Below are 288,358 nucleotides of genomic sequence, written 5' to 3'. Positions count from 1 at the left end.
GAATTCCCTTCCCTCCTGGTTTCTAATAACACAATAGTGTCCCATGACATACATATACCACAGTTTGTTAAGCCATTTCCCCAATTGAAGGACATTCACTTAATTTCCAATTATTTGCCACCACAAACAGGGCTGCTATGAATATTTTTGTACAAGTGATGTTTTTACCCTTTTTCATAATCTCTTCAGGGTATAAACCCAATACTATTCTTTAAAAAAAAACTTTAAGGCAATGGGGTTAAGTGACTTGCCCAAGGTCACACAGCTAGGCTAAGGTCATATTTGAACTCAGGTTCTCCTGACTCCATGACTGGTACTCTATCCACTGTACTACCTACCTGCCCCCAAATACTATTCTTAAAAAATAAGTCTTTGAGGGGTGGCTAGGTGGCACAGTAGATAGAGCACCAGCCCTGGAGTCAGGAATACCTGAGTTCAAATCTGGCCTCAGACACTTAATAATTGCCTAGCTGTGTGGCCTTGGGCAAGTCACTTAACTCCATTGCCTTGCAAAAAAAATTAAACTTTTTATCAGGAATATAGTTGTGGAAAAACTGTCCCCCATGCTTGGAATTCTCTTCCTCCTCCACCTTCTGGCTTATCTCCAGTTTATCCTGACTTTTGTATTCTTGTTTGTATACAGTTGTTTGCTTGTTGTCTTTTCCAGTAAACTGTGAGCTCCTTGAAAGCAGGGACTGGGGTATTGTGGATGACTTTTGCTTTTCTTTGTATACCCAGTGTTTCTTAGTGCCTAGCACATCAGGGAAGTTTAATAAATGCTTGCTGACTAACTAGTAGGGACATCACTAGTTATCTGTGTGTTAATTAGATGGTATGAAAAATTGATGTATAACCAACAATCCTTAAATTTTAATTCACTTTGAAAAATACCGATTGCACTCTTTATTCAACCATAAGTAAGGTTGAATATGCCCTATTTCAGACTTGGAATATCAGATTTTGAAAGATATAAACCCTTTCTGAACTCAGTGACCTACATTTACATATGAAAAGGTTAGGAATGCAACTGAAAAGTAAACTGAAACTGATCTCTTCTGGTCCACTCATTAAATTGACCTGGGAAAAGAAGCTTAGAGTTTAAAAGCTGGAGCACCCAAATTTCAGAGCTACTTTTTTACTTGGGTAAATAACCATTGTATGATTTTTCTTTTTAGCCTAACCTGCAGAGCTAAAAATTTGGAAAGTACACTGAATATTCACTCCAGTCTTCTATTGTTTATGGAAAGGGAATATCAATTAATTTTGCTATGGCTCCACTCCTAATTCCTATGATTTCTCAGTCCAAAATACCCTTCCCTGACCTTCATTCTGCTATACTGCTGTAGTTTCACCTTATTAGAAAGAAATTCCTTTAAAAGATAGGCTTGCTGTTGCAAGAGTTTAGCTCAATAGTTGATCTATAGTAAGCCCCTGATGAATATTCTTTCTCTATTCCAGAAGAGTGGTTGAAGTTCATAATAAAGACGAAAAAAATTTTAAGATATGGAAAGAAAAGGTCAAGCCTAAGAGAATATAATATGTCAGATAAAGTCAATGTCCAAGTTTCTAAATAAGGAAGTGGAACACATGCGACAAGATCTAATGTGATCTTCCTTTTGTGTAACTATATAGCACAAAGAAGTAGATCATGGAACTTAAGGAAATGGGAGAAAAATGGATAAAATCCCCTCAATATTAAGGGCAAAAATTAGGGAGAAGAGAAAGATGGTAAGTCTTGTGCTAAATTCATTGAAGAAGGAGGAAGGGCCTGGGGATTAGTATGCTACAAATTATCATTTGGATTGGGTGGAAATTTATGATTGTAAGGACTTTGGGGTAAGATGTGGGGAGGGGAGAATGGTTGTTGAATGAATAGGCAAAGGGAGAGTCTAGAAGTAGGGAGCAAGAATGTTCTGATTTCCCCTTCAAAACCTAGAAGTATAATGAAAGTTATAAGAGAAGGTACAGTCTAAATTAGAGAAGAAACAGATTTGCACTGTTCTCCAGAGGGAAGTCAGATCTCAGTGAGAGCTAATAAGTGGAAAACATGTGAGAGAAAGAGATCCAGAGAGTTAGTTTGCTCACTGAATCTGGAGTCTGAGAAAGCATTGTCCTTTCTTTAATTCCAGGAAAGAAAAAGATCAAAAGGCAGAATATGTTTTTGTTTGAACACATAGTTCTGGCTCAGCAGTCAATTAAAAAAAAGTCTTCCATCCACCACACTGTAAATGGACAGCAAACAACCACAGAATACTTATTTGCACATGCTCTGAACTGGAGAGCCAGCCTCCTCTATTACAAGTCAGTGGGTACTTGTAGAAACAGGCTCGCTCATCAAACATACATACTCCCAGGACTGAACCCTCATTAACCAATTTCCCATCTTAGTTGCAAATAATGTTCCTGTATGTTGTCTCCTCATTCAAATATGAGCTCCTTGAGGGCAGGGATGGATGCTGTCCTGACAATTCTTTGTTTTGGAACACACCTGGCAAATAGTGATCACTTAGTAACTGACTTACTGAGTTATATTCAAACATGTATTATCATATCTAGAATTATTATGATTGTTTATTATCAATGAACCTCTTTTATATATATGGGGGCATATTAAAGAAGGGACCCAGTTCAAACTTCTTTTACATGTAGGATCCCATCTTTTATATTCAGGAACTTTCCTTTGTCTACACATGGGAGTCCATCTACATAGATAGATATATAGCTACATCTCTCTCTCTCTCTCTCTCTCTCTCTCTCTCTCTCTCTCTGTATATATATATATATATATATATATTATATATATATATAATATATATATATATATATACTAGACACTTGAATTTAAATTTCAAGTGAATTGTCCTACACATATTTACTACATATGCACATCAGACTGATAGATGTGCCTAACATCTCCTCTGATAAAATGTGGAAGCTCCCGAGGTAGTGACTATTTCCCTAGGTACTCAATAAGTCCTCAGAGACTGACTGATTAATCTTTGTCTGGGATATCAGAAATAGTTAGCCATGCTTGCGAAATGCCTCATCTTTCACCCGTGTCAAGAGCTGCTTTGTGATGAAGAATGAAACCCTGTATTTCTTTATCAAACAAAGAGAAATAATAAGAGTTTGACATAAATTGACATTCTCAATTACAAAAGATAGTTTCTCATAAGAATATTATTTATTTTTTTCTTTTCTTCCTTCTATGATCTTTTAAACAGTTTTATTCTGAAAAGCTCTGGGACCTGAGATCCAATTACATTCTTCCTTCTCCAATGAGTGGGAAATATGTGCTTTTTTTGCCTGGACATTCATTTTTTTATGCCTTCTCCCTCATGCTCCAGAGGTTTATGATTATATTTGCTATTTCCCTTTGTGAATGAAAATGAATCTGTAAAGAGGCTTACTGCTTTTAATATCACTAATTGATTGATTTTTTTCTCCTTTGTGAAAGCCTCTAGGCACCAGCTTAGATCACATAGGACTAAAGCCATTAAGGACTAAAGAACTATTTTCTAACTTGTAGTGACTATGACTCTCTCTGCTCCTTAGAAAGTAGATACATTCTTTTTTGCTGGGATGCTTCCAGGCTACGTTTTTGACTCTGGACTTTGATTCCAAGACTCAGTTACCCTGACTCTGCCTAGTGTCTTTTCACCTCGGGCAGTCACTCTCCCATTTAGCGCCCTTTTTTCAACCGATGAGGCTCCAGGGAGCCTTCACACTCCAAATGCAGAATACTTGAACATGTTCTTCAGGCTATACTTCTGACTCTGAACTTCTCCACCATTCCTTCTATACTTCACCATCTTGGAGAGGCTACCTTTCTCTTCTTTGCTTAGTCTCCTTGTATATAAATTCCTTGAGGGAAGGAATTGTCTCTTTTTCCCTCTTATCTCCATTATTAATACAAGGCCAGTGCTTAATAAAAACTTGTTGCCTGTCTCCCTCAAAAACTTTCTAGTATGGTAGAACTTTTCAGATTTTATGGAATGGGCCTTCAAGAATCTATTCTCTCTTCCACTGAATGATGAAGCGTTGACCTGGGATTATTGTAGAAGATAAATGAAATTTATTTTTCCCAAATTACCTCATTAGGCTTTTAGCAACACATAACATTTAAATTTTTTTTTAGGTTTTTGCAAGGCAAATGGAGTTAAGTGGTTTGCCCAAGGCCACACAGCTAGGTAATTATTAAGTGTCTGAGACCGGATTTGAACCCAGGTATTCCTGACTCCAAGGCTGGTGCTTTATCCACTATGCCACCTAGCTGCCCCACATTTAAATTTAAATATAAAAATTATATGAGCAGGGCATCTAGATGGTGCAGTAGATAAAGCATCAGCCCTGGAGTCAGAAGGACCTGAGTTCAAATCCAGCCTCAGACAATAATCGCCTACCTATGTGACATTGGGCAAGTTACTCTTAATCCCATTGCGAGTAACTAAAATAAAAATGTAAAATTTAAATATATTTAAATATAAATTTAAATATAAAATTTTTTTAAATTATATGAGCCCACTGAGTTAGTAAATAGAAAGAAGAATGTCTTCATAAGAGTAGGGGTTTTCATCACTACCCCCATATCAATTAATGTAATCACTGAAAGCCCAGTCTTCTTGATTAATTCAAAGGTATAAACTGGCTATAAAGAAACCCTCAATCAATTTAACAGAAACAGTTATTTGAACATTTGATGAAAATGAATATACAGGAAATGTCTCATGGTTGACTAAATGAGTCAGACACACATCTGGGCATATACATATATATATGAACTAGCTGGTTAAGAATCATGTATGGGCCTATAAAATAAATAGGCAGTTAAGAATCATATTTTCCAGGAACTAGAAGTCAAATGGTAGTTAAATATATTGATAAAGGACTCCTAAAGGAATTATCTGGGGAAAGAAAGAGACCACTAACTAGATGATAACCTTGGGAACTTAAAAAGGTCCAACACTCCAAACAGCAGTGGCTGACAGCAGCATCTGATTCAGGAACTGAAAGACACTTGAGGACTAACTACACACAGGAGAGGTAGTTTCAGGACTCCCCAAGGTTAGAGGTTATTGAGAGAACAACAAAGAATTCTACGTAAGGGGAAGTTCATGAGAACTCCAATTTATTTATTTAAGGAAGAAAAAAGCTTTTAATAACCTAGAGCTGTATGTTTTCACTTTGGCCCCATGTGTTCTCTTCAGTCTGTGCCACTTTCCTCAAGGACATTGTATATGTACAAGGGAAGAACGTATCTTGGGAACATGCTGTAACAACTATCTTTGTCATACCTACTTAGTAAATACTCCTTCAAAAGCAAATTAATTCTGGTTGATAAGCAATAAAGAGTTCACTAGATATGGACTTGTTAGTATAGTAATACTAACTCTTCTGGTTTACTAAATATGGTTAGCATAGTAATACTAACTACTATATTTGTTAGTGTAGTAATACTAACTCTTCTGGCTTACTCCTAGAATCCTGATTAGTTGTACTTAGCTACCCTCTGGAGATCAGAGTAAGAGAAGGGATCCCAGGGAAGCCACTTTATCTGGAAAAAAAAAGATTTTCATTGCTGTAAATATTAGGAACATTTCTATAATTGTTTGAGTGAATCTAGCATGAGTCTCTGAAGTTAGTATTCTGTTAAAGCTATGTTTCTAAAGTTTCTTATTTGTCCCAGTTCTCCATTTAATGAAAGACTAAAGACAGGGACAGCTAGGTAGTACAGTGGATAGAGCACTGGCCCTGGAGGCAGGAGGACCTGAGTTCTAATCCAGTCTGATAGCTTAATAATTATTTCACTGTGTGACCTTGGGCAAGTCACTTAACTCCATTGCCTTGCCAAAAAAAATACTAAAGGCAAAACAATAACAGTAATAATAGTGTTCATAGTGAGAAATGGCAAAGAAATATCAACTATAGGTATTAAAGTAGTACAAATTATAGTAAGTTATGTATTTAATCAAGAACTCTAATTTCCATGATAGAAATAACTAAAACTTTCTAATGGTGGTGGTTGGTAAAAACTGGTATGAATTATTAATGAAATGATGAAATCTTCTTCCCAGGGGATATTTTTAGATGGGTTAGATAGCAATTTGTCTAGCATGTCATAGGTTCCCCTTGGCCTAAGGGTAATAAAATGACCTCAATGTTATTCCTTCCAATGACATTATTGTATTTTGCTAGGAAGGGGAATTTCCCCCAGTATTTGTATCATAACCACAATGGTCAGGAAATGACAGTTCCTAATATGAACTGGCAGTGCCTTAGGCAGATGCTGCTAAAGCTATTAGTTAGATACATTTCACAGAATATATGTCCTCATATTGAATGACAAATGATCTGAGAAGCCAATTCTGAAATAATTCAATACACCTTGTAAAAAAAAAAAAAGTCCTTTTTCCTCATCTAAAGTCTTAAAGAAAAGTCTTTTTGTTTCTGTGAATGTAACCAAAGAAATGCCTGTAAGTAAGCCAGAAAATGAGAAGTTCTTGATAAAGATTAACAATGAGATATTGCCTAAAAAGGAAACAGAGAAAACCCAATGAGGATCAGGATAATTAAATAGGATCTATTAGCTTATGAATTAAAAACAAGAGCAATATTTAACTATGCTAAGATTTCATTTCTTAGCAAGAATACTTTATGTTATCTATTGTCTTAATTATCTTCCCTCTTGAGAGTCAAAGACAATATCATATCTTGGGCATTCTAGGTTCTCATGGTTCTAAAGGTGTCTCTCTTCCAAGGATAAATTGATTTGGAATTAAGGGATCCTGCTCTATTAATAACAGAAAGCTATTTTCTAAATCCAGACAGATGCCTTCTTTTAAATCTAAAATCATGTAGGAGAGAGGTGAGTTATAGCTTACTAGTTCTGTGTCAGTTTAACAGTTTTGCCAAGGTTAATTAGCAAGGAAAATTCAATACAACAATTTATACCTATCACATTCCCCACAGTGGGTGTTCTCTCAAACTTTTCTCAAGCTCCCAATCTAACCCATGCTCTCTCATTACCAGTAGATGACTCCCCTCTTTACTGAGAAAATTGAGGCAATTCAATGTCAAATCCTTCAATGAGAGCAAGGTGTTGTGTTTTGAATCTTGATTCAGTCTTATTGTATGACTGGAGAATTCACTTCATATCTACAGGCTGAACTCACCTGTAAAATGAAACACATTTTCTACCACACCCCCCCCCCAATCCCTGCAAGGATGACCTTAAACTTAAGATTGTTGCTACAAAGCTTCCCTCCATCTCCATCCCCTCTGATTCAATTCATGTAGAATATACAAAATATGATACACTCCCTCCCTTGCAGAATAACTAGTCTTGATTGCTAATCTTAATTCATTGCTGGGCTTGGTTAAGGAGGTCTTTACTTACAGCTAGCTCCTTCAAAGGTCTCTGCTATTGTAGCCAGCAATAGATCCCTGTTACTAAACCTCTAGTGAACCTTCTGACTCTTTGAGGCTATATAGTTATAATCTGGTCCATTAAGATTCATTCATCTAAGAGCAGGAAAAAATTGATTAGACAGAAGAAACAAAGATAGCCGTGTGTTCACAGACACATGGTGGCCACATGAGAAACTAAGGCAGAAATACATACTATTCCTAATCCAACTAGAGGCTTTCCACCAAGGGGAGGGAAACCTATTTTATCTGTTCATGTCTTTTGAATACACCCAAAGTTATGGCTCAACAGTCAATTAAAAGCCGTATAATTCCCATGTAGAGAATACTCACTTGTGCATGTTTAAGGTGAACAATTGATCCTTCCATCACTGGCCTTGGATCAGGAGAATGGGAGTTAGAAATCAATCTCAGTCAACTGACATTTCCTAGCTGTGTGACCTTGAGCAAGTCACTTAACCCTGATTGCCTCATGTTCAGGGCCATCTTCAATCATCCTGATTCATATATATATATATATACATATACATATATATATATATATATATGTATGGCTACTGGACCCAGATGATTCTAGAGGAGAAAATTAGCACAGCACCCATCACTCAAATCCCATTCATATGAATGTCATGATATCACCTCCCTGATGTCCTTCAAGAATGAAGGACAAAAAAAGTCAAAAAAAAAATTATCAGACCATTCCAGAAACAGGCTCATCAAGCTCTCCACTAGGGTAGTTATTAGGCAGGGCAAAGTATGAATATTCTAAGGATTAGAATCTTATTGTCCAATTCCCCCTACATCATATCCATAATACTATGGAAACTCCTTGAGGACAAGAATTGTATTGTTTTGCATTGGTATCTTGCAGGGACATTGTTAGCAAGAGTTGTCCCATGAACACATCCTTTAACTACACATTTTCTTTTTTTTATATATGTTTGGTTTTTGTTTTTTGTTTTAACTACACATTTTCTAAGAATGTTTTGGGTGGACTGGAATTCTTTAGCTTTGGCAGGCCTGTATCTTGGCAGATTGGACCCAACAATTCACATCTTATAATAACATGCATTATACATATAGAACTGAACTATATTGTCAAACGGGGGTCATTTTAATTCAAGGATAAATATATAAATCATTCTTCATAAAAATGAGAATTAGCCCAATGAGATTACTTTATATTAAATATTTAACTTGAATAGCTACTAATAATAAAACAACTGAACAACAACAAATAGTAAATCACAAAGCTGGCCAGAGAAAACAGAAGAGAAGGGAGAAAATGGAGAACATACACACAGGAATATAATGAGAAATATGAGGAGACTAAAATCACCATAGAAGTACTTCTGAGAAATTAGGGCAGAGGAATAAAGATACCTTTCTCAAGGCCCATTGCTCTTGCCAGAGAGTGTTAGAGTTCTTGTTTAGGCAGAAAAAGCAAGAGTAGTTTTGGGGCTCTCTGCCTTCAAAATGACAAGTGCTAAAGTCTTTTGAATTCTGTTTCAAGCCAGGTAGAAAAGAAAATACAGGGGCAGCTAGGTGGTGCAGTGGATAAAGCACCAGCTCTGGAATTGGGAGAACCTGAGTTCAAATGTGACCTCAGACATTTAATAATTGCCTAGCTGTGTGACTTTTGGCAAGTAACCTGACCTCATTGCCTTAAAAAAATAAAATTAAAAAAAAAGAAAACACACACACACACACACACACACACACACACACACACACACACAGAAGGACACAAAACCCCATCCTCAAGAAGCATCAACAAGATGGAGGAAAATAACTATCAACTCAGTTTCCCAGGATAATATCTGTAGAAATATTTTTTATTATCTTTTTCAAGTTCAGGCTATTCTGACCTTGAAAACATTTGTTTCTTCTTTACACATTGAGTTAGAAAGCTATAACAGATCTTTGCAGATTTCTTAAATATCTTCTTCAAGTACTATTCTAAAATATTGTAGAAAGGAAGAACACCCAGATAATCAACTGTATATTCTGCCAGATTTTGTTTTAGAAATTACAAAATAACTTTACATAGTTTCTTTAAATGCATTTTAATCCTGGGAAAAATATTGCCTCCAGAATTGTTAATTCATGCTTTATGTCTTCATACTAACCAAGGCTTGCAGTAATCTAGGTTGAGGGACTTTTCCTTTAATGGAGGGTAGAACAATGAGTTCTTTAGAAAAATCCAGTCATCACTGCCTTCTTGGATCTCTTCTTCTCTATTCTTTCCTTCCTTCCTCCCTCCCTCTTTTCCTCCCTCCCTTCTTCCTTCTTTCTTACTTTTCTCTACCTTTATATCATCTATCTATCTATCTATCTATCTATCTATCTATCTATCTATCTATCTCTATGTTATGTTGCTTATTGATTAGTCTTTCCAGTTGTGTTCAACTCTTTGTGACCTCATTTGGGGTTTTCTTGACAAATATGTTGGAGTAGTTTGTCATTAATTTATACCACTCATTTTACAGATGAGGAACAGAGGCAAAAAAAGATCAAGTGACTTTCCCAGAGCCACACAACTACAAAGTGTCTGAGACCAGACTGGAACTCAGGAAGATGAGTCTTCCTTACTCCAGGCCCAGAGCTCTGTCCATTGGGGCCAACTAGCAACCCTGCATTTATTTATATGCACATGTATGTGTGTGTGTGTGTGTATATGTAGATAAAAGTATACACAATATGCCTTTCCCTCATCTAGCAAAATTAAATATTCAGATGAGACACACTGACCCATTCATGTTTTCTGCATGTCTTTCATAAGCATTCTAGTGAGAAATCCAACAAAGTACAATGTGTCTGCATTTAACTGATTGAAACTGTTGAGCTTAAAGAAGGTATTTTTATTTTCTTCCTGGCTAATATGCATTCACTCAAACTTCAGATTTAAATCCTAGTATAGATAATTTTGAGAAGCAGTTCTGCCCCACAACTTCATTCTCCATTGCAACATAATGAATGAAGTTCAGAAATCATGATTCCTAGAGCCACAAAGAGGAAGCCAATGATTTTCTAATCTCATGCTTGAAGAACACCTGAGAAAGTTAAAAGTGGTGAGCCATTGGTCAGAACTGAGAGATTAGAATCAAGCTCCCAGGAGTTTCTGAAAATATAAGACACTTATTTTAGCCTGCATCAATTTCGTTTAATTCAGAAATTTTTCCTTTGTAGCATTTCAGTAAAGTTAACTAAATTTTCTATTAACATGAAAAAGTACTCCTTGTTTTAAGTTCACATATTTCAAATGTCCAATTATTTTAGTGGTTTAAAAATAAGTAGAAAGCAATCAAAACAATTTTCATATTACTTAATTGCAGAAACACTTTTTATGGTAATTTAAGGTTTTCATTTGCTTTGGGAGTGCTCACACCTGTGAAGAGCAGTGAAAGCATCTGGAATTTAGATCTACTGAACATTAATTATTCTTTGTAAACTAAGAAAGTAGGAGCTTGACTTAATATACTTTTTAAAAAAACTGATGATTTAAAAAATTTAATTTCTCTTATAAAAATCTCTTAATGACAGGAGACAGATGTTCTTCCCTAAAGTACCCTTAACAGTGAAGTTTCACCTGTCATCTATCTCTTCAATGCAAAATGTGCAATGAGGCCATTGGGAGAGATCATAAAACACCATAGACTTCCATGCTAACAATATAAAGGGGATAACAAGTTTCTTGTATTCTTTGTGACAAATACAGGATACAACCTCCTTTCATCCTTAAGAACTAAACAAAGTGCTAACTTGGATGGAGTCCAATTCACTAAAGCTCAGTTCAGATAAAGTTATGCTAATTGAAAGGGGGGAAAATTGGACACCTGACAAGAAATCCAATACTGCTCTTGATTTAGGGCCAGGTATTGTCAGGCTGATAATTTTGTGGTACATTGTTATTCTCAGAATCTCAAGGGGAAGAATTGGGGTGGGGAGCTTTTTTCCTCTCTTTACTAATCAGGAAGGCAAGTCAGACTCCAAAAAGTAATTCTAGAAAGTATCTGCTAGATTAGAATTTATGCAACATAATGGGAATATATGCCCCTGCTTTCACAAATTATTAAAAAGGAAAAATCCCTGAGATGTTACTTCTAACATTAATTCCATGTAAGCACTCAACCTTCAGAAAGCACCATGGCACAATAAAACTTTTTATTTCCAATATTCTATCAGATCTCTTTATTAACTAGGACTTCTGAAAAATACAGAATCAGCAGTCATAATTGAAGAATATTTCCCTTTTAATTGACAGTGCTTTAGCTCTACCTATCTCTGAAACTGTCAGAATAGCATGCCCAGGTAAGGGAATAGCTAAGTGATTCTAAAGAGGAGCTTCAGGTAAGTGAAAAAGTGCAAGATCTTAAGCAAAGTGATTAGAAAGAGGAAAGGACCACTATGCTGCACACATGGTACCTAAAAGTTTATAAAGTTATTGAAGCACCTACTATGTATCAGTCACTGGGTATACAATTACAAAAAACAAAACACCTTTATCATTAGATTGTAAGGGCAGAGGCTTTATTTTTGACTATTTTTGTAAGCTCAGCACTTAGCAAGTCCTTATTCATAAATGTTTATTGAATGAGGACTGACTGACATATTACATAGGAAGAGGAAGAATAGAAAGAATTTGTACATAGATAAGGAATTATAAAATATGAATACTTAGTGATTTGGTGAAAATGGACAGATAATTAATACATATGGGCATGTGGAAGGACCTCCTGTAAGAGCTGACTCATGAATTAAGTATTGAAGGGCCCTGAGGTTTGCAAGAGGTAAGAAACAGGAGGGCCAGTTTGAAGGACAGATTGTGCAAAAGAACTAAAGTGGGAAATAGAATCTTATATACAGAGAAGAGCAAGTAAACCAATTTGTCTTGACTATAGGGTGCATGCTTGGAGCAGTGTGAACATATATAGAACATAATTTCATTTTAAAATTTTCTTTTAATATAACTATTACTTTCCCTGTGTTTCTCAAAGCTCTAAAATATGTCCTTTACATATTTAAATATTTTAACTTACATCATTATTTTGTTAACATTGCATTTTGGAGCTCCATTTTGTGTTTTCCATTGATTTGACTATTTTAAGTTGTCTTAAAAACAATTGAAATTACAGGACTCTAGACTATAGGCCCTTATATTTTTTTACAAGCACGCTAGAACTTTGGAAAAGTACATTTTCTATGAAATTACAAGATTCTAGACTGTAGGCCCTTATATTTTTTTGCAATTACACTAGAACTTTGGGAAAGTATATTTTTCTATGAAAAAAATTCAACTTTGAATCTGTGAATTTGATTGGGTTTCCTTTGCAAGATTTGTGGATGGATATTGCCATCAAGTGGTAAAATATTGAATTACGTATATGGTGGACTAATTCTATAGTAGCAATTCTGTTTGAGGGAAAAAAATCAATCTTCCTCCAAGTATTTATTAAGCACTTATGTGTGCATTGGGGAAGCAAATACAGGGAATGCTCTTTAAGAGCTTATGTCCTAATAGTGGAGATAAGTATATATAAAACAAACATACAGAATAACCTAAATATATGTAAACATATTCAAAGTAGTTAAAGAAAAGTTAATTTGGGAAGGCAATAACAATTGGGGGGGCAGGGCAAGAAAATCATGAAAAAAATGATGCTTGATCTGCATCTTAAGGAAAGATGACATTCTCTCTATCTCTTTATCTCTGCATCTCTGTCTCTGTCTGTCTCTGTCTGTCTCTGTCTCTCTGTCTCTCTCTCTCTCTCTCTCTCTGGAGTTAAGATAGTATGGATTGCTGTATGGGAGCAACAGAAAGAAAGCCAATGTGGCCAGATTTCGGAGTATAGCAAGGAAACTAATGTCCAATAAAGCTGAAAAAGTTGGGTCAGGATATGTAAGGTTTTAGAGGCTAAGCAGAAAGTATATCTTTATCCTAGAAGCAAGAGGGAGCCACTGAAGTTGTTTTAAACACTACTGATCATTTCACATGTATCAGAAATAACAAATTAAATACTTAAGTCTAATACTGAAATTGAGACATATTGTATACTCCTAGGATGTTCCTTCTTGTCATACAGTTAAGAACACACTGAACTTGTTATTAAGGATGCCTGGGTCCTGTAGGATCCAGGCTTGGGTTTCACTCTTGCCTAGTTGAGCCCAGTTGAATATCGTATCCAGAAAAAAAAAAATGAATCTTAACATCCATGGAAATCCCAAATAACTCCCAACCTCCATGGAGAGCCCAAACAACCCTGTTTTCCTATAGTACTCGCCATATAAAAGGCATGCTTTCCCAACTACCCACTATTGGAGTCTGTTCTGACTCAGTCCCAATTCCTTCCATTAATAAACGGCTTTATATATACGACTCCTTCATTGGTCTCTTTGTTGCTGTTCTCCTAATACTGAGGGGCTTTCTGACTTTACATTTGACCTTTCAAGTGCCAGCTTTACCACTTGTTAGTAAGTTTGCCAAGTCACTTTATTTCTCTGTTCCAGTTTCCCACTAGTAAAACAATAGAGTTGAACTTACTGATTTTTAAGACCTCTTTCAGTTCTAACATTCCTCCATGTGACATCTGTCATTATCCCCTTCGGGAATATTTTTATTTCCCTTTGGGAAACTTTCATATTCTCTTTCCTTATTCACATTATAATTTTCAGTGATATTATTTACCTTCATGCTTTTCCAGTGGTTCAAAATGAATCAAAGAATTTCTGTTTGAAGGGATCTCAGAAGTGAACATGTTCAATTCTCATCTAAACAGGAATCCTTTATTCATCATCCTTAGTAAACCTTTGCTTAAATTCCTCTGGTGAGGGGAAATTTTAGCAATCACTCTTGAAGCAGGCCATTATATTTTTGTACAGCTCTAATTGTTAGGAAATTTTTCCTTATATAAAGCTGAAAAGTCCAATCTATCTTCCACATGACAGTATTTCAAATTCCTAAAGATAAGCAATTATATTACTTCTTTAGTTCTTTCAATCAATCCTCATCTCTAATCTTTACAACTTCCTAGTCACTCTCTTCTGTATACGATTCTACTTCTCAATATCCCAAGTAAAACATAGTGCCTGAAATTGAATATAATATTCTAGAAATTGTCTAACGAAAGCAGAGCACAATAGTAAAAAATCCCATTCACTTTTTGGGGGGTTCTGTAGCACATTATTGATTTATTTTGAGCTTAGGATTCTCTAAAACTTCAAAATTTCTGTATGAAATATTATCTTACTATTTCTCCCTGTTTATACTTATGAAGCACAGCCCTTTATTTATTCCTGTTAAACTTCATTTTATTAGATTTGGTCTAACCTTGTAATTTATTGAATCTATTTAGATCATGACTGTCATCCAACATGCTAATCAATCTTTCTAGACTTTTTTGGGCTAAGGATTTGAACAGCTTTCTGTCTTTATCCAAGTCATTAATATAAAATGTTAAGTTCCCAAAGAACTAAATAGAAGATGAAAAGAAGTCTAAAGACTTTCCAGTTGATGTCTACCAATTCATGTCTACTTGTATCCTGTCATCAAATTATTTCAGAAATCAACTATCTCTATATCTGTTGTCTCCAAGATGACCTTTGATAAATTGCTGACAGTAACTCAACAACTGAATCCACCAATTTTTTTGGTAGCCTACAAAATATATATGAGCCTGAAGACTTGATCTCATCAAGGGTATGATTTCTGATTATTTGCTACCCTCTCTAAACCTTTTCTTTCTATTAGAAACCACTGAACTAGGCTCAGGAAAAGCTGGCATTCAAATTTCACATCTGACACTGATGTGCTATATAAACACAAGCAAATTACTTCACTTCTTTAAGCTTTAATTTCCTCATCTTTAAAATGGAAATACCTTTGGTATCAACCTCACATGGTTATTGCAAGGATCTAATGAAATGCTATAGTTTTAAACTTAAGAACATTATATATTTACTATTAGTAGTTGGAGTAGTAGGTAATGGGTAGCTAATTGATATAATAGATAGTGCTTGATGTGGAGTCAGGAATGTTTGAATTCAAATTCAGCCTCAGAAACTTACTAGCTATTTGACCTTGGGCAAGTCACTTAACCCTGTTTGCCTTAATTTTCTTATCTGTAATCTGAACTGAAGAAGAAATTGGCAGGATCCTTATCAAGAAAACCTCAAATGTGGTCATGAAAAGACAGACACAACTGAAACAATTGAGCAGAAGCAGTAGCAAGAGGCCACTGGTATTTCCTGAGATCCCCATGAATCAGAAGCATTATTGACCAACTGGGAGGACACAACTGGAAAAAATAACAGGCTATCTTTTGGTTCCCTCAATTATGACACTGTAATATGACAAAGGATTTTTGACACAAGAATCAGAATACCAGAATGGAAAAGTGACACTTACTTCTTTGTATAACCTCTCTGGACCTCTTTTTCCTCAACTGAAAAATGAGGGGGCTATTTTTGTGGCCTCTGAACTTCTTTATAGCTCTACATCTATGGGTCTATAATCTGTCCCTTGAAAAAGCAGGATCAAAGAATCCTGAATCTACAGAAAGTCCTATATTCTTGAAGTGGAGAAAAATGTGTGTGTAGGGGTGGGGTTTAAGTGTTTCTAAGTTTTCTATAAATTATAAGGATGAAGCTATTCTTTTGTCTCAATGTTTATGCCTTGCATCCAGGGCCATCTCCAGTCATCCTGATCCATATCTGACCACTGGATCCAGGTAGCTCAAGGGAGTAAGTGAGGCTGGTGACTTAGCACAGCTCCCCCCCCCCCACTCAAATCTAATTCATAAAAGATGAAGGACAAACATCATCATCAGTTTATCAGGAACTCATTGTGAGATTGAACTTTAAGGATGCATACACAATGGTTTTCATCTTCAAATCTTCAAATAATTATGTCCAAAACCTCTGGAAAAGCTAATGATATTCTTTTCTGAAACTAGTTTTTGGGAAGGAGAGTTAATAGAATACCAAAAGGGAAGGTAGCTAAAAGAAGTAGTGTTGTGGCTTGCTTCCTTGGGGCCCACAGCGACGAACTCCCTCCAGGAGGGGAGCTGAGAACAAGGAGTCAAGCCACTACTGCCTTATGCCTCCAGCTCAATTTTATTACTGCTTAGCTATTACATATATACTGTTAGGTCTTCTGGGGTAGAACAAAGAATAATGAGGTAATTGGGGGAATACAAGTGGGGTGTACGTGCAGGGTCTTGCATTACAGGACAGGCGGGTACGTTAGGGAGGAGATGATAAGGCACAGCTGTGTCTAGTGCCCTTGGTCAGTGGGGCAGAATGTCCAGCTCCCAAGGACTCTGACTCCCAAGGACTCCGGCTCACCTTATCTCTCAGGGCAGCAAGCCAGTTCCTGAGACTGTCCAGGTGGCAGTTTACTTGGGAATGATTTGTGTCATGGCTATTAGAATAGCCTGTGTACCCACAAAGTAGCACTCTATTGTTTCTTTTCTGTATTTTTCTTTTTTCTTTCAAGTTTTGTTTTTGAAAGGCAATGGGGTTGAGTGACTTGCCCATGGTCACACAGCTAGGTAATTATTAAGTGTCTGAGGCCAGATTTGAATTCAGGTTCTCCTGACTCCAGGACTTGTGTTCTGTTCACTGCACTACCTAGCTGCCCCTTGTATTTTTCACTCTCATAAGGAAGCAGTGTAAGGAAAAGAGCACAAAATTTAGTCCAGTTTGAAATTAAGTTCTACCATTCACTAAGCTAGATGATTTTGGAGAAATCACAACTTCTCTAAGCCTCAGTTTCATCATCTGCAAAAGAAGACAAAAATATTCATTCTACCTAACTTTAGAGAATGATTGGAGAGATCAAATGTATATAAAAGGCTTTGGAATTACTTTCTTTGGAAAATATCAAAAATTTAAAATCTTTGGGGTTTGCTTGTGAAGTTGTATCTGTATAGGACAAGTTTCCAGAGAAAATTATTTAATTGTTTCTTCCCAAAGGTAAGAAATGTTGCTCTCTTAATAGTATATTAGGTCATTTAAAAAGGTAATAAGTGTTTGATATTCATCTACTCATTTGAAAGATTGTTACATCTTTCATTATATGCATCCTATGTATTGTCTCATACTAGTAATGTGATATATATATATATATCAAATGTGATACATATACACACACACACATGCATACACACATATAAACATCTCTGCTCTACCTGATTATATCCCAATATTAATATTCTCAAAAGATGGACATGCCTCTAGATAATTTTGAATAATATAGTCATAGACTGGGTTCTAACTTTCATTGAATTACTAAAGACTCTAAAGTCTTCCAGGGCTAGATGCTGGTATATTATCTGATATTTCACAATTTTGCTAAGAATGACTCTAAAGACATTTTGACCAAATAGGATTCATCCCAGGAATGCAGGGTTGGTTCAATATTAGGAAAACTGTTAGTATAATTAATTATATCAACAACGAACTTATAAGAAATTATATGATTATATCAATAGATGCTGAAAAAGCTTTTGACAAAATACAGCACCCATTCCTACTAAAAGTACTAGGGAGTGTAGGAATAAATGGACTGTTCTTTAGAATAATAAGCAGTAACTATATGAAACCATCAACAAGCATTATATTCAATGGGGAGAGGCTAGAGGCATTCCCATTAAGATCAGGGGTGAAACAAGGATGCCCATTATCATCACTACTATTCAATATCATATTAGAAATGTTAGCTTCAGCAATTAAAGAAGAAAAAGAAATTGAAGGAATTAGAATTGGGAAGGAAGAGACAAAACTCTTGCTCTTTGCAGATGACATGATGGTCTGCCTAGAGAATCCCAAGAAATCTTTCAAAAAACTACTGGAAACAATTAGCAATTTTAGCAAAGTTGCAGGATATAAAATAAACCCTCATAAATCCTCAACTTTTCTATATATGACTATCAAGAAACAGCAGGAAGAGCTAGAAAGAGAAATCCCATTCAAAGTAACCTCAGACAATATAAAATACCTGGGAGTCTATTTTCCAAGGCAGACTCAGAAACTTTTTGAAAATAATTATAAAACACTTCTCACACAAATTAAATCAGATTTAAATAACTGGGCAAATATCAACTGCTCATGGATAGGTAGAGCTAATATAATAAAAATGACAATTCTTTTTTTTAGTTTTTTTTTTTTGAAAGGCAATGGGGGGTGGCTAGGTGGCATAGTGGATAAAGCACCGGCCTAGGAGTCAGGAGTACCTGGGTTCAAATATGGTCTCAGACACTTAATAATTACCTAGCTGTGTGGCCTTGGGCAAGCCACTTAACCCCATTTTCCATGCAAAAACCTAAAAAAAAAAAAAAGAAAGAAAGAAAGGCAATGGGGTTGAGGGACTTGCCCAAGGCCACACAGCTAGGTAATTATTAAGTGTCTGAGGCTAGATTTGAACTCAGGTACTCCTGACTCCCAGGCCGGTGCTCTATCCACTGAGCCACCTAGCCATCCCAAAAATGACAATTCTACCAAAACTAAACTACCTGTCTAGCCCTACCAATCAAAATTGCAAAAAATTACTTTAACGAGTTAAAAAAAAAGTTGTAAGTAAATTCATATGGAGAAATAAAAAGTAAAGAATTTCCAGGGATTTAATGAAAAAAGTACAAAAGAAGGGGGCTTAGCCCTATTCAATCTAAAATTATATTATAAAGCATCAGTCATCGAAACTATCTGGTATTGGCTAAGAAACAGAGTGGTGGACCAGTGGAATAGACTAGGTGCAATTGCAGGAAACAATTATAGTAACCTGCTGTTTGATAAACCCAGACACCAGCTATTGGGATAAAAACTCTCTCTTTGATAAAAACTGCTGGGAAAATTGGAAGTTAGTATGGAAGAAACTTAGATTAGACCAACACCTCACACCCTATACCAAGATAAGATCCAAATGGATACAGGATTTAGACATAAAAACAATACTATAGGCAAATTAGAAGATCAAGGACTAGTTTACCTGTCAGATCTATGGAAAGGGAAGCAGTTTATGGCAAAGGAAGAGATGGAGAGCATCACTAAAAACAAACTAGATGATTTTGATTACATTAAATTACAAAACTTTTGCACAGATAAAATCACTGTAACCAAGATCAGAAGAAATGTAATAAACTGGGAAACAATCTTTACAACTAATGTTTCTGACAAAGGATTCATTTCTAAAATATATAGAGAACTGAGTCAAATTTTAAAAAAACAAGTCATTCCCCAATTGACAAATAGTTAAAAGGATATGCAAAGGCAATTTACAGATGAGGAGATCAAAGCAATACATAATCATATGAAAAATTTCTCTAAATCATTACTTATTACAGAAATGCAAATTAAAGCTTCTCTGAGGTACCACTTCACACCTCTCAGACTGGCCAATATGACCAGAAAGGATAATGATCATTGTTGGAAGGGTTGTGGGAAATCTGGGACACTATTACATTGTTGGTGGAGCTGTGAACTCATCCAACCTTTCTGGAGAGAAATTTGGAACTATGCCCAAAAGGCAACAAAAATGTGCATACCCACTACTGGGTCTATACCCTGAAGAGATGATGGAAAAGGGGTTAAAAACATCACTTGTACAAAAATATTCATAGCAGCCCTGTTTGAGGTGGCAAAGAATTGGAAATCAAGTAAATGTCTTTCAATTGGGGAATGGCTTAGCAAACTGTGGTATATGTATGTCATGGAACACTATTATTCTATTAGAAACCAGGAGGGATGGAAATTCAAGGAAGCCTGGAGGGATTTGCATGAACTGATGCTGAATGAGATGAGCAGAACCAAAAAACATTGTACACCCTGACAGCAACATGGGGGCGCTGATCAACTTTGATTGACTTGCTCATTCCATCAGTACAATTTTAGGTTGTCTGCAATGGAGAATACCATCTGTATCCAGAAAAACACCTGTGGAGTTTGAACAAAGACCAAGGACTATTAACTTTAATTTAGGGGAAAAAAACCTGATATCTTATTGTCTGATCTTGCTATCTCTTGTACTTTATATTTCTTCCTTAAGGATCTGATTTCTCTCTCATAACATTCAGTTTAGATCAATGTATACCATGGAAACAATGTAAAGACTGGCAAATTGCCCTCTGTAGGGGGTGGAGGGAGGGAAGTAAGATTAGGGGAAACTTGTAAAACTCAAAATAAATAAAATCTTTATAAAAAAAAAGAATGACTCTAAAATTTTTTTCTGACAAATGTTTCTAGCATCTTTCCTAAGAGAAGTTTAGAATGAATTGGTGAACACCAAAATAGACTAATTTACTCTAGATAGTTTAACTTTTTATGAATCTTAAAGATAAAAACACCAAGAAAGCTGATTTATTCAAATCAACACATATTTATTAAGTACCTTTTACGTGCATAGCACACAGATACAAAATTTAGACTGCCCTCATGGAGCTTACAGTCTAGTAAGGGAACAAGATACAAATACAGATCACTATCAGTTACTATCAGTTATCAATACATGTTAAGTACGTTAGGAAGTTGAAAAACAAAGTGTTATTCATTAGATAGTCTATCAGTCAGAAATCTCTACTAACCAGCACTTCTATAATGCTCCAATACAATGTTAATTGATATTTATTATAATGACCCTGTGACACTCTAGGATCCTGAAGTGCCTTTTGAATCATGAAGAAAGATTAATCCATGCTCAGTATTGTTTTAGTATTAGGTGTATTTTATTATATTCTGATTCCTTGATGGTAACTCTCAATTGCCAGAATATTTAAGTATTTCTTAATAACCCTTTACCCAATAATGCCAGATAACAGAAACTTTACTATATCCAAGTGGAAGATGTTACATAGAAGTAATCAGAAGATATATTTGCTGATAAATTCATCAGTTTATATCTTTACATAGTATACAGTAAGAAAACCTCATGACACAGTGACTCTATATTCAGAATACTGAACAATTTTATTTCCATTTCAGTGATGGATATCATAGGATTCATCAAAGCATATTTTCTTTATTGAATCTGTCATTTTCCCATTGTCTCATATACAAATACTTTCCCAGTATGAAAAGACAACTTTGTAGTACTGCTGAATGGATATTTCACATTTGCCTTGAATTCTTACTGTTTAAGCAACTCCCAAAGTCCAGATAATAGTCTGTCACCTTACATCTTTCATCCCTGTGTAGTCTCTGTGGGTTCTCTCTCTGTTTCTAGTCCTTCAATATCTGAGAACTCAGTTTCAGTTAATGGTTTCAAGAATTTCTCAACTTTAGCTAGCCTTTGCTTTAACTTCTGCTGCATTGAATCATACTCAGCCAGAATCCTGGCAAACCTTGTTTGTAAGAGATCTACTGATCCCTCCATTCTTGTGACCTTCTCTTCTAGGTCCTTAGGATCACTTCCTGCATTTGCAATATTTACATCCAATAGTCCATCCTTCATCAAGATTTGTTTGCCTTTCTCTTCAAGCATGCATTTAGCATCTGGGTATTCAGTTAGAGCTTCCATGAGATCATCTTTTGATAGACAGAAGAGATCTGAGTAGCCAATACTTTTAATATTTGCTGTTCTTCGGTTCCCAGCTTTACTACCTTTAATGTTAAGAATGCTAATCTCCCCAAAGTAACTACCATCACTCAGGACCACAAACTGTGTGATCCCATCATCAGCTACGACAGCCAATTTCCCTTCTTTGATAATGTACATCTCCCGTCCAATATCTCCTTTTTTGCAAATGTAATCACCAGGACTGTAGACTTGAGGCTGTAACTTCAAGACCAGTTCCACCAATAGTCCAGCTTCACAGTCAGCAAAAATTCGTACCTTCTTTAATGTGTCTAGGTGAACATTGATTGCAATCTCTGCTCTTAATTTATCTGGTAGATATTTCAAGACTTCCCTTTCATCTACTGTTTTTTTGTTGGTCCATAGATAGTCAAACCACTTGATAACTCTCTTTTCCATATCTTTGCTTACATTTCGAAAATGCATATACTGTTTTATAGCATCAATTCTTGCTTGAAATTCTGCTCTGGCTGCATTCATATTGGAAATCATGGAGCCAATATTACCAACGATAGTAGCAAAAATTAGCACTCCAATCAAGAAGTCTACCACCACAAAGACATACTCAGAGTCCAAAACAGGAGGTGGAGTTTCACCAATGGTGGTTAAGGTCAATGTGGACCAGTAAAGACTATAAACATACTTTCTAGCCAGACGACCAAATTCAGGATCATTAACATCAGGATAGACCCAGGCATCATTTCCAAATCCAATGACTTTAGAGATAGAATAGTATACACATGCATTCCAATGGATGATAATTACAATATACATGACAAGGTTAGAAATTCTAAAAATGTTTGGATAGTTTGTCCTTGTTTCTGTCCGTTGGAAGAATTCAAACATACGTGATATCCTGAGTAATCTGTTTAACCTTACCTCTGGATAGTTCCATCCCAATTTCAAAAGCAGCAAATCAGTTGGAACCATTGAGAGAACATCAAGTTTAAATTGCAAATGTGATTTATATTTCTCAATGAGTTTAGTTTCTTCTTTCACCAATAATCCTTGTTCCAGATAACCTAAAATACAATGCCAAATCAATTCATTATTTTTCCTTCTATAGTAGAATATTACTATATCATGGTCAAAGGCAAGACTGAATTTAAAATAAATACACCTTTATTAGTGTAAATTATTCCAGAGATTAATGGATATGTGGTCATATAATTATCTTATAACTGGTATTTTTATTTTAATTTTCATTTAATGACACTTTTTTTAAAGAGAAAATAAATACAAGAGGCATATAAAGATACAAAAGGTATTTGACAAGAAGAAATTACTAAGATAAGCAAGAAATAGAACAATAGAAACAGAAAAACTGGAAAGAAAGAGATAACAGAAGGTAAGATAAAATAGGTAAAACATGATGAGTCTTGGTTATATTCATATGCTTTTTATAAGCAATGAGTATTTTTTTCCTCCCCTACTATAAACAGTGAAATCATCTCCATGCCTTCCACCAAGATGGAACAAGACACCTTCAAAATGAGCCAGAACTATTCTCACTTCTGGAAAAAAAAAAGGGGGGGGGGGAGGAAATTTTGCCCTCAGGTCTAACATAAGCTAGGATGTTAGGTGGAAATACAGAGGACAATCATTTCTATATTCTACACAGCAGCAAACTTCCTGAATCTAAGTGAAAGAAATAAGCCCGTGGTTCTACTTTAATATGACTATGCCTATGACTCTGCTTTCCTTCCCTCTAGTGTTGGTTTAGAAGTCTATTTTATTTTATTTAAACTGAGAATTTTCACATTATAGCATAAAATATACAGTTTAAAAAACAACACAACATATTTACCTGTTCTCGTTCGTACAAACATGTCAAGAAGATAGATTGCATCTGATATGTAATCAAAAACAATCCAATATTCTAAGTAATTAGACTGAAGTTCCTCAAAACATGCTCTGTAAAAGAATAATTTTTGTAAGTAAAAGAGGCTATAATGGGAACAGAGTAAAAGTTTTACTAATTTGTACTTATATTAGAAATGTTAGTCTAGGGGCAGCTAGATGGCATGGTGGATAGAGCATTGACCCTGGAGTCAGGAAGACCTGAGTTCAAATGTGACCTCAGACACTTAATAATTACCTAGCTGTGTGACCTTGGGCAAGTCACTTAACCCCATTGCCTTGCAAAAAAAAGGAAAAAAGAAAGAAAGAAATGCTAGTCTAAACTAGTGGTTTGAATCATAGACTATTTAAATTGAGGCAGATTTTTAATGAGATGAAGAGATTGTGCAGGGGATAGAATACTGGACAGAAGACAAGAAGATATGAGTTCAAATCTGGTTTCAAACCTGGAGCAAGTCACTTATCCCTGTTTGCCTCGGTTTTCTCATCTATAAACTAGGAAGAATAATAATAATAACACTTACTTCCCAGATTTGCTGTGATGACTTTTTAAATTTTAAATTCTAAATAATTGCTAGGATTATTACTACTATTATTGTTATCGTAAACAGAATTGGAATGGAAGTATTGGAATGAACCTTAGAGGTCATTAATCCTCTCCCTTTATAGATGAGATCATATCAGATGGTCTAGAATTTAAAGGGACCTTAGATATCATCTAGTCCAACACCTTTATTTTACAGATAAAGAAATTGAGACTCAGAGTGGATAAATGACTTGCCCAAGGTCACATGGGTAGAAAATATCAGAACTGGGAGAGAACCATGGTCCTTTGACTGCTAATTCCTAGATTTTCTCATTGTATCTTATGGCTACTCAATGAACTCCTTAAAATAAATTTCTGGTTTAATAGCTATTAGGAACCATATTATGCTGCCTCAAATGGAAAAACCAAATAAGAAGAAATCAGTTTAAATTAAGTAAAAAATAAATTTAGTTAAATCTAAGAGAAAGCATCTTGATCATTAGATTGATGTGATCCTGAAATTGATTTTCATTGGAACTTGAGGAATCTCCCTCCCTGAAAAGCTTCAAGAAAATAGACAGTACTCTGCTTGGAGGCTTTAGACATTAATCTACATATGCATGAGACTGAATCTGGTGAGTTGTCAGGCACCTTACAATTCTCTTATTCTTTGACTCTATGATAAACTATCTTAGATACTTTATTATTTTTATAATTTATATTTTGTCAATCTTTCCAGCATTGTCTTCTAGTACCCTGAAAAGAGCAATATTTTTAAGGACTGGCATCAATAATTAATGTTAATCACATGCTTTAATGATTCTTTCTTTTTAAAAAAGAAACTGCCTCCATGTTAAAGTAGCCCTAGATGCTGAAGTGACTACACTTGACAAAAAATACAGAATAGAAAATTCGCAGCCTTTCTTTTGATCTGAGAAGAAAGAAGGAATCTTCTGAAGAACTCTGAGTATAAGAGAAGATAGAATAGAATGACATCTATCATAATAGCTAGGCACCTTGCTATGATCATCGTCCAGTTGTACATCACAGGCAAAGTGATACAAAACAGCCAGTTATAATATGTGTTTCCCGCTGGATCAATAACCATAATTTCTTTCTTCTTACTAAATGGCGATGAGAAATAAGAGGAATGTTAGTGAGAAACATATATAAATATATTTTACAAATTAAAAACAATTATGTCCATTGTTCATAATTAATTAATTAATCAAGATTTAGGTAGTTCCGTTGAGAAGTTTTGCAACAGGGAAGTTAATTGTACAATGGTAGTGACATGGTTTGGGGTCAGGTGTGGCTCTAAATGTAGATATTCAAAATGCAAAAAATTTTTTCACCCTCACTTGAGGGATGTCAATACCTACTTACTCTCTTAAGTTGACTTGCTCATTCCTGACTACACCCTGTCATGTCTAGGTTCCTTCCCATCACCACAAAGCAAACTTTCCCAGGTTCTAGTGGTAACCCCATTGAGGAAATACATATTCTGTCATGTATGAGCCTGTAACAATGTGCTTCCTTTTACATAAAGCAGATTCAACGTAACATGCAATATAATGAATTACTCAACTAAACAATAACTAAAACACATTTTTAAACTTTAAAAACTTTACTTATCAGTAAGATGAAAGAAATATAAGACAATAGATACACATTAAAACAAATATATCCCTAATACCATACAGCACAATCCACATGTAAAGCTGAGTCATAATCTCACTGATACACTTGGTATCTGTAGGAGTGAGTGAGCACTAACTTACAGGAACCTAGCAGGGAAATATGAAGATAGCAGGTATTTTTGTCAAGTTAACTCACATACCTGCCCAACAGGAAACTAAGTTTCTGTTTTCTGCTCATCTTATTAGTTCTACCATTTTTTTTTAGCTAGGTAAACTGTCTTTGCTTCCATATTCAAACTTAACTCTTTTTAAGTTTATAATCACTCTTAACAAGCATTTAGAGGGGGCAGCTAGGTGCTATGGTGGATAGTGCACCAGCCCTGGAGTCAGGAGGATCTGAGTTCAAATCCAACCTCAGGTAGTTAATAATTATCTAGCTGTGTGACCTTAGGCAAGTCATTTAACCCCATTGCCTTATAAAAACAAAACAAAAACAAAAAGCATTTAGAAAATGCTACTTCTTAATATGAATAGAATTTCCCTTTAAATCAGAGAATTTCAAAGCTCATCCAAATGCATATATCTCTGATCTAAACAAACCAACTCAGCCAGTCATTCACTGACTCAGATGCTTTTTTGACCAATCAGAATAGAACTCATAGTAACAGCACAAAATGATTTTTTCAATAAGGCAAATGAAATTATCTAATTTAAGAGGATACAAAGAACTAAAAAGCCTGTCTTTTTCAATGCTTTTTCTTCTCAAACGATAGATGGCAGTAGAGAGCAAAGGGCACTTTGTGAGATGTTTCACTTTTACCTAAGGCTAGATGGTGCTGCAGGGTAATAGATATCATTGGATGTCTTGGCTAGCAAAATCAGTTCATTCCCGTCAATCAGAAAGCACTTAGCTGAAGGATTCTGTTCACAAAATCTGACAGGGCAACTTTTTTAGCCCTTTGCAATAGTTACAACCCCCCCCCCCCCAGCAGATTCTTTTTTTTTAAGGCAATGGAGTTAATTGACTTGCCCAAGGTCCCTCAGATTCTTATATCAGGTTCCTCTCTCAGGTTCATCTCCCTTCAGTGACTTAAATAAGAGCCTTTTAACTCACTTTCACTTAAAAGGTAATAGCATCCCAACTGAGTCTAATAGTCTTTTAAAAATCATACCTGTCTCCAAATATTTATTTATGATCTCTCTCTCTTCTTTAGTTATAAAATAGTTATGTGTAAATGAGCTGTACATCTACATAATCTTGTGAAGTTATAAATTCTCAATATAATCCAATATCTCATTTTGTAGCCTCTTAAGTAAATTGCATCATTCTACATAATTCATTTGAGTCTTGATATTTATGCCACACTTTATTTTTTGCCCTAAACTACTCAAACTCCTTCTGAAAACTATGGATAATTTTTTTATTAAAATCAAATTCTTTTCTTACTCCTTTTAGGCATAAAAATAGTCCTCTATAATATCAGCAACATTTTTCACACTTTTATAGATGATATAATCCTTTTTTCCACACAAAGTACTCTTTTCTGTATTTTTGTCATTAACCTGTTCCATAAAAATGGAGGACCATGAACTTTACACTTAGGCATCTGAGTATCTCAGTGGATAGAATGCTGGGCCAGTCAAGAAGACCTGAGTTCAATTCTAGCCTTAGACACTTACTAGTTATGTGACCCTGGACAATTCACTTAACCTCTGCCTTAATCCACTGGAAAAGAAAATAGCAAACTAGTCCAGTTATCTTTGCCTAGAAAACCCCAAGGAAAGTATTGGCATTCTATAGTCCATGGAGATAATGATGAATTGAACAGAGCTAAACATCAACAACAACATCCTACACTTACCTAAAGAAAAAGAGATAAACAGATTAATGAAGGTTGAAGATCTAAAACTATCATCCATTTAAGCCACACAAAAAAAAATAAACTACTTCCATACTTTGTGGTCCAATGAAATGCCACACACATTACTATTAATTCTACAATTAATAAAAAAATTTATCATCCAAGTAAAAGGAGAATAGCTCTTAGATTTAATTTGATTCATTTTAACAAACATTCATCTCAACATCCATTGTTTCCTTTCATTAGTATAATCAGGAGAAAAATGGAACTTCACAACATATGAAAGTGAACAGAGAATAGACCTCCAAATGGCTGCAGTTTTGTGGTAAAGACTGTCTTCTCTTAGTGGTTTGATGGGGGAGGGAGGAAGAATTAGAGAGTAAAATAGCAAGAGCAACAAAAATAACCAAGATTTTAAAAGATTAGAAGAAAAATATTTCTAGTATAGCAGTCTGGATCTCATGGATTTTACAAGACTTCTCTTCTCAAATGAAATGTTTTACCAGCTCCCATTTATGTAACTTTAGTTACTCATTCAAGTAAGTATGTCCATTATAATTTGTATTTGCAATCCTTAAAGGCAGCTAGACAGCACAATAGATAGAGAGCACTGGCCTTGGAGTCAGGAGAGTGGGGATTAGAATCTAGCCTCATATACTTGCCACTTACTATCAGTATGACCCTGGGCAAGTCACTTAACCCTGACTGTCTGGCATCCAGGGCCATCTCCACAGTCATCCTTATTCATTTCTAGTCACTGGATCCAGGTGCTCTGGAGGAGAAAATGAGTCTAGTAACACCCTCTCACTCAAATCCAGTCCTTGTAATGCATGACATCACCTCCCTGAAGTCATCATCTTCTTCAAGAATGAAACAAAAAAAACCCCAAAACATCATTTTCAATCCTAATCCTAATCCTTTTCATGTCTACAGAAAAAGAAAGCTAGAAAGGAAAGAAGGAAGGAAGGAAGGGTGGAAGGAAAAAAGAAAAAGAAAGAAGAGGCATTTTTATAAATTAAGCCTTAGTATTTTGAGATTTGTTTTGAACTGTAGCTTTCAGGTGCACAGTTAGAAAGAGAGGGAAAGAAATAAGCATTTATATAGTGCTTTTATTTTATATAGTGCATTTATATATATAATTAGTGCTTTTAATAAATAAATATATATATATATATATATATTATTTAATCCTTATAACAACCCTATAAGTTAGATCCTAGTTTTCTCCCATTTTATAGCTGAGGAAACTGAATAAAACAGAAGTAAACTCTAGGCCCACTGTTATATTCACTGTACCATACTAGCTGCCTCTTTAAAAATGGGTACTGGGGCAGCTAGATGGCACAGTGGATAGAGCACCAGCCCTGGAGTCAGGGGGTCATGAGTTCAAATCCATTCGCAGACACTTACTAATTACCTAGCTATGTGACCTTGGGCAAGTCACTTAACCCCATTGCCTTGCAAAAACCTAAAAAAAATGGGTACTTCTAGAGGTTGCATTATATCATTTTTCCTACTATGTAAAATTAGGAAAAGTATATACAACTAGCTGCGCTTATTTCAAATTCTTTTTTTAAGATTTTTGCAAGGCAAATTGGGTTAAGTGGCTTGCCCAAGGCCACACAACTAGGTAATTATTAAGTATCTGAGGCCAAATTTGAACTCAGGTACTCCTGACTCCAGGGTCAGTGCTCTATCCACTGTACCACCTAGCCACCCCTCAAATACTTTCTTTAAAGTATCTTAGAACCTTGTAAACTCTCAAGAAATATTATTGAAATTAATGAATAATGATGGCATCTCAAAAGAATTATAGTAGGATGCTGTGAACTTGATACTCCTCAGGACCAAGATTTCTTCCAGTAAGAAGATGTATTGTTACATTATATCCACTCAGAAATGCATAGAGAAAAACCTCTAAAAAATTGGGATTGCTTGTTTCAAAGATAAAAACAATAGTAAAAATGTTTAAAACAGTATAGCTGAGTTTATCATCAATTTATATTTGATTTAACCTTTTTCCTAAAGAAGGGTTCTTTATCAGAAGTGGATCAGGATTATTGGAGATGGTCCTGGATGCCAGACAGTCAAGGTTAAGTGACTTGCCTAAGGTCATACCAATAATAAGTGGCAAGTATATGAGGCTAGATTCTAATTCCCACTCTCCTGACTCCAAGGCCAGTGCTCTCTATCTATTATGCTGTCTAGCTGCCCTTAAGGATTGCAAATAAATATTATAATGGACACAGTTACTTGAATGAGAAACTAAAGTTACACAAATGGAAGCTGGTATAACATTTTGTCCGTAAGAACTAGAGTGCTAAAACTAGAAACATTTTTCTTCTAATCTTTTAAAATCCTGGTTCTTTTGTTGTTCTTGTTTTACAACTTTTGTTGTATCTGATAAGAATAGTTCATACATAGCCCTTAATTGTTTAGAGAGAGGTTTCTCCCAGCAACCCTGTAAAGTAGTCTGTCTAATCTATCAGTCACCCAACAAGCAGTTTTTATGAGTTTAAGTGTTAAGGATTTAGTTAGACTTCAGGGATATAAAGACAATGCTAAAATAGTCCTGAGGAAACTGACAGAAAATCAAAAGAATGACTAGATCAAGGTCATAAGTAAATCCAAATCATCTAATTTCAAGTCCAGTGTTCTTTAAATTATCCCACCCTCCCATTTCTAATAGGCATCCATAACATTCTCATAAGAACTGAGTATCATTGATCTCCATATTAAAAATGTATACTTACTCTTCTTTCTTATCTTTATTCTGATCCTCTTTTTTTTCCTTCTCATTCTTTTTTTCCTTCTTTTTCTTCTCTGGATCCTTTTTCTTCTCCTTTTTATCACTAGATTTGCTGGTAAATGGGTCACATGTAATAGCATTATAAAACAAGAAGTTCTCTGTGTTGGAAAACTTCATATCAAATATTTTGATCAATAAGAAACTTACCCTTTCTTTTCTTTTTTCTTTTTCTTTTCCTCTTTCCCCTCTCTAGGAAAGAAATAATATATCTATCACATTCAGCCAGAAATCATTTAAACTTTCTTCCTCATAAACCCATTCCCATTTCTAGAGACTTTGGAATGGTGTAGCTGCAGTAATGAGTCAAAGATGGAAACCAGTAGGAATTGGGGAAATCGAACTATGACTAGACCAGAAGAAATGGATAGCAGTTTATTTAGCAGTAGGCAATATTAAATGCTGTTTATTTATAACACTGGGTATCTGTAAATCACATGACAACTACAAAATATATCACCTAAGTTATATCAATGAGTTTAGTAACAGGAAGCCTCCCAAAGGTTGGGTGGGAAGCCACAGAGAAGATGAGGAAAATATTCTATTTTTGTAATTTTTAAACATATTCCAGATTATACCCCTAGCTCTATAAAGAACCTAGGGTAAAACAGAACATACAAGGGTAGGTAGGCTCAAGGAAGTCAAAGGGAAGAGTCTCGTTTATTTGAAGTAATGTTCTCAGGTGAGTAATGGAAAATAGAGTCATTGGGAAAACTCATGCATGTATACTGAATACTCTGGCATAGCCTTAGGACACTTGACTTGAGTAGGCTTCCCTGGGAATCTCAATATGATTTTAGGAGCACCGGGAAAGCTCTACTTAAGGATAAATTGCTATATACTAGCTTGTTGAAAATATCCAAAATTATTCCTTTGAGTTAAAAAATTAAATATAAATGTTATCTGGGAGAGACAAGATATTAAAGCAGTAACTAACCTTTTGGTTCCCATCTGTTTATTAGTTCTAAGATAAAGTGTTAATATCCATAAAATGGTACTCCAGACATAATGTGGTTTTATTTATTCTCCAGCTGAGAACTGAGGCAGCCCTACCCATAAAACTCCTTTTTTGTTGTTTGTTTTTCAAAGCAATAGGATTAAGTGATTTGCCCAAAGTCACACAGCTAGGTAATTATTAAGGTCTAAGGTCAAATCTGAACTCGGATCCTCCTGACTCCCCAGCCAGTGCCCTATTCACTGTACAAACTAGCTGTGCCCCACCCATAAAACTCTTAACAGAGGACCTAAAAGAAGACTAGAGGGACTAGATTGGAAATGATGGTGTTGGGGGAATGTATGAACAGCTACAAGTAGTAATAAAGGAAAGGATAGGACAGTAGTCAGATTAGAATGATTAATGGATCAGGTAGGAGGGGAGAAAAGGATCTGAATTCAGGTTGTTGTTGGCTATTATTGAGAAGGAGATCAATTCTTGTCAAGACATTCAGAGGCCAGAATCCTTCACTCTTAGAGAAGATTGTAAAAACAGGGTATTCTTGGTTAGCTCAGAACACTGGAGAGATATGCTAGCTTCTGATCAAAGCTGATGATGTAAAACTTTATTACTAGCAAGGGTACTATCACTTTCCCAGTTCCTAGAACATAGTAATTGATTAATGAATACTTGCTGATTAATTGATTAAACACATTGGGTTGTGTTGTGCAAACTCAGTCTTGCAGTGATTGTTTTTATCAATTTAGTTTTATTCATTTTCCTTCTATATAAATAAAAACTTACATTAACAATTCCTGTATGACATACTATTATGATTAGGGTTCATTGAAATGAGGAAGGAAAGGAATAGGTCAATTTTCCTGGTTGGTAAGGGCTGAACCCCAAGATTTTAATTGGATAAATTCACACTGACCAGCTAAGGCTAAAGGGATGACCAATCTCATGTCACCTAGACATGGTGCATATGAAGGGTAGAAAGAGAGTTTTTCTTTGGAAAAGAAACACCATTAGAGTTATCATGGGTTTGCCAGCCCCACAGTCATCCTTCAGTATCTAAGTGGTGCAGTGGAGACTCAGGAGAGTCAGGAAGCCCTGAATTCAAATACTGCTTATGACCCTCTTAGTCTCAGTTTAATTATCTAAAAACAAAGGGGTAATGTAGGTTTCATGGCCTTTAAGATTCCCTTCCAGCTACATATCTATGATCCTATGATGCTAGAAGTCTCCATAGGATTAAAGGAGCAATAGATGGAACGGAAAGTTTCATAACATAAGACAATTCCCAGGCTGGAAGGAGTTTTCCAGCCATGGGGCAACATGAAGGTTCTGCATGCCTGAGATGGGAATGAAGAGGGTCAGAAGGGAGAATCAGGAAAATGTAAAAGATTTGAACAGAAAGAAGATAATTTTAACTTACTATAGCTCTTCCTAGTTCTAGTCTTCATGCTATTCAAAGGACCCAAACAAACTCTTCAGGAGATCCAACACAAGCTGCCACAGAATTCTGAAGACTCTTAATTCAATCAAGGATAATTGCTACAATCAATTATATACAAAGACAGATCCATAAAGGTCTCCATTTGCACAGAATCCTCCCCTCCTGGGAGGGAGAATTTAAAGAACCTTGTTAAATATGGCAAAATAAATAAAAGAATCTTTTTTAAATGGCCACCAGTCATAAACAATCACAGGTGAAATCCTACAGTTTAGGTGGTACCTCTGAAGACAAAACAGTCTGAGTTTGTTCCCCCTTCCCCATAAACTATATTACTCTAAGGACAATCAATCAGTCACACCCAGACATGTTGGTCTGAATCACCTTTAGGAAGCTTGTTCTTCCAAGCACAGAACAATTTTATAGAAAATGTAAAAAACATTTGGTTTGTTTCATGGTGTATCTAAACAATTGACTTACTTTTACTATTCATCAGATCCTATCATGTACCAAAGGAGATAGAAAATAAATCTGTTGCCCTTTATATTCAAAACATCATGCTTGCCTAGAGGGTCCACTATATATAAATTGTTCAGATGTATCTTTAACTGCTCAATGCATTTCTTCAATTACTTTTCTGTGGCGTTATTTTTCTGGGGAAAGCAAAATACTTACTGATCTTTATTGCTGCTGTTGTTAACATTGAATAGTGCAATGGCACCAGGCAGGTACTGACTCCTAGAAACAGGAAAGTAAAATGAATATACAATAGTAACTGATGCAGATAATTATAAATATAGGAAATTTGTAATTAGAAACAAATTTTGTAATTTTTATGCTAAATTTTTTATGTTAAATTTTGTTAAGGTGTAGAATGCTATATGCTCCTGACATATAAATTGACTCCTATTATTCCATTGTTAAATTTAAAATTTGTACCAGTCTTCTGGTACTTCCCATCCCCCAGCTTCCAACCTTCTACCTGGTTTCCATCACGTAACAGGGGAGGGATTTCCCCTTTGCCCACAATACGCAGATAATGGGCAAGACTATAAAAACCTAGTCTAAACTCTCCTCTGGCTTCTCTGGCCCAGGTCAACTCTCCCTGACTCTCACTCTCTCTCTCTCTCTCTCTCTCTCTCTCTCTCTCTCTCTCTCTCTCTCTCTCTCTCTCTCTCCTTTTCTCTCTGCCTCTGTCTCCTAAGCAACCTCACCTAACCTTTTATTATTTACTTCTGTACTCAAAGTGCCTGTTGCTTCTTTAGAAGGAGAAAAAGTTTTTAATCTTCTTTTCAGCAATCTTTAATAAATCCTGAGTAGTTTAAAATCCTAGGGCTTTCGTGAATTCATTCACTTTTCACTAACCCTTGATCTCTATTGGAGACCCCAATTCTCATCCATTACATAACTCTCTGCAAATTTTTTAGCATAGGGTTGGTGGGGAAAAGAGCTCATTAAAGTTAGACCAGTAACTCAGAGTCCCTCAGCTTTCTTACTAAGGGGTTAGGAAGGAAGGTGACTCTCAGAAGGTGGACCAGTGAGGTAAACAAGATTAGTCTAAAAAGAAGTACAACTCCTATCACTTCTGATGTCACTCCTGAGCATAACCACTTCCTAGTTAAGACTCTGCTTGTCACTTTAATCAATTAAAAATTCTTTTCCTCACACTCATGTACTAGTGGACTGGCTCACACATTGGTCCACACATATGAATTGGTCCACAAATTTTGGAAAGAGCAACATGGAGCTACTTTCTAAAAGTCACTAAACTGCATTCCTTTTCAGTAGTACCACTGAAAGAGATAAATATACTCCAAAGAGATAAAAGATCAATATGTATAAAAATATTAATAAAGCAAAGAATGGGAAACAAAATGGGTGACCATTAATAGGAATCAATGGACTAACGTATAAGATATGATATGAATAGAATAACATTATTGTTTAGTAGGAAATAATAAAAGGGACTGATTCTGAGATACTTGGAAAGACATATGTTTTGTTGCAGAGTGAAGTGAACAGAACTAGGAAAGTAAAGATATTGCAAAGGAAAACAACTTTGGGAAACTTAAGAATCTTGGTTCATACAATGACTAATGATAATTCTAGATGTTTGTTTCCTACCTTTTGGCATCAAGGTGATTGACATATAATGAGATTTATAGCTTCAGACATCACCGAAGTGGGAATTTATTACAAGGGATAGTTTTCATTGGTGGGTGGGTGGGGTAGGATAGGGTGCAATGGAGTACATACTAGGAGAGAATGAGAAGGTAAGGATGATGTTGATGTTTTTAAAAAAGAAAAGAAAGGAGCACCAATGAAACTTTCAAAAATATGAAGAGGAAAACACAGAAGGAAGTATAAAAAGGGGACTCAGTAAAGTGAATATTGCCATGTTAAATACTAAATATATGTATATGTGTGTGTGAATATGTTTGTATACACATCCATAAATTTTAAAGGAAGCTATATAATTTTACTAATATAGAAAAATGTTAAACATGATTTTACATGCACATTTACATGTACAATCTATATAAGATTGTCTACTACTGTGGAAGGGGGCAGGAAGGGAAGGTGATGGAAAAAAATATGGAATTCGAAAACTTGCAAAAGGATGAATACTGAAAACTGTCTTTGTATGTAATTGGAAAATAAGTAAATAAGAAAAAAGTAATGCATACAGTAGTTATGATTTCAAATAAAATAATTTTGTCTGCCTTTTGTATATGGAAATGCTCAAATTTGTTGCTATTTGTCAATGTCATAAAGTTTTTTAAAAATCCTGAGCCTTAGATGAGACACGAGCTTACAAGAAAAAGGGAGCTCTGTACAAAAGAAGTAATTAAATAAACCTTGACAAAGTAACTCAATGGGGCTCAATACCTTTATAGGTGGATTATATATAATTCGATATAGGTTGACCCAAATGCCACCAGCAAGGATAAGCAATCTACTATTGTCACTGGGTCTTAATGTCAGGCTTAAGAAACAAATAGACAGGAATGAGAGAAAGAAAAAAGAGAAAACAAAGGGAGTGAAAAAAATGGAAGAGAAAAGCCAGGAAGAGAAAAAAATAACCAATACTTATAAAACCTTTTTATGTGTGTAATGTGTGTATCTCCACTACAGGAATTCTAGGTATTTATTAACCCCATTTTATAGATGAAGGAACTGAGTTTCGTAGAAGTCCTGGGTGGACCTGGGTTCATATCTCAACTTGGCATTTACTATCTATATGATTATGGAGAAACCATAATCTCTCTAGGTCTCAGTTTTCTCATTTATAAATTAGGAATTTTCTACTAGATAGCTGATCAAGTCCATAGTCACAGAACTAACAGTCAGAGGAAGGTTTATCAATTAATCAATCATTAAGCATTTTATTAAGCCTCTACTATTTGCTAGACACCGTGCTAAGTAAACACAAAAAGGCAAAAGAAAGTCCCTGCCCTCAAGAAACTAACAGTCTAATGAGGAAGACAACATGAAAATAAATATATATAAAGCAAGCTAACACAAGAAAAATAGATATTAATTAACAGATAGGAGGCTTCCTGTAGAAAGTGGAATTTAAATTGGGATTTAAAGGAAGCCAGAGAGGTTAGAAATTGGAACAGAGGAGGGAGAGCATTTCAGGAAGTGGATGCAGCTAGGGAGAATGCACAGAATGAAGGATGGAGTGTCTTTGTTCCTGGCATAACCAGGAGACCAGTGTCACTGGATTGAAGATTATGTTTGGAGGAGTAAGGTACAAGGAAACTGAAAAAGTAAGAGGGCACTAGATTATGAAAGTTTTGAACCTGATTCTCTCTGGGACTTTACTATACCACACTATCCTGGTCTTCTTAGTCAAATACTTGTATTTTCAAACTATATCAAATTCTGGGTATTCATTGAAAAGAACCTTAATGACAACTCTACCACACGTAACTTACCCAGAGGTTTACCTCCTACCATTCAATTCTGTATATTTTCCATTTATTCATATATAACCTCCATTGTGAGTCCTATGGACAGGTAGGTGTCACAGTGGATAGAGCACTGGACGCTGGAATTAAGAAGACCTGAATTCAAATATGACTTCAGGCAGTTATAAGATTCTGTGCAAGTCATTTAACTTCTATCTGCCTCAGTTTTCTTAGCTGGAAAATGGAGATAACAATAGTGCCTACCTCCCAGAATTGTTTTGAGGATCTAATGAGCTTTTATTTATAAAGCACTTAGCACCATGCCTGATACATTCTAGGTACTTAATATAGCCTGATTTCCTTGCTTCCTTCCAAAAGTATCTCTGATCATGCTTTACTGCAACACAAATAACTGTGACTTCCAGCTATCATTTCCCTAACAGGTTCTAGTTTCTGAAAATAGTTAGGATTTAAGGGAAAATAATATTTCCCCTCTGATGCCACAACTTTAAGGACTCTAAAAGTCAAAAACAAGAAATCTTCAAGGTGCAGGTTTTAGGTTCTTGGATAAAATGGGGACAGAAGGAGAACTGTTTACCTTGGAAAGTCTGCATGGTGGCCCATTGTGAGAACTGATCCGTCTATGCTTTGTAGGTGGTGAGATCCTAACTCATCCTTTAAGAGATACATGTAAATAACATTGCTCACCTTTGTGAGGATGTTCCTTCCTTCACAGGGGAGTTATTTCTGAAGGCATCCCCACTTTGGTGATTTCCATGCTCCATCATAGAGTCACTGTCATCATCATCATCATCATCAGAGAGTGAACTACATTCCAACAGCATACAGAGATATATTAGTTTAACACATTAAAGAAATACATATATGGGGTAGCAACCCTTTTTGGGCTTCCACTCTCTCTTATTCTCCTTCCCCTATCCCACCAGTTCCCACACACTAACATAACCCAACAATTTCCATTGATATTTAGTGAGATGTATACATATACGATATATATTGTATATGTGGCATGTTTGTATATATATGTGTGCATGCATGTGATATATATATATATATATATATAGATACATTGTATGTGGCTGAAGAGTTTTTTCTGTTACATGCCAGTAAAAATAGAAAAATAGAAACTTTAAGAGTAGATCTTCAGAATGTCAGTGTTTTGAATAAAATAGTAATGTTAACACATCAAAAAATGTGATATCTGGGCTATTGATTCATGCTGTCAAGAAGCATGACCTAAACTGTATTTAAAACAGAGTGCATTCTATCCACTCACTGCTTAGTCATTCACTATTAGTTCACATATTTCTTCTCATCAATGGGGCCCTTTCCCTTCAAGAATAGAGAATACAACCCATCAGGACTTGTCCAAATCAATTATGTCCTCCCCTAAATTTTCCAAGGGGGATCAGACCACCATCAGTCCATATGGAGGTCTTCTACATTGTTTGATATTGCTTGAATGACCACAGAGCTTAAAGGCTGTCCATTGGGTCTTATGCTGTCACACATGCTTAGGCCACCTTTTTATTTTGAGTCACGTACCTTTCAGATGATATCCTCTCTTTAAACATTTACTCTATCCATTTCAGTTCCTTGACAGTATCCTTTCAGAAACATCTATGTCAATACTGTCTGTCTAAATCATAAATAATCCAAAGGAAGAGGAACTTTGCCTATTGACTAGAAAGGGGCTGACACAGATAGACTTATATAAAGTATGAAAAACGTCATCTACTTGGAACAATTATAAAGTGCCAAGGTTAAATTTAACAAATTTAAGGTAAAGAGTATTATTAAACATGATTAATTTTTAGTTACCTGCAACCTCCATTTTCTATCCTTCTTATTTCCTTTTCAGTGGCTTGTGCACTCACTTTGGGGATGTTCACATAAAAGTGCTGAGTGCTGATCACATTTCTCTTCATGTTTAACATTTAGTAATCTAATGAGAGAAGAATTATTAGTGATGGGTTTGTGATTTTATAGCTCTTCAGATGGATGCAAAGTAATTAGTAACTCATACATTTTTGGACATGACCAATGTTTGAATATGTATATATGTTACAAGAGTTTTCTCTTTTATTTTATTTTTTATGTTTTTATTTTTTATGTTTTTGCAAGGCAATAAGGTAAAGTGGCTTGCCCAAGGTCACACAGCTAGGTAATTATTAAGTGTCTGAGGCCGCATTTGAACCCAGGTACTCCTGACTGCAGGGCCAGCCTCTAGCCACTGCACCACTTAGCCACTCCTATTCTTTTATTTTTTAAATGGGGGAGGATAGAGAGAAAATAAATACTTGTTAATTTAAAAATATATTTTAGAAAAAGCATCAGTAACTAAGAAAAATTTCCATTTTCATGGACATTTTCTATAATCTACCTATTACTACATTATATCTGAATATTTAATATTCTTAGTTTCTGAAATGTAAATGATGGTGTTTTATTATTTCATTTATTTCAAAGATATGCTTAACTTAATCTTTACTATGGATTTACTCTTATCATAAAAATTTTCATTCTACTATTGATTGGAATAAATGTAGCCACAATGAAGCTTTTCAAGCATATCTCTAATGAAGCTTTGGCCAAAATTCCAAGACCATTCTTTTATAGATACTATTGACCATTCTCAAATGGTTCTCCTAGGTGGAAATGAAAGATTGCTTCTGGAATTGCTCAATAATAACAAGATAGAGGAGTTCTTCAGGTTGCCATGTTGTTGCATTTCCAAGATTCAGTCTAGCTTTTCATCTCCATCCAAAAATCTTTATAATTATAAGGCATATTATAAGTTACAGATAATTCTATGTATTTAATCTTGTTTGATCCTCCCAACAGCCCTCTGACATAGGCAAAACAAAAATTACTATTCCTATTTAATGGATGAGGGAAAAGAAGTTCAAAAAAGTTTAATGAATTGAAGATCATAGATTTTCTGAATCCAAATTTAGAGAATTGTTTGCTCTTTCATACTGCCTGACTATGTGATGATGTATAAAAATAAGATAATTGGGAAAATATTTATTCCACTTTGAAAGTGAAAAATGCCGCTAACTAAATAATAATCTATCCTGAAGTATTTCTGACAGATGATCAGTCAGCTTCTGCTTGAATAGTATTAGTAACATGGAGTTTACTATCTTAAATTAACTTCTTTTGTTGGGCAGTTTTAGTTGATGGAAATTTCTCCCTTTTAGTAAGGTTAAAACCTACTTTTTGAATTTTCTACCTATTAGATTTAGTTATCTGCAGCTCCACCGAACAAATCTTTTCTATAGACATTGTTTCTTCCAAATAAGATTTCTCTATGTGTAGAATGTCCCTCAAGTCTCAACTTCCCTCCAAAATAGTTTCAACTTTCTCTTCTCTGATAGTTAGTCAATAAACACTGACTAACTATTCGCAGACTCTTTTTGTAAGTTGTGGGAGTACAAAAAAGCACAAAAAATATTCCTTGCCCACAGGAAGCTTATAGTCAAATAGGAAAAAAAAAATAACTAGTTATATAAAAAAGTACATTCGGAAAAGATGGAAGATAATTTCAGAGAGGAAGTCACTAGCTGCAGAAAGGGAACAGGAAGAGCCTCTGAGAGAAGGTAGGATTCCAGCAGATCCTTGAAGGAAGTCAGGGAAAATAAAAGGCCTGAATGAAAGAACAGTGTGCTAGGAGTAGGGACAGTCAATGCAAAAGTCTGATGCAGAAGTTTCACTTAGAGTGTGGATTTAAAATCCATTGTGAATTTTAAAGCATATAAAGAAAACTTAAAAGTAGACTGAACAATGAGTTTTGTCCTTTAAAAAATTACATACATATATATTTGTTATATATAATAAATTTGACTTATTTTTCTGTGCCTTTAAAAACAGAATTGACTATTAAAGTCACCTTTCATATAGTCTCCTAGAAAACATCAAATTAGCAATTGTAGAAAGGTGAAATTCATCTCTAGAAAGATAGTTTTCCTGTCTCCCTAGATTCTATCAAAATAGTCCTGCTTGGAAGCTAGAGGACACTAGAGCTTTGTGAAAATCTTTTCGCATAACTGATAAAACCCCAAGATCTAGAATAAGAAGGGTTACTGGGGCAGTTAGGTGGCACAGTGGATAGAGCACCGGCCCTGGAGTCAGGAGTACTTGAGTTCAAATCCAACCTCAGACACTTGATAATAATTACCTAGCTGTGTGGCCTTGGGCAAGCCACTTAACACCATTTGCCTTGGAAAAACCTAAAAAAAAAAGGTTACTTGCTGAATTAATGAAATTATTGATAATGATCCTATACTTTTTATGTTTCTTTTTTTAAAAATATTTTATTTTGAGTTTTACAATTTTTTCCCCTAATCTTACTTCCCTCCCCCCCACCCCCACAGAAGGCAATTTGCCAGTCTTTATATTGTTTCCATGGCATACATTGATCCAAATTGAGGGTGATGAGAGAGAAATCATATCCTTAAGGAAAAAACATAAAGCATAAGAGATAGCAAGATCAGACAATAAGATATCAGTTCTTTTTTTCTAAATTTAAGGTAATAGTCCTTGGTCTTTGTTAAAACTCCACAGTTGTTTCTCTGGATACAGATAGTATTCTCTATTGCAGACAGCCCTAAATTGTCCCTGATTGTTGCACTGATGGAATGAGGGAGTCCATCATGGTTGATCATTGCCCCCATGTTGCTGTTAGGGTGTACAGTGTTTTTCTGGTTCTGCTCATCTCACTCAGCATCAGTTCATGCAAATCCCTCCAGGCTTCCCTGAATGCCTCCTGGTTTCTAATAGAAGAATAGTGTTCCATGACATACATATATACCACAGTTTGCTAAGCCATTCCCCCATTGAAGAACATTTAATTGATTTCCAATTCTTTGCCACCACAAACAGGGCTGCTATAAATATTTTTTTTACAAGTGATGTTTTTACCCTTTTTCATCATCTCTTCAGGGTATAGACCCACTAGTGGTAGTGCTGGATCAAAGGGTATGCACATTTTTGTTGCCCTTTGGGCATAGTTACAAATTGCTCTCCAGAAAGTTTAGATGAGTTCACAGCTCCACCAACAATGTAATAGTGTCCCAGATTTCCCACAACCCTTCCAACAATGATCATTATCCTTTCTGGTCATAGATCCTATACTCTTAATGGATGTGTCTCAAAATATATTACTCCTTTGAGGGACAAGTAGCAAAAATCCCACCTACTGAAATTCTGTTTGTGCCAATGTATAATTTAGATCTTCCACAAAGCCTCTAATAGCTCAGTTGCCTGAATTCCCTTTAGGCATGATTGACTACAAGTCTAGATGACAATTGACACATGCCCTTAACCTAATTATTTGTCTTTTATTAAAGCCAAACTCTAGGAAACTTTTTCAGAAGGAAGGGGCCAGGTTATAGAGAGCTTTAAATGCACAGGAGTTTATGCTTAATCCTGGAGAGGATGAGAACATTTTGGAGCATAGGCATAGGCATAGCAGGGTCAGACTTAAATTTGAGAGAAATAATTTTGGAAGCTAAATGGATGATGGTTTGTAGCGGGGAGAGACCCATGACAGGGAGACTATGATATGGTTATGTTTCTGCTCATACCAAAAAAAACTACTAAATGAGAAGAAATGTGAAGCAAAATATCTTTTAGGGGCAGCAAGGTAATACAATGGATAGAGTAGTGGTCCAGGAGCCAGGAGGATCTGAGTTCAAATTTGATCTCAGATACTTGATACTTAATAGCTGCATGACCTTGGACAAGTCACTTAACCCCAATACCTCACAAAAAAATAAACAAAAAAGAAATAGATTCTATAATTAATCTTACCTTGTGTTAACACTAAATCCCCCCCCCCTTCTAGTGTCTAAATATCCAGTTGAGGATAATGAACATTTTAGCAAAGTACTTGCCTCTCCCTGGTAAGGACTCTTACTGCCCCCAGACACAAGACAAGCCCCTATCAGCAAAATAATGAATCCTTGCTCTAACCTAAAAGGATAGTCTTTGAGTTACACACCTCATCTACATAGCCCTAATTACCTCATCTTCTTGCTCCTTTAAAAGTTCACTCACTCCTCAATTCATAGCTCCTTTGGGAAGCTGGCCCACTCCTGGGGAGCATTATTCCCCAAATAAACTCTCCTGCCCCTATAACTTTCTTTACTGCTTATACCTTAATGACTTATCTTCCTTTGGGAAGCCAGACCACACTTGGGGAGTATATTCCCCAAATAACCTCTTATTCCCCACTGCTATTGCTGAATCTCCTTTACACATCAGTAGCTTATAATTGCCACAACTGTCTGTACTCTCTCTAGTCCTTAACATCTACTAACCACAGCAATACCTAAATAATTTTTTTTTGTTCTTACATTTTTCTGGGTCAGAGTCAATTTTAACATTGTTCACCTTTGTTCAAATCCATGAAGCCTTTAGCCAGTCACATTTTCTGGCAACACTACTAAGTAATCATAAAGTACAGATTGGTTTCTATCATAGAGAAAAATGGAGAGAAAAATTCTATTCTTCAGCTTATCAAGAAGCATTATTTTTTAAAGAATGAGAATTTTTCAAGGTGAAAACAAAGAAGAAGAACAAATTGAAGTAGAGAAGGGATCTTAAATAGTATTTAGGAAGTTGTAGGGTCAAAGACTGAAACAAAGAAGGAAAGGTAAAAAAAGAAGGCAAATATTGTTTCTAAAATTTAGGGATATTAGTGATTCAAAGGAAAAAAAAAGAATTTAGTCAAAAATGAATGGACCACTAAAATGAGAATTCTGCTTTACGTTTTTTCTGAAATCTCAGGGAGTGGGGAGGGAATAGAATTCAATTCGTCCATGTTTTCTTCATTCACTCATTATTTATTCTAAGTCTGTAAAGGAGTTGGGGAGTTAACAATCATCTTTCAGAAAATCTGAAGAGAGATTTTGAGAGGACTAAGTTTAGAGCTTATATTGTGCAGAAGACATTTTGAGAAATCCTGAGGTGGTTTGAGAGTCTTTAATGGATACCCTTTATAAAAATGAATTATAAAATTTATAAAAATGACTCAGAAGTCTCTTTTTTACACACTGGTTATGACCTTCCTCATAGACAAAACATTTTGTTTATATCTCAATATCTTTGTATTATTTCTTATATGACCTGTAAAATGTTTGGTTTAAACCTATTTTATGATCTGAGACTGAAAAAGGAGAGAAAGCTTAACAAAAAATGATTCCTCTCATTTTTTTATAAAAGGGGAAGATTGGAGCTAATCAAATACCTAATGAGAAAGATCTTGCATTTTAAATACTTTCTGAAGTGATTCCCCTTCTTACTAAAATTGCCAGCCTTTCCTAGAAGTTCTCTCCAAAATATTCCAAAAATCTTAAAATTATGGCTCTAACTAAATTTTTGAGAGACAGAACCCACAGAAAGATCCAGTGAGGCAATTCTCCAGCCCAAGGTAACCTGGAAGATCTTGGGAAAGCTCTGTTAACCTTCTTATTTATTAGAGTAGTTAGAAGGAACTTATATAGACAAGGCACAGGAGAGAGTTGAATATGAAGGCATAATATATTTTTAAAATGCAATCAATGGGTAAAAAGGAAATGTACTGGAAGAAAGGAAAGGAAAGGAAGAATAGACTAAGATATTTCATGTAAACGAGTCAAGAAATAGCTTTTGCAATGGTATGGAAGGGGGAAAAGGTGAGGGAGCCTTCATTCTCATTGGAAATGGCTCAGAGAGGAAACAATATATATACTTTAATAGGGCATAATCTAGAAGAAAAAAAGAGAGAAAGGGATGGGAGGAAGGGGACAAGGGAAGGGAGGGGGGATGTAGGGTATAGAGGAGAGGGTAGATCATGGGAGAAGATAGTCAGAACATTTCCTTTTTTACTTTTTGCAAGGTGGTGGGATTGAATGGCCTGTCTGGGACCACAGGGCTAAGTGGTTGCTAGGACTGGGGAGCAGAGGGGGAATATAGGCTTGGAGCTTCTTGACCCCAGGGCTGGTGCTCTGTCCACTGAGCCAGTCAGCTGTCCCACAGCACACTTTTGAAGAGGGATAGAATGAAAGGAGAGAGAGAAAATATAATAATTGGTAATGGGGAGAAATGGATGGAGGGAATTACAAGCAGCAACAGCAAAAATATGTGGAAAAATATGGAAGTAACTTCTCTGATGGATTTATGATAAAGAATATGATTCACCCCAGAGACAGAGCTGATGGTATTGGAACACAACCTGAAGAACATTTTCTTTCCTCTTTCACTTTATTTCTTGCGAGGTGTTTTTTTTATTTTTGTGGGGGGGAGGGGGGATTATGTTCACTCTTACAACAAGACTATTTTAGAAATGTCTTAAATAAATAAAAGAAGTGGAAGAAAAAAGAAAATCACAGGGATTAAACTTCATTAGGAAAGGGTGATGTTGATTTTGATAACTTCTTATCTATTTCTCATTTTCAGCATCAATAAGTAATTATAATAATATTTAGCATTTAATGTAGGGCCCTTTATATTCCAGGCATAGTTAAGTGCTTCACAAATATCTCATTTGAGGCCCACAAAAGGTATGAACTAATATTATCATTATCATATAGAGGAGGAAACTAAGGCAAATAGAGGCTAAGTGACTTGCCAAGTCATACAGCTAGTACCTGAGACCAGATTTAAATTCATATTTTCTGACTAATCTGTAAACATGTTAAACATAAATACATAGGTGCAATGGGACAGGGATGGTAAGGGAGAGTGTAAGAAAATCATGTATCTTAAAAATATGCATATGCATGTGGATGAATGTTGAAAAACTTTCATAACATGTAATTAGAAAAATAAAATGAAATATAATTGAAAAAATAAATAAATAAATTCAGATTTTCCTGAAAAAAATTGATTTTTCACCTCGTGATACTATTAATAAGATAATGAGTCACCAGTCTGGCTGAAGGGTGGGACTTTGGTTTATTAGTCACTGACACCACCCAGAGACATACTGGCTACACCCTATACCTATATCCACACTCATTTATGGGATTGCTACATATAGATTAGCATAAAGTTATAGTATACATCATGGTTTCTGTCTGGAATTTTCAATTTAGTTTTATTCTTGTTCTAATTTTATTCCTGTTAATGTTTTCTATCTTATTTTCCATTTTCTCATTTCTTTTGCCATATAGGATTATAAACTCAAAGCATATATGATTAATGTATTCTATAGTATGATAAGGATCACAGTCACTGTCTTCATATGATACTACTTGATATGACTGAATATCAGGCTTATGTTTTGACAGATTATTTTCATTCAAGGATGGCTTCATTGTTTATTCAGGTACGAACTACATGGGGTTTTGGGGAGGTGGGAGGTCTAATGTGATTTTTCTTTATTTTTTTCCAATTACATATAATGATAATTTTTGATGCTCATTTTTTTATAAGATTGAGTTCCACATTTTTCTCCCTTCCCTCTCACCTTAACAGTGAGTAATATGATATAGGTTATACATACAACTAACTAACTACACTCCTCATTGTTATGCTGAAAATATTGTCATATTGAAGCAACATCGTATGATGATCAACCATGATAGACTTAAATCCTCTCAGTAGTTCAATGAGCAAAGACAATTTCTAAGACTTGTGATAGAAAATACCATCCACATCCAGAGAAAAACTTATAGAATTTGAATGCAGACTAAAGCATACTAGTTTCACGTTTTAAAAATTAGTTTTATTTTTTGTCTTTTTTTTCTCATGGCTTTTCCCCCTTTTGTTCTGATTCTTCTTTCACAGGACTAATAGTCAGTTGTAGGATTAAAATAAATTAATAATTGTTTCACTACCCTAATGACTGTTTTAAGTATACAAAAATATATATCAAAAGGTAGTTTAAAATTTCATGCATTTAATACTCAAATAAGAACAATAAAAGAGGTACACAAAACTCTATTATGTTATATTACTCACAAATCCTTATAGAGAGAAAGCAACTACATGACCCAGCTGCCAATGTTGGAACATAAGGAGAACCAAAACTCATTCTACCTAATCTAATTCTTTTTTTTCCTCTTATACTATTTTTCTATTGCTTCATTGTGTCCCAGCTTCCTATTGCTTTCACTGTTCAGGGAACACCAGCACACTCATAATATCTTGGGGAATTTGGGGCAAAACATAAAGTGGAAACAAATGACAGCTTGTCACCCCCTAGTTATTTGGCACTTTTTCTCTTTTTGTTATATGTTTGTTTACTGAAGTAACAAAAAATGAGGGAATTAAAATGTTGTATTTCATCAAATGTATAATGAGCTTTAAGAAATGAACAAATATGTATTCCATGCATAGTTCCATCAATTTTTTTTTCACCTATGGATAGAATGAGCATTGCTATGAGTGCTAAGAAAATGCTGCTGTGCAGAACATTAAAAAAGAGTAATGAATGTAAATATGTGATTTTCACATTGGATGGCTACCTGGGTGTCCACCTTGGAGAGAACCCTGATTACAAATGCCATTTTAACAACCAGTTCACCGAACTCAACATAAAATTGGCTATCAATTCTACCAAATCCATGCAAACTGGCTGAATCCCACCACTGCTAATATGGAAATATGTTAAACATGATTATACAAATATATAAAATTACTTGCTATCATGAGAGGGGAAAGGAAGGAATGGGAAGAGGTAGAAAAATGTGAAACTCAAAATCTTACAAAAAATTGTTGAAAACTATCTAGAAAAATTAAAATAGATAAAATAAAAACAATTGTCACAATGGAAGGCAGTGTGATATTATAACTGGAGAGAGGGATAGCTGTGTCCATCCCCCCAAGAATGTCAAAAATGTTGCCAGAGAAACTGAGATGGGAGATACAGCTAGGGTTCATTTTGGGGGTGAACAATTCACCAATCTGACTCAAGGAGGTAAGAAAAGCTTAGACTTTAATTCACAGGTTGCACAAAAGTTTTATAAGTTACTACAAAAAATTCACAGGTTAAGTTCTTTAGAATAGTAGCAAGTACTTTTTTTTTAGGTTTTTTCAAGGCAAATGGGGTTAAGTGGCTTGTCCAAGGCCACACAGGTAGGTAATTATTAAGTGTCTGAGACCAGATTTGAACCCAGGTACTCCTGACTCCAAGGCCAGTGCTTTATCCACTATGCCACCTAGCCGCCCCAAGTACTTTCTTAAAAAGTAATAAAGTTAAGCAAAGGAGACAGTAGAGATGAATAGCATAGGGATAGTTACAAACTGGGAAAGTCATAGTCAAGTTAAAAGACAAAAGGGAAAAGAAAAAAGTTTAGATCAACATAGATTCAATCACAAGGCTGTAGGGCCATGGGTTCCAGCTGCATAGGCTCAATCAGCTTAGACCAGGGTCAAGAAGAAAAGAAACTTCTGCCTGGGTGGATTTTTGCTTAAATGCATTAGTACTGGGGTGGTGCTTGAGGGGTGGTTTAGCACCTGTTTTCAGGTATTCTCCAATGGACATGCCAAGGAATGGTTAATGCAGTACTTACTGCATGTTCTATGCACTATGTCCTCCTCTGCTTCAAATGGCATGACCAAAAGATTAGAAAGTCTAGGAAATGAAGATTGCAAAGAGCCAACATAGAATGGAGAACAACCACACAGTACAGAAAAGTTTCAAAAAGATTACAACATTTCTCTGTGCCCAAATTTCCTCTGCTACAATATGGTAGACAGAGAGCCAACCTTGGAACTAAGGATTTGGCCTCTGAAACTTCTGCCTATTGGAATCTGAGCAAGGCCCTCATCTCCTCAGCACCCTGGACAACTCTCTAAGACTATAAGATGCAAAAATGGTAGAGGAAGTTTCATGGAAGCGTAGTTTTAGATCTAGAAGAAACCTTAGAGATCATCTCATCCATCTCTTTCATTTAAGATGAGAAAACTGAGGCTCAGAGAAATTTAGTGATTTGCCTAGGACCACACAATAAGTTCCAGAAGCTGGATTTAAACTTTTGGCTTTCAAGTCTAGCCACTACCATTATGAGTGTGTATTGTATTTATGCATATATGTAGATATGTATGTTGTATGTGTATATATATATATTTTTTTTCTTCCTAATGAGTACCTTATATCAATGAAATCACAGTTCCAGTCTTTGTAAGCCTGATAAGCAGATAAATAGAGAAATGGTTAGAGAGCTAGTCCCAGAATTAGGAAAATCTGAGTTCAAATTTGGCCTTAGATATTTTCCTGGCTCTATGTGAAAAGTCATTTAACCTCTGTTTGCCTTAGTTTCTTCCACTGCAAAATGAGGGTAACAATAACACCTGCTTCCCAGAGTAGTTGTGAGGATCAAATGAGATAATATTTGTAAAATGTTTAACACAGCGCTTGTCATATAATAGGAATTATATAAATGCTTATTCTCTCATCACAGTCTAATTTTCACGCTATGATTTACTCAATGCTTTGTTCAGTCATTCCTGGCTCTTCATGACTTCATTTGAATTTTTCTTGGCAAAGATATTGAAGAAGTTTGCCATTTCCTTCTCCAGCTCATTTTATAGATGAGGAAACTGAGGCAAACAGGATTAAGTATCTTGCCTAAGATCACATAGCTAGTAAGTGTCTGAGGTCACATCTGAACTCAAGAAGATGTCTTCCTGACTCATCCTGGCATTCTATTCACTGTGCCACCAGGTAGTTCAACTAAATCACCACCAAAATTGATATGAGTCTTCAATTGTAGATATAGGACTTTGAACAGAAAGAGAAAATACAAAATATTTTTACCTCTGTCCCCCCTTTATCAGAATAAAATACACTTCCAAATTTCCCAATTCCATCTTCCTATATTTAACAGCAGAGGTATTTCAAAATTGAACATATAAATCAAATAATCTTTCACTGTCATTAAATATCAATTCACCTTCCAAAGGGCACTTATCAGATAAATGTATGAATAACTCTGGTTTCTAATTGCTTAAAGTTTATAGAGTCTCCATTTTTCCCAACAGCAATATCCATCCCTCTCTCTCCTTCATACTTTTCCTTCTCCTTTTTCTCCCCACCCCTTTAACTAATGCTGTTTATGACTATTTTTAATCTCTGGGCTCTCCCAATTCTATTTCAACTCTCACTTGCAGTTTTAAATGGGAAGCATTACTCCAATCCTGTCTGTTTCTGTCCTCCTGCCACCTTAATTTCTGTGAATTCTGCAGGAAGAACAAACTGGGAAGGCACTTCAATTCCTATCATCAGATAAAGCTGTAGCAGAGGTGGGAAGTAAACCCAGGCCCATGTAGTTCTCTTTCTCCTGTACTAGAATGTCTCTCAGATATAAATAAATATTTAACATATAAGATACTGTGCCTCTCCTAAAAGATAACACACATATAGTAGTAGCCTCAAAATAACTTTATGAAATAGGTAGGCTTGTTTATATTGCCGGACCTGTGATTTCCTGGTTAAATAAATTTCTTCTTCCATCACAGATTGGTAATTACTCTCCAATTTACAGTCTTAGAGAGTGACCTATATTATTTAGGAGTCTAAATGACTTGTCCAGGGTCACAGAGGCAGCATGTGCCAATCACAGGATTTGAACTCAGGTCTTACTGCCTCAGAGACTGGATCTTTATCCTGCCAGGTTACTTCTCCGAGTTAGTACAAATATTGCTCCTCCCATCTTAGAGACAGGGGCAATTAGATGATTTACTTAGAGTGACACTTTATTTTTTTTTGAATAAGTGTATTTTTTTAAGGCAATGGGGTTAAGAGTGACTTGCCCAAGGTCACACAACTAGGCAATTATTATTAAGTGTCTGAGGCCAAATTTGAACTCAGGTCCTCCTGGCTCCAGGGTCGGTGTTCTTATCCACTACACATAAATGTAGGAGCTGGCACTCAAACCCAATATTCTGACTCAGAGATCATGACCCTTTCCATTACAACATATTGCCTCTCATATACTATGTAGTTGTAAATATGTAATTTAGTTTGGTCAGATGAAATAAATAAATAAGAAAAAATAATCAATACAAGGTAATCAAAATTCAGTAATAAGCAAATGATACGGCAAATAAATGATGCAGGAGTTTGGGGGGGGGAGTAGTTTCTAGTTGCTTTTAAATTCAAATTCCTTGATCTGGCCTTCAAAAACATTTTGACTCCATTCTACCGTATAATGTTATTCCATACTCTCCTTGCCCCTCTACCAGACACACAAAGAGTCAGAGAATGAGAGACAGGCAGAGAAAGATTGAGAGACAAGAGTTCTTCCAGCCATGATAGTCAAAAAAGGCTTCACAATGAGATGAGATTGGAGCTATGCCTTAAAAGAGAAGTAGATTACAACAAATGAAGAGAAATAAAGACTTTTTTGAGGAGAATGGATGACACAGAGGTAAGAAAGTTCAAAAGCTTTTCCCCTAAGGAACCAAATAGAATGGTGTGGCTAGAGGACTTAGGATTGGTTGTAAATGGATTCAGTATATGTCTGGAAAGTTCCACTAGGGATAGAATGTAGAGAGTTTTCCATTCCAAGAAGGAGATAGAATTTTGTCTCATAAAGAATAGAGAACAAATGATGGTTTTTGTAAAGAAAGGTAACAATGAATCTATCTCTATTTTAGGAAAGTGAACTGTCAAACTCAAAGACTGAAAGCTTAAATTAAGTACCATAAATTATCATTTGTAAACTAACAAATTATAAATGAATAAATTAAAATTATGTTTTTACCTATAGAATGACTAATATATTTTAATTCCTTTTTTTGCATGTAACATAGTTTTAGAAAGTTACTTGGACCATTGAGAGGTTAAGCAGCTTATCCATAGTCCTAACAGTATGTGTCAGAGGCAGATTTTGAATCCAGATCTTCCTGAAACCAAGACCAACACCTTAAAATGCATAATAATTCATAGTTAATTCATTATTCATTAATTTATATTAATCCTTTTCACAAGGATTCTATGCAACATCAGAATATTCATTCTCTTTGACAGGAAATAATGAGAGGTCTGTGTGACATTGCCATGCTCATAGCAATCATGAATTGAAGCTTTTATGTGTTGTACAAAACACAAGCAGAAGCTTATCTGTTTATATTGAAAACCTTGTTGGTTCCCACATGCACTGAGGATATACTTTTCATTCTCTTTTGTACCCTTGCATTACCCTCCTCCGTGTGCTAATTTCCTTTTGAAATTTAGCTCACTTGTTGGAAAGAGATCAAGCTAGAAAAAGAATTGATATCCATTTGCCCTGAAGGAATACTTAATGAATATAATATCTGTCTTTGTTAGGAAGCATTTCTCATCAACCCCACTACTCTACTCACTGGTACTGTTGACTGGAACTGGAGCCACTTCAAGTCTATAGGGGTAGGAGAGGGGGTGTCAGTCCTTGATTGGAAACTGATTACTCTACTCCGTGTCTAGTAATAGTTCATAAGCAAAAAACAACCATGTTGGCTCTTTGTTTCCATTAGTATGTCCTGCCACTTATTCCTTTGCTTGGTTTGGCACGCTTGTCAACCATACTTCATCATAATATTGAAACATTCAAGTTTTCAGATAAAGATTTTAGGTAACCCAAGTGACCCTCAAAGTCACTACATCAACAGGGGTCCTGGACCTAATTTCTAGGTTTCCTTCCCATTAAGGGAATTTTTCTTTCCTATTTGCTTAGTAGCTGTATCAGTTTCAAACCCTGGTTCAACATTCCCAGCTCATGGTTAGTCTGTAATATGTTACTTCTCCTGAATTTGATAGAAATGTCCTGGAATCTTTGAAAGTGCTTCTGACTCATAGGCACATCTGTTTTTCTTCCAGGGTCCAGAGAGGTTATGTAGTTAGTGCTGGTGATACTGGAAGCAGAAGTAGAATAGAAGCAGTCTATGACCACATTTTCTCTTACCTCAAGAGAATAGTAGTATGACTATGATCATCAGGCTGGGAAAATTCTCCTGGAAATGGAATAGACTTGGGCAATCTTCCAGGAAAATTTCTTAAGCATTAGAACTAGGCAGTGATACTGAGACTCCTTGTTGGTGTGAGGGCAAATGGAGTTTATGGGTCAATGGGGAAAAGAATGGGAATTGAAGACTAGTTAAAGTATTCTAATTTTGTCTACATCCTCTCCTACTTTTGAAATGTCAGTTGCCTGACCAGTTCCTGGTCTGGCATTCAAAATATTTTGGCTCCATTCTATCTAAATAATCTTATTTCTCACTACCCCTCCCCACCCCCCATTGACAAACCTAGATGTTTCTTATCTATTTCCTCACTGATCTTTCAATACTCCATGATTACTGCAGACTTTATGATCTATCTCCGTGACACTCCCCCATCCTTCCTTCTTCTTATTTTCCTCATCCAAACATTAACTTCCTTCATGAAAATTTTATGGGACTTGCTTCATTTCTGAAGTCCCTTAACCAGGGTGCCAGTTCTTGTAACAAAAAGTCAACAATTCAGTCATATACCATGTCATCACTGAACTTTTTATATGTGTTTGACTTATCTATCAAGTATAACTAGATGATACCTGCCAGACTAGGGTTATCCACTTTGTGTGAACTACACAAGAGACCATACCCACTCTCAGGGTTTTGAGGTTTTTGAATCACTGTGTGCCTTGTTGTAGTATATCTACAGGATTGTTTAATGCAACCTAAGAGTAATTTTATTTTATTCCCCTGATTTGCAAGGTTAAACCCCGATATTTACTCACTAGGTAATGCTCCATTTCCTATAGATTATCCCTCACAGCTATAATTAATTGATCCAAGGTGCATACCATATAAAAGAGTCATACCTTCATTCACAATCTGACTTACTCCATCTGCGACTATAAGCCCCAAATAGTTCCTGTGATTTTTCTCTTATGGCAAATGTTCTGGTGTTAATACTCATGCCACCATATATCTCAGTACCTCTGATATGTTCCATAATGAGGGAAGAACAAGTACAATTTTTTTTTTTTGTAATGTAAACCTTTCCCTGTCTCCCAAATAGTATTAATTAAAAGGATGAGGTCTTTGGTCTGGTGGTCTCCATGATGGGAATGTGAATGAGTAGTATCTTCTGGGTACTGATTGATACTTCATTGAGAATAATTGATTAAATCAGAGTTAATGTAGATGTGAGCCACACTTTAGACTTAATCTATAAAAAGTTATCCAGCAAGGAGATCAAAACCTAGAGACAACAAAACTGAAAATGCTGAGAGAAAATCAAGATGCAAAAAGTTGATTTGAATTCTTTCAAAGTAAAACATCAGCAAAACCCCAAGGGAAATCTTTCAACTCCCGAGATGGCATCTAGGGAGAAACACTGGAAGAGTAGCAAAACATGGTTGGCCTCAGAGTCCCATTCCAACTATAGAGCTATTCATTTTTAGATAATGAACCCCTAAGCAAAGGAGTTCCTAGACTCAGACTTATGCAAAGGAATTTCAATAAATTTTCTGAATCAAGTCTTTTGTATATAATGGAATCTATCACATGGCCCAAGAGTTTGAAAAGCAGTACCAAACACATTTCCCTTCCAGGCAGACTAAACCATGAACGATCTTATAAGTTTGGAGTACAGTAGACATCCTTGGGAAAATGGAGTTTATTAGGAAGGGAAGGAGATTGGCTTGATTGTTTATAGGCTCATAAGTTGTTTTTAATTTTTTATATGTTTAAAAAACTGTATTTAATTAGATCTGTATTTTGTATACATTGTAAACCTGAATGTTTGCATGGCGGCAGCCCACAGAGAGCTCTTTTATCTTTTCTGTATAGGTCTAAACATGAACCAGATTTGGAGGTTTCCACTAGATATCCTAAGTGAAAATGATTTGAAAAAAAGTCACCAGGATTGAATGTGATGTGTATGTACAAACTCAGAGCATGGATTATATATTGGATTATATTCTGGATTATAAAATATAATTATAAAACTGTAATGACATTTATATCTATCAATCTCTCTCAGAGAGAGTTTGATAGATATATTACACTTGAAGATTTACAAAGGAGCTTATCTTCGCAACTCAACTGTCTTAAATAGATACTACAGATTTATATTACCTCCATTTTTAAAATGAAGAAACTATAGGTATTGAAAACAAAATTGGATATTTCTTTCTAGTAGCAAAAGATGTTGCTTCTAAGAATTTAATTATTTTTAATTGAAAATTGATTTTTTAAATTGATTTGATTTGATTTTTTAAAATTTTTATAAGGCAATGGGGTTAAGTGACACACAGCTAGGTAATCATTAAGTGTCTGAGGTCGAATTTGAACTCAGGTCCTCCTGACTCCAAGGCAGGTGCTCTATCCACTGCGCCACTCAGCTGCCTCAGAATTTAATTATTATGATTGATTCTTGAAAAATTGGTATTTTAACAAATATACTGTTGTATTACATCTACATTATATTGTCTGTTTTTATGTGATTTAAGAATTTGAATGACAATAAATTCCATGATTTTTTTTATTTCATCATTCTCTTAAGAGAATAAAAATATTGCTGATTGGTCATGTTTATCACCCTCTCTAATCACCCTTGTTTATGATAAACTTAGAGTTAATCAATATGTTGTCAAATTTGAGAAGGGTAAAGGGATTCTTAAACTGGGTTCATAGATGGATCTGTGAATAAACTTTTTTTTAAGGTTTTTGCAAGGCAAATGGGGTTAAGTGGCTTGCCCAAGGCCACACAGCTAGGTAATTATTAAATGTCTGAGACCTGATTTGAACCCAGGTACTCCTGACTCCAGGGCCAGTGCTTTACCCACTGTGCCACCTAGCCACCCCCGTGAATAAACTTTCAAGGGAGTTATGAACTTGTGTAAAAAAATATATTTGATTTCTTTGGTAATCCTATGTATTTTACTTTAAGCTTTTAAATATATTATTCTGGGGAAAGGGAAATAGGATTTACCAGACTGTCAAAGGAATTCATGATGAAAAAAAGTTTAAGAGTCCCTGAATTGGGGACATAGTTGTTTCAGTTGGGTTGGTGAAGGAGGGTGTTTTGGAGGACTGTCACAAGATTGGGCCTGGTGGTCTTGAGAACACCACGACAATCTCCCCTTAAGGATTGAATCTTTGCATAGATTCTTTGTTATAAGATTAGACCTGATGGTCTTTCCTTAAAGGAGGCTATAAGCTTATAGAATTTATTCATGGAAATACTAACAATAATATTTTGAAAGTTAGTATAGCTATGTCCCCAAATAAAACTTTTGTCTATCACCAATTTGTTTTTCTCCTTCATCATTGGTTGGTTCTTGTCATTTGTTATCAAAGAAGATCCTACTGTGTCCCACTGTGGCTGATCAGACATACGAGCTCACAATGCTCTAACACAGGATGGGCACAAAGAGTCTAGGTGAACACCTGGGGATGTCATGTTTCCTTTGAGCTGCTTCAATTCTGCCTACCTCATAGAGCACAGCACCCTCATAGATGAGGGCATGCCATTCTGGGTGGTCCTGTGCCAGTGTCTTCCATGCTATACAATCAATTCTAAAGTTCTTCAATGAGACATTCAGAGTGTCTCCATATCACTTCTTCTGATCCTCTTGTGAGCACTTGCCCTTGTGAGTTCTCCATGTAATAGTCTTTTTGACAAGTGTATGTTTGGCATTTTAACAACATGCCCAGCCCATTGTATTTGCACTCTCTGTAGTAATGTTGGAATGCTAGAAGTTTAGCTGGAGAAAGGACCTCAGTGTCTGGTATCTTTTCTTGCCAGGTGATCTTTTTTTTTTAGGTTTTTTTTTTTTGCAAGGCAAATGGGGTTAAGTGGCTTGCTCAAGGCCACACAGCTAGGTAATTATTAAGTCTGAGACCAGATTTGAACCCAGGTACTCCTGACTCCAGGGCCAGTGCTTTACCCACTGCGCCACCTAGCTGCCCCAGGTGATCTTTTTAAAAAAAAATTTTTTAAATATTTTATTGATTTTCCAATTATATACATTAGTAGTTTCTATCTATCATATTTGTAAGGCTTTGAATTTTAAAATTTTTCCCCCACACCCTCCTTTCCCTCCCCCCATGCCCCCACAGAAGGTGGTCTGAATTTGTTGAGAGAGAAATAATATCCTTGAGGAAAAAAAAAATATTAGAAATAGCAAAATTATGGTATACATGACACTTTTTTATTTTAAAAAATTGAAGGTAATAGACTTTGATCTTTGTTTAAACTCCATAGTTCTTTCTCTGGATACAGGTGGTCTTCATCAGAGGAGCTCTAAAAATGTCCCTTATTATTGCATTGATGGAATGAGCAAGTCTATTAAAGTTCATCATCACCCCCATGTTGCTGTTAGGATGTACAATGCTCTTTTGGTTCTGATCATCTTGCTTAACATCAGTTCAAGCAAGTCTTTCCAGGCTTCTTTGAAATCCCATCCCTCTTGGTTTCTAATAGAACAATAGTGTTCCATGTCATAATATACCACAGTTTGTTAAGCCATTCCCCAATTGATGGACATTCACTCAGTTTCCAATTTTTTGCCACCACAAACAGGGCTGCTATGACTATTTTTGTACAAGTGATGTTTTTGCCCTTTTGCACAATCTTTTCAGGGTATAGACCCACTATTGCTGGATCAAAGGGTATGAACATTTTTATTACCCTTTGGGCCTAATTCCAGATTGCTTTCCAGAAAGGTTGAATGAGTTCACAGCTCCACCAACAATGTATTAGTGTCCCAGATTTCCCACATCCCTTTCAACATTATATCGACCAATCTGATAGGTGTGAGATGATATCTCAGAGCTGCTTTAATTTGCATTTCTCTAATCAGTAATAATTTAGAACAATTTTTTAAAAATTTTAAATCTTTAATTTCTTTGTACTTGCTTCCAAAATGAATACAGATATATGTCCATCAATCTGTATATCTGTACATGTTGGGGAAAGTGGGTAAGGGGAGTCTGGGTATCTGAAATCATAAAGGGCCCTGCTGGGAGGGAGCCACCTTGAGGCTTGAGGTGTGGTAGGAAAATTCCTCCCTGATTGGCAGGGAGAGGGGATGGCAGGTGTTTCTCATGCAGTCACCACCTTCCCAGAAATTTGGAATTTGGGGGGAGGGATGTTGGGAAGAATGAGGCCCACTGAGGTCCTCCCCTACCACACTTGGCAGATGTATTATTGCTATTGTCCTGGTAGAGGGAAGGGATGCAGGAGAGGAGGGAGTTTGGATTGCCCAGCCCCTCCTAGGTGGTGGAGACAGCCCCAGTGTTAGCAGCAGTTTGGGGTCATCATTGCAGACATTGTGGGGAGAAAGATGGGGGTCATTCTGCTCCTCCCCTCTCCTGGAAGCGGGGTGGATGTCAGAAGAGGCCATGGGCACCAGATCCGGAGAGGCAAGCCCAGGGGTGGAACATCCTCCCCACTTCCCAATCCTCCAGTGGGCTGACCCTGTTGAGTTCTCACTGCTCAGCAGTGGTTCCAAGCTCCCAGTAGGTTCTCTGGGCCTGTTTGCCTGGTGGCACCCATAGTGCCTCACTGAGGGCCTCAGTTGCACTGGTTTGTCAGCTCCTGTGAGATGAACTTTTGAAGGCGCTCCAAGTATTGACTATAGAACTCGATGGCATTGTGCCCAACACCCTCCACCCAAAGTGGCTCCGCAGCTTTTGCGCAGCACTCATAGAGTGCTAGTCCATGGGAGAAGTCAATCACCCCATCCTCAGTGCCACGGACTATCAGCACAAGAGATGTGATCTTGGAAACCTCAATGTTGGGGAAGGCGTCAAAGCAATAGGTTTTCTTGGTGCCAGGAAGGCGACCCTCACGCCTGAGGTGAGGGGAGAATGCAGCACCACAGCAGCACACTCGTAACTTGAGGCCAGGTCCACGGTGGGCATGGTTCCAATGCTCTGCCCATACAAGATGATGTTCTCCGGGCTGATGCCATTCCTGGTCTGAAGGGCCTGCCAAGCAGCATCAACATCAGCATAGAGATTCTTCTCAGAGGGTTTTCCTGAGCTCACCCCATAGCCTGAGTAATCATAAAAGATGTTGCAGTTGATGAGGGTGCCTAGGCCATTGTAGAAGCTGATCATCTGACCCAGGTCCACTGCATTGCCATGGGAGAATAGAACTGTGAACCTGGCCCCTGGCACACAGCGGACATACATACAGGAAATGCAGTTCCCCAGACTGTTCTTTGTAAAGAAGACTTCAGTCGTGTCTAGATCACGCTGTGAATACTACTGAAAGTTGGCCCGCTTCGTCAAATGCAATTTCCAGTGCCCCAGGCCCTCCACCCCAGAGCCTCGCCCTGGGGTGGAACCCCCTCCACTGGAACCTGGCTCAGGCTCTGCCACAAGGGAATAGGTAGGCTCTGGAGGCAGGAAGGCCAATTTGGCTGGGATTCAGCCAGGACAGGGTGGGCAGCAGAAGGGGCAGCAGAGTTCACTGATAGATAGGCCATTCATGGCGGAGAGGGAGTCACACTTATGTGAAGGAGAACACCCAGATTCAAGGCTACAGTGCCCAAAGCTCTGGGGATACAATGTCTTCAAAGCAGAATTTGCTTTTTATTTTTTGTTTTCCAAAACACAAGTAGGAAAGACCATGCTGTGCTTCCCCTCAGCCTCCACCCTGTACAAAGTACCTGTTAGGAGAGCTGGACCATTGTGTTCTGAGCCCAGCCATAAGGGGCACCTGGGCCGTTCTCCTCCAAGCTCTGGCTAGAAGAGGCCACTCTGGGCTATTGCCACTGCCCCCACCACACCCCCAGGCCCCACACTCCATGCCAGGCCCGGCCCCGATCCCACCCCCAGCCCCAGCCTGCACGGGATAACAGCAGCTCTCCACGTGTCCTCACTGCTCCCTAGAGCAATTTTTCATATGACTATGGATAGTTTTTATTTCCTCATCTGTAAATTGCCTTTGCATATCCTGTGACCATTTGTCAATTGGGGAATGGCTTTTTTTTTTTATAAATTTGACAGTTCTCCGTATATTTTAGAAATGAATCCTTTGTCAGAAGTACTAGTTGTAAAATTTTTTTTCCCAGTTTGTTACATTTCTTTTGATCTGGCTTACAGAGGTCTGCCAGGTGATCCTCAGAATCTTCCTAAGACAATTTAAATGGAAGCAATTCAGTTTCCTGACTTGGCACTGGTAGACTGTCCAGGTTTCCCAGGCATATAGCAATGAGGTCAACACAGTGGCACTGTAGACCTTCAGTTTGGTAGTCAGTCTAATACCTCTTCTCTCCCATACTTTCTTTTGGAGCCTCCCAAATATTGAGCTAACTCCGTCAATGTGAGTCAACCTCATTGTCAATGTGTACCTACTTGGAAAGGATACTAACAAGGTAAATGAACTTGTCCACGGTACTCAAAACTCCATTTGCTGTAATCAATGGTTTCAGACATGGATGGTGTGGTTCTGGCTCATGAAGCACCTATGTTTTCTTGTTCTTAATTGTTAGACAAAAATTAGCACAAGCAGCAGAGAATCAGTCTATACTTTGTTGCATCTCAGCTTCAGAGACTTCATTGAATTCAGTCATCTGCAAACAGAAGATCATGTATTAACATTCCCTCTACTTTAGTCTTGGCTTGTAGTCTTTTCACGTTGAAGAATTTGACATCAGTGGTAGCTGACCTTGAGGCCATGTTCATCCTCAGCGAAGGCATTTGATAACATGGCTGAAAACATCATGCTAAAAAGTATGGGAGTGAGGACATATCTTTGTTTCACTCCATTGGTGACTGGGAAATCTTGAGAGCATCATCCACTATCTAGAACCCACGGAAGCATGCTGTCATGGAATTGATGTACAATACTCATGAACTTCTCTGGGCAACCAAATCTGGACATAATTTTCCATAAACTCTCATAATTGACAGTATCAAAGGCCTTAGACAGCTCTACAAATGTTGAATACAGACATCTCTTCTGTTCTGGCATTATTCCTGCAGTTTTCAGGCAGCAAACATCATTATCGACTGTTCTACCCTTTCTGAAGCCACACTGGCTCTCAGGAAGGTAACCAGTTTTCAGGTGAAGAATCAGCCTATTGAGAAGGACTCTGGCAAGAATCTTACCAGCAATGACTAAAAGAGAAATATCCCTGGAATAACAAAACCCCAAAATGACATTTTCCCCTGACCTCTGATATGCAAATCAACCAGTTCCAAATGGGCCACACAAAATCAAAATATAAGAACCCTATTCTCAGAAGGGTCCTTTGGAACAAATTCTCCCTTTTAGTGAGAGCTTCATTGCCTATTGGAACACACCCTTCCTGCTGAATAGATCCCTGTCTTTCTTACCAATGCCATCCTTATGTGGGTTTTAGTCCATGTCAGTGTGGATATTCAGTTTGGTTGTCAAGAACCTTTCTTCTCTCTTCCCTTCCCCCTCTTTCCCATTGCTTGCAATAAAGCTTTGCATTGAACTGATTCCCATTGTTTTACATATTATTTTCAGTATCTGAACTTATTAAGGGGTTGTTTTTCCTCACTTCTTTAGCTGACCCACAGACCTTTCCTTAGACATAAATTATGTACTTAGGCAAGGATTTAATCTCTTGACAGCCATACCCATATTGGGGGAATTTGGCACTGTGAGCCTAGTTATAGAAAACAGGGTCAATAGAAGACCCCTACATTCTCCCAGAAGGGATTTCCTTATGCCACAAATCTATCAAAAAACAAAAGGCAGCCAATAAATTAAACTGTAACAAATGTGTGAGATTTCAACAAGCAAAGATGAGGGAGGGAAGTAGAGGAAATCTTCCTGAAGAAACAGAAATAGGAAAGAATACAATAAGGGGAGGGACAGAGAATAGTCCAACTTTGTTACACTATTTGAAGGCATATATTTATTAAATAATGCTAAAGGGGTATACTGAAATCAGTATACCCTTAAATCTAAAAGTATATATTTTATTGAGTAGGAAATGGGAAAGATACTAAGTTTTTTAATAGAAGGATAAAATGATCAGAATAGTACATTAGGAAAATTATCTATTAAAGAATAAATTAATGAAAGAACTAATTGGAGGCAAGAGAACTAATTAGAAGGCTATTATAATGCTCATAATGAAAAGTAGAAAGAGCTTAACCTAAGATGGTTATAATAGGAATAGCAGTAAGAGGATGAATTGGAGAGTTATTGTGGAACTTGGAAATTAATTGATATGGGAGAAGGAATAATCAAATATGACTCAAGATTATGAATGTGGATGAATGGGAAGTTGGTGAAATCATCAATAGAAAAAAAAAATGGGGCAGGAGCAGGTTTAAGAGGAAGATGGAATTTAGTTTTCTGTTTATTGTCTTTAAAAGTCTTTATTGGATATACCAATGGTGATATTCAACCAATAGTTAGAAATATGTGGCTAGAGCTCTGAGGGGAATGAATGTAAAAGTGGAGGGTCTTGGAGTCATTTGCAGTTTTTGTGATAGAATAGAAAGTGGTTAGAATTTGAAGGTGGCACAGTGGATAGAGCACCGGCCCTGGAGTCAAGAGTGCCTGAGTTCAAATCCGGCCTCAGACACTTAATAATTACCTAGTTGTGTGGCCTTGGGCAAGCCACTTAACCCCATTGCCTTGCAAAAAACCTAAAAAAAAAAAAGAATTTGAACTTAAACAACCTACATTCAAGTACTGATCTTGACACTCAATATCTATTTCCGTAGGGACATTTACCCTTTCTGGTTCTCAGTTTCCTCATCTGAAAAATGAAGTGATAGATTAGATGACCTCTAATATCCCTTCCAGCTCTAAATCTGTGAATTATGGCAATTGAAGCTAATAATATTGAGATCACCAAAAGAACGTTGTAACTACATAAAGGAATATGAACTAGGCTAGAATCTTAGTTTCCATCCACATTTAAGTGTTGGTAAGATGAAAAGAGACAGAAAAGAAGCAATCAGAGTAAGAAAAACTGAAGTCAAGGGAAGAAAGGCTATTAAGTTAGCAAACATAGTCAAATGCTAAAGAGAAGTGAAGATGAAGATAGGGGAAAAAAAGTCACTGGATTTAGCAATAAGCTCTTGGAAATGAAACTATTCCACTAGAGAGATGGATAAGAAAACTATACTGCAAGGGGTTGAGAGCTGAGTGAGTGTAATATTAGTTGTGGAAGTAAATACCAGTATTTCTACTTAAATGAATGTGATAAAAGATATAGCAAAATAACTTGAGATTAACCTGTTCTGTATGTTACAAAATTTTAGTTTCTTATGCAATACCTTTTCTTGTTCTTTGCACATTGAAATGCTTCTGTGTTGCTTATTATTAAGTTCAAAATAAAAAAGATTTTAATAGAGGGAAAAAACTCACAGCCTTTGTAATTACTGTCAACAAATAACATTTACTACTTATCTAGTAGAACCATAAGATTATATGAGAAGATGAATATGCATCTACAGAAATAATCTGAGTCAATATGATGGGAAAAGTAAAGAAAGTGATTGGAATTATTATACATCAAGAGCAATTCCATGGTGGCTAACATTAATCTATGAATATTCATGCATACATTAAAGATAGGTTCTACTCTTCTTAGGCAAGCCATATAACCTCTCTGAACCTCAGTTTCATCTGTAAAAGGGGGATAATAAAAATATGCAATTCCCACTGATACTGCATTCCTCTACTGTGGGGGAGATCCAGGGCAGAGTTCAGGTGGAAAAGAGATTTCTTTTGCAGTGAACTTTTGGGAGTACACACTAGAGAGTCAAACAATAGGTGTGGGTGGGTTGTGATATACATTATTAGAGGGAACTCCCAGATTAAAAAGATCACAGATCCCTTTGAGCACTGAAAGTACTTGTTCCACACAAGGTTGGTATGAGGATAAAGTGAGATAATATATGTAAAACACTTTACAAACTTTTCCCAACATGTCCATTTAGAACACTTGGCACTATGAAAACTTTGTTATATAAATCAAGCAAAACAGATATGTATATTTTGAATGTAAAGTTATATTATTTAAAAGAATGTTCTGTTTTTTATGAATTTTTATCATATGAAATGGACTTGAAGAATAAAACAAATTTCAAGTTTGAATTTTGAAGTCTAAATTACTTCTGTATAGTTTTAATAAATGACTAAGGCTGAGACAAATCTGGGAAATTACACATGTTAAAAACCACTGACAAGACCTGACTGATTACTTTTGAAAAAAAAATAAAGAAATCCTAGGAGTGATTCATGAATAAAATATATAATTTAAAGGCAGGGGTGTGTTTCATTTACTTTTTAACTTAACTATTTCAGAAAAATCTCTATGGATCAGAGAACATGATAAAGACTTAGAATGGAAAACAGACTTAGAGTTCATCTAGTTCAACCTTCTCCTATACAACATAGGAATTCTTCTATGATCCAAACAAATATTTATCAGTCACCTCTAATTTAAAGGACATTGTTAAGTCATTAACATAACATTATCTTTTTGACACTTTCAGTAATAAGGAAATATGTGATTCCCAAAGCTCACAAAACAGCCCATCATATTTTTAGGGTATCAGTGGCTAAAAAATCCTATGTTAAATTGAAGCAGAATCTGCTTTCCTATTAGGTCCCACCCATTGGTCCTACTTCTGCTGGGAGATAATTATTCTGTTTCCCCTATTAGGTGATACTCTCTTTTAAATGACTTTAGCTTGACAAAAATTTAAAATAGCAATATATGGAGAAACATGTAAAATATACTCTTTTTCATACTACAACACTCAAAAATCAGAGTCAAGTGGTGGTCCAGCCAATACCATTTTAAACATCTGATGTTCAATTCAAGACAAAATTATAATTCTTTCACTTAATTTAAAAAAAGTACTCTTCCCCTACATTATTCAATCAACTACTTCAAAGTAACCAACAGCATAATTTTAAAATGAAAAAAAATTAAGTAGCCTATTTAGGCAATTGTTGTATTTTTAAATGCTTTACACATTATTACACATTATTAATCATTAATATAATTTAGAAGCACATACCAAGAAAAAAATTGGTAGAAATCCATAGAAAAAATCTTCCACTAAATCAATTTTGGCATCATAGAACATTGTATAACCTAGTATATCTTTTGATATGTGAAATTCTCAATAACATGAATAGATGATGTTCCCACTGAGAATGACTTCATTTCCTAAGAATAGTGAAGGAAGAATAGACCCAGATTCAGATCCATATGTAAAAAGTCTAATGCATTATTTAGAAAAAAATAACAAGCAAATGACTAAAACTAGAGCAGATATTTTAATGGAGGGCCATAACCCATTAGAGAAAAGAAAAATCAGTCAAGGACCATATGCAATTAAAAAGTAACTTAATAGTTCCTCCCTTGAACTCACAAAATAGAGTCAACTCACAAAATATTGGTACTACCATATTAACTTTAAAACTTACTTTAGGGGCGGCTAGGTGGTGCAGTGGAAAAAGCACTGGCCCTGGAGTCAGGAGTACCTGGGTTCAAAGCCAGTCTCAGACACTTAATAATTACCCATCCCTGTGGCCTCGGGCAAGCCACTTAGCCCCATTTGCCTTGCAAAAACCTACAAAACAAACAAACAAAAAAAAACTTACTTTAAAAAAAGCTATATACTAGAAATTGATGACTTCATATGCAATCTTCTTTTTAATCTTCTTTACATTTAGAACATTCATTGATGTTCATCAAGTTCATGTTCAAGAATACTTTTTTAAAACCATGAAGCAAAGAATAGTTAATATTTTTCAATGATATACTATAGCAGACCAAATATTTCTAGACATAACACTGACCAAAGAATTCAGAGACTGCAAAATAGTACCATATTTATTGTTTATCGACAATAGAAAAGAATTTTGAGGGAGCAAAATTGAGCCTTCATAAAATGATTCCCATTTAAGTGGGAACTTGTTCACTCACATAATGTGTGCTTTCCTGCATGGGGCCATATTCATCCATTCTGTTTCTAGGATGGAAATATCCATCCACAATTACTTGTTACTTTTTTTTTTTAGATTTTTTCAAGGCAATGGGGTTAAGTGGCTTGCCCGAGGGCACACAGCTAGGTAATTATTAAGTGTCTGAGGTTGGATTTGAACCCAGGTACTCCTGACTCCAGGGCCAGTGCTCTATCCACTGCACCACCTAGCCACCCCTACAATTGCTTGTTGATCAATGATAATAGACCTCTGTCTCTAAGCTATACCTAGGATAAAAGAAGCAGTCAAATACTCCAAAGCAAAACTGCAGACCTTCTATATCAAAGGACTAGGGAAGGAGATCAGATCTAAATATGTATAAAGTAAAAACAGCATGAGGAGACTAAAACAAGGCATCATTCACATAGAGGACTGGACAAAGAATACTTGACAAAAAAAAAAAGCCTAGAATGTAGGATCCTAGGTTCCCACTTCATTTTCCTAAGCTTTCCATGTCTCTGTGGAAGAAAAGACACATTGCTCTGGTGACTTTCAAAACATTCATATGAATTCCTTCTTTTGAATATTCAAACAGTTTCTTTTTTTTCTCTTTTGTTTTTCCCTATCTTTGCTTTACAGAATTTGGAAGAACCTAGGTTAGTTTTTTAAAGGACAGAGTCAGAACACTTCAAGTAGAAAAGTCAATGTCAGCAGACACTGACTCAAACTGTGGTTTATTATATAGTATTGTATGGTCCTACTAACCTATTACACCTTTCATTTTCTTCCTTTGAGTATACCTAATATCACTTTCTGGAACCTTCATTTTAAGGAAGGGTCCAGGCTAGCCATGTTCACTCCTCCATTTCTCTCCAGATTCCACTCTAAATTCATTAGACTTCTTTCTCCATCATTTGCCAACACCCTTCTCACCCTAGAAGATCCCTTTTCCTCAAACACCCCATCCTCTGATTGACCAGTCTCTCCTGGGCTCGCTATTTTAAGAAAGGATCCAAGCCAAACATGTTTACTCCATTCTTCACCTTCCATTCCTGACTCTCAGGATGGTCCAGCAGGAATATCTCTTACCTCCTACTCTTACTATGCTTTTCAGTTTCTTTTCCTATGTTCTCTTCTCCCATTAAAATGAAAACTCTTTGGGAGAAGGGGTTGTCTTTTTTGTTTATATTGGGATTCTCAGTGCTTAACAAAATTCCTGGTACATGGGAAGAATTTAATAAATGCTTGCTAACTTTTTGAACTGATCAATCAGTTAATCAGTATACATTCACTATGTGCCTACATATTTGGCAATTTCATTCCCATAGAGTGGAGGAACAAAGAAAGACAAAAAGTTCTTGCCCTTAAGGAACTCAGAATCCCGGGCAGGTAGGTGGTGCAGGGGCAGGTAGGTGGTGCAGTGGATAGAGCACCAGCCCTGGAATCAGGAGTACCTGAGTTCAAATTCGACCTCAGACACTAAATAATTAACTTGGGCAAGCCACCTAACTCCATTGCCTCGCAAAAAGCTAAAAAAAAAAAAAACAAAAAACTCAGAATCTAACAGGTGAAAACACAGTTAAAAAAACTAAAAAGTAAAGGGGATGGAGAAAAGAGAGGGAAAGGAAAAGAAAAGAGAGGGAGAACCTGGTGAAGGGGCTTACAGCTAGGTGAAAAATTATGAAGGTGTCTGCCCTGGGCCTCCTCCATAAACAAAAATCTTGGAGGAATTTTTCCATGTCCAACCTCAACAGTCAAGGGAGAAAGAGGGGACCCATGGGGTAGGGGATCCCAAGGAGGTGTGACTTTCAGAGTTGATGCCATCTTGTAGGAATATGAATTTTTGGTGGCCAAATTTGTTGTTCTTTCCAGAACTTTTTCAGAAGTTCCAAGTCTGAGAATTTCATTTCATGAGATTACTGCACACTATAAAGCATGTTTTTGTTTTGTTGTGTCCCAATTTGCAACATAATGTAAAATAAAATTTAAAGAAAACATTTTCTGTGTGTATTTGCATGATTGTTTCACTTTTGATAATGATGATGCTGCTTGTCCCTCATTCTTGAAGACCATGATATCAGAGAATTGATACCATGACAAGCACATGAATTGGATTTCAGTGAGAGGAGGTTGTGCTAAGTTATCAACTCACTTTCTCCTCCAGAGACATCTAGGTTCAGTGGCCAGATATGAATCAGGATGACTAGAAATAGCTCTGAATATAATTATTAAGTGTCTGAGGCCAGATTTGAACTCAGGTACTCCTGACCCCAGGGCCAGTGCTCTATCCACTGAGCCATCTAGCCGCCTCACACAATAGTATCTTATAACATTTATATACCATAACTTGTTCAAGCATTGTCTAATTTATGTACTCCCTTAGTAAACAATTCTTTGCTATTGCAAAAAGAACTGCTATAAAAATTTCTGTGAATCTTTCGAGTTAGTTTTGCGTAGGACTGGTTGAAAGTTCTTTGTTCTCAAAGAGGACCAAAATGACATCACTGTGTTAGAGTCAAGTTATAGTGTTTTCAGTTGTGGATGATCAGACCAATTTGAGTCTGGAATGCTTTACCACAGGTCAGACATAAATAGGTCATGTGAACAATTGAGGAAGATTCTCTAAATTTGTGTGTTTTGTGACTCTTTTGAGCAATTACAATTCTTCTTTGCTCATAGAGCACTGTACCCTCTTTAGTGAGGCATGCTGGGCAGTCCTGAGCCAGTGTCTCCATGCCACACAATCAATTCCAAAGTTCTTATGAGAGACCTTTTAGGATGTTCTAGTATCACTTTCTCTGACCATGATGTGAGTGTTTGCCCTATGTAAGTTCTCCATAAAATAGTCTTTTTGGCAAGTATATATTTGGCATTTGAATAACATGGCCAGTCTATTGTAGAAGTAGACTTTGTAGTAGACTTCGAATTCTTGACAGTTTAGTTCTAGAAAGGACCTCAGTGTCTGATATTTAATATTTCCAGGTGATCTTCAGAATCTTCTTAAGACAATTCAAATGGAAGTGATTCAGTTTCCTGGCATGGCACAGGTATACTAGGCACACAGTAAGGTTAGCACAACAGCTCTGCAGACCTTCAGTTTGGTAGTCTTCTCTCCCACACTTTCTTTTCGAACCTCCGAAACACATAGCTAAACTGGCAATTTGGGTGTCAACCTCATTATCAATGTGTAGATCCCTAGAAAGAATACTGCCAAGGTAAGTGACCTTATCCACAATATTCAAAATATCTCCATTTGCTGGAGTTCCACATATGGATGGTGTGGTACTGACTGAGAGCACCTATTTTCTTGATGTTAATTGAAGAGAATCAATCAATACTTTGTTGTATCTCAGCTTCTAAGGTTGCATTGGGAGCACAGTCATCTGCAAACAGAAAATCATGCTTAACTCTCCCTCCACTTTTGTCCTGCTTTGTAGCCTTTTTAGACTGAAGAACTTACCATCTGTGTGGAAGTTAACCTTAATGCTATCCTCATTGAAGATGTTTGACAATGTAGCTGAAAATATCATGCTAAAAAGCAAAGGAGCATGGACACAGTCTTGTTTTACTCCATTGGTCACTAGGAAAGCATAAGAGCATTCTTCATTATCCAGAAGCCAGACAAACATGCCATTGTGAAATTAATGAACAGTCATGATGAACTCCTCTGAGCAACCAAATTTTGACATAATTTTCCATAAACCCTCATGATTGAAAGTATCAAAGACCTCGATCAGATCTACAAATGTTGTGTATACAGACCTTTGTTCTGCTCCTGGCATCTCCTAGAGATGTCAACAATTGCCATATTAATCATTTCTCTACCCTTTCTGAAGTCATACTGGCTCTCTGTTAGGAGACCATTGCCAGCAATGACTAAGAGAGAGAGATCCCTTGGGATGCATAGTACAATCTATTCCTTTACATTTATAGAGATGGACAATGGAGGTGTTCTTTAAGTCCTAGGGGATAAACTCCTCTTGCCATATAATCCAGAAAATTTCAGTCAGATTTTATATGAACAATAGACCCCCCACCTTGAAAATTTCAACTGGAATAGAATCAATACTAGGTGCTTTGCCACATGAAAGGAGCCAGTGGCATTCAAAACCTCTTCTTCACCTAGGTAGGGATTGACTTCAACCTGAGTTAAATGGTCAATGGCTTCAGCATTGACAGTCTATTTAGAACACTATGGAAGTGTTCAATCCATCTCTTTAGGATCATATTCCTATCACTAATCAATGTGGCTCTATCATTACTTAGTAGATGAGATGCACCTTAGGTCTTTGGCCCATAAATAACCTTCAGGGCAACATAAAATGCTTCAGATTGTTACTATCAGCATATAACTGAATTTCATCTGTCTTCTTACTGAGTCAAGAATTCTTCATATCTCTAAGTTTCACCATTTTATTTTTGATGGAATTAAATGTTGCCTTCTTAGAAATGGATGACCTATCCTGGTAAACCCTGTGGAATTCTTGTTTTTCATTTAGCAACTTTTGTATTTCACAATCATTTTCATCAAACCAGTTTTGATGTTGCAAGTGTTCTGACCCAAATGAACAAATGCAGTGCTATTCACCAAATCTCTGAAAGCTGCCTAGTTCTTTTCTGTTCTACTGTTGCTAACTGTGTATTGGCTCAACTTTCCCTCCAAGTTAGCAACAAACTGTTTCTTCTCAGAGAAATTCTGCAATCTGTTGATATTAATTTTTCTGGTAGTCATTTTGTCTTGGGGCTGCCACTTGTATTGAATGTGAATATTTAACTTGGAGAGGATAAGCCTGTGATCAGTCCAGCACTCTGCACCATGTATTACTTTCATCATTCTCACATTCTGTCTATCCCTTCTCTTTCCATTGGAATACCTTCTCCTTTAATCTACCCTTGTCCCCTCCACTCCCTTCTTCCTTTTCACTCTTGCTACCCTGCTAAGTGATATATATTCCACTACCCAACTGGTTGTGTATTCTTCTCTCCTTTGACCAGTTGAGATGAGAGTGAAGTTAGAATCATACAGTCTCCCTCATTTCTTCCCTGTTTGTATAAGCTTCTATTTGTATATACTGTGTGAAATAATTTTCCCTATTCTTCTACTCCCTTTCACTTCTCCTTCCCTGTTGAGGATACTTTTTTCTTCCCTTTCCATTTTTCTTTTGAGACCATTAAAATAAAATAGAACCATTCCCATGCCTTATAATTTAACTCTGAAACCTTTGAACACACACACACACACACACACACACACACACACATTAATAGGTAAGCAGTTTATCTTAATTTAGCTCCTTATTTTTTCACTCATGCTAACTTTTTAATGTTTCTCTAACTCCTTTGTTTCTCAAGCTTTTACACAGTTTCCTTTTCTTAATCAGGAATGTTTAGAATCCTCTATTTCATTAAAGATCCAATTTTTTCTTCTGTAAGATTTTACTCAGTTCTCTTGGCTATAAATCCATATTCTTTGCTTTCTGGCATGTCATATTCCAATTTCTCTGATCTTTAGAATGGTGACTACTAAACTATGCTTAATCTTGACTGTGGCTTATAGGTACTTGAATTCTTTCTGACTCTTTGCAGTGTTTTTTCTTTGACTTGGGAGTTCTACATTTTGGCTATTATATTCCTTAAAGTTTTCATCTTTGAATTTCTTTTAGGAAGTAACTACTTTGCTCTCTTATTCTAGAAGACCCGAGCAGTTTTCTTTTATTATTTCTTGAAATATTATGTCTAGGCTCTTTTTTTGGGGCAGGTTGTATATTTGGACTTTCAAGTAATAATTATCTCCTCTCTTGCTGTTTTCCAAGTTAACTCTTTTTCCAATATGATACTTAATATATTTTTCTCTTTCTTTCAGTCTTTTGACTTTGTTTTAACATCTTACTGTCTCATTCAGTGATTAGATTCTGTGTAAGCCAATTCTAATTTTTAGAAAGTTTGTCAGTTGGGCAAAGTTTTGTACCTCTTGTGAAATGCTGTTAATTCCCTTTCCGATTCTTTCTTCCACTGCTTTCATTAATTTTTCCAATATTTTCCTCTTGCATTCTCACTTCATTTATAAAATTTTTTTTCAACCTCTTTTAAAATTTTTGCTTCATTCGTTCTAGGAATTCTAGTTGAACTAGTGTCTAAACTATATCTTTCACTAAGACTATGCTTGTAGCTATTTTGGAGTCATTTTTTTTTTTAGTTTCAGTTTTTGCAAGGCAGTGGGGTTAAGTGGCTTACCCAAGGCCACATAGCTAGGTAATTATTAAGTGTCTGAGATCAGATTTGAACTCAGGTACTCCTGACTCCAGGGCCGGTGCTCTATCTACTGTGTCACCTAGCCGCCCACATTCTTTTGTTTTTTGACCATCCCTGTCACTAAAAAAATAGTTTTTTAATGATAGAATTTTTTTTGATCACTCATTTTTCTAACCTTTTTCTTCATTTCAGATTTTATTTTATTAAGTCCAGGTGTTGCATACCTCTGAAAGGAATGCTGATCTGGTCCTGTTGTTGCCTTCTTGGAGTGTGGAATGTGATATTGTTCTAGGATCTCAAAGACAACTGAGGCTAAGGACCTACAAGCTATCAGAGTTCCCAAAAGAAATGGAACCAGGGAAATATCTAATTTCTACTATCATGGTCTGAGCTCTGCAAGTTTCTGAACTGGTTTGCATCCAAGCAACAATTCAATGGATTTACCTCAGCTGGAGTTACTATAATAGACTACAAATAGATTCAACCACTATCAACCAACTAAAAAGCTTTGCTGGTTCAGAGTTTTAGAACTATAGACACTTCTTTGGATTGATTTTCCTGTTAAAGTTCCAATTTCAGACTAGGTTGAAAATTGAAACAGAGATCCTGCTGAGCTAAACCATGCAATTTCTGTTTGCTTCTGAACTTGCTCCTCTCAGTGCAGAGTCAAAGGTTCATAAACAATCTTCAGCTTAGAATGCCAGTATTACCCTACAGCTATGACTCAGAACTAGAGAGCAAGTAACAGAACCAATAATTTGCATCTGTTCCTGCATTCTGCACAAGCTCAGACCCTTCTGTGCTGGATCTGGGACCTCTTTCTTGCCCTAGAGCCTCTTCCTGGGCTAAAATGAACTGCCTGATTATTTCCAGCTAAATTCTTTGTCCCTAAGATCTGTAGGCACCTAATGATTCAGTTAACTAACATTTATTATTTATTAGCCTACTATCACTCACTGTGATAAGCACTGAGAATATAAAGAAATACAAAAGGCTGTCCTTGTTCTCAAGCAATTTACAATTCATAATATGAAAATGTTAGGCATAATTACACATTATCATCTTTATAAAATTGTTTACTATCTAAGGGTGGGGGAAGGGAAGAATGAAAGAAAAGAATTTGGAAATCAAATTTTTAAAATGGACATTAAAATAATTTTTATATGTAATTGAGAAAAATAATTTTTGAAAAAGTTTACAGTCTAAGTTTGTTACAGTATACAGAGCTCTCTATCTGTTGCCCTATACTGACCTGGACTGGCAAAATAAAGTTCTTTTTTTTTCCTCTTGAATTTCCCAATCAGGATTCAGGCTAGTGTATTTTCTGGATTCCATTTTAATATACTTCTTTCTGCAACTCAGTCATTTTGGCTCCACCTTCCAAATCTACATTTCTTTAAAATACCCATATACTTTTAATTTTCCTGTATGTTCCTAGATCATAGAACAATTCAGAATAAATACCGAAATTATGAGTTACTCAAAAATCACAGACATATACAGTACATAGACAAACCGCAAATATCACAAAACTCAAAATCTAGAAGGATTTACACTTTCATAAATGCAAAATAATGCCAGAGACATCTAAGTAAAGGTCCACAAGAGAAAGATCATCACAAACTGACAACATCAAGAAAAGTTTGATGGAGATGATGGCATAAAGTTGAACTTTAAAACAATATTATACACACACACACACACACACACACACACACACACACACACATATATATATATATATATATACCGCTAACTAGCACAAGAGTTCTTAATCAAGAATCCATGGACCCCCAAAGAATCTATGGGTGGATTTCAGAGTATACATGAACTTGGATGAATAAAATACTATAATTTTATTTCAATATAACTGATTTATTTGGTAATTTATGTATTTAATTTATGCATTGAAAAATATTATATTGAGAGGGAGGATTCATAAGTGTCACTAGATTGTCAAAAGGGTCTGTGACATAAAAAGGTTAGGAACCACTGAGAAATAGTGTGAGTGAAATACTTAGAGAAACCTATCCCATAGGAATTAAAATAGTGAGCAATTCTGCAGACAACATAGCAATGAGAAAATTTACCTACACCGTGAGCTAGTTTTTAAGGGGTAGACAGGACCACAAAATAATATTGTTGCCTGTGTTTGTAGTGGATCAAATTCATATAAATAACTTCCAGGGCTTACAAAAAGTATAGCTACATTGCTAGAGTACCCCCAAAAGTTTTCTTTCACTTAGATTTGACTCTGTCTTTCTCATCTTAATGACCTTTGAGAAGGCAGCCAGGGGTTGTTGTATCTGTATTTCCCACCCTCCAGGTTTCATGTGTTCAAAGGTGAAGCTAGCTATCTCCCCCAGTGATGTGTCAGTTTCTACTTAAGGGCTAAGTATATAATGATAAGACAATTCAAATACCATTTAGATTGCATATCTGATACTCTAACTGGTCAGACCACCCCACTCCTTCCATCCTCACACCCCATTCCCCTACCTGTTCACCCTAAAGGCATGTAAGAAAACATTATTCCTGATCATCTCAAGACATAAGACATACTACATATAGTTGCAAAATTAATTACCCAGTATATTTATAAGAAATTCATGCCAGTACACTTTAAAAATTTTTCTAGTACCAATCTTAATCACAGAACAAGAGTTCTTTCTTAATATCTCCATGTTCATTGAAGAGAGTTGTAGAAACTCCTTTATGAACCTCTTATTCTAATCTTAATCTACTTCTATATGGCAGAAAGGCAACTGGCATATAAAGAATGATATCAGAAGAGTACTTGAATCAGAAAATCTGAATTCTCACTTTATTGCTTCCATTTCCTAATTGAGTAACTAAGAATGAATCACTTAGTCTCTTTGAACTTTTATATCATCAATAAAATGGATATAGTCATTTCTCCCTGCTACAGTGAGTTGTTCTGAGAATCAAATGATTTTGCATATTGGAAAGTACTTTGAAAACTGTAAAGTGCTTTTATAAATGCAAAATACTATCAGACAATTTCCCAAGTCTTGTAATTTTCTGAAGTATTCATTTAAAGATTTCATCTATTTCCCTAGAAAGGATTGATTAGTTTATGAAAGTGAGAACTTATAAGAATTATAGAATTTAGAACCAGAAAAAAATTTAGAGATCACTTAATTTTCTCATTTTACAAATGGAGGCACAGAGAAGTAAAAAAAAAAAATGTCCAGTATGACACATATACTAAGGAGGAGAAAGGCATTTAAACTTTAGACCTCTGACTCTATATCAAATACACTTTTCATTCAACCATAAAGTTAAGCTTTTCCCCCCCTTTCACGCTTCCCATTCCAAAACCACAGTCACTCAACAGACTATTATTTTCAATATGATGTGACAGGGAAATATTTCTTCTGACATTTTTACTGGCAAACTGCAACTCTAATGACAGATAAGAAAAGGGACATTGCAACACTATGAAAATGTGTCAAATGACACACCAAAAATCTGACTTGTCAAGAACCTAACTTGTTGTGTGACTTGTCACTTATGAAGAAGGGCTGATATCTTTCTCAAATATGGCCTTGTCAAAGGACAGGAAGAGAGTTATTAACTAGATGCAAACAATATAAAATATAAAGCCATTAACTTCAATTATAGAAAATTGAAAAGTTTTGCTTACCCAAAATCAATACAACTAAGACAAGAAAAGAAGCTAAAAATCTATGCATTGAATACTTCTAAGAAGAACCTGATATCCAAGATATATAGTGAACTAATATTAGTATAAGAACAAGAGCCAATCCCCAATGGATAGATGATCAAAGGATATGAACACAAGTTCACAAAAGAATAGCAAATTCTAAACTACCATATGAAAAACAGCTCTAGACCAAAAAAAAAATTAGAAAAATGTCAATCAAAACAACTTTGAGGTTTGACCATATATACAGCAAACTGCTAAAGATATCAAAAGATTTTCATTGTTGAAAGGTGTCATAGAAAGATAAACATACCAGTACTTATTTATTTGAACTGTAAATCTGTCTAATCATTCTGGAAAATAATTAGGAACTATGCTAAAACAAAAACAAAAACAAAAAACTGACTACAATATCTCTACTCTTTGATGTAGAAATCCTGTTCCTGGACATAAACCACAAAGATTTCAAAAACAGAAAGATCCCATGTACAGCAAAATATTTATAACAGCACTTTGGAAATAGTAAAGAACTACACATTTTGAGAATGCACATCAACTCAGGAATAATTAAACAAATTGTGGTATGTGAATATAAAGGAATATTATTACACTATGATAAATCTTGAATATGAAGAATACAGAGATGCATGGGAAAACTTATATGAACTGATAAAAGCATGCAGAACCAGCAAAACAATAAACAAAATGATTATAAAAATGTAAATATAAAGAACAAAAAGCAAAAACCCTAAATACTCTATAGTGTATAATTATAATGATCAACCTTGACCCTGAAGAAGAAAAGAATGAATCTCCCTCCCTTCTCTTTGCAGAATTATCTAGGTGTACCATATTTCCCTGTGCTAAAAAAAAAAAAAAAAAATAGAATTACCATTTCTGGCTACTAGGGTCTACAGTCAGTCAATCTATCATTTAACATTTATCAAGTGCCTACTACCTGCCCAGCATTATGCTAAGAACTAGGGTATACAAAGAAAGGCAAAGGACAGTTCTTGTTCTCAAAAAGGTTACAATCTAACAAGGAGCTTATTTTATTTATGGATGTAGAAAATTGCATGCATTGTTAGATTCAGTTGATGTGCTATTTAGTTTTGCTAAACTTTTTGTCTCTTTTTTATTCTTTGTTATGAGGGATAGCTCTCTGAGGAACGGAAATGAAGTACCTGAAAATAACTGATAAAGAAGCAAAACATAATAATAGAAACTTTTTAAAAAAGAGAGAAGAAAACCTTTCATATTAAAGTCACATATATGAGAACCTAGTTTCAAATCTCAGCTATTTCACTTGCTACCTGTGCTGCCTAGACTCATCACTTAACTACTCTGGGACCTCAGTTTCCCTATTTGCAATATGAGGGAGTTGGACAAGGTAATCTCTTAAGTTATTTCTAGCTCTAAATTGATGATCATATGATTCTCCATCAGACTGTCATCATGCTTCAAAATACTGAGTGATAACTTCCAAGAACACCTGGCAAACCTTAGAATGACAGTCAATATTCTAAAGTTGTCACTGGCTGAATATTCCCTTGCTATCTGAGGCTAAGAGAATGACAGCTCAGCAAATGAAATAAATATTTGGGGAAGTCAGTAAAAAATAGAGCATTGAAAACCTGTTATACATAGTAAATGGGGGGTTTGGGGGGGAATAGAATTTAAATGGGCAAAAGGATGTCTAAACACATGAGTATATAAGAACAATCAAGTACACTTCTATTCATTTCTGTTTTCTATAACTGTATCTTACCTTGGTTTTTTGCTTTTATAATTGTGTTCCTCCTGATAGTTTTCTGAATCCTTTAAGTCAGCAGCATATCCATTTCAAAGAGACACATTCTGGAAATCCAGACATTGTCAAAAGTTTGGGGTACCCAGTTCTTTAAGCATACATTTCCATTGCCTACTTCCCCTCCCCCTCCACCAGACATCCACAATGAATTAGTTCCCTGTAGAATTCCAAAGGTAAGGACTGGTTCTGTCTACTTGCCAGAGAAGGATTTTCATGAGCCAGCATTTGAGGATTTAAAAATGGATGAAAATAACTGCAACCAGATCACCATTATCCTTCCTTCATCTGAGCTGGTACTTAGGAACACAATATGTGAGTTAACAAGAGAAAAGGACCTTTATTTAGAAAGAAACATCTTTTAATTAAGAAAACATCTTTTAATATTAGAATTAAGAATATCCAAAGCAATCTTATCTCATTCATTTCTTTAAATTGATGCTTCAAGAATATAATGCAATGAATGTAATCATAAATGTCCTCTCTAAGCTTTAGCTAATGATCCGTATTCAATTCTGAAGCACATTATATTTTCTTATAACTTTATGAAATAAGTCCAATGAGTGTGAACATTCATTCATAATTTTTTGAATTCTATGTGCTATATTCCTGAGGAAGAATGTAAATTTAAAAGGTATTTTGCACATAATAAAAATAGAATAGATAATGGACCTGAGGGTGCCCAGAAAAGTCATTCATCTCTAAATATGCAGGAAGCATTACAACTCTCCTGTCCATATCCTGCACTAATGCTATCTATCCAAATAATTTGAATATAAGCCAGATTTTCAATCTACCAAAAAAAATTGTGATAGCAATTATTACAAATATCTTATATGACAACAAATCTACTAAAATCGTTTGCAACTTTCAGTCAAACAGACAAGATGGTGTTTTTAATTTGGTCTGTCTGCATCAGAAAGAGAAATGTATTTCTTTTTTTATGCCTCAATAACACATAAACAATATTAGTTCTGGTTTTTTATTATAGAAAGTTTCAGATAACTTTTTGGTTCAAATTATATGGTCATAACTCCTTTCAATATATGCCTCAAATGTTCCAAAAGGAAGCCTTTCCTGATTCCCCTTGTGTTAAAACTCATTTCTCATATCAAAATTATTTTTAATTTACTTTCTTTTGGTGGGGCAATGGAGTCAAGCAACTTGCCCAAAGTCCTCCTGACTCCAAGGTTGTTACTCTATTCACTTCACCTGTCTCTCCAACTGACTTTTTTTTTTTTAGGTTTTTGCAAGGCAATGGGGTTAAGTGGCTTGCCTAAGGCCACACAACTAGGGAATTAAGTGTCTGAGGTCAAATTTGAACTCAGGTCCTCCTGACTCCAGGGCGGGTACTCTATCCACTGCTCCACCTAGCCTTCCCTCCAATTGACTTTTAAAACATTTTTTTGTTTTTGTTTATCTGTGCATATTTTTCCCCCAGGAGTTTTATGTAAATTCTTTCAATTCAGGAACTTTTGGGGGTTTTGTCTTTGTTTCCCTTATTTCTAGCAATAGAGCACAGAAGCTATTCAATATAAGATGATTCAACTGATTTTAACCATTATCTCCAAAGCAATCTCTTTGGGGTTTAGAGTTCACAGAAGGAAGGAATATCTAAGATACACACTAAGGGTGATTCTTTGGGCTTCTGGTCCTTCTGTAAAGCATTGCCTAGAACTTAAACTCAAAGGACTTCTTGAAAACGAAGTCTTTATCTTTAAAAAAGAAATTCAGGGGCAGCTAGGTGGTGCAGTGAATAGAGCACTGGCACTGGAGTCGGGAATACCTGAGTTCAAATCTGACCTCAGACACTTAATAATTACCTGTATGGCTTTGGGCAAGTCACTTAACCCAATTGCCTTACAAAAAAAAGTGCATTGCTACTTTTGGACCACTGTGGAAGGACTATGGAATTACAATTAGGAGTAAATAAATGTATAACATATCAAAATCCACAACTGAAGACCTAGAAAGGAACTTGGAAATCATCTACTTCAATTTTTTCATTTTACAGCTGAGGAAACTAAAGCTCAGGGATGAGAACTGACTTACCAAAAGTCAGACAACTATTATTAGCACAGTGGATAGAGTACTGGGATGGAGTCTGAAAGACCGGAATTCATTACTGTGTGACTCTGGGCAAGTCATTTAACTTTGCCTCAGTTCCCTCATCTGTAAAATGGGAATAATAGCCCCTCCTTCATGGGATTATTGTAAAGATCAAATGAAGAAATAATTGTAAAACACAGCACAGTATCTAGTAAATAGTAAACCTTATATTATTATTATTATTACTTTAAGTGTTATGAGCTTTCTTTTGCTTAAAATGCAGTTTTCAAAAATTGTCCTCTAACTACTATTTTTAACTTATGAGAATCCTCCTTCAAGGTTCCTTGAATCAAGAAATAAATTATCAAGTGCATTATAACACCTTGTCAGATACCTGCTGTGGGATTTGCTATCTGAGAAGCAATTAACATAGTTCCTTTTCATGTAATAATGAACTGTCAACAGGTCTCATGGATGCTTCCTCTCCTTTTTTTGTTTTGAAATGTGAACTTTGTTCTATTGTCATAGTAATATATAAATACAAAGAGTCACATGTATTGCCTATAAAAGATAACATAGATGAAATGTGCAGATAAGATTAAAATCTGGCAACACCCTCAGAATCATTAATAGTGTATTGAATCCAGAACTCAATAGACTAATTTTCTAGACTAATTACACTTGCAAATGAAGAATATTAGAGTTCTTAAGGAATTTTCAATGGCAAGAAGAGTCATAGAGAAGAGGTGATTTGGGCTTTATTTTTAACATGAGGCTATGTTTGAAGAAAAGCTGCTATGTGACTCAGTGAGAGAGCACTGGGACTGGATTCAGTAAGACGAATTTAAATTCATCCTTTGATTCTCACTAGTTGTGTGACCCTTGACTCTGGGCAAGAAGGAAAAAGCAAACCGCTCCAGTATCTCAGACAAGAAAACTCATATGGGGTTGTGAACTGAATAGCTGAAAAATGGGAGTCAATTCAAGTCAATGTTTGTAGAAATTAATGGAGTTTGAGAAACAGTGATAAAGCTTATTTTCACAGATAGAGTAAACAGTCAGGAGCATAGGAAACTGTAGCAATCTTTGTGGTTTTCCTGGAGAATAGTAGGTACCTAATAAGTGTTTATCGATTGAACTACTAAGATATCTTATATACCTGAGAAGCAGTATGTGGATAGAGGGCTCCTGGCAAAGTAAGGAAAACCTGGCTTCAATTATTGTTTCTGATTGGACTAGAGCCTAAGCAAGGCAACATGCCTGAACACTTGGTGCCTTTGGAAATTCTTTGCAATTATTATAGTTATTATGTTATATTATTATTATAAAAACTATTCATCCAAATCTATCCTGATGAAGGGAGTTTCTACATGAATTCAGTTAATAAGAATTTATGGAGTATTTACTATGTGTCAGATATGGTGCTAGATCCTGGAACTACAAAAAAAGAAAATTAATTATAGATACAAACACCTTCCCCCCCTCCCAAAAAAGACTGTTCCTATGGAACTCTTTCCTAAGACAAAAGCATATAAGGAAAATGCTTTGAATACCATTTTTAGAGATAAAATATGTAGCTTAATGATTCTCTTTTTAAGTGTTATGAGTTTACATTTGATTAAAAAGTAATTCTAAAAAAAAGTCCCCTAACTAGTATATTTAAATTATGAGAATCTTTCTTCAATGAACCTTAAAACAAGAAATGAATTATAGGATACATCATATTGTCTTGTCAGATAAATGTCATGGGATTTGCTATTTGAGAAGTAAGTACCATGGTTCTTTTTTTATCTAAGAAGGGACTGAACTGTCAATAGATTTCACTGATGTTTACTTTTTCAAATGGGAATAACCATGAATGCCAGGGTTGTCAACACAAAGCATTTCTTCATATTCTTTCCCCTTTTTCTTTTGTTTTTTTTGCTGTTTTGGGGATCTTATTTTGTGCAACTGCTCTTCAAGCAGACACCAATGGCTGTGATATGATGCTCCATTTAGGGCAATTTTTCATTATGGGAAGATAAGATACTATGAATTCATTAGATATTACAGACACTAAAAATTTAACTTTTGCCTTGAGGGAATTATTGTATCCTTTGAATGATGTCCAATAGCAGAATTTGAAGACAGATCTTTTGACTTCTTCAGTCACTTAATTGGTTACATGATCATCAGCAAATGAATAAATCTCTCCAAACCTCAGTTAACCCACCTGTAAAATGGGGAAATGCCTCCCTTAATTCACAGGGTTGTTTGGGGGAATTAAGTGGGATAAGTGGGAGAGATTTTATAAATGGTATAATGCTATGCAGATGTAAAGTCAACACCATTTAGCACTTAGCTGTGTTCTAAAGGTTTCAAGAGAGTTAAATGCATCTTATTTTCTGAATTTTTAACATCCTTAAAAAGAAGTATCAATACTTATCAAGTACACCACAGTGAGAGAACATGGTAGATATTCAAGAAAGAGCATTTATATAGTGCTTTATAAAGTGTTCTCTGTGTATTGTCTGAATTGATCCTTACAACAACCTTGAGAGACAGAGGTAATTGAGGCAGTCAGAGGTTAGGTGACTTGGTCATATAACTTGGGAGACAACCAGCAAGTGTCAGTGTAGATTTGAACTCAAGTCTTTCTGACTCCAGGTCTAGACTCTATCTATTACAACATCTAGTTGCTTGGTAATTGGTTAATTAATTTTTCCATCTGTAATATGATCATATTTCTAATAAATCTTATTTTTCTACAATAATAATAATAGTAACATATTTCTAAAGGACTTTAAGATTTACAAAATTATTTTCCCACAGCAATTTGATGTAATACAGTTCCTTTATAAGGGTTACACTAGATCAAAGATACATAGCATAAGAAACTTTTAAGTTTTCTATTGGGAATTCCTAGCTTGGGGGGCTGTGAATTTTTAAAAATTCTTTTAATTTATAACTATTTCAAAGAATTGTTTTCCTTTATAATCATATATATTTTCTTTTCTTATTTGAACATTTTTTCCCTGAGAGGAGACACTGACATAAAAAAGATTAAGAATCCTTGAAACAGAACAATGTTCTAATTTTACAGATGAGGAAACTGAGACTCAAAGTGACTTACCTGTGGACACATAGTAAGTGGCAGATCAGGAATTCAAACCTGGGTTCCCTAAGGAAAAATTCATTGCTTTTCTTCATAGCATCAGCTCTAAGTCCCTTGCTCCAAGCAAAATGTCAATGTGTTTAAGAAGGGCTTAAAAGATTGACTCTATAAACTTATAATCATAAATATGTGAAAAAGAATAAAATGACCTGGACATTAAAGTGGCATCTATAAAGATAAATGAATAATGAAGAGATACATTAATGCTTTTCAAGAGACATTTAAGGCTGATGTAAAAAATGTCATCCTAACTCAGAATAATATTCTATTCTGACAGAACCATTAAAGGATATTTTTGTGTTGAGACTTAGCTATCCTTCATAATGTTATATTCCATGAAATATACAATTTTCCTTTATAATCTATTAATTAATCCAAATTCTCTTTGAATGTTTTTAATAGTCAGCCTGTACTCTAAACCAATGTATTCCATCAATTTATGACTCCATTTTTGAAGTAAAATTTTTTTTTATTTGTTCAGGTTCACAAAAACCTGATTCTCATCTGAGGAAACTTTGCAATAGGTATCACTGAAAGATACACCTTTTGTATCTCTTGTAACTCCCCCTGAGTCACGGGCAAGGAAGGGAAAGGGTTCCTTATTCCTCATAGTTATAGAACATTCCTCTACCATTATCCCTCAAAGAACGTTCCTCTTTCAAGTCCGTGCAATCCATTGATACCAGCTTCTCCCCATCCTCAGTGCTGTCTTCAAATGACTTTCAAGTCATTCTCCAAACTTTATGAAGTGCTTAAGGGCCAGGATCAAAGTATTTCCCTTGCCACCATTCTGAGAGAACTTCAATATTATTCCTCTAGCAAAGTCATCACATAATTCCTCATTCTTCTTAATCACAATTACAGCTACCTTCTTCTCTAACCAACTTCAGCTCCACCTCAACAAGTCACATCATAGACATATTTTACAGAATTCTATCACCTCCAAAACAGAGAAATTTTAAAAGATTTTTTATCCTTCTATCTCTTTTATCCCCTAACATTTCATCATCTAATCATCATTATGACTTCTAGTTTCTTGACTTCTCTATATAATCTCCAATTGCATCTCCCTAATTTTGACTTCAGTTATTTATAACCCAACAATGTCATTATTTTTCACTAGTGATCACCCTGGAACTCCTCGACACCCATAGCTTCCACCATTCTTAATGTAACAGTCACTTGGTTTGAGTAACCCCCACCAAATGAATTCTTACTACTGCCACAGGATCATTAAGCTGAGTTTATCCCAAATGAACTTACAATACACAATCTCAATCAATCAACAAGCACTTATTATTAGTATTAATAGCTTAATATATATGCCAGACACTCTAATGGGAACTGCAGATTCCAAGAGAACAGTGAAACTAATTTCCATCATCAAGGAATTTGTATTCAATTGGGGGAACCAAGATATACATACATATTTAAAAAATAAACAGAAAGTAATTTTTAAATGGAGAGATATTGTCTGATATAGTATATATTTGGCAAAAGCCTAGCTATTCCTCTTGGCTAGGACCTTAAAGGACTTTATAGTCCCTTGATAATCCTATCCAACAGCTTTTATCTTTATCACTTAACACCTATCAATTTCTGCATAGCAACTGTTCCAAAGAGGTACACACACACACACACACACACACACACACACACACACACACACAGACATTCATTTACAGAAGATTATCCTCACATTTCACTGAGATCGAAGACATTTGATATTAATACTTTTAAATTCCCTCTAACGTTTATCCTTTATTTTCAAAGACCAGAACATATCGGAGGATGTAATGACAAGCACATGAATTGGGTTTGAATGACAGGATGCTGTGCTAAGTCACCAGTCTCACTTTCTCCTCTAGAGCTATCTAGGTCTAGTGGCCAGATAGGAATTAGGACAACTGGAGATGACCCTGGATGTGGTGTAATCAGGGTTAGGTGACTTGCCCAAGATCACACAGCCAGTTAAAGTCAATTGTCTGAGGCTGGATTCAAACTCCTATCCTCTTAACTCCAAGGCCAGTGCTCTATCTACTGTGCCACCCAGATTCTCATATTATCTTTGTCAACTCCCTCTATTCATAATTTCTCAGCATCATCACTAACTGTTCATTTTCTTTCTGGTTACATGAAGAAAAATACAGGTAGGTTTAGATTGACATAAAAAATGAGTTCCCCATTATCCAATCCATATCATATATTTCCTCCAGGTGGAACCAATTACCATATTTTACATAATTATAACTCTGAACAGTGGGGATTCAAATACATGCATGTGCCCACTTCAGGAGATTCATTATTTGCACTAATTAGGAACTACCTGTATCCCTACCATCACCAAGATTAATCTCTCTACCTCACCCTTGAGAGGATTATTACTGCTGTTACATCTTCCTAGGAATTCTGAATGATCTTGACATATAATTGGGGAGACATTTTGTTGTCAACATTCAAAAAAGTAACCAGCCTGATAGCAATATTTTATTCTGAGTTAAATGCTTTTTAACAATCAATAAACAATAAGCAAAATGGGATCCTCAAGGTTTTCCACACTTTTTTTAAAGCTTTCTTTTAATTATCTTGTATATCTGTCCTTTAATGCCCTGGGAATTGTACTGCTTTCTTTTTTTAAAAAAATTTATTTATTTTAGGCAATGGGTTTAAAAGTGACTTGCCCAAGGTCACACAGCTTAAGAGTCTGAGGACAGATTTGAACTCAGGTGCCCCTGACTCTAGGGCCAGTGCTGTATTTACTGTACCACCCAGTTGCACCTATCATACCAGTTTCAATACCAATATCTTCTATACATACTTGATCCAGTACAGGGCTTTTTCTAATTTTGTTCTCTTTAGAGATATTTCTACCTCTTCTGTAAGCACCTAGGGGATTGTGAGGTGGTTAGATGACACAGAGGATAGAACACTGGCCTTGGAGTCAGGAAGACAGGAGTTCGAATCCATTCTCAGATGGTTACTAGCTGTGTGACCTTGGGCAAATCACTTAACCCTGATTGTCTCTCATCCCAGGGCCATCTCCAGTCATCTTGATTCACATCTGACCCCTGGACCCAGATGGCTCTGGAGGAGAAAGTGAGGCTGGTGATTTAGCACAGCGCCCCCCTCACTCTAATCCAATTCATGTGCTTGTGGAGGCATCATCTCCCTGATATCATGGTCTTCTTCAAGAACGAAGGACAAACATTATCATCATCATCATCATCATCATTATTATTATTGTTATTATTATGGGGTTGTGATATTAGATGGTGAATTGATTCATATTGATTCCATCAAGTAGCCTTAATGGAAAAAGTTCATTGAAAAGGTTTGCAAAGTTTGTAAATTTTCACCTCTTCCATTTTTCTTCAGTTTGTACTCCTCTTTCCATTTTCATCCTAAAGCTATTGGTATACTTTTGCTCAGTTGAATATCTTTCCAAACTTTATTTAAACTGGGTTTACCCTTAGCTATTGCATTTTATGAAATGATACTTAAGATTTTACAAATAGTTTATATTGTAAACTAGTGTTACCTTTGACAGACATCTCTCTTCATTTGGGCAAGTTAAATGCTTGCTAATGAATGCACTTTCTGGGATCTTTCGTTCTCTTGTCAAGGAAATTAATTTACATTGATTTAAATTCTGAATAAAATTAAAACTGGTGTCAGTCATTTCTTTTTATTTCACAGCATGTCTCTTTTTCTCTTCCTTTATAATATTTTCTGACAAGTCAATGATCTGACTACACAATGAGCTAACTCTCACATCAATAAATCTTTGACCATATGAAGTAAATTTCATTCTAACCCTTGGGTATAATCTAAAGTCTTTGCCTTTGTCCATTTTTTTCTCTGAAAAATATTTCCTGCCCATAGTTCTCCCCATCTTTTCTGTGTATTGTACTGTACTTACCAATTATCAGAGTATATTTTGATTTGATTTGAATGATTTTTTAATATTTTTCATAGAATTTCACTACTACTTCATTCTCAACATCTGATATTGGTGAATATGCTGCAGTTATTTTCACTGTGGTCTTTTTTTGCAAATACTTGCTATTTAACATTGCAATATATAATGAATGTCCGATGAAATAATATTTCTCATAGCTTGGGTATATATGATAAAAACCTACCTTACCAATTCTTTTTCTTGTCTCTCTAAGGGATACATGTAACTTAGCAATTTCTCTGCAACTTCCTTCTTCCTTCTGAATTCCTTTATTGAAAGAATGTCAAGGGCGGCTAGGTGGCATATTGGATATGGATAAAGCACCGGCCTTGGAGTCAAGAGTACCTGGGTTCAAATCCGGGCTCAGACACTTAATAATTACCTAGCTGTGTGACCTTGGGCAAGCCACTTAACCCCATTTGCCTTGCAAAAAAAACCTTAAAAAAAAAAAAGAATGTCAAGATTGAAACAATTCAGCTCCTCCAGCAATTACATGTACTTGGTGGTCAGTGTCAAAGATGTCACATTTGGAGCAAATGATCGTCTAAAAACTGCATGATTCTTAACATTCTTTGTCCCCTTGTGGATCACTCACCTCCTTTCAGAAATAGTTGCTGCAAAGGCCATTTTTGAAAGACTTTCTTTGCCTACATATGATTATTTTATATATGCATGCATATATATATATTTGTATATATTTATAAACAAAAAACTAATATCCTCATATTTTCAAATATAATTCATGTCATGATAGTTGAGGGCACGTGGACAAGTAAAATTGTTCTTTTGTGTTTTCAGGAGGTATATCTGAAAAAGCTATATGTCTGCATAATGCTTGGTGATTGTTAAATGATAAATTGGACATAGACTACTAACTCAAAATATTGCTGGATAAATTATTAAACTTTATTCATTTGGGGAAAACTTCAGTTTGTATTTTCATGGAAAATGTACAGAATAGTATAGTGTCCTTTGAAGGAACATTAGATTTTTTAAAATTTTCCCTAAATTTCACTTGACTTGACAATATCTGGTTTTCTTTTCCCTGTAGTATCAAGGATGCTGACCTTGACTAACAGAAAAAAATAGCAATACAGGATTATCTTTTTAGTAGGCCAGTTTTAATCTGTGTCTATGTCTTGCTTTGTCAGCATCCTGTAATCTTCCACAATCTTATTAAAACTAATGATAAATTCTTATTAGCATGTCATTGACTATACCGTACCTGTAACTTAATGACTCTATGTAGTTGAGGGAATAGGATTCCTCTTACTCTGAAATCATTAAGTGTTTGGAATTCTTTTTTCTGAATTTCTGAGATCTTTGACTAGACCAGGTGATGCCAACCTCTTCCTTTTCTTTTTCTTTAATTTTTTTTTTAATTTCAGTATTCTGCCTACAGGTTACAAGACTATAAGAAGCTTGTAATAGTGAGTATACTCAGACAGCAGATAATGGGATGTTCCTTCCAAGATTCTCCTAATGTAAATCCATGATAATGCAACAAAAAATAACTTGCTTTTTACTTATTTAGAGAATTAAATAGGTGTGTGTGTGTGAGTAGGGAAGTTCCAGATCTGAAAACATTTGTTTTTATTTAATGCTGTTATTTATATTTTGAAAGCATAAATTTGCCTTTGTATTTCCCCCTCAAGCTAAGCAGCTAAAAAACTATAATCCATTTATTTCTATTGACAAATTGTTTTCTAAAATACTATTTTATAGAAATTATTTTGTAAGACAATATTTTGTTTCTCCCCATCTACATGTAAAGACAATTTTTAAGTCATTTAAAAAAAATTTTGAGTTCCAAATCTTCTCTCTCCTTCCTTTACTTTCTTCCTCCCTGAGATATGAATTATTTATTTTCAATCATGTGAAACACATTAGCATATTAAACTGCAGAAATTCTAAACATGATTGAAAAAACAGATTCTTTCTGGTTCCTAAATCAGTCCACAATTGTAAGGCAATGAATTAACCTTTAGACCTTCAAAGTGAAATAAAGTCTATGTTGAATTCAGGACACTCAATCTTTGTATAGGATCTAAAAGGAGTTCAACTTTGATATATCCAGGGAGGATCCTGGGACATGAATCAGAGATTGACTGTTGAATGCACATATACACACACACATACTTGTACCCATATACATACATACCTATATATTGTCCACATGTGTATATGTATGCATATATGTTGTGCACATGCACGTAAATGTTTTAGTTTTGTACATTTTAGAAATTGGTGCCTTCTTTTTTAGGATCATAATCATTTCCCAAAATATCTTTTTCAATGCCCACTGAAAAATTAAGTAATATTTTTAAGCAAAGCAACCATATGTGATGATGTAAATCAGAAATGTTAAACACAATGCCTTCAGGTACCAATTAACCAACAAAGCTCCCAGGTGCCATATGCTGAAGGAACTAGATTAAAATGAAATTAGGAAATATTTAACAAACTAAATAAAAATTACAGTTAAAGAGATAATGTTAACATGGTGCAAATAGTCAATTCAAGTTAATATGTAGTCTGGAAAGATCTTTACATAAAGTTTAGAGGACTCCTTTCCATCTGAGTTTGACACCTCTAATTTAAACAACATTCAGCAACTTCATTGCTCAGGTAAGAGAGGAATATTTCATCTCGTGTTTTCTTCAACTTTTTATTAAAATTAATATGAGCAAAGCTGCATTTTAATGTTTTCATTTATGTTACTGTAATCATGGTACATTTTTTCTCTTGGCTTTGCTTCTTTTGTTCTATGTAATTCATATGATGTCACAAGTTACCCAGAATTCTTCATAGTTGCCATTTCTTACAACCCAATAGTTTCTGTTGCATTCATTTATCACAATTTGTTTAACCAGCCAGTAGTAGAGGAGCATGTTTCCATTTTTTCTGCCACAAATAGTGAGCTCTAACATTTTTGTCATGATGAGGACTTTTATTTATGTCACTTATTTCCTTGGGGAATTTTTCCAGGAGTAGAATCACTGAGTCAAAGAGTCCATCAACAATTTATTAACTTACCTGTTTTCCCATAAAGGAGAGAGACTTTGTTTTTCTGGGGATTAGGAGTTAGTGGCAAACATACTTCTTTGTTCCCAAATATTTATTCTGGCTTCAAAGAATCCAAGACAACAACAAACAACATCACAAAATAAGCAAGTCAGTTTTAAAAACTGACTTTTAACTGTTGGCACAAAACATTTCTTAACTATTGCCCAGGTTAACTTCCACATTTTTTTTTTACCTCACTTCCCTCCTATACTCAAGAAATATCTGCCATGATCCTGTGTGCAAGGAAAGTATGTGCTTTAGAAATTTACTTTGATTAATTGGTCTTAATTCTTTCCCTCTTTAATCTGAGAATAAGTAAAGCAAGATTTATGAAACAATAATAAACTTCATAGCACTTCCAATGTAAAGTAAAAAGAGTTGCAAAATGAGCCTTTATATCCATTGCAGTTTCCTTAATTTAAAAAATTCAATGAATGAAAAATGTCCTAGCTAGTAAAATGTTAAACTTATCAATGATACATTTCATCTGTACTATGTTCTGTGATGAATTTAAGATGGTTTCAACTTTAGACAATGGTGAATAATAGTGTTCAATGGAGAATGAATGAATGAATTCTTCAATGAAGAATTTTAAGTCACAAAAAAGCAAGGGGATCAAAAAAAATACACTAAACTTGGAAATCAGTGGGATGTGATTGAACATCAGATTGATCCTTTACTGACATGTTGTCCAAGTCACCTAATATTTTTGTTAGAAAAAAAATGAAAAAAGGAAGTCAGATGCTATGGAATTCTCGTATGAAAACTGCTTTTTCCCCCCTTTCAATTTACCTAAATCAACATATGCAGAACAAAACCAAAGATGGTTGCAAGGTAAGTTCGTTTAACTCAGTGATTTCTATGATCCCTCCCAACTTTAGATGCTGAAATTACAGCTGACGCATAAAAGCAAAATTGTTTGCCTGAGTCTTCACTCTTGGGGTTGGGAACAAAATAAGGACAAAAGGAATCTAAAACCATCAAAAGCAGAGAAGTGGAACCTCAAAGCTCAAAGTAGCCAAGTCAATAAAACAGTCATAATAAGACAGTTAAAAACTAAAAAACAAAAAACCCAAGCTACCTTCCCAGAGGCAAAGCCTCTGATCTACGTAAGGAGGAAAAGGAATGAGTGAAAATAACTTGCAAATTTTCTTAGAGCTTTCCCAGAGGGTCGCCCCTCCCTTTAGACTAGACAAAGGATCACAGCTCTCCTAGATTAGATTCAGGCTCCTTAAGTCATGGATCCGAGGATATCTCAAACCTAAGTGCTTTCCTGCCTAAGGCTCTTCCAGTCAAAAGCTGAGAGCTCTTTCCATCCCTAGCGTGGGAGGGGGTGTGGTCAAGGTTGAGACCTCGCCCAGTGCTTCTCCATTGGCTGAGTGGACTTTCAGGTGTGGGCCTTTGGAATGGCAAGTCCTGGACTGGGTGAAGGGGGAACCGGCTTAGGAGTTGTCTTGCCATGGGGCGGGGGAGAGGGGCAGGTCGCTGAAGGGTGTGCTCCAGGGCACCCGATCCCAGGATCATGGTGGAGCGGGTGCTGGTGCCGCCGCCTCCCGGACAGCCTTGCCTACCAGGTAAGGAGAGTGTGTGGATGGGCAGGGGCACAAGGGGAGGCAGAGTGGGCTGGGGTAAAAGGGGACGTCCGCGGGTTCGCCGACCATTGAAATGGAGAAACACTTCACCCCTCTCCCTACAGCCCCACTGGGGGTGGCCGAGAATGGAGTTTTGGGGTACCCGACTGCCCACCATTCGCCTCTGCGTGGGCCAAGAATCCTTAAGGCTGCCCTTTAGTGCAGGATTTTCACACCAGAAGCGAGTCACGACTAGACTAGCCCTTGGCCAGAGCTAGGGAAGTAAGCTCCTTTGCTCCTGGGCTGGGGTCGGGTGGGGAGGGGGCCGGCAGGGGCTGGAGGTGTCAAAGTCTCCATTGTGCCTCACAGGACGGGACTGATTCCAATCTAAATATCTCCCAGAGAACATAATTTTTTGACGTTAAAAGTAATTACATTAAGAAAATAGTCTTTTTTCCTCCAATCCTGTTTAGTGCCTGGCTTGGAGTAAGCATTGTTATAAGATCTCACTGATTGATTAACTGACTGAATGAATATTATAAATATATATTCATTCAGTCAATTTTTTTCTTTTAATTTATAAAATCATAATATAATACACACACAGAGAGAGCGAGAGCGAGAGCGAGAGCGAGAGCGAGAGAGAGAGAGAGAGAGAGAGAGAGAGAATGACATTCATTATAAAGACAATGACATTAAATTAAAAGTAGAGGTGTAATTATAATGACTTAGTTTGTCCCCAAAGAAGAGGGGTTTGGAACATAGAATATACTACCATATTTGGTTGAATGTATTGAACTGGGTTTCCTCCCCACTCCTATTCCCTTTTTTTCTACTTTTATTCCTTGTTAACAAAAGTAGATCTTTAGGTAGAGGAGAGGGAGACGTATATTTAAATAAATGTTTCAAATTAAGATTTTTATTAATGAAAAATTAAAGATTGTTTTATAAAAACTGATATTAAAAAGCTGTCTCTTTGTCATCTGTGTTCCAATTCCCACCCGCCACTGAAAATACAAGCAAAACATTCCTGCCTCTGACTGGTCTGACTCTTCTTTCATTAATTAATTCTTTGTTGGAAAACGACCAGCTCTGTGGAAGTCCTGTACTTGGCCATTTCTGGATATGTTTTTTGTGTCAGCTTGACACTATTTTCTTTAAGTTCTTGATCTTGGACTTTATTTAAAACCCCTTAGGGAAGGCACTCAGAGTTGGAAATCCCTTTTCTAAATTGTTTTCAGTAGTGTTAGGGTTTCTTGTGGGATTTTGGACATAGTCAACTAAAAAGTCTGAAATGCAATCTAAAAATGCTTTTAGAAAATAAATGAGATAGCAGAAATAACCAGAGTACATGAGTTTTTGTTTTATTTTTAGGATGGATGCATCAACAGTATTAATAATAATAATAATAATAATAGTTTACTGGCATTTATTGGGTGATTTAAAGTTGCAAAGTACTTTACATGTGTCATCTCATTTTATTACTCAGAACAATCCTGTGAAGGGAAGTGATGTTATTATCCCCATTTTACAAGAGGAAAGTTAAGGGAGGTTAGGTGACACAACTTATAGTAAGAAAGATAACTCAGATTAATGAACATTTAAAATTTTTTTTTTCTTAAAAATAGCAACCTGTTCATTTCTTATTTTTAAAAAAGTTTCAAACAATGAAGTGTCCAACTGGAAGGAGGGAGGAGGAAAAGCAAATACCTTAATAATATGTAAAACAGATAACTAAGAGGTAGATAGATTGTGCTATGGATCTCAAGTTAGAATTATTTCACAATACTGCATATCATTTCAGATTTTTTTAGCATGTTGGTTAATTTTTCTGAACTGATTTTTTTTTTCCTTTTCCTTGTTAAAAGAGTGGGCTGGGTGGAACCAAGTTGGCAAAGTAAAGACAAGACTCGCCTGAGCTAGTCCCCAAATCCCTCCAAATCCCTTTTAAATAATTACTTCAAACACATTTTAGACAAAACCCACAAAAAGATAGAATGAAAAAATTTTCCAGCCTAAGATAACTTAGAATGTTGGCAAGAAATGTCTGATGTACCAGGATCAGAATGGAGCATGGACCAGAGTAGGCAGGCAGTGCAGACCGGCCCCCAGCAAGCCAGGAGCAGGCCCAGAGGAGGGAATGGGGGTGGGGAGGGAAGGTTGAGTGAATCAGTGACAACAGTGGTGATTTCTGAATCTCTCAACCAAAGTAAGGGTGTCAGACAGTTGGTCAGAAGAGATTTACAGAGGGCTCTTTGCTGATGATAGGGCCAGGACTCTGTTGCATTGCTCTTACTTGGACCTGGGTCACAGACCTATGTTGCAGTTCCAAGATGAGGAGGAACACTAGTAAAACAAAGGTTGTGGTCACAGAAGAGTAGGGATCTTAATCATAGTTCCAAGGTGGAAAAGAATGTCTGGTCACTCACAGACCAAGTGCATAGTACAAGAGAGTAATAAACACGCCTCTCTCTATATCATACCAACTTGAAAGAACCAAAAACTTCACAGGTCCCAGAATTACATCGGAAAACAGCTGCACAGAAAGTCTCAAGCTTAGAGCTCCATTCTGGAGTCAGAGTTAAACTTTAGCATAAGGTTAAGTCAAGAAATATCCTGGAAAATGAGCAAACAGTAGAAAAAGGTCCTTTCTATAGAAAGTTACTACAGTGACAGGGAAGATTAAAACACAAACTCCTCAGAAGAGGACAACAGTCAAAATTCATTCAAATATAATTCAAAATACATTCAAAATAAAATATGAATTGACCCCAAGTCATGGAAAAACTCAAAGGAGATTTTAAAAATCAAATAAGACAGAGGAAAAAATTGGGGAAAGTGATGCAAGAAAATCATGAAAAAAGATTAAACAGCTTGGTAAAGGAGATTTTTAAAAGCTAAAAAAACCACTTTAAAAAATAGAATAGGGCAAATGGTAAAAGAGGTTTTTTTTTTTTCAAAAACCTAGGGAAGAGAAAATAAAATATTAATGAAATTGTTTGTCCTGCTTTCTGGAAGAAGATCATGACATCAGGGCGGTAATGCCATGACAAGCAAATGAATTGAGTTTGAATGAGGGGAGTCTGAATAAAGTCATCAGCCTTACTTTCTCCTCCAGAGTCATCTGGAAAGTGGCCAGATATGAATCAGCATATGCCCAGAGATGGGTTAAGTGACTTACCTAAGGTCACATAGTTAATAAGTGTGAAGTGTCTGAGGCTAAGTTTGAACTCAGGTCCTCCTGACTCCAGACCTGGGTGCTCTGTCCACTCTGCCATCCAGCTGTCCTTAAGGAAGAAAAGAATGCCTTGAAAAGAATAATTGGCCAAGTGGAAAAAGACATTCAAAAATTCACTGAAGAGAAGAACTCTTTAAAAAGCAGAATTGGCCAATAAAAAAGGAAGCTCACTGAAGAAAATAATTCCTTAAAAATTTAGAAATTTTTTCTAATTCTAATTCTAAAATTTAGAAACAAATCCTTAAAATTAAGAATTGGACAAATAGAAGTTAATGACTTTATGAGACATCAATAAACTATCAAATAAGATTAAAAGAAGAAAAAAAAGAAGAAAATATGAAATATCTCATTAGAAAAATAACTAACCTGGGAAAGATAACCAGGAGAGATAACTTAAGAATCATTGTTCTACCTGAAAGTCTTGGTTTTAAAAAAAAGAGCCTAGACATAATCTTTCAAAAAATTATAAAGGAAAACTAACCTGAAAGTCGAGCCAGAGAGTAAAATTGAAATTGAAAGAATCTACTTATTACCTCCTAAAAGAGATCCCAAAATAAAATTCCCAGGAATATTATAGCCAAATCCCAAGACTCTCAGGTCAAGGAGAAAATATTATAAGTGGTCTGAAAGAAAATTCAAGTATCTTGGAGCCACAGTCAGGATAACACAAGATTTAGCAATTTCTACATTAAAGGCTGGGAAGGCTAGAAATATGATATTCTGGAGAGCAATTAAAAGAGCCAGGATTACAGCCATCACCTACCCAACAAAACTGAGTTAAAATGAAGATTCATTTAAATCAGGAGTGGGGAATGTCTGTCCCTAGAGCCATTTGTTATGACTCTGCCACAATAAGGTACCTCTAGACAGGACTTAAAATTTAGTAAATTTAATTTTTAGGGGTGAATTAGTTAAATGTTTAACCAAATATAACAGGCCAATAATATTATAACGATCCAAATGGCCCTTAGCAGAAAAAAGTTTCCCCATCTCTGAATTAGAGGACTTTCAAGAATTCCTGATGAAAAGACCAGAACTTTCAAATATGAGACTCAAAAGAAGCATACATGGGAAAATGATACTTGTAACTCCTAATAACTTTCTCTCATTATTAGGACAATTAGAAGAAGTATACACTGACAGAAAGCATAGGTGTGAGTTGAATGTTATGGTATGATTACCTTAAAAAATAAAATTAAGGGGTAAAAAAGAAGAATGCACTGGGAGAAGGTGAAAAGGAAAGATAGAATGAGGTAAATTATCTGACATAAAAGAGGTAAAAGTGATTTTAGAGTGGAGGGGAGAAGGGTGCACATGAACCTTACTCTTTTTTTTAAATTTATTTTTATTAAAGATATTATTTGAGTTTTACAATTTTCCCCCCAATCTTGCTTCCCTCCCCTCACCCCCTGATGGAAAGCACTCTGTCAGTGTTTACTTTGTTTCTATGTTGTACCTTGATCCAAAATGGGTGTGATGAGAGAGAAATCATATCCTTAAAGTAGAGAAGTGAAGTCTAAGAGGTAACAAGATCAGACAATATCTGTTTTTTTCTAAATTAAAGGGAATAGAAATTGAACTTTCTTCAAACTCCACAGCTCCTTATCTGGATACAGATGGCACTCTCCTTTGCAGACAGCCCAAAATTGTTCCCGATTGTTGCACTGATGGAATGAGCAAGTCCTTCAAGGTTGAACATTGCCCCCATGTTGCTGTTAGGGTGTACAGTGTTTTTCTGGTTCTGCTCATCTCACTCAGCATCACTTCATGCAAACCCCTCCAGGTTTCCCTGAAATCCCATCCCTTCTGGTTTCTAATAGAACAATAGTGTTCCATGACATACATATGCCACAGTTTGCTAAGCCATTCTTCAATTGAAGGACATTTACTTGATTTCCAATTCTTTGCCACCACAAACAGGGCTGCTATAAATATTTTTGTACAAGTAATGTTTTTACCCTTTTTCATCATCTCTTCAAGGTGTAGACCCAGTAGTGGTATTGCTGGGTCAAAGGGTATGCACATTTTTGTTGCCCTTTGGGCATAGTTCCAAATAGCTCTCCAGAAAGGTTGGATGAGTTCACAGCTCCACCAACAGTGTAATAGTGTCCCAGATTTCCCACAACCTTTCCAGCAATGATCATTATCCTTCCTGGTCATATTGGCCAATTTGAGGGGTTGTGAGATGGTACCTCAGAGAAGCTTTAATTTGCATTTCTCTAGTAATTAATGATTTAGAGCATTTTTTCATATGGCTATGGATTGCTTTGATCTCCTCATCTGTAAATTGCCTTTGAATATCCTTTGACCATTTGTCAATTGGGGAATGGCTTTTTGTTTTAAAAATATGACTCAGTTCTCTGTATATTTTAGAAATGAGTCCTTTGTCAGAATCGTTAGTTGTAAAGATTGTTTCCCAATTTACTACATTTCTTTTGATCTTGGTTACATTGGTTTTATCTGTGCAAAAGCTTTTTAATTTAATGTAATTGAAATCATCTAATTGGTTTTTGGTGATGTTCTCCAACTCTTCCTTAGTCATAAACTGCTCCCCTTTCCATAGATCTGACAGGTAGACTAGTCCTTGATCTTCTAATTTGCTTATAGTATTGTGTTTTATGTCTTATGTCCTGTAACCATTTGGATCTTATCTTGGTAAAGGGTGTGAGGTGTTGGTCTAATCTAAGTTTCTTCCATACTAACTTCCAATTATCCCAGCAATTTTTATCAAAGAGGGAGTTTTTTTGTTTTTGTTTTTGTTTTTTTAGGGTTTTTTGCAAGGTAAATGGGGTTAAGTGGCTTGCCCAAGGCCACACAGATAGGTAATTATTAAGTGTCTGAGACCGGATTTGAACCCAGGTATTCCTGACTCCAGGGCCAGTGCTTTATCCACTGCGCCACCTAGCTGCCCCAAAAGAGGGAGTTTTTATCCCAATGGCTGGACTCTTTGGGTTTATCAAACAGCAGATTACTATAATCATCTCTTGCTTTTACACCTAGTCTATTCCACTGGTCCACCACTCTATTTCTTAGCCAATATCAAACAGTTTTGATAACTGATGCTTTATAATATAATTTTAGATCAGGTAGGGCTAAGCCACCTTCTTTTGCACTTTTTTTTTCATTAAGCTCCTGGAAATTCTTGACTTTTTATTTCTCCATATGAATTTACTTACAATTTTTTCTAACTCATTAAAGTAACTTTTTGGAATTTTGATTGGTAGGGCACTAAACAGATAGTTTAGTTTTGATAGAATTGTCATTTTTATCATATTAGCTCTACCTATCCATGAGCAGTTGATATTTGCCCAGTTATTTACATCTGATTTAATTTGTGTGAGAAGTGTTTCATAATTGTTTTCAAAAAGATTCTGAGTCTGTCTTGGAAAATAGACTCCCAAGTATTTTCTATTGTCTGAGGTTACTTTGAATGGGATTTCTCTTTCTAGCTCTTCCTGCTGTATCTTGCTAGTCATATATAGAAAAGTTGAGGATTTATGAGGGTTTATTTTATATCCTGCAACTTTGCTAAAATTGCTAATTGTTTCCAGTAGTTTTTTGGATCATTTCTTGGGATTCTCTAGGTAGACCATCATGTCATCTGCAAAGAGTGAGAGTTTTGTCTCTTCCTTCCCAATTCTAATTCCTTCAATTTCTTTTTCTTCTCTAATTGCTGATGCTAACATTTCTAATACAATATTGAATAGTAGCGGTGATAATGGGCCACCCTTGTTTCATCCCTGATCTTATTGGGAATATCTCTAGCCTCTCCCCATTGAATATAATGCTTGTTGATGGTTTCAAATAAATACTTCTGATTATTTTAAGGAACAGTCCATTTATTCCTACACTCTCTAGTGTTTTTAATAGGAATGGATGCTGTATTTTGTCAAAAGCTTTTTCAACATCTATTGATATGATCATATGATTTCTGATAGGTTTGTTGTTGATATAATTGAGTATACTAATAGTTTTCCTAATATTGAACCAACCCTGCATTCCTGGAATAAATCCTACTTGATCATAATGTATTATCCTAGTGATGACTTGTTGTAATCATTTTGCTAAGATTTTATTTAGGATTTTTGCATCTATATTCATCAGGGAAATAGGTCTATAATTTTCTTTCTCTGTTTTAACTCTTCCTGGTTTAGATAACAGTACCATATTGGTTTCATAGAAAGAGTTAGGCAGAATTCCATCTTTCCCTATTTTTCCAAGGAGTTTATATAGGATTGGAACCAATTGTTCCTTAAATGTTTGGTAGAATTAACTTGTGAATCCATCAGGCCCTGGAGATTTTTTTTTAGGGAGTTCAATAATGACTTGTTGATTTTTTTTTTTCTGAGATAGTGTTGTTTGGGTATTTAATCTCTTCTTCATTTAACCTGGGCAATTTGTATTTTTGTAAATATTCATCCATTTCACTTAGATTATCAAGTTTATTGGCATAGAGTTGGGCAAAATAATTTCCAATTATTACTTTAATTTCCTCCTCATTGGTGGTGAGTTCACCTTTTTCATTTATGATACTAGCAATTTGGTTTTCTTCTTTCTTTTTTTAAATCAAATTTACCAGAGGTTTATCAATTTTATTGGTTTTTTCATAATACCAACTTTTGGTTTTATTTATTAATTCAATAGTTTTTGCTTTCAATTTTATTAATTTCTCCTTTAATTTTTAGAATTTCTAATTTGGTATTTAATGGGGAATTTTTGATTTGTTCTTTCTCTAATTTTTTTAGTTGCATTTTTAGTTCATTGATTTCCACTTTCTCCAATTTATTCATGTAAGCATTTAGAGCTATAATATATCCCCTGAGAGTCACTTTGAATGAATCCCATAGGTTTTGGTATGTTGTTTCATTATTATCATTATCTAGGATAAAATGGTTAATTCTTTCTACAATTTGTTTTTTGGTCCACTCATGTTTTAAAATGAGGTTATTCAGTTTCTAATTTGTTCTGGATCTATATCTCCTTGGCCCAGTATTGCATATGGCTTTTATTGCATTGTGATCTGAGAAAGATGTATTCACTATTTCTGCCTTTCTGCAGTTGATCATTAGGTTTTTATGTCCTAGTACATGGTCAATTTTTGTATAAGTTCCATGTATTGCAGAGAAAAAGGTATATTCCTTTCTATCTCCATTCAGTTTCCTCCATAAGTCTACCATATCTAATTTTTCTAACAATCTATTTACCTCCTTAAACTTCTTTCTTGTTTATTTTATGATTCGATTTATCTAGATCTGATAGCGGGAGGTTGAGGTCTCCCACTAGTAGAGTTTTGTTGTCTATGTCTTCCTGTAGTTCTTTCAGCTTCTCCTCTAAGAATTTGGGTGCTGTCCTACTGGGTGCATATATATTCAATATTGAAATGACTTTATTGTCTATGGTAGCTTTTAGGAGGATAAAGTTTCCTTCCTTATCTCTTTTAACGCTATCTATTTTTGCTGCTGGTTTGTCTGAGATAAGGATTGCTACCCCTGCTTTTTTTACTTCAGCTGAAGCAAAATATATTTTGCTCCAACCTTTTACCTTTACTCTATATGTATCTCTCTGCTTCAAATGAGTTTCTTGTAAGCAGCATATTGTAGAATTCTGGTTTTTAATCCACTCTTCTATTTGCTTACGTTTTAAGGGAGAGTTCATCCCATTTACATTCAAGGTTATGATTACTAATTCTTTATTGCCCTCCGTGCTATCTTCCTTCTGTTTGTATTTTCCCCCTTTCCCCCCCATCCATATTCCCCAGTATGTTGTTTCTGAATACCACCCCCTTCAGTGTGTTTGCCCTCCTATGAACCTTACTCTTATAGGAATTGACTCAAAGAGTGAATAACGTACAAACTCAATTGGAGTTTAGAAATCTATCTTACCATAGAAGTAGGAGCAGAAGGGCATAAGAGAAGGGGGTGGGGTGGCTGATAGAAGAGAAGGCAGCTTGGGGGAAGCAAAAGTAAGAACCAAAACACTTTTAAGAATGGACAGGGTTGGGGGGGCTAGGTGGCACAGTGGATAGAGCACTGGCCCTAGAATCAGGAGTACCTAAGTTCAAATCTGGCCTTAGACAATAATTACATAGCTTTGTGATCTTGGGCAAGCCACTTAACCCCATTTGCCTTGCAAAAACATAAAAAAAAATGGACAGGGTAAAATGAGAGCAAGTAGGATAAACAGGGGAGAAATAGGATAGAAGTAATAGATTACAGTTGGTAATCATTACTGTGAAAAAAAATTCTGTTTTTCTGATGAAGGCTTCATTTCTTATATAGAAAACAATCAAGTTTATAGAAGTAAGAGAAATTTCTCAATTGATAAATGGTCTAAGGAAATGAACAGGAAGTTTTCAGAAAAGTAATCAAAGCTATTTATAGTTATTTGAAAAAATGCTCTAAATCACTGTTGATTAGAACAGGTGCGTCCCACTCATTCTAACAGGCCCTTGTTGAGTTTGTTTTTGTAATCCTTCTTGGTATGGGTTGCATTGTATTCCTGTATTAAATTCTATATGTAACCCTTGTGGGTTTTTTGTTAGGCCAGAACTAAAAGGTTGGATACCCCTTATTAGAGAAATGCAAATTAAAACAACTGAACTACCATCACCAAAGTATCCATTGGCAAATGGAAAAAAGAAAAATGACAAATCCAGGAGCAGACTACTGTTGGAGTTCTGAACTGATTCCACCATTCTGGAGAGCAATTTGGAACTTTGCCTAAAGGGCTATAAAACCACTTATATCCTTTGACCTAGCAATACCACTAGGTCTGTATCCCAAAGAGACAAAAAAAGAAAAGGACCTATGTGTACAAAAATATTTATAGCAACTCTTTCAGTGGTGGCAAAGAATTGGAAATTGAGGGGATGTCCATCAGTCAGGCAATGACTGAATAAGTTGTTATATATGCAGATGCAAAGTGAAATGAGCAGAACTTGGAAAATATTGTACACAGTAATAACTATATTGTATGATGACATACAATGAATAACTTAGCTATTTCCTGTAAAACAATGATCCATGACAACTTTGAAGGTTTTATGATAAAAGGTGCTGTCAATCACTAGAGAAAGAACTGGTAGAGCCTAAATGCAAATTGAAAAATACTTTTTCTTTCTTTTTTGTCTGTTTTCTTTCATAGCATAAGTTATGAGGAAATATGCTTTGCATGACAATACTGGTATAATCTGTGTCAAATTGTTTGCCTTTTCAATGGACAGTGGAGGAGAGTGAGGGTGAGATTTTGGAACTCAAAATTTGAAAAAAATGTTAAAATTGGTTTTTATAAGTATTGGGAAAAATTATAAAATATAAAAAAATATTGCCTGTAGGGAGATGGGAGATGGTGGGAAACAATGGGAAATGGAAATTTTGTAAAATAAAATATAGCAATTTTTTTTGGTTTTTCAAGGCAATGGGGTCAAGTGACTTGCCCAGGGTCAACAGCTAAGTAATTATTGAATGTCTGAGGCTGGATTTGAACTCAGGTCCTCCTGACTCCAGGACCAGTTCTCTATCTACTACATCACCTAGCTGCCCCAAATGATATCAATTTAAAAAAATAAAATTATTTCCTGGCTAAGTCAGAAACTTAAATGTATTTCCTTCCTTTCCTTAATGATAAACCAAGCTATTCCAAGTCAAACACCCCGTTGAGTCTGCCTAAGGAGCTTATTGGACGGGGTGTGAGAATTATAAATCTGAAATATAAATTGCTTAAGGTGTTTACAAAACTGTTTCTCAGGCCCTGCTAGAGAACCAGCCAGCAAAGAAGAATGACAAACAGGATTTGGATTGAGATCTTTGGTGTAGGAATACTAATATTGTCTTTGTTGTTTGAGAGCCTATATTCAAATTCTTTTAATCTTATTACCTTGAGTAGGAAACAATGATCAAGTTTCTTGACCTTCATGGGTCTCAGTTTCCAAATTCATAAAATGAGGGACTTGATTTGGACTATATGGATTTGAAGTCTCTTTCAGCTTTAAATTTATGTTCCTTCTATTGACCTAATAACCCTTCTACTGAATTTTGAGATAATTAGAGGAATTGTAGAATGTTAAGACCTAGACAGTCTGCTTATTATTTAGAATGGGTAGAGTCCTGCATAAATTCATATAGTACTACTTTTTCAGAGCACTTTTACATCTTGTTTCTGCAGTAAGAGCACTCTTGGGGTCAGAAGACCCAGGTTCAAGTCCAAACTCAAGAATTATAAGTTTTTTAACTTGAGAGGGTACTTTTCTTATCTATAAAACTGTGATAATAATGATTCCATTCTGTACTTTAAAAGATTGCTATTAGGAAAGCACTTAATAAATTTTAAAACCTTAACTAAATCAATGTAAGTTGTGATTTTTATTTTACAGATGAGGAAACTGAGTCAGAGAGGTCACAGTCAATTGACAGCACTACCCAATGAATTAGGTCACAGTCAATTAACAGCACTACCCAAATTTTGCGCATAGTTTGGACTTCTATTTTTCTTCCTCACTACCATTCTTGAGCTCATTCCACTGTATACAGGGAAATGGTCCAAGATCTCACTTAACCCTTTAATAAAGTACAAGAGAGAATATTTTCCACAATTTTGTTGAGTGAATAAATCCCTCCTCTACTTAGCCAAAGGGATAGCTTATGTACTGACTACTGGACAAACTTTCTACCAAATTAAATAGATTTAAAGCATTAGGTCTTTTTCCTGATTATAGAAGGAAAAAATATAGTTACTGGACCTACCATATCCTAAATGCTTAATAAATTTTTTACCCATTTGATTAATTGGATTAGGAGGCTTTAGGAAACTGGGCAACTTATAGCCTTTGAAAGTTGCCGCCTCAGACACTAACTAGCTGTGTGACCCTGGATAAGTCACTTAACCCCAATTATTTCCAAAAAAATAAAGAAGAGAAAGAAAGTTGTCTAGAGTAGTTAGAGAGTTAAATGATTGGCCCAGTGTCACACAGACTCTAAATGAGGCAGGACCTAGACCTATGTCTTCAAGGCTTTGAGGTCAGGTTTCTATATCAAAATAAATAATGTCTTCACAGTTTTCTCTTTTTGCTTCCTCAAACCACCACCTCTGATGCAACAGTTAATCAAATTATTCCACAACATGAAAATTTTCAATTCCTGAGTCCCTAATCAGATTAGAGCATCTTACCCTGCCTCTAGTAAAAAAAAAATGACAGAGGAAGTCCTTAAATGGTCAAAGGTAATAAAAATTTCCCACTAATAGTACTGTTCATAGAATAGGATAACTCTCTTGGAGCATAATTTTTTTTGTTTTTTGTTTTTTGTTTTTGCAAGGCAATGGGGTTAAGTGGTTTGTCCAGGACCACACAACTAGGTAATTGTTAAGTGTCTGAGGCCGGATTTGAACTCAGGTACTCCTGACTCCAGGGCCGGTACTCTATCCACTGTGCCACCTATTTGCCTCACCCCTGAGCATAATATTTAACATAAAATGTAAATGACCAAGAAAAAGATAAAAAGTGGCAAGTGAAAGTAGTACTAATATCATTCCTTACATTTCAGTAAATTGTGGCAGTACTCTGGATTTCTGACTGCACTCTCAACTGGAAATTTTTTTCAGAATGATAGTACTAGGTATTTAACTGTGTGTTTGATATAGCTAAAACTGGTACATCAGCTTTAATTTTGTTTATATAGTTTGTACTTAAAGGTTTATCTTCCCCACCCCTACCCCATACTTAGACATAGACTTGCCTCTGATCTTGGAAGTTGTATGACCACAGACAGTTCAATGAACTTCTCTAGACCTCAGTTTCCTCAACTATAAAATACCTGAGAGGGCTATATATAAAGATCAAATGATTAACTGTTGCAAGTTTAGATATCAACTATTATCTCTAGTTTCCCAAATTTATTTTATAATCTCTTCTATTCCTGTTTCCTATCATTGAAAAATCTTTATTGATATAATTTTTATTTTAATCACCTTCTTTTAAAAATATACTCCTCTCCCATTCTTTCTCCAGAGACATATAACAAAGAATAAAAAAATAGGATAAAAATCTGTCAACATCATTTCCTAGGTATCCTTTGCACCCATAGGATCATAGATTTAGAGCTGGACAGGACCTTGGAGTTGTAGGTCATTTAATTGGACCCTTTCATTTTATTAATGAAAAAATTCAAACTTATGGGAAGTAAGTGACTTTTCCAAGACCAAACAAGTAACATATATCAGAGTATAAATCAGAGATTCAGATTTAGATCCTCTGATTCTGAATCAAATACCTGCCACCATACTGTCCATATCAAGGAAATGGAAGAGGGGTCCTGGCAATGCTAACAAGAATAAGTTGTGATTTATCAAAGAAAACAAGTTGGCTTCATGGTAATATTAGAAATTAAATTCCCAAAGAAAAATTAGCACTACTGTAAAAGTAATTCATGTATTTGTGGTAATTTATTTCATTCTTATTAAGGCAAAAGGTCATTTTTTTGAAGAGCAAAGATCTCAGTTGAGTTTGTCAGCTTTTTTTAAAAAAAAGGTTCCTATTGAATTCAATTCAATAAGCATTTACTAAAAGCCTACCTATGTGCCAGGCACCATTCTAGATACTGAACATACAAGGACAAAAATAAATACTTCTGACAATACATTGGAGTATGAAAAGGAGGATACAGTATCTACATAATTAAATACATAAAATACAGGTCTGATATGAAGGATAGTCTAACAATATTGCAGGATTTTAAGTGCCAATTTATGGAAGGAATGATTAAATAAAGTGTAGTACAAAATCTAGTGGAATATTAATGTTCCATAAGAAATAATAAGTATAAAGAATTCAGAGAGCCATGGGAAGACTTATATGAAATGATATACATCAAATTAAACAGAACAAAGAAAACAACTTAGAAAAGGGATTCAACAATGGAATGGGTAACTCACAAGATCATGTAGACAACTTACTCATTCTCTGAGAGTACTTGATTACTCTACAGTCTAGATTCCCAGAGAACTACCACTACAGACTGTCTCAAGAAACTGGTTGGGGAAGACTTCCCCTAGTCACCACTCTAACTTTTGAACTATTGCTGATGCATTTCCACCGATAGAAACCAACCATTCATGATGACACTTTTAGATCTTTAATCATTTTAATAATAAATAAAAATATTTAATTTAATTTTCATATTTTGTAGTTTGATATACTAATATAGCAAATAATATTTATAATGATTTTATAGTAAAGTAAAAAGAAATAAGGACATCACAGGTTCTCCTATATTAAGCAAGTGAATGAGAACTTAAATACATCTGTACATAACCTAGGTCACCAGGGCATTCACTTGGAGAAACTTGTTAAGAAGGCTGGTTTGAAAACATGGAAAACTCATGCTCATAATGACTCATACTTGAATTGAAATCTTCATCATTGTCTTTCTGACTCAGAAACTATTCATTAAAAGTTCTTGATGAAGTAGCTTCTGTGAGATACAGATTCTGCCATTTGCTAGGCTAAGTCAATACAAACTGTACTTGACTTATACCTCAGCCAAATTCCTCTGATTCTTGTATTACAAGCTATAATTCTGCTGCTTATTAAATTTATTCCCCAGTAACAACTATAGCATACTTTAGTTTCTAGCTTTAAATCTAATAGAAGCAATTCTGAAATCTGTCCTAACACCTCTCTTGTGTTCGTTCTCTCTCTCTCTCTCTCTCTCTCTCTCTCTCTCTTTCGGCACACACACACACACACACACACACACACACACAGACACATGCAAATATTAGTTTTTTTCACAATAGAAATAATTATAGTTATAATTGGTGTTTATATAATGCTTTAAAACTTTCAAAGCATTTAACTTACTGGGGTAATTCCTTCAAACATAATCCTCATTAAACAATCTCAAAGAAGTTAAGTGATTTCTATTTAACATACAACTAGTCAATATAGCTAACAAGCATTGAAAGTGCTATTTGAACTCAAGACATTCTGAATCCATGTTAAGTAGTTTATCCACTATGCTATATCTCAATAAGTGAGACCAGTGAGAATTGAATGCCTGTTTCTTCAGTTATATCACATTAGATCTTTGCTGCTGCTCATGGGTAAAAACTGATTCTATTCACTGGGTTCCACCCTAAGTAATACTAAAATAAACAGTTCCTCCATTACTCTGTCCTTTTTTAATTTCCTCATGCCACAACATCTCTCCTTATGAATAATCAAAAGTTACAACAATCTGAAAACATTTAGTTCCTGGAATCAGTAATCAGATTCGAGCAACTGGACTGCTTTTTTAATTATTTTCCTGCCAGGGACACTGCAATATGCTCTCATTTTTCACTGTATATAATGAGTACTCACACATTACAAAGATCATTTTATTTCCTACCTCACCCTTCAACCTCTCTTCTCCCCCTATAAATGTAGGAGACATTCTGCCATGACTACTTAGAAAGAACATTGTTTCCCTGGTATGGAATCCTCCTACACTGATTCCAGGGATGGAGTTTTTGAAATAGTTATGTTAACCACATATTAAGTGACATGAATGCTACTGTGGGTGGAATTCACTTGGCCAGTCAAGCCAGATGTCTTGAGTTGTTTGTTTCTATTTTTTTCAGACAGGAATGGAACTGATACTGATTTGGCTACTGGGGATTTTTTGCTAATCATTTCAGGTATTGGGGGGCAGAGAGATGGTCTAGACAGGAGACACATAGCTAAGTGTCATATGTGTGAAAGTCTACAGCAGTGCTTGCAAAAAAAAAGATTGCTGAAAATCCTAGAACTGCACTGAAAAGTATCTGAGCTGATGAAATTTAATCATAGTTATAATGGAATGTGCTGAGTCATTTGATTCTTTGGTTCTGAAATGTGGTCGATCCTCCAAATTATGGAAAGTATTTTGAGGTTCCTGAAATGTTTAAATATATATTTCTTAGTTCTCATCATTTTATTATATGTATGCAATAAAATGAGGGTACTATCTGTCTTATCTATCCTGGGAAGACAAATGGGTTAAGAGAAATGAAGCCACTAAGTTCTTTGGTTTCACCATTATTTTAGACTTGAATATTTCTTCCATTTCTAAATTCTTGATATAGGAAAACTCAGAAGAGCATATGACATTCTGTCAAAACCAGAACTAGTTTGATTCCTGAAAGGGAAAAGGAAGACCTGGGGGGAAAGGGAAAGAAAACAATAGGAACAAACAGGGATTTAAAGTGAACATACTTTGGCTTTTACTTTCATTGTTTCTTAGGTGAATTTCTCAAACTGAGGGAAGACTGTCCCATCAATTTATGCCTCTATAGTATGACTGACAATTTTTTAGACAGCCTCCCCTTCCCCAACTCCTGGTAGAATGAAGGAAGGAGAAAGAGGTAGAGGAAGGATGGTAACAAGGGAAGTCACCTCCCTTAATTCTAGAATTAGACAAGAGATTGCCTTTGGTATGGTAGGTCACTGGTGGCTAAGAGGTCAACAAGGGAGATAGACCTGAATTCATGGGGCTATGGTATAAGGTCAGTAGAAGGAAGTATGTGTCGTCCCCTGGGTGGATCCCAAGGGGGCAAAGCCTTGGCTACTCTGTCCAGTACAATCCTGAACCCCTTGTATGGGACAAATACCAATTCTCTTACTGAAGTTCTGTTGCAAAACTGATTTGTTCATCAGTCATGAAGTATTTTTCTTTGTTTAAAAACTTTGAGAGGTGTGTCTGTGTGTTTGCTCCTGACCAAATTCATTCACCAGTGAATATGAACATATTCGAATATGAACATAAGGTCCTTTATTGTCTATGGGAATTTTTCATAATTAAGGAGAAGCAAGTTTAAGTTAAAATTCAATTGTTCTGCTTTTTTTGTTCTAAAATTTTCTCCATGTCAGTTCATTTGAATTTAACAAAAATTTGGTAACTGCTGTAGGAGATAGAAAGTTTAGAGTAGATACATCGACTGATAATATTAAAAAACTGTTCACCATTCAGCATTATCTAACTATAAGTATTTTAGGGAATTTTTTCAGTATTGAAAATCTCATTTATATTTATTATTTAGTGGAACTAATTTAGTTGAATCATATGTTCATTTAGCCTTCAAAACACTTAAAAAAAATCACAGGCACACAACTCATTTTAGTATTAAACTTAATTTCATTTAGAGAATCTGAGGAATTGTTCACTTCAGTTAATACTGTTATGGAAAACTAACCACAGTTTACTGGTTGGAAGAATTCTTTCTTCTTAAATCACCAAGTAGGTGACTTAGGTTCCTTGTGGAATAGTTATTGCTTGTTAAATGAGCCGAAAATGCCAAGTACTTTACAGAATTCTAGAGGAAACTGGTTCCAGGGAAAAAAGTCTTGGAGTCAGAAGGTCTGGTTTCAAGTCCCAGCTCCAGTACTTAGCTATAGAATCATAGGCATGTCCCTTGTATTTTATTAACTTCAGTTACCTCAAATATAACATGGAGATAATACTATTTACACTTTGAAAGTGATCCAAAGGTTGTGGAAAGATACTGGGTGGCCCAAGCATGGTGACACATTGCTATTATCCCTACTATTGTTAAGTTTGCTGCTCAGGCCTGGGAGTTCTGAACTTCAATAGTACTTAATCCATTTGGATATCTTCACTGAATCAAGGACTTTTATGGTGAACAGGGGACTAATAGACCTTCAAAAGGACAGAAACAGAATAGGTTAAATCTTCAGGGTAGATAAGTAGTGAAATTGGGCCTGTGCCACTATACTTCTAGCCTGGTTGAGAAAGGGAGAATAAGTCTCTCTACCCCTTCACACCCAAATAAAGATATATGGTATGTGGAAGACAGCTGCATATCACCAACAATGACTTGGGGCTCTGGAGGTAGTAGTTTATTTTTAGCCATTTTTTTCTATTGTGTCCAGCCCTTCTTGACCCCATCTAGGTTTTCTTGGCAAAGATTCTAGAGTGGTCTGTCATTTCCTTCTCCACTCCATTTTTCAGATGAGGCTAACAGGGTTAAATAATTTGCTCAGGGTTTTACATTTAGTATATGAAGTCAGATTTGAATTCAGCAAAATGTGTCTTCCTATGTCCAGGCTAATACTATAGAGTACTGGAAAATGAATATTGGATTCAGTGGCCTTTAAAGTTACTTCTAGCTATAAAGCTATGATTTTACTATCTTTTCTGTACATAGAAGACATCTGAAAAAGAAACCGACCTGTTAGATAGTAAGAGTGATAGATTATGAATGGACCCATCCTCACAAAGGGTTACATAAAATATCAATAAAATAGTTACATGCCCAATTCATTGATCTGCTATTTCTTTCTTTTATTGACAAAAGCATTAGACATATAAATTTCTCTAGAACTGCTTTTTTGGCTACAAAAGGAAAAAAGGAAAGTTTCCTATATGTTGAATAGATCCTTTATGGCAGATAGAAAAGCATGGATGTGAGTTGTACTGTTTGGGAAGGCATAGAGGGGTTCCTATCTTTCCTGTACAGAGTAAAGCTTAAGGTGAGGAGATCATATATTTGTAGAAATATAAAACTTACTAATTACCTAGCTGTGTGGCCTTGGGCAAGCCACTTAACCCCATTTGCCTTGCAAAAACCTAAAAAAATATATATATATAAAACTTAAATTACATAGCTCAAGGCTTCATATCATCTTAAGAATGTGATATGAAGGTAGGTATGGGGGAATCAATAAAACATTTTTCCATTTTGGTAATGTTTCTCCCTGTATCTTCTTCCAGGCTCTGTGCTCTCTTTGGTATGTTCCAACTCCTACCAGGCATGGTGTCAGATTACCAATGTGTCACAACTAAAGGCTTCTTATGTCACCCATGAGAACCAGAATTCCAGTGGAACAAACCTGAGCATTTCTACATCTACAGAGAACCAATACAGCCTTTTTCTAGGCTTAGTCCTGGCCGTAAGTTCCAGTGTTTTCATAGGCTCCAGCTTCATAATAAAAAAGAAGGGACTCTTAGAACTGGCTAAAAAGGGAATAACCAGAGCTGGTAAGAAACTAATGCCTCCAAACAAATTGTAGCTCTTTCTTTTTTTTCTTTCTCTCTATAGATCCCTTTGGAGTCTGTGAATTCCAGGTTAAAAAACACCACCACCACTCTAATCTAGTTGAGTTCCCATCTCTCACTTTACAGAGAAATAAAAATTTTAAAAATAGAAACAAAAAAGAAATAAAATGTCTTGTTTAGCATTGTAGCTCAAGTTAATGGCAGAGCGAGTTCTTGAACTTCAGTCTCCTGACTCCTTATTCATTAATCCTTCTACTATACCAAATCTGCTTTTAGTACCTTTAAAAAAACTTATGTTATTATTAATTCATACTGAATCTTGGCTTAGATCATTCAGAAAGTCTTTCTCGTGGGACTGATTTTTGCAGTGCAGCATCCTTGGACTTGTTCATCTTTAATTGGGAGACAGCTGTCAATACTATATGCAATCTCTTTTCCTTTTAGATGGAAGCTAATCACAGGAAAGACCAAGTGTGTTCCTTGCTTCTTAGAGATAACTTCACAAATTCTTGGGAAATTACTAGTGAAACATTTGCTAGCAAGACTTGTTCCCTCCCATCCTGCCCCACTTTTTTCTACATTTTAGAGAATTCATCTTTCAGATAATTGCTCCTCTGAGTTTCATCATTTTCCGTGTTAGAATTTGCTTATTTTTCTAGGGCAAGGTGGACATTCTTACCTGAAGGAATGGCTCTGGTGGGCAGGATTACTCTCAAGTAAGTGCCTAATACCTACAATACAGTTGTAAAATAATAAAGATCCAGAGTATGATACTTTCCAGAATCTGGTAAGAGGTTATCTTCATAGTAGAGATTATGTCCACTTACCAAGCTTCTATATAGAAATGACAATGTATATAAGGACAGCAACTGAACCTGATTTCACTGGTTTCTCAGATAAGAAAATTCTCTCTATCCATAAAAGTGTGTTTTCTCAATTTATAATCAGAGAGAATTGTCTAGAGCAATGAGGTAAAGTGATTTTTGCCCAGGGTCACTCAACTAGTGTAATAAATAGAACAGGTGTATGTTATTGTATATTTATTTGAGTAGAATATCATTTAATTGTATGACTCAAATTACTTTTATTTCATTCCTACTATCTCTATAGTCCTGGAATAATGGAGGGAAAGAAGATATGTTAAATTTGATATTCAATTATGTATTTCCCCTTTGAATTCTCACACATATTTTGAGAAGAAAATCAAGAACAGGGCTTTCTTTGAATACTTTGCCTAGTTTTTTTTTTTCTGATCTGAAACTATACCTGTGCTATCAATTTATCTCTTAAATGTACCTTGTTTTGGGGGCAGCTAGGTGGCCTTGGAGTCAGGAGTATCTGGGTTCAAATGCTGCCTCAGACACTGAATAATTACCTAGCTGTGTGGCCTTGGGCAAGCCACTTAACACCATTGCCTTGAAAAATCTAAAATATTTTTTTAAATGTACCTTGTTCTTGTTAGAAGCAGACTATGATTAAAATAAGTCACTGCTTGCCACTTGAGATAAGGAAAGAAAAACAAATCTCACTCACACCTCTACCTGCTCCCACCTGCCTCTGATCCTGTGATTCCTTACCTCTGTCTCCCTCCTCTCTCTCATTGGCTAGGGTTGCAGAAGTGTCTAGTTCCAGAGAATCTCCTTGATGAGATGCCAGTAGAAGTATAGCAAGTGTCTCTTCCTTCTTGCCTTAAAAACTGTTTCAACCCCAAACTGAAACTTATTTAAAAGAATCATAAATTTTTGTATCTTTCAACTACTTCCAAATTACCTAATCTTTGTAGCCAAAAGCTTGGAACTTTAAGAGCAATGTTTTTCAGGAATTTTGAGGATTTGCTTAAGGATAAATGGCAATTTAGACTAATTACTTAACTACTTAATTACTATTTAATTAACTTTGCCATTGTAAGATACAATGAGTAAGAATATCAAAGATGAATTAACAATATACCTCTTAGGGGTAGTTAGGTGACACAGTGAGTAGAGCACTGGCCCTGGAGTCAAGAGGACCTGCGTTCAAATTTGACCTCAGACATTTAATAATTACCTAGCTGTGTGAACTTGGGCAAGTCACTTAATCCCATTTTGTAAAACCCTAAAAAAATGCCTCTTGTTTGTGCAGTACTTCACAATTTTCTTTTCTTTCTTTTTTTTAGTTTTTTTTTTCAAGGAAATGGGGTTAAGTGGCTTGCCCGATGCCACACAGCTGAGTAATTAGTAAGTGTCTGAGGTCGGATTTGAATGCAGGTACTCCTGACTCCAGGGCCAGTGTATCCACTGTGACACTTAGCCGGCCCCCACTTCACAATTTTCAAAGTGCTTTTCCATCATTCTAATTTGGATTTTTTTGGTTAGAAATTTAAATAATTTACATGTGCTTTCTTAGCTAAGATATAAGAAGAAAAGTGTTTACAGACAAATAGGTCCATTAAGTTAGAAGAGGTCTTAGAAATCACTTTATTGGCAACCCCAACATTAGAGGAAGGAACAATGGCCTAAGAAGTGGTAGTAGCCCAAGGTGCACAACTAGTCTTTGATAGAGATGGAAGTAATACATAGGTTCCCTTTGTTCAGATGCAGGAGAGAATAAAATAGATAATTGGCAGTGAAGTTTGGGGCAATAAATAGAAAAGTATCTGAAATGAAATAAAAGTGTACCTCATTTTATCTAATTGCTCCAGAGATAGGGTTTTAATCATTTAGGTTGCTGATAGAAAGTACTTTCAAAAGAATTCTACTACATAGGTGCTTCTTTATACACAGAAATATTAATGTACTATTTGGATTTGAGGAAGAAAGACACAGCTTATGTTCATAGGAAGCAGCTAAATATTACTAATGTTAAAATAAAATAGAGAACAAATTTCAGTCTATAACCCAGACTCCTGGAATATTTCTCCTCCTGATTTACACATCATCGAGCTCTTGAAGGAACTGTTCTACTCTATCAAGACTATAGACTAGCCTGAGTGTATCCTAATATTGGAATTTATATTTTTGAATGTTTAAGAGTACAAAGAAAGCTGGTGTCTATTATAAATGTATTTCTCTAGGAGCAGACCCCAGACACTTTGAAATTTTTCTTTTGAGTCTAGTCATGACAAGGATATATATACAATAGAGATTAGTAGAATTTCTTGGGTGCTCAAATGAAGAAATTATCAATTATTCTAGTTGCTTCTATCAATATGTCACTAGGCAGGTTGGTACAGTGGATAGAACCACACCTAAAGTCAGAAGTCTCATCTTCCTGATTTCAAATTTGACTTCAGACACTTACTAGCAGCAAATCATTTAATCCTGTGTGCCTCAGTTTCCCTAAAGCCTTGGTAGATTAACTTGGAAAAAAAGAACCCTACCATTCCAGAGGCAAAAAAAGGGAAAATGGGAGGAAGTGTTTCTCTTAATGTTGACTTTGTTTATTTTTCTCTGTTAATCTCTGGTGTAAAGTGTATGGAGTTGGGGGGACTGGGGAGAGAAATTTACCATTTAGACATCTAAAGTCTGTGAGCAAATTTCCAAATGGTGACAACACTTTGGCCCAGAATTATCCCTATTGAAAGAAAGTTTCTAAGGTTTACCCTTCCATTAGAAATTAATTGTCTTTTGGGTATAAGTAGAGTTAAATTTGGAGATGATCTTGTGAGTTTTTAAATGTCGCATTGTAGACATTGGTCAACTAAGGAACATCTGATTAGGTAGGTTCTTGGCTTCTTACTCCTTAACTGTCCTGTATTTTGTGATCCAGTAACCCTGACTTCCTCATTGCTATTGACACAAGACACTCATTTCCCAACTCTTTTCATTTTCACTGGCTGTTTCCATATCTGGAATGTTTTCCCCTCTTCATCTCTACCTCTTGGATGCCCTTAAGCCCCAGCTAAAATTATACCTTCTGAAAGAAATCTTTCTGATCTTCCTTAAATCTAATACATTTCTCCTATTGATTATTTCCAATGAATTCTTTTTCTATCTTGTTGGTATATAGTGTTTTTATATTCTTTCCTAGTAGAATGGGAGTTCTTTGAAAGCAGAATTTGTCTTTTGCCTCTCTGTATCCCTAGCACTTAACAGAGTTGACACTAACTAAATGCTATTGCCTACATCACACTAAAGGTCACATCTGCAAACCCCTCTAATTTTGCTAACTTCATTCTTTGTTTTGTGAAACAGTGAAGCTTCTTGGTCAGGAGGAGAAATGGTCCTTAGTATTTTCCATGCCTTCCTTTACTAGTTTTCATTTGTCTACCCAGATGCAATTGGAACTGTTTTTAGAAAGTCTTTTAAAAGCATATTAATTTTTCTTTTATTTTATTGTGACTATCAACTGTTTAGTATTAGATAAGTTTTATTTCCTGCCTTATTACAGGACTTTAATGTGCTTTAAAACTCTTAATAATTTTTCTGGGTAAATCAAATCTCAAAACTTTTCATATATAATTTATTTTTGCTTAGACCAGTCCTTGGAATGAATTCATTGCTTTGTATGTGTTATTTATTTTTATTTTCTAATAAATTAAATTAACATTCATGTCAACAATCCTGTTTGCTTTATAGTGGGAATAGGAGAGGCTGCAAATTTTGCTGCATATGCTTTTGCACCAGCGACACTGGTTACCCCTTTGGGGGCACTGAGTGTTCTTATAAGGTATGTGAGACTAAGGAAGAACTTCATGTAAGGGGTTTCATGGCATAATAATATTAAACCGTAAGAATTTATATACATACATTATACATGCATTTATACATATAAATACATCTATATGTGTATGCATGTGTCAGAAGTACAAAAAAGAAATATTTTCTCTTGCAAGACCCCTCACAGTCATTATCTGCTTGGTTTCCCACTTTACTTAAGCTGAGAACATTTTTTAACATTTCATTTTATAAAGAATGCTGCCAAGCTCTTGCTTTCTTAGGCCAGGGCTTATAGTAGTGATCATGAATAAGCCTTGGAAAAAAGTATAGCGATTTTTTTAGTGTCACTCTTTGCCAAAATCTTTACTTGTTAATTTTCTATTTAAATCAAATTAAAGAGAAATATGATAGGATCATTTAATTTGAGTTGGAAGGAACCTTAAAAACCATCTCATCCAAACCTCCCCCTACCCCATTTTTTACAGATAAGGAAATGGACCCCACAAAGGTCAAGAGCATAGCTCAAATTCACATAGCTAATAAGGCAGTAGATACAGAATTTGAACCCATGTCCTTTGACCCAAATCCAGAGCTCTCCTTCTAAATTAGAACCATGAACTGAATATTAAATTCATGGAAGAATATAGCTCCAGTTTTTCTAAATTTGTCCTTAATTCACTCCCAAACAGATGTATTTTGTCAGAGCCATGACCCCTTCCAACTCTTAACCAATGTTTTTATGCTCCTTTTCTTTTCCCTTCTTTGTTAACCCCAGTACAAGCCATACAGTCTCGGTCTTCTATGTTTTCTTGGGTCTGGTGTATATAAATCCTTAATATGCATGTCATCTTTTCTGAGGCTTTTCTACTTTTTCATTTTAAAATGAATATTCTGTCTCATGGGTAAGATATTAAAATAGAAATCTGGAGAATGGGTTTTGAATTTCTGACACTTTTAAAGTGAAATGTAGGAATTTTAAAAAATTATACAAGATTTTGCAGGAGTTCACAGAATGATTAAAGCAACAATCTTCAACTTTAAAGTCTTCCTAAAAAAGACTGAGGTTGAGGGTGTTGAACATCAATTAAATCAGAGGTTTTAAAAACATGACCCAAAGGTCACATACAGCCCACAACACTCCTGTGTGTGGCCCAAATCAGATTAAAATATAATTGGCAAATATTTAACAAAACAAAAATACAATAAGATAATGTTTCATGTGGTTTGGAAAGTAAATTTGTAGCCTCTAGAGATTCTTATTTATAGTTTAGTGATCCTGGTTTCCATTTAAGTTTGACATTGAGTTAAGTTGTTCCTGGTTTAAATTGGTGAAACTTTGAAAAACTTTCAGTATTGATCAAGTACATTTGGTTAGGGTTCAGAATAGCATGCGCCGAATTGTGACTGTTCAACATATAATCAAAAGTTAGTTTAATCAGAATGATTGCTTTTTGTTTGTTTTGTTTTTTGTTTTTTTGTCCCTAAAAGTGCAGTGTTGTCAGCCCATTTTTTAAATGAGAGATTGAACATTCATGGGAAAATAGGCTGCATGTTAAGTATCTTGGGGTCAACTGTGATGGTTATCCATGCCCCAAAAGAAGAGGAAGTCACATCTCTACATGATATGGAAATAAAGCTAAGAGATCCAGGTCTGTAATTAAAATAACTTCACTAACACTTATCTTACTTAACTTTCTTCCTTTGTCTGTGGTGTTGGGAATATTTATTCCCCATTTTCTGGAAGGAGGGAAAGTTCATACCTATGAATCTATCAATATTAACATGGAAAACATTCTTTACCAATGTAGATTGGCATCATGTAATTTATAATCCCAGAAAAAGGCACTGAGAGATTAAGGAACTTTCCTGTGAAAAAATATATAATGTATCAGAAACAGGATTCAACACCAAGTCTTTGGCGTCTAAAACTCTGTTTACCTGTCAGATTTACCTCAAAGATACCTCTCAGATTTATAATTACTTTTGTTTCTTACCAGTCATATTAAGGGGATTATGTGTTTTCCTTGGGCATTACTGTTAATTGACTAGAATGAAAAATATTAATGGTTAGAATTGTAGGTTTTCAAAAGATATTTTGATATTTTTGTTTCTGGCTCCAAACTAGTGGAAACAATGGCTTCCTAATAATATAACTAAAGTAGTTTGGAAGAATATCTTGAAAGTATTGTCTGACTGCTTTTTTTCCCCCTTCTTTCCTAACAGCATTTATTTCCTTTGCTGTGGTTGTAATTGTGGTCTGTTTGGTACTGATTGTGATTGTTGCTCCAAAGAAAGGTCAGACCAATATATTAATTTATATTTCAATTTGTTCAGTAATTGGAGTATTTTCAGTTTCTTGTGTCAAGGGCTTAGGAATCGCCATCAAGGAGCTATTGGAACAGAAACCAGTTTACAAGGATCCCTTTGTCTTTATTTTGTTGGTGACAGTAGTAGTCTCAGTTATTACTCAGATTAACTATCTCAACAAAGCACTGGATACATTCAATGCATCTCTAGTGACTCCTATTTATTATGTATTCTTCACATCAATGGTAGTGACATGTTCTGCCATCTTATTCAAAGAGTGGTATAGTATGAATGCTGGTGATGTCATCGGGACACTGAGTGGATTCTTCACTATTGTTAATGGCATCTTCCTTCTACATGCTTTTAAAAACACCGATATTACCTGGAGTCAGTTGACAACTACTTCCAAAAAAGCCCAGTTATCTTCATATGCCAATGAAGATCGACATGCTTTATTAGCGAACATAGAATGTGATGATGATCTCACTTTATTTAATCGGACAGACAATCTGGATCACTGATCCCTCTGGATGAGCCATTTTGAAGAGGGAAAAAGGAATTCATGCTTCTTTTAAGAACTGTTGAAATATTCAGCTGAATATTTTCATGTTTTAGAAGAAGATACAATGACCATATTCAGTTTTCCTACCTAAGGTAATCAGTGGATAATTAGCATTTCAGTCTTAACATTCTAGATGAATAATAAAGAGGATTTTTGTTTTTGTATTTACAAATCTTTCTTGGTGAAGCTTTTTTAGCATATCCATAAAAATCTGATGAACTACATGATTGCTTTCCTGTTACAGAACCAGAACTTCTAAAGGGAAGTCTAGCATAGCAAGTATTTCATAACACTCTAAAAATATTTTTGTGGCAACTGTGGAACATGACAATATGGTCTTTTATCAAATATCAAGGGTTCAGAGTATATTTAGTTTTGAATTTTATTTTTCAAATTGAAAAATTTTAAAGAAAAATCTGTAATCTTCCTATGGGATCTATTTATTTTTCCCTGTCTCCAAAAAATACTGTTGTGTTTGATTTGTGTAATAATGTCTTTTGTTTCCAAAACTTCTCCACAGAAGACTTCTGACTTCTCCAGAGATATTAATGCCTTGTATTTTCTCTTTACAATTTACACTCATTAGGTCCTTATTTTTTTTTCTTTTTTGGGAATTTTGTGAGTTCATTGGGCCTTATTTATTTGGAGCAAATGACCTCTAGATGTGTTTGTCACATGTACATGTCATAGGAGAAGTCCATTTAATACTTGATTTTTATACTCAGTATCTTACATTAGAGTATAAAGTGGTTAAAGATAAATATTAGTTTCTTCATATCACAAAATATTTTTACTGAAAAAATGTTATGTAACTTCTCAAAACAGGGTAAGTGAAAGGGAATCATCCTAATAAAGAATTCTATAAATTTGGTTGCATTTTGGGATCCCTGATCTGAAGAGGATAGAAATGTAGACTTCCATTATGGTTTTTTTAAATATATCATCAAATTAGATTATTTATACCATCTTCTGTTCTTCAGCCTACTCTCTAAAAAGAGACTAGATTTGACACTTTTCTATATCTTTCAATAGGAGAATGGGATTCAAAAGTATCTATCTTCTAAAATTAATAAATATTCTTATAGAGACGTTGTTAGGTTTTTAAATTGCTAATGACTTGGAATAAGATTTTTAAAAAATGATTTTTATATGTCAAATTGCCAAATTTCAATTTGTTTAGATTCCCCCACTTAATTAAATGTAAAAGAGAAAATGGAAGAAGGATACTTTGCACTTAAAATAATTTTAACTTTAGTTCATTGTGTACAGGTTTTTCAAAATTCAGAGCATAAGAAAAACACAAATAGGAAAAATTGCTTCTTTTAAGAATGCTTAATTTAGTCATATAAATAATTACATTTGTTACTCTATAAGTAATTTTCTTAATGTACAGTAAGTAAATTATTTACACTAAATCCCTTCTTTAAGGGATTTTCAATAAGCTATTTTTAAACACCAGCATCTTGGTGTTTATTTGTTTACTTGTTTTTCAAATATGACAATGACCTTGAAATTCAGAATTTATCACTTAATACATTGGCTGCTATTTTTTATGAATCCTGTATTATGACAAGTGATAAGTAATAAATCTTGTACTTTTCTGAATGTATAGACATTGTTTTTTAACAAAAAAGAATTTTGTTTCAGGGGGGTTTTATTGTTCAGTTTTGGGTGGATTTGAAGATATTAAGCAAGACAGACAGTGTCTTGTAGAGATTAATCAATTATTCTGAGCAAAGGGAGCAAAACCAAGAGAATGTTGTACATATTAACAACAACACTGTGAGCTGACAAACTGTGATGGATCCAGTTCTTAGTAGTTCAGAGAGCCAAGACAAACCTGGGAACCTATTATGGACAACACCATCCACACCCAGAAGGAAAAAAAACCCCATAGAATCTAAATAGATACTATGTTTGCTTTTTTAAAAAAAATTCTCTTATGTTTTTCTTCCTATCCCATGGTTTTCTTTCTTTTTCCTTGGTCCTAATTCCTCATATACAAAATGACTAAAATGACATGGGAATGTTTAAACATGGGTGTACCTGCACAACTTTTACTGGACTGGTCACCATTTTTGCCCGGGGCAGAGGGTGGGGGGGGCGGGCAGTGTAAGGAAGGGTGGTGGAAAAATGTGTAACTTATGAATATACAAGTGGTTGAATATTGAAAGGCTTTCATGACATGTAGTTGGAAAAATAAAAATAAAATATCAAAAAAAGATTATTCATTTATTCATTTATTGCTAAAATGACTTTTAGCATATCTGTTTTCCATGGACTTTTAGCACCTAACGCAGATGTGCAAAACAGCAATACTTGGCTTTAAAAGAGACTAAAATATCTATCTGAATCAGAAATCTAGTGATAGGCATATACGCCAAGTAGTTCAAAATAAGCAAAACATTCCAAAATACAAGAAAATATTCCCAGCAGCACTTTTTGTGGGAGCAGAGTATATATTTGGGGAATGAATAAGCAAATTATGGTCCACTTTAAAAATTGAAGGAAATGCTACATTTCAATTAGAAGTTACTGAAAATAAGGATGTAATTTTTTCCCTTCCAAGTTCATGGACCTTACTGAAATTTATCTGTTGACCCTTTGGGGATTAAAAGATCTCAAGTTAAGACCCTTTAGGCTAGATGATTCATAGGATCTATTCTAGGTCCAAGTCTATGGTTTGTTGAATGAGGGAAGGTATAATAGGAAGATCAGAGAAATAATCTCCAAAGCTAAGAGAAGAGGAACTTTATTCTTGGAGACTAGAAAGATGTGAGAGGGAATGTGTGATGCTATGGAGAGATCTTAAGGGGAACACAGACTCTAGATTATTGAGAATTGCAGGAGCAAAAAGAGGTCAGAAAGGGAGATACATGCTCAGATTCAAGCAAATAACTTCGATTGGTTGACCTAGGAAACATGTAAAATAAAATTAGAAAGAAAAAGGTGGGATCAGGTCTTGAAAGACCTAAAATTCTAGGAAATAGGACTTGGATTTTATGCAGTAGGTACTGGAGAATCCCTGAAAGTTTTTTATTAGAAAAGAGGCATAGTAAGATCTGTACATTATGACAGTTCTGATAGAGATGTGAATGATGAATTAGGAGAGGGGAGAGAATCTACATAGGAGAAGTTAGTTAAAATGTCTAACAATAGTCTAAGGAAAGATAGACTTGAAAGAAGGCACTTGAAATAGAAAACGGGCAGTGGATTAAAGGATCTAGTAGCAGTAAATATGGTATGATTTCCAGGGATGAAAATTCTATCAGAACCCAAAAGACTTCATAAATGGAACTGGGGAAGTCTGGAATTAATATCTTATGGTTCTGTGTTTCTGTACCTGATAAAGAGAGGAGCCACTGAGCAACATTATTCCTCAATTGTAACTTCTATCTTCTATCTCCATCCATAAAAGTGAGAAAATTCCCCTTGGTACAATATACTTCCTCATTTCTGACTTTCAGAGCAGAGATGACAACTGTCAGAGATGATTGACATCTGTGGAAGAAGTCTTTCCTGGAATCCTAAAGATCTGTTACATTATGTTAATCATGACCTTTTGACCACATTTGAATGAAAACTCGGGAAAACTAATTCTTGTCCTATACAAAATAAACACCCTGCCCTGGAACACCAAAAGGAAGTTATTGGATGTCTCTGTCTCTTTGCTATTTTTTAATTATCACCACATTGTATTACTGAGAGTTTTAAATGAAAGGATATATGAATGTCAATCTATTTTCTTTGTCTTTGATCCAGAAATCTTAAGATCAGGTAACTCTTGGAAGGAAGAGAAGAAATTTTTGTGGGCAAAATTAGGTTGATATTCTGTTTGCCATTACACTTCTCTGATTTTATGGGTCCTAAATGTTCTTAGAAAGAGGGAAAGAACACACTATGAATACAAAGCATTTTACTTAGTTTGAAAAATAAACTTTTTCTTTTTGATATGATCTCTCAATATAAGCAAATCTCTCGTTCAATCCTTTCTTCATATCATAAAGAGAGGGAGCAGAAATCCCATAGCTAAATTCTTAGGAGAGAGCTTGACATCCAAAATAGGCCCAGTCCAGACTGTGAAAGAAGGCATGGCTTCTAATCCTAGCCGAAAAGCTGTGTGATGTTAGGCAAGTCACTTAACTTGAGAGTCTCCTTATATGTAAAATGAGAAACTTGGGCCTGGATGATTTCTGAGAGCCCTTCCAACTCTCCAAGTCTTTGTGTGGTAGAAAACCCAAGACCTAGAGAAAAAAACAAACCCCATGCAGTTTTTTCAAGCTCAAAGCAAAACAAAGCAGACTCCCTCAAAACAAAGATGTTCTTCTTGTTCCCTTCTGATTCATATGGGGAAGGTGCCTAATGATTGAAGGTTTGCCTGAGGCATAAAGGAAGATAAAAAGGCTTTCCTAAGGAACCGGTTAAACCAGATCAAAATTTATACTTCGTTTGATACAAAGAATAAGAGTAGGCTCTTTTATTATGGAGGGTGAAGGGGAAAACTAAGTTCACAAATTTCATTTACACATTTTCACAAATTTCACAAATATCTGTAAATACTTCAACTAGTTGTACACCTAGCCCCTTCTCTGGAATGGCCCATTTCCTCCCAGTTTCATTGGTGCTCTAACATCATTCATTTATGCATTCATTCATTCAAAGTATTACTAAGTTTGCCAATGAAACATCAAGTATTATGCTAGGTAGGTCCTGAGCCTTTTTTTTTTTTAAAGTAACTCAAAGAGCTTGGGGTGAAGTAAATATAATGTATGTGAATTGAATGAAAAGAATCAGATGGTGAAGTAGATAGAAAGTTAGCCACAGTATCAAGATATCTCACCTCTGCCCCACTCGCTATTTATTTACCCTCTCTTTATTTCCTACCAATTCTCAGACCAAAAGCTACAGAGCAGTTGTCAATCTCCATTGGTAGAGGAAGTTTCTTTAGTAGCTCCTTATACCAATTAAATCACACGTCCAAAACAACAAAACTCAAGTAGTTAGATGGAAACTTTTCAAGTTTAAGTGACAAAGTTAATTTTAGAAGAAAGTGGGATTTTGAGTCAAGAGTTGGGGTTTGAATTTTATCCCTAATGGGTATGTATTAGCTGTATGTTTATAGAATAAGTCAGTCTCTGCCTCACTGTTCCTCACTTATAAATCAGAAATGATACTGCTTGACTATCAACCACACAGAATTATTGAAAGGAAACTACTTTGTGAACTTTTAGAATGCTATTTATATGACTGGCAGATATGTGGTTAAAAAGCATTTTTGAAACACTTAAATCTTTCTAAAGTTCCATCGAGTTAAAGTCATAGGAAGAAGTGATCATGGACTGGGAAACTACTAGGAGAGTCACCAGCAAAGAAAAATTGGTAACATCTTGTAGTATGAACAGAAATACATCGCAAAGGAGTCCTGAATAAATCATCTTTCTAGATATGTAAATATAAAACAAAATTCCCAAAATACTAAACATTTGTGTTGGCAAAGATATTAAAAATCCACAGATATATATATATATATATATATATATATATATATATAATATGATGTCATTAGAGCTCAGCAGTAGCTCTTTTTATAAAGGAGAGGAAAATGGTTAGAAGGACATCCCTGTTAAAATTATAGTGAGGGCGGCGGCTAGGTAGCGCAGTGGATAGAGCACCGGCCCTGGAGTCAGGAGTACCTGAGTTCAAATCTGACCTCAGACACTTAATAATTACCTAGCTGTGTGGCCTTGGGCAAGCCACTTAGCCCCATTGCCTTGCAAAAACCTAAAAATAAAAAAAAAAACACTATAGTGAGTATTACATTGTTGGTGGAGCTGTGAACTCATCCAACCTTTCTGGAGAGAATTTTGGAACTACGCCCAAAGAGCAAGGAAAATGTGCATATCCTTTGATCCAATAATACCACTACTGGATCTATACCCTAAAGAGATGATGAAAAAAGGATAGAAGCATAATTTGTACAAAAATATTCATAGCAGCCCTGTTTGTGGTGGCAAAGAATTGGAAATCAAGTAAATGGCCTTCATTTGGGGAATGGCTTAGCAAACTGTAGTATATGTATGTCATGGAACACTATTGTTCTATTAGAAACCAGGAGGGATGGGAATTCAGGGAAGCCTGGAGGGATTTACATGAACTGATGCTGAGTGAGATGAGAAGAACCAAAAAAACACTGTACACCCTAACAGCAACATGGGGGCAATGATCAACCCTGATGGATCTGCTCATTCCATCAGTGCAACAATCAGGGACAATCTGGGGCTGTCCGCACTGGAGAATATCATCCAGAGAAAGAACTGTGGGATTTGAACAAAAACCAAGGACTATTAACTTTAATTTAGAAAAAAAAAACTGACATCTTATTGTCTGATCTTGTTATCTCTTATATTTTATATTTTTTTCCTTAAGGATATGATTTCTCTATCATCACATTCAATTTGGATCAATGTATACCATGGAAACAATGTAGACTGGCAAACTGCCTTCTGTGGGGGACGGGGGGAGGGAAGTAAGATTAGGGGAAAAATTGTAAAACTCAAAATAAATAAAATCTTAAAAAAGAAACTATAGTGAGGAATATGGGTTGTTGGCTTCCACAAGAATGTGAAGGGAGATTGTTAGTTTATCTTACAGACTGGGTTCTGCCTGCATGCTTATGGGCAGGTATATGAGTATAAAACAAAAGACTTAGCCTCAACCTGATCAAAACCTGAGATTAGATCAAGTCTGCCCCACCTAGTTCTGAGTTAAACTAGGGTCTTTGCAAGTGCTTACTCTAAGAGATTACTGTTGCTTCCCCATGCTCATAAGTATAATGAGAGGGTGGGGAAAATGGGGAAAATGTAACAATTAGATTATGACTCCCACCAAGGATTGGTCCAAAGGGGGAAGTATAAATCTATCATATAAAACCTAGCATTTTTGGAATTTGGTGCCCCTCTTTTCTTTAGAGAGAGGTGGTTCTTTTATTAAGATGTCTTAATAAAAGCCATTTTAATCACTCTGAACTAAGTATTTATGAGACATTTATAACAACTATCACTCACTTTTGATTTAAAGGAAGGAAAGGTAAACTGATGCTCTGAGAAGACAATTTTTGTATTTTAAACAATGAAAATTGTTCCTCCACCATAGCTACCACACTCTAAGAGTTGGCTGTAATTAAATTTTTTAGTAGCATTTTGTCTTTAATTTGCAGAAGGCCTTATTTTGAAAATTAATTGCTTGATTAGGAATATCAATTATAATTTGTGTATTGCTATGTCTGTATTGTACAAACTTCTGTGAGAGAAATTACATCTTTAACAAATGCATTTTAGCTGGCTACACTAATAATTTTTTAATTTCAATGTGGGTATTTCCTTCCCATGAATTGGGTCCACCAAATATCTTGAAGGAGTTTCCTTATGAAAGAAATATTAATAACCAATTGCTGATGTGGGGGTTGAAGGGGAGATCTAGGGTTTCTTCCTTTTATTTTTCCTATAGTCCAGCCTCTAAAGAACAAGGCTGATGATGAGATTGGATTCTCCTCAATCTTGGGCAGGATCCACATCAAACTGGGAAAACTTAATTCTGATTAAAGGATAAAGAGGGGGCAGCTAGGTGGCTTAGTGGATAGAGCACTGGCCCTGAAGTCAACAAGACCTGAGTTCAAGTCCAGCCTCAGTACTTGACACTAACTAGCTATGTGACCTTGGACAAGTCACTTAACCCCATTACCCTTGTTAAAAAAAAGGGTAAAGAGATTCTAATCTGGATGAATTCAGGTCCATTTTTCAACTACATAAATGATCTAGGTCAAGGTAGATTCTACTGTCTAAACTGGCGAAGAGCAGGTATAGTCTGGGTGGAGATAAGTCTCTTTTTTTAAATGTAAATTGATCAGTCCCTCATCAAAATAAGCCCACCTCTCATAATAATATCTATTCTCTGAATGACAGGAACACCCTCTCTTCCAAGGGTATTTAAATATGGGTTTTGGGGGTGGGAAGCTTGATTTATTAATTATCTGTAGTCATAATTAATAAATTGATTATTAATTACCCCAAAATTTCATTCATCATTCTTAATGGAATTCTTGTAGCTATCCATCAATTTCCCTTACTCTGACCCTGTAAGCAAGTCATCTCTTCTCAACAGAACAAGACAACCAGGTAGAGCAGTGGATAGAACACTGAGAATAGAATTATAGAGGCTATAGTTGAGATGTGATCTCATATTTATTAGCTGTGTGATCCTGGAGGCAAGTCATTTGACATATGATTGCCCTCAGTTTCCTCAACAATAAAATGAGAGCACTTATCTTCCAGGGTTGTGAGCACCAACTGAGATATTGGTAAAGATACTTGTAAACACAATGCCTGATATGCAGTAGGTGTTTAATAAATGCCCATTCCCTTCCCTGTGTATGTTTCTTTGATGGTAAACTTTCCTGTTATTAATGTTGCAGTTTGTTCTTCCCCACCAGTAGTAAACACTTTTATTCTTTAATCTGTTTAAATTGATACTATCAGATAAATAATGTAGTTGTGAACTTTTGACTAAATATAACCATAATCTTATAAAAATGGATTTTAAAATGCTTGAGTTTTTTTGTCATTTTAAAAATATATATACACAACTACAACAAAACCAATAAAAATTAAAACTGAATACCATATAATTATAATGACCAAGTTTGGCCTAGAAAAAAAAGATTTAAGTATGAACTTTCCTCTCTTTTTTGAAAAGGAGGGAATTTATGACTAAGGAATACTGCATTAGCTATCAGACTGCAAATATTTTGGTTAGTTGTGGTAAACTTTTTTCTTTTAAATTTTTTATTAAAAGGGATGGTTATAGAGGGGAGAGAGATATATTGGGAGATGTTAAAATAAAAGATGTTAGTCTTTTAAAAAAAAAAGAGGGACAGTTAGATGGTGTAGTAGACAGAGCACTGGCCCTGGAGTCAGGAGGACCTGAGTTCAAATCTCAACTCAGACACCTAACAATTATCTAGCTGTGTAAATCACTTACCCCATTTCCTTGCAAAAAGCCAAAAAAAGGAAAATCTTTTTTTATCCCTGTTATGAAATTCTTTTAAAATGTATTTTTAAAACCTTCCCAATAATAAATTTTTGGGGTTTTCTTTTTTGTTTTTTTGGCAAGGCAATGGGGGTAAAGTGATTTGCCCAAGGCCACACAGCTAGGTAATTATTAAGTGTCTGAGGCTGAATATGAACTCAGATCCTCCTGGCTCAGGGCCAGTGCTCTATCCACTGTGCTACCTAGCTGCACCAAACAATAATAATATGACAAAATTTTTTTTTTAGGTTTTTGCAAGGCAAACGGGGTTAAGTGGCTTGCCCAAGGCCACACAGCTAGGTAATTATTAAGTGTCTGAGACCAGATTTGAACCCAGGTACTCCTGACTGCAGGGCCCGTGCTTTATTCACTATGCCACCTAGCTGCTCAAAATTGTACATTTTCATAAAACTTCACAAAGTATATTTCCAGCTAAAAAAAAGATCAAAAACATAAAAGTTATCCAAAATTTACCCAATTCCCTTGACATCTCCACATCTCTTTTGTGTCTGTCTTTTGGGGTATCTTCATTTTCTTCAGGGTTGTTACTGTCTTTACCAGTATTTGATCCTTTTTTTTTTCCTCTGGGAAACTTACCCTTCCCTGCAGGTGTTTGGGTTCAGACTGCAGAGGACAATTTTTCCTCAAGCCCTCATTTTAAAAACAGAAATTTTCCCCAGTGATTGTGGTAAAGTTCAAATGAAAAACATACCAAAGTGTTTTTGTTGTCACAAGATACTATTCAAATGTGAGTTATTGTTATTATTAAGAGATTACTTCCCTTTCTCAGCTGCTTTAATAGAATTTGTCCAGGGCCTAGCATGTAGTAAAGAAGAATATATTGTCTTTTTTAGATGGAGAATGTCACTTTGCCTTTAATTCTCTGAAGTTAAGAATTTTTTCACTGGAAGTCAATGTGGCATATGGGGAGACAGCAGCAGATTGGCAGTTAATAGGCCAGATCTCCAAGATTGGGAAGTAATCTACTGGAAAGAAATATGAATTTGAGATCAGAGTACCTGGATTCAAATTCCTATTCTCCTATGAAAGTCTGGGCAAGCATATTGCCTCTATAGACCTCTGTATTCTTCTACCCAATACTCCTACAAAAATTGTAGCTGTTTCTAACTTGCTCTGTGACCTGAGGTAAGATATTTCTCACCTCTCTGGATCTCTTTGGTAAAATGGGGGCAGGGTGTCTGATTATAGGGTCTTCAATATAGATCTGGAAAGAGCTTCAGAGGCTAATTCAGTCTCCTTTTCTGGCAAATGAAGAAGAGGCCCAGAGATGTTAAGTGACCTAACCAAAGTCATACAGGTAACCATCAGAAACAGGATTTGAACCCAGGTCATATAAATTCAGATTCATGTTAGTTGGGTTAAAGTATCTTCAAGAAGCCTTCAAACATCAAGATTCTATGATGCTAGTTATTCCATATATTCTATTTGGCCACAAAACTCAGTTCTGGTTTTATAGCACCTAGGTTCTATATTGGGAGGGGGGCTTCCCCCAAAAAGCAGTATTTCCTTGACTTATTTTGTCCTGATCAAGATTTTGTTTTGTGGAATCTCAGAATATAAACACTCTCTCTCTCTCTCTCTCTCATATATATATATATATATGAAATGTCCAAGGTAACAATGTATCTAGTAGAAGACAACCTTTCCCCACAATACAAAAAAGGGGAAAAAACAGCTCATGAGACCATAAACAAATGCAAAAAGCACATAGAGAATTCTGGGGCAGCTAGGTAGAATAGTGGATAGAGCACTGGCCCTGGAATAAGGAAGTCCTGAGTTCAAATCCAGCCTCCAACACTTAATAATCACCTAGCAGTGTGATCTTGAGCAAGTCACTTAACCCCATTGCCTTGCAAAAAAAAAACCCCCAAACCTCATAGAGAATTCACAGTAGTTCATTAATAATCATATGATTTTCCTTCTCTAGAGATCTCAGGGTCCAAAACTCTAGACACATACCAAGCAACTCTGTGGATCAGATTCCTCTCAGAAGAGAAGTAAATTTATGGCTATTAATAGGCAATATCTCTATATTCTAGTGAGTCCTAGAATATCACATTATTATTATATGGATTCCCTTGAAATGAAAACCCATCTTCCAAGAGACAGTACAAGGTGTCTCCATCTCCTACAGTTGCTCTCAAAGTCCCAAACATAAGCTCCCCACCCCATAAGCTTACAAAATTGATCAGAGAGATCCTCTGACAATTGCCATAGATTCTATCAGTTCTTCAAGAATCCATCTGCACTATGAAATATTCATTCAGCACTTATTTTCTATGATTCAGGGTGTTGCAGGGAATATACAGACAAGACATCCCTGGCCTCTAGGAACTTACAATCTGCTAGGGGAAACATATACACAAGGCAAAATGGTATAGGTGTGACAAGTTCACTGGTATAGCTTGGTGGTTCAGTGAATAGAATGCTAGACATGGAACAAAGAACATTTGAGTTCAAATTCAATTTCAGACACTTACTGACTGTGTGATTCTGGGCAAGTTACTTTACCCCTGTTTTTCTTGATTTCCCCAAATGAAAAATGGTGATAAAAATAATATATCTCTTACAAGATTGTTGTAAGAATAAAAATGATTAGGGGGTAGTTAGGTGGTGCAGTTTATAGAGAACCTGCCCTGGAGTCAGGAGGACTTGAGTTCAAATATGACCTCAGAAACTTAATACTTAGCTTGGTGACCTCGGACAAGTCACTTAACCCCATTGCCTTGCAAAAACACAAAACAAAAAAGGATAAAATAAGATTATGTGTTTCCTTTCTTCCTCCACCCTCATCTATACAGATTCCCTTTTCATGGTTCTTCCTTATAGAGGACTTCTAAAGAATTCAACAGGTCTAGAAATTGTTTGTCATTCATATATTAAAAACCACATATGAGGAAATAAATACAATAACACTGACAATTCCTAGAATACAATTACTGTGTTTAACCAGTAGTTTAAGAATTAAACTCAACTTAACTAAACAGGCTAAGGAATTTAAAAAAAAAGTTCAGTATAGAATTTTGAGAATGTGTTTTCACTCCCATTATAGATGAACAAAATAATGAGAAGGCATTTTTCTGAAGGATGTCAGTTTTAAAGATGTCTTACTTTATTTAATGTTTTTTAAAATGCACAGCAATGAACAGTAGGATAAGATTACATTTTAGGCTAAATCTGATTATGGCTGCAGTTGGAACTTGACATTACAAAAGGCTTGAGAGGTAGCATAATGTGGTGGTTAGAGCTTTGGACAGGGTCTCAGGAAGCCCTGAGCACAAATCCTAACTTATTTATTAGTCCTGCAACATTAGGTAGTTCAATTAATCTCTCTGAGCAATCTTGTAAATGAGATTTGATAATGTTTGAAAGAGAGATTAGAAAAACCTATTTTGAAACAATGTGATAAACTGGAAAAAAGGCTGGATTTGGAATGATGGGAACTGGGTTCAAATTCCAATTTTATTAATTTACTAATTATATCACAATAGGTTAGCTGCTTATTGTTTCTTAGGTTTCAGTTTCCTCATTTGTAAAATAAGAGCGATAAACTAAGTGATCTTCAATAGTCTCTTTAAGCTCTAAGTCTAGGAACCTATGATTCTCCATTTTTGACCCTGACCTCTAGCCCTTATTCACTTTTATTCTGATGTTTCTCTGAATTTATGACTCTAGGGCAATCCTATGCTGGTACCTCCTGTGTCTCACATGAGTTGATTGTTAAATTTTCAGTGATCAATTACCCCTTGGAAACCAGCAAATACTATATATCAGGTCTTAATTTATTGATTTGTTAATTGACTATTTAAGAACGTGATGTTTAACATGTTAATAATGCAGATAAAACATAAAAATATATCTTGAGTTCATTTTTTCCCCTATCCTGTCAGTTGTTAAACATTAATCAACACATTTAAACATTTACCAGCACACCTCTGATCTAGGGATGATAATATACTTACTTTTCCCTCCCCTCTCCCCCTCTCACCACAGCTCACTTTGATAAAGAAGTCTCCAGTCTCTATTTTTAAAAACAAAAGCTCTTTTCTCCCAGTCCTCATTCTCCTCTATCATTAACCACACATGTCAGGATTGGCAGTCAGCAATCCCCCCCCCCCCCCCCCCCCCGCTTCCTATTAAATGGAATAAACTGATGAGAACTGAAAATGAAGTAATATTCAGAGAAACAGTTCATTTGTATTGTCAACTGTATAGACGCTGCAGCTAGTAGAGATGGCTTGGTCAAGGCTTCCCTATAGCTTGATAAGAAGTTGAATCAATCATCTTCTGCCTTTTGTGGCTTCCTTCTTCTTTTTCCAACAAACCCCCTTGAAGAAGCAGAAGTTTTGATAGATGGAAATAATAGGTAATCTGTGTGAATTCTCACACCCAGCAGGTCAGGTTCCTTCTCCAAGGTATTTTTATTTACTCTCTGTGGTTGTGACCAAAAAGTCATTACACTTTCATAAGATGAACTTCAGGGAAGAGTTGGAGTTCCCCTAGCTTCCCTCAAAGAAATGTTCCCATGTGTTCATTATCAAGTACCTATGTTGACAATTTAATAGTTATATGACAAATTGTGGATTGAAGATATAAAATAAGTGAAAAGTTTCATATATTTTCCCAATGTACAAAGGTCATCCATCATCAACTTTCTTAAGATCAATATCAATGTCCAAAAAAAATAAAAGGAATTTCCTTTCCTGGCAATTCAGCAAGGAGGACACTGGTGTCGGGGTCTTTGATGTATCATCTCAGGTCAACCAGTCTCTGCTATATCTGTGAGGGCCTGAGTCAATTCAGCAAAAGTAGGGCGGCCTTCAGGATTCTGTAAGAGTTCAGACAAGAAGACAGCGTCATTAGAAGACTCACTATAACACAGGTTATATACCTGCCTGGCAGGAAGCCCTATAGCCTCAAGGAAAAGTAAGAGAGTGATCAGATCAGGTCATTTCAGCACAAATATTAGTGTAGAGGTTAGTCACATATGATAAATTCAGCACAAAATGAAGGGAGGGGTGGTGTGTGTGTGTGTGTGTGTGTGTGTGTGTGTGTGTGTGTGTGTGTGTGTGTGTGTGTGTGAGAGAGAGAGAGAGAGAGAGAGAGAGAGAGAGAGAGAATGACCTGGCAATTAAAATGAGGGGAGTACTACCATACTACCACCTCTTTCACAAAATTGTTATGAGGAGCTAAAAAAATTATATCTATACAGGATTTTGCAAATCTTAAAGCATTATATGAATGCTAGCTATAATTAGATATTATTATTATTACCTTTTGCTTTTTTCAACCATCCCTCATACCTTGATATGTGTCATGATGATGATCATGATGATGATGTTTGTCCTTTGTTCTCAAAGAAGACCATGATATCAGGGAGGTGATGTCATGACAAGCACATGAATTGGATTTGAGTATGGGGTGCTGTGCTAAGTCACCAGCCTCACGTTCTCCTCCAGAGCCATCTGGGTCCAGTGGTCAGATATGAATCAGGACGACTGGAGATGACCCTGGATGTGAGGCAATCAGGGTTAAGTGACTTGTCCTAGGTCACACAGCTAGTAAGTATTAAGTGAATGAGGCTGACTCGACTCCTCCACATGTCCAAGTATAGAAGATTCAGAAGGCCAAAAAAGTATGGTTGGGGCATAGGATGGGGGGGGGGGGTTAATCATAGTCATGGGATGGTTTAAAGGTAGGCAGAGAACAAATATTTATTAGGTACTTACTTTGTACTAAGAGCTAGGGATACAAATGTAAACTAAAAGACTGACTATACCTGCCCTCAAGGAGCTTACATTCCAGTGGGAAAGACAATTCACAAAAGCTAAAAAGCAGGGAGAGAAACGGGTTATCAAAGTACCTGGTAAAGTAATAACTACAACTGGGAGGAAATAAAGTCTGGTTGGCCCAAACCAGTCCCCCCCCCCCCAAAAAAAGGTTTAAAAACAACATCATTATTCTGTACTGTTTGCTCTCCAGTTTACCCGGTGATGAAATAAATCTAAATCACCATGGGATTTGGAATAGTAAGATCCCTTAATGAGTTCACCATTATTTTGGTTTTTTGGGTTTGCAAAGTGCTTTCCATACATTATATCATATGATCCTCACAATCAGCCTGGGAGGTGAGTGCTATGATTATCCTCATTTTATAAAACAAAAACAAAAACAAAAACTAAAGTTCAGAGAGAGATCATTTCCCTTCCAGTCATAATGTCTCTTCAGTCATATCAGACAACAAAAACAAGAAAAAAAAGTAAGATTAGTTGGAGAAAAGCTGAGTAATATATACAAAAAGCTGGCTTTCAGTTAGAAAGACCTGGATTCAAATTCAGTCTCTAATACATCCTGACTTTGGACCCTGGCCAAGTCACTGAACCCCCAAGTGCCCTCTTCTATCTCCATCTCTACCCTCTCAGCCCCTTACCTCTGGGCAAATGAATGCTAATCTGCATTAGTAAAGGAATTTCCTCTTGAGGGGTCCTCTATACCAATGTATTCCCATGTCTGGTCTTAAAAAAGAAAGGAAGAGAATAGGAAATAATGGAACTCAATAACCCAATGTTTGATAAAGTGGAAAACATCAATTATCTAGGGAAAAAACTCATTGATGAAAATCACTGGGTCAACTGGAAAGCAGTCAGGCAGAAATTAGAATCATTAGACTATAAAAAGTTCATTTTTAATCAAACCAGAGACAGAAGATAAAACACAAAAGATAAAATAGATAACTATGATTACAAGAAACTGAAAAGCTTCTTTACAGGCAAAATTAATGTACTTAGAATAAGAAACAGTCAAAATGTAATAAAAATCTTTATATCAAATTTCTCTGATAAAGATTTAGTATCCAACCTATATAAACAATCAATAAATGCACAAATAAGACTAATAAGATAAATGGTTTAAAGACATGAGCAGTTTTCAAAAAATTATGAAGTATTCACAACCACATGAAAGAATGCTCCTATCAGTAATAATAGTAATAATAATGAGAAAAATGAAAACCAAAACATTCCTGAGGTTTTACCTTACAGCCTGCAATTTTGCAAAGATTGCCTCTAAAATGGCAATAGTTAATGATGGAAGGATTGTAGAATGATAGGCACTCTAATACATGACTGGTGGAGCTGTGAAATGGTATATATTTGGAATTAGGTTTAACATGTCCATATCCTTTGAAGCAGAAATATCATTACTGGAATTCTACCCCAAAGAAATCATTGATAGAAGAAAGTTACCATATACATCAAAAAATTTATAACTACTTTTTGTGATAGTAAAAATATTGGAAACAGTAGATACTCATTGATACTAAACAAATTATGGCATATATCACAATGGTATATAACTGATCTGCAAAAAATGATGCATATAATGAATTTAGAAAAGCACAAAAAGCTTTATATGACCTGGGAAAGGATTAAGTAAACAGAACTAAGAAAACAACACATAATGAGTTTCCCCCATCATAATTTCAATATAACTCAGGTTAGCATGAAAAATTAGGTGGGAATTTGGGGGAAGTTTTACAGAAGATGACATAGAGCCTATGACCAAATACTTAATCCGAATTTTATCAAAAGGTACTGTAATCACCATATAAAAGAAAAAGAAAAAATAAAAATTCAGACTTCTCTAGAATGAAGAAAGGGCCAAAACAAGGATTTTTCAGATCACAGAGGTATCATGCCCTAAATGCCCACAATGTGGAAGAGATAACTGTATATACAATAACTACAAAAATGTGAATGAAAAGAAAAACCACATATAAAAAAATCAAAAGAAAATGTAGCAAAATTAAAAAGATCAAACATAATTCAAATGAATAGATATGAGAGGATAATTCTAACCACTCCTTCATGGAGGTGGGAAGTTCACAGGTATTATATATTGCACAAGTATCTGGACTCTTTTAAAACTATTGATCAGATGAGCTGAAATTTTTCTTTTTTTTTAATCTTTAAAGAATATTATTTGTTATACTCAGAAGTTGAAGAGGGGAGAAGGGAGAAGGATACTAGGGATAACTATTATAATGTAAAAACAAAACATTTATAAAAATTATTTTTTAAAATAAGATAGGAGGGAGATTGGAATTCCAATTGTTAGAGATTCAGGGGACTATAATTAGGAAGACAATCAAGGAAGATGTTGCAGTATAGAATTAAAATAGTAGAATCATAGAATTTCATTGTTGTAAGATAATTCCATGCCTAGCCAATTTAATCTCTTAATTTTACAGAAGAAAAAAAGGAGACCATGGGAGGTTGAGTGACTTATCCAAAGACATAAGTATGAAATAGCTGAATTAGGATTTGAATCTAGGTCCTCTGACTCCAAGGGCAGTAGATAGAGTGGCTGGATCTGGAGTCAGGAAGATTCATCTTCTTGAGTTTAAATCTGGTTTCAGACACTTACTAGCTATATGATCCAGGCAAGTCACTTAATTCTGTTTGCCTCAGTTTTCTTATCTGTCAAATGAGCTGGAGAAGGAAATGGTAAAGCATTCCAGGATCTTTGCCAAGAAAAACCTCAAATGGGTCTACAAAGAGTTGGACACAATTAAAAAACAACTCAACAACAGCAGGTTTCTTATCTTTTTACTATATTTTCTGCTTCTAGCCTAAGATCATAAAGGACTTAATTAAAGTAGGAATAAAGAGAAATGAATATATTCAAAAATATTTTGAAGGAAGAAACAATTGGATTTGGAGACAGATTCAGTTCAGGGAATTAAGAAAAAAGGAAGAGGCAAAAATGAATCTCAAAGTCCTGGAAAAATAGTGGTATCACTTACAAAAACTGAGATTCCAGAAAGGGAAAACCAAGACATAATAAGATCATCTTTGAACATGTTGAGCAGGAGATGATGGCCATGCATGTGAATGGAGATGTTCCATTTGAAACATGTCTTCCAGTTAGAAATATCAACCAAAAGTCAAGGTGAGAGGTTAAAGCTAGAAAAGAAGTCATAAAAATTTCTCTCTAAAAGAGTGAGTAGGGGAAGCTAGGTGGTGCAGTCAATAGAGCACCTGCCTTGGAGTCAGGAGTACCTGTGTTCAAATCTGATCTCAGACACTTAATAATTACCTAGCTGTGTGGCCTTGGGCAAGCCACTTAACCCCATTTGCCTTGCAAAAACCTAAAAAAAAGAGTAGAAAAGTAAAAGGAGAGGGCCAAAGAATGAATTTCAGTAATATACAATTATAAGTAAGAGGAGCCTGAAAAGGAGATCCTTTCACAAAAGAATTCTGAAAATAAAAATAAACAAGAACATGCCTCATGAAAATAGTTTCGAGGACTAATACCTTAAAAGGAATGAGTATCTAAGAGAATTCACATAGTTGGTCAGTTGGAAAGAACCTCAAAGGTCTTTCCTATACTTTAAAAAAAAAAATCCCTTCTACATCATGTCTAACAAATCTCCTCAGGTGATTCTTATTTGTCATGATCTCAAGGCCTACTCCTCTGGACACTCCTCAGTTTATCAACATCCTAACTAAAATGTATTCCCCCAAATTGAATATAATACTGTTCTAATCAGGGCAGAATACAGTTAGGGCTATATTAAGGATTTCTTTGTCTTGAACACTCTGTTGACTGATATGGAGATTGCTGTTCATTAAAAACCCCAGATCTAGTCCATATGAATTGCTAACTAACCATATATTATTTCATTTGATCTTTTTTGTAATGTCAGTAGCTATTATCCAAAACACAAATTAGGTGCCATTTATCTGTCTGTTTTCCCATGTCTGTCATATGGATTTTTCTTTTTCTTCTTTGCTCTTTTTCCTCCTCCTTCTCCCCCACCCCCACCCCCAACCACCTTGGGAGAAAGTTCTAATTCAGCCATGGTTTTCTTCTCCTTTTTTTATTTTGAAATGAGAAAGGAGCTGTCAAAAGTACAAAGGAATCTGCTGACAAGGTTTGGGATGGGGTGCTTTAGGTCAATGCCTAGAAAGAGAAGATGTTGGGAGAAGTAAACCTGTGACCTTTAAGTTTGATCTTTCAACAACAGAAATTTCTCTGCAAAAGGGCATTTCCTGAGAGATTCATATTCCTCGTTGCTCCTAGAACATATTCTACTCTCGTTTTGCTTCTCCCTGACATACTTTTTGGTAGTAAGAAGTACCACAAGAATACTTTTTCTCTTATGAAAAGCAACATAGATGGAAACATGTTAATGAAGACAATTGCTCTCCCTTTTCAAGGTGGAAATGTTCATGACCAAATGGATTCTACTCTATTTCTATCATTTGACACCATGACCTTGAGTATAAATATCTAAACTTTGTGCCTTCAGTAAATCATGAGACAATGGATTCAGAGTAGAAAAAGACCTTTGAGGTAATCCAGTCCAATCTCCCTTCATTATGCAATACTGGAAGCTGAGATACACACAGATTAAGTGAACTGCTCACACAAGGTTACCCAGCTAAGTGGCAGAATTTAGAGACAAACTCAGGGTCTTCTAACTCCCAAGTTAGTAACCTCTTCAATTAAGGTCACATTTACCCAACAGAATGGATTTTTAAAATAAAAAATAGTGCACTAGTCTTTGCAGGAAAAAAAATCAATATAAAATAACCTATAAGTGATAAAACAACATAGCAACATGGATAGGATCAACATATAAGGTTCTAATTAGTCAAGATATGAGTCCATATGTGAAACAGACCAGGTCAGTGCCAGAAAACAGACTCTATAGCTTAAGTTAGGAAGTGAGGACAGCAAACCTCATGCCAGCAGCTGTACATGACTTTATACACAGTCATTGGAGCCAGGTGTGGACGATACAGCCTGAAACCTTTGGAAATAGCCTCCACAACTTGTAAATTGGACTGCTTTTCAAAAGGCATCTTGCCTTCAGTAAAAACCTCCCACATCAGAATTCCTAAAAAATAAAATACATAAAGGCAAGTTGGAGAGGAAGGGAATGATTACTTTTTTTAAAAATTATATTGTTGACTGTCATTAAGGAGCATAGGAGAAGAATAAAAGAGGGTGATTAAAAACAAAAGATCAATAAAAATTTATTTTTAAAAACAAAAACACAAATTAGCAGCTATTTATCTGTCTATTTTCCCATGTCTATCATCAGGATTTGAAGGATTTCTTTTTCTTTTCCTTTCTTCCTCTTTTCTCTCCTATATATTTAAAAATACATAATACCCTCTTAATTTTTAAAAATTATTTTACCATATAAGGGACAAAGATCCTTATTCTACCCTATGTTATTTTCCAGCTCTTGATTAATAATTACCTAGAACTAAAGGACAAAGTGACTCTTGGCTTTTGTAAAGGATTGGAAATGGCAAGTCCTTTGAAAGAAAATGCTCCTCTCCTTTTTCAGCAGTTTGAAAATGATCCACCACACTCCTTGAATATGTGAGCAATATTCTTATTCCTATGTGTCTCATATAGCTTGCCATTTCACTATTTGAGACTCAAGAAATAGCAGGAATGTATGGGGTGCATTACCACCATGATAGTCTCTCAGCTCAATCTCATCTGCTACATAATATGGGATCCAGTCTGCCCAGCTGGGGTTAGGGGTGTCTAAACTGATATTCTTTATATTAGAATTAAATATTTCTGATCAAAAGTTGTTCTTTCAACCGTTATCTTATGTAATTCTGCTATCTCTTATACTTTATTTTTATTCCTTAAGGATATGATTTCTCTCTCATCACATTCAGCTTAGATCAGTTTATAGTATGGAAACAATGTAAAGGCTTCTGCCTTCTGGGGGGGGTTGTGGATAGGGGCAGGGAGGCAAGATTAAGGGGAAAATTGTAAAATTCAAAAGAAATAAATAAATAAGATTTTTAAAAGTTGTTCTTTCAGCTTCTAATTGAGGTCTGTAAGTTTGGAATGTTTACCTCTGCCCTTCCAAAAGGTCTGTGTCTCTAGTTATAAATCTGAAAGGAGGCTCTTTCTGTGTGAAACAGCCCAATGCCCCTTTAATTGCATCTGCAAGTTTTACTATAGAAGCAGTGTAAGCAATCAGTTAAGGATCATCCAGGAATGGTTATCTAAATGAGAACCTGAATAAATTCTTGTACTTATGACATTTTGGAAAGGAAGAAACTCCAATGTTTTATATGTCTATATCTATCTAATAAGACATAAAATATAGTGCCAAAAAAGAGTAGATGCTAGTCCTGGGTTAATTGGATCTTTGTCAGTTTTGACATGGAACAGACTTTGTGGATGGGTTAGAGAATCATAAAGTAATCAATGACACCTTTATGTACAAAATGGTTGGTTGGCTGCCAATGATTGGTTGGCCACCCAAATTTTATGATCCTTTGTCAAAATTCTATAAATATTGATTATTCAGTTTGGTTGTTGGCATTTGTAAGGATGCCATCCACCCATGGGTTTTGGTAAGATCCTAGAGAATTAAACCTAACTTATAAAATTAACTTTGTTGCTTGTTTTAGTCAAAAAACAATTATGGTTAACAGAGGTAATTACACAAATGAATTATTTTTGTCACAGGGGTTGACAGCTGTGGCAGAAAAACAATGTCTCTGGAGTTGAAAGATGGGAGTATTGAAACCCATCTCTGTCATCTAATCATTGGTTAACCCTGGTACATCTATTAGCCTCTCTAACTCCCCTGAGTTACTAAGTTACTGGACTTGGAATCAGAAAGATCTGAGATCAAATCTTGCTTTCCAACACTTGTTAGCTGTACAACCTCATATAAATCAAAACCTCTCTGAGTCTCAGTTTTCTAATCTGTGAAATGGGGACAATAATATCTCCAAGTACCTACTTTAAAGAGTATTTTGTGAGAAAGGAAATAATGTATGTAAAGCACTTGACAAATTTTAAAGCAAGCACTGTTTTCTCTCACACTTGTTCTCTTTTTCTGCGTATGTGTGTGTATACATATATATATATATATATATATATATATATAAACATGTGTGTTTATGTGTACTTTGGTGAATAAAGGAGAAAAGGAAGGAAGGAAGGAAGTAAAAAAATGGAGGGGGGGAAGAGAGAGAAAGGGAGGGAAGAAGTACCTACTCTGTGCTAGGGGTTATGTTACTTTACAAATATTACCTCATTTGATTCTCACAACAATTCTGTGAAGTAGGTGCTATTATGATCCCCATTTTACCATTAAGAAACTGATACAGAAAAGCCAAATGACTTGCCAGGGGTCACACAACCAGCTTAAATTCAGGTCTAATTTCTGGTGTGTAAACTTGCTCTACCAGTATAGATAAGAAACTTATCTGTAATGCCTAGTCATAGATAGTTTTCTGGCACATGGAGAGATTTTATGACTTTCCCATGGTCTCATATATGAACCCAGGTCTTCCTGATTCCAAGGTGACCCACACTGCCTGCTAAAGCACTATATAAATGTCAGTTATTTCTAATTTTATCTGTAAAATAGGCACAAAAGTATTTACATACCTTACAGGATTAGAATTAGCTAATAAACATAAAATACTTTGAAAACTCTAAAGCATTATATAAATGTCAGCTGTGATTTTTAGTTTCTATCATTCTCATTAAGAAAATATATGCAAAATATATACAAAATATGTACAAAAATATGGGTTGGGGTTTTTTTGTGTTGTCTAAGAATTAAAAATCAAGGTGGGTGCTCAACAATTGAGAAAGTCTAAAGAATATGTATTATATAATAATGATGAAGTACTATTATGCTATGAGAAATGATAGAGTGGTTAGAAAAAACATGGCAAGACTTATATGAACTGATACAAAGTGAAGTGAGAAGTGCACAGAAATAACCAATACTGGACAATGATTACCTATAAAAAATTTGGCCACTCTAATCAATACAATGATCCAAGATACTTCTAAAGGACTCATGATGTAAAAATGCTATTTACCTCCAGAGAGAGAACTGATATAAATTGAAGTATCGTTTTTTGACTTTTTTATTTTTCTCATTTTTTAGAAATATGGAAAATATGGAAACATATTTTGGATTATTTCCCATGTATAACTGGTGTCATATTGTTTGTCTTCTCAATGGGTGAAGGAAGTAGTCAGAAGGTGGGAGAGAATTTGGAACTCAACATTTAAAAAAAATATTAAAAATAAAAAAAATTTAATTTAAAAGAGTCTTTTGTCAATGATAGCAACACTACCCATCTTCCAACAGATTAGTGATAGACTCAGAGTGCAGAATGAAATTTAAATTTTTTTGGTTATGGTCAATGTGGGAAATTGTCTTGCCTGACTAGGAATATTTGTTGTTTTTTTTTTCTTTTCAGTGGTGAAAGATGAAAGAAAGAAAATAAATTTTCATTAATTAAAAATTAATTAATTAAAAAATAATTTAAAGTTTTTTAGCACCTAGAACAGTGTCTTACACACAGTAGGTATGCAATAAATGGTTTTCAATTACAGAGACATTCCCTAAAAGAATTCTTTAGTATTCACCTGAAGACTAACTTGGGTTGTTGCCTTAAACACAGAGGGTACAACCTATCAGGTAAATTGCTCTCCATAGGCATATTTCCTCAGCCATAAAATAATAGTTTGGACTAGACCATCTGCAAAGTCTTTCCAGTTCTGACATTCTATGTTTCTATTATTCTAAAGTGCTACCTGCCATTACTACTATAGATGTAAGCAGTGAAGAGCTAAAGAGGTTGAGTTTGCCCATTTGATACTGTTGAGAGTTTCAACTTTTCTTTGTCTTCTTCTCTGTTCCCTAGTCTCAAACTCTATTCTTTATCATGGTCAGTCATTTTACAATTGAAAGTCATTAGTCATAAGGAAGACTGGAGAGTATGAATAATTGAGCTCAGATTTATCACTAATCTTGAAAAAAAATAAGTAGATGCTCTACTGAGGATGGATCTATATGAAGGTAAACATATGCATGTACATAAGAGTTTTATCCTGTACCTCTAAACTAAGGCCATATTTAAGTTACTTAAATTCTAAAAATCTCAAGATAATGAGTTAAATGTGGCAGATCCATTCTATGAACAAAGGGCAATATGTTCATGTATTCATATAAACAATAGGAATATTTTGTAAATTTAACTGCCAGTTCTATTTACAAATTCATTAACTGATGAAGAAGTTCATTATATAACAGCTACAGATACCCTGGGATCAATTTTTTTTCAAGAATGTGGGGGGTGAAGAAAAGGGAAAGAATAGCTGTCTTTTTCAATTGACAGACTCTTTGTCTTAATATAAAATTTAAAGTTTTAACTAATTCCTTACTTGATAAAGAAAATGAGCAATCATATAAATGTACATTATAGAAATCACTAAACCTATTTGTATGTTTCAGACCATACAGAGTAAAACCACAGGTCTGAAAAGACACCATTAGAATTTTTATCTTGCACTAAGAAATAAGGTGAACTGATGGTCCTAGTCTACTTAGACAAACAATGTCAAATCAGCTTAATCAAGTGAACTCACCAAATGACCAGACATCAGATTTGCTACTGTATTTGTTGAAGTGAAAGACTTCAGGGGCTGACCACTTAACTGGAAACTTGGCACCTGAAGAGCTAATATATTCATCATCCAAAACATACCTGCAACCAAGTAAACACAAATACATGGAAAAAATACATTAATTATGACAGATTCCCTCTTTTCAAATCCTCAGGGAACTTTGTATTGACTACATAGCAAAATCCTCCTAAAGTGGATCAAGGAATAATAGTTTATACAAAAAGATTTTGTGACTATCTCTTCTTAACAGTGTAGACACTGTTTTGCCTCAAACTTTACCAATTAACTTCAGTATTTGTGGTTTTGTTTGGTTCTTCTAAACCTATAGCAATTCGTCAGACCAAACATGAATTTTTTTTTTTTTAGGTTTTTGCAAGGCAATAGGGTTAAGTGGCTTGCCCAAGGCCACACAGCTAGGTAATTATTAAGTGTTTGAGGTCAAATTTGAACTCAGGTACTCCTGACTCCAAGGCTGGTGCTCTATCCACTGCGCCACCTAGCAGCCCCAAACATGAATTTTTAAAATCACAGGTCATCAGCCTGGACATGTCAATCTTCATAATGATTTATCTATTTAAAGATATAGATAGATAGATAGATAGATAGATATCTATATCTGTCCATATCTGTATCCATTTATATAAGCCCCAGAGAACATACTCATTCTTCTCAGTAAGGAGGTGAACTCTATGGATATAGAATATGGTATACACAGTCAGATCTATTGTAATGTCAGCTTTGCTAAACTATTTTTTTTTTTTTGTTACAAGGGAGGGCTCAATGACTGCAGCATATGTTGTGAAATGATTGTGGTGTTAAAAACAAAAAGTGTCAATAAAGCTTAAAAATTAGCATATTGAAGTAGTCCAGTACTCAATTCTGGGAAAGGGAAAAAAAAACCATGGGAAGCAATCTCAAGCATCAAATTTCACAAATACATTTGAGTACAGAATAAATTTAAATTTTAAATTTTAAAATTTTAAAAAGAATGAATTTAAAAGTTGTTTTAATGCCTTCTTTCCTTATTCAACTGTTAAACACATTTATTATAATAACCTTGTATGGAAAATAAACCCGGAGAATTATCATTTCCTTTGACAGAACTTTGGACTAGTTTCCAGAAAATGAGATCCTAGAAAATAAGGGCTGTCTGTCTCTAAAGCTCTGGATAATGATACAGTAAAGATAGAGAAGATTAAACAGTTATATTCCTATTGCCTCATTTCAAAATAACTCACAACCCAGAAACTCCTCTGGCCTACATAATATATTTTTGTTCATCTCTGTATGTCTTTCTCTGTGTGTGTCTCTTAAATCTGCCTTTTTGCTCTGTCTCTCTTACAAAGAAAAACCAAATGTTTAATTACAAAGGTGAAAGAATGACCAGAATTATGGTCAGAAAATTACTTAAAGGAGGAAACCTCAACCAAACACCTGGACTCAGTATGTGAACAGGTGTTTTCAGCTATCCTAAAGTGGGTCAACAGGAAATAATAGCCACAAAACAGCCCCAGAGCTGTCTCCCTTAGCGCGCGGGGACAGTTAATAAAGTTATCTTCCCCAACCAACCACCTGCCTTTTGATAGTCTATTCTAATCTATTCTTTTTCCAGTTTGGGTTTCAAGTGTCACAACTTACAGGAAGCTTTTCTGAATCTTTAAGTCTTTCTTTTCTCTAACCTTCCTGAAGGAGTCTGTATCTGTTAAAGAGTCTGAACACTCTATTTTTGCATCACAGTTAGTTCATGTGCAATCCATGCATTTAGGACAAAGTCTTTGTTATCTTTGTTCTCTGTCCACAGAAGTACATAGTGATCATTAAGTTAACATTGAACAAATAGACAAAAATGAACCTTTAAAAAAAATGGTTCTAGGTCCTCATATATTCTATTACCTTGTCATTCCAAAGTCTGAAATTTTTACTATGCATGTCGCACTGACCAAACAATTTCTGGCAGCCTGTGGGAAAAAAAAAGAAAGATACATAACCAAAATTCCACTCTGGAAAAACTTTTCCTACTGTAGCTTCCCTGTCCCAATTTATTTCTACCCCCCTCCATTTTTCACCTTCTATCCCATGATCCATTTATAGATTTTTGTAGATGATAATAACTTGTATACAGTTCTTCATGACATCATTTGGAATTTTCTTGGCAAAGATACTGGAATGATTTGCCATTTCCTTCTCCAACTCATTTTACAGATAAGGAAACTGAGGCAAACAAGGTCAAGTGACTTGTCAAGGGTCATACAGTTATTAACTCTCTGAGGCTGGATTTGAATTCTTAAAGATGATTCTTCCTGACTCCAGGTCCAACACTATCCCCTGCACCACTGAGCTCTGCCTTCATGTAATAGATTTTAAAATGACAGCACTCTTCAATAAGATTTCTTGCCTTCTTGGAGAGTTGTCTGGGTCTCAGAGAATTACTGGCTCATGGCTGTGCAACTAATAATGGTTGTATGTCAAATGAAAGATCTGAACACATGCCTTCCTTAATCCAAGACCAGTACTTTAGCCTGTACAATAAGTTGCACTTATTTTTTTTTTAGGTTTTTGCAAAGCAAAGAGGTTAAGTGGCTTGCCCAAGGCCACACAGCTAGGTAATTATTAAGTGTCTGAGATTGGATTTGAACCCAGGTACTCCTGACTCCAGGGCCAGTGCTTTATCCACTACGCCACCTAGCCGCCCCTGTTGCACTTATTTTTTAATACTAGGCTAGAATGTTGAACTCCATCAGTAAGGACTGAGTTTAACTCCTATTTCAGACACTCACAAGCTGTGTACCCCTGGGCAAGTTACATTAACTTCCTCAGACTCAATTTCCTTTTTAGTAAAATGAGTATAAATAATAACACTTAACTCATGGAGTAACCATAAGGATCGAATGAAATGACATATGCAAGCACTTTTAAACCTTAAAATGTTGTATAAATTCTAGCTATTATTACTTGTTAATGAAGAAAAACACACATAAACACAAACCCATACAACTGTTCTCCAAAGGAATGGCAAGTTATTCATTTTTATTTCATTCTTCATCAAACATCATATTTGATGCACCAAATCCAAGATTATTGACTCTAAGGTAAAACTCATATCTATATAGCTTATCACAAACTTCACTATATATCTTAGCACTATTTCCCGACAGACATAACTTAAATTAACATAAAGTATATACCAATAAGTAAATATCCTGTGTAGAACAATTCGTCTCTCACTTAATAGTTAAATTGTAGGGAGTTGTCTGAGTCATAGAGTTCAAGGAACTTATTATTAACTTTTATGGACACAAAATGTACACAAACAGAGTGTGTAGATCAACTGGTCTTTGACTTAGCAGATAAATCCTACTAAGGGTGCTGCCCAAAATACTCTGAGACTGAACCTAAGAGGAAATATTTAAATCCATCTTCTTAATCCCATGCACAGGACTTCCACTGTACCATAATTCTAAAATCCCCTCAGTTCTTCATCTGTATATTCTGGTACTCCATGAACCCCTAATTTCATATGTGCAAGTAATCCTTCCACTCCTTTTGTGCCATCACTATAATTAGTAGGCAAGTCAATCATGGGTTATCATATTTTTAAAAAATTACCACCTAAGGCAGACTTTCTGGTAAGAAACCTTTCAACTTTTAACTAGGCTGGTTCTCAAACACACAGTGAGTTCATCACCAAGTTTCTATTCATAATCCTGTTAAGAGTTAGCAAACTAACAAATATGCTATGTGATCTAGAGACTTCAAAAGCCTAGGGTCACTTACATTCCACAAAAAAGGCAATTTCTCTCCTTAGTAGTTGTCCTTTGTGACCAAAGAGGACCATGTTGTCATATGTGTGATGACATGACTTGCACATTTTATTACAGTGAGGGGAGTGCTGTGCAAAGACATCCTTCTCACTGCCTTTTCCATAACCCTTGGCAGATTTGATAGGAAACAGGACTTCTGATGATGTTTGGACACTGTGGAAGTTCTAAAGTAGTACTTTAGGCAAAATTTACATTTAAAGTATTTATAATTTCCAATTAAAATTAAGGTAAGTAAACAACCTCATTTTTATATCTATATCTTCATCTCCTAATAAATGTGTCATTACTCAATCATTTAGTCAACAAGTCTGTATCAAGAATTTACATAGTTCTAGGCATTGGACCAAATGCTAGGGAAAGAAATGCAAAAGTGATACAGTTCCTGTCCTCAAGGATCTTTTACTCAGAGGAGAAGAGGTGGGATGGGATAGAATACAAGACCTATTAGAGCTTGCCTCTCACTGGCATAGTCTTCCAGAACCCAAGATTTCATCCATGTTTAATAAGGCATTGGATAAAATACAGATGAAACAAAAATAAGTCTAACAGCTTTTAAAAGAGTTAACAACTCATACTTACTAAATCCCTGTGAATGAAGCTATTCTTCTCCAGGTACTCCATCCCTTCACATACATCTTGGCACATACTGATTAGCACTCCTCTCCTAAGTTTTCCTTGTCTCTCTCTGAGATAATGAAGCAGAGAGCCATTTTCCATAAATTCTGTTACTATGTAGAGGGGCTTCTGTTGGATGCATACTCCATAAAGTTGTACTAGTCTTGAATGAGATAATTTCCTGTTCAAGAAATACATTTTAATAATTGAAAGTTTATAATTCAATTATAATTCACTTTAAGAGATTTATATTGGGTTGGGTTTGTTTGTTTGTTTGGAGAAGAGGAATTTTTATTTTATTTTTTAATTACATGCTCTCACAGTTTTCAACGTTCATTCCTTTGCAAGCTTTTGAGTTCCACATTTTTTCACTATGATCCCTTCCCTCCCCCCTCTCCTAGGCAGTGAACAATCTGATACAGGTTGTATATGTACAATGATGTTTAACCTATTTCCATATTAGTCATGTTGTGAAAGAGGAATTAGATAGAACTAAAGGGGGTGGAACCATGAGAAAGAAAAAAATGTAAAAGATGTTTTAAAAAGTGAACATAGTATGCTTTGCTCTGCATTCAGATTCCATACTTTTTCCCCTCTGGATGTGTATGACATTTTCCATAACAGGTCTCTCAAGATAGTCCTTGATCATGGGAAAGGATTTTTTAAAATGTTTTGGAAAAAATAGGAGCCCTTAGCATTTTCATCTTCTGAATAATATATTAAAAAAAAAAACCTTACTTGACTCTTGACTATAAAGATGGCAAAGTAGTTTTATCTTCTTTATCAGCTTAAACAGTATGATCAGAGCCATAAAACTGAGCTATTTCAGAGTGTGAAGTGAAATATAGCGATCTCTCCTAATCAGTATCCAGTGTTCTTCATTTGTTTGAGAAGTAATTCCATGGACATCCAAATCAACAGATAATAAAAAATAATTTCAATTATAATCAGCAAAATAATGACTGGACTCTAGATGAAGAGAGAGCTGAGGGATGATTGGAAAGCCTGCTTGAGTTTGTTATGTCTCATGATCAGAATCATACTAGCATATAGTAATTACAACTTTGATCTGGGGCACTGAAATTTAGATGACAAGGACAGCATTTATATTCCTTTAGCTGGTAGAAACAACTCAGGCTAGTGCTTCACTAGCTAAATCGAAAGCTGCCAGAAGGCATGCATTCATTCTCTTCACCCACCCAGAAATTCCTTCTTCCTTTCCTTGCAACAGCATCTCCTGTAGTGGCCTTGTGGTATCCCCAAGTTGCTGTTAATGCCTCTCCCCAAGTGAGTTTGTTTTTAAAAGCTGACTTGAGAACACATTTTATAATGGTTGCTTTAAGTGGTAAAATGTCTGATTCCATGGACATAAGTAATCTAAAACATAGGGGAGCTACATGTGAATAAATGAATTGTTATACTGAATTTGCTTAGGAAAAATACAAATCTCAAACTATGGAAAAATAAAAAGGAATAAACCAAGAACATTTCAGCAGCTTTGAGATAATTCTGATTAGAAAAACAACTCAATAGATAAGAATGAAACAAAAATATCCTTTCTATGAAAAATTAACTATGTCATTCCAACTATTTCTGAAAGAATGGATTTGACATCAAGGTGGTTTGTAATTGTTCAGGAACTAGGATTTCAGCAGTGCAAACAAATGATGCAGATCTTGTAACTCAAGATCTTAGAGAGTTGCCTGGGGACACTGAGAGGATCATTAAAAAAAAAATGTTGGTTAACATTTGGAAAAGGAAGTGGTGAGTACAAAAAGCCAGCTTGTCTTCATCAAGAACAGGTCATGCCAGATTAACTTGATTTTCTTTTTTAAATCAGGATTATTTAAGCAGTAGATGAAGGCAAGTTTGTGAATATAGTTTACCCTGAGATAAAAATAACATGTAATTCTTGTGGGGGGAAAAATGTAAAGTTATAGATTGCAAAATAATCAATCAAGTGGATTAGAAATTGGTTGGATGGCCAGACGCAAAAGATAATTGGTAAATAACTCATAGTCAATGTGTCCGATAGAGTCTATTTTTAACAATGACTTAGATGAATTCTTTTTTATTTTTTTCCCTTGGGGAGGTAATCAGGGTTAAGTGACTTGCCCAGGGTCACGTAAGTGTCAAATGCCTGAGGATAGATTTGAACTTGGGTCCTTCTGGCTTCTAGGATCAGTACTCTATCCATAAATTCTATGTTCTCATCAAAGTTGCACTGTCAAGATCTAAAAGTATCTTGACAAGCTAGAGCACTGGGCTAAATCTAACAAGATAAAATTAAGGAGGGATAAATACAAAGTCTTGCATTAGGACCCAAAAAGTCAACTTCACAGGTATAACAAAGGAGGAACATAGTTAAACAGTAGTTATTCTTTTTTTTTTTAATTTTAGAAAGATTTTATTTATTTTGAATTTTACAATTTTTCCCCTAATCTTGCTTACCAACCCCAACCCCCACAGAAGGCAGTCTGTTAGTCTTTACATTTAAACAGAAGTTATTCTAAAAAAGATTTAGAGATCTGATTAGATAGCAAACTCAATATAAGTCACTAGAGTGTTATGGTAGCCAAAAGGCTATTCCTAGAAATTAAATTCCCCTTGATGCAGCTGAAGAATCTTCTCTCGATATTTATCTAAAACCTAAATTTTTTCTGCTTGCCTAAGAACTCCAACTACTGACTCCTCTCACTCTCCCCTTGCCCTTCCTTTTTTTTCCCCCAACATATTTTTTTTCTTATTCCTGCTGAATTCTCCACATGAACTATAAACTAAAGATTGGTTTAAATAATGATTATAATTGAGTCTGAGAAGATAAGAGGTAGAGAATAACCAACCAGGTGCCCTAGAGAAACAACCAAGAGCTAAGAGATGCCCTTCTCACAACTTGGGGGGGGGATTAATATATATATATATATATATATATATATATATATATATATGTATAATATAAATATTCACATGCACACACATACATAGAGACAGAGAAAGTAAAGCATTCATTTTCTCTTAAAGTTTCCTTGTGAAGCCTCCTCATAGGACAGAAGTGATACTCTGTTCTTCAAGTCAATGAAGTTCAAATTCTTCCATGTCCTTATAAACTAGAAAAACTTCCAATATGGGCCCAGCTACCACTCATTGCAAGTCTGATTGAGGACAAAGTTTGGCCATAACAACTCACAAGGATATTTTCTTCATGAAGAGAAAACTAAAAAGATATTCTACTAATGGAGGGGATAATCATTCTGATCATTGCAATGATTATTTGAAGTTGTCAAGTAAACTATTCATTCTTTAGGGTCAAGTTAACCCTTTTAGCTCAGTATGATGCTATTGCCTCTAAAAGATGAGTCATATCCTCTCAGTTACCAAAGGTCTCACATTCTTTCCTTGATTATACCTTTCAACATTTCCTCTGGTGTTATATATACTTACATCATCACTTTAGCCTCTTCAATGAAGTCATCTTCTGACATGGTTCCTTTATTGATAGCCTTAATAGCAACTAGGATATGTGATCTCCATTTACCTAAATGGACCACACCAAACTGACCTTTTCCAATCTCCTTTATAAAAGTCAGCTCAGATTGATCAATCTCCCATTTCTCTGGAAAAACAAAATCTATATGTTAGTATGGAAAAGGAAGAAAAATCATAGACTGTCAAAACTTTAAAGGTTTTTAGATTTAGAAACTATCCAATTTAACCCCTTCATTTTACAGATGAGAAATTCAAGAGCTAAGAAATGGCCCAATCAGTGAACAATATCCACAAAGTTCTAATTTTTGTTAGAATATTTTCACTCAAAAGGGTAACCTTATGTTTTCCAAGAAAAAAAGGCTTTTTTTTCAGGCATTCTAAACTTCATCTGCTTTCCATTTTAATGTTCACAAAGATAAACACAAGGGGAAACTCCTTCCTAATGTTTCCTTTGATTAAATTATCAAATGTTCTTTTTGTGTATAATTACAAAAATCCTTTGAAGGTTTTTTAGTATTTTTTTGTTTTTTAAAGGATTTTCTTTAAGAAATTTTTCCAAAAAAAAAAGAAATAAAAAAAATTGTTTCCCCTGCAGGGGCACATTTCCTATTCCTTCTAAATCAGATCTATCAAACATGGATCTGTCAAACATGCTACCAATGAGTGGTAGCATGGATTAATTCAAATTAAATTTGGTTTCTCTGGAAGATTTTACCCCTCCACACACAAGACATGTTATTGAAGTAGATTACTTTGGGCTTTAAGAAACCTTTCTTTTTCTAGTGGCAAAGAATTGGAAATTGAGGGGGGACACCCATCAATTGGGAAATGACTAGTTGGATCTAGAGAAGCATGGGAAGAATTACACAAACTGGTGCTGAGTGAAGGCAGCAGAACCAAGAGAACATTGTACACATTAACAGCATTGTGAGTTGATCAACTTTAAGGGATTCAGTTCCTCTCAGCAGTTCAGATAAGTAGGAGAACCCTGGGAGATCTATTAAGGACAACACTATCCATATTCAGATTTAAAAAAATCAACAAAACAAAAAAAAATGCTTCAGAATCTGAATGCATACCATGTTCACTTTTTTTTAGGTTTTTTTTTTTTTTGCAAGGCAATGGGGTTAAGTGGCTTGCCCAAGGCCACACAGCTAGGTAATTATTAAGTGTCTGAGACTGGATTTGAACTCAGGTACTCCTGACTCCAGGGCTGGTGCTCTATCTACTGCACCACCTAGCTGCCTGCCATGTTCACTTTTTAAAAATTTCTCTTATGTTTTTTCTTCCTCTCCTATGATTTTCTTCCTCTTTCCTTCATCCCAACTGCTCACATAAAAAATTACTAATGTGTAAATACTGTTCACTAGACTGTTTGCTGGTGAGGGGAAGGGGGTGGGAAGGAAGTGTGGAAGAAAATTGTGTAATTTATAAATATGCATATGGATGAATGTTGGAAAACTCTCATAATGTAATTGGAAAGGTAAAATAATATATCAATAAGAAAAAAAGAAACCTCTCCCAATCTCTTTCTAAGCCTTATAATTAACTTCTGTGTCTTTTTCTCCCTTTTATTTTCTCTCTTCACTCACCTTCACCCCATTTTCCACCCACCCAAGCTTCCTGGCTGATCTGGACTCTACTTTCAAAGAGAAAATCAACCAGTTAACAAGAATTTATTAAGTGCCTTTTTTGTTGGAAGGATACTAAATGTATTTACATTAAGATGATAAGATTTTTAAAAGTTAAAAAGAATTTTTGAAATCTTAGGGATTTAACCTAAAATTCTAATTTTCCATTAAAGTAGTACCTTTTTATAGTTTTATAGTTTTACCCACAGTAGAAACAAATGGGGTGAGGTAAGGAAAGTTTTTAAGAACTTTATTTCTCTTTCATAGAGAGTTGTGCTTTTGTAGATGAATGAGAGAACTGACATATTTGTGATGTGTAATCTATTTAATGATATGTAAACTAACCCAAGAGGATTTGAAATTTTGTCAGCCTTTGATCCAGAAAGTAGATTTAAGTCACAAGTTGCTCTGTTGAAATGATCAAGATTGATGCTCTATCATTTATGATTAATTCAATTGACAGCGAATGAATTTTTGTACTATAAATGTCTGTCTAAGTCAGGGTTCTTTGTCTCTGAACTTTTAGTTTTGAATTCAATTTTCCTATAATGGGCTAAGTTTAGAAATCCAGTTCTCTTGCTAAGCTCTGTTCTATTCTTGCCTCAAGGAATTTATCTAACCTTGGGGGAATGTGTCCTAAGAGAGTCTGATTTGATATCTTTTCATCACCAAATTATCTGTCAAGAACGTCTGATTTTTCTGTTCATTATCCCTAGACCTTGCAGTTAGACTCAATGAGCTCTTCTTATTAAGAGGGGGAGGGAGAAGAGGGTTGCTGCTAACGCCTCATAACCAAACTTCCAACCAATCATGTTGCTCTCCCTTGCCTCAGCTATGAAACCAGTCATGTTGTCCTCAACCTCATGATCTCACCTAACCTCTCCTTTTCTTTGTTCTATGCTTATAAAAGTCAGTTGCATTTCAATTCTGGTTCTTTGGCATAAATTGAGGCAATCCACTGACTCATTTATTCACAGCTATAAGCATCACTTCTAATAAATGTTATTTTGATCAGAGAAATGCACCTCAATTTATCTTCTTGTTAAATCTCATTTGCAACACTACCCTTCACAGCAATACCCACCAGTGTTATATACACTTCAGCATTTGACAGTTAAGAAGGAATACTGTGAATGGGTTCCTAAGCTGCTTCAACTTATAGAACACTCACAATCTAGTGTTTTATGTATTTTTTATTTAGCTTTGTAGAATTCTCATTTGCCCTTTGATCCTTGACTCAATTTCTTTTCTAGGCATAAGCAGAGAAACCCTAAAAAATGTCATTCAAATAGCCACTTTAATGGGAGGGAGAGATGATTCTAGTGAGCTAGAAAAGCAAACACTTAAATGACTTAATAATATTTTTCTTAAAAAAATTTTCCTAGCCAGAATATGGTTTTGTAAGAGGTTCAAGTCTAACCTATAGTTTGGAAGAAGTTTGTTTTTTGAGGGGAAGGGATAATTCCTTTCATCATTTCACTTTTTAAAGGAAATAAAAGTTCCTCCCAAAATGTAACTTTTGGAATTTGCGAATGTCACATTTCCTAGAAACCACCCAAATTTAGGTTATGACTAAGTTTCACCTAAAGGCAATCAGGAAGAAGGATGATCTAGAATCTCCCATACTTCGTAGATATAGCAGACTGAACTCTCTTGGATAGTGACCTTTCCCCAGAAATCTTTGTTTCTAGAGAGGGTAACTATTTAAATAAAAGATAGATGGAGCAGTGAGTGGATAGAGTCTTGGATATGAAATCAGGAAGATCTCAGTTCAAATTCAACTTAGATACTTATTAATTGTGTGACCCAGGGCAAATCAGTTGATCTCTGTTTGCTTCTGTTTTCTCATTTGTAAAATCAGGAAAATAAAAGCACTTACCTGTGAGGGTTGTTTGTGAGGATCAAATGAGATAATAATTATAAAGAGCTTAGCAGAGTGCCTGATACAGCTTTCGTGCTGTTCAAGTTAGCTATTATTATTATTATTCTTTCAACTATACAACAATTTACATTAAGTAAACTGGGCACTTGGAATGGATTTTTTTTTTTTGGCTAGGTCTACTATTTTACTAGAAGAGAATTTCAAACTCTACCATAGCTGAAACCAGCTGTTGCTGGCAAGCAGTTTCCCATGGGGCCAACTGGATACCGGAGACGGGTTATGAGTCCTAAAAAGAAAAAAGAGTATATTAGAGCTATTTTCTTAAATCACCAATCTACTTATTAAATTAGAGGAGAAAATTAAACTCTTATCCTGCCCTTAATTATAACTGAATATCAGTCATTTCCCTATAGACATTTTCCTAGTCATAGCTTTTCATGAGAACATGTGAAAAATACAAATTGCTCTATGGAAACTTTCTCTTTAATGTTATTGTGGACCTAATTTGACCTAAATATCAAATTCAATAATTGTTTTTCAGTTCTTAATTTCCTTGAACTCTAGGCAGCATTTAATACTGTTGACTACTCCTACTCTTTCCTCGAAAGCTTTCTTTGATGGCTCTTCATTTCCTGTCCCCTAAATGTGGGCTTCCAAAAAAATTCTGATCTCAAACTCTTTTACTTCTCTCTGTGCCCTTCTCTGTGGTCTTATTCCCTCTCAACACATTAACTAACACCTTTTTTTTTTATGTAAGTTCTAAACCTATGTATCTCTATCCTTGACCTCTCTCCTGGGTGATAATTTCAAATTTATACCAACTATTATCTACTAGATATTCTGCTGACTCTTCAACATGTCTAAAATTAAACTAATATCTTTTCCTCAAAATAGTTCAACAGTTTTCTTATTTCTGTTTGATACCTATCCAATCACTACCACTTCCAAAAGGTGATCCCCTTTTTCCCATAAACTATTTATTCTGACACTTGTTAAATTCTATTTTATGCTGAAATTATTTGTGCATATCTTAACTACCCATTAGACTGAAATCTCCTTGAGGAAAAGAATTGCTTCTTATTCTTAACTGTTGTGTGTAAAGATTTGATAAGCCTCAGCCTTGCCAACTTTAAAAGCTGGAGAACTTAATCTATTTCTAGGTAGGAGTGTAGTTATGGTATCTTAGAAGAAAAATTCCAAGAATAAATTAGTGAATACTTAGAACTAAGAAAAATCAACTACCACCTCCATTACATTTTCATTGAGAACCAGGGTTTTCAAAATTCATTAAAAGTTATAGAAAGGGGCGGCTAGGTGGCGCAGTGGATAAAGCACCAGCCCTGGAGTCAGGAGTACCTGGGTTCAAATCCGGTCTCAGACACTTAATAATTACCTAGCTGTGTGGCCTTGGGCAAGCCACTTAACCCCGTTTGGCTTGCAAAAAAAAACCTAAAAAAAAAGTTATAGAAAAAGGCAAAATGACAGAGGATATTTGGAAGGTTGTATTTTATTCAGTGGTCATTAGAGAAAAAAATTTTAAGACATTTAACTTCAGTGGTCATAAGAGAAAAAAATTTTAAGACATTTAAATTTCCCATTTTGTTTGTTATTTTAATTTTATTTAAATTTAATTTATAATTAAAATTAAATTAAAAAATTTCAATTGGGATGTAGCCTTGTAATGGCATAAATAAAAATCCCCTCAAAACTCAAAAAAAGAGAAATTTGTGTGTTTAATTCAGAGACAATAGAACAGAGAACTTAGAAACCTGAGTCCTTCTGGAAGGCAGAATAATGGACTGTTACCAAGAGAAAGAAAAAAGTGGAATCAGAAAATTACTTTCTGGGAATATTAAGATCAGAAGGTCTGCTCCACCATCCACACTTTTCTCCTACAGTAAGACCACAGTCTTCTATCCTAATGGAAGATAAAAAAAATTGAAACATAGAATTTTATTATTATTCAAATGAGTTAAATCTAATGATAAGGAAATTGTCTGGTTGTCCTGCATCATTTCGATTGAAGTTCCTGAGGTTTTTGTTTTTGTTTTTGTTTTTGTTTTTTACCTGCTGCATTGTGCTGATGATACTGAATCAGTTCTGGTATTGATGAGAAAAGATGTCTTTCACTCACATAGCACTGCCCTGAGTCATGACTTTTAATTCGATAATGCTTGATGGGTAGCTCACCTCTTCTGTGATCAAAGAAGCAAATGTTAGTTATATAAATAAAATCACCATGGCACCAATCATCATAATACTATCACCTTAAAAACTCCTATGTCAAGATCGACTGAGTCAGGGGAAAAAAAAAGGGTTCAAGTTTTGCTTTTCATACATATTGACTGTATGACCATAGGTAAATCAATTAAACTCAGTGCCTCAGGCAATTTTCTCAGACTATAATAATTATAATATTTTTCCTTCATTTTCAAAGATGACCATTACATCCAGGAGGTGATGCCATGACAAGTACGTGAATTGGATTTGAGTGAGGGGGTGTTGTGCTAAGTCACCAGCCTCACTTTCTCCTCCAGAATCATCTGAGTTAACCGGCCAGATATGAATCAGGATGACTGGAGATGGCCTCGGATGCCAGGCAAATCATTGCCCAAGGTCACACAGCTAGTAAGTGTCAAATGTCTGAGGCTGAATTCAAGTTCCCATCCTTCTAATTTCAAGGTCAATGCTCTATCCCCTGAGTCTTTGATCTATGCTGGTAAAGGGAATTTCCTCATAGGGGTGTTCCTTGCACTAGTGGTTTCCACTTAGAGGTTCATGAATTAGGAAAATTCTTCAATGGTGCCTTAAGCAATTTTTCAATTATGGTTTCAATAAATTCATCCTCTGTGACAAGCATGTGCATGTTTGAAGAATTTTAAGTTTATATCTACAGGAATTTAAAACCATTATAATCATGTACAAAATGATTTTTTTGAGGTTGAGGCTGGATAACCCCTCAAACTCTGATAGTTTTTAATGAAATATAACATGTTTTGTAATTTCTCAACTTTTCATCAAATTGTTTTCAAACTGCCCTAAAAATTCAACATTTAATCACAAACTGAGACATATATGAATAACTTCATCTGCTTCTGTACATTGTACCAGAGGAGCTTCCTCATTCCCCTCTGTTAACCTGTAATCATATCTCATTAGCAATGTAAACAATGATCAAAATATTATAAATATTTACTTTATCATTTTATATTGTTTTTCATGATCATAGTTACAACAAAATTTTATACTTAATATTGGAAATTATGTGATATAAATTTAAATTTGGAGCTTTTTTGAGCAAAAGTTATCATTATGGTTTTTTAACAAAAGTTACTGTATGTGTTATCATGTTATTTTAGGGCATTGTATGAATAAATCTAAAAGAATATTACAAATAGTGCGTTAAATTACCCCCAGAGATTTACAACACATTTTTGTTATTGTTGTTGTTGTTGTTGTTGAAGAGGCTCAAGAAACAAAATTCTCTAGAAATGAATGCCTTTCACCAATGAAATCCTAGGTCTGGATTAAAATACAGATGAATCACACTATACCATTCCAAGAAAAGTTCTCTGGTAAATGTCATTTAAATTTGCAGTTTTATGAGTGATCACGAAAAAAGTCTTTGTCCCTAACAAGTAGTAGGTGCTCAATAAATATTCTTAAATTAATGCTACAGTATCACTCTATCTACATTATATGCTAATCCTTTAGTTAACTTTCATTTTAATTTTAATTCTTACAAAGTTGTTATATAGAAATACCCACAAAAGCAGAATAAGTTTGGAGTCTCAGAGATTATTTAGTCTATGAACATGCTTTTCAAAAGATATTTTAAAAAATTTGTATTTTAGCATATTTTCTGATATTTCTGATCATTGTGAAATTGGTTTCCTTTATAACCCTGTTATATTTAGAAACTTATATTTATATAACCCTATATTTAAATATATTTAGAAACATTCTGCAAAGGGTTTCACCAAGTTACCAGGGGTCCCTGACACAAAGAAGGTTAAGAACCTCTGATCTAGTCCAAAGTCCTTTTTTATAAAGAATCTGTTCCTTAGTGAGGTGAATTGATAACCAGATTTTCTCACTTCTCCCAATCTAGCACTCTATTTCCTCTATTATGCTTCCCTAAGTGTTTTTTTTTGGTACGTTTTTACCCGACACCAACAACACATATCAAAAGCAGTTCTTTCCAAAGCATGCTAGACTTATAACTACTGACCTTCTAATTCTTGAGTACACAGAGATGGTGTAAGCTCCCAAACGCCTGGAATCTCTGACAATAAATGCACCTTCTTTGGACTGCAAAACAATTCATTCAGCATAGAGAGGTTTTTGTTTAATTGTTTGTTTGTTTGTTTGTTTGAATTAGCATAAAGTCAAATTGACAAAATTGTCATGAGAGTTGTGTCAAAGGGAGAATGTTCACCCACAGAGTCCAATCTCATTTCTTTGAAGGCATAGCCCATTCAAAATGTTGCTGAGGCTTTTGGTTTCTATTCCAGGAGCATTTCTTAAAATTAAAATATTTTTAGTTATTTTTCCAACTACATACAATGGTAATTTTTACCAATCAATTTTTTTGCAAGGCTTTGAGTTTTACAATTTTTCTTCCTCCCTCCCTTTCTTCCCCACTCCCTCTGATGGAAAGAATGCTAAACATATATGCTAAACATAGATCTATATTGAATGTGTTGTGAGAGAAGAATCAGATCCAAAAGAAAGAAAACATTAGAGAGAACATAGTGCCATAATATCCAAGACAACTTTTAAAAATTGAAGATAATAAGCTTTGATCTTCATTTCCCACAGTTTCTTTTTTGGATATGGATGCTGTTCTCCAACACAAGTGCCTTAAAATTGTCTTTGATTATTGTACTGCTAAAATGAACAAGTCAGGGCTGCTAGGTGGCAGTGGATAAAGCCCCGCCCTGGAGTCAGGAGTACCTGGGTTCAAATCCGGTCTCAGACACTTAATAATTACCTAGCTGTATGGCCTTGGGCAAGCCACTTAAACCCCGTTTGCCTTGCAAAAACCTAAAACAATAAAAATAAAATAAAATGAACAAGTCCATCATGGTTGTTCATTGCCCCATGCTGTTGTTAATGTGTATAATGTTCTTCTGGTTCTACTCATTTCACTCAACATTAATTCATACAAGTCTTTCCAGGATAGTCTAAAGTCCCATCCCTCCAGATTCCTTATAGAATGATAGTGTTCCATCACATACAAATACCACAATTTGTTTGGCCATTCCCCAATTGATGGGCATCTCCTCAATTTCCAATTCTTTGCTACTACAAAAAGAGCTGCTATGACTATTTTTGTACATGTGGAATTTTTACCCTTTTTCTTGATCTTTTTCAGGATAGTGACTCTTTAGAGGTATTGCTAGATCAAAGAGTATGCAGTTTTCTTGTCTTTTGGGCATAATGCCAAACTGCTCTCCAAAAGATTGGGTCAGTTCACAACTCCACTAATAATGCATTAGTGTCCCAGTTCTCTTACATCCCTCCAGCCTTGATCATTATCCTTTCTAGTCATATTGGCCAATCTGAGAGATATGAGATGGTACCTCAGAGATGCTTCAATTTGCATTTCTCTAATCAATACTGATTTAGAGCAATTTTTCATAAAACTAGAGATAGCTTTGACTTCTTTCTTTTTTTTTTTGGAAGGCACTGGGGTTAAATGACTTGTCCAAGATCACACAGCTAGGTAATTAAATGTTGGAGCTCAGATTTGAACTCAGATCCTCCTTACTCCAGGGCCAGTACTCTCCCCCCTGTGCCACTTAGATGTCCTAGTTTTGATTTCTTTGTCTGAGAATTGCCTTTCCATAGCCTTTGACCATTTATTAACTGGGAAATGACTTTTTTTATAAATTTGACTCAATTCTCTATATATTTTAGAAATGAGTCCTTTGTCAGAAATACTAGTTGTAAAAATTGTTTCCCAACTTACTACATTCCTTTTAATCTTGGTTGCAGTGGTTTTCTTTTTGTTAAAGCCTTTTAATTTTTTCTTTAAGTTTTATTAATATCTTTTGTTTTAACATCAGCCATTTTGCAATATTCCTCTCCCCATCCTCCAATCACAGTGAGACTTCCCATGTAACAAGTTAAGCAAAACCAATACAGGTACATCTTCCACGTCATTTTATGCAACAGTCATACGCAAAGTGCTCTAATTCAAGGAAAGAAGAGAAAAGCATTATGGCTTGTTCAATATTGCTTTATAAAAATGAGCTGTTTAAGATTCTTATTTTTTGGTGTAATTTACGTATTTGCAGCATAATCATTTTAAAAACTGAATTTAAAATCTTAATTTGATTGAAAACCTACAAATTCTCTCATGATTTACAATCATTTAGCCACTGCTCTGCTTAGCTGCCAATCTCTTATCTCTCTCCTCAGCAATTGTAAGACCGACACCCTTTCCTCTGAGAAGAGAGATCCAAGGTAAAGCCTTTTAATTTTATGTAATCAAAATTATCCAGTTTGTAAAATAATGTTCTCTATCTCTTCTTTGGTCATAAACTGCTCCCTCCAGGAGCATTTAAAACATGAAAGCAGCAAGTATCAAATAAAGTAGTAAAATTAGCCTGTGGGTTGAGTTAACACTGCCTAGATTCTAACAATGTTTCTAAAGTATTTGTTGTCCTTAAACTGCAGGTATTGAGTCCTTTGCTATAAAGAATAACAGCCCAGCAAACAAAGAAACTAATAGCGTGGGAGGATCCCTGATCTAGGTCTTTTCCCCTCCACCTTTCCTTATCCTCTGACATATTGTCTCCTCATCTTTTTTTTTTTTTAATTTTAGTTTTTGTGCAAGGCAATGAGGTTAAGTGGCTTGCCCAAGGCCACACAGCTAGGTAATTATTACGTGTCTGAGGTCACATTTGAACTCAGGTCTTCCTGACTCCAGGAGGCTCTATCCACTGTGCCACCTAGCCACCCCTCATCTTTCTTTACTTTCCCAGTTACCACAGTAGAGAAGATGACTTTGTCCTCCCCACATCTGTGTTACTTGTTTCCCCAAGGCTAACAGAGAAGAACAGGCAGAAAAAGTTGAACTGAAGGAAGAGCTGTGAGAGTCTGAAGTATACAGAGGAAAAACACAATGAGACAGCTGAGATGAAGCTTTGCAAACCACTTTGGAAAGAAATATCCTTGCAAAGATTATTTCATTTGTGCTTTTTGTCACATCAAGTCTAGAAAACAATCACCTAGTCCACAGAGAGTTGTAATTTTCATAAATGGAAGAACTGCCCACACCAGTACAAGGTGCTTGAAATATTTAAGTGCAATGCCCACTACATCAGAAGACTCCAAGAAATAAACAGTTAAAAATCAAGTATAGCAACTATCTGTTACATTTACTTGTTCAAAAGTTACTATCAGCTTTTTAATAAAAATAGAAGTGGTTTTATGGAGGTTTCTTAAAATTACAAGTCATCTTCTCCCCAGGAACTCTGAAAGTTCAGGGAATAGCATGCCACAGAGTATAGGGTAGGATGAACTATCTAAGGAACTGATATTGAACACCTGAAACCATTTTGGGCATGTAGCATCACTAGAGGATTATGAGATGATGATGAAGAGGAGGAAGATAATACCTTAATCTGTACTCCCCCCCCAAAAAAAATCTTCCAAGTTCTCTCATATCTCAGTCTATCTTCACAGCAATCCAATGAAATGGATAATGAGAAGATGAATTGCTTTGCCTCTTTGTATTGTGCAGATCCTTCCTTGACTCCTCTTCCTTTCTAGGACTCAGAGAAGAGAGTAGGCTAATCATCCCAGCCAGGGTATTAGAACCTGTCACTTTGGTAGGTTGCAAAGATTACTTTAGTGTGTTTTTTTTAGTTGTTTTTTTACAAGGCAAACAGGGTTAAGTGGCTTGCCCAAGGCCACACAACTAGGCAATCACCAAGTGTCTGAGGTTGGATTTGAACTCAGGTACTCCTGACTCCAGGGCTGGTGCTCTATCCACTGCGCCACCTAGCTGCCCCTTTAGTGTGTTTTGATCATGTAGATTTTCTACTTTATTTTCTGAAATTTTATGATTGAAAAAATAGCGTGTAGAGCATGTGATCATGGTGGCAGAGAGAAAAGATAGCGTGTGCATATGTTTATATATGTACACAAGTGTATGAATGCAAGCATGCATACAGTATTTACAGTAGTATTACAGGTGGTGAAACAAGAATAGAAAATGTAAATAGTAGGGAAAGGCTGATGCTCCTTATTGCATTTTGGTCTGCCCCTGCAAGTTCATAGTTCTTAAAACAAAGATTAGGAAATATTAGATCAGAGGAATGTCTTGAACTGAGTCATGAACAGAAGGATGGTAGTTAGCAAATTATAGGGATCTCATTAAGTGATTAGAATGTGATTTAAAATGGCTGTTGAGAGAAGCTATTATTAACTTCTATTTCCTAAGTATTTTCATCATAGCCTTATCAAAATTATTTTGGAGTTTCTCCTTTTTAATGTCCTTTGTCTATTGCCAGCCCTTTTCTTTCTGCTCTTAGTAATCTCTGAAATCTTAAAATATTTTCATTTCATAAGGATATAATCACAATAAAGCAGATTTTATGTGGACTTCCTATTGAAGATTAAGACTTTTAAACAGTTTCTTCCCCTATTGGGAGACTTGTCTTCAAGTCCCACAGGGCAATAATATGAAACTCTTGAGCTGAGTAGATAGAACAAGAGCCAGGAATCAGAAGGTTTTTTTAGCTATAATTTCATAGAATTTGAGTAAGAGGGACCTTAGGGATCCATTACATGATAATTCTCTACTCTAGTTACTTTAGTGGAAACTTTAATAATAGAATTTCCTATTTGCATACTTTCATGGATGATAATAAGCAAAGAGCTAGGCAAATAATTTATATTTTGCCTGACAGGTCAATTGCTTGCTACAAGATAGTTCAGTATTTCATCAACATGTTTTTCTCTTAGTAGCTATAAAGTTTAACCTTGCTTTGGCCATAATTGCTGAACATGGTATCATTTTTTGTACACTTAATAATTGAGTCCAACTTAAGGCTATCTCAAGTATCCTATGGGACTATTATTTCTAATTCTCTGCTAGTTGAGAAAATCAAATCTTGATTTTTATATATTTGATTTCATTTATTCTGTTTTTCAGTTTCTTGAATTCTTTGAAGTTCTTTGTTTCTGAGTTAAGTTCAGAAGTTCATGAGCACCTTACCTAAAAAAAATACATTATCTCTAAACAGCCTTGCATTCCCATGCACAATTAAGAGAAATCTTACTAAGAAGCCTTACAGAAGGCAGGTGGGTACCAAGAAATCTGTTATCTCTGCTTAACTATCAAGCAGATGGACTCTATTAATCAACTTTTTTCCAACCACAGGATAAAAGGAGCTAGTCTGAAATGTCTAACTAATCATATCGTTTATTGTCTCTGACATTTCAGACTTTGTAACCAGTCATATTGTTTTCTATCTGTGATGCTTCCTGTTCTTTGTTCTCTTGTATTTCCCAAATATATAAGACTAATAAGCCCTACCTTGTGAGTTTTTGCTTTTTGTTACATTTTTTGACTGATAGAGAAGTTGAGAGATCTCTTTTATTGGTAAACACTAGTTTCATCAATAAATTGAACATGCTTGGAACTTTGTGCCTCAGTTTATCTTAATTTTTAAATATAACATAGCTAAGTTAAAGTTATTTAAGTTAAACAAGATTTTTACGTAATTAGGAGTCAGTGCTTTTCATTAAGACTTCAGTTGGCATCTATAGCTGTTTAAATTTTAGTTAATAAATAACATGAAACCACTACTGGCACTCTGGCATTCTGTAATGCATTTAATAAATAAATGGAGAGAGAAAAAAGGAAGGAAGGAAGGAAGGAAGGAAGGAGGGAGGGAAGGAGAGAGGGAAGGAGAGAGGGAAGGAAAAGAGGAAGGGAAGAAAGAAGTAAAGCTTATTGAAAATTATTTCTATGGAAACATCATGTTGCATCATGTTTGCTTGCAACTTTTCATAAATACTCATATAAAGTGAAGTTGTACTAAGAGAATCATAGAAAAGAAGCAACAGATGGATCTTTTTTTGATGAGTAAAAATGCTCACAATGGATTCTTGGAATTTTTTTTTTTTGCTACCCGCAGATTCACACACAAATTTGTTGACTTACCTCTTGTCTCAATAGATCTTCTGCCTGATTCCTAGTGATGTTTTTATGATACCACCTATAATTTTATGAAATATCAGTTACCATTCTAATGTCATGCATACTTTATTAAAAAAACACTTTTCCTTTTAAAGGGCTATCTTTCATGACTTTAAGTATTTAAAATAGTGTCCTTAACAGAAGTTCATTCATTCATTTGGTCTTAGGTTTTTGATTAGCTTTATTATAAACATAGGTCAGACAAATGTCAAACAAGTACAGAACTGTCTCCTACATATATTCCAGTTCAACTTTCTGAGACACAAGGATCTTATTTAAAAATTTAAATATTATGATAGAGTACAAGAAATTGTAATCTTAGACAATTATTCTCTTATATTTAGTCTAAGCTAAACTGAAAAATTAATCTAAGCTAAGTTGAAAAATTCAAGGTTTCCCTTTTTCACCCAAGAGCTGCCTAAGAATACCTTTCTTTGTATGCTCTCTGTTAAACTTTTTGAGATAACACCCCTTCCCAATTTAACCTAAGACTAAATAAAGTAAACTTTAAAAAACAATGTTAGCCTTCAAATGAAAGTCTAAACAAATTGTGCTTTTTTGGACTGCATCCATAGGAAAATATTGTAAGGTATAACAATTATCATGAGCCCTAAGTACAGACAAACAAACAAAAAAGAAAACAATCTTCCTTATTACCATGTCAAACAATTTCATTCCTTGTTTAAAATCTTCAATGGCTCCCCATTATCTACTCAAAAAATAATACAAATTTCCTAGCCTCCCATTCAAAGCCTCCATAATCTAGCAATTTTATAATTTTAGCAATTCTACAGTATTTTTCTCTATTAGAGTCCTCCTTTGAGCATTCACTGGGGCAGGGAGGTAGCCCAGTGCTCTAAAAGATGACAGGAGAGCATAATATCTGGGAAGTTCTCCTGAACTGGAAAATCTCCACGTATGGAGTTGGGGACAGCCCAGGATTCCTGGTCTGAGAACCCACCAAGCTAAGTGCCAGAAGATTCACAATCAAAAGATCAGCCACAGCAACTTGTTCAGCCTTCTACAACTAGAGGTGAAGTAGCCATGATTCACTTCAGAGGTAGAAATAACTTCACTGATGAAATACTGTATTTTTTAAGAACCAAAATAGGATTCCCTCAGTGCTGGGAAGATTCTAATTATTAGTTTCCATGAAGAAAAGGAGAATTTTTTTTAAAGAAATCAGAAAGATGCCTATGGAAAATGGTATGATTATTCTTGACTACTCTCTGGCAATGAAATTCAAAGTTAGTGGACTAAGTTAGTTAGGATCGAATAATATGCCTATTTTCTAACAGCTAATGATATATGCTTAAAGTCTACCAGGCTTAATGACCTAAGTGTAATTCTAGAGAAGGAAATAACAATAATTCACATATTTATAAGACTCTTTGAAGTTTGCAAGGCACTTTGCAAATATTATCTCATTTATTGGTTGCTATTATCCCCATTTCACAGGGTATGAAACTTAGGCAAATAGAAGTAAAGTGATTAGCACAATGCCTGGAACATGCTAGGTATCTATTAAATGTTGATTGATTGATTGATTGATTTCCCAGAGTCACACATCTAGCTACTGTCTGAAGCCAAACTTGAATTCAGGAATTCCTAACACTGGAAGCTAGATGGCTCAGTAGATAGAATTTTATACCTGGAGTCAGGAAAGACATGAGTTCAAATATGACCTCAGATGTCTATTAGCTGTGTGACCCTGGGCAAGTCAGTGATCACCTCTCCTTCAGGTCTAATTTATATCTGGTCACTGGACCCAGATGACTCTGGAGGAGAAAATGAGGCTGGTGACTTAGCACAGCACCACCTCACTCAAATCCAATCCATGTGCTTGTCATGGCATCACCTCCCTGATGTCATGATCTTCTTCGAGAATGATGGACAAGCATCATCATCATCTAAGGCAGAATTCTAGCATCATCTAGCAGAATTCTCTCTCTCTCTCTCTCTCTCTCTCTCAGTCTCTCTCTCTCCCTCCCTCCCTCTCTCTATTTCTTTCTCTATTAAAATAACTTTTCAATTGGAAATTTACACTTTCCAATGACTCCAAAGAACTTAAAAGAAAGAAGTACAGCAAAACCAAACAAATCAACACATTGGCCATGTCAAAAAATATGTGTCTCAATCCATACCTACATTCCATTAATCTCACAGATAAGAATCAGATAATGTTCTTTACCAACTGTTTTCTGAAGTCATAATTGATCAATATATTGATCAGAGTGCTGAGATCTTTCAGTGCTATTTTCTTGAATAGTACTGTGATTAACATGTTATTTATTAGTATTCTATGTATAATGCCACACAACCTCTCACAGATTTATATTGCTCTTGCCAGTTTCATGAAAGAGTCCTAAATCCCTCCCATCTACCAAAGTTCTACATATATGCCTCATGGCAAAATGAAGTTTTGGATTCTTAACATGGGATCTGTGAACTTAGTTTTTAAAAAATATTTTGACAACTATATTTCACTTAAGTGGTTTCTTTTTATTAATATATATATATATATATATATATATATGTATATATATTGATTTAATGGCATCATTTTGACAAGGAATTCACAGGGCTGCCAAAGAGGCACAAAGCACAAAAAATATCAAGAATCTCTAAGTCTTCTTTAAGTTCTAAAATGTTTAAGAACAGGTAAATAATATGGACTCTGATTTATGGATTTGTTTAATTCTTCCATGCTACAGAAATAAGTCTTAGTTTGGCTTTATCTAAATAATACACTTTCTGCTGGAGATTAAATTTTGTCCCATTTACCATTAACTGAATTGTTTCACATTCCATTTTTTTAATGTACTTTGCCTAATGTTTTCTTTATCCTATTCATTATTTCAATACTTTAAAAGAGTAGACAATAATAATTGGCATTTATTTGGCCTCTTAAAATTTGCAAAGACTTGGGTTCCATTTTTATGGTAAATTTCAATACTAGGGTTAATGATAAATTAATATGAGGTTTTGGTTTTTAAAAACCCTCTCTCTTTGACAGCAAAAAAGGGGTCACCGCAAAATACCCATATTAAAAAAAATAAACCCTGGAAATCACATCTCTAAATTAGTTTTGAGAAAGATTTCTTTGATAAAAAAAATTGTCTTGATTACTAAAATTGTTCAAGGTGGTACTTCCTTTTTCAAAAACAAAAGTCCCAAACAATTCTTATACTTAAAACTTTTAACTACTGAACTTTTTTCAGGTTTTATGAATAGATTACAAACCTTATTTTGAGAGAACACTTACTCATATATTTCTAGGTTGGTTAGCCTGTATTCCGTCACATAGTTACTAGGGACTATTCCTTCTTTCCTAAAACAAAAAACATCAAAAGGTAATGTAAATATGCATTTATAATAATTAATAAAATAATTATAACCTTGTTAACAAAATAATCAATACTTTAGAATAGGAAGAGACCCTTAGAGATTATCTCATCAAATTCTTTCCCATTACAGATAAGAAATCTCTGAGAGATAAAATATCTTGTCTCAGATAGACCTAAAATTAATTGGAAACTAAATAACCTCATTTTAAAGAATGAGTGGATCAACCAACAAATCCTAGAAAGAATTAATGATTTCATCCAAGACAATGAAAATAATGAGACAGCATGCCAAAACTTATGGGATACAGCCGAAGCAGTTATTAGGGGATATAGTATATCTCTAAATTTTTACATGAATAAAATAGAGAAAGAGGAAATCAATGAACTGAGCAGGCAACTAAAAAAGTTAGAGAAAGCACAAGTTAAAAATCCCCAATTAAATACCAAATTGGAAATTCTAAAAATTAAAGGAGAAAATAAAATCAAAAGTAAAAAAAACTATTGAGCTAATAAATAAAACCAAGAGTTAATTTTATGAAAAAAACCAATAAAATAGATAAACCTTTGGTTAATTTGATTAAAAAAAGAAAGAAGAAAACCAGATTACTAGTATCAAAAATGAAATAAAGGTGAATTCACCACTAATGAAGAGGAAATTAAAGTAATAATTCAGAATGATTTTGCCCAACTGCATGCCAATAAATTTGATAATTTAAGTGAAAAGAATGAATATTTACAAAAATATAAATTTCCCAGGTTAAAAGAAGAGGAAATTAAATATCTAAATAATCCTATCTCAGAAAAAGAAATCAACAAATCATCAATAAACTCCCTAAGAAAAAATCTCCAGGGCCAGATGGATTCACAAGTGAATTCTATCAAACATTCAGGAAACAATTGGTTCCAATTCTATATAAAGTATTTGGAAAAATAGGTGAAGACAGAACTCTGCATAATTCCTTCTATGACACCAATATGATGCTGATACCCAAACCAGGAAAAGTCAAAACAGATAAAGAAAATTATAGACCAATTTCTCTAATTAATATAGATGCAAAAATCTTAAATAAAATTTTAGCAAAGCAATTATAACAAATTTTCACTAGGATAATACACCATGACCTAGCAGGATTTATAGATTGCTTCAATATTAGGAAAACTATCAGCATAATTAACTTTATCAATAACAAACCTAACAAAAATCATATGACTCTCTCAATAGATGCTGAAAAAGCCTTTTACAAAATTCAACACCCACTCTTACTAAAAACATTAGAGAGGGTAAGAATAAATGTATTGTTCCTTAAAATGATAAGCAATATCTATCTGAAACCATCAACAAGCATTATATGCAATGGGGATAAGCTAGAAACATTACCAATAAGATCAGGGGTAAAAGAAGGATGTTATTAATCACCACTACTATTTAATTTTGTATTGGAAATTTTAGCTTTAGCAATAAGAGGCAAAAAAGAAATTGAAGTAATTAAAATTGAGAAGGAAGAAACAAAACTCTTGCTATTTGCAAATGATATGATGCCATACTTAGAGAACCCTAAAAAAATAATCTAAATACTGGAAACAATGAGCAATTTTAGCAAACTCATGGGATATAAAATAAACCCACATAAATCTATATAGATATATATTAAATCTATTAAAATAACTTTTCAATTGGGAACTTACACTTCTATATATTATATATACATTTCTATATATTACTAACATGATACAGCAGCAAGAGTTAAAAAAAGAACTCCTATTTAAAATAACTTCAGACAACATAAAATACTTGCAGACTACCTGCCAAAGCAGAATCAGAAACTATGAAAACAACTATAAAACACCTTTTTACACAAATGAAATAAGATCTAAATAACTGGGCAAATATCAGTTGTTCATGGATAGGTCAAGATAATATAATAAAAATGATAATTCTACCTAAATTAAACTACTTATTTAATACCATACCAATCAAACTTCCAAAAATATCTTGTCTCAGGTCACATAGGTATTAAGTACCTGGATTGTGATTCAAACCTAGATTCTGATTCTAAATCAGTGTACTTTTACTCCTACCATGCTATTTCTCATATTTATATGGCATTTGACAATTGTGCTCTTTACCTTGTCATGACATTTATCTTGGGTCTAGACATTACCCCAAGCTTTTAATAGCAATAATAATTGTATATTTTATTTTTTCTTAGCTATACATGTATGTATACACATACATACACACATATATAATGTTGACATATATTGCTATAAGATTTGAGAGCCCTAGAGAAGAACTACTGAAGAGATCAAGAAAAAGGGTAAAAATCCCACATGTACAAAAATATTCACACAGTTCTTTTTTTTTGTAGTAGGAAAGAATTGGAAATTGAAGGAAAGCCCATCAATAGGAAACTGGCTAAACAAATGGTGGTATATGAATGTGATGGAACACTATTGCTCTATAAGAAATCATGAGGGGGGAGGCTAGGTGGCGTAGTGGATAAAGCACCGGCCTTGGAGTCAGGAGTACCTGGGTTCAAATCTGGTCTCAGACACTTAATAATTACCTAGCCGTGTGGCCTTGGGCAAGCCACTTAACCCCCATTTGCCTTGCAAAAAAAAAACCCTAAAAAAAAAAAGATAAAGAAATCATGAGGGTAGGGACTTCAGAAAAGCCTGGGAAGACTTGCCAGAACTGATGCTGAGGTAAATGAGTGGAACAAGAACAATGTACATATTAACAATCAAGAACATTGTATACATTAATAACAACTTGGGATGATGATCAACTATGATGAACTTGTTCATTTCAGCAGTACAATAATCAAGGATAATTCTAAAAGACTTATGAAGGAAAATACCCTCCATATGCAGAGAAGGAAGAATCCAGAGAAGAGTTTGAATGAAGACCAAAGCTTACTATTTTCAATTTTGAAAAGTTATCTTATGTATTATGTCATTTTCCCTCTAATTTTGCTTTTCATTTGAGTTTGATTCTTCTTTCACAATATTATTAATATGAATTTATATTTAGCATAATTATATAGGTAGAGCCTATATTAGATTGCTTTCTGTCAGGGAGAGGGGGGAGGAAAGGGAGGGAAGAAGAAAAATGTAAAATTCAAAACTTTGCCAACAAAATGATTTCTGAAAACTACTATTGCATGGAGTTGGAAAAACAAATAAATATAATATTTAAATTTTTTTTAAAAATTGAGAAACCTAGTTGACAAAGTAAATGGAGTGATATACTTGGAATCAGGAAGACCTGAGTACAAATTTTACCTCAAAGAAGACCACACCAACCTTGTTGTTTATTATAGTGAAAGATATGTTGTGTCAAGACATGCTCTTCACTTGCCTTTATCACTCCACAGCCTAATTTGAAACTAGACTTTTGATGCTGGTCTAGATGCTGTGGTAGTCCTTGGCCCTTGAATATGATTTTTCCTCCCATATCAGCAATGAACCTCAATGTTCCAGCAATGCCAGGAAAAGCACCAGTATGTGATATCTGGTGACAATATAGCAACATATGGTAAAAAAAGGTGCCATGACGTTTCAGCAGCTTTGAGAGGCAACAACAGAGTTAATCCAAATCTGTCTTTCAATAGATTAGCCATCAGTATGGCTTTCCTTTCAGACATTCAACCATATTCTCCCTGGAACCCGAAGACTTTGATTTCTAGGAAGCTGCCTGGAGAGTTATGGGAATAAATCTTCTCCCAAGTACACCCATAGGCAGAATATGGCATGACTTCATTGCTCAAATACATCCTCATTCAAAGACTTTCAGGAGATGAGGGAGATGGTAAGTATTAAACAAATTTCTCAGAAGATGGCCAATCCAGTTTGGATTTAAAAGATATACACCAAGAAAGGTCAACTGTTTTTAGTTGCTGTGTAAAATTAGTTGGTCTTCATAGACTGGAGTCTTCCCTGATAATCAGAGGGAAGAATACGTGAGAGACTGGGTCTTCTCTCTGTATCATGGTTTTTTAGAGAATAAAAGAATAGATTGACTGGAAACAAGCTGTTTGTCTTACCCCATTAGGTCTCTTGCTTTCCACCAGTGAGGATTGTACTTCTCTAATATGAGGTACTCTTCTGCTCTCTTTAATGCTAAATTACACGGTTCCCAGGGAAGGAAGTCATAGAGAGCCATAACTCGGATCTTCTCCTCATGATCTTCTTCTTGTGGGAGGGGTGGCAGCGGTTTTCTTTTGGATGGCTGAATGCATCCCCTACTGGACTGTAGAAATAAAAATCAAGAGAATGATATTTGTGTATACTTTATCACTTGATCTTTGATTTTGTCAGAGTAGGGAACTCCTGTTATAGAGATTCCTTCCGCCAATCATAGGTTTTATATCCATTGCGCCCAAGGATTTTTTTCAGGACCTGGAGACATTTCAAAGTGACTTGCCAAGAATCACATAGAGCATCAACAGGTACAATTTGACCTCATGTCTTTCTGACTCCAAGTCCAACATTTTAACCCTTGCAGGGCAATAACTAAAGTGATGGTTATTACTTTATAGCATTCTTTATAAGTTTGACCTCCAAGATCCATGGGTCTCTAGGTCTATGGTGCTATCATCCAGAAAAACATGAGCAGAAGTCATATAAGAGGATGGCTAAGATTTTTGAGAGAAGGAGTTTCCTTACCCAGGAGATCTCTACCAGTGCCATCACATGTCCAACACACATTCCTATCTCTATCCCCTTCCATATCACATATTATTTGAACATGGTGACAGTTGATGAAATTGAATTCTCTGCCAATACCACACTGGTTATTTTAAGTAAAAAGTTTCAAAAAAAAGGTGTCTCCCAAATCTTGCTCTGATTTATGGGAATTTTCTCAGTTTTCATCTCCTAGAAAATGAAACCAGTTAACAACTTTCACTACTTGTATTTGGACTCACCATATTTGGGTGGCCACTTTTTTTCTCACCATTGAAACAAAATCTAATATTGAGCAAAAAATCTTAGTAGATATGATATCCTTGATCTCTTCAAAATCCCAATTTTCAAATTCTGAATAAAAGCATAATAGATTACTTTAAACAAGTTTCCTTCCCCCCCTTTACTTTAGTGGGAAATATGAAAAACAAATTCTTTCACTAATATTCTCCTTAAAATAAATGGTTACCTACTCACTCTGTTCTTATGAGCAGACACATAGGATAATTGCTTTGGGTACCAAATGTAGTCTTCATTTGAATGTCCATCATTGTTCAGGTTCATTTGTGTTCTCCTTTGCCTGATGTTGATGAATAAAAATATCTGAAATCAATATCCAATTCAGGGTAGCTGTAGAAATATACTAAATATGTACAAGGTTAGTAGAAAAACAAATGATTTCCATTAAATTTTATATGTGGATATTATAAAAAAAAAGAAATAGTTTTTAAATAAAGGGAAGAAAGAAACTAAGCTAGTAGACTGTCTTGTGCTATTTGGGTGATCAGATGATATTAATAAATGATAGCAATTTGTGCATCTAATAAATTTTGTGAAAAGTATACAACTTAAAGTTGATTTACCTCTTCTGAACTGAGCAACAGCAACAGAAAATTGACTGGATAGTATTATCTGAAAGACAAAACATTTTCAGCTGTTAAAAAAGAAAAAACCAGATATTAGATGAATTAAAATTGATTTCAATAGAGAAAGAACTCCTTAGGGAAATGACAATAATTATGTCTAAGAAGTATATCTTTAAATGATATATGTACAAAAAATGACAAGGTTTATACACTATGTCATTTGTGGTAAGTGTAGGAGACAACCACCCTGAGAAACTAGGGCCTAAGCTAGGAAAATTAGATTGTATGACACCTTGGTTAATGTGGTTTCCCTTCTCAAGAGTCTCATCCCCCTCAGTTGGTTTATACATTTCCTTTAACCTGAAATATGGTAGACACTGGCATCAGACTGCCCAGCATGACAAACCTTCATCAGAGAAGATGTTGAGGTCTATGAGTAGAGAGGAAGTAGCTCAAAGAAAATGCAAGATGCACCAGTTTGGATAATACACCTCAGGTGTTCACATGGACTATTTGTCTTAATCCTGTGGTAGAGTATTCCAAACTCCTTTTAGTTCGATCAGCCACAGTTGGACACATAGTGATGTCACTTTGGTCTTCTTTGAGAACTAAGGATCAACCAACCAATCAACTTGCTAATAGTGAATTCCCATTACATTCTGTTTTATCTAATTAACCAGTTCTAATACTAGAACAGATGCAACAAGGCCGCATCTTGGGCCCTAAAATTGGAATTAGGAAGACTTGCATTCAAATCCCACCTCAGTCACTTTACTAGTTTACTCAGGAAGGTGAGTCTTCTTGACTCTGGGTTCCAACTTTCCACTGCCCCAATCGCAACCTTTAACCTAAGTTCAAATCTAGTCTTAGACACTTACTAGCTATGTGACCCTGGGCAAGTCACTTAATCTCACTTGTAAAATGAGGATAATAATAATAGCAACTACCTCCCAGGATTGTTAAGCATGTAGCCCTATTGTTATTATTATTATTATAATCTTAATTCTTGAGGCACATCTATGATTATCACTTGAGTAAAGATTTATCAAAGAATATTTAAAGGACTCACTAAGGTTTAAGTTCCAGAGCAGGTACCATTCTCCAAGGTCAGGTAAAAAAATAGTAAATTTAGAGGACTTACAAATAGGTCTTAAATAGCAAAGCATCTTCAACTCGTGTGGACATTGAAGAGGAACTAAGGCAGGAACATCAATGCAATACATATTTAGAAGCACCTATTATGTGGGCCATTCTGCTAGGATTTCAAGTATATAAAGATAAAAATGAATTAGTACCTGCCCTTAAGAAGATTATTAATCTAGGATGGAGAAGAAAGGGAAAAAAATAGCTCACTAAGCAATAATAATAATAATAATAGCTAGTATTATATAATACTTTGGGATTTGTCATGTACATTATATATGTCAAAGGATCCTCACAATGGCTATAAGGTGTTGTTTTTTAGTCATTCAATTTTGTCTGATACTTTGTGACCTCATGAATCATAACAAGGCAGACCCTTTTATCTTCTACTGTCTCCTAAAAATCTGTCCAAGCTCATGTTCATTGACACTTCCATGACACTTATCTATCCATCTCATCCTTGGTTATTTCCTTTTCTTTTAACCTTCTATCTTTCTCAACAACAGTCTTTTCCAATGAGTCTTGTCTTTCATTATGTGTCCAAAGTATTTAAGTTTCAGCTTCAATATTTGACCTTACAATGAAGAGCTTGTTTCTTTAAGTATTGACTGATTTGATCTCCTTGCCATCCAACAGACTCTCAAAAGTCTTATCCAAGACCATAATTTGAAATCACTGATTCTTAGTTGCTGTTTTCTTTATGGTACAATTCTCACAGTCATACATGACTACTGAAAAGCCACAGCTTATCTTTGGAAACAAGGCAATAAACTCTACTTTTTAGTATGCTGTTCTGATTTGCCTTAACTTTCCTTCCAAGTGATCTTTAAATCCAAGAATAAAAAAAGTGTAAGGAACTCCTGCCTCCATTTTTGTCCCTCTATTTGCCAGGAAGTGATGGGACCATCTGACAAGATCTTAATTTTTATGATATTAAGATTTAAGCCAGCTTTTATATTTTCCTTTTTCATCCTCATTAAGAGACATCTTAATTCTTTTACACTTTCTGCCACTGAGTGGTATAGTCTGCAAATCTGAGATTGTTAATGTTTTCTCCTGCCAACCTTAATTCTGGTTTTGATTCCTCTAACCTGGCATTTCATATGATGTACTCTGCATAAAAGTTAAAGTGATAATATTCAGTGCTATTGTACTTCTTTTTTTATCTTAAACCAATCAGTTGTTTTATGTTCAGTTCTAACTGTTGTTTCTTGACCCACAAACCAAGAAACAAGATGATTTGCTATTCCCATCTCTTTGAGGACTTGTTACATTTTGTGCCAGTTTTGTCAAAGATTGTATAATAGACCCTAGTATTATTCCCATTTTATGAATGGGAAACACTCTATGGATGTGAAGTCACACAACTAAAGTGTCTAAAGTAGGTTTGGAACCCAGGTCTTCTTTGCTACAAGGAAGTAAATTAAAAGTATATTCATTTCAAGAGGGAGAGAATGTTAACTTGGAGAGGTGGAGATGAGGTGAAAAATTAAGAAGTCACCAGAGGTGTGGTACCTGGGTTGGGTGTTTAAGGAAGCTAGATTAGGAAGGAATTATTTTTATTTTTTTCTTCTTCAAGATGGGACGTACCCATTTCTCTGCCAATCAATCAATTAAACAATATACATTTATTAAGTACCTCCTATGTGCCAGATCCACAACTATTGGGGAGGTTATTGTTTTAGAGTTGCCTAAAGCTTTGAGCAATGAAATAGCTTGCCCAGACTCATCACAAGACTGGTATGTAGAAGAGTCTTTCTGACTCTAAGGACATAGTTACACCACCCTGCCTCTCTCTTTTTTTTACTGTTATGGTTTCTCAGTCCTTTTCAGTTACCTCTGACTCTTTATGATCCTTTTGAGGGTTTTTTTTTAGCAAAGATACTGAAATGGCTTGCCATTTCTTTCTCCAGTTTATTTTACAGATGAGAAAACTGAGGTAAACAGAGTTAAGTGACCTGCCCAGGGCATACAGCTAAAATGTGTTTTAAGTCAGATTTAAACTTAAATAGATGAATCTTCCTGACTCCAGGCCCAGCATTCTATTCACTGTATCACCTAGCTGTCCCCAAGATGCCTCTTAAAATGTTTTAATATCCTCAAACATGCAAGATTGAAGAAGCAGGGCATAATTTGAAAGTTGCTTAGAGATTGGAGCAGAGACATTGGAAAATTTGAGAAAGATAATTTACCTAGGCTTACAAAATAACTGTTCAGGGACAGATGTAAGATATGTACTTGGGACGGTAGAGAGAAGAATCCTGAGTTGTATCTCACTGTTGATCACAATCAAAGTCTTGGCAAGGAATTTTAAAATGGGTGAGCCACGGAAAGGTGATGTGATCAGGAGGTGTTAGTGGAGTAGGAGACAAAGATGGCTAGTGGAAATAAGCTGTTTTTAAACTCTCACAAGAAAAGAAGGGGTCAGAAGAGAGCAATAGACTGTAATATCCCTGAGAGTAAGGCCAATTTCTTTTCCATCCCCTGAGCCTAGCAGGTAGCAAGTCTTTAATAAAATACCTATTGATTGATTTATTGTCAGTGGTAATGGAAACTTCAGAAGGTATATATAAGAGGCAGGTAAAGAAAGGCTGGATAGAAGCAAGAAGAAAATGGGGGGAAGGGGTGATTATAGATTAGAAGTTTTTTATAGTCCAAAGAGGAAGAGAGTGCCCTTGTTCTGAGCATGAAGGTCCATCCTGTGTGAAAATTTCTTTCAGACGTGTGAAGATATATAGGCAGTTTATTATACCAGTGCTGATTTTATGCAAAAAATAGACCAAAGCCCTTGTCTGAACACATACACACACACATGTGCACACATGCGTGCACACACACACATACACACCACTTAACTTGAAGATGGAAGACACAATATAGACATGGCATGGCATGGAAAATATGACTGGACCTCCCACTCAGATTTTCAGTTAGGGGAGATGACTTAGCTGCTGTTTTCTACCTATAACTAGCCAGTCCTTCACAATGGCTCCCCATAGCTGATAGAATATGCAAGGATTTTTCTTGGGATGGAAAGCTAGAATTCTAGTCCTCCTCTTCCTGGGACTACTACCCATTTTCTTATCACCCTAAATATATTGCCTTTCATCCTTTAGTGCTAACATTTCCTCCAGACTATTGGTGATATCTAAACTGGCTTGGTTTCCCAAAGAAGGTACATGGTTCCTCCTCTTGATCTCAGAAAAGCATTCAGATTCCTACTTTAATCTCAGAACTATCAGTTACAGAAACCACAAGACCATGCCTCATGGTAGAGATGATAACCTATCTCCACAAATCCTCTCCTCCTTGCCAAGTGAAAAGTCATTTGGGGTTCTCCAATTTTTTTCCCTAGGTAATCTGCAAATGAAAATTTCCTGTCAAATGTTCAGTGCAAACTGTACTAGGTAAAGTTCATGGTGTTAATATGCTTATTCCTTATTTTTGTCTCCTAGTACCCGCAACTTCCTTCTAAACTCATCTCAAGCATCTTTCTTTTTCTAAATCCATCCCAATGAGTCCTTTTACCTATTCTCATCCACCTCTTACTCAAGAGGCCTTTGCTAATTCTCCCCAATTGTTTATGCCCCTCCCCCCCAAGTTACCTTGTATATCTTTTGTATTTACTTCAATATGCATATGTAGTTTAACCTGACAGAAGGTAAATATATTCTCAGCAGCATCTACCAGGTGTTTAATAAATACTTGTTGAAATCAACTGGCAGAAGTAGTTTGGGGCTCTCTTTCTCAGAAGGGAATTCTAGGAGACCCCAAGGGAATCACAATTCACATGCAATGAATCTAGAATAATGCGTGTGACAACTCAACTAATCAATCAGCAGTTATTTCTAAACTCTTCCTCTGTAAAATGAAAGTGTTTATGCAATGCTGTTCTACATTTATATAGGGCATTAAAATTTCCTGTATATTCTCTTATTTAAAGCCTTACTCACTTTACAGAGCCCCCAGATATATTTGTGGGGATAGGAGTGCAGGAACCAAAAATATTGTTGCCAAAAAAGAAAAACAAAAATAAATCCGTGAAGCATTTTTTAAAAAAAGGTATGGGAGGGAGCAGAAGGAAATTTGATGGGAAATACAGATTAACAAAACAGTTTTGAAAGTAATGTTCTGTATTTATTATATACTTTGTTTTTAGGCTTTTGCAAGGCAATGAGATTAAGTGATTTGCCCAAGGTCACACAGCTAGGTAATTATTAACTGTGAGGTCAGATTTGAACTCAGGTACTCCTGACTTCAGGGCTGGTGCTCTATTCACTGTGCCACCTAGCTGCCCCTATTATATATATTTTTATATCAAAAATAGATTTTATATACATTTTGTATTATAAAGTATATCATATACTTTTTATATGATATAGTGCAGCTACATGTACTAGATTTAAAGTGTTACAGATTCTGCTTTTAGTTCCACTTTGTATATGGAAATATTTTCTCCCTTTTGATGCTCATTAAATTCAGAATAAAAATATATATTTTTTAAATTTTAAAGAAGACTTTTGCTCATTTCTGTCTCTGAGACATACCAATTATTCTTCTCACCCTGGACAAATCATTTAACTTCTTAGAGCCCTATACAACTCTCAACCTATGTTTCAGAAAAGGTGTCCCAGTGTGATCTGACATATTGGAGACAATTTCCTCACCAGGATTTCCCTCTCTAAATGAAATCACAAACCAGCTTTAAAAAATATTTATAAATGAGAAAATTGAGGTTCAAATAAGTTATAATGAGAGATTTGAACCTACATTCATTTCATTTAAGACAGTGCATGGTCTTAAAACTCATATTATTATTTAATCTTTCTCATAAGCAAGTTCCCCCACTAACCACAGGTTCTTCCAGCATAGAGTCTGACATAGGTAGGTGCCTAAATAAATGCTGGGTGATTGACTGATTAACAGGAATTGTACTTTGTAAATTTATCCTCAACAGTTGTGAACGTAAAGCCTCAGGCAATGCAGGCACTCAAGAAGTATGTTGAATAATCATCTTCATACATTCCTTTATTCTCTTCTTGGACAATTAATTGTATAGACTAACATCAGCTTTGGGATGACCACAGAAAGTAAGGTTGATCATGACCTTTAACCAGGCAGAGTAGCACAATTCAAGAATCATGTTCTTCCAGACAAAAACATTTATGGTAAACCACCTCAAAGGTGATTTAGAAGTTCATGTCTTCCTTTAAACTCCCTTTAATAAAAAAAAAAAATCTATTATCTGAAATAAGAAGACTAAACTCCAGGTAATAAGAGGAATTAGTTTCTAACAAATAGTTACGTTACATAATTTAGTGGTAATGTAATGTAATTTAGTAGTAATGTAATCAATTTAGTTATATAATTTAGAGGTAATGTAAAAATGTCTGGAGAATGTGTTAAAGATGAGACAAGATTAATCCTATCAAAAAAAAAAAGCTAAAAACAGTGGGCAAATGCTGGACTGGAGTGTGACTTTTGAGGGCTTCTGTTTCTTCATCTGCAAAACAAAGAATCTAAACTAGATTACCTCTAAGTACCCTTCCTGGTATAAACCTATAAACCTCCTTTCTAACTGGGGAGAGATCAAAATGTACTCAAGAGAAGTAGGACAATTAGTTGAATTACACAAGACAAGTCTATTTCAATTCCTGATTGACATCAGCTCTGGGCTAGACCTAAGCAAAATGAAGAAGTAAGTAAGCGGTTTTTCCTTGGGCACACTACAACCTCTATCGTGATCCTCTTCTGCTCAGTCAACTCTTTCTATTGTGCTCACTATCTCTCCTTTTCTGCAGTATTAAAAAGCTCTAAAGAAAAGCTCTACCACTCCCTCACAATAAATCTTGAATAACTTATATAAGAATTGAAAGATCTTAGCCAAAGGTCTCTACAATTTAAAAGACTTAAGGACAGAGGAATTCAGACATGTCAGGGGAATCCATCACCATTATTCCTGAAATCATCCCAATGCACAACTATAAATCATATCCTGTGGCGTGTACAAAGATCCTGAATATAATTAAGCAGAATCAATTAAAAGCTCCTTTGTCAATACTGCTCACCTTTTTCTGGACACCTCCACTTTTCCGCAACATCTATTCTAGGAGTATGACCTTTGAAACCAAAACACTTAATTGAGGAGTAGTGAATAGAACCCTCGACTTGAGTTCAAATCCAACCTCAAATACCTACAAGCTGTGTGACTCTGGGCAAGTCACACTTAACCTCTGTTTGCCTCATCACCTCATCTGTAAAATGATGATGACAATAGCACCTACCCCATGGGGTTGATGGGTAAAATGAGATAATTCTAAAGGGCTTGGCACAATGCCTAGCACAAAGTAAGTGCTTTATAAACATTATTATTATTATTATTATTATTATTATTATTATTATTACTATTAATTACATCCTCTAACCCATGAGTGAAAAGCAAATGCTACTGAACCAACAGTTTAGGCTGGGACTTTGTATGCTGAGAAGGGTTCCTTCCAAAGAGGGAACCAGGATTTGATAAGGGCAGAGCAAGAGTGAGAAGGTATACATCTTCCTAGTCAGCTCTGCAAAAAGCAGCATCATTTTATCTGAAGTTAATTCTTGGGATTTATGCCATATCCACTTTTTTTTTTTAGTTTTTTTGCAAGGCAATGGGGTTAAGTGGCTTGCCTAAGGCCACATGGCTAGATAATTATTAAGTGTCTGAGGCCAGATTTGAACTCAGGTACTCCTGACTCCAAGGCCAGGACTCTATCCACTGCTCCACCTAGCCGCCCCTATGCCATATCCATTTTAAAAATGTCTTGTTGATATTTTTTACTTTTAAATTAGTGTTATTTACCAAGAACACTCCTCTTCTTTCCCAAGAGTCCTCTTTTATGAGGGAGGAAAAGCAGCTAAACAAAGTAAACTTACATGGTGGCTTTGAATGATATCCCATTCAACAATATTTCCCTCCCTGTAGTATACCACCCCTTACCAGAAGGAGGAAAGACTGTTTCATCATCAGCTCTCTGGCTAAATAAGGTTAGACACTGGAATATGATCTGGATTTTGATATCATTATAGTCCCTAAGAAGATAGTTCTCCTAGTTCTGCTTTCTTTGATCTGCACCAATTCACAGATATTTTTGAATTCTCTATATTTGTAATTAATTTCTTACCAAACTATAGTACTGAATCCTATTACCTTTCCTTACTACAGTTTGATGAATGTCCATTTTGTTTCCACTTGTTTGCTAGCATGTGGGGATTTTTAAAAAACATAAGTCTCCCAGATTCACTGAGATAAAGAACATATCCTAAATTAATCTGCCTTTTTAGATTTCCAATGTCATTGCCACAATATAGAAGAGCTTACTTCTATACATAGGATATTAAAGGAGAAAATTAGTCAAATCTGACAGTTTAACATTCACAGAAGATTCATTTCTTTCTATTTAAAAAAAAAACCCCCGAGTTGTGGCAGTATTTTTATAGCCTTGCCAAGGAAGATGAAAATCCATTAGGGAAAGATGTGACTATTGGCATGACATTAATCAGTCCATCCCATTGTCTTGCCACAAGATGGGAGCCTGATCAGCCTCTGCCTGTACTGAATCCCTCATGCCCTGCTCCTTATCCTCTAACAAACACATTCCATTTCTCAGCAAGGCAGGGAAAGGGCATCATATCTTGCCATAATCTAACTGAGCCTTAGAGATTTGCACATTATGTCTGAGGTTGGGCAGATGAAGGGTGAGACAGACTATCTTGTTTTACTTAACATTTACTTTTTTCCCCCAGAAGGCCTTCCTAGCCTTGTAAAGAGCCTTTCATCCTTTTCTCATCTCTAGAAGGCAAATCCCAGCAGAATTCTATTAATATTCTACCTCCAAAGGCTGCTGCTTTCTGCCTTTGTAAACACTAGAGGGAACCAGAGGACAGCAAGAGCTGAGAGCAGCAATTTCCAGATGGAGTAATTGTTTTCCTACCAATATTTGCAAATGTGAGAGATTGTATTTGTCCCAAGGCAATAGAATAGAATGAAGCTTCACCACTCCTGCCCTCAGTTTCCCATATCCTAATGGTTACACTAATTTCTCCTGTGGTTCTGATTTTCTAGCTGATAGTTTTGTTTCCAATGAGTCCTTAACCTAATTTGTACTTAAGGTCAGGTGAGATTTTAGGGTTTTCATGAAAGCCTGGATATTTAAAAAGAATTTAACCTAAAGAAACTTCAGCAATAATCAAATTAATCACCAGACCTCTCAATTGACCCAAAGAGGAAACATAGTCAGATTCCACTATATTATATGGGCATAGAAAGATGAAATCTTTTCTGATATTTATATTGGTTCAATGGTGACCTGGAAGAGATCGAGTTGTGTGACAATGAAGCAAAGGCAAAGGGGAAAGAGCACTTTAATGGAAAAACCATCCTCAAACATACCATGGGGGGGGCAGCTAGGTGGCACAGTGACTAGAGCACCAGCCCTTGGGCAAGCCACTTAACCTCATTGCTTTGCAAAACAAACAAACCTAAAAAAAATATACCATGGAACACAAGCAGAAATTCTGCTAAGGTTCAGCATGAAGAGTTGTGTTATTGTGAATACAAAACAGCTGAGAATTTTCAGGGAATGAGATGATGATCTGAAGAAATCACCAAATATGAAGATGAGAAAATGTTGTGCTAAATACTGGAGCTTTTTTTTTTAGGATAAGAAAAACTTTTTAAAAAGAATAAGAAGAAAAATGTGGCCGAAGAGGAGGTCTTGGGAGAAATGGTTAGCAAAGAACAAGTGATTCTGATGGGGACATGCTTGAGGGGACCTAGTTCTGACTGAGTTGACCTTAAAAGGCTATGTGGGTCCCTTCCAACTCTAAAACTTCTATGATAGCATAATATTTTACAGGTGGTCATAATACATAAATTAGTGAATTCATTTCATTATTTAATTCTTTAGTTATTATATAATCTTTAGTCACCTAATTCAAACTCTTAGTAATAAGTTTAGAACAGGGGCTTTTAACCTTTCTTTTGCCGTGGATCCCTTTGGGAAAGTCTATGAACCCTTTCTCAGAATAATGTTTTTAAATTATCAAAGGAAATGCTAACTTTCATTTAGAGGTTAGTGAAAAGTTTATTTTTTTTCTCTGTCCAAGCTCATGGAGCCATTGAAATCAGTCTTTGGACAACCCCTGCTTTTGAACCACCAGTCAGTCAGTCAATAAATTTGTTAAGCCCCTACTACACATTACACTAAGCACTAGGGGAAAAAAAGAAAGCAAAAGTCCCCTGCCAAACACATCATATAAACAACTACATACAAACTATTTTGGAGATAAATTGGAAATAATCAACAGAGGGAAGGCACTCAAATTAAGGGTGATCAGGAAAGGTATTTTGTAGAAAATGGGATTTTGGGTAGGGCTTTAAGGAATCCAGAGAAGTTAGAAGTAGAGATGAGAAGGGAGAGAGTGGAACAGTCAGTTTTGAGAGATGGATTGTATTGACAAGAAACAGCAAGACCATTTGCTGGATTGAAGAATATGTTTAGGGGTATAAGATGTAAAAAGCCTGGAAAGAAGAAAGAGAACAGGTTTCCAAGGGCTTTGAATACCAGAGGTTTTAATTCTTGAGATGATAAGGAGTTATTGGAGTTTACTTGGGAGTATGAGGCAGGGATGGAGTTTATGGATCTTGATGTGACATGGTCAGACCTGCACTTTAGCAGGATCACTTTGACAGCTAGAGGATGAACTAGAATGAGGAAAGACCTATGACGGGGAGACCAACCAACAGACCAGAACAATAGACCAGATATGATATGAAGTAATATCACCTAGCATAAAGTAGGATGATGGGTTAATGAAACACAAGGTATTAAGTTTTAGTGGATAAAGCAAAATATGGCAACCTACTAAACCATAGAGCAGATCTGGTGGTTCATGGTCCCATAAGTAGGTGGGAAGAAACTTGGGGAACTTGGGAACTATGTAAAGACTGTGGCCACCTAGAAGAAGCTCTAAAAAGAAGTGAGAAATCACTGAAAGAACTTTATGTTCCAAAGAGACACTCAATTTTTTGTCTGTGGCTAGTCCTGAGTTCTTAGGACTCTGATCATCTTTGCATTTGGGGAAGGACAATTTATTTCTTTTACAAAAAACAGTGCAAGTCAGATGTTCTGCCTGCTATTCTGCTTATTTTCATTTATTCCCCTCCCTCATGTTTAGTGCAAATATTTTTTTCTCAAACATCCCTTCCAGATATAAAATTCTGTTATTCACAAGTTCCACTCTGTAGTGTTGTCAGATGGAAAGTACTCTTCTTGAAGAAATGTGGGAATTAGGGTGCTTAGAGATAAAGTCATTTTCCAAGGTCATATAGCTAAGAATAGAGTTAGGAATAGTGCCCCCTAGACTTCTGACTTCTAGGCTAGTGCCCTTTACATTAACACCATAGTTCCAAGAGGCAGTACCCTGGAAGGAGTGCTGAACATGAAGTTAGCAGACAGGTTCTAATTCCATCCCAACTAAGAAGTGCCAGTGTGATCTTAGGCATGCCACTTAATTTCATCTATAAAACAAAACTTGGACTATATGGCATCTAAAAATCAGAAAAGGAAGCCACTACCTTCTGGGTGAAAGTTGACTATGACAATTAATGGAATCATGGAGAAGGGAAGAACTCCTTCTATCCCCTAACATGAAGGTAGCTCTATACATTGTTCTACACGGACACTTTTTAACCACCTTCTCCACAAGCTTTCAACAATCTTTCCTCTTTGGAAGCCCAGATCGTTGGTTTTTGCAACACCTCTCTCAGTCCTTGCCATTCTTTCCTGACCTCTAGGATATTTCTCCTGGTATCAAGAAGAAAACTAATTTGATCATTTTATTTTTCAAGTGCTAATGAGAGTGTTAGAAAATAATCTCCTCGGAGTTAAATATTCTTCTCTGAGACAGAGACTTAGTCTTAATTGGCCAACCTAGGAAAGTGATTCTAGGAAAGGAAAAAACTATATGGAGCTAATAGGGCCTAGTTGTAGTATCTTTAAAATCATACCCTATAGACTGTTCCCTAATCCTTTCAAAACCATAGCCTCCCTGTCAGGGATCAATATTTCTCTTAGTTTGACAGGGTGTCTTTAAAATATTTTTTAAAATACTCAGCACCTGTGTTGAGAAATACATTATGTTGTGGCTATCTCTGTAATATTTCTTGGCTCTGTTACAGGAACAAACCTAAATATAACCCAAGCAGAAGTAAAACCCTTTTTTCTTATACTAATCATATCATCAAAAAATTAGAGGTTTTAGTGGGTGATCATTGTCTATTATGGACAGAATAAAAAAAATTTACTTACAAATATATCTCTGACAAGCAAAAGATTTTTCAATTCATTTGTTATTATGTTATAATAATAGCTAGCATTATTTATCACTTTTAGGTTTACAAAGAGCTTTTCAAATTTTATCCTTCAACATACCTGGAAGGTAGGTGTTATCATTATCCCCATTTTACAGATAAAGAAAGTGAGGCAAACAGATTATAAGTGCTTTGTCCAGGGTCACAGAGTTAGTAAATGTTTGGTGCCAGATTTGAATTGATGACTTCCTGACTCCCGAGTCCAACAACACACTATCCATGCTGCTCTCTTGCTATTATATATATATTAATATTATTATTAATTATATTAATTTACTGTCTCATTCAAGGTCACAGGATGATCATAGGATTAGAGCTGAAAAGAATCTTCAATCTCATATCAATCATACAAGCTTTTATTAAAAGTGTCTACCACATGACAAGCAAACTGTTAGGTTCTGAGAATTGAAAGAAAAAATCAACCTCCTTGGCCTAAGGGAGCTTATATTATATAAGGAGAGGTGGTGTTAAGGACTAGACCTATGTAATTGAGCAAAGGAATAAGAAAACTCAATCTACCATTGCTGGTCAACACTTTATCTACAACTTATCTTCTCAGACAGTAACCTAGACCAAGAAGAGATTCTACAAATTGGTCTAGGGTCACATAGTCAGTATGTGTCAAAGGTGACAAGTGAAAACTTGCTCCTTGGAAGTAAAGCTATAGCAAATCTGGATAGCATACTAAAAAGCAGGGATATCACCTGGCTGACAGAGATAGATGTAGTCAAAGCTATGGTTTTTCCAATAGCAATGAATGGCAGTGAGAGTTGGGCTATAAGGAAAAACTGGGCAACGCAGAATTGAGACTTTTGAATTGTGATGCTGGGAAAGTCTTTTGAGAGTCCCTTGGAAAGGAAGACATCAAATTAATCAATAATTTAATAAATTAATTCAGGCTTTTTATTGGATGGTCAAATACTGAAGCTGAAGCCTTAAATACTTTGGCCACATGAGAAGATGGGACTTACTGGAAAAGAGCCTGATGTTGGAACAGATTAAAGGCAAAAGGAGAAGGGGACCATAGAGGATGAGTTAGAGAGTGTTACAGAAGCAAGAAACATGAACTTGGACAGTTTTTGAGAGATAGTGAAGAAGGGTCTAGTATTTTATGGTCCAAGGGGTCATGAAGAATTGGTCATGACTGGATGACAACAGTAACAACTTCCTAGCTCTGAAACCAGTTTTCTATCTACTACTTCACAGTTGCTCGTGTGTGTGTGTGTGTGTGTGTGTGTGTGTGTGTGAGAGAGAGAGAGAGAGAGAGCATATTATAAAATTTTATAATCATGCAATATAGTTTGAGGGAAAGAAGGACTATCAGCTAAGCTGATGAGGAAAAAAGGTCCCATTTGAGCTGAAACTATGATAGAAGCCAAGGATTCCAAAAGTTCAATCCATTTATTTTACAAAAGAGGAAACAGAAGTCCAAAAGTCTCCTCCCCCCCCCCCAAAGTCACAAAGGTATTAAACAGCAGAGCCATAATTCAAGCCTATATCTTTTAAGTGAGATAAAAATTTTCATGATGTCATAAAGCAGTAAAAATGCACAAAGAGAATGAGGATAGCAGCAGCACTGGTTTTTGAGTCTGAGGTTATGGATTTAAATTGTTGCTGACCTTACTATCAACTTGATCTTGAGAAAATCATTTGACCTCTCTGAAATTCAGTTTGCTCATCTCTAAAATGAGGGGGGTTGGAGTAGTTGACCTTTGAGCTCTTTATTCCCTTCCAGCTCTATGCCAATGACCCTATGTCACAACTTCCGTAGCCCTAAACTTTCTCAGAACAATTAGCTGACATAGTGAATAGAGGGCCAGGCCTGGAATCAGCAAGACTCATCTTTCTGAATTCAAATATGGCCTCACCTCAGGTACTTATCAGCTGGGTGACCTGTTTTGCCTGTTTCCTCATGAAAATGAGCCGGTGAAGGAAATGACAAATTATTCCAGTGTCTTTGCCAAGAAAAGCCCCAAATATGACCATGAAGAGTCAGATGTAACTGAAAGGACTGAACAACAAGTTTCTTCACATGCAAAAATGAAGGGGTTCAACTTCTTAGATTCCTTCCATCTCTTTCAACTAGGATTTTATGACCGTATGGCCTATCCTTGTCAGGTAGCCTTTGATTTTTTATTAACTATGTCCCTGTAGACTTGGTGAAATAAAAGTTGAAAATTTTAAACAATGAATTTCTTAAACATACTTGAAGTATTCTGATCATAGAGACCACATCAATGTTGCAAATGAAAATACACAAATGTGCACTTGGAAAAAATATTAAATAATAATAATACCACCTTGTGTGGTTTATTCAGTTTTATCATTGCTGTTATCCTTCATTGCCAAGGATACAATATACTGCAAGGCCATTTGGATCAGTATTAAGCCTCACACTGCCTCAGGTACCCTCACCAGGAGAACTATCCTGCCACAAGTGTCTACCTCTCCACCTTGTAAGCCATTTCCCTCAATTTGAAATGAGGAGTTTGATTTCTGCCATTCATGTCTCTAATCTGCTCTGTTTGACTGGCCAAAAACAGGTTAGAGGCCAGTTCAGTGTAGCTGATGATACACACAAGTTATCCTTAACATGTCACTGGTCAACTACTTGAGGCAATCTCCATGCCAATATATCAGTAAATAAAGGCCCTTCTGTCCTGCGCTATCTTTCAAAGTCTGTCCAGGTTCATGTTTTTTGCTTCCACAACACTCTCTACCTCATCCTCTGCCATCCCCTTCTCCTTTTGCCTTCAATCTGTTGCAACATCAGTCTTCTCATACCATCTTTAAGATGTAGGCAATGAGTATATACTTCATTTGGGTACGTGCGTTCCATTCTACACTAGGGAAAAGTGCAGAAAGTTTGCTGGGTCACACTCCAAAAGAGGCAGAATTAGAATCAGCTTCTTGACTGCCAGGCCTCTTTCTACTAAATGTGGTTCCAAAAATAAATATTTTTTCTGGACAATTACATTTTTGTAGTTCACATTCAGACCTTGGGATGCTCCAGTGGTTTTCCTTGAAGTTCTTAACAGTAAATACCTTAAAATTATGGAGAGGCAAAACCTTCAAATGATTTTTAAAATTACATAGTACACACATGTGTTTATGTATATAAACACTGTCAAGATATTATTAGGAGTATCTGATTTCCAGAATTAAGTTTCAACAAGAGAACTGTGTCCTGAGTTTGGCATCATAATAATCCTCTGTGCTCACCCTCTGGATGATCTCAGTCACAACAAAATCCCAGAATTGTTTTATATAATTACTGTATTGCTTTGACCAGCACCAGATGTTCTGAGTTTGAACAAACACCTGTAGTACTATGTACTAGTCACGAAGTCCTGTAATGAATCAAACTTCTCTCATCACCGCTTTTACCCTTCATTGCCAAGGATGCAATGCACTGCATAGCCATTTGGATCAGTATTAAGATCTCCCCACACTGCCTCAGATTCCCTCACCAGGAGAAGGACCTTGGCACATGAGTCTACCTCTCCACCTTGCTTGTAAGCAATTTCCCTCAATTTGAAATGAGAAGTTTGATTTTTGCCACTCACGTCTCTGGTTGACTCTGGCCGACAACAGGTTAGAGGCCAGCTCAGTCTAGCTGACAATACACACAACACACATATACACAAGTTATCCTTAACATGTAACTGGTCAATCATTTGAGACAAATCTCCATGCCAATACATCGGGGAATATATGTTATTGAAAACAAATGGCAACATTTCTTACTTACAAGTAGAAAGAATCATTGTAGATTGAGCTTTCTGGTTGATGCACATAAAACAGCCTTCAATCATTTGACTATATCTGAGCCACAGAACTATATATACACATCCTCCTTTAAACTGAAAATATAGTTCACTCAAGTAGTTTGTCACAGGCAAAACCTAACCCCACCTATCTTCCTGCTGTAAAAACCTCAAATAGCAAATGTGTGTGAAGCACAGGGATGATATTCTCATGGGCAACAAAAAACACTTTAGAGAATTTATCTCTAGGATGGTATACTCAGTTCTCCAATGACCACTAATAGCTCCCCACTATCCAATGGGACTCCATAGAGCATTAGAATAATAGAGCTGGAAAGGACATCAGAGATCAATTCCCTTTTTATGAAAGATGAAGAAACTGAACACAGAGCTAAAGTGACTTGCCCAAGGTCACACAAAGAGTAGCAGTAACAGTTCTCCTGGAATCCATTCCAGTGCTCTTTCCATAACATCACAGTTTCTAAATGTAGGATGAAATGGGGAAGTATTAGTTTAAGAAAAAAAAAACCCAGTGAGTAATGAAACTAAGTCAGAGTTGGGTTCTATAAACCCTAAAGACCTGAATCTAAAGGAAAATTCTGATGAACTTGTCTTACAGTTTGAGGTCACTTTGATCTATTTTCTCAGCTTTCCCCTAATCTACACAATACACATCTCTCAATGAATCACATTTTGGAGATGAAACACACCTTAAGGACAATCTGGTTGAATGATTCCAAACTCAAACAGAAACAGGGACCCATAATCCACATACATGAGGATCCCTATAAGCTGCTTTTTGGATTAAAATATAATGCTAGAACCAGAAAAACACTGTACACCCTAACAGCAACATGGGGGTGATGATCAACCTTGATGGACTTGCTCTCCATCAGTGCAACAATCAGGGACAATTTGGGGCTGTCTGTGATGGAGAATACCATCTGTATCCAGATAAAGAACCATGGAGTTTGAACAAAGGTCAAGGACTATTCCCTTTAATTTAGGGGAAAAAAGACAGATATCTTATTGTCTGATCTTGTTATCTCTTATACTTTTTGTTTCTTCCTTAAGGATATGATTTCTCTCTCATCACACTCAATTTGGATCAATGTACAACATGGAAACAAAGTAAAGACTGACAAATTGCTTTCTGTGAGGAGGTGGGGGGAGGGAAGTAAGATTGGATGAAAAATTATAAAACTCAAAATAAATAAAATATTTAATAAAAAATAAAATGCTATGTTTTATTGTATTTTTATTTGTTTTGTTAAATATTTCCCAATTATATTTTAATCTGATTTGGGTAGTACTTGGAAGTGTTGCAGCCATTTTGTTGAACACCCCCTGATCTGGTCTATTCTTCTCATTTTATAAAAAACTGCAGCCCATTGAAACTTGCCTAAAGTGGAACTAGAAGTAGAATCCAGTTTTTTTACTCTGAGATAAGAGTTCTTTTCATTAACCAATCTGCTTTTCTTTCTTCCAATTTCTTCCTTTCTTTTCAGACTAATACTTAAAGAACCCTGTTGATAGCTGAAGGATAATAGAACTAATAATAAAAAGAACACTAGACCACAATTTATAAAGCCTGGTTCTAGTCCTGATTCTGATGAAAATACATAGTGTAATCCTGAGTAAATCTCTTTCTCTCTTTGGGTTTCCATTTACTCATCTACAAAGTAACAGTGTTCAAATCATTGATCCTCTAAGGTCCTTTTCAATTAAAGATTTTAAGGTTCTATATAGAGATCGATTTCTAGCAAGTGTGAGAATATGAAGAAATTTCCATTTACTCTACTTGAAAGAACCATAATACCAACATGAGGGGAATACTTTAAGGATATAATATAAATATGGACAACAGGCTTGTACCTACCATCCCTGTTACTGCCATGCCTATTTCTTTGCTTTCCAGTCACTTCCTCATTAGTATTCTGTGTAAATTTTTCCATTTTGTTATTTTAGCCTTGGTCCTCACTAAGTAAACTAAGGGGGGGGGGGAGATAATACTAAGTGTTAGCTAAATATTTAAAGACCACTGAGTGAAAATGTAGAAAAACAAAATATGATAAGGTGTATTTAAGGGCAATTCCATTGAGAAATTAACCAGGACTGCTCTCAAATAAAATGACATTTTATTTAGAAATATTTCCTGTGTTAATAAAAACTCCCTCAAAGTTAAATAGAAGGGATGTGGAAGAAAAGGTAATATTAGCTATGTTCAGTTTAAAGATTGCCTTATGTTCTATTTTCTTTAAAGTGTTCTCATCCAAGCAAAGAAACAAAAAAAAAATGAAATTTCCTGGATGCAGGAATAATCAATTCTAGATGTTAATGAAAGAAATTTCTTTCTTGAACAATTATCTTTACATTTTAAAATTCATGAAGTCTTTTATTTCCTGCCTAATATTTCAATGGAATTGCTTTTAAGTACATTTCCTCATCTTTTAGCATAGTCACCCAAGGGTCTTTAAACATTTAGTTAATGTTACCTAGTATCATCCTTTTTTCTCAGTTGGCTTATGGGTAAAAAGAAAAATTAAATAAATGAGAAAACAACACCCTCACCCCAATTCTGGGAAGAGCTCATGATTTTGGTGGGGAGACAAGAGCACAGCTATAGAATGTCCTAATACAGACTTTCCTCTTCCTTCAATTACCAAATGAATGCTGCTAATCACTAGTACACAGGTTGAATGAGAAAAGTTAATTCCAATGGAGACCACACCTTTATCCCAGATTTCAATTTACTAGATGGGTATGACACGTACAAAAAAAAAATGATACAAGGTAGAGACTTAAGATCTAGACAAAATACTCTAGCTGGGGTTGGGGAAAGCTCAATAGAATAAGTGGTACCTGCACTGAGTACCTGGACTTAAGGAAGCAAAGGACTATGAAAGGCAAAAATGAGGATGGACATGGCATGTCAGATTCAGAAAATAAGATAATAAGATTGGTAATAAATAATAATAAATAAGATTGATGTAAAAATAAGGCTAGAAAAGTAGTGTATTTGAGCCATTGTGATACAGCCTCCTTGATTGTATTGTTGACTGCTCTAATCTTTTTCGTGCCCTCAATCCTTGATGTCTCATATTAGACATTGAGTCTTCCACTGATTACATGTAAGTTGCTTAAAAGCAGGGACCATTTCATTTTTTCCTTTATATTTCAAGCAGTTAACACAAGACCTGCCCCAGAGTTGGCACTTTATAAGTACTAGATGGTTGAGTTAAAACACACCTTAATAGAGGTCTATTATTTTATCCCTACTGGTCTGTCTGACTCTTTTGGGAAAACCACCATTAGGTGTTATTATGGACTGGGAGAATGATGAGTCATGTGGAGACACCCAGCAGGCAGTTAGTGATGTGGGACTATAAAAAAATCAACAACAAAAAGGAAGAAAATAATCACTGTGCACTTACTATATACCAAGCACTATACTAAATGCTAAGGATACAAACGCAAGCAAAAAAGAATGCCCTGTCCTCATGGAGCTTATATTCTAATGGGAGAAGACAAACATTTCATTAGGGAAAATTTGAAGCTCAAGAGAGAGACTGGAGTGGGGGAGTGCTATACAGAAATTACTAGATGTATGTGTGAATGTGTATGTGTGTGTGTGTGAGAAACAGAGAGAGAAAGAAAGAGATGGGGAGAGACAAAGACAGAGACAGTATTATCAATTGTCTGAAATTGATAATTGAATTCAAGGGAGTATATGAGATAAGCAAAGGGGAGAATATTAGAGGAGAGAGAATAGGATCCAGCACAAAAAAAAAAACAAAACCGAGGTTGTAATTGTGCTTCAGGAGTAAAACATTGATGTGAAATAAGCAAAAGAGAATGAGAAGGCAGAGGCATCTAGGTAGGAAAAAAAACATAGGAGAGATCCATATCAGAGAAATCAAGGAAAATAGTATCCTGGAGGAGCTGAGAGGAGGACTAGTTTCAGGTAAACATAGACAGTTAACAAAGCTGTGAAATAGCAAGGTGAGAAAAGATTATCAGACATAGCAATAAAGAGATCATTGGCAGTCTTTGAGGAAAACAGACTCAGTAGAAGGGTGAGGTTGGAAAGTGGATTGCAGGGGATTTAAGAATGTGGAATAAAGAAACAGAAATAGAAAGTGTAAAGGACAGTAAGAATTTAGAAGTAAAGGGAAAAAAGATATAGATAAAAGGGTGAGGAATGGCAGAGAAAAAGGGTCTTCAGTGCAGGGACACTTAAATCTCTTTGCATCCCTCAGAATGCCTATTTCTATAATGGAAATGAAGGAAACAGTGTATGATATTAATAATGCTACTTCCACTGGAGGGGAAAAATAGTGAATCTTGGAGACAGGGAAAAGAAGTGAAAGCGCTGAAACTGGAAAAAGAAATTCTTTTACTTTTAAATCAAAAAGAGAACTCATTTCTTATAAATATATAACTTTATATATATATGTATATATTTACAATATGTACAGAATGTAAATTATTTGGATTGTGATAACACATAATACTTCAATGGACCTGTAATCTTATCCATGTGGACAATCCCTTGGACCATGAAACCCAAGAATGCCTCCTGGTCCTATCCAACTCAGATACATATCCTCCTACTGAATTTTCTCATAGAGTCTCACCCAATTTTCTGTAGACATCTAGATCTCTTGACACTGAAGAGAAGCCAGTGGAGTATAAAGATTATCCATTCCTCTTTCTTACTATGTGACTGGTCTCTGAAAATACTCTATGCAATTCTTCAATAACACTATGTTGCTGTCTATTCATGACTACTACATGTCGCTCCATTTCATTCAGATGATACACAATTATTTGATTATTTGAATTATTTTGAATATTAATTATTTGAAGAATAGGTTACTATATCACTTGTAGCCATACAACATCACCTAAGTATTGAAGAATGCTTAATAATATTGAAAATGATTCCAACAATGGTGACTTAGATGATTTGGGCTCTTTCTTCTTTTAATGCCTGTTTTCAAGATGAGGCTGTGAGCTCCAGGCCTGAGAAAACAATGAGATGAGAAGATGCTAGGGCATTCCTCTGCATGATGTCACCATTTCTAATCCTGTCTGAATCTTAACCTCCATTGGCACCACTGGCTTCTTCCAACTGACAATTCTTCCCCTTGAAAGTGTGAATCTTTGAAGAGCTGTCTTTTTGTAGTTTGTAGTTACTATCTGTAAGGTTGTTATCATAGCTGGAGAATAAGTCACACTTTTGGTGTGGATGCTCCTCAGTTAAAGGCCTGGTGTGTTTCTGGAATAAGCCAAATAAATTGTTTATCTATGTGCAAAATAAATATTCTGCACAAGGCACCATTTTTCCTTGTGCTCTGGCATTAGGGAACTGGTAGTTATAGCACCATTTATCTTCCAAAAGTGTCTTCACATTCTGCTAGTTCATCTATTGTGCGCAGCAACTCTTCAAATGAAGGTCTTCCCTCTGGTTTCTGTGTCCAAAAAACAAAAATAGTATTTGATACTTAAATATGTTTAAAAATAATTTATCTTTGTTGAATTTGTGTAACAATGTTAATAGTGCATCCCTCACTATCTCCAAAATGCTTGGGTTATTCCAACAGTTTCTTAACTAACTTCCTGCCTGCATCCTTCGTCGTGGATTAAAAAATTCATTTACATATGACAGTCAGACTAATAATTTCAAAATACTACTTTTATCACATCATTCATCTACAAATGACTCCCTCCAGGCAACCTATCAAATTTCCCTCCTCCAATCCATCCTGCTTAGCACAGTTATCAGGTAGGCAATTCCCAAATATTTATTGGCAGATGCTCTTCAATGCTGAGATCTAATCTATATTTTGAAGGCTAGAAAGATTTCTCATCCAGCTATTTACAATGTTGACCAACTGGTTTGGGATCACACCTGAGACCCAAGAAATACCCAGTAGGCATGGGAAATCAATCCCAACTCCCTATTTCCTGGACAAAGTCCATTTCCTTATGGAGGGATGTCCCAAAAGGAATGAGAATACCCCTCAGGCATGAATTACTCCCAGAGCATCCTTATGGTTTTTAAAAGTGTGGCCCAGTTCCTATGGCAAGCATACCTAAGTAGGGATTGTAGTTACCCTAAATCAGAGCTAAATTGTTTACTTCTTCCAGAGGCAGCATAGCAACCTGGATAGAGTGACTAGGCTTAGAATCCCAAAGATATGAGTTCAAATTCCACCTTTGATACTTAATAGCTGTGTGACCCTGAACAAGTTTCTAAGACTTATTTATAATAAGTCGCAGCCAAACTAACCTTCCCCACTGAGATGCAGATCACAGTAAATATTTGAAATTTACTTGAACAGATTACTAGAAATTATTAAATGTACACCAATAGAATATGATGAATCCCTTCTATCCACAAATACTCAATCATAACCAAATCTTTCCAGAGAATTAAAATAAAAATATATAGAGAAAAACATACCTCATGCCAACAACTCAGCATCATTTCATAAACATATCTGGAAGCTAGCTTTGGCCGGTAAAGCCTGTGGCCACGGCTAACCATTGTTACCACCTCAAAGTTGGCATTTTTCTCAAAAGGCATTCGACCCTCTGTGAATATTTCCCACATTAATACACCTGGAAATTGACAAAAATCACCAAGTTACCTTTGAGCAACTTTTCCATAAAATGATCCTGAAGAATCCTTGAAAAAGATGCTTACCAAATGACCAGACATCTGACTTGCTGCTAAATCGGCAGTAATTAAAAACTTCTGGTGGACACCACTTCACAGGAAATTTTGCACCTGAAGAACTGGTATATTGGTCATCCAGGACATATCTAAATTTAAACATATCAAGAACTCATACCACATATTTTGTTCTAAGCAATGATAAGATTCTATGATTCTAATTGCTAGGATAAGATAAAATAAAATTGCTAGGATAAGATAAAATATACCTTCAGAAGATGCACTTAAAACTTAGCCTCTTAAGCATTGTGTAGATTCCTCACAACAAATTTAAATAACATTATATTGAGCTCTCAGAAGAGAAAGGGACCATGAAGCATTTAATGAGATATACTACCACCTAGTGGTACAGCACCATGAGGTAGACTCATAGTTAAAGGACATTTGTAACTGAGGACAATCATTAATCTCCTGGGAAGGCACTTGATCCTGTGAAGACATTTCTTAGGATTATTAGTTCTACTAAATAACTAGTAGAATCTTTTCATCCTTCCCTAAGGATAAAATTTCACTCTTCACCACACTGCTTATGGCAGTTGCTCCTTATCTTCATTCTTTTGGCTGCTTCTCTATCAGGGGAGGACCTCACCTTACAATTGAATGAAAAAATAGAAATCATCCATTATGAGTCCCTTCCTCTCTTCTATTCCACATTCCCCACCTCACATCCTCTATGTCATCCTCCAATCTCCTCCTTTGATCTAGTCTTTGATGAAGAGGTGATCCTTCTTCCTAAGACCAGTTCCTCTTTAAGAATCTTTGACTCCGTCCCATTTCAACACTTTCTTCTCCATGAGTTTGCCAGTTTATTCACTCTTCTCCCGGTCTTGCTCATCTCCAGTCTTTTCTTATTTACTGACCTTTTGCCTACAGACATATTCACTTTTCCCCCAATCCTTTAAAAGCTTTCACTTGATTTTACCATTCACTGAAGTTATAGGACTCACTCTGTCTGTCTGTTTCTCTTACTTTATATAGATGATCTTATCTGATCCTGATAACAATGCCATAAAAAAGTCTTTGAGATGAGGAAACTGAGGCTAAGTAGCTTTCCCAAAAACCCACAGTTAACAATGCAGCAGAAAAAGGACAAGAACAGAGTTCTTCTGATTTCAAATGAAATAAATAATCACATTATCATAATAATAGCATTTATGGGGCGGCTAGGTGGTGCAATGGATAGACTACTGGCCCTGGCATCAGGAGTACCTGAGTTCAAATCTGGCCTTGGACACTTAATAATTACCGAGCTGTGTGGGCTTGGGCAAGCTACTTAACCCCATTGCCTTGCAAAAACCAAAACAAACAAATTAATTAGTTAATTAAAAAATGATAGCATTTAAATATTAAGTTTTGTAAAATGTTTTACATTTTAACTCAATTGATTCATATGCCAGTGTTCTTGCTACTAAATACCACAGCTAAATGCATTTTGTATTTCCAAGTTAAAAGATGTTCCCATACCAAATTTTATTTAGAGAAAATGCATAAAAAACATTCATATAAACTCATTCCTACCTTGCCATTCCAAAGTCAGACACTTTCACAACTCCTGACTCATTCACTAAACAATTCCTGGCAGCCTGAAATGCAAAAGTAGGTTGATATGTTAGTTAAAAAAGAAGCTATACCATGAAAACTCATAATTTCAGCTCTACATGATACAGCCAAAACTTTGACAAAAGGGAAAAAGCACAATAGCTTTTGGCGGTTTCCTGAGTAAACCATAAGTGCAGAATTTGACTTTCCTGAAATTAAAATCATTAAGCCTGATTTCTTACCGGTTAGGTCAACAGGATTATATGGATTAACTCTTGGAAGTATATAATAGCTAAGCTACAGGCAGGTTCATTCTTTTGTTCATTGTGCATCAGTTTCAACACATTGACTCCCAAGTCTGGTGCTCTACCACACACATGCTTCCTCAGAAGCATTGTCAGCAATCACCCCAGCTCCAAGTCAGTCAAATATAAAGCACCATGTAAAACCAATCTGGATTTATTATCATCATGCTTTCAAGGGAGGTTTAAAACAGAAATCAATGCTGGTTCTTCTAATTTATATTATAACATCTAAGGCAGTAGGCACTGAGGAAACATGTCTGTGGTACTGCACTGGACTTGGGGAGTCACACATGAATTGGTATTCCACCTCAGATATTTAATAGTCTCAGACACTTACTAGCCAGGTCACCTTGTGCCAATCACCTCACTTTTCTGGATCACAATTTCCTGATCTGTAAAAGGGAGTGAACTTAATAAAGCCCCTAAATAAAGTTCTAAATCTATGATCCTATGAGTTTCATTAGACTGTGCTGTAAGTTTTAGATGTTATAAAATTGCAGATGAAAGAAAATTTGTAAGCAATTTATTTTAATATAAATTTTGCTTAACAGGTATATATATATATATATATACATATAGTATATAAGTAGAATGTTTCTCGAATAAATAAATAAAACTTTCCTATTACATATGTGCACTAACATCAAAACATTCGCAATGAACAAAAATGACATTTTCTACGGAAAAGAAACTGGGCACTTTAAAATTTCCATCTATTCCTATAGTGTTGCCAACTTAAATATGCATTGTGCAGATTCTTCACAATAAACAATATTTTGCCATAAACGAAAACAGTGTAAAAATCATTGAATGAAGGAAATAGTTTATTTAAAAGATATAGAAAGAAGATCCACTAATACCATTGATCAGTCAATGTTAAAATTGGGGCAGAATAAGTCAATCTAACTTCCCAAGTTTTCCAAAGGGGGAAACTAAGTTTCAATATTGATCAATGATCTGCCTAAGGTCAAAGAACTAGTCAGCGGTAGTTCAGAGACTTGAACATATGATCCTGTTTCCATGTCTGATGATCATTCTCATACAACAAACTATTCCCAAGAAGTGGGGTTTTTTTTTTAGAGTTTTATATTTCAAAACAGTTTTTTTCCCCTCTGAATTGACTATAGCAACTTGAAATTTAACTGAAAAAGACTTACTTAAGTTCTTCTTAGTTAATAGAACTAAAGGTAAGTCCAGGGCAAAGGCTTGTTTGGATTAGGTGCCCAGTGTTGACAGGAAGCTTAATCTAGAACATAGAATGCTATATGATAACTAAGTGGAAAAAACCCAGTTGTTCTGATAATTTTCTGTATCAGTCAAATTAAGTTCATATTCATCTTTCTGGTCCTTTGACATCCAAATAACTTTAAGACCAAAAAAATGTCTGGTGGTCTCAATACCAACTTTCTCACAAAAGGACTTATTCTATCCTATAAAACTCAGGAAATCTGGTGCTAAATAAATTATATTTCCAGGGCAGCTAGGTGGTGCAGTAGATAGAGGACTGGCCCTGGAGTCAGGAGGACCTGAATTCAAACCAGCCTCAGATGCTTAATAATTATATAGCTTTGTGACCTTAGACAAGTCACTTAACCTCAATGCCTTGCAACCCCCCCAACAAAATTATATTTCCATAAGAATCAATTAACATAGAGGATAGAGATTAAAGTAAAAGGGTAGGTGGAGAGATGGGGAAAGAGCAGAAAGAAATGGGTGAGGAGGTAACCAAAAGATTCTCATTTCTTAACCTTCTCCAGATACCATTCTTTTATAAGAAATATTTATTTTGAATTTAAACTTTTCATAAAAAAAACATATGTATGAAAATTTCTGGGGAACTATATATGAATTAAGATGCATTTATTTTTCCACTGAACTAAAGTTTCTTCTTTCAATGAGATGAATTCTCTTCTAGCACACATCAAAAATGAGAATCTGGTCAAGAACACAAATTTGTTGATGATAATAATGTGAGGGAAATATAGATATTTTAACAATGGAAATACCACAGAGTCTGAACTTCACAAAGTGTACTTTAAAAAAAATTGTTTGTTATGGGATTCATGTTTTCTTTTGTTTAACTTTGTTTTGAAATCTTAATCCAGCCCTAAATTATTTTTTTGCCTGAGAGAAATGCAATCGAGAAATCCCATAAGACTATTATTGGCAAGTTGACAATAAGATTCCTACACCAATATCTAACTTATAAAACTTTTTCAAAATAATAATTTTGTCAATATATTTTGTTTTTATATCATCTACATTTTTCATTGTATTTATCTACCCCCCCCACATATAATGAAAGATAAAGATTTTAAAAAAATTTCTGTGAAACTAAACTATATACCAAAAAACCTGTTATTTGTCCTTCGTATTTGAAGAGGACCATGGCATCAGGGATATGATGCTATGACATGCAAATGAGTTGATTTAAATAAGGGAGGGTTGTGTAAAGGCTCCAGCCTCACTTTCTCCTCAACTTGCCATCTGAGTCCAGTGGCCAAATATGAATTAATATGACTCGAGATATGGTCCTGGATGGATTGGGAGACCTTGGTCTTTTTAAACTAAGGTTTTTACAGGTCTCAGTTAAACTGAGGCAATGCCCATTCAGGAAAGAAATAAGGCAATGGTGGATCTCCTTAACCTAATCCAAAAAAAAAAAAAATCAACCTGGGAGGGGAAGACCCTTCTGGTTTCTGGACAAAACAGAAACAATTGTTATTTACATTCACTCAGTCAGTTGGGGCCCAAACAGTTCCCAAGTGGAGTTAGAACTGGAATTACAGTCGGCCAATCAATGAGACCCAGAGTAAATTGGGTTTAAGGCATGATCTTTAAGGAAGAAACTTGGCCAATAAACCCCAAGATATCTTGTGAGGTTCCAGCAATCAAAATCTGCATTCCTTTGGGCAGAGAACTGGCAGGTAAGGATATGACAAGCTATGTGGACAGAAGGAAGGGAAAGGAGAGGAAAGGAAAAGAAAAGAGGGGAGGAGAGGAGGGAGAAGAGGGGGAGGAGGGGAGGGGAGAGGAGTGATGCCTAGCTGGTCATTTCCAGTTAACTTATAAGCAGTAACCCATACCCATGAAAGGGAGGGGAGGGAAGGGGAAAAGAGGGGAGGGGAAGGGAGGGGAGGGGAGGACAGAGAAGGGGAGGGGAAGAGAGAGAAAGAGAGGGGAGAGGAGTGATGCCCAACTGGTCAATTCCAGTTAACTTATATTATAAGCAATAATCTATATCCATGTTCTTCCATTTCTCAAAGATGTGAAAGAAGGTCTCATACTATAACTCTTCTTTGGGATCAAGTTTGGTTACTATAAATTGAAGCACTCATGGTTTTTTTTTCTCATTTCTCATTTCAATTCTCTCATATATATATAATATATACACATATTTAATTTTTGGAATAAAATAAGCATTTCCATAAAACAGTACAAAAAATGTACATGAAAACATAAATCTTCTATGCACAACTTGTTATTCCTTTTGAGATATATAAGAAAATTATAATGTAAATTTCTTTTTTATTTGTTTTAATTTATTGTTCTTTCCACTGATATCAAAAGCATTGTTGTAGTCATTGTATATGATTTCCTGGTTTTGCCTACTTCACTTTGTATCAGGTCATATATGTCTTCCCATGTTAAGCTTGTTTACTATTTCCAGTATACATATGTATCAATTTGTTTAGCCCTTCCACAAATGATGGCTATCTATTCTATCTAGTTCTTTGCCTCCCCTAAGAGTACTGCTATAAATATTTTGGCCTACATTTCAAGAGTCATTGAAATTACAAAATCTGCCTGGGGTGGTTTTATATTTATGAATTTGTTTTCTGACCAAAATCACTATGAAAAGTTTAACCTGGTAAACAGTAAATATGAAGATTTAAATCATGGAGAGAAACAATTCTTTGATTTCACCTCACCTTCCTCATTTAAACTTAATCCTTAAACTTCCTCCCCTATAAACTTAATCTCTTCATTTATATACTCTGCCTCCTTTTCACCTCTACCCCCCAAATTCTTACCCAAACAAAAATGGTTGTGAGGAGAGAAAGCAATATAGCTACAAGTAGTAGGAGAGGAGCTCTATTACACAAAAACATTTCATTCTAATACTGAGTCCATATTCAGAGAAAAATCAGAATTTTTTTAGGGAAGCTGTGTCACTTCCAAATTGTACTCAAGATTTTTCAGAGATCCAAAATCCAATTTCAGTGCTTATTACACTTGATATGCAAGCATATGCCACTGTTATTGCAGTGTTTACCTGTGATTAAGTGACTGAATGAAATAAAGGAACTGCCTTTCCCTAATAAGGATTGTGATACATTTTCCATTTATTCTCAGATACTGTTCAACAGCTGAGAGCAGCAGATATAATCACACAAAAAGAAACATGAAACACAAATGTTCAGCATACCAAAATAAAATATTCCTGAAAACAGAAATATGACTGTGACTCCTAACTGTCTCAAAGAGAAAATACTTAGCTTAATTCGCATAATCTCAGAAATGGAAACTCAGAGGCTTTCGGGTCCAACCAATCCCTGACCAAAACTTCTCTCTACAATATACCTGACCTTGTAGATGCCAAGGGAACAAATAGTCTTGACATGTTGAGAGAAAGAGAACTCCCTATCTTGTCTGGCAGCCCACTCTATTTTTAGAAAGCTCTTATTCTTGGTCTTTTCTTATGACAGCAAACCTAGTACCTCTTTTACAACTTGCAGCTGTTTTTCAAAGATCTAACCTCTAAGTCCAGGAAAACAAGAACTAGACTCTTTTCATCTTGATAGCCTTTCAAATATCTGTAGATAAATATCATTGTCCCAAGTTCTCTCTTCTTGAGAAATATTATATGGTCCTTTCTTTTCTTTTTTAATTATTTTTTTTAGGGTTGTTTTTTTTTTTTTGCAAGGCAAACGGGATTAAGTGGCTTGCCCAAGGCCACACAGCTAGGTAATTTATTAAGTATCTGAGACCGGATTTGAACCCAGGTACTCCTGACTCCAGGGCCGGTGCTTTTATCCACTATGCCACCTAGCTGCCCCCTTTTTGAATTATTTACTGAAATCTTTTGACTTATATCCTATTCAGTATATGCCTGCCCTATCAGTTCCACTTATCAAGTCATTCCTAGAAAAAAAAATCATTAAAAAAAGGATCAATTCAGGAATACTACCAGATTCCCCTGCATAAAAGGTATTCAATAAATGTTTGACTAACAAAATTTTTTCTTCTTATCTCTATAAATGAAACCAAGGAATAATTCATTCTGTTACTAAACTGCACCCTGTCTAGATAGTTTTGTTTTGCAAGCAGATACTTCTTTATTTTTCATTAATTTATAACTTCAAAAAGAAGAAGAATATTAGTGTAAAAGATTAAACATGATGAAAACTATATGTACTTCATTTAACCAGACTGTGGATTCAGAGGAAAACTGACATCAGTCTCCAAAAGATACCAAATATTAGCAAGACAAATTCAGCTCTGGTATAAGCAGAAAGTTTCGGTGCAGAGATCACAGTATCTCCTTATCCCTGAAAGTCAGGACCATGGAGGCCCTTAAAGAAAAATAAAGGAATGAGAGAAAGAATATAGAGTAATAGGTAAGGAATAAGGAGAAAGGGAATGAAGAAAGAAAGAGGGAGTCAGAGGGCATGGAGAAAGGGAATGTTGTTTTTGTTGTGGTGGTTTTATTTTTTTTGCAAGGCAATGGAGTTAAGTGACTTGGCCGAGGTCACACAGCTAGGTAATTATTAAGTGTCTGAGGCCAGAATTGAGCTCAGCTCTTCCTGACTCTAGGGTGGTGTTCTATACACTGCACCTAGCTGCCCCTAACCTACAGTTTAAGGACCCCTAGTGGGACCTTGAATGTATTTCAGAAAACAGGTTAACTTGGATGGGGTCAAAATTACATCTTTATGTCAGCATATTTGATTTTCTTTTTAATCCTAGGTATGTTTTATGTAAATACATAAAATAAAATGTAGGGGTGGCTAGGTTGCACAGTGCATAGAGCACTGGCCCTGGAGTCAGGCGTACCTGAGTTCAAATCCGACCTCAAACACTTAATAATTACCTAGCTGTGTGGCCTTGGGCAAGCCACTTAACCCCATTGCCTTGCAAAAACTAAAAAAATAAAATAAAATAAAAATAAAATGTAAATAAAAAATCATTTTAAAAGTTTAATTTAAAAGATTAATATCTGAGAAAGAGTCCATAATTTTCAGAGGCTTATTCAGCCATTTTTTAGATGTACAAAAAATAAGACCAGAAAGAATCACTCAGCAGATAACCAAGGAATTTCTGAAAGTTACATGTTCAACTATTCATGTACTTAAAAGAAAAATAATCTACAATCTTCTTATTCTTTTTCTACTAAGTACAAGGAAATGTCTACTTTATTGAGTATTTGCTAAATTCAGAATAAAAAGAAATTTTAAAAAATGTTTTAAAGAAAACACACCCCATAATTATTCCCAAATAAAAAAACTCTTGCAGAACTAACAGTCTTGCAATTCTACTACTAATTCTGAATCCTAAGTTGTAAGATACAAAATACAACTAATTTTGGAGATAATCTTTACCAGAAAGTTTGGCTGAAAAGCCAACATAAAATTACCAGATCTCTGTGGATGAAACTGTTCCTCTCCAGGTACTCCATTCCTTCACACACATCTTGACACATGCTTAGCAGAACATCTCTACTGAAATGACCATGTCTTTGTCGAAGGAAGTTCAGAAGACAACCACATTCCATGAACTCCGTAACAATATAAATGGGTCTTTGCTGGGTGCACACACCATAAAGTTGAACCAATTTGGGATGGGTTAGCTTCCTAGAAAGGCAAAAATCAAAACCAACACTATTGCTTTGAAAACCCTTGTTCTGACAGGTACATACAGCAGAGCCAAAAGAAAAGACAGAGACTTACATCATGACTTTGGCTTCTTCAATGAAGTCTTCCTCACACATTGCCCCTTCTCGAATAGCTTTGATTGCCACTTTGTACTGGGCCCGCCATTTGCCAAGTCTGACTACCCCAAATAATCCACTTCCTAGTTCCCTCATAAAAGTCAGCTCTGAAGGGTTGATCTCCCATTTTTCTGTACAAAAAAGAAAGTTTTAAAAAATTCAAGGACCACAGGATGGCATTACAGTAAACAAGACAGAATCATAGGATCACATATTTTGAGCTAGAAAGAACTTTAGAAACCAAATAACCCAATTCTAACATTTTAAAGATGAAGTAACTAAGACTGAGAGTTCAAGCAGGGTCACACAGCAAGTTAGTGTTTAAGGCAGGATTTGAACTCAAATCTTCCTGATTCCAAAATGAGTACTATGTCTACCATGCCATCTAACTGAACTCTGAATGAGCTTCCAGAACAGGATAGAGCAGCTCCTAATTTTGTCAAAATAAGACTATACTCCCATTGATGTACAGCTAGGTGATACAGTGAATAAGCACAAGGGCTTGAAATCAGGAAGATCTGAGGTCAAATTTGATCTCCCATACTTACTAGCTATGTGATCCTGGGCAAGTCACTTAGCCCCTATTTGCCTCAGTTCCTCATCTGTATAATGAGGGCACACTAGAAAAGGAAATGGCAAATTACTCCAATATCTTTGCCACCAAAATTCCACAGACAAAAATGTCTAGCTATATGCAATCATATGGAGACAGACATGACTGAACAATGAATGTGTATGGGTCACTAAGAAATATGGATGAAAAATAATAGTCTCTAACCTCAAGAAGCTTCTAATTAAGATGAATAATTTAATAGTTTTTTCCTCATAGGTCTGTGAGCAATGAACACATTGATTAATTTGTATAAAATCTAACAGGATGCTAGCATTTAATATTCTTGAAGAAAAGCATTTCCTGTTTCACTATAAAAATGTGAAACAAACAATAGCAACTTCATAACTATAAGATGAATTCATATTGGTAATACAATTCATAGTTGCAGGTAAGAAATTTTTTAAAAAAAATTCTTGGGCGGCTAGATGGCATAGTGGATAAAGCACTGGCCTTGGAGTCAGGAGTACCTGGGTTCAAATCTGGTCTCAGACAATAATTACCTAGCTGTGTGGCCTTGGGCAAGCCACTTAACCCCATTTGCCTTGCAAAAAAAAAAATTCTTGCTGTGGGGGCAGCTAGGTGACCCAGTGAATAGAGCACCAGTCCTGGAGTCAGGAAGATCTGAGTTCAAAACTGGTCCCCGACACTTACTTAGCTGGATGACCTCAAGCAAGTCACCTAACCCTTGCAAAAATCAAAAACAAAAAACAAACAAAAAACCCTCTTTTTCTGTATTTACTAAAATTTTAAACTTCAGTCTCACTATTTGGAATTTTTTACACCCTGAATCTGTCCTATGATAAGCTACCCAAAAGAACTGTAAAGAGAAATATTACCATAGCTAAATCCTGCAGTTGTAGGTACATTCTTCCCTTTTGCACTTACTGGGTACCGAAGTCTGGTGACAAGCCCTTAAGATGAGAGAAAATGTTAAAATAGAACATACAATGCTAACCCTCTTTATTAATTACATTATCACTATAAATTCATCTATTCCATTCATTCATTTATTCATTTTTGATCATTGAGAGATTTGATTTGATTCAATGAGAGATAATATTGTACAATGCTAGACAAAGTCAAAAGGTTTGGGTTCAAGTTGACTGCCTGGCAAGTCAAAGGCATCTTCTCTGTGCTCAACTAGCTCATGTTTAAGTGAGGTTAATATTACCTGCATTCTTCCCACAGTCTTACTTCATCACCTCACCAGAAAATGACTCTGAATTCTCCAATGCTAGACTGACAAGGTTCACACTCTGGCAGGATCTATGAAACCGCAGAGGTTTTTGAGGACAGGCTTAGCAATTGATATCATGAATAATGGCTGCTGATATCCTAGCTAAGTTTGGAGATACTCATACCAGAAAGTTGGCTTACTGAATTATTTTAGCCATAGAATTCATGAAATCATTGTTAAAAACATGGAGATGTTGTGATCTATATTGGTAAAGAGAATACCCACTAAGGAAGTTAAAATCTTTAGAAATCTTAGAGTATCTGTCTCACATAGGTTTGACAAGAGTTAAATGAGATCATGTACAAAAAAGAGCTGACCTGGCATATCCTGGAATTAGTCCAGGTTCTAAGAATGTAGATCCAGGGACCCCTAACTACTTAGGAAGCACAATGAGAAAACCATATAGAGTCTTGTCATTCAATTAAATAAAGTTATACCTTCCATATTGTGTGGGTTAGGGGCATGGTGACCCCTCAATATGGAAAATTCAGGTGAATTTTTTTAGTTCTCCCTTTGTAAGAGAAAGGTCTAAATTTCTTCTTCAATGGAATGTTTATAGAGCTTAATTATAAAATTTTGGTTAAGTATTTGGGCAAAGGCTCTGTGTTTTCTGCTGACCTTTATGTGTCTTCTGCAGCTTCCATAAACCCTCCCCAAAATTCCCATTTAATTTCTTATGCCAGTCCATGATATATCAAAACCAGGGTGGGGAAAGTTTCAATGTGGCAAGGATAACTGTTATGGTATCCCAGACTATTCCAAAATGCTCCACAATTTCTTGTATCAAATGTATGCTGTGAATTTACATAGTATAATTTATGTATTAAAATGTTTTTAGCATTCTTTAGATTGAAGATTTTTATTCAATCAATACCATTTTATTTCCTTAGAAGTTCAATTTATTTAGATATTAAAATCACATTAAATTCTAATAGAATAATAATTATTCATTGAAGCACAAACATGTATTAAACTTTTATTATATGCCAATACTGTTCTGAACACTATAAAAATAGATAGCTAAGTCCTTGCTTTTAAAGAATTCATAGTCTAATAGAGCAAGATAACATATAAATGAGAATTCTAACACCAGGCAGACAGAAAGATCTAATAGTCCTTAGGGTGCAATGTCAAGGCAGATGGAATGTATCCTCTTTATTACCATTTCTACTGAAAAAAACCATTTCCATTTCTGACACTGTACCACTTGGTGGTGACAAGGCCTTTGATGAATAGTGGATACAAACAAAGTATCTAAATTCAGCAGATTGAAATGCCTCTTGGCTTTGGGAGAGGGAAGACTGTCATTAATATTTACTCCTTCTGGGTCCCATTTTGAATGCATCACTTTGCCATATTTCTTCCTATCTAAATTAATCTTTTCCATAGTGGGGGTGAAATATTATTTGATTTTAACATGGTTAATTGAACTAAACTTTGCACTTTCCATAAAAAAGGAATTTCCTAAGCCAATCAATAGTGCAAAGCTGCCAGCTAAATTTTTTCCACAGTTGAGGGAATTTCGTTCAACCAACAAATATTGACTGATTCCCCCTCAGCTAATGATTTTAGCATATAAAGTGTATATATGCAAATGTTCTTTTTAATTATCAATAATTAAATACTTTAAAGCAGATAGAATTAAATAACTACAAAGGAAAATCTGAGTGACATTACTTCGAATAATGAACAATATAAAATAGGAGGTTAAATTGAAGAAGGAAGATATTAGAATAATTTACTGTCTTAATATATCAAGTTAGTTTAAGGGTTCAATAGCAATTCCCAGTTTCAAATATATATGAATACACACTCAAACAGATGCACATAACTGATATACTATGCAAAATGATGACTATATAAAATCATTTTCAAAGTTCAAAATAATTTAAGCAAATTAAAATTAGATTCTAAATTTAATTACAAAATTATATTTTCTGAAAGATAAACCCTAAAACCTGATCATGTCATTAATTATATTAAATAAAACACTTTTTAAAAGAGTCAGATAACTTTACCTGCTGCATTGTGTTTATGGTATTCAATAATTTCAGGAATTGAACTAAATGCATGTTTTTCTGCTAGATAGTACTTCTTTGGAGATGTTGTTGTTTCCTTTATATGATAGTGTCTAAATCCTGATGAACCTTCCCTGAAATAAAATTTTTTAAAAAAGAATTCATCTTTACAAATTTGATGACTTATTCTTGAAGCAATTCATAAAAAGAGCAATGAACTCTTAAGACTCAGACTTGGAAAAGGATTTGGAATAATTACAAATAAAAATTAAAATACAAAAACTATTTGAAGGATTACTTAGAATCCTTCAAAATGCCCTTCAAATATATCCTGAAAGATCCAAATTTTATTAGGTACACACAATATACCAAATGTATCTTTCACGTGACTGTCTGATAGCCAGAAAGAAACATGTAGCAATGGAGAATACAAAGTAATAATCAGTGAAACTTAAGAAGGGATTCTTGTGTGCTGGTCATGTCAAATTAGTCACATTTTTGGTGTTTTTTAAAAACAGACTGGTAGATCAAGGGAATGCCCTGGATATTCTATATATAGATTTGAATGAGGCATCTAACAAGCTCTCTCACAATAGCTTTGTGGAAAATAGGGAGAAAAATCAGTTGGAAAGCATTAAGTGAATCTGAAACTAACTGAATAACTATATGCTAAAGGTTGAATGACTTACCCTCCAAATTTGGTGTAAAGGGAGACAGTGTACATGCCTGGTTGACTGGAGTCCCTCACTATGAAACCACCTTCTTTATCCTAAAATTGAAGTACAAAACACATTTTATGTACCATAAACTATAATTCATGTCATAAAAATAAAATGCCAAAATTCTTTGCAATTAATCCGTATTTTTTTCAGTTCCAAAAATTTGGAACTGCCTATATTTAATGACACGTAACTTTCTGTCCAATTCTGCTTGTATTTCCCTCAAAAATCTACCCTACTTCTCATATTTCCTATTTCTATGAAGGGCAATGATATACGTTCATAACCATCAATAGTTATTATTTAGTTTATGCTATATTAGCTTTAATTTATACTATAGTTAGTCTATATAAACATAGAACTTCATGAAGTCAAGCATCCTCAATTCCCAGGTGCTAAATATTGAAGTCTGAAGAGCTAAATAATATGTTCTAGGTCTGGGTTTTATACACACACACACACACACACACACACACACACACACACACACACACACACACACAAATTTTAAAGTCTAAATCTGTTTGTTATCCTAATGCTCTTAAATTAAAGAAGGTAGCATAGTATACTAAAAAGTCAGGGAAATAATAGGTTCTTTTCAATAACCAACTCTGAAAAATATTTTTATATATAAAATTTAATCAACAAAATATATTATATATAATATATTTCATTTTATAATAAAAGAATAGTTTGTGTTTTAAACTATATTTCATACAAATATATGTATAATATTTCATATAAGCTATATAAAATATATCTATGAAATATTTTTCTGAGTTGGTTAATTTAAGAGTATTAGAACAACTAGCAGATTTATCCTTTAATACATCTATATTTTATGAAGCTATTCTCACCTCACTAATTATCACAAGTATAAAATGGTACCACATACTATCAATGAAATCACATTAAAAAAGAATATTACAACCCTTCCAAGAAGGGAAGAAAAAGATGACTCAGTTAAATATTGGACTGCCTGTAGCAATAATGAACAAGAAAGAAACAGAATTAAAAGGTAATTAACAGTTACTATCGATATCTACTATGGTAACAACAGTAACTGTATCTCCATATAAGATAACACAGTCACTCACTTCACTTTTCAGGAGTTGCTCTGCCTTACTCCTATTCATATTTCGACAATACCATCTGAAAAAAAAAAAGAAAAACAAAAAGATTTGAAATTCATATTCTTTAAGATTCAATTAAATATACTCCATTCCATACTAGGAACCTGATTTTAGGGTCGGTGACACTATAATTCTATCCATAATGTCTCTCTTTATTTAAGAAAGAAAGAAATTTAAAAAAAATAGGGGAGACAGCTAGGTGGCGCAGTGGATAGAGCACCAGCCTGGAGTAAGGAGTACCTGAGTTCAAATCCAACCTCAGACACTTAATAATTACTTGTGTGGCCCTAACCCCATTGCCTTGCAAAAACTTTTTAAAAAATTGTTTTGAAAGTGAGGGTTTCTGGAGGATACAGCCAAATGGCTTTCACCCAGATCAATCTACTCCATAAGTTTTCCTATTCACCCATTCCCAACCTCTTGCCTATAGTCATCCCATAATACCACATCCATAAGACTTAGAAGCAAAGCACATTTAGGCCTGAAGCTATCAGGGAAGAGCCTGTAGTTTTCACTGTGATTACAAGGTTCCTCTCATTTTAATACCAAATATTTATCAAATTTATCAAATATTTATTGCAAATATTTATCACAAATACTGGACTGAAAAAATTGATTCATATGGTATTGGTTATTGTCTTCATACTCATCAGTGTCATTCCCTGCCCCATTTCTCCTAATCATTCCAACTCTTTCATTATTTCTCATATGGAAAAGCTCCAGCAAAACCCTAAAATTCCTTGATTTCCCTAAGGATGAGTCTGAAAGATAGCACAGAGGCAATACAGAGTCAAGAAAAGATAAACAAAAGAATAATAAACTACTGTGGAAATAATAAGAATAGCAAACAAATCAATCTCATAGTGGCTAATACACAGAAAAGAAGTTTAGAAAGGAACAAAGATATAAAAAGTCACTAACTTGTTAAAATTACTACTATTAATATTAGTTAGAACTCATGATTCCATAAGAATAGGAATCAGCGCCTTGACTATAATTTATAGTCCTAGAGATTTATCTGGGGCCACAATATGATTTGCGAACAGACACATAGCAATAATATGTCAGAGGCAGGACTTTAAGCCAGGTCTTCCTGGCTTCAAAGAAAGTTCTTTCTTTCTCTGTCATACAACACACTGCCTCTCTAAAAGTTAATAAGAACTAAAAAATAATTAATATATGCATATGCCAGATTTTTCTTTTGCTTGCTTTGAATACTGGATGTCTGTGTTTGTTGCTAAGTGTTTGGAATAATAATGATAATGATAACAATAATATTCAAATCCAGAAGAAAAAAATTATGTGTCCTTAATTATGAGGTCAACTCCCTGCCAAGCACAGGTACTCTTCCAGAATCTCTAGATGCTGTCAGGTATCTTTCTAAACCCTAGGGATCCCTCTGTTGTCACAAAAGTTGGAATTGATTCTGTTCCAGGTAAGGAGGTGGGTGCCTTTGAAGCAATAGCAGGAAGACCCAGAAGTCAGAGACTTTGGACTATGCCAAGTGATTCATGGTAGGACAGCTCTCTACTTGCTGAAATAACCTTTGTGTCAAATCTCCAAGCTCTGCCAAGATCCTCTCTCCTTCATAACCCCTTCTTTAATGGAATCATCAAGGGATGGAGGGTCATGTACACACTCTATGAACCTACCCTTTTAGTGCCAGGCTCATGCATCCTGAGATCAAAGTTGCTTATATATTGTGATGCTATGAACAGTGATGCTAAAAGCAAATTCACTCTCCAAATATCTCACCTACCATCCTGCCTGAAATTCTACCATGAGAAATTTATTCCTTTGGGTTAAAATACAATTCTAGAATACAAGCTATTATCGGTTGCCAAGAAAATCGAAACATATGTCAGCCTCTGGGAGATCACTGAGCCACACATGTGTTATATGCCTCAATTCTTACTCTCTTTCTGGAAAGTTTATGCCTGTAAAACTCAAGACTGACTTGAACATATAGAAGAGTCTTTGTATACTCACTTGCAAACTAGAATATTCCTCAAAATTCTTTGTGGAGTACAAAAGTCTCACTAAAGGGAGAGGGAGGGAGGGAGGGAGAGAGAGAGAGAGAGAGAGAGAGAGAGAGAGAGAGAGAGAGAGAGAGAGAGAGTAGGAGAACAGCCAGTGGGAGAACAACCAGTGGATTACACAATTCTGAATCACTACTCCAAACAACACCCAACACCACCTTCTTGGCATAGCCTCAGCATCTCAAAATTCAGACTGATGGTTTCTAAGATGAATGCAAAACTAATATGGGTTTCTGAGAATCCTGAGAATCCTTATAATATGCCTGCTCTAAAACTACAATCATGATCACATCATGTGAACATTCTTGTATCTTTAGAGTTGATATGAATTTGCATCTGTGTAGACCAACATAAACAATTTAAAGTGGATTAGATGATCAGATTACTTAGATACCTAACAAGAACTCAAGATTTGAGTTTTCCTTTTCCTTTTCTTTTTTTCTTTATTTTTTTGTTTGGAGAAAGGAAACAATAAAGGAGAAATGTTTTAAGGCACTGAGTTACCTTAGGAGGAGGAATTGTAAGGAATCACAATGCTGGGATTTCATTTTCAATCAATCTAATTCAGAATTAGGATCCATGAAACTAGACTTATATTAAAATAAGATAACTGTACTTAAATATAATTGATTTCTACCATATTCTTTTATGTTTTAATTTGTGCTTTTAAAAAATTATTCTAAAAAGAAGAGTCCCATAAATTTCCAGGCTGCCAAAGAGGTCCTTTGTACAAAAAGTTAAAAAACCTTTCTAAACCTTTTAACCCTGTTCTAAATAAATGAACGGCATAATTTTAGGCAGTAGGAGGAGAAATATGAAGACATTACATACTGCAAGAAAGGGGGACAAGGAGTACAGATAGCACAAGAGAAGGAAGGGAGACAAAAGGAAAGCAGAAGGCACTAAAGATAAACTTGCTCACTTCACTATTTTGCCTAGGGATGACACTATTTGGCACAAAGGTTATTGCTTAGGGATGACAAGGATAAATCACCCTTTCACACAATAAGTTCTAACCCTATTTAAACCCTGGAGTTCTTTCCTCTTGTCTCATTTTTCCACTGCACGCATCCTGTGATTTCAACTCTGCTCAATTCAGTTCATATTTAGTTATATTAATAAATGTTAATCACTTAAATAAGCATGACCTATTGGTCTTGATCTGGTACAAAACACTCTCTATACCTAATTCTCTATACCTATGTTTCTTTCCTTTGGAGAACAAAGGAATTGGAGGGGGGGGGAAATTGGACTAGAGAACTTTCCAATTTTATAGCCTCAATACAAGGAATTATAAGGGAGTATACTAAACACTGGAGATAAGATAAAAAAAAATAATCCTTGTCTCAGAGTCACACTGCACTTTGGGAAAGGGGAACAGCAGACAAGGGGTGTTGAGAAAGGGAGATAATAAAAGTTATTGTAGAAAAAGGATAATAATAGTTGGTGGGGGAGAAGGGGGGGTTAGGAGAATTTTGTATATACGAGTGACATCTGTGTTGAGTCATGAAGTTAAAGATTCTAAAAGTTAGAGGCAAAGAAAGTACTGCAGCATCACCCCAGTGTGGTTACCAGCTAAGCCCTGGATGTGAAGTCAAGAGTTAAGTTACTGATAGACCTAGGGTACTCAGAGGCTACCTGGGTAGAGGTAAATAGCAACCACTAGATCTTTTCTTTTGACTAGAGTTCTTACAAGTGCTATTCTAAAAGCAGTATGGATCCTGTCCATTTAAATAATCAGAGAATGAGTTCTTTTTAGTTTAGTAAATTGAAAGCAGAATAAGGTGAGGCCTATAGACCAAGGAACAGAGCTATGAGATAAGACTGTTGTCTGGCTTTCCAGGTTTGGTTCCCTTTAAGAATAACATGATATGAAAGACACCAGGGAGCAGAGAAGAGCTCTTTGCCTTCCCAGACTCAAGGTTCACCTTCTTTCCTTACTTCAACTTCTCATTTGTATTCAAATGATATGAATGAATGAATGGCATCGCCACTTCCTGGAAAGCCATGAAGGGGTTCCTGGCACCACATTCTACAAATTGCAAATTCACTGAGTCATATGTAGACATAGGGTATATAAGACATCATCAGAGTCCAGTTTTAGCTTACGTAAATTTACTGAGTCATTACAATAGACTTCAGACCATTATTGAAAATTCTTGCCTGAAACTAAATGAGCAAGGAGGGCCTTAAACAAATCAAGTTCCTGTATTCTGATGGAAAGTCAAATGACAGTAGGATCATAGATTAAGAGCAGAAGGAGACTTCTGAACTCTCATCTTAAAGACAAAGAAACTGAGGTTCCAGAGAAGCTAACTTGCCCAGGATCACACAGTAGTTAAAACAGCAAGGTAGAGCAGTGGATAGAAGGTCAGGCCTGGAGATGACACATCTTCCTGAATTTAAATCTGGCCTCAGACACTTACTAGGTGTGTGATTCCAGGCGAGTCCTTTAACCCTGTTTGCCTCAGTAAGATGAGCCAGAAAAACAAGGCATTTCAAGTATCTTTGCCAAGACCCCCAAATGGGGTCACAAAGAATTGGACATGACTGAAAAATGACTCAGCACACAAGTAGTTAAATGGCAAAATCAGAATTTGAACTCAAATCACCAAATGTCAAATTCAGCACTTTTTCTATATTACCTTATTGAGTTTTAGATCCCAAGCAACAACACTTCATAGCCCACTGTCTCATTGTTAATATAGGGTATCAAGTTTAATGTTTAAAATTATTTTTATTTTGTTCTGTTTTTGCTTTGCAAGGCAATGGGGTAAAGTAACTTGCCCAAGGTCATACAACTAAGTAATTATTAAATGTTTGAGGCCAGATTTGAACTCAGTTCCTCCTGACCAGTGCTTTATCCACTGCACCACTGAGCTATCTCCTACTGTTTAAAATTGAACTAAGATGTTGAGGACACTATATATATGGACTCTACACTTTAGGAGAACAGGATTTTAGAACTAAAAGGAACCTTAGAGCTCATCTAATCTATCCCCTCCCCCATTTTATCAATAAAGAAACCATGGCTCATAAAAATCAAATTGCTTGCCAAGATTCACACCGGTTGTGTATAGCCTAAATGTCTTCATGTTCCTCTAAGTTACTTGGGTTTTTCAGCCGCATCACTTAAAATTTTCAAATCTTCCTATATTCTGAAATTCTAATAATTAGTTCTTATTCTTCCTATACTTATTACAACAGCAATAAATCCACTTGGTGGATGATGCATTTCAGCACCAAGGTTCACTTTTTTATTTTTCTTTTAAGCAAAATTTCAAGATAGCATTATTGAGGAGAGGAATAACTGAGAAAAGGATATATACACTCATAAAACGAATGAGTGAAACTTTGGTAGGCAGTTACAGAGCGGCTCGTGTGATTGTAGTCTTAACTCACATGTATATTATATTAAAAAGAGGTTATTCTGTATATCATAAGCACTCCAATAATGGATGAATAGACAGTACTGCATAAGCATTCATAGGATAACTTTTGTATTTTTTTCCAAAAGCTGCTTTAGATTGACCTCATTGTGTGTATGGGTTATGCCTATGTGTGTATATAAGTACACATAACAAACAAGACAGTACCTCAAGGTAGGGAAGGAAGGGAAGGAGAGATGGAGTTGGAGAGGAAGCAAGAGAAAAGGAGAGAGAGGAAGAGATAGAGGGGGGGAGGAGAGAATGTCAAAGTTAGGGAGAAAAAAAGGGAGAGAGAATGGGAGGAGAGAAAAAAAGAGAAAGGGAAAGAAATTGGGAGAGGGGGAGAAAAAGGAAGAAGGAAAAGGGGGAGAGGAAGAGAGAAAGAAAATGAGAGAGGCGAGGGGAGGAGAAAGGAGGAAGTAGGAGAGAGGAAGAGGGAAAGAAAATGGTGAGGGGGGAGGAGAGAGAGTGAGGAGAAGGAAGAGAATGAGAGGGAGAAATAGAAAGCCAGAGAGACAGATAAAGAAAGAGATACAGAGATTATTTTTTTTTTTTAGTTATAAAAATATTTACTTACTCATATTGATCTAAGTTGCTTGATTTCTTCCCTGTAACATAGTTGCTTGGAATGTATCCTTCACTCCTAGAAGTAAACATTGAATATTAACGGGGGGGGGGGGGACACTACAATTCCCATCAGGGCAATTCAGGAGAAACCCTAAGCATCACTGAGTTGGGACACAGGTAATGAGTGAATCCTCAGGAAAGCTACAGGTTAAGCAAGAATGAATGCTTTGGACCAGGAAGAGGGACTCTTTTCACATACACAGCAGTTCAAAATACAAATAAGAATAGTATCACTGGAGCTAAATATGTGGGACAGAGCCCCAGTGCCTTTCAAATTAGGTTGGGAAGATATTGTTATAATGCAACATTCCTCATTATTTTTTAGGAAACAAAAAATATTTTATAGTTTTCATTATTTTAACTCCTTACTAGTCTCAACTATGATTACAAATTAATTTTAGATGAATGAGAAAAGGTTAAATTATGAAATTAAAGGGAATGAGGAGAGTTTGGTGTGAAAAAAATCTAAGTTTAAATTTTCCCTTAATATTCTAGGGTTCCTGGAAAATAGGAGCTATATAAATTATATATGCTTTTTCCCTTTCCCCTCCCTCTTTTCTCATCCTTTCCTTATGAAAAAAAAATCACAAATCACACTTCTTTAAAAAGATGAAGGAGGTAGCTCCCCAAAAGATCTTATAAATTTAATATAAGTATACCATAAATATATCTATATAGATATAAAACTGAAAAACAAATATTTCATTACTTAAGAGACACATTCTGTCCATTTTTCATACAATATTCTCCAAAAGGAATAAAATTTAGACAAAGTCTATTTACCCATACTTATCTCTTGCTCTCCACCAGTGAATATCATTTTTTTCCAGTATAATATATTCTTGGCCTCTCTCTAGTCTGAGATCATGTGCTTCTGTTGCTTGGAAATCATACATTGCTACAACTATTTCTTCATTTTTATCTTCTTCAGGCGGAAGAGGAGGTGGAGGCCTTCGCTTTAAAGGAAAAAAAGGAGATAAAAATCTTATCTGCCTAAAGCGAGCACAAAATTTTGACTTGTTAATTCCTTCCATTACTAGATTCATATTTTATATGAATCATTAAATATTCCAGGTTTGTAGGGTAGAAGGTAAGTAGAAACACTAGATTCATCTAATTTTATCAGGAAGTATATCATCCTATGCTGGATCTTGGTATCTAAAGAGAAGACCAAAGTTTCAAAAGGGAGAGAAACTGAATAATGACACCATTTCACAGAGAGTGTTAAGTCAGAGGTAGATGGAAAAATAATAAAACTACCTTAAGTTGAGTTTAAGGTACCAGCAAGAAATCCACATAGAGATGTCCCGTTGGCAATTTAAGACATGGATTTAGAAATTAAAATAGGGCAAGGTTAGAAATATAGATTTGAGAGAAAGGTGCATAGAGTTGATGGCTAAATTTAATCATGAGAATGAATAAGATTGCCAAGAGACAAAAAGTAAAAAAGAGTCAACAAAATTACTAACAACAGAACTTTGGGGAACCCCTACCTCATCCAGTAAGGAAACAGACAAGAAACCAGAAAAGGAAATGGAGGAGCAATTAGACAGTTGGAACCAGGGGAATATGATATCTCTAATAGAGGAAGTCAGTAATACCACGTGCATACAGAAAGATCAAGCAGGAAAAAAAGCTGAAAAAAATCTTGGATTATGATTTTAAAATATTTTCAAGGAAAAAAGACAGTCTTATCTATTTACTCACTGAGAGCTCTCCTTCCAAGAAACAGGGACTCTGAAGAAAACAGTTGTAATACTGATGAACATAATATGCTAGACCAATTTCATTCAACTATCTTATTCCTAATCACATTCTCCACAGCATCTATCCCAAACCTCTTTTTTTGCTGAAAAATGCTATTTGATAAGTTCCCTTTTCACTCATTCTCATCTCCTTTCCCCGTCTTTAACACAGTCCTTTTCCTTACAAAGATCAATTCCACTCTTCATGTGCCCCTGAAACAATTCTTTCTCACAAACTGAATTTTCAATCATCTTCTTTCTCTCCCATCTTCTATCTCTCCTTTTAAACCAGTTCCTTATTGAATTCAAATATAGCCAAGTCTCCCCCATGCTTTAAATTTTCACTAGATCCTGTCATTTCACAAGCTGTCAACATTACAATCAATTATTCATTCTTCCTTATCACACAATCAGTTGCCAAAACTTATGAGTTCTACCTTTACCACTTCATAACATTCTTCACATCTGATTCATCTCTACTCAGAGTTAGTTAAAACCCTCATCAGCTTTTTCCTAGTTTATTACAACAGTCACCTAATTGATCTTTCTGGTTCAATTTTTTCCTCATTCCCATCCATTCTACACAATTCTGTTAGTGTCATTTTACTTAAGTGTCTCTCTAACCTTGTGACTCCCCTATTCAACTATGTCTAGTGACTTTCTATTGCCTCTAAAATAAAACATAAATTCAGCACTACCTACCCTCAACCTAGTTGTCTAGTATCAATATTTTTCCTTCTCCTTCACATTGCAACCTAGCCAAATTGTTCTCTCTGTTCCTTCCTACAACATTCCATCTCTCACCTTTGTGCTTTTGCAGTGGAAATCCCTCCCACGCCTGTAATGAACTCCTTCATTGCATTCACCATATGGAGACGCCCTTCTTCTTTTAGGATACAGCTTAGATACTATCTTCATCATCAAGTCTTTCCTGATTACTCTCAGCTGCCAATACCTTCCCCAGTACCTTGTATTGAACTACTAGGTACATAATGCACATAATCTTTATAAATTATCAATTTACAGATTTTTTAAAAATTGTCTCCCCCCATTAGAACATAAACTTGTGCATAGGGATTATTTAATTCTTTGTATTTGCATCTAAATTGTTTACTATAGTAACCTGGCATATTTATTTTTGTTGTTGAGTCTTTTCATTTGTGACTGACTCTTTGTGACCCCATTTGGGTTTTCTTTTACAAAGCTATTAGAGAAGTTTGCCATTTCCTTCTTCAGCAATTTTTACTTATGAGGAACCTTAGGTAAACAGAGACAAACAGCTAATAAGCATCTGAGGCCAGATTTGAACTTAGGAAACTGACTCCAGGCTCAGCACTCTATCTACTATGTCACCTCACTACCCCTTTTGGCAATAGAAGATACTTATAAATGTTTAATTAACTAACTGATTAAATAAGAATTGATTATTTTACAGATTAAATTAATTAATTGATTGATTATTGATTAAACTACTGATACTTCAAGAATTAAAGCTCCCCTACCTTACTTTTTTCTGGTGCTGGAGGTAGTACTTTCTTTATACCTGAAAATACAAATTTAAAAAAGAGGGTCTGATTCACAAAGAAACTAATAATCAATCGATAAGAGAAAACAACAATGCAACTTAAATCAATTTCCAGCATATACACACAACACAAATAATTTATAGGAAATGAACATACCCAGAAAAAATACTCTGATTAATTGGGAGAAATTAGAAAAATATATTAAAGACTTCATAAAACATTGAACAACTGGCATTCTGATACCTTGGATTGTCCATAAAGTATTTAGTATGATATAAATAAATATCAGAAAAGAAGAACTAAGGTGCAATAGTTTCTAGTATATTGGGCTAGATAGCATAGTGGATAGAGCACTTGCCTTGGAGTCAGGGGGACAGGAGCTCAAATCCTCCTCAGATACTTGACTTTTACTAGCTTTATGACCTTGGGCAAGTCACTGAACCCTGATTGCTTGCATCCAGGGCCATCTCCAGTGTTCCTAATTCAAATATGACCACTGGAACCAGATGGCTCTGGAGGAGAAAGTGAGGCTGGTAACTTAGCACAGCACCCCTCACTCAAATACAATTCACGTGCTTGTGAATTATTTTCCTGATTATTTTCCTGATGTCATGGTCTTCTTCACAACTGAAGTACAAACATTCTCATTATCGGGGTTTTGAAGGAGCCTCTGAGTTCCATTAATCCAGTTTCCTGAGAAGTTCGGAAATCCCTTCTTCAGTGACCCTGGCAAATGGCTATTTAGTTTTAATCAGATACCTGAAATAACAGGAGTTTACTATCTCCTGGGGAAATCCAATCCATTGTTAAATAGCTCAAATTAATTGGCCAAGCATATTACAAAGTATCTAGAAGAATTATGAAGTCAGATGAGAAAATCAATGTAATAAACCTAACAACTTTTAATATTTAATAGTTTTAGCACTATTTAATTCCTAAAATTGCAATAATCAGAAAGCATCCTATTATTTATAGATCTTACTTATTAGTTCATAAAGCTGAGACTGAGTTAAGATTTCCATGTTCCTTAGTGAATAGCAATATGATAATTCTAACTTATTCATAAACCTGTAGCTCTTTTAACTAAAAATAAATCCTACCCTTGCCAAAAAAAGAAAAAACCCAGCTACACCTCTAAAATGGTATAATGATGCACAGTGAGATTCATTAGTTTAAAAAATTGCTCTTGCACATATCACAATGAAGTTCCAACATTTTTAGGTGAATACTGAACCAAAAGCATAAATACACAGAGCATGATATCCAAATTTAGATGCATGTGGTTAGGTTTAGGACTAAATACAACATATTTTTCACTATGCATCTGAAAATTATCTATTTGATAGAAAATAAACAAAGGTTAAGTGACAAAAAACATTACTTATGATATTTCAGGCAATAATTGTGCCTGATTGCATATCAAGATAGTTGATTTTTGTGCACATGTGTATATGTTAAGTCACACAATGGAAAACTCCACCATCACTACCACACTCCATAGACCATTTTTTTCAATTCCTTAAAATGGTCTTAGCAATGATAGTTTTTTATCAACAGCATACTACTAGGAAGCAAGTAATTCAAAATGAAAATGACACATATAGTTGCCTCATTATCTGTATTGATCACAAATATACATCTCCAAAACAAATATTAATAATAATTGAATGAAAGCAAAATAACACTCACTACTCTCAAAGAGATTATATTTTTCACATCCAGGTGCTAACTTTTCTGTTTGTCTGCAACACTGATAACTTCCATCTGCCCAGAGTTTGGGATGATATTTGACCATTAGGTTATTGTTATGCTTGATTTCTGTAATTCAAAGGAACATCCAATATTAGTGAAGACAATGCACCAAAATAACAATTTGACCCTTGAAACAATATTTATTGCAAAAGTTTCATGATAAATAATTTAGGTTAGAGTAATCCATATAATAATACAGTGAAATTGCCCAGTTTTCTTCCTTTTTTATTACTAAAGAAACCTTTGTTAACATATCCGATCTTTGTATGTTGTACTTGACAATAAGAAAAGCATACTGTTCCATGGAAGGGATGATAGGAGTTTATGCAAATTAAGCTATCTTCATTTTTAAACATTGCATGACAAACCCAATCAACACTTATGATAGGAGATAAGGCAGGTTAGTACATATAGTACAGAAAGTAAGACTATTAATACCTTTAACAATAAAACAATTATCCTACAAAGGAAAGTGAAATAAGAACAAGAGAGATATGGACAAATGTTATGGAAAATTTAAGAAGGGAAAGGACACTCTCACTGGGGGGTATTAAGGAATAGCTTCCTAGAGAAACAATCACCTAAAGTAACCACTTTAGAAAAGGAAATAATTTTGACAGGAAGATATGAAAGAAGAAAAGGAAAAGCCATTTAAGGTACAGTAGGAGGACAAACAAATGCAGAGAATAAGGAGATGCAAGGATCATATATTAATAATATTTATTATAACTAGATCAAGTTTTAAAAGTATTTAGACATTTACAATGTATTTTATATTATTTAAGCTATTGGGCCCCACAATATCCCTGTGAAATAGGTGTTATTGTCATCCTGTATTATAAAAAAAAATGTGAAACTGAAGTACAGAGAGATTAAGTGACCAGGATCATATATCAAGCAAGTGACTGAGTCAAGAAATAAACCCAGACTTCTAGGACACTAAGGTCCATCGAACCAAAGTGCACCCCTTCTGAGGAGAGTCCTATTGGGCTAGAATAAAAAAGCATATGAAATTATGTAACATGATAAATGCCAGAAATGGTAGGTCAGAGTTAAGAATATGAAAGACCAGCAATGCCAAGATTAGGGATTTTTATTTTGCTGGCTAATGTAGTAAAGTATTGAGACTTCCTGAGTCTTAATCATCTCCTGTGAAGATCATGAAGGAGATATCCTAGAACAAGACTATTTAGGAACTTATTAAAATTGAGAGAATGGAAGGGGGAATGGGAAAGAAATAAGAAAAAATATAACATCTACTATATACCAAGCACTGTGGCACCAGATAATTAAAAAGACAACAAGGGAGAACAAGGAAACATGTAGATGGCAAGAAATCCAGCACATTCAGCAGAGGAATGATTAAGGGTGGGGAAACCAGCTCACCTGGTTTCACCTAGGAAAAAGTTAGCTATTCTATAGCTGGTATTAATAGAAGTACATACATTTGGCTGCTAATATCGCAAAATTAAATAATATCAGAATTACTCCTGTCCTAAATAATTAACACACTACTTTAATTCACTTAATCAACAAGGTTGTGGTCTCATCGTGTCAGTAGATCTATTTTTTTCATTTATATAAAGAGAAGATATATAATTCCCTATAAATGGGAATGACTGAATAGAAATATTGGTGGTATTTTTGTTTTAATTGAGACATTTTTTGCCCCTAAAATTTTTCACATATCTATATTTATCTACATTTTTTTACCTTCCTTTAAGCTTTTCACCCATCGATCTCTGCTCTGTGCACTGGGGGCAAAAATGTAAAGTGTAGTTGAATCATGGACAACCTGAAATGAAATGAAAGATTAGTCCAGTGAGAACTATTCATATACAAAGTTTTTTTTCTTAAGAGACTTATTAAAGTTTATTTCAGATTCAAAGCACTCCAATCCCTTTCTCATAAAAACACGACTTCTTCTTTCCTTCTTACAATGGCAACATATTTTTAAATGGCTCTTATAACAGAAGGAAAAAATATTAAAATACAAGTGAGAGAAATACACAAATCCCAGCTGCTTCTATCACTCTTATGCCCTGAAAAAGTCCTCGAGTGAATTTTCAGAATTTTTCCTTTAGCATCCTCCCTCAATGTCTCACCATGGCATGGAAGTGACTTTGGATTCTTTAAATCTATGCCAGTGGAAAGTAAATTCTGGCATGGCAGCCTTACATCAATTTGGGAAGGTTTTGAGTAAGGACCCAAAGGGATAAATCTTTCTGAAAGAACCAGTCTAGAAAAGTTTAGAGCATCATCACAAGCTAGCTACTAAGTGTTGAATTTTTAGTCACAACTCTTAGAGACTGTCCTAAGGAATAAAAGGAGACAATACACACTAATGAAATCATAGATCCCTGAAACAGAGAAGTATTAGGAAAAGTATTTAGCATCTCCTTTTATTGCTTCATAAACACTAGAATATCCTAAATTATGTCCTATAGTTTCCTGCTAAACATGTACTTAAGGGCTTTAAAAAAATCTACATCATTTAATCAAGAGAAGAAAAAATGGCAAAAAATATGAGAGGAACATTTCAACACAGTCATCTGTCAATCCATTTTATTTTTCTCAACCAAATGTCTGAGTTTTATTGTGTTTTTTAATATTAACTCTAAATGTACATAAATTTAAAGATTCCAAATGGATTACTTAGTGGAATAATTTTACATTATTTCAAACTTTTTCTCCTATCTATAAAATGAACCCATTTTATTTGGTACCTTTCATCTTCCTATCCATGAATCACAAGTATACAGCTGTACCTTACTTTATTGCTCATCCTAAATAATTTACCCACCATTGTTAATTCTTGAAATCAGTAGTTATTCCCGCATTATGTGAGTACCTCAATACATGACTGAATAGACATATTGGCGGCATAATTGTTTTGAAACACGCCTGTCTTGTCCCTTAAATTCTTTCCATAGCTATAGTTATTTATGTTTACCTTCCTTTAAGCTTTTCACTCCTAGTATTTGCTCAAATTCAATAGCTAAAAATCAGAAATTCTACCAAAGATAAAAATAGCAGGTGATTCCTCCTTTTACAAAAGACTTTCAGAATGCTTCTTCTATACAGATTTACTATTGCATTTACAATGATTCTATTTACAAAAATTCAATTTAAATAAAACTTTCCAGAAAGAATATTTTTCATAAAGCAATACACTCCTGTAGATTATAGGTAAAAAGCAACCATCTTCAATTGGATTATTTAGCAGCAAACTGTTCTAGTTGACTCTGTCTGTTTGCTACTTTAGAGATAAGACCAGGTGTAAAGGGTGGGAAAGTCCTCCAATACTTTTGCTTTCAGTCTGTCATCATACCCTAGACAGAATTACCACAATCACTGAGCCTCCAGGTAGTACCATTGCTGTAGCTAAATATTTTATAGGATTTCCATAAATAAAGTATTTGACAAATTATTCATTTCCCAGTGAGTTTGCATATGAACAGACATGATGTAACAATCTTGTAAATACCACAGAACTGTAACAACAATAGCTCCTATTTACATAAAGCTTTGAGATCTACAAAATTATTTCCTCATGGGGCAGGTAATGAAAATTTCCCTTTTCTCTGTTTTATATATATATATATATATATATATATTAAAATTGAGGTTCAGTTAGGTGATCCCTTGCCAAAGGAAGTTTTGAAGGCAGAATATGAGAAGTGTCCTGACTCTAATGAAACCCTCTTTCATTATATCAATCTTGCCTCTTAGAAAGAGTCAAGGTGGGGCGGCTAGGTGGTGCACTGGATGGAGCACCAGCCTTGGAGTCAGGAGTACCTAAGTTCAAATCCAGACTCAGACAATTACCTAGCCATTTGGCCTTGGGCAAGCCACTTAACCCCATTGCCTTGAAAAATCTAAAAAAAAAAAAAAAAAAAGAGCCAAGGTTAAGCCAGGGATACAGGCTGATCTTAAGGTAGATGAGCCCCAAAGTTCCCCCCGTGAATTAGAGTTTGGGTTGTGTACCCAAGATTTCTTCCAATTTCACTTGAATATCAAACAAGGAAGCAAGATATTAAAAGGAATCTGGTCAAGGTCTCACTAGAACAGGAAAAAAAGAGAGGGAATGGAGGGGAACTAATGTTACCAGAAACAAAACATTTAAGAGAAACAATCTTAATGATAAGTAGCAGTATTTTCTCCAAAAATGTCAGCTGTTACACAAGATGATTATGGAACTTTACCCCAAGAAGGTGAGGAACAAGGGAGATGAGAATCCAAGGCTCAGCACCATAACAGTATAGAATGAAAATAGGTGACCAAAAAGGTAGTGCAGTTTGTGAGAAATATAGTGTATGTTGAAGGGGCACAATAGAAAACACAGATTTGTTCATTTATTCATCAGAAATGGGGAGTCGATGAAGATTTTTAAATATAAGAGCAATATGTTCAAAATCATATATTATGAAGATTATTTGAGCTGTGGAATTAAGGATTGCCTGCAAAAGTGATATCCAAGAAGAAATCTAATTAGAAAGCTATTAAGCTATTACAGAAATTCAGGACAATGATGTCACAGTCAAATAGAAATGCATACTGACTTAGAAAACTAGAAATTAACATTATACTGTATTGCATGTGTATTTATTTTGTTAAGCATTCTCCAATTACATTTAAATCTTATTTGGAACTCACTATGGTGGTCACTTGCCCCTCTGATCTAGGTAATAAAAGATTAAGGTTTTAACAAAGGTAATTTTGGTAGAAATTCAAAGGAAAACATATATGTGAGGGTTATTGAAAAGATAGAATTGAAAGGATACATTAGTTCATTTGAAGTGTACAGTAAGGAGAGAGAAGACTCCTAATTGAGGTAGGAGCCTAGGTGATGGAAAAGATGGTGGTACAGTCAATAAATATGAGAAGTTTTCAATAATTCTCAATTAAAAAGTAATGCATGTTACAATATAAAACTATATAAGTAACAATTATACCAGTAAACTCACAAAATTAATTTTAACAGAAATACAATAAAGACAAAAAATAAAATAGATGACTTTAAATTTGGAAAATAAAAAAAGATTAACAGTAAAGAAATAACAGATCTGACTTACTTGTTTAATATTTTGGAATTAACAGCATGTATAGATAACCAAATGAGAGAAGCAGGAAATATATATTATTTACAAGTACACTAAAAAGTCATAAAAATTGATTACCAGTCCATAAACTATCCCGTGATTAAGTTAATTTTAAAACTTGCCAAGAATGTGATGGACAATTAAATTACATACTAACATTCTTCACAAAAATGGAAGTAAAAATATTACATAAAATGTTAGCTAATAGAATACAACACATTAAAAATTATTCCCCATGATCAGATTCAAGACTTTGTGTCTCATAGGCTCATATGGCAGTCTGGTGAAGTTTATGGACTTTTCAGAATAATGTTTTTAAAGGTATAAAAGAAAATACATAGGATTTCAAAGGAAACCAATTACATTGAAGTATAATTATTTTTTTTAAAAAACTGTTCATAGATTCTAAGTTAAGAAGCCCTCATTTAAATCTAAAATGGAGTTAAAGAAACTTTCTGAATCTCCATTTCCTTATACTAAGAAACTCTAAGGGGAAATTTGGTGATTACAAATGTACAGGAATTAATACATTTAACATCACTAGCTGAAGAAATTATAAAGTAGTGACTGATGAAACTATAATGTTAAGTAGTCAGTTTAACACAAAAAACCTACAATGCACAAAAGCAAAAACAAATACACTCACCTGAAATGGATATTTATTCTGACAAGGAATAACACCATCTTCAATTTTCACTATTTCCACACATTTGATTTTTGAAATGTCAACAAATCCCTTTCTATATTTTTTCTGTTAAAAGAGAAAAAAATGATGTATTAAGGAATATAAGATATAAGAAAAAACTTTAGTTTTCAAAATAGCATTTGTCTATGAAGTCACTAGTTTAAAATATGAACATTCATTCTTCATAGTATACAACACTTTAATAGTTGTAATACCCAATAAATGCTAAAAGAGTTCACATTTCTTCAAAGCAAATGAATCAATTTAAAATAACTTAGGAAATGAAAGAGAAATTGCTTCACTTAGGCCCTAAAGTCAGAAGAAACATTTTTCCTTACTCCCCCATCTGTCTCTATTAATTCCCCTAAGAAAAAACTTAAAGACCAAAGAACAATTAAAACTCACATTTATGCAACACTTTAAAGTTTACAAAGAATTTGCCCCACAATTCCATAAAAATGTAGGTAGAAACAAGTATTATCCTCCTTCTACAGATGAGGAAACTAAGAGAGCCTTAGTCAGTGATGGGACCAGTTCTCTTGCCTCCATAGCTTCAATCCAAAAGGGTCTTTTCATATCTGACACTGAATAAATTTTAACAAATCTAGCAAAGCATTCTCATGGCCATATACTACAAATCCTACCCATCCATCAGCATATTTTCCTTGTTCTACAGGTCTCCCCACAAGACCTAATACAACTCTGGGAAGAAGTGATGTGAAGCAATAGGGTAAGTGGAGGTATGTTCTATGCTACTTCCCCCAAAATGTGACTTGCTTCAGGTCCTTGTAAATAATTAAGTCATAGATACTAGAAGTGGCAGGGAATGCCTCTTAAACTACTTTCATTGCACAGATAAGGAAATGGAGACTCAGAAAGTTTCTATCACTTGGCCAAGGGCACCCAATTAGTTAGTACAGTCAGGACTAGACCTCAGGTCACCTGACTCCCAACACAAAGTTCCGACCACACAGGCTGAGCTATTTCTAGTCTTTTTTTCCTCTCAGGAAACACATAAACACACACACACACACACACACACACACACACACACTGATACACATATACACATGGAACAACAGAGCAGGGTTTTTTTGTCTTCTATGCTAATTCAGGGCAAGAGAGTATGGCCAAAAGACATTTATGAATCATTTTAAAAGGCCATTTCGAGCAACAGTTTCAACTTCCTGCCCACCATCATCATTTACTTTCAAAAAGCCAAATGAACTGGTTTAAAGTTTCATTTCCTCTGTTTCTTTGCCTTTTCTTGCTCTCTGGAGAAATGTATCCTAAAGATCAATCAAACTAAGAGGAAATTTTTTAAAAAAATCCTCATAAACTAATAAACTTCAAGAATAAAATAAACTGGGATTTTCCTTCTCCTGATATTAATTAATCAATTTTCTTGAACTATTTCTTTCCAGAGTCTCAAACTGTTGTGGAAATTAAGTATGACTATATGGTAATTGAAAACTGACCCTGACCTCTTAGCCACCTTTTTCCCCCAGTTAAAATAAAAAAAAAAAACACAATGAATTCCTCTATAAACAGAATTGTATCCATTAGAATATTGAGCAGGTAGATGAAACTTTCAGTCACATCTATCCCATTTAGTTTAACCCAATGTTTCTGACAGTAGCAACAATAGCAGCAGCATAACTAGTATCTATAGTATATCTATGATGTTCTAAGAACTGTGTTAAGTGCTTTAAAAATATTATCTCATGAAGAAACAAAGGCAGAATGAGACTTTTTGTGTCTTGTCTAGAATCATACAATTAATAGGTATCTAAGACTAAATTTGAAATTAGACCTTCTGATTTCTATAAGCAGTATTCTGTCTCCTGTGCTACCTGGCTGCCTCTATGGGGGGAAAACAAAACAAAACAATATTTTCATTGGCAACACAAATTACTATTTAAATACAGAACTTACCACTAAAATTCTCTATAAAGAGTCTCAACATTAATTCAATAAGCATTTATTAAGTCCTTAATACATGGTGCTAAGCACATAGGATATAAAGGCAAAAAAGTTCTTGCCCTTGAGGAATAAAAATGATGATGATGATGGTTTATATTCATGTATTACAGACTTGGGAAATGAGACTGTAATCATTCTCATTTTATAGATGAGCAAACTTTGGTAGCTAGAGGTTAAGTGACTTGCCCAGGGTCACACAGCTAGTGAGTAACTGAGATCATATTTGAATTCCAGCCTTTCTCACTCCAGTTCCATCACTCTACCCATTACACCACCAAGCTGAGGAAAAACATGTAAACAATTATGTGCATATAAGATATAGGCAGATGGATATAATTGGAAGAAAGAAGGTTATTAGCATAAGGGGGACTGATAAATTTTTTTGTAGAAAGTGGGATTTTAGCTGAGACTTGAAAAAAGTCATAAAAGCTATCAGGAGGCAAAAATGAAAGGAAGAAAGTTCCAAAAGTGGAGACAGCCATTAAAAAGAACAAAGAACAGCAAGGAGTCCAGTGTTACTGAATCAGTGGAAAGAAATAAATGGTAAGAAGATTAGAAAGATGGGAAGAGGTCAAGTTATAAAGGTTTTAAGAGTAAAGCAGGAAGAACTAAATAACCTGAAGCTTGTTTTCCCTATTCTTCAATTTCCCTATTTGAAAAAAAAAATACTAATTCCTATCCTACCTACAAAGGGAATATTTTACTTAAGCACTACTTTAATGAGAAAAGGGGATGGTTGGATCCTAGTATTCAAAAGAGTAAATACAAATACTTATTGTACTTTCTTTCTCATTTCCTTCCTCAGAGGTTTCAAAAGTACCACTTCAAGAAAGTAAAAAGTCACTAAGTTTATGTTAAGCAGAAATTTTCTAAGACTGGATTAGGATGTGATGCAAAAGGATTACTGAAAGCTGCACAGAATTGACAATTGTTATTCTTTTAAAAAGATGACTAATTCATCTCTATTTTCACTCTAGTCTCAGTTCCTTTGCTCTACCACACACACTATTGATATGTTCATCCTTCTCAGCACCTCACTCCCAATAACTCAAGTCTGTTTTCTTCATGTCAGTGGTTTAATGCTCTCTCAGTCAGAAGTTTTCTCAGGAGATACTTCTGTTGGTTTCTTCCAGGGTTCCAGATGGTCTACTGTAGAACTATGTATTCCTCTACTCATCTGTCTAACTGCCACTACCAAAGTGCCCCAATTCAGAGAATAACATAACATGAAAAAAGATTCTCCTCTCTAGCATGCTAGATAAGTGGTCCTTCAGCCTTTATTTGAAGACTCAATGCTTCCCAAGGTCAACCCATTCTTTTTTGGGAAAGCTCTAATTGTTAGCCCAATAACTTTCATACAAAATGAACAAATGGTTATAAACACAAACTTTGCTTTTCTTTTTAAGTCTGAGGATTTATTCTGAATATATGTGCATTTTAAACTTTTTTCTTAAAAAAGAAAATAAAATAATATTTATGAAATAATAAAATGAAATTTTATTCAGAAGTGTGTTAATCATGAAATTTCACAGTACTTGTTCAAAAAAACTGCCGTTTTCTGAATCCTGTAGAAAAGTCACATTGTTTCAGCATGAGTAACAGTACGTTTGCCACTTCAAAAGGCAAATCGAGGGTGGTATAATCAAACAGAGCACCCTATTTATATATAGCCTGCTTGATCTGCTCAATGCAGATACATCCTAAAGAAAAGGATCAGTCATGATAGGTACATGAAAGGCAGTTAAATCCAAGATTCCCATGCTTGAAAAGAGCATGCATAACCTAGTAACAAGAAGCAACAAAAGCATTATTACATGTTTAATAAGAAATAACATCAACATACCCTCAAAAATTATAACTCTTTTGAATGGGAATTAACACTCCAGGACTTAAACCACAGAATTTGTATTTATAATTATTTCTTTTAAGTTTAATACTAGTCTGAAAAATGACTATATCACTCAAATAATGGTAATAGTTATTAATGAAGACCCCAAGGTCACAAAAATGATTCCTTCCCCCCCTCAATTCCTTTCTATGCTTTAATTTATACCTAGATTATTTAGATGTAATCGCATAGTTAAAGGGAGCCTGTGGTCAATCAGTTCAAATATCAGAAGAATACAAACTTTGAAATGAGCCTTTCCTTGAAATCCTACACTTTCACTTTTAGGTAATTCTAGATGCCAGTAAGTTTTTCTTTCTATCACACCTAAATCTGTCTCTGGTGACTTCTATCTTTTGCTCTCAGGTTTGTTCTCTGGTGCTGAGCAAAACAAATCTAATCCATAGAACAAACTTTCAAATATTTGTTTTTGTTGTTTTAGGTTTTTGCAAGGCAATGGGGTTAAGTGGTTTGCCCAAGGCCACACAGCTAGGTAATTATTAAGTGTCTGAGGTCAGATTTGAACTCAGGTACTCCTGACTCCAGGGCCTGTGCTATATCCATTGCGCCACCTAGCCACCCCATCTTTCAAATATTTGAAAAGAGATATCATATCCTCTTCTTCTCAATAAACATTCCAAATTCCAGAATCCCTTCCAATGGCATGATCTTATTGGTTTTCATCATTATTGTTTCCCTCCTTAGAATACTTCCCACCCCTTCTAAAATATGGCATCTAGAAAGGGATGAGAACAATCTTTTATTAAAAACCTACTATGACTCAGGCACCAGGCAATGCACTTTACAAAGAATATTGCAAGTGATCCTCACAACAACCCTGGAAATAAATGCTATCATCCTCATTTTACAGTTGAGGAAACTGAGGCATATAGCAATGAAGTGACTTGCCCACAGTCATACAGAAAGGAAGTGTCTAAGACTATCTGAACTCAGGTCTTCTTGACTGCAGGATCAGCATTCTCTCCAGTGTGCTATCTGGCTGCTTCATCCAGAGCTGAGCACAATATTTCTGATGTTCTCTGATCAGCAGAGTATTTAATAAGACAGTCTATTACTTCTTTCCATACACTATACCTTCAAGGAAATTGGGGTTAAGTGACTTGGCCAAAGTCACACAGCTAGGTAATTATTAAATGTCTGAGGTCAAATTTGAACTCAGGTCCTCCTGACTCCAGGGCTGGTGCTCTATCCAGTGTGATACCTAGTTGCCTCCCCACTATACCTCTCTTAACAGATTAATTACTTAGGATGACCCCAGGTCCCCTCTTCTATCAAGGCCAATGAGCCAATTCCTTCTAAATGCCTCTGTAGAAACTATTTCATATGGCCATGGGTGATTGATTCCTTCTCTTCTCCCCTTCCCTTCAGTTTTTAGACTTTTTTTATATTCCTTACTACTCTTCCATCTTCCCATGTCCACCTGGACAGAACCATAAAAAAAAACTTATATTTTAATGGGAGGAGATAAGGCTTAAAAGGAAGCTGAAAGGGGGGGTTGGGGAATGGGGCAACAAAAATAGTTTGAGAGCATGAACAGCAAAAATCCAGAGTAGAGTTTACAGAAGAATGAGATGTGACAAGCCTGGAAACCCTCTTTAAATGTAGGTTCTGGGAGGAGCCATCAGAGGGAGAAACTGCAGGGGCAGAAGATGTCTCTAATGTGTGAATTCTAGGGCTAGAATTCCTCTTCTGGAGGAAGCCAGGAAACAATGCAGAAAAAGAACATAGTGTAATCTGGAGAGGGACTTGAGTTTGTTAACTACCCATCTCCGCTGCAATCTAATCTTCCCTCCTATTTTTTTAATTTGTCTGTCTCTCTCTGTACAATTATGTTCCAAATTCCAATGACACACCCCTGTCCTGATCATAAATTATAAAGTCAAACTTTTCAGATTCTAAAGCCAAATTTTCATGCTGGTAGTCTCCATAAAGAATAAACTTTCACTAAAGAAAACTTAATTAGCATTAAAATGCAGACAAAAAAATGTCTGTTATACATAAAAAAATTTATCCTCAGAATTTAGATACTCTCTTGTACAAACTAGATTATTTTTTCAATTAAAAGAGAGAGTGTAAAAATGAATTCTGATCACCGAATCTGGTACAATTATACTTAATAAGTAAATTTTACTCACATGCAGTCTTTGTGAAAAGTTAACACTTTACTTCAGTTTAATCAGAAGTGAAAACTGTTGCTTCTTGGAAGCCTCCAAAATGTACTATCTCCTTCAGTCCACTTGGTGATGTTTTCTGCAAATAGTAATTCCTACCCAACATAAAGAACATTAGCTAAAAAAAGAAAGGAGTCTCTCTTGCCCTTGGTAACCTTGTTCTGAATTGCAGATTGTGCCTCCATATCATTCTGTACATCTTTTTCCCAAGAAAGTTCACAACAATCTGTACACTTGCTTCTTTGTTGTACAGTACAAAAAGCAGTCTTAATTAGGACTGGTTCAAACTGTGTGCTCAAATTACTTTATTTGAAAAAGCTTCACTGAAATGTGCGAGTACTAAGAATTAATACATTTTCTTACTTGAATTTCTGCAATATATAAAGGAACTAAAAGGGTCCGTTTCAATAGGGATGCATTTATTTAATACGAGTCAGAGAGGGAATAAAAGTAATATGGATCAAAGAGTCATTGACTAACTTGGGAATCCATCTGCATGTAGTCTTACATGTTTTAATAAACCCTTTTATGAAATAGAGTAGTCAAAAAAATCCAGTTTTTCAAGTTCTTGAGAATTGCTTCCTAAATGAATTACCTTTGTAAAAAAAAATAACAACTAACTATAACTATATTTCCCTATTAAGTAATTCCCAATTTTTATTTTTTTAAAATATACCCATGTAGAGGAACAACTGTCTGTTTATTAGACTCCAAAAACAATTCAATAAGCATATGAAAGGTACTGTGAAAGTTGTATGTAGGTGTGGCTAAGATTTAAAAAAATGGGAAAAAAACACTTTGCCCTCAAAGTGTTTACATCCTAACAGAAGACAAAATATATACATATTCAACTAAAATATAAATTATAATATAGAATCCTATGAGATATTCCAGGGTGAATCAATGAACCAATAAGTATTAGTTAAGTGTCTGTTAAGTGACAGGCACTGAAGAAATCATTTACTTGAGGAATGTTATGACATCTCTTACTAACACTTCTAATATCTTACATACACAAAGATGTTTACCACCTATTTGGAATACTGTGGGAAAATAAACAACTAATTAATTAGTAGAGAAAGTGTTCTAAAAGAAGGTGGAAGTAGAGAATAAAGGAAAGGAAAGATGAAAATAAATAGATTTTATTTAAAAGCCACAGTGAAGTTAAATTATAAGGAAGTTAGTTACTCTTTGTAAGAAGGAAGGCAATGTGGTCAAACAGCTAGAAAACTACCCTGAAAGATTTATCTCAGTTCCCCAAGAGGAACTCACCAAATTACTTCAAAACAAACACCTAATCTTATGTCAGTTCTTCTTGCCCTTTAGTTTCTTCATTTGTAATAGTTCGAAAAAATGAGAACATCTTGAGGCAAATATATAACCCAACTTGAAAGATAAGTGGGGTATATGAGAATTAATAGCATGCTGTGCTGAGAACTCTGTATAACAACCCCAAGGTTGGTGAAGGAACTGAGATAATATTAGCACAGGAACACAGTAGGCATTTTGTAAGCCCTTACTCTCTTTCATTCCCTTTTCCATTACAATAGAGTTGATTTATAACCATAAGTTAGTTGATTAGTGGTTTGACCAGAGTGAAATTTCACAAACCAAAAAGTCCACAAAGTATCTCTTATTCAGTGACCCCAAGATAAATATATACAAACTCTTTAAAAAGTGTAAAATGCATAGAAAATATTGTTTCACTACTAGGCAGAAAAATGTCCTTTTTATCTTCATGGTAATTTTATTAAAAAAGTTAAATTTCATTTAAAATCGATATAGAATACATAAAACAGTGGATGTTTACCTATCACGACACACATGAGAATAATATGTTCACAACTATAAAATGCTCTTTACAGAATTAAATATAGATATAAATATTTGGAAAGACAGTAATTGTTCATGGCCGGGCAAGTGGCAATATAATAAAAATAACAATACTACCTAAATAAATTTACTTATTCAGTTCCATATAAAGCTACTAAAGAATTGGGGGGTGAGGGTGGAACTAACATCTGGAAGAATAAAAGTTTTATTTATTTACTGGAAAAAAATTGAGAAAGAAGTGGACCTTGAAATATTCGATCTCAAATATACTATAAAGCAATAATCATTCAAATGTGGTAGTGATGAGAAAAATAGAAAAATTGATCATTGGAAGAGATTAAAGATGCAAAATCCAGAAGGGAATGAACATGGTACCACTGTGTTCAAAAAACCTCAAAGATCCCCTTCCCCCCCCAACCACTTGGATAAGTGGATAGGAAAATTACAATTCAGTCTGACAGAAATTAAGATGAGACTAACATTTCACAGTTTGTGCCACAATCAACAGCTTTCAAATGGTACATGACTGGTTTTAAAAGTCACATCATAAACAAATTAGAAGAGTAGGGAAGGAGATGCCTTTCACTACTATGGACAGAGGAAAAGCTTTTGACCTAACAAGGGAAAGGAAAAGAACTTAGAGGACAAAGTAGTCATTCTAATTACATAAAACTAAAAAAACCTTTGTGAAAACAAAAACAATAGAACTAAAAGCCTAAGGGAAACTGTTTATTGTGGGGGGGGGGGGGGGGGGAGTTTGTAACAGTGTTCTCTGATAAAGGATTTATCTCTAAGATACACAGGGACCTGACTCAATACCAAGAATGTAATGTAATACCAAGAATGATTCCCCAGTAAATAAATGGGCAAAGGACATTAATAGGCAATTTATGCAATAGGGCTACCCCCCAAAAAAAAGAAATGAAAGAAAACAGGATTATTATATTTTTTTTTCAAAAATCCAAATGAGAAAAAAAGAATGAAACAGAAAGGAACATCTTTAAATTAACATTCAATTTTTATATTCTTTTAAAAATGGAGTGGTAGTATATATAATCATCTTTTTCTTTGATTTTGTATGTATGGAAATGCTATTTGATGTCAAGTAAATAACAAAAATATTTAAAATGTAAAATATGTTCGTTTGATAGTTTGTCGAGTTCCAAATAACAATAATAAATAAGACACGAAGCAGAACTAGAAAAACAGAGTACATATCAACACCAATAATATAAAAAGAAAAAACATATGGAAATAAAGAAAAAGAACTGATGGAAATTTAGAAGGTATGATTAAAAAAACTGATATTTTATCTCTGAAATATATTTAAATGCAAATAACTATAAAGCAAATTTATTCTGTTGTGCTGTTTCATATTATAATTTAAATATATTTCTATATTATTTAAAAGATATTAGGGTAAATGTGGTCATTACTCCCCAATGTACCACCAAAGAGCCAGTTTTGTGTACTTTTAAATTCATGATTTTTATTTTTAATTTTTTCTATTCTGTTTCCTCTTTTCCATTCCCACCCAATTTTATTGGCTTACTAGGAAAAAAGAAAAAAAGAAAACAGAGATGAACAGATGTCTGCTCTCCATGGAAGGAGGCCACACTTCAGTCAGCTTACCTTTTCCTGAATACTGGTATCATTATACCCATTCTACTAACATCAGAAATGAAGGTTGCAATATGTCTAGGAACTCCTCTGAGATGTCACTGTAATTTTACATACCATCATCCTCCACTTTTCCCTTAGCCACTATTCTAGATACTATTCTTCCTACTCTCTCTATGTCTTGCATCACTTCACAGGAGATGAGATACATTCCATACTGGTTTTCCAGCAATTCATATTTCCAGCAGGAATGTTTCCTACAAGACAATTACCAGGGCAGTGCCAGGAAAATTATAATTTCTTCTAACTATCCTAGAACTCGGGACAGCTAGGTGGTGCAAAGGATAGAGCACTGCTCCTGGAGTCAGGAGGATCTGAGTTCAAATCAGATCTGAGAAACTAAATCACCTAGGTATATATCCTTGGGCAAGTCACTTAAACCCATTGCCTTGCAAAAAAAAAACAAAACAAAACAAACAAACAAACAAGCAAAAATAAACAGATATCACAGAACAGGGTAGTTTTTATAAGAAGTAGTCTAGAAAGCAAAACATCTTCAATTGTCAACTTCAGTTGTTGAATCAGAGGTTCTGAAATTGGTTTCCCTTAAAGGGAAAGGCTTCCCTTAAAGAAACTACACAGAACTTATACCATAATAAAAAAGATTATTTTGAGGGGCCAATAGGGCTGGAAAGGAATAGGTAGCTGTATGGAAAAGCATTTTGGCTTCTAGTCTTATTCCCAGAAAGACCAGTTTTAAAAAGGGGGGGGGGGGGGATGAACCAGATCTCTGCTTTCTCAAAGTATGGGAAACAAGTAATATGTTAACAAGGTCTCTTCTCTTGTTCCTCTATACTGGGGTGGGGAAACTTTTTTTTCTGCCAAGGACCATTTGGATATTTATAACATCATTCACGGACTATACAAAATTATCAACTTAAAAATTAGCCTGCTATATTTAATCAAACAGTTAATTAATTTATCCCTAAAAAACTTGACTTTCAAGTTTTACCTCTGGTTGCCTTGGCAGTGTCAGACCAAATGATTTCACAGGCCTTATATAGCCTGCAAGATGTATGTTCCCTGTCCCTACTCTATCCTTTCCAGGTCTAAAATCAGAAAGATTTATCTTCCCAAGTTCAAATCTGGCTTCATACACATTACTAACTATGATACCCTTAGCAAGTCACTTATCCCTGTTCACCTCTATTTCTCATCTATAAAATTGAGTTAGCATAGGAATTAGCAAACCACTGTCTTTTGCCAGGGAAACTCCAAATGGGATCATGAAGAGTTGGACATGACTGAAAAGAATGAATAACACAAGAAGTTAATATTAAGGAGTAGCTAAGAGATGTAATGGATAGAACACTGAACCTTAAGTCAGTAAGACCAAGATTCAAATCCAACCACAGGGGGGCAGCTAGATGGTGCAGTGGATAGAGCACCAGCCCTGAAGTCAGGAAGACGTGAGTTCAAATCCAACATCAGACATACAATAATTACCTAGCTATGTGACCTTAGATGAGTCACTTAACCCTATTGCCTTGCAAAAAAAAAAACAAAAACAAAAACAAATCCAACCACAGACACTTACTAGTTGGGGATCCTGAGCAATTCACTTAACCTAAGTTTCCTCATCTGTAAAATGGGGATAACAATAGTACCTATTCCCCAGGGTTGTTGTAATGATAAAATGAGATAATATTTGTGAAGTGCACATAGTTAACTATTTACTCATGTACATCCTATATTAGATTATTCGCTGTCTAGGGGAGGAGAGAGGAGAAAAATGTGGAAATCAAAATCTTACCCCCCAAAAATGATTATTGAAAACTATCTTTACATGTAGTTGGAAAAATAAATAAATTTATTTTTTAAAAGAAATATTAACTATTCTTGCTAATAATAATTATCATCTTCAGTGATCACCTATTCTGTACTATTCTGTATTCCTCACTCACTTTTCAACTTACAGTCATAAGCATCTGAGCTCATCATACAAATGTAACCTTCTTTTGAAGATTACATATTAGTTGCCTTATATTGATTGGTTCTCAGTCTTCTTGATCTCTTTGTAACACTTGTCAAGGTATCTTGGAGATATTCTCTCTTCTTTTTAGCTTTAAAAGTTATCACTCTTTCCTGATAATTCTTCTTATCTGATACTTTTCAGGCTATTTTTTTTAAGAAGAGTATTCATATCCCACCTCCTCTCAACATGGGTCCTCTATAGCTCCATCTTGAGTCCTCTTTTCTCTCTACATTCTCTTAGCAATCTCATCAGTTTCCTTAGGTACATCAGTCATCTCTATATTCAGTATTAGTCTCTCTCCTAAACTCCAGTCCCACATCACCAACTGAAGGTCCTACAAGTCTTACAAACTCATTATATCCAAAACAATTCATTTCATCTGGACCACCACTAAACTCTTCTCCTTTCCCCAACTTTCCCATCTCTATGGAGGGCACCACTTTTCTCATCATTCAGGTTTAACCATCCTCGACTTTTCCTTCTCCCTTATCACTCCTATCCAATCAATTGGAAAATTTTTTTATTGATTTTACCTCCACAGCATATCTCATATTTTTCCCCAATCACACAACAAAGACCTTAGTCTGGTACTCATCATCTCTTATTGGGAGATTGCTTCCTGACTGATCTCCCTCCCATGCTATTCTCTCTGAAGCTGCTAAAATATTACTAAAGCATGGAACTGACCTGCTGAAAAAGCTCCAGTACCTCATCTGTACAAATATTTTTGGAATTAGCAAAAGAACTGAAACTCGAGGAAGAACCTATCAATTGGGGAATGAATGAAGGAATTATAGTAAGTGAATGTAATGAAATTATGTTACTCTATAAAAATTGCCAAAAGAGATGGTTTCAGAACTGATTCAGAATGAAGAATTGGGAAAACAAGTTATGTGGCAAAACATTGTTAAAAAACTGTCCAAGATTTAAGAATGCAAAGTCTCTTGGCACCAATTACTGACTTTAGAGGACTTCCATTAACTACTAATTAAAATACCACTTTCTACAAAAAGCCTTCCCAAATCCCTCTTAATTCTAGTGCCTTTTCTGTTAATTATTTTTTTATTTATCTTGTAGATAGCTTATTATGTATGCATTTGTTTGAATATTATCTCCTCTATTAGATTGTAAGGTGCTTGACAGCAAGGACTATCATTTGCCTCTTTTTGGTATCTCCAGTAATTATAGCCAAAGTAGGGGCTTAATAAAAGTTTGATGATTGATTCATTGATCAATGTAATGACTTTGCACAATTCCACAGATTCAGTAATAAAACATGTTTCTCATCTCTTAACTGAAAGGTAATGAACCACAAGTGAAGACTAAATCATACATTTTCAAACATGACCAATGTGTGATCACCCCCTGCTTGCCTAGGCTCATTGTTGACAAGGAAGGTTGCTTTTTCCCCCCTTCAGTGTGGGAAAGGAAGACAATGACAGAGTGAGACAAAGCCAGAGAGAGATAGAGACAGAACTGGAGGGAGGTAATGGTAGTGAGCCCATCCTAGATCACTGCCTTGTCAAGGGAGAGGGCCTAGCTTAGCTCAATAACTTGGTTACTCAAGACAGACAAGTCATAGTGAAGAGTTCTGACAAAAAGTGATCCACTGGAGAAGGGAATGGTATTTCAGTATATTTGCAATGAAAACCCTATGGGCAGTACTGGTATGTCCTAGCATATTCTATTTTCATAAATTTCTTTCAACTAAACTGAAGTCCATAGAGTCATGAGGAGGCAGACACGACTGATCAACTGAACAAAATAGTGATGCCAAAGAAATAAGATCAGAAATGAAGCATAATTTTTTTTGAAAAAAGAGAACAGAATAGAAAGAGGTTAAAAGGAAAAAAGTATTCCCCACTCCAGTTGCAAGTGCCCTCCCCAAGAAATTGCTTTGCATACATTATATATTTAATTTGATATGCATATGCCATTTCTCTCTCTTCCATAGAATGTAAGCTCCTAGAGGGCAGGGATTTTTTTTTTTTTGTCATTATATTCCCAGCATCTAGGTACAATGTCTAGGACAAACCAGACATTTTGAATGAATGGTTTTAGGAGGCAGTGGTCTTGAAAGACTGGAATGAATAAGAGCTATCTCATAGATGATGCGGGGTATATATTTCTGGAAGATTCCTTACTTAAATAGATTACTTAAGTATAGTCAGTACTTAAAAACAATCAAGGAATGCACTGACTATTCTGTGACATTCTAGTAAAAAGCAAATACATATGTTAGAATGGGTATAGCATGTTATGTCATTGAATATGCCAATGAATATACTATTTTGCATGCTGGTTGTTCAAAATTCTAATCTTTTGCTACTTGTTTAGAAGCGCGTTTATGGGAAATACAAACTATGTCATTAAGACAATCAATGATCTTCCATATCTCAACTTGGATAATGAATAGTAAATTACATCCTTTCCAGAATTACATCTTTCATAATTCTTAAAGCACTAGGGTGACACCAGAAAAAATATGAGGAAAAAAAATCATTTCCTACAATGGATCTAATTTTTCACAGGGGCATGCAAATATGTTTACTCTGTCTGTATATATGTATGTCTGTGTATTAACACATATGTATACAAGTAATAGGAGTTATATAAAGTACATGTTTAAAAAATACCCTAGAAATTTTTCTAACCATCCATAATACTTGGATCATACAATAACACTTTGATAGGAAACCTTTCTTATTTCACTTTTGATGCATATGTCTATGTTATTCCCTATATTATCCAAAAACTTTCAATGAGTCCCTATTGCTTAGACTTAGAATATAAAATCCTTAGCCACAAATTTAAAGTTGTCCATAAACAGAACCTACAACACTAGTTTCACTTTATTCTCTTTCATTCCTTCTGCAGTATTGTCAAATGATCATTAGCCACACCATGATTTTGTACTACCATCTCCAACTTCCATTTCATAGCATGAAAGTAATACTGAATATGATTATTTGGATGTTGTTTCCCTAACAAAGGGCTATGTAATCCACTCATTCAATAAAATGTTTCTTTTGATTTTTCTACCAGAGTCATAAGTCTAATGCCAGAAGGGTCTAAAGACCACTACCTCCTAAGCATAAAAAGGATTTTTATATTGCTTCCTTATCATCACCATCTTCCACAAAGACTTGGCATCCCATAAACATTTATTCTATTATATGCAGAGATGGATATAAAAATAGATAAGTTTGAACTCCAAAATATATCTTACCTCTAATTCTTTCTTTCTTTTAATACTGTATTCACTCTAGTCTAGGTGCTCATTATGGTCTAATTTGCCCCAGGGTTTTCAGCTTTGGTTCCCTCCAATGCAACCTACATATTATATTGTTACCAGAATAATTTTTTAAGGAAAATACTGAACATGTAATTCTTCTGTTCAAAATCATTTCACAGTTTTGGAGCTCTGCCTCATTGTTTAGCACAATGCTCTGCATATAGTAAATTCTTACTAAATATGTTTTTCAGTTTAGCTGAAAGAAATTTATGAAAATAGAATATATAAAAGGTAGTCATTATATGAGATGTGATTACTAAAGGAATAAGACTGGTTTTTAAAAAATTCATATCAGAATTTATATATTCAAATGCCTGATCATTCCTTGAAAATAATTTCATTGTTGGGAGCAGATGGGAGAAGAATAAGTACATTTATAATTATATTTTAAATCTTTTTCAAATGGCTCTTTGAGAACTGCCTTCATAATCAAGAATTCCTAGAAATACAGAATATTCTTCTGAATATGCTCAATAAAGATCCTCATTTTGTCCTTGAAGGATGAATCAGATGTTTTGGAAATGACCAAAAGTAATCAAAAGTCAAACTAATCAATAGTTTGTGGTATAAAATGAAAAGTTATATAAAGGAACAATACTAATTTTCTCTTGCAATCTGTAAATAGGACTGAAAATCATCACAAAAGGAAAGTTCCAAAAAATGTCTTGGGTAAAGCAGCACCATTGTAATGAATATGCATGTAGAGTCCCAAAGAGATAACTTTGAAGAGAACATTCATTTGTATATAATGAGCCTGCTTAAAAAAAAATCAACTTCATTACATTAATAAGCATTCAGGGGCAGCTGGTTGGTGCAGTGGATAAAGGACCTGTCCTGGAGTCAGGAGGACTTCAGTTCAAATCTAGCCTCAGATACTTAATAATTGCCTAGCTATGTGACCTTGGGCAAGTCACTTAACCCAATTGCCTTAAATAAATAATTTTTGTAACTATTCCAAGTAATGGTTAGATCCAATAGTTCTGATACAAACCTACATATATTTATTCATTTACTTTAGATAAGATGTAACATGGAAGAAAAGCCACTGACAATCTTCTGATCCTCTGTTTTCTACTAGAGGGTAGCTACTTTTCTCTCATCCTCATATTTTAAATTCTCTGTCTTTATAAAAGTGTTGTTTTATTTTCAGAAATTCTCTTATTTACCATTTTACTTGGAGTAATTAAAAAATAAATTGGATAAAGAAAACCAAAAAGTGATTTTTGCCTGTCCAAAAAAGACTAGACTTAAAATGGGAGTTTTACATCATACATTTCCAGTCCTCAGTTTGTTTTATAAACCCTAAGACTAAGAGCCTTGGAAAATTAAATATCCTGGGTAAAAGGTTCAACTCTTGATTATTGACTTTCAAATTTTTGAGAATTCATATTTTGTTATCATCATTTAAAATGTGCAAAAAGTCCTCACTTATAGTCTGACTATGAAAAGCAAATCTTTTTCTTATGTACTTTTTTGTTTATTTTTCATTTCCTTGACATTTGATTTGGATGAGAAAGGATGATAATTTTTCAGCTGTCTAAAACATAATAGTATTCTCTCCCATCCTACTTAGTCAAGGAAGGTTGTCTAGAAAAGGCAATCATAAAAGATAGGCTTAAGTCACATGATCAAATTTAACATTATGATAACACTTTTTAAGCACAAGGGTAATAGGAAGTAGTTTAAAAATGGGAAAAGAAGTAAGCAATGAGTCAGGAGCAGAAATGGGGAAAAGTCCAAAAAAGGAAGTGGGTGCTAGCTTATTTAGAAAACAAGGAAACTTCAATTCCAAAAGAGTGACTGCCTAAAAGTAACAAATGTCTCATTTAATAAGTGGAGATGATGTTATAAGAAGAGTAAGGTACATTGCATAGAAATTGAAACTATTTTTTCTTTTATATAGCATGGAATTATAGAATATCAGTTTAAAAGACATTGCCATCACTCTGGTGCAAGCCTTCACTCCCTCACATCTGGACTATTACAATAGCCTTCTAGAAAATCTTTCTCACTCCAGGCTCTTCCCCACTTCAACTACCACTCAGCTTCAGTGGCTCTATTACCTCCAGGATCAAACATAAAAACCTCCGGCTTTAAAGCTCCTCAAAATTTGATTTCTTCCTTATCTTTCCAGTCTTCTTACTTCTTATATTCCATTTCACCTACTCTGAGGGTCAATGATCTCCTTAAATTGTTCCTGAAACAAGACTCTTCCAACTATGGTATTTTCACCAACTGACAACCATAGTTGGAATTTCCTGCTTCTTCATCTCCTATCTTCTCTGGCTTTCTTCAAGTCCAAGTGTCACATCCTAGAAATAGTCTGTTCTAATCCTCCTTAGTGCTACTATCCTTCCCTCTATTGATTTTCTTCAATTTATGTTTGTACATAATTGTTTGCATGTTCTCTTTCTTATTGGACTGTGTTGTTCTTGAGAGTAGAGAATTTTTTTTCCCTTTCTTTGTATCCCCAGTACTTAGCACAATTCCTAAAACTTCATAGGCACTCAATAAATGCTTGTTTACTAGCTTAAAGATACCTTAGGTATTATCTATTCCAATAATGTGATTTTGAGATGTGAAAATTGAAGCCCAGAAAGTTGATCAGATTAGTTAAATTCATACAGTAAGTCAATGGTTGAACTGGGGTCCAAAATCAGGATTTCTTATTTTAAGTCCCATCATGCCCTACATTTTATACCATATAATTACCCTCCTCATTCAAATAAAGGAAGGTCTATTTAGTCCCAAGGTTATTTTGTTGTGCTCAGACCACTTCAGAATTCTATCAGTTCTTGCATGATAGTTTAGGAAAAGGTACTGGAATCACATCCAGGAAGGAAAACAAAATAAAGAGCTACAAAAGACCTAGCTCAAGGGGAAGGAATGCTTAGGCTAGAGAAGAGATGAGGCAGGGGGAGATCTAATTGCCATCAACAAATGTGAGGTTTTATCAGAACCTCACCATTATCATAATCATTGAGTGTTAAACTCAATCTTCTTTACCCTAGAGGGCAAACAGATAATAATTACATCTGGACCCCAGATCTCTCAGAGGATTATGCAGATAAAGTACTTATGTATCTATCTATTCCAAGGAGGTTAGTGATAAAAAGAAAGATCCCATATCTGCCAAAATATTTAGCAGTTCTTTTTGTTGTGGCAAAAAACTGGGAACAACTGAGGACTACAAGGTCCAAAAGATGTGATACCTAAACATAATGAAATATTATGTGCTACAGGAAATGCTGAATATAGAGAAATATGGAAATACTTAAAATGCTGGACCCCAAAAAGAGAGTCAGAGACAAAATGAAATTTAGAAGTGGAACTTTTATTTACCCTAGGGTTATTAGGAGTTAAGCTCAAATATAACAATCCCGAGAATAGAATGAGCAAGGTTTTATAGTATTTGAGGGGTAGGGGTATTGTGGGCAAGCAGGGTACAGAAGCAGAAATAGCAGTTAGATCTAATTCCTTGTCAGACTGTTGCATGTATGTGACATAGCATAGATAGGAGGCCAATAAAAGACAGAAGGGGGTCAGGGTCTGCCTTAAGTCTTAACATGGGTCCTGAGGTACAGGACAGTCAAACACCAGAGAGGGTCAGGGTTTGCCTGTGGTATAGGACAGTCAAGTACCAGGGAGATGTGTCAGGTAGAGTTTACTATCTCATAGCTCCAGCTGTACCTGGGGAGGGGGGAGGCAGTTTTAGGAGGGAGCAGGAATATTATAGAAACAGCAAAAGGATTAGGTTAACAAGAACATGAGGTGAGTCTCAGATAAAATTTATGGTATATCTCATGACTCTCAGGGTCAACTATTTGAGCCCTGTCAGTATGTTCCCAGACTTAGGGGCATTAGCCAAACTGTATTTCTGGGAAGTTTCTTGGAACCCAGAAAAGTGTCAAGGACCCCTTTACACAGTATTAATATGTACTTCAAAAAGAACTGCTGCAAAATGAAGTAAGAAGAAGAGAGAATATTCACAACTCAGTTTAATTAAATTAAAAAGCAAAACAAAACAATTGAAAATGATCACTGACAAAATAACAAACGTTCATGAACCCCAAGAAGAGACATAAGATACTTCCTCCAACTCTTCTGAAGAAATAGGAGGTCCATAGGTATAGAACATAATACAGATTGTCAAATTTGTTCACTGTACTGATTGACTTGGCTTATCTTCCCCCTTTCCTTTTGGCTTTAAACAAATTCTTTGTTATATATATAATGACTCTCTTGTAAAGGGGAGAAGGAGAGGAAAGGATACAAAAGGAAATTTAAGCAATGTAAAAATAAGATATTCACAACCATCAGTGACTCCAACAATGTAAACAAAGAAAATAGGAAAACAAACTCAAAACTTAAATCTAATACTTAATGCTGTTCATAGAGGAGAAATGATGAAAGGCAATTCAACCTTTTCTCTAGATAGGAAGGGGTCCACAGCTATGGAATGTAGCATACGCTACATGTGACATTCTTTTATTAATGGATTATACTACACTGTCTTTCTCACAAAGAAAGATTCACTTTGGAGTAGGGGAGAGAAAAATCATATCCAGAAATAATATCCAAAAACATGAAAAACAAAAACAACAAAATAACTTTAATATCTGGGTTCAGATTTCTGCTTGCTTCATGGTCGCTATGTGACTTTGGGTTAAGTCACTTAAAGCTGTCAGGACTTTAGCTTCCTTATACATAGAATGGGAGTTTGGTTGGATCACAAATCAGGTCTTACCATATTAAACCATAACTGGAAAATATTTAAAAAAATAAAAATGCAATAGGACATAGATCAAGTTGACAAATGGTTTTCTAAAGTCAATATACTACCTGAAGAGATCCTTAGGTATGCTTTAACAGGCCATTTCTATTCAAGTTTGATAACTGGTCTACATGAATTCTAACTGTAAATCTATGATCTCCTTGTGTCTTTGATCCTACAAATACTGCCAGATATTTTTTTTTGGGGGGGGAGAAAGCAAAAAGACAGTAAGACTACAGGTATGAACTAAACAGTTGGGAGATTCAAGAAACATCATTGATCTAGAGATCATTCATATAATCTGTGGGGCAGCAGGGACAATGAAAGAATGAAGAAATAATGCCAAAGTTCAAGCAAGTGATGTTAATTCACTCCAGGTCAATCCTGTCCCAATAAAGAACCATTAGGAGTCCCTTGAAATCTCAGCCCTGACCACTTTCTTTGCCTTCTGTAGTTTTCCAGAGCTGACCCAATATCAAACTTACAGAAGCAGTGGAAGGTCTATCCACCTCAAACTCAGTCTAAAAAACCTATGAGAATTTTAGTCTTCCCAGAGTACTTAGACAATGTGGAGACAGTTTCTCATAAGCACTCTCTGGCTTTGGCTAGCCTTGTCCCCATGCATCTGGGAATCAAAGATCATACTGTCATATGTCACTGTCAATCATTAAAGTGTTTATAAATAATAAGCAATTATTGTTAATAACAGTAATAGTAATAACAATAGCAATGTCGACCTATTTCTATTCAACTGGAATAAAGTCTTAGATGTAGAAACAACCTTAGGGATTGTGTAAACCAAACTTTCCACTTTATTATAGCTGTACAAAGTCGAGGGCAAGTTGAGAGCAAAATCAGGACTAAAAACTCAGTTCTCCTGACTTCCATTGCTCTCTCCACCTCATGATCTGAGAGAGAGAAGAACAAAACTAATACTGATACGACACTTTCTCACTAGGCATTCTTTTCATGTTTATATCTCTATTCAGGCTTCAGCCTTTGCCTCTCAATCTTTTTGACCTTTGGTATTTCAAAGGGCAGTACTACAGACTTAACCCTAAGGTCCAGAAGCCATTTAGTATCTCAGTGTGTATATACTTGAATAAAAAACTCAGAGATGCAGATTTGCATGGGATTTATGTCAAAGCTAGCAAAAGTCCCACTGTTACTGTTTTCTGAAACATACAGCTGGCATTTCAATAGTGCTCTAAGATATACCAAGTACTATAACCTATGTTATATCATTTGATCCTCACAGTAATCTTGTGAATTAGCTGCTAATATTATCATCATCCTCATCGCCGACCTCAGAAGGTAAACCGAGTAAAGTGACTTACCTAGAGTCACACAGCTACACAATATCTGAGCTGGAATTTGAACTCTGATCTTCTTGGTTCCAAGTGAAGCAAACTTAATCTCTGTTTCACTTAGCTTAATTCCTTTCCCTTTCAATGACCTCAGTCTCAGCTCCTAAACATCTCAATATAAACTCAAGGGTTGGACTGTCCCTACCCAAACAGCTTTTGTAAGAGCTAAACAACACTGGTTATGAATACTCTGGTGTTCTTTGAAGTATAATCTAAGATCTGTTGATGAAACAACATAAAATTGGACATGTAGATTGCCAGTAAGAACCTTTTTAAACTCACTTAACAGTACAAAAATGTGAGTTAATCAGTAACCATGTGATAAAAAGTTTGTCTTATTAGGACAAATACCAAACTAAAAACTTACTATTAGAAAATAGAACACTGATTTTACAATACCAAACTTTGAGGAAACAGCTTGGCTGAATAGTCCGTTCACTTAGGCTTGTATTCCACAATTTAAACCCACAAACACACACACACTATAAATAGCAAGGAAATAGTATTACTTTCTTTTAGTAATGGTTTAAGAGATTTGAGGATGATGAAAGGTGGGGTTAGGAGCATCACTTTGTCAAAAATTCTGCTTAACTCAAAATTGCATTTATCAATTTAATATCATATGATACTGAACTACTATGAGGCAATTGGAAATCACCTTCTGCAGTAATCCAGTTTACAAAAGCAAAAATAAAAATGCAAATCTGAAGTTGTCTCTGGATGACATAGGTAGGGTTAAGAGAGAATTTTTGGAAAAGGTGGGGTGTAGGGCCACTAGAGTACTTTTCCATGGGTCTTTCCAATAGGATGAAAGAGATGGTCAAAAACCAAAGTTCTTGAAATGCCAGTACCTGCTGCCACACCCTCTTCTCTATGGCATAATGGCAGGTAGGGCTTCCCATCCAAAGCTTTCCTCCAGGTTAATATGGGCTTCAGGTGAGAAGCAAGTTAGCTCCTCACTACAAAAAAAAAGGTTGCAGGCCCTGTTTTTCAGGTTGAGGTAAGCATTTCATCGTACTTTCAGTGACCATTCAGATTTGAGAAATCTCCCTTTAAAAGTAACAATTAACATGCATTAAAGAGTGTCATAATGAATAAAATGGTATTATATGAAAGACCCATACAGCATACAAATATGTAATAAATTACTTGAGAGCTTGAATTGGTAATAATGTTTTATTTAATGGAACAATACAACAGATTGAAGTAAAACTATCACACCCAAAACCCATTCAAAAAAATTTAGGACTGGGATTTTTTTATTAACACATTTAATTTTGTAAGGATACGGAGTTCTTGATGAGGAATTTTCCCTATCAATTCACCTTCTAAGCTTAGAGATATCCAGAACAGGAAGATGCTATGGGACTTGCCAGGGTTCAACAGCCAGCTTAAGTCAGAGGCACTGCCCATTCTTTCACTGAGCATTTGACAGAACAATAATCACCAATACAGAGAGAAATAAAGTAAAAGTTGATTTTCTCCTACCTCTGCTCGGCCTTCATAGTAAGTCAACATAGATTTTGTGAGTACAAAAAGTCTCTCTTTGTAGTTTAAAGGTGAAGTCTTTTTCTTCTGTTGTGACCTTTTGATAAGAATCTCTTCAAGAAGAGTGTTATAATTCATCTCGGTCATCTGATTATTCCTCTTTTTTCTGCCATTAAAAATCCAATCTTCTAAATAGAGAAACAGAAAATGGAAGTTGGTTATCTTTAATTTTCCAGAATTTCTCATAAAATGGACATTCTCCTTATCATAAACTAAAGAAAACAGTAATTTCAAATTTCACAGTTAGGCTTATGTTAGTTTTAGCATACTCATCTGCTCTGACTCTGAAAATTATCTTCATTTCACTTCACAAAAAATTGAAAATATAATAACATCTCAGTTTGAATAATTTTGAATTTGAATATTTACTTTGCTGAGAGGGGAGAGAAAAATGGGCTATATTTAAAGCAACCCAATTTTGAGATCTTTGTGGACACCCTTATTTTGAGTCATGGATACCTTTGGCCATCTGATATGACCCTTTATCAGAAAACATTATTAAATGCATAAAATGCCTAAGATTATAAAAAACAGTTATCAAAATTTTTTTAAAAAATAAGTTAATGATGTTCTAAATCACCATTAAAACAACTTTGAGGTACCAGCTCACACTTATCAGATTGGCTATTCTAAAAGAAAAGGAAAATGACAAATGTTTGAGGGGAATATAGGAGAATTGGGACATAAATACACTGCTGACTGAGTTATGAACTGATCCAACCATGCTAGAGAGCAATTTAGAACTTATATCCATGATATATGCGTATGCATACCCTTTAAACCTGCGATACCACTATCAGGTTTGTATCCTTGGTGGTGAGGAATTGGAAATTGAGAGGATGTCCATCAACTGGGGAATGGTTGAACAAGTTGTGCTATATAATTATGATGGACTACTACTGTGCCATAAGAAATGATAAGCAGGATGGTATCAGAAAAACCTGAAAAGACTTACATGAAACTATATAAGGAGAAATGTGTAAAACCAGAATAATACTGTATTTACAGCAACACTGTATGATGATGATGATCAACTTTAAATAATTTAGCTATTCTCATCAATACAATTCCAAAAGACTTAAGATGAAAAATGCTACCCATCTCCAATAAAAGAACTGAAGGAGTCTGAATACATATCTAAGTATACTATTTTTTTACTTCCGGGATTTTTTCTCTTTTTTTCGGTATAAATTTTCTTTCACTTGACTAAAATGGAAATGTTTTGCATGACTACACATGTATAACTTATATCAAATTGTTTGCCACCTCAGGGAAGGGGAGAGAATTTGCAATTCAAATTTTTTTAAAAACCAATATTGCTTTTACATGTAATTGGAAAAATAAAATGTTATATAAGATGCCCTAAAAAAAGAAGTTAGTGAACCCCCAAGTTAAGAACCTCTGACAAAGAAATCATAATCATCTACAATTATCGCCCTAGCAGAGTATCTTCTATACAGATGAAAGTCAATAACTGTGACTAAATTAAGTGAACGCATTAATCTATCTTCTATTCTAGCCTGTCCTTTTTCCAGACCCAGGCATTTCTGAAGGAAAAAAAAAAGCAGAATTGCTGCCATACTGATCATCTTTTCCTGTACCCTTGGACTGCCACCACTCTCAAATTACATCTATCACTTCTGCTTTCTGAACAGAGATGGAAGACTATAGGTAGAATATATTGGCTAATTTCAATGAACTTTTTAAAAAATTCTTTGTAATAAGAGATGGCTCCCTGGGAAGCAGGGAGGAAAGGATGGAACACATTAGAAAATGTGTGTTGTTTTCCTGATTCTGCTTACTTTATATCATTTTCCATCCATTCATGTAAGTTTTTTCATATAAAATATAAAACAAAAAATATTAAAGTATAATCAGTTTTGAGGGATGATCATGTCTGGAGGCAGTTCCCCTGTTTCTTATAGAAAATAATGTCATTCTTTAAGAAACTGACAGCAGTTGAGAAGTAATCTTCTTGGGGTGTCTCTACAAATGTAAAGATAAAACGAAGACAGTAGCTATTATCATTATGAGCTGAAACCCACTGAAAAATCATGAAAGAATATTAAGGTAGTATGAGATGGAAATGCAACAAGTAATCTCTAACAACTAATTAGTTTAGTGAGAAGCTGGTTTCTCAAGTTTACAAAAGATTTGTATCTACAATCAGATTGCAAGCTCTGCCATTAGATTTAATGCTCCTACAGGTCCCACAGGTTTTCTTTTGCCTTTTTATTTATCATTAGCACTTAGTAGAGTGCCTGTCATATATTAGATGCTTAGTGAATGTTGACTGATTAATAAAAGTTATATTGGTATACTGAAAGAGCAGAAGGAATATTCTGTCTCACTGTGTTCATGAGATAGGAGCAGGCATGTCCCCACAAATACGAAGATATTGAGGAAAGGAGAAAAATCTCAAGTTTTCCCAAGTTGTAAATATAAGTAGGTTCCTATGAAAGGAGGTTGAGGGGGTTACTAAACCTTCCCCAAAGAGACCTGGGTTCTTCCAATATAAGCAAGAATTCCAAATTGATTTAGATTGTGAAACCACCTTCCTCTGATATGCCAGCAGACTTATTCTTAACTAAAAGTGCTGCCCATCCCCATTCAACAATTCAATAATTCAGGTCCTATGGATCTGTCACCAAGAGCAATCCAATTAAAAAGTTCAGACTCCTCTGGAGCATCACAACGATGTGTCATGTTGAGGTAGCTATAATGATATAGCTTCAGATCATGATGAAAGCACATCATTATTTTGTTATATCATCAGTACAGTCATTTAGTGTAAGATTACTCAAGAGCCTCTAAGTGCTAGTATTTTGAGTTGGCATGATGTCAACTAGAAGGAAAAAGGAGAACCCCTGATAATGAAGTAGTTATTTAAAATGTTTGAAGGTCCAAGGTATTTAAGGATTTATTATCAGAATCCCTATAGTTAGAAGGTTTGGTTTGGTTTTTGTCTAAATCTGTGATTTTAATACTCTATAGATTTTCCTAATGAGAAAACTCTCTCTAAGGAAGTACATTTACAAAAATCATATAACTTCTAGTCTTAGATAGTTGCCATAGGCACCAAGAAGTTAATTGATGTACCCAGAGTCATAGAGTCGGGGTGTTTGTGTGTGTGTGTGTGTGTGTGTGTGTGTGTGTGTGTGTGTGTCACAGTTGGAACTTAAACCCAGGTTTTTCTGATTCCAAATTTAACCTGAAAATATTCATTAATGAACTAACAACTTATGATTAGTATTTTTCTACCCATCATGTCAATATTTTATCTTTGGTCAGTATTCTACTGATTTTCCAACAATAATCCTTTTCATGAATCTGCCACAAAAGTCAAACGTGTGGTTGTTCTATCATGAAAAATTATGCCAAAAAATAAATATTTTATTCATTCTGTATTCATTTTGAAGTATTATATAGTTACAAAAAGATCAAAATTGTGCTAAATATTAGATAAAATGAACTCATCTTCAAGATTTTTAACTTCTCTTTTCAAGATAAACACCCACTTACTGTTTACTAGGTATTCAGTAGGATAAGAGTCCACATTTCAGAAACAGAAACTGATAAGCTTGAAAGGGCAACCATATTAAGATTAATTCAAGCAACTAGGAGATATTTAGCCTAGAGAAGACTTAGAAAAGACTGTTTAACAAGTATTTGAAGAGCTATTATATATAAAAAGGAATTAACTGCCCCATAGGACATATCTAAGGAAAAGAAGATATAAATGGCAAATACTCAAATTTAGGCTTGATATAAAGAAAATCTTCCTAAGATTTGGAGTTATCCAAAAATGGGATAAAACTTCCTCTAAAGCCAAAGGATCACATCTTACAGAAGGTCTTAGTAAAGACTAGATGACCGTGGAATTTTATTGTAGAGAGAATTCTTGTTCAGGTTTGAGTTGGTCCAGATGGTTTCTAAGGTCCTTCCTAATACTTTGATTCTGTGAAGAGGTTTCATAACCCACTACTTCATTTACTCTTAAATAGCCTACCCAATCAGCTCATTTACAGTTGCTTTTTGAAGTGTTACATTGGGTGTATTATTACCTTCCCCCCTTCAGCAGCGATAAACCTATCTCTTTTCTTTAGGAAGACATTTAATCCTGCAGGCAGCTTCCCCATGCTAGGCCACTCAATCTATATATCAATCAGGGGGCAAAGTGACATTGTGATATAATATTTTCTATTCAGTTCATGTCACTACTTTTTTCCTTGCAATGTTTCAGATAGATTACCCATATAATAAAAGAGTCAACTCAGTTGCATTTGTATCAATTGACCTAGAATCAATAAAACACATAGAGTAAAAAGGGAACTTAGATACCCAACCTCCTATTCTCTAGATAAGAACCTGGTTTCAGAATCAATATCTTAAGTCAAAATTGATCATTATTCTTTTAGATGACTTTGAGAGATGTTACATTATTAAATATGACTTTATTCCCTTGAGACCAAAAATCTTCCCATGGGAATATATTCCCAACTTTAAATTAAAGCCCATCCCCCAAAAATAAGATTTCGTATACAGAAATTGATTTTCTAAATAATTTTTCAAGAATGTATCAATTGCATATGTAATGATGCCTACCTGTCTAGAATGCTGCAAGAATATAATAGTATATTCCCATAGTCTTTGAAGGTCACTATAAACTGGATAGAATCTCAAAACATCAAAAAGCAAGAAGGAAAGTTCAAAGGTTATTCAAGGTTAATCTCCCTCTTTTTAATAAAGCTATAGCAAATTGTCTAGGACAAAATGTAACAGCTGGCATCTACATAGTGCTTTTAAGTTTACAAGCAAGCACCTTATATGCATTGTCTCATATGATCATCAGAACAACCTTGAAAGGTAGATATTGAAGGTATTATTATCCCTATTTTACAAGGGGAGGAAACTGAGGCTGGAGGAACTTAAGAGACTGTCACACCAAGCATTAAATATTTAACCTCTGAGCCTCAGCTCCCTCACATTTAAAGATGAGTGAATTGAACTAAATGATTTCTAATGCTCCTTCTTATTTGAAATTCTATGATTCCTTAAGAAAAGGATACAACTTCCCCAGGAACTCATTCTAATCATCCCTCCTTATTAGATATTTCTTCTTTAATCTTCATGGTCTACAAAGTGCTTATTTTCATTTTATAGATGAAGAAACATGTTTAGAGAGATTAAATGACTTGCCCACAGTCACAAAGCTGAGTCAGAATCCAAGTCTTGCTTACTCCAAGTTCACTACTCTATCCAATGCAATTGCTAACTGCCCTGAGCTATCTCTCCTAGCTTTGTGTCATGTATAGCAAGTATACATCTGTGCCTTTATTGAAGTTCAATTTATGATGACAGAACCATAAATCTAAAACCAAAAAGAACATCAGAGGTCATCTAGTCCAACGACCTCATTTTACAAGTGAGGAAACTTGAGGCCCAGGAAGCGACTTGCCCAAGGTAACACAGTCAATAAAACATCAAAAGCTGTATTAAATCGAGGTCCTCTGACTCCCTATCCAAAACTCTTTCCTCAGAGAACTAAATACCAATCCCAAATACTTGGAAATCTACCTACCAAGACAAACCCAGAAACTATATGAATACAATTACAAAACACTTTTCACACAAATAAAGTCAGATCTAAACATAAACCAACATCTCACATCCTACATCAAGATAAGGGGGAAATGGGATAGGTTTGAGACCTAAAGGGTGATACTATAAGTCATTAGGAAAACAAGGAATAATCTGTCTGTTAGATCTGTGGAATGGGGAGAAGTTTATGATCAAAAAAGAAACAAAGAAAATAATAAATTGCAAAATGGATAATTTTGACTACATTAAATTTGCACAAATAAAACTAATGTAACCAAGATTAGAAGGAATGAAAAAAGATAAGAAATTATTTTCACAATTAGTGTTTCTAATAAAAGACCCATTTCTAAAATAAATAGAAAACAATCACATATATAAGAATACAAGTCATTCTTCAATTAATAAATTGAAGGACATGAACAGGTAGTTTTCAGATGAAGAAATTTAAAATATCTATAGTCATATGAAAAATTGTTCCAAATCATTACTGATTAGAGAAATGCAAATTAAAACAATTCTGAGGTACTACCTCATACCTTTCAAATTGATTAAAATGACAAAAAATGATCAATGTTGGAGAGAACAATGGAAAACTGTACTATTGGTGGAGGAGTGAACTAAAACAACCATTCTGGAAAGGAATTTGGAACTATGCCCAAAGGGCAATAAAACTGTACGTACCCTTTGATCCTGTAATACCACTACTAGGTCTATAGCCCAAAGAAATCATAAAAATGGGAAAAGTCCCACATATTAAAAAATAGTTATAGCAGCTCTTTTTGATAGCAAAGAACTGGAAGTTGAGGGGATGCCCATGAATTGATATGATATATGAATATTATGGAATACTATTGTTCTGTAAGAAATCATGAGGGGCCTGACTTCAGAAAAGCATGGAAAGACCTGCATGAACTGATGTTGAGTGAAGTCAGTAGATCTAGGAGAACACTGTACTAAAAACAACACTGTGAAATGCAACTTGACTTAGCAGCCAATCCTGGGGCTCAGAATTAAATGGAGGATGGATATGAGTGGGATGGATCACCTTGAAAATTGCACAGGGTTTTTAATAACCTTAAATTTCTCTTTGAAACAAAGGTTCATCTTTTTAACATTAGTATTATATTAAGATATTATCTGATTGTGAAGAATTCTACAGCTCCAAAAACTTAAATTGCAGTTTACCTTAAGGGTGATGGACAAGAGGATGAAAATGATAGCATATTACCAAAGAGAACTGTGTATCAGAAAAAGACATAAAAGACACCACCAAAAATAGGTATGAGAAAACAAAAAGGAGGCAGGCCAGTCATATAGCAAGAGTGAAGGATAATAGATAGATACATGATAATAGATGGATACTCAGAATCTAAAAGATTTCATCATATTTAGGGTGAACCTTCTGTGGAGGATTTGGGGACAGACAAGGATAACAGGTTCAAAGAAAGGGAAAAAGTATAAATTGAATATAATTTCACTGCCTGAAGAAGTATCCACATTGATGAAATTCCTTCAAGGATAGAACAAAGTAAAAATCAGAAGGTGACTAAATTAACTGGAAAAAGGCAGAGGAATCATAGTTCTGGAGTTGAATGGGAACCCATTCCTCTGATTTTATTAAGAAAGTGAGACCCAGAAAGATTAAAGAATATGTCCAAAGTCACAAGGGTAATAAATATAAAAGGCATGATTTGAACCTAAGATTATGATTGCAAAGTCAGTGCTCTGACCAATGCCTCCTTATAGTTTGATAACGTATTGGATGGTCAGGTAGAACAAAAGTTATTAGTACACTCTGGCAGTAACATACTATCCTCAGGGTCCAGTGAGATCTATCAGTCACTGGTTGTTGACATAACAGTCTCTAAGGTGGGCTATAAAATCAGATTAGGTAGCTTCTAGATCACCCACATAATCATTCATCAGCAGTATCACACCTGGAAAGAACTGGAGATGTAATCTGTAATTGGGAGGGAGCTGAGAAAGGAAGGTATGTTCTTAGGGGAGAAAGTTTTATATTTTGTGGTGGGAAATAATGTAGTCCAATCCCCCTGATGACATGAAGAAGTTGGTTGTGTCCTAAAGGTACAATTAGTTTACTCCCTATATTCTTCCAATTGTAACAGATATAGGAACTTTGACTTGTAGACTAGTGAACAAGAATGGCAGTCTAGAATTGTTCCAGGAAGTTGGCAAAAAAGGGAAGTGGGTACCACTGGGTATCACCTGATAATGATTATGTTAAGAGCCCCAGGCACAATTTATCATTTTTTCTTTTACTAAATGTGATGCATCCTTGGGAAATTTGAGTAGGAGTTGAGCCTCACATTTGATAATAATACTAATGCTCAAGAATTACCTCAAGCCTCCCTAGTAGAAAATTTTATATGGTCCTTTTCATTCTTGTCTCTGAATCTCCAGCAAATAGTTGGTCCTCAATAAATGTTCATTGATAGTAGGGGCAGGGTTGGGGTGGCTTGCATGTCACACAACTGGGTGATTGTTGGGTGTATGGGGCCAGATATGGGCTTGGGTGCTCCTGGCTCCAGGGCTGGTGCTCCATTCACTGTGCCACCTGGCCATACCTACAATTATTACTATTATTTTTTTAATTTTAATTTTAATTTTTTTCTCTCCCCTTTACTTTATCACTCCAGTGAGTCTATATGTTTTAGGGGAGGGGGTATTTTGTTTACTCTTAAACAAGAATATTTTATTAATGTATAAAAAAATTGTACAAAATGAGAATAAATAAATAAATATTAAATAAAAAAATAAATAAATGTTCATTGAATTGAATTGAAGTGAACTGAGCTGGGAAAGGCATGAGAAGGTTGACCTAGGTACAGCCTGGTTCAGTACATATTTTGTGTGAGATTTGGAATCTGGAGACCCAGGTATATTCCTAGTCCTGCTAATTAACTTTCTGTACTACCCTTATCAAGACTCTTCACTTTCATGGACCTCAGCTTCTTCATCTACTTGCATAAGCTCGCCATCATTGCAAGTCTTTCAGAAGAGGTCAAATGTCCACATAGAAAAAATGTGGTTATGAACCAGACTAAAAGACATGAAAGTTTTCTTTCAACTCTGAAATTCTATGCCACTTATTTTTTTATTTACCCAGACCTAAGGGTAAATTATACATTCTCAATTACACATAGTAAGAAATAGATTTTTTAAACCTTTTATGTTCAATAACCAAAAAAGACCCTAAGAACCCTTTATTTGTTTTTGGTTTTTTTGTTACATTTTGAATTGTCTCCCTCATCCTTTTCAACCCAGTTTTAGAGAAGACCAATGTTGGTTTCAATATAGAAACCAAACAATATATTTCATATATCTGTTCTTTTTCTGCCGATAGCATTTTCCTTCATAGTTGATTTGAATGATCTTAATACTTAGAACAGCTTGATAATCTTCAAATAATATTGTTATTACTGTATTCAATGTACTCTCATTCTTTTCAGTTGTTTTTGATCAGGTCCAACTCTTCATGACCTCATTTGGGGTTTTCTTGGCAAAGATACTGGAATGGTTTACTATTTCTTTCTCCTATTTATTTTACAGATGAGGAAAATGAGGTAAATAGGATTAAGTGACTTCCCCAGGGTCACACAGCTAGGAAATATCTGATGTCAGATTTAAACTTAGGAAAATGAGCCTTTCTGACCCCATGCTTGGCACTCTATCCACTGTACTGCTAGTTTGGTTCTGCTCATTTCACTCTGCAATATTTCCTGTAAGTTCTGTGCTTTTTCAAAACCAACCTCTTCATCATTTCTTATAGCAAAGCAGAATTCTATCAAAATCATATACACAACTTATTCAGTCATTCTTCAGTTGACAGATTCCCTCAATTCCCACAAATTCCTTATCACCAAAAAGGAAGTTGCTATAAATATTTCATAGTATATAGGTTCTTTTCCTTTTATTCTGATCACCTTGGGAAACAGATCTAATAGTGGTTTTGCTTAGTCTTCAAACGGTTTTATAACTCTTTGGGCATAATTCCAAATTGTTCTCCAGAATGATTGGATCAATTCACAATTCCAAGAATGTATTAGAGTTCTAATTTCTCTACATCCCCTCCTGCAATTGTCATTTTTCACATTCTATCATTTTAACCAATCTAATTATATCTCAGAGCTAACTAGCATTTTTAATTGATCATGATTTACATTATTTTTATATGACTATATATAGCTTTGATTTGACTGACTACTCAATTCCCATTTATCAATTGGAAAATGACACTTATAAATTTGACAAAGTTCCCTCTATATTTTAGATATGAAACCTTTCTTCAAAAAACTGGCTGGGGGGCAGTTAGGTGGTGCAGTGGACAGAGCACCGGCCCTGGAGCCAGGAGTACGTGAGTTCAAACCCAGCCTCAGACACTTAATAATTATCTAGTTGTGTGGCCTTGGGCAAGTCACTTAACCCCATTGCCTTGCAAAAAAAAAACCTAAAAAAAAAGTGGTTGGAAAATTTTCCCCCAATTTTCTTTTCTCTTTCTAATCTTGGCTACATTAGTTTTATTTATGCAAAAGCTTTTTAATTTAATTTTTTAAATTAAATTTAAATCTTAAATTTAATTTAAAGTTAAATTAAATTTAAATGTAATCAAAATTATCCATTTTATATCCTACAATTCATTCTCTTATTTATTCAGGAGAATTCTCTCCCAATATTCCTCTCCAAACAACTTTAAAATAATGCCTCAAATCAAATTTTGGAGTAGTAAACCAACAAAGGGTTAGAAAGACACATTTATGCAGCTTAAGACAATGTATGAAGGTACTTAGGAGAGGTCTATAACACTGACTTGGGTGCAGGCCCAGAGAGGGCAGAAGAATATTGGACAATGTACAATGTTTGAGCCTCTCATTGGAAGTGGTTCAAAGAGGGAAGAATATATTCACAAAGTCATTTGACCCACAGAAATAGGAAACAGGAAGAGAATGGAATAAAAAATTGGGGGGAGCTGATGAAAGGAAGGGATGTTAAGAGTCAGAAACACAAGACATTTAAAGAGGGACAGGGAGGGGAGGGGTGGGGGCGGGGGAGGGGAGGGGAGGGGAGGGTCGGGGGAGGGGAGGAGGAGAGGAGAGGAGAGGAGAGGAGAGGAGAGGAGAGGAGAGGAGAGGAGAGGAGAGGAGAGGAGAGGAGAGGAGAGGAGAGGAGAGGAGAGGAGAGGAGAGGAGAGGAGAGGAGAGGAAAGGAGAGGAGAGGAGAGAGGGGAGGAGAGGAGAGGGGAGGGGAGGAGGGGAGGGGAGGAGAGGAGAGGGAGGGGAGAGAGAAGGATAAACAGAGGACAGTGGGATGGGGGAAATGCACAGTAATCATAACTGCGAATGTAAATGAGTTAACCCATAAATCAAGCAGATAGCAGAATGGATAAGAAACATAATTCAATGATACATTGTTTATAAGAGAAAGTTCAAACAAATTTACCCACAAAGTTAAAAGGCTAGAGCAGAATCTATTATGCTTAGCTGAAGTTTAAAAAACAGCAGGGGTAGCAATTATAACTGAGAAAAAGCAATAGCAAAAATAGACCTAATTAAAAAAGATAACTAGGAAAACTACATTTTGCTAAAAGCTAACAGATGATGAAGTAATTCAAAAGTTTTACAGTAAGTTTCTCTGATAAAGATCTCATTTCTCAAATATACAATGGAATGGAGTCAAATTTATAAAAAACAATAGCCATCCCCCAACTAATAAATGGTCAAAGGATATAAACAAGAAGCTTTCAGATGAAGAAATCAAGCTGTCTGTGAAAACAAAGCTCTGAACAACTATTAATTAGAGAAAGGCAAATTAAAATATCTCTGGCATACCATCTCTGACCTACTAGAAATGACAAAGCTAGAGGGGATGAATTGTAGAGTAGTGAACTATATAACCATTCTGGAGAACAATTTGGAACTATGTGCAAAGGGCTGTAAACATGCATATCTTTTGAGTCAGTAATGCCACTATCAGGTCTCTATCTCAAAAAGATCAAAGAAAAAAGAAAATAACCTAAATGTATAAAACTATTTTAGCAGTTCTTTTTTGTGGTAATAAACACTTAAAAATTAAGGGGATGTTCATCAATTGGGGAATGGCCCAACAACACATGGTATATTGTTGTGATGGAGTACTTTGGCACTATAAGAAATGACAAGGCAATGGTTTCAGAAAAACTTGGCAAACCCATATGAATTAATGCAAAGTAAAGTGGGAAGATCATTTTGACCAGTAACAGCAATATGTAATGATGATCAATTGTGAAAGATTTTTCTATGCTGAACAATGCTTTTGTACAAGACAATTCCAAACAACTTATGATGAAAAAAAATGCTATCCAAAGAGAACTGCTCTGGGTACAAACTGAAGTATAATTTTCTCATTTGCTTTATTATTTTTTGCTTTGTTTTACCATATGGATAATATGGAAATTTGGTTTGCATGATTTCACGAGTACAATTGAAATATTCTTTGCTTTCTCAAGGGATGAGGGAGGAATAGAAATTAATATTTAAAAGGTAAAGAACATTATATATAAAGAAATAAATCATAAAATGATTTAAGCAAGATGGTGCATTCAGATTTATCAGAGATGGTCTGGTGCAGAGTGACATCAACAGTAAAATTCTATTATAATAAGATGACTTTAATATAAAAATTGACAATAAATTATAAGAGGCAAGTCAAAAAACTGTGTAGTTAAACCATATAGGTAGATACAGACAAGGTTCTCATTGGATTTGTGGCCATGGAGTCATTCATTGCTATTCAAAATTGGGAAAAAGTGAAGGCATGGGAGAATGGCATTTACTAGAGAGAGAGAGAGATAAAGTTCAAAGAACATAAACTAAAGAATCAAACTAGAAGTCCAAAGTGCAGAGGAGTCAGAGATGAGAAAAAAAAAAGGTTCAGCAAAAGTTTCTAAACTCCATGATAAGGTATTTTTAAGTCACAGTTTCCTCCAATACAATAACTATACTTATAAAAGATGTTTTGTCCACACTGACCACTCCCATAAGAGTGTAAAAAGCAGAGTTCATACATCAATGGGCAATATGGGATAATAGGATCATACTTCTAGAACTAGATAGAATCTTAGAGGTCATATGGTCCAAACCCCTCATTTTTTTTTTCAAACCCCTCATTTTACTGGAAGCTTGGACCAGAAATAACTTGCACTCAGTCACAAAATAAGCAGCACAGCTGAAATTTGAACTCAAATCTAGGACTCTAACTTAAATATTATTTCTCCTATACTAATCTGCCTCTCTTTCTCCAGTACCTATTTTCATTGTAAGCATTTATCTCTCATTTGTAAAAAAGGAAATTAAGGAGCAGAGACAAGTATAAGTTAATAACTGATATTGATATAACACTTTATAATTTACAAAAAGTTTTATCTCACTTTAAGGTTCTAACATATGTATATTTATCATATATCCTAGAAGGGAAAATAAGTATTAATCTGTCCATTTTACTGAGGAGTAATCTGAGGTTTACAATTTTCATGACTTACCCATCGTCGCATAGCTAGGGAGTGTTTGAAGCAGGATCTGAGCATAGGTCTTCCTGACTCCACATCCACCACTATCCAATGCCTTAAGTAAAACATAGATGATAATCAATCATTAAACCATGGGCAATAGGAAAATACTAGGTCTCATTCTCTAAAATTGCAAAAGAGTGTAGTTTTTAGACAAGCGACAATGTAACAAATGCTTAATGTATACTCTTTATCTGAAAAATATTTCTCTTCCCGTTTCTGTCAGATTCTGAGAAAAACTATGACCAACAAAAATGCTTTTACATAAAAACATCCTACATTGACTCTTCTTTTCTGTTATCTCTGCAATTAAGAAATAGAATGTTCCTCATGTAAATGAGTGAGCTTAAGTACCTCTTGTTTAAAACTCAGGAAAAAGAGACAGTCATTTGGAAATTTTATTTTGGTTTTTATTATGGTTTTTTCTGAATTATTTTTACTGAAAGATCTTAAACTATAACAGTTAGAAGGGACCTCACATCATCCTGTCCAACCCATTTATTTTATAAATGAGAATACTGAGGCTCAGTGAGGAAAATTTGCTTAGTCACTGGGGAAGTTAGTGGTGAAATCAACTTTAGATGCTAGGTCTCCCAACAACTAGACTGGTTCTCTTTCCTCTACTACACCAAGGAATCTACAACATGTACACACACATTCACTCACTTCTCTGTCTCTCTCCCTCCCTCTATCCTCAAATACACATATGTGTGTGTGCATGTGTATATATACACACATATGTATATGTAAGCATATACATGTGTGTTAATATGGGTTTATGCATATCGATCATATATTATAATCACCTAAAATAAATTGTTGATATAATAAATTATTATAATTACTTAACACATATAAAAACATAAGTTACATTAAATCTTACAATATATTAAATATATAAAATATTTAATTTTAAAATATATCTACATAATTTTATGGTACAAATTTTATATATATGTATATATATATATATATATATATATATATATATATGTATAGATAAATAAGTAAACCCACAGGGGTATGAATATGTTTCTTTCAATCTAGGATGTTTACTTTCCAGTTCATAAGATTTTTTTAAAGGGAAGTTGTATAGTTCTACCACAACACCCCGTCAGACTCTGTCCTCATCTACCACTTTGGTCTTTGTGGACCAAGAAGACACAAAGAAGAGAAGTGGAAAGGAAAGAAATAGCAAGAGACAGCTAAAAGGACACCTCTGCCACTGCTCCAAACCAGTAGCCAACTTCATTCCATTCCATCCTGTAGATAATAACAATAACAATTCACATTTATATATCACTCTAAAATCTGCAAAACACTTTCTTTACAATAATGGGGGGGGTGGAGAGGGAGGTAATGTGACTATTCTTATATACATTTTACAGATGAGAAAACTGAGGCCCTGGAAAGGTTAAAGTATTTGTCCAATAGCGTATATCTAATAGATGTCTGAGGTAGTATTTGAACCCTGGTCTCCTAATTACATTTCCAGCACTCATCCATTATGTCATGTTCCGACAATCCTTCATTCCTGAAAATCAGCAATGTCCTATGATGATGAAATGCAATATTTCTACCTATCCTCAAAACAGGAATACTGTATGTGTCTTCTAGTGGCTAAAAATAAATCCATGGACTAATGCAACATTTGCATTTTTCTCATCTCCTTATTTCTACTCTTTCCTCTGGTATGAATTTCACAATTAACTGTTCATGAAGCACACCCAATTCCTCACACTCATTCATATTCTCTTTCTTTCTCTCTCTTTTTGTCTGTGTGTCTCTCTCTGTCTCTGTCTCTGTCTGTCTCTCTCTCTCTCTGTCTCTTTGTCTCTCTCTCTGTTTCTCTCTGTCTCTCTCTCTCTCTTTCTCCCCCATCCCCCAGTCTAACATGTTGTCAAACTGGAATAAGCAGACAGACAATGAGGATGAAGAGAACAATTCAGGAACCTCAGAAAAGAATGCCCAAGAAGTAATATATATATTACATTTAACCAACAGTGCCCTACTTTTCTGTATCCCCTTCTGGACTTTATTGACAATATATTCTTTCTTTGTCTCTCTCTTTTTATTTCCATCACCCTTTCCTCTCCAAAGCCCTTCCTTTTAACAAGTGGAGTAAAAACAAGATTTATTCATTGACTGTTTCATTCTGCTCCTCTAAAATACCTGCCAAAGAGTAATGAGGAAGTTTTATTTAGTTTTTTAAGGTTTTTGATTGGTTATTGTGTTTATCAGAGTTCAAAATTGCTAGAATTTGTTCAATAGACATGTGGGTAAGAGAGGAACAGTGACTTTTAAATGTCTTTGACAAAGATCCAAATTGATTCTCTGTTGAATGGGAAATAATTCTTTTTTTAAAAATGGTTAAAGAACTGGCTAAATTTAGAAAATAGGGCAGGTTTACAGGGGCACCTTTCATGATTTTATTTAATGATTATTATAAATGATCAGAGGAAGGAGTATAATTTCCAAGTTTGTAGATGACATAATCTTTTTGTATAATGAAAGCTCAATCTAGGGGTAAATTTTAGGAAGATTCTCTTAATTAGTAGATGATCTTCAGTGAGGATAAGAAATAATTGATCTTATATACACTGGAAAAAAACACTCTACCAATTAGAGCCATGCAAAAGGGGATCCCAGAGAAAGTAGTGATTCAATAATGGACTGAGTGCTATGGATCTCAGAGTCCCTGGACACTTGGGCTGATGACCCAACCTGAATATAGAGGCTTTCCCATGGCATCCCTCCGTTCTATTAGTTTCATATGCAAAACCCTGTAGGCTCGGTGTGTCTCTGATCTTTCTCTGACGGTCACCTCTGGACTTCTGGATGTTTTTTGGTGTACTTCTGTTACTGAAGAAGTCATTTAATGTAGCTTTTCTTTAGATTTCATATGGTCTGGTGTGATTTTAGATTTTTCCTCGAGTGGTTATGTGAGTTGAGTAGTCTATTCCATCTTCACTTTTTTTTTTAATAAAAGGAGTTTATATATCCAAACTTATGTACCTACTAGGAGATGATAAACATTTTTCTATGCCAGAATTTGAGGGTTCAAATAAAATACATCTCCTTTCTATTGGTGTTACAATGACAAAATTTGCAGCTAATGTTATAAAATTTTTTAACTGTCTACTTTTTAAAAAGAACACAGAATGAAAGTATTACATTCTTTGCACTTAAAACTTACAAAAAATAAACTTCAAAAGCACTTTTCTTGAGTGAAAAAAGAGGCCACAATTTTATTCTCTTGAGGCATCATGTGGAGCTCCCACTAGCTGTGGTTGAAGCATAATATTGGAGTAAATGAGGACACAGAATGCTGAAAATTCATGTCATCTATTGGGAATATGCTCAGTTTAGAAATGTTCAATCATCAAATTACATCCACCAAATAAAATATTTGGTTTCTGTGGCCTTTGGTTGAAGTTCTATTAAATGAAATCCAATACAGATAGACATACCCACAGTCAACTTATGTCCATGCCAATGACTAGCAGCCACAGGAAATCCCTGAAATCCTGCTGCCCTTCAGATTTTTATTCCTTCCTCCCTCCCTCTGCCAACTGCTGTTTGCTACCCCCATCACCTTACCAAATCACAGAACCTCAGTGTTGTAAGAGACCTCAATTCCACCTATCCAACCCACATTCAAACGACATTTTCCCCTAGCTAAAACATATCCAACAGCCTTTGCTTAAATATCATAAGGCAATTCATTCCATTGTGAGAAAGTCTAAATTTGCCTCCACAACTTCCACCCATTACTCCTACTAAAAACCCTCTTCCATTTAACAGTTCATCAAATTCTTCCTTCTTCCAGGCTAAATATTTTCAATTTCTTCAACCTATCTTCTGTGGAATGAAAATGAGACCCTCTACCATCCCAGCTACCCTCTACCGGTATCACCATCCAGCTCATTAATATCCTTCCTAAAATGTGATGTCTAGGTCTGAACACAATACTCCAGCTGTGGACTGACTAGGGCAGAATACAATAGTATTATCACCTCCTGAGTTATAGACTCATTCTTTCTTACAATAACCTAAGACTGCATTTGATTTACTGGTCATTATATCACACTAAGGCTTCCTTATAATGATCTTGTTGTCTACTTCAGCCACCTGATCTTTTTCAGCTAAACTATTATCTAACCTCACCTCTCCCATAAGTATATGTAAAAAAAATTTGAAACTAAAATTCTGTAATTATTATAATTAAATTTTATATTATTAGATTCAAAGTTCTATTCCCATATTCAGCTCAATTCAACATACATTTACTGAGTACCTATTATGTGCATCATGATGTGCCAAGTATTGACAATACAAAGACAAAAATTAAAGTATTTCCTAATTTCAAGGAACTTACACATTTCTTGAAGGAAATAGTATGCAGACATAATTAAGCACATAATATATACATAAAATAAATGCAAAATAATTTAGGAAAGAATTAATATGGTAAAATGTTTTGCATGATTAAAGATTTATAGCTTTTAACAAACTTTATTGTCTCAAGGGAAAAAAGAGGTGATGGAGAGAGAAAATTTGGAACAAAAAACTTTTTAAATGAATGTTAAAAATTGTCTTTATATGTAACTGGGGAAAAAATAAAATATTATTTTAAAAAGAGAGGGGAGCTCTAATACCTGGCAGAATCAGGAAATTCTTCAGATAGAAGGCAAAACTTGAGCAAAGTGCTAAAGAAAGGGATTCTGGGAGCTAAAGATGAGAAAGCAAAACATGGGAGGTATAGAAACCAGCCTGTGCAAAGCCTCACTGGGAAGAGATGAAATAAGAAGTACCTGAAAGAGCAAATAGAGCTCTTTAGTTAGAACAAAAGGTATTTGAGGTAATAAAATGTAAGACGTCTAGAAAAAAATGGTTGGAAAACAGATTGTGAAGGGCTTTAAATGACAAATAGCAATATTTGTAAATTTTATCCTAAACATGATAGGAAACTTCTAAAGGTTCTTGAGTGTGATTGCTAAGTGGTCAGACCTGTGTTATATCAGTTTGATAACTGTGAGGAGGACCATATGGAAAAAGCAAAGAAGCTCAAGTGAGGGGTAGTGAAGGATTGAAACAGTAAATGAGGTGTGAATTAAGAAGGGAATAGATTCGAGAGACTGAGGAAAGGAGAGTTGACAAAAGTTGACAAATATTGAATATGGAAAGGGAAGAACTCAAGGATAACTTAAAGGTTTTTTTTTTTTTAACTCAGATGACCAGAAAGTAGATGGAATCCTCAACAGAAATGAAGTTAGAAGGGAGGCTGGATATAAGGAAGATGACTTCGGCTTTGGACACGCTACATTCAAGATACCTAAAGTATGTCTAATTTGAAATGTCTAATAAGTAGTTGGTAATTCAAAACAAGAGCTCAAAAAAGTTGGGGGGTGGTGGCTAGGTGGCGCAGTGGATAAAGCACCAGCCCTGTAGTCAGGAGTACCTGGGTTCAAATCGGTCTCAGACACTTAATAATTACCTAGCTGTGTGGCCTTGGGCAAGCCACTTAACCCCATTTGCCTTGCAAAAAACAAACAAACAAACAAAACAAACAAAAAAAAAGAGTTGAGGGATGGATATGAAAATCTGAAAGTCACCTGCAAAGAGATATATGAACCCACAAGAGCTTATGAGACCATCAAGGAATAGACAATATAAAAACAGAGCCCTGAGGGAAGAAAATATGCATCAAGTTATGGATTATGACCCAAGAAAAGAGATTGAGCAGGAGGACCAGAGGACAATAGTATCACAAAAACACAGCATAGGGTTGAGAGAATATTCAGGAGAGGGAACATAAATGTCAGCTGCTTTGGATAGCTTAAGAAGAATAAGGGCTAAAGAAAGGTGACTAGATTTAACAATTAAGAGAAGATCATTGTTTGGATAAGTGGTCAAAGAATGAGAACAAGCAATTTTCAAAAGAATTATTCACTATTGACAATCAGGTAATAAAATGAGCGCAATAGAAATCAAAACATCTTATTTCATTCAAGATCCAGGAAGTTGTCAAAAATTTAAAAATACGAACAGTCAATATTGGAAAGGCTAGGCAGACTGTAAAAGAATACTAATAAATGCTCTCTTGGGGAGTTGTGAAGTAGTCTATTCATTCTAGAAGGCAATTTGAAAGTAAGTTAAGAGAAAATTAAAATGCCCAATCCCTTTGACCCAAAGAGCCCATCTCTAAGCAAATGCCTACAGGAAATGAAGGACAAAATGAAAAGTCCCATGTTTATCAAAATATTCACAGGAACACTTTTTGTGGAAGCAAAGAACTAGAAACAAGTAGGGGCCTACTGAATGGGGAAATAGCTAAACAAACCATGGTATATTAATGTGATAAACTGTGTAAAGAATGACTATGAAGTTTAAGTTTCAGAGAAGCAAGGGAAAAACTCGTGTGAACTGTGGAAAAAGTTAAGAATAATCTTGAAAACAAAATAAGAAATGACTACAAGAATATAAATAAAAAGAAGAAAAAACCTAAACTTCACAGTGTATAAGGGTAATGACCAAGCTTAGTTCCAGAGAAAAGATGAAAAAAATGCAACTTTTTTTAAGAGGTGAGGTGTTAAGTCTAACTGAACTTTCCCCCTCATCCTTATTTAATTTGTTACAAAGAAAAGATATTTTTTAGAAATAAAGATGTTTTTTTAAAAAGAGATCAATAAAGCATTCTAAATGGAAAAAAAAAATGTTGTGATTACTAGTAAATTTGGAAAGAGTAGGGTCAGTCCATGGGTGATATAGGAAGCCAAAGTGCTATGGGTAGAGAGGTTAGGATGCAGAGTTAAGGACTGAAGCCAGCTTTAGGAGGAGTTTGGCAGTGAAAGGGGATGGAAGGGACAGATAGAGGATAATAATTGAAAAATGTCAGGTCAAGAGACCTTTTTATAGAATGAGAAGGATCTGGGTATATTTGTAGCAACAGGGAAGACACCAGTGGAAAAAGAGGAACTGGAGTTGGGAGAGCAGTGGGAGGGAAGATCAAAGAGTCAAGTTTTGGAGTAGATATTTGGGGATTTCAACACAGAAGATTACTCTAAAGTAGTGAAGACCCAGTTGGAATTAGGTATCAAATATGTAGACAATGTAGTGGGCACAATCAAATGACTTCCTCCAGCAACAGTCAGCTGCATTGGAGAAAAAGCAGAGAAGGCAAAGAGTAGGGGTTAAAAGCTGCAGCTGGGAAAGAATGAGGGGCCACAGACGGGGCAAGGTAATCAAGAGTTGGGAAGAATGTAAAGTTGAAATGATTGCTTGATTAGTTAATGATCATTACTGGTGTGAGTTGGGAAGAATGTAAAGTTGAAATGATTGCTTGATTAGTTAATGATCATTACCGGTGTAATCTTAGGCAAGTCAATTATCCTTCCTTGGCCTCAGTTTTCTCATCTGGAGAATGAGAAAGTGGAGTTAGATGGTCTCTGGGGGCCAGCCTCCAGCTTTAGATCTATGATCCTATAAAGTCTCAATAGTAAGAGAAGAAAGCTAGGTCAGAATAAGAATGATGTACCCTGTACATGGAAGGTACTTAATAAATGCTTGTTTGGTGCCATTAGGTTGGACTGAGAAAGTAAGATCTTTTTTATTTTGCTTTTTTATTTTATTTTTTTAAATCCTGAACTTAGCAAATAACCAATATTAACATTTCCATCTACAAAGAAGAAATTGGATACAAAATGATAAATCTCTATTACATGTAGAGGAAATATTTTAAAAGTACAGATTATATTTAATATGGCACAACCAATATTACCCTGCTCGTCCAGGTCCCCTTCTAAACTTCCTTTTGTTCTCTCCTGTACATTTAAAAAATGTTTTGTGATGCTTCTTTCTTATCTTTCCGTTTTGAGGAGGTTTTTTTGCACCTCTATTACTAATCTCTCACTTTTTCTCAACTCCCTCCCTACCAACCCACTGCACAACCCCACATCCCCATAATGAAAAATTGCCCCCAACCTTGTAACAAATAAGTATAGTCGACCAAAACAAATTGAATACATAGGTCACATCTGAAAATATGTTTCATTTCACAATTATAGTCTATCACCCTACTGCCAAGAAATTGGAAGTATGCTCTCCATGATAAATTTTGCAGTCATGATTTGTTATTGAACTGATAAAGATCATAGTTATTAAGTCTGTCATTGTTGAGTTTCTTTTTTTTTTTAGGGTTTTTTTTTTTTGCAAGGCAAATGGGGTTAAGTGGCTTGTCCAAGGCCGCACAGCTAGGTAATTATTAAGTGTAGGAGGCCGGATTTGAACTCAGGTACTCCTGACTCCAGGGCTGGTGCTCTATTTACTGCACCACCTAGCCGCCCCCACTATTGGGTTTCTTTACAGTGTTGTAGTCACTGTAAGGGAGGCAGTTAGGTGGCTAAATAGATAGAGTGATGGTCCTGGACTAAGGAAGACCTGAGTTCAAATATGACCCCGAAAGTCCACCAGCTGTGTGACTCTGAACAAGTTATCCAACCCTGTTTGTCTCAGTTTCCTCATCTGCAAACCATTTCTATATCTAGAAAGATCTTTTTGAATCTTCACTGTTATCTAGTGTGTTAGCTGCCCTCATCTTTCTGTAAACAGTAAACCTGATGGTCAGCTAGACTGTGAAGTAGATAGATAGAGCACCAGGTGGGAGTCAGGAGATCTGAGTTCAAATATGGCATCAGATGTGTGATACTTACTAGCTGTATGACCTTGGACAAGTCACTTAATCCTGAATGCCTCACATTCAGTCATCCTGATTCATATCTGGTCACTGGACTCAATTGGTTTTGGGGGAGAAAGTGAGGCTGATAATGTAGCAGTTTTCCCCTCACTCAAAGTTAATTCACTTGCTTGTCATAACAACACCTCTCTGATTTCATAGACTTTTTCAAGAATGAAGGACAAATATCAATCATCATCATCAACATCATAAAACCTGATAAACATACATTCCATGGCTTTACCAAATATTAATAAAAATGCTCAATAGCATACAACCATGCTCAGAGGTCTTGTGTCATCTGCTAGAACCTTCTTTCCAAGTCCATCATGCAAACTTTCGATCTACATTCAACTGGATTCAAATTCACCTATCCAAACTCTCATCTAGCCCACATCTCCCTATATTTTCCACAAAAAAAAATAGTTTTAGAGACTTTGTCAAATGCTTGACTAAACTCAAGTATTCTCCATATTTTGTAGTTAAATCAACCTATCAAAAAAGGAAGTTTGATATCACATGATCTTGATGAAATCATGCTGATTCTCTATGATCACCACTTCCTTTCACTAACTATACCTTTAATAAGATGTTCTACAAGTCTGTCAACTTCACTGACTTGTAGCTTGAAGACTCCATTCTCCACCCTGTTTTAAAAAAAATCAGGGCATTTCTGACTTTAAACAAAGTCACCGAGGAGATTTGGGAGGGGGGGAATTCAGGAAAGAAGCCCAGAGAAAAAGACTGTAAATTCCTTGAGATTAATCTCCTCTTTATGACCCCCATACTCCTAAGAAGACAAAGCTGAAAACTTCCTAATTTCCAAAACTTCAGCCAAAGAACGTTCTTTCTTAACTCCAATGAAGAAATTCTCAAGATATAATCAGTTTGGTCATTATCTAACCCCCTCATTTTATTTTTAAGTTTCATTGTTGCTTTTCATTTTTACACCAGTCATTTCCTCTTAACCTTCTCCCCCACTTCCTTGTACCCAAAAACCTCAAAGCATAGAGCCAAAACCATTCTGCACCCTAAGTTCATTTAACTTTTTGAAACAACTGGACCTGAACCATACATGCAAAGCACAGAGAGATCATTCAGTTGCCTTAGGAAGGGGGCTTTCAAAGCCACATTTCTTGAGTTGCAGACCTTTTTTAAGGCCTACTATGCATGAAAAGAATCTGTCTATATACATCCTATATACATATATATCCCTTCCTACCCATATTCCAAGCAAATCCAACAGACTCTAGCATGGTAGAACAATGTAGGTAAGAAAAACAGAATCATTTGTAATTTTGCATATTGATTCTAAAGAAGGGGTTTTTTTTTTTAAAAAAAATTTCCCCCAGATACATGCATAAATAATTTTTAACATTCATTTTTAAAACTTCCAAATTCTCTCCCTTCTTCCCTTTCAACCTTCCCCTTCATTGAGAAGGCAAGAAATTCAATATAGGTTATACATGTATAATTTTGCAAAACATTTCCATAATGGACATGATGTGAAAAAAACATAGATTTTTTTTTTAAAAAGTATGCTTCAATTGGTATTCAGACATCACCAGTTCTTTCTCTGAGGATGGACAGCATTTTCTTCATAAGTTCTTTAGAGTTGTCTTAGATCATTGTACTGCTGATAATAGCTAAGTCATTCATAGTTAATCATCTTACAAAGCGCTGCTGCTTTGTACACACCATATTTCACTTTGCATAAGCTCATATAAGTCCTTTGAAGTTTTTCTGAGAGCATTCTGCTCATCATTTCTTATAGTAAAATAGTATTCCATCATAATCACATAGAACAATTTGTTCAGTCATTCCTCAACCAATGAGCATTCCCTCAATTTCTGTTTCTTTGTCAGTAGAAAAGAGCTAATGTAAATATTTTTGTACGTTTTTGTTCTTTTGCACATTTTGTCCTTTTCATTTTTTATCTCTTTTAGCTACAGATCTGGAAATAGTACTCCTAGGTCAAAGTGTATGCATGGTTTTATAGCCCTTACAACATACTTTCAAATTGCTCTACAGAATGGTTAAATACATTCACAACTCCATCAACAACGCATTAATGTCTCATTTTTCCCCACCTCCCCTCCAACATTAGTCATTTTCTTTTTCTGTTCTATTAGCAATCTAATAAGTATGATGTAGTCCCTCAGTGTTGTTGCATCTCTCTACTCAATATTGAGTTAGAATAGCTATACATGTATAATCTATATTAGATTGCTTTCTATTGGGGGGGAAGGGAAGGGAGGGAAGGAGAAAATGTGAAACTCAAAACCTTGCAAAAAATGATTGTTGAAAACTTGTTACAAATGTAGTTAGAAAATAAAATATAAAAAAAATAATGTATACAAAACTTAAAAAATAAAACACTGAGTTGAGTATTCTTCCATATGGCTAAGGATAGCTTTGATTACGTCATCTGAAAAACTGTTTATATCTTGTGATCATTTATCAATTGAGGAATGGCTCTTATTTTTACAAATTTGACTCAGTCTTCCATGTTTGAGAAATGAGATAAGGTAGGGGCTCCATAAACCTGATTTTTAACTACATGTGCAATAACATTGTTTTCCTTTGTAATCCCATTTATCTAATTTTATGCACCTAAAAACATTCTGAGGAGTCAGTGGGTTTCACCAGATTGACAAACATAAAAAAGATCCCAGCTCTAAAGATCAGTGGACCTAGGATCTCCCACTTGGTACCCTAGGTTGCCTTCCTCCAATTCTTCCCCCCACTCCATTTCTGGTCTCCTTTCTCTTTACCCATAAAGGAATTATACAAAGAAGATGATATACCTGAATTTCCAGTTGAAATTAATTAGAAGTCAATTTAACTATGGTCAAAATTGATTCAATGCTTTAAAAACTAACTCCCTGTGTCTCCACTGAACTATATTTCATTTAGGTAATCCCAACCTTCCTATTGAGAAGAGGAAAGCAAGTTCCTTATCAGTTTTTTAGGACCACAATCACTGGTCCTAGTTTGACTACTTTTTGGTGTTATAATTTTTATCATTTTAATTAATTATGGAAAAATTGAACAGAATTGTGTATGTTCTGCCTTACTCATTCTTCATCACATCATGTAGGCTCTCCAGGGCAGCTAGGTAGAGCAGTGGCAGAGCACTTGCCTTGGAATCCTCAAGCTGACTTGACACGAACTAGTTGTATGACCTTGGGAAAGTTATTTAACCCTTGAATGCTTGGCTTCCATGGACATCTCCAGTTGTCCTGGTATCTGGCCATTGGACCCAGATGACTGAAGGAGAAAGTGAGGTTGATGACCTAGCACAGCACTCCCTCACTCAAATCCAATTCATGTGCTTCTCCTTGTATCACCTGATATCATGGTCTTCTTCAAGAATGAAGAGCAATTTCAATTGGGGAATGGCTTAGCAAACTATGGTAAGTGTATATCGTGGAACACTATTGTTCTGTTAGAAACCAGGAGGGATGGGAACTCAGGGAAGCCTGGAGGGATTTGCATGAACTGATGCTGAGTGAGATGATCAGAACCAGAAAACTATTGTACACCCTAACAACAACATGGGGTGATGTTCAACCTTGATGGACTCACTCATCCCATCAGTGCAACAATCAGGGACAATTTGAGGCTGTCTGCAATGGAGAATACCATCTGTATCCAGAGAAAAAACTGTAGAGTTTGAACAAAAACCAAGGACTATTCCCTTTAATTTAGAAAAAAAATACTGATATCTTATTGTCTGATCTTGCTATCTCTTACACTTTATGTTTCTTCCTTAAGGATATGATTTCTCTCTCATCACATTCAATTTGGATCAATGTATACCATGGAAACAATGTAAAGACTAACAAATTGCCTTCTGTGAGGGGAGGGAAGTAAGATTGGGGGGGGAATTGTAAAACTCAAAATAAATAAAATCTTAAGAATTTTGATAGAATAAAAAAAAATGAAGGACAATCATCATCATCAATATAAGTTCTCCTATGTTTTTCAAAAATAAAATCCTCAAAACAGAGGTGGCTAGGCGGCGCAGTGGATAGAGCACTGGCCCTGGAGTCAGGAGTACCTGAGTTCAAATCCAGTCTCAGACACTTAATAACTGCCTAGCTGTGTGGCCTTGGGCAAGTCACTGAACCCCATTTGCCTTGCAAAAACCTAAAAAAAATCCTCAAAACCATTATTTATTTCTGGATAATACTATTCTATTACATTCATATACCATCAATTAATGGGCATCCAGTTGTTCCCAGTTTGGGGTTTATTTTTCATCTTTGTCACTGACATCCTTGGAATATATGTCCCAAAATGGAACAGTTTTTGTGACTTTGCTTGTAAAATTCTAAATTATTTTCCAGAATGGCTGGATCAAGTCACAATTATGTCACCAATATATTGGTGTGCCTTACTTTTCTTAGGTCCTCCTGTCTTCATTTGATCATTTTTTTTGGACAATTTAATGAAATACTCATCTTTTGCAAATGAGAGAAAAATTAAGAAAAGACAAAATGATTTGTCCAAGGAAACAAGACAATTAGTGAGAGGGAGGACTTAATCTCAAGTCCCATGATTTGAGTCTCCTACTTCTGCACAAAAAAAAAAAAGAGGTGAAATTTTTTTCAGTCTTTCTCTGAAGCAAAGTTTGAAGATGGTACTTTTGAAAAGATCTTACATAGCTAATTCCTATGGCTGATTCTTTACCCCATATATGTTATTTATTCTTTCCAAATTGCTTAAAAAGCTGAGCCTGGTTTTCCTCTGAAATGTAGTCAAATCTTACTATATTTGTCTACCACCAGCAGCACCTAAGTGCAACTTTGCCTTTTTCCTAGGAAGAGTTAAGTGAAAACAAAGGACAGCACACACTTGACATAGCATATTTACATAACATTTATCCCTTACTAGTCCATCTGGGTCATTGTAGTAAAAGAAGATAATTCAGACTTCCTCACTTGGACCATGGTTGATGGTGATCTTGCAACAGACTGTTGTGACCTTGGTTTTTCTCATCTTTCTATCTTTACAAATAAAACAATTTTATCCACTGTTACACCTTCCCACAGATTGTTTGTAAACTTTTGTCTTTGGATCCTACATCCTCAGAACTCTCTTACCCTACCTACCTCTTTACAAGAGGATGCTCTAGAGTCTAGACTTATGTCTAGAGTAAATGGTCCCAAACTTTTTTTGTATAATGGATTCCTTTGGCAGTCTGGCAAAGTCCATGGAGTCCCTGTCAGAATCATATTTTTAAATAAATAAAATTAAATACATAGGAGTAGAAGGAAAACCCTAAAGGTTGGTGAAAATAGAGACATGGTTTCCTCCAGAAATCTGGCTTAAGAATTCCTGCCCTACAGTTAATTCGGATTGGGTCGGTCTCCCTGCTTGGAATACTTTTCCACATGAATGTCCCATCAGCAGCTCCCACTCAACAGGAGTCAAACTAAATTTATCTTTTTCCCCTTCCAAAAAAACTACTCTCTTGATCTCTTCCAATTTCTAAGTCTTATCAATTCTACTCTGACAATATCTCTAAGTTGAGTAGTTATTATTTCTTGCTTTAGCTATTGTAACTATCTCCTAAACTGATTTTCCTAATTTGTCTCTTGTCTAGTCTCTCCACAATCCATCTATCAGGCTTGAGTAATTTTCCTAAAGAACTACTCTGGAGGTGGCTGGGTGGCGCAGTGGATAAAGCACTGGCCTTGGAGTCAGGAGTACCTGAGTTCAAATCCAACCTCAGACACTTAATAATCACCTAGCTGTGTGGCCTTGGGCAAGCCACTTAACCCCATTTGCCTTGCAAAAAAACCTAAAAAATAAAAATAAAGAGACCTCCATGTCTTCTTAGGGGTGGCTAGGTGGCGTAGTGGATAAAGCACCGGCCCTGGAGTCAGGAGTACCTGGGTTCAAATCTGGTCTTAGAAATTTAATAATTACCTAGCTGTGTGGCCTTGGGCAAGCCACTTAACCCCGTTTGCCTTGCAAAAAAAAAAACACCCTAAAAAAAAAAGAACTACTCTGATGACCTGTCCTTTCAACTCAAAAAAAATTATAGTGCTTTCCCATGACCTGGAAAATCAAATGTAAATTTGTGATACTGCAGCTAGGTGGTGGGAGTACTGAGTCTAGAGTTAGGAAATCTGGCCTCAGATATTTTCTAGCTGTATGACCCTGGGCAAGTCACTTAATCATTGTTTGCCTCCATTTCCTCAACTGTAAAATAGGGATATTAATAGCATTTAACTCCCAGGGTTGCCGTAAGAATCAAATGAGATTATATTTGTTCACTGCCAGGTACCATATAAACATTAGCCATTATTTTGTTGTTGCTGAGTTGTTATTGTTATTAATATTATTATAATTCAAGGCTTTCTATAATATGAATTCAGACTGTCTTTCCAGAGTTCTCTCATACAAACCTTTTTCTGTACTCCCTCTGCCAACCAAATTTCTCTTGCCCATCTCTGCACCTCTGCTCCCATACCATCTTCATTCTACAATGGCTGAAGTCTCTTCCTTCCTTCAAAACTCAAGTCAGTTCTTCCATGAAACCTAACCCTGCTATCCAAGTGATTAATGCTCCTTCCCTACTCGATAATTTTTGTTACATTAAAAAGAACTTTTTGAAGTTATGTTCAAGAAAGGAATAAAGAAAACTGATAGGTTTTTCTGAACATAATCCTTTTTCTCACAAAGATACTATTACACATAGATGTGTGATTATATACTATTATTATGCCGTACTTCTGTTATATTATGTATGAATATGCTTTAGGTGACAATGCTAAAAAATGGAACATTGTTCCTACCGAAATAATGTATTCCAAATTCCAAACAAGTTTTTAGAACACCTTTTTGTTTTAGTTATTTTCACCAAAGTATTTCTTGCATGTGTAAATTTTGTGTTTTCAGGTTCTTATTATGCTGATACACAGTTTGTATATATTCTATTTCTTTCAACTATAGCCTGGGATGAAAAAAAACACCTTTTTTCTTTTAGAAATTAAAAACCTACTAGACTAGATGGCCTTAATTTAATCTATGTACTGACACTCAAAAAAGGCCATTTTTTACCTTCTCTAAAAGGTAAGGATAATAGCACTCTGACTAGAAAACAGTGATAGGTTGGGAAGAGCATGGGACATCAAGGCTGAAAGATCTAGTTTGGACCCCCAATTTAAAATCAAATGACCTTTGAAAATAAAGAATAAGTCACTTCATCTCTCTGACCTTCAACATCCCCAATTTGTAAAAATAAACAAATTCTGACTTCTTCAGACTATTGTAAGGAAAATGTTTTATAAACTTTAAACTGTTATAGAAATAATAATAATAAATAATTTATACATTTGTGTGATAAATTATAACATTTCTACTTTATATATGATTTTATAGATAATATCTGTAATAATGCATAAATTTTGTAAGTATAAAACTATATGTGAATTAATATAAATTAATTTACATCATATTTATATAATAATATTTATACATTTGTGTACATACATGGCATAGATATATGTGAATGTGTGTTATATACTATGTAACAGACTGTGATAGCTGCTAAGCAGTTTATATCACATTTCATCCTCACAGCAAGCAAAGATTAAATGACTTTCCTAGAGTCCTACAACAAGGAAGTATCTAAAATCAAATTTGAACTCAGATCTTCCTGATTTTTAGACCTAGCACTCTTTCCCCTAGGCTACTGAACTTCTTCTATACAAAAGTTATTGTTATTACACAGAAGAAAAGATAAGTTCACCGGTTTCAAATTGATTACAGTCTAGTTGAGAAAATAGGAGTAACATGTGAAATAATATCTAATGCAAAAGAGTATAATTAAGAACTAAAATATATAGACCACACTTTTAAGTCCAGGAATTCAAGGAAGAATTTCACTAAGACCTCATATCATTGCCAATTGGTATGGTCAAAAAAGACAAATTACTCAAATCTTCATAAATTGGGCTTTAAAGAACCAGGTTCAAACCTTAAAACAGAGACCTCAAACCAAATGGTTTGCACTGCTTTGGATTCCCAATCTGGAATTGAATGAACTGTGTCATAAGGAGCAAGTCAAGTAATTTCCAGCTGTGTGGCCCTGGACAAGTCATTTAACCATTGTGAAATTGTTTCCACATCTGAAAATGAGGATGACAATTCCTGAATACTGACTCTCACAAGGTTGCTATGAGGATCAAATGAGGTAATTACATACAGCATCATAGAAATATCAACTGTTATTTTCATTATCATCTACGTAGAATTGCACAAGTCATTTAACATAGCTAAAATTCAGTTTTCTGTGCTAAATGAAGTTAGAAACAATAATAATAATGATGATGATAGTTAACATTTATGTAGCATTTTAAAGTTTGCAAATCGTGCATACCCTTTGATCCAGTAATACCACTACTGGGTCTAGACCCTGAAGAGATGATGAAAAGGTGTAAAAATATCACTTGTATAAAAATATTCATAGCAGCCCTGTTTGTGGTGGCAAAGAACTGGAACTCAAGTAAATGTCCTCCAATTGGGGAATGGCTTAACAAACTGTGGTAGGTATGTGATGTAATACTATTGTTCTATTAGAAACCAGGAGGGATGGGAATTCAGGGAAGCCTGGAGGAATTTGCGTGAATTGATGCTGAGTGAGATGAGCAGAACCAGAAAAACACTGTATACCCTAACAGCAACATGGGGGTGAACCTTGATGGACTCTCTCATTCCATCAGTGCAACAATCAGGGGCAATTTGGGGCTCTCTGCAATGGAGAATACCATCTGTATCCAGAGAAACAACTATGGAGTTTGAACAAAGACCAAGGACTATTACCTTAAATTTAGAAAAAAAGAAGTATCTTATTATCTAATTTTACTATTTCTTATACTTTATGTTTTTTTCCTTAATAATATGATTTCTCTCTCATCACACTCAATTTGGATCAATATATACCATGGAAACAATGTAAAGACCGACAAATTGCCTTCTGTTGGAAGGGTGGGGGAAGGAAGTAAGATTAGGGGGAAAATTGTAAAATTCAAAATAAATAAAACCTTTAATTTAAAAAAAAATAAAGTTTGCAAATCACTTTACATATATGATCTTTGATCTTCACAGCAATCAAAAAGAAAGTGTTATTTCCTCAGAGTCACATAGCTGGAAAGTGTTTACAGCATGATTCATTCTCTGGTCTTCCTGACTTAAAGTCCATTTACTTGATTTTTTAAGGTTCCTTTCAGCTCTAATAATCCTTTGATAAAAATCAGTGATTTGAATTTTAATACATAGAGGCAAGTAAAGAGGTTGTCCAAAGAAACAGGAATAGCAGCCCAAGGGAAGACATGGAAAAATGGGCTTAGCACATTTGTTACCTGAAAACAAACCAATATACCCAGCTGGGTTGTTCATATTAGCTGATTTTCTTGTTTTGATAGCACTTATTTCAACATGATATGCATAATGATACTATATTATCATCATTATCCCCAATTTATCAAACTGTTCTCCCTATCTTCCTCCAGACTAGCAAAGCTTACTTAATTTCCTCTTACGCAAGTCAAATAAGCTTCATTGCAGGGCAGAATGCACTATTCTGGAAATCTGCATCTTTCCCTCATGAACAAAAACAGCTGACATCTGTATAGAGCTGAGGTTTAGAAAGCATTTTTTTGTTGTGTTAACAATAAGTTTAACAGTTGTGCCAGCTCCAAACAGATGGACCAGGATGGCAAAGGGTAGCAGGCAGTACAAATAGTATTGGAAAACAACACACACAGGTCTCATGAGCCAAGAGTCAAGCAACAAGTGATCTATGCCAGGTGGTAGGCTAGACTGGAAAAAGGCAGATATTAAGTAGTCTCTGACTTTAAGGGCTTACGTTCTACTTGGGAATCTTGGGAATATCCTATCTCTCAGCAAAAAAAAAAAAAAAGAATCAGAGACAGGGTGATGCCTGGGAGATGGAACCAAGGACCCCAGGGCTAAGGGAAAGGATTCTGGAATACAGATCTTGGGAAGGCTAACACAAGTGTATTATCTACAGGGAGGTGCCCAGATTTATAACCATAGAAATCAGAGAAAACCAAAGAGAAGTATTGGTAAGGATAGGGCAGGGGGGAAATACACATGAATGCCCAGGCCAAGAAATCAGCCCTTCAGTGAAAAAGGGGTGTGGTGGAGCTGTCAAAACAAAATCAGAAAGAATCAAAAGCAAAGTCAGAATTTCTGAATATCTGAATCCTAATTAGGATAAGGAGCAGAAGGAATGGGGATTCCAAAATTACTTCAACAAGGAAAGACTTGACTTTTTTTTTTGAAGCTAGAAAGGCAGAAATATAAACCCTTGACATTGGTTGTAATCTTTGTAGGGACTGACAATTCAAGTCATTTCCAGTAATTACAATGTTTACTACAAGGTAACTAGGACTTAGGCACCATAGGTCTGATCCCCAGACATCACTCTAACTACTACAGGTCCTACCAAGTTTCCACCCCAGCCCAAGTGAAAAAACTGGATACCCAAGGCTTAACAATCTATTTCATTTTGTCTCTATACACACTGTGGAAGAATGTATTTTTATGTAACAGTCATCAACCAAGACTTTTTATCCCCACAGGGCACATAATATTATACTAAGTCCAACACTGACAATCTTTCCATCATCATGTTAGAGCCTGCACGTACTCCAGAGAGAGGAATCACAGAATTCCAGTGTTGGAACAGACCTCAGAAACCACCTCATGGAGAAAACGGCAAAACAGTGGACCTGGAATCCAGAAGACCCGAGTTCAAATCTACCCTCAGATGCTTAATGGTTGTGTGACCCTGAGCAAGTCACTTGACATCTGTCTGCCTCAGTTTTCTCAATTGTAAAATGGAGATAATAATAGCATCATAATATTCCCAACTCTGTTGTGAGGATTAAATGAGATAATTTTGTAAAGCACTTAGCTCACATCATAGACAGGAACTTAATGTCTGTTGCTTTCTTCCCTACAACACATCAAAAAAGGGGTCAGTCTTCATGGGTAGTTGTCCAGCACAAAGCAGGTGATTAACACATATTTTCTGAATTGAATTAAGCACCTACTACTACTTCCTAAGGCGGTTCATTTCACTCTAGCTATTAAGCCAGTCATCTTTGTTCCAGGAAGGAAGACATATCTTCTCCCTAGGCAAAGGGAAGATGGGTGGTGCAGGGCTGAAAAAAATCTCTCTGTTTTTGTCTTTATTTATAGTGCACTTTATGGTTTAGGGAAAAGGAGATAAGCATCTTTATACCATCTATTATGTACCAGTGCTAAGCACATTTGATTCTCACAACAGTCCTATGAGGCTGGTACTGTTATCCCCATCTTACAGTTGAGGAAACTGAGGCAAACAGGTGAGAAAGCTAATGAGCGAGGTTCAAATTGAACTCAGATCTTCCTGACTCCACTTACCACCTAACTGCCTACACATGGCAAAGGGATTTTCCCATGGTTACACAGTGGCAATGTGTATCAAATATGGAGTTTCTTTACTGGGTCCAGCTTTCTACTCACTAGTCATGGTGCATCTTGTGCTCAAATTCAACAAGCACTTATCAATCATCCTCTATTGTGTTTATGACACTGGGCTAGGGAGTAGGAATAAAATGACAAAAATAAATAACTCTCAAATAACTAGTAAAGAATGAAGTTATGAAGGAAGAAAGGAAATAAATTAATAAGGAAATAAGGAAGGACAGTAGGGAGAAAGGAAGAAAATAAGAAAGGGGGAGGGAGGGAGGAGGGGAGGGAAGAAGGAAGAGAGGGAAAAAGGAAGGGAAAGAGGGGAAGAAGGAAGGAAGGAAAAAAACAAAGGACGGGAAAAGGAAGGGAGAAGGAAGGAAGGGAGGGAAGATGGAAGGAAGAAAGGAGGGAGGGTGGGAAGAAGGAGGAAAGATAGAAAGGAAGGAAATAAACATTAAGTTTTATTAGTACCAGACTTTGTGCTAAGTGCTTTTAAAATCATATCTCATTTGATCCTCTCAACAACCCTATAAGAGTATGATATTCAACATTTTACAGTTGAGGAAACTGAGGCAGACAGCAATTAAGTTATTTGCCCTGTGTCATAAAAAAGAGTAATTGTCTGAGGTTTGATTTGAACTTCAGTTTTCCTAACTGGAAGCTCAGGAATCTTCTACATTACCTACTTGCTTCTAGCAAAACATATCTGTGTAACAGATATAATGCAAGGGAATGTAAAGAAGGGAGAAAACATGGAGGTTGGTGGAGGTTCATGGAGGTTCAAAACAGGAGGTTGGTGACCATACTGGTGAGAATAGGGAGAGAAAGTACTGGGGACTCCATTGGTTTCATGTTCTCAGGCTCCTGTAAATCCAGTAACCCAGGGCCTGCAAGTCAAAACTTTCAACAAAGAGGGAGGGTAATAGGACAAACTTTCTCCCATCAGGCACATTACAATAAAAATTATCTCAATCCCTGTGTGCCACACGTTCATGATCTTTTTAAATAAACTCCCTGATTTTAAGTAGCACAGACTCATAAATTTAACACAGCAAGGTACTTTAGAGGTTATTCCAGTGTATTGCTTAGTCATAAATCTGATTCTCTGTGATCCCTTATAGGATTTTTTTGGCAAAGATATTAGAATGACTTGTCATTTCCTACTCCAGCTCATTTTTTAGATGAGGAAACTGAGGCAAACAGAGGTTAGGTGACTTGCCTAGGTTCACAGAGCTAATAAGAGTCTGAGACCATATTTGAACTCAGTTCTTCCTGACTCTAGGACCAGTAATCTATCCACTGAACCACCCAGCTGCTTCTACGGCTCTAGGCTGTACATTAGAAAGTAATTTATTAATATTATCTATGTTTTGCTGTATTCTATTTATTTTGTTAAAATATTCCTCAATTACATTTTAATATGGTTCCAGCCAATAGATCTATTTGATAACTCTGATCTAATCCAAGACCTTTACATTTTTTATAGAAGGAAAATGAGACTCAAGAGATGAAGAGATCCATACAATACAATTAATCAAAGGCTAATTTAATTTGAACTTGGGTGTTTTATCATTATCTATAAAAGAGAATCATCTATTTTCATTCATTCAACAAATTCAATACACATATAAGGATCTAATATGTGTTCAGCATTCTAAACATGGAGATAAAAAAGAAAACAAAGGACTGTCCCTGACCTCAAAGAGTTTATAATCTATAGTGGGAGACAATATGCAAGTAGAGATGAAGCTAGCTACACACAGAACAAATAGGAAATAATTAAAAGGAGGGAGGGGACAGCTAGGTGGACTGTGTTAAAGTGTAAATCTTGAAATTAAGAAGACCCCTCTTCCCGAATTCAAATCTGAACTCAGACATTTTCTAGCTGTGTGACCCTGGGGAAATCACTCAACCTTGTTTGCCTCAATTTCCTCATCAGAAAAAAGAAAATGACAAAGCACTTCATATCTCTACCAAGAAAACTCCAAATGGGGATATTAGAATCTGACAGGCCCGAACAATAACAACTAAAAAAGGAAACACTGAAATTAAGAGGGATTTTTTCCTGTATTTTGGAAAGATCTATTTGACAATCCGAACAATGAAAAGGTAAATAGAATATTGTACTCCATTTCTAACCCTACAATTGGAGTCTTTGGAAATTAGGGAATGCATTATTATTATTATTATTATTATTATCATTATCATTATTATTATAGTTATACAAGCTGTATAAATACCACATGGTGCAAATTAGCCTGTTAAATTTTAAAAACACAACTGAGAAACCCATAGGTCTTTAATTTGCTGCAAGATATAAAGCTTGTCTAAGGGAAAAATGAATTCTCAGAATTTCCAAAGAGGAAAAAAAAGCATATACATTTTCTATTGGAAAAACAGGACTCATCTGTGCATGTACACCACGTTGTCAGCCTTCTGGCCTTCTTAATCATCCGTCAAAACGTTTGTTGTTTTGGGCTGACACATTTACTCTTCTAATTCAATATTAGGCTGCTTTCCAAAGCACGTTAACAGTTGGAAAACTGATAGCCATCCTATTTCACTTGTCCACGAAGGAAACAAAAGGGGAATTCAGAACACACATTTCCTAAACCAGGCAGTTTTCTCATTCTCATTCCAAACTTTTCAAGATCCAAGCTGAAGAAAATAAATTAAAATGTGACACAGGGGGGATACACAGAGAAACTTCTGGATTTCTCCGACTACTCTCCTAGGTGTTAACGCCGCGACGTCCATAAGGGCCTGGCCGATCGCCTGAGAAATGAAACGCACAGCCGAAGCTGGGGGCCATCCGTCGGATGCCTTTCCAACAAGAAAAGAAAGCCTAGCCAGACTAGTAGCAGGCTAGCACGGAGTTCCCCACTGGTTTTGCTTTTCTTTGAAGTGTCTGCACCTAATGCAAAGTCTGACTGATCCTTGTCACTATCCAGAAGGACTGGATCACCTGGTGGGGAGCTTGGAGACTGCCCCCCCATCTCCACTTAGTCCCCAGTGTCTGCCAGTGCTGCTTCCCAGTCAGAGGAAATCGCACAAAAGTACGAGACAAGAAGCTCAAAGGGGCCTTTGGCCTCCATCTAGTCCAGCCCCCTTAGTTTACAAATAAGGAAGAAGCCCCAAGAGATTAGTTGATTTGTCGGTGGTCGCAAAAAAAAAAAGTAATTTCCCAAGCTGGATTTGAACCTAGCTCCCCCAGGCAGCGCCACTTACCTGGTGAGTAAGTCAGTCCCGCTCACAACCCTTCCTCGGACGGGGCAAGGCAGAGAAGATTCCTAGCCCAGCCATTCCCTGCAGCCTTTCCCCACCATTCCTCCCGGGTTGCTCCCCAGAGTGATTTCTCAAGGTGATCCCCCACCCCACTTATTTGCATCCCCTCCCCGGCCTGGACAGGTCCGCCCCTTGGGCGGCGGCACCCTTACCTGGCCGCCGGGGCCGCGCTGCCAGGCTGGATGGAGCCGGTCCAGCCCGCGCCTCTGGAGGCTAAGGTGGATGAAGGGAGGAAGGACTGGAGGGAGGGAGGGAGCTGGCCCGGCCCGGGCCCGCCCCTGGAGCCGCCCTCCGCCCGCTCCTGCCGGGGCCGCCGGCCCTGGCCTGGCCACTCGGCTCCCGCCACGGCTGGCCCGGCCCACGGCTCGGCCGGCCCACGCCTCGCCGGCGAAAGGGGCGGATCTGCAGAGTTCCCCTGCCAGCCGAGACACGACAGGTTCTGCCACCTCCGGCCTGGGCTCCGCGGGCTGCGCCCGGCTCGCCGGGTTTCCCCACGCTCCCGGTCTCTGTCACAAGTGCCCTGCACAAGAGCCCGGAGTCCTCGAGCAGTGCCACCTGCGGGTGACTCGCCTCTCTAGCTGGCCAGCCCTGGATGCCCGCGAGAACCAGGCAGCCGGGTGCCAGTCATTTACTAAGCGCTTGCCCCCTGCCAGGCAGAGTGGATAGAGGCGCAGAGACTCTCCAGGAAAGGCAGAGTGCTCACACCCTGCACAGGGGCAACTTGGAAGGGGGCTGAGAAGTCATCCAATGCGGCCCTTGTGGTTTCCAGATGGAAATGAGATTCTGAAAACTTGCAGTGATTTGCTCAGCAGAATTGGCACTAGAACTAGACTTCCTCTGGTAAGTAAGGGAAAGAATTGGGGTTTGGGCTCCCCCACCAAGGGAAATAAGCACTACATAACAGAGGAAAGAAACAGAACTTCGCTAGGGCAACCTCGAGTTGGGTTTGAGGGGTCACCCGCAGTTGTCCAAGGAGGGTTTAAGTAGCAGGCCCTAAAACAATCTGCTTATTGGCCTGGCATCCTGCCCCTGCCCTGATTTATAATCCTGAATGAGAGTCCAAAATTTTGGGCAGATTTGAAAAAGAAAAATTTGCCCATGGCCTAGCCCAGCTGCCAACTATTTAATCAATAGTTCCTCCTTAATTCCAGACCCCATCCTAGGATTATTAACCATATAATTCAGTATTACTTTTCAAATCAGACAGTTATATAAAATGCATATTTGCACATTTAAAATATGCCATTTCTCGGGGCCACTAGGTGGCGCAGTGGATAGAGCACCAACCCTAGAGTCAGGAGT

At 35.4% G+C, this 288,358-nt stretch overlaps 4 protein-coding genes and 1 pseudogene across 5 annotated transcripts; 1 reads left to right on the top strand and 4 right to left on the bottom strand.

Annotated features, from left to right (window-relative positions):
- Positions 1 to 21,595: 21,595 nt before the first annotated feature.
- On the bottom strand, positions 21,596 to 38,935 carry CNGA1 (cyclic nucleotide gated channel subunit alpha 1). Its single transcript, XM_074227465.1, has 8 exons — positions 38,829 to 38,935; positions 37,695 to 37,814; positions 33,748 to 33,810; positions 30,833 to 30,874; positions 30,630 to 30,737; positions 25,391 to 25,498; positions 23,796 to 23,902; positions 21,596 to 23,010 (listed from the first exon to the last, which is right to left on the bottom strand). Exons 1-8 carry the CDS (start codon positions 38,933 to 38,935, stop codon positions 21,596 to 21,598), a joined length of 2,070 nt encoding a protein of 689 aa, XP_074083566.1.
- Positions 38,936 to 58,485: 19,550 nt separating this feature from the next.
- On the bottom strand, positions 58,486 to 59,408 carry LOC141516311 (alpha/beta hydrolase domain-containing protein 17A pseudogene; annotated as a pseudogene).
- A 31,883-nt stretch (positions 59,409 to 91,291) lies between these two features.
- On the top strand, positions 91,292 to 120,255 carry NIPAL1 (NIPA like domain containing 1). Its single transcript, XM_074229501.1, has 6 exons — positions 91,292 to 91,404; positions 110,383 to 110,649; positions 111,327 to 111,383; positions 115,224 to 115,314; positions 116,793 to 116,953; positions 117,528 to 120,255. Exons 1-6 carry the CDS (start codon positions 91,353 to 91,355, stop codon positions 118,130 to 118,132), a joined length of 1,233 nt encoding a protein of 410 aa, XP_074085602.1. The 5' UTR covers positions 91,292 to 91,352; the 3' UTR covers positions 118,133 to 120,255.
- Positions 120,256 to 131,486: 11,231 nt separating this feature from the next.
- TXK (TXK tyrosine kinase) lies at positions 131,487 to 193,999 on the bottom strand. Its single transcript, XM_074229500.1, has 15 exons — positions 189,628 to 193,999; positions 173,315 to 173,363; positions 172,929 to 173,031; positions 171,812 to 172,017; positions 167,684 to 167,749; positions 164,383 to 164,437; positions 158,431 to 158,510; positions 156,267 to 156,394; positions 154,411 to 154,485; positions 150,642 to 150,813; positions 147,165 to 147,381; positions 144,658 to 144,722; positions 142,726 to 142,844; positions 138,024 to 138,181; positions 131,487 to 132,106 (listed from the first exon to the last, which is right to left on the bottom strand). Exons 1-15 carry the CDS (start codon positions 189,689 to 189,691, stop codon positions 132,038 to 132,040), a joined length of 1,626 nt encoding a protein of 541 aa, XP_074085601.1. The 5' UTR covers positions 189,692 to 193,999; the 3' UTR covers positions 131,487 to 132,037.
- A 126-nt stretch (positions 194,000 to 194,125) lies between these two features.
- Positions 194,126 to 287,306, bottom strand: TEC (tec protein tyrosine kinase). Of its 2 annotated transcripts, none has more exons than XM_074229498.1 (19): positions 287,209 to 287,306; positions 263,512 to 263,593; positions 250,317 to 250,504; positions 227,806 to 227,910; positions 223,771 to 223,852; positions 221,995 to 222,123; positions 220,282 to 220,322; positions 217,818 to 217,990; positions 216,985 to 217,050; positions 210,905 to 210,959; positions 209,778 to 209,857; positions 209,089 to 209,222; positions 206,670 to 206,744; positions 205,180 to 205,351; positions 204,867 to 205,083; positions 197,904 to 197,968; positions 196,356 to 196,474; positions 196,113 to 196,270; positions 194,126 to 195,117 (listed from the first exon to the last, which is right to left on the bottom strand). In XM_074229498.1, the coding sequence occupies exons 2-19, from the start codon at positions 263,513 to 263,515 to the stop codon at positions 195,034 to 195,036; spliced, it is 1,947 nt and encodes a 648-aa protein (XP_074085599.1). In that variant the 5' UTR covers positions 263,516 to 263,593; positions 287,209 to 287,306; the 3' UTR covers positions 194,126 to 195,033. The 2 variants fall into 2 exon arrangements, with proteins under 2 accessions (XP_074085599.1, XP_074085600.1); XM_074229499.1 differs by lacking the exon at positions 287,209 to 287,306 and adding an exon at positions 287,000 to 287,123.
- Positions 287,307 to 288,358: the final 1,052 nt, after the last annotated feature.

Source organism: Macrotis lagotis, chromosome 3, assembly GCF_037893015.1.
Source record: "Macrotis lagotis isolate mMagLag1 chromosome 3, bilby.v1.9.chrom.fasta, whole genome shotgun sequence".
Classification (NCBI taxonomy): Eukaryota; Metazoa; Chordata; class Mammalia; order Peramelemorphia; family Peramelidae; genus Macrotis; species Macrotis lagotis.
Note: the sequence above shows the minus strand (reverse complement) of the source record. Positions and strands in the feature narration are given on the sequence as shown.

What these genes read in the sequence shown, in the direction of transcription:
- CNGA1 (XM_074227465.1), bottom strand. Translation starts at nt 38,935, where the DNA reads ATGAAGAGAAATGTGATCAGCACTCAGCACTTTTATGTGAACATCCCC. An exon ending in GAAGGAACATCCTCACAAAG is followed by an intron (nt 33,811 to 37,694) that starts GTGAGCAATGTT and finishes TCCTGTTTCTAG; the next exon opens with GAGTCAGTACCTGCCTGGTG. An exon ending in GTTTGTACGAACGAGAACAG is followed by an intron (nt 23,011 to 23,795) that starts GTAAATATGTTG and finishes ATTGTATTTTAG; the next exon opens with GTTATCTGGAACAAGGATTA.
- NIPAL1 (XM_074229501.1), top strand. Translation starts at nt 91,353, where the DNA reads ATGGTGGAGCGGGTGCTGGTGCCGCCGCCTCCCGGACAGCCTTGCCTA. An exon ending in AAAGGGAATAACCAGAGCTG is followed by an intron (nt 110,650 to 111,326) that starts GTAAGAAACTAA and finishes TTATTTTTCTAG; the next exon opens with GGCAAGGTGGACATTCTTAC. An exon ending in AATAAAGCTAAGAGATCCAG is followed by an intron (nt 116,954 to 117,527) that starts GTCTGTAATTAA and finishes CTTTCCTAACAG; the next exon opens with CATTTATTTCCTTTGCTGTG.
- TXK (XM_074229500.1), bottom strand. Translation starts at nt 189,691, where the DNA reads ATGATTGAAGGCTGTTTTATGTGCATCAACCAGAAAGCTCAATCTACA. An exon ending in TGTTGCTCAGTTCAGAAGAG is followed by an intron (nt 173,032 to 173,314) that starts GTAAATCAACTT and finishes CATCAACATCAG; the next exon opens with GCAAAGGAGAACACAAATGA. An exon ending in AAGATCTATTGAGACAAGAG is followed by an intron (nt 158,511 to 164,382) that starts GTAAGTCAACAA and finishes ATTGTTTTGCAG; the next exon opens with TCCAAAGAAGGTGCATTTAT.
- TEC (XM_074229498.1), bottom strand. An exon ending in ACTATGAAGGCCGAGCAGAG is followed by an intron (nt 227,911 to 250,316) that starts GTAGGAGAAAAT and finishes CTCTTTTAACAG; the next exon opens with AAAAAATATAGAAAGGGATT. An exon ending in GAAGAAGCCAAAGTCATGAT is followed by an intron (nt 205,084 to 205,179) that starts GTAAGTCTCTGT and finishes TTGCCTTTCTAG; the next exon opens with GAAGCTAACCCATCCCAAAT.